Genomic DNA, 270,733 nt, shown 5'->3' on the forward strand with positions numbered 1-270,733 from the left:
TTAGTATAGGAGTTTCTCAGTTTTCCTTCCTCCCAACATACACTGTGCTTAGCTCACTACAGCAGATGACAGTGTAAAGCAGCTTTTATTTCCATGCCAAATTATACTTGGAACTTTTAGTTTGGGAGTTACTGAGGTAGAAAATGTTACTTAATTAATATAATCCATTCACATATTTTATTTCAGACCTATTTCACTTACTCTGAGCCTCCACTGCTTTAGGATGCACTTCTCATGTGTTTCTTGAAATAAAATAGCAATGCACAATCAAAATGTTAAGTGCAAAGGTGAATGGCAACTGCAAGTCACTGCATCATGTAAACAAACAGCATCACAATATAGCCTCCATAGAGAAAAGTATACACACACAAATATTGTACAAGTTACTGCACAGACCAACTGTGCTGCAGTTAATACTATAGCTATCTCTGTGTTAAAGGGCTTAGCCCATTTTTCAAAGAGTAAGTTGCTTCAACTTACCAACTATCACAGTGTAAGCATGCCCATGGGATTATGTACCGCATGCTCAAAATAATCAAGTACTCACACTGTCCCTAATTCTTTCCTAGTTATTCATAGGAACAGACTAGGCTGCTGCACAGTAGTACGAGAAGTGCTTCTTCCAAGTCATCCCTAGATTTCGTTGTTCTCTTGCAGCTCAAACTGGTACAAGTCAATGCTCCAGTCTCTGCATCCCTCCACTCCTCACCCCAAGAGCATTCTAGTAACCTGATACCTCAGTATCTGAGAAAATACAATTCTAAATTGCTTTGCAAATGAAACGGCATTAAAATCACTGGACTTCACCTACTGCTAGGCATCTTGTTATCAATACTTGATACTTGGCTGCAAAGTTTAAGTTACTTTGCTTAGTTCTTTTTCCTTTATCATCCTGAAGTGTAGCCTCATGTCTTACAGTCTTTCAAAGAGATGAACACATTTGACAGCCTGAAATTAGGTGATGGTGTTGATTATGTAAGGATGAAAACTAGAGTATTAAAAAGGGGCGGGTGGGGAAATGGAGAAAGATCAGAAGACTCCTTTCCCCCGAGCCCCATCCCTTCATTTGTTATCAGGATTTCTGTGAAAGATAAAAATAGAAGGGAAACTTCCTAGTTGCATAGTAGCAATTAGTTCTGCCAAGTTTTTCAAGGACAGGAAACTGAACAAAGAATTTTAACTAGGAGAAAACAGTTCTAGAACAGATTCAATTATAAAAGTCTGTATTTTGTTGTGCACAACATATAAACACAATCAAAAGCAGAAACTGTAAACCTTCATTCTTAATAGCATTCAGAAATACACTTAGAGATGCACAAGTGTTGATTCTGTCCAGGAGATAAGGAATTTAAGCATCTATTCTACAAACAACAGTAAGACAATCCAAGAAGCAGACTGTTGTTCTGGAACGTTAAGGCACCAACTCCCTCAAGGGTTCAGCTCTTGCTGCCTCAGAAAACAGTATTTACATTCAGCTAATACTCAAGCTTAGAGTCTCAGAAATTATTTCTGTGAGTTGTTCATTGCAATATTAAGATTCCATATACCAGTCATGGCATTCTCTTAGCCAATGCACTAATTTGTGGTTATTGCTCAGGGAAGCCAAGAAAATAGACTTGCAGTAGCAAGAGAGAAAAACATTTCAAGGTGTTTCAAGAAGCTAAAGAGCAGATCTGCATTGTTCTAGGCAGAATAAGGTAACTGCTTTAGTCTTCTGTTCCAGGAGACAATCACAATTAAATACATATGCTTTGCTTTCACAATCAGCAGCATTCTTTCAATTAACTTGAAGTTTGTAAGGAGGAAAAAATTGCATTCAAATCCCCTATGCTTTGCCATACAAGAGGTTTTTAGAAGTTTATTATGCAATGTTGTTACAAGTGCTTTTTGCTATCTGTGTTTTTAAGCATATAGCCTTCATTACTAATGAAGGTAGATAACCCATTTCTAAAATCTACTAGTTTTCCAAGAATTACTGGAAGACAGATAGAAGCCAGGAGGTGCTTCTAAAGTATCCAGTCCCCTAAAATTGACTTAATTTACCTTATTCACAATAGACAGTCTACCACTGGCCTATTTATTACATGCAGCAGTTCTATTCTTTGGTCAGGAATTTTTTTTTTTTAAATCTAATTCTCAAGTTGTCCTGGGATTAAGTTGAGAATATACTAGCTACACTGATTGTATTACTACTGAAAAGAAAACACAATAATGTTTAACATTTTTTCATCTGACATTTCAGCAAATTAGTCTCATCTCACTAGCTCCAGCATTTTCTGCTAATGGCTATAGGATACTTGTAGACTGTCCTTCTAAAAAAAAAAAAAATCCCATGTATGCTATTAGTTATTCTGCCAGTCAATTTGGTTTGGAGATTTTTTTTCCTCCATCCTCCATTCACTATTGCAGGTTTAACCAAAGTATCATTTTCGGTTTCAATACAGGCATAATACATAGCTAACTCCACCCATCAATATGGGTCACTTGTGATTTACTTGTCAAAAAAAAAATCAAGAAAGTCTTGGGAATAAATCTGGTTGTTTATAATGAAAAAATGTTTTCCTCTTCATAGGAAGAAAGCTTTATCTCACCCCACCTGGTCAGAGATTCCTCTATTCTGCAGAAGACTAAGAATATTTTAGTTGCAGGCAACTTTAATTTGGAATATTTCCAATTGCCAGTCCCAAATCTGCAATAATAAACCAGTCAGCAATCTATTTTGAACTAGTTTATTTAGAACTAGCACATAGTTCTTCCTGAAGGGGTAATGCTTCCTCCAGACTTGTGACAAGAAAAAAAAAAAATCACTTGTAATAAGCTTCCCCTCTTTCTGTTTTCGGTAGGTTTAAGAAGCTCCCCACAAAGTCACTGCTGAGAACAAAGTCTGCACCAGGTCTCAGTCACTGCAGTAGTACTATTTTAATATTGCACTGAAGAAAGGCATAAACTGAATTCCAGTAAAAACTAAGATAGAATCTGATATGGGATGTGAGAAAGCTGCATGCTTTTCTACTAGTTACATTGCATCACTCATTTAAAGATTAATATTTGGATGGGTGTAAAATTTTCCATTGAATAAATACTTCCTAGGGAGGTGATTTATTTTCTTCTACTCACATGTGCATGGTGTTTGGATCATTATACACACAACACAAATTACCAGAACAGTGCAGCATAATTTATCATGGCCTCTAAATCAATGTCACTTTAAAGTAAAGAAATGGAAACCTGTATATCCCTCCAGTTACCTTTACATTAAAGTTTGTGTTTAGAAAGTGTTTTAAAGCCCTCAACCCAAAAGTAGTAACTAGAAGGCTATAACAAATTTTGCAGTACACTAACTCAACCCCAAACCATTTGTATGTGGTTTGGAGAGTAAAACTATCGTTAGCCAGCTAGAGATACAAGTCAGACAATACTCACCAAATCCCTATTTTAGTGAAGACACTCAACTTATGAGGTATTTTAAACTGTGTAAAGTGCCCTCTCCAACTTTCAACAACTGAATTCAGGTTAACCTGCTTATTCTGCTTGAATAAGGAGCTATATTTTGGGGGCAGGAAAATAGACTGGGGAGGGGGAATAAAACAAGCATGAACATTCTCAAAGCCATGACACTTTTAGCCCTGAGCAATTTGAAGAAAGTGAAGGCAGATGAGGAGGAGGAAGTTATGCTGGCTGCTTTCTTGGAATCAAGGCCAAGTCTACATGAAGCAATAACAAAAAAAGAAAAAAGAGAAAGAAAGAATCCCTATAGAAAGGGTACTGCTTCATATTTCCCAGCCCCTCTTATTTCAGAATAGAAGTTTCACAGATCCATGAATATGGTGGTTTGCAGCTGGAGAGACAGTGTCACTGAACAATGACAGCAGGCTTCAATTGTCAATGAGTTTCTTGGCTCTGATGTTGGCTTGCTCAATGCGATCCTTGTTTGTATCTGCCTAAAAAAACACACACAAATTCACAGGTCATTGGCAGATTAGATGGCCCTTCCAGTTCCCAGCTGGGGGAGAGGCTGAGAATAGGCAAGAATCTACTATTAAAAAAATGAGGTATAATTTGTTAAACACTCTGGCAGCTGAGTGATCTAGCTAGCAGATCCTCTTCTAAGGAAAAGCCAGTACCATATGCCACTCACCAAGTCTATACATTTGCCAATTGTACAGGTTTTTTATAAATAGAAAGGACCAACTCTATTCTAAATTAAAGGTTAGTACTGCTCTATCATTTCTTTGTATGATACTATCCTTTGGAGAATTTTCCTTTCAACATCTTGATTCAGTTCCCACACTGTTCTCTAGATTTAAAAATATTCAGAGACCATATTTATACCCATACCCCAACCCCTTAATCACTAGACAAAATTGAGATGTTGAGATAAGTATGAGCAGCATCAACAGACTAGCCAATCTTGCTCTATACATTTGAAAACATTCCTTCTTGCTGCTAACCTTATTAGGTTTTTCAGTAACATCTTTAACTTCCCATTTTGTCTTCATTTCACAAGTTTACAGCAATAGGTGTCTACTGTTTTTTAATCTATAAAACACAGTTTAAAGCTTTTGCTTCCATTCTTGATCAGGATGTCTTTAAAAGAACTTGTATTCTTTTAAGACTATGGGGATTTTTAGAATAAGACTAACTTCCTCACAAGTTACCCACTGCAAGGAAAACCTCCAAGTCAGATTTGTATATGGTTATTCTGTTTCAGGAAGTTAACCCTTAAAGCATGAAAAAGTGGATGTTACTGGCTGGGCCTAACTACCTTCACATGCAGATGAGGGCAGATCATCTCCCTGTACACCTGCAAAACCCATCATTCCAATAACTCTCCAACCCTTAACACTAACCTGTTTCCCAGAAGGAGGGCCAAGAATTCCCTGTGGAATTGTGTCTTATTTTATGTTCAAGGATTAGAGAGACTTTAAACAAATTCCAGAAAAATCTTGCTATTGTTAAATAAAATTATTCCCCACTACACACAAGACTTTTTCCTAAAAGCAACAAGCCCCCAGTTTTACCTCTAGGAAGTGTTTGCCTCTGATCAAATCCAATGTAGTTGCTTTCAGAGTAAGTAATACTGTGTGCTGTATTTTGAGGACTTCTAACACTGAAGCATTTGAGTTTTCAGCTACATACCCAAACACCACCATCTGTTGCTCAAGTCACTGCAACCTAGAGGATGATGGCATGATCTTAATGCATACTTATTGCAAATACAGACAGATAGAACAGTAAGCTGTTCCTTATCACTTCTCAGCAACAACCTTTAAATTCAAGGCACCTTTGACCCTTACCTTTACATTTATCCGGTCTATTTGTTTATTCTGGGCATCAATCTCATTGCCCATATCCAAAGCCATATTTTTCAAATTCCCAAGAATGTTTCCTACTTGAGTAAGATTTTCATCCATTTCATCTTCTCTGGCATCATTTGTTATCCTATTCAAATATTGAAAAAATGTTTTCATAAATCAAGAATTTGCTTCTCCCTATCTTAAATTTACCCTAATAGAAATTTTCAGCACAAAGTTACTCAGCATGCATGGTATTCAAGCCAAGCTATTACCCCTCCCATGTAAAAACCTTGTATTTCAAGCAAGAAGCCCACCAAAACAAAGCTATCCATTATTACTGAAACAGCCTTAGAATTTAAAGTAACAGCTACTACAGAAAGCTTAAGACGTGAGTTTGTCTCAAGTATACTTCTATGACAGTAAAAGTATTAGGCTTTAATAGTCACCTATTACTGAGCACTAAGCTCTAGACCTCATATCCAGAAAGATACTAACTGAAAATACCACCGCTGCAAAAAAAGTGCAAATGAACTCTGCATTACTGAAAGTGTATATACATCTCTAATCTCTCTAAGGTGTAGTAGATCCTCAGAGACTCTCAGTATATTTTAAAAAGTTTACAGGTGAAATACATCTGGAAAAAAATCTGATGACCTGTAGCTTAGGATATCTGCATTTGTGAGTGAGAAAAATGAAGAAACAAACCGTGTAATATATCCGCCACTTGATCCTCCAGAAGTCTGAGGCTGTTGATGATTTACACTTCTTGGTTGCATGGATACCACATGATCTGCCGAGTTCTCCATGCCATCTCCCCAAGTTGATTTGTATGCCCTGCTAGACTCAAAGTTCTTCGCCCTATTCAATAAAAATTAACAGTCTGATGTGCTACATCTGAAAAATGGCTTCTTGACTGAAGTCCTGCATTAATCTAGGATCAGATTTTCAGAAACACTTCTTATGCCCTAAAGAGATAACAGATTTTGCATAGACAAAGCCCTGACTATATAATTAATAGTTTCTTGTATTAGGATAGTACAAATGTAACAGTTACTCTGGAGGTAGTTAGTTAATTTGATCTCAGTGTTAACACAAGCACAGGAATTTCCCTAAAGTAACATACTTCACAAGAAAAGAAGCTTATGATGGTATCAGAAGAGCTTACACTGTCATAAAATAAAGCTGCATTTACAACAGCAGCTAGTCTAGAGACAGGTTTAGATACTTCACAGGGAAGAAGAGCTGAAGAAGCTCCCCCAAATGAAAGTAGTTGCACTACACAAGATCATTAATCTAAAACTTTAGTGCTTTTGAGTTTCTTCCTCAGATTAAGTTTGATATTTTATCCATCATTTTCTATAGCCAAGTCTTGTTAGATGTACCAAGTGTGTGTGTGTGTATATATATAAAGTATCAAAATAAACCTGGGAAACATTTATGAAATAATAGCAAGCATATCTAAATACTTCTTTCACTCTGCTGTTCAACAGTACTAACTCCATTAGAGTGACAAGCCAACTGACCGTAACATTTTTACCACATCATTTCAGGTTTTGTCTCCTGAATTAACCTTAAGAATTACATACCTACAAAAGCATAAGAGGGAAGAATATACAAGCAGTTTCACATTTTAAAGTGTGAAATAAGCTGTATTGAAGAAATATTTCACTCTCCTTCCTCTGACACTTACATAATCCAAGTGGGAAACTACTAACTTTTCCTAGGATCTGACCTATGAAATATAATCTAGGTTGAATACATCCAAGGGAAGAAGAGCTGGTTCTCAATTCATAACTGAACTGCAGCAGGAGAGCTCTGTGTGCTTGGATGAGAAAAGCCACAGGTACCAGGGGTAACAGAGAGGAATTTGTTGAACAAAAGTGGCCTGAAAACTATTTTCACATCTAAAGTAGATAACTAGAAAGAGCAGTTGTTGCTCAAGCTAAGCACAGTGAAGAACAAAGCTTCTCAAAATCTGATTTTAGAGTTGTATTTCAAGTTACTGTACATTCACTTTTTTCCCCACATTTAGTTTCCCTAGGAGTCAGTAAGACTCAATTTGTACAATCCAGCAAACCAGCATGGGCTCAGGCAATTAGTCAAGATTCCCACAGCTAATATATTCTATAATAGCTGGCATTTTCTATTCACATCACTGTTACGACACATCACAGTCACAATGAGTCCTGCATGCAGACATCATGCACATGCAACATATACCCAACAGAAGCATCACCTTAGACAGCTGGTTACATGTACATGCTGCACTAATAGGACTGACCTTCTGCTAAAATCCGCTTTCACCAGTTAAGTGAATACAGCTTCTTATCTTAGTCTTCATTTTTAGAAAGCAAACAGCAGTGTTAGGAGAGAATGGAGAAGAAAGACAGTAAAGACCAGCAAACAGGCAAATTGCTGTTAGTACACAGGTATTAGAGTACTGCCTATGCCTTGTGTTTTTACAACAAGGTTTTCAAAAATAACCTCAATAAGCTGAGGGGGAAAAGGAGAAAGAACAATATTTAATTCATTGTAGGTTCCCATTTAAGCTTATGCCTTATGAAAAAATGAAAACCTTTGGAGATAGCCAGTTGGCAAATAATGAGACATTGACAAAACCTGTTGTACCAGATGAAGAAAATTTATATATGTAAATATATTCACTAATAGCTGCCTATAGCTATATTACACATGTAATACATATGTAAAAGAAATGTTCATAGCTTCTTTATTGCTCCTCTACTTCTCTAATAGACTTTTCTATATATCCCTGCCTGTTTTGGTACACAACTCGTTATGCCTTTTATTGCAATCAGTGCATTTGGGGTGCACCACAAGAGCTCACAAATTTGGAGTTTGCTCAGTGCCAATAAGCTGCTCAACTTCAGAGGAGTAAGATGGTCAACTAAACAAAACAAAGATTGAGTGTGTCAAAATGCTCAAAGTTCATCAGCTGCTAAAGCTAATATAAAACAGTGAGCACAGCTATCCAAAGCTCAACACAGAGCTATTTGTCATTTCGAGATATTAAAACTCTTAAGATTCAGTCTTAGAAGCCACATTCATATCTATCCTAAATGATCTCTCTAATATCATCCTATTAAATAAGCAGACTCAGATACCTCCAAGGTATTATTACTAAAATTTCAGATACCTCTCAGCTGATTCATGAGGGTTTTCTTTCCCCCCCTCAGGAGAAAGGGCAAAAGAAGGCTATTCACTTTAGTGGTTACACTCTTAAAATAACTTATTTCTCCTTTGCATAAAATGACTATGATCATATTTGATTCACACAAATCAACTTTAGACTTTGCTGCATAAACAGAAAGCTAGGAGCACCTTTTTTTAAAAAAACAGAATACTGATTTCTGATCATTGTTTAGGTTACAATGTTTAGAACTACAAATCAAGTACCACACAACAGGTATTAGTCTTAAATGGCTTGGATATGGTGACCACATTACTGATAAGATTAAGGTACTGTGAAGCAAGTCTACAAGAAAGTGCGGTCACTAACAAAACTAAAGCTTTAAGACCAGCACCTGTTCACCTACTCTTTCTCCCTAAAGCACAAACATTTTTTAATGCCTGAAGAACCCATATTGCTTTCCCTCTCCAAAATGGAAGTTTTCTTGCATGACATTGAATTATAACATTAAATAGAATAGCATTACCAACTTTTCAGTAAGTCAGCAGAGAAATACTTTTGGGAAGAGATGATTTTCAGAGTCACATCTCTAATAGCCATTTACATATGGCTGTCTGCAGTCCAATTCTGAGCATTGGTACCATTCTAACTACAAATATTAAGGAGATTAGGGTGCAGTCATGCAAGATATTATGCAGCAGCTATACTTACAGTGTAAGGGGCACAATACATAGATGCAAGTAAGCTTTAGCTACTCATGTATCATTTGGAAAAAGTGTACTTCTACAGGTACAACTGGCTTTGGAGAGATTCAGCTTTTTATTTAGTTCTTTTATTGTAGGCCACCTCCCAGTTGATTAGTTATTGGTAATATCCTAGAATTTTATGCTCAAGTATCAATTTAACCAACCTGTTACAAGGACAGACACAGAGGCCACAACACTTGTTGAGCTCTGTCAGTGTCTTCTCAGCTTCTCTCATGTCCTTGTTTATCCGCTCCATGCCTTCTTCTATGCGATTTAGCTGTTCTAGAGGAGAGACAAGCAACCTGAGTAAACACAGATGTTACTGGGGGGATAAGACACAGCACCCCTTTCAAACAGGGACTTAAAAGCTCCAGCTTCATCTTTATACTACAACTAATGCCTTTGTTCTTCTGCCTTATGGAATTTTTTGTAGAAAAAAGATTAAGTGGTTAAATTTTCTTTATCATATTAAAAATATCTTCCCTATCCTTAGGGCAGCACTTCTGCTGCTGCTTTTAGAATAAATACAGACAATTAAAGTTATGTTATCGTGCAAAGGAACAGCTTCCATAGCAGAGGTTGCATTCTGCTGTAACTAAGATAACTTTTCAGCAAATTTAAACCCTCTTATAAATACTACAAAAACACATGGGAATATCCAATTAGTGCATCCCATTTTTACATAAATAATGTGTCTTTAATAAATCTTTAGTTTCAACAACCACCCTTCAGTGATGACTCTTTTTCTTATAAAACTGATTTTAAATATTAGAGGGGGAGAGGGAAGGAAGAACTCACCTCCCTGTTCATCCAGCATGGTGATAGTCTTGATGCCTACATCCTGGGACTGTAGAAATAAATTTATTTGCAGATATAAAAAAAGTCTTCAATATAGCAGTGCAAAAGCAGGTCTCTACAGTAAATCTGATAAGCCAAACAATTTTGTAATAAAATACCGTGCTAGTAATAGCTTCTGTAGTAAGTATACACTAAGCTTCAAGTCAAATCTTGTGTTAGGCTAATAATGTAAAAAACGTTAGGGATAGTGTAGCTGCTAAAATTACTGCAACAAAATTTATTGTAATACTCAGAATGAACTCTGCCAAGGCTAAACTAAAAAAGTAAAACTTAACTCTCTCATTTGGAAAAGTGGCATTTAGTTCATTCTTTAACTCTATTCCCTTCAACTGGGATGACAAGGTCCTTGAAGTCAGTTTAAAAAAAGCAGGATAAAGCCTATGAACCCATTCTTGGGAACTTAGCAGAAGAGATCAGGAAGATTAGGCCATCACTAGTTTTAGAACCAGGCAAAATAAAATTGCAGTTGGGATTAAACTAAAGTATAGTTCTTTGCTGGCTCAGAGTCTTGAACCTGGCATGAAAGTTACACTCACATTTTACTGTAAGCTTGCAACACAGAACTTCCTAAGCTAGGAATTATTTTAGCTTAAGAATCACCAAAATGTGATACCATTAAAATAAGCTTGGCTCATTATATGTATCAAATGTTCCTAACATTCACGTTTGAGACACATTTATTAGGCTACACAAATTCAAATACCTCACTGGTAACAGTATCATCTTCAGTTCCACAAGAGTACGCTACAGTGTACAGTGAGTACAGGTTCTAAAGTGGTACTGACCTAATACTTTAAAGTCCCTATTTTTCAGATTAGTTTTTACTCTTCTTACACAAGGAACTGTCAAGTCTTTGGTGCTGAAAGCCATGGCATTAGCCTTGAAAAACATTAATACTTACTCTCTGGATTTCCATTTGACTATGGCATACTCAAGTACTAGCAAAACTGTCTTGCTGAATCAGTTAAGTTTTGTTACCTCGATTGCGGCTGGCTATCAGCCATCTTATTTTACTCCCTACCACCAGTGTACTCTATTTTTGGAAATTATAGTATCAGAAGTAAACTTCCAACTATTTTTACAATTCAGCATGCACATGTAACAATGTAGAAGAACAGATTCATAAGTCAGAATATACTTGAAATACAGATTTAATTTGTTTCAAGTCATGTACAAGGGAGTTCAGAGTTTCATCACCGAACTTTTAGATTTAAGTCATTCCAACTCTACTATTGATCTAAAGCAGCAGCTTCAAATAATGAAGCGTCTCCCTCAAAAAAAGCATCACTTTGGAAAAAGTTAAAAAGCACCAAAGGTCACTGTGTGATAGTCAATACAGAGTTAACATGCAGCTGCTTATACTTCAAGTGAATAAATCCCCAAAGAATTCAAAAGCTTTTCCTTACCTCAATGGCCAAGCCAAGAATCCTCCTTGTGCTTTCCAAGGACTAGGGAGAGAACAATTTAAAAATCAGTATCAGCAGCACATGTCAGCATTTCATAGTCTTCTTTATCAGTTCACTTCAGTGATGCAACTAGTACACAAAAGTTCATCAGCCTGCCAATATGTAATATGCAGCTATCTGACTGTCATAATGACAGTATACTAGAATTTTTTCCAGTAGCTAATAAACCCTTGTTTTTCAATAATTACTAATACTTTGCTTATTCCATGGGAAAGTCATTATAAGGAAAAAACATTCAAAGGCATGCAGTTAAATAAAAAAGATTTAGAAGCATCAGGTATCAACATGATTTAGAAGACCATAGGCACCCAGCGTGCATCATCTCGGTAATCACGACTGGGTGGTCAGCATTCAGAGTTAATCGGGGGCTTTAAAATTCAGAAACTAAAATTCATTCTCACTTTCAGGAATAGTCTTGGCTCCAGTATTTACCAGGTAAAGAGGAAGGTTTGGAACATTCAGATATGCTCTTGTGAATCATCATCCTAGACTGTCTTTATTATAAAATATATATTCTTGACAGATAATTACTCTGATCCCACATGGCTTCCTAAAATATTTACCTCATCAGTGACTTGGTTGGCCCTCAGCTGTATTTCTTCAGGTGATAGTTCAGCCATGATGAAGAACTATCACTTGTAAGTAATCAAAGTTAAAGAGAATCTTCACCCTGTAATTGAGATACCAGTTAATCCTCAGAATGATTTGAAGTGTTTACATTGTATAAGTCAAAACTGCCTTTTATCAAGTATTTTGAGCTGAAATTAGAAGACAGTTCAAAGAACAAAAGCATACACATATCACTATACATAGTACAATACTTGCTTAGGACTATAAGGTACTAAAAGAATTATTCAGCTGATATGACTGAGGTGCTAAGTGAAATGAAGGAACAGGCAGTATGAAAAACTGTCACCTTTCTAATGCCTTCCTAAACATTTCTGAAAATTTCTAGCTATTGTTCATTTCCTGATTTTTGCCTTAAACTGACAAATCTTAAAATAGAAAGCCTCTCTGTTTTGGAAAAATATTAGTCTACCCAGTAACTCAGCAAGAAATTTGTTTTTAAATGCATTTAAGCTACTAGCATAAGCTTTACATATTCTTCCCCTCCTCTTTGAGGAATTTTGACCAACACAGTCAAAAGAAAGGGAAACACACTCACAGATGAAGCACCACCTAAGATGATCCCATTGACACTCTTAGAAGTAACTGTTCTTATGGCTGGGTGGTGAATCCGTCAGATGCAAAAGCAGCTTAAAAAGTTACAGTTGGTATGTCTACAACCCCGGAAAGGTTTCTCAAATTCATCTCTCTCATGATAAAGATAAGGTCAAGACTATTTGTGAAGGAAGTCCCAACATACAATTTTTTAACTTTTGCTATAAGCAGGAGATATGCTGTGGCCTGAAGGGACAATAGGAAAAAGCAAGCCAGTCAGTAAGCGTACTCTTATCAGAACCATGTTTTCAGAACTAAGAATCTGTATTTTTGTTGGAGGAATGCCAATAAGCTGGCACTGAGAACTGGAAAACAAAATTAGAACTCCCACACTACATAAGAATTTCATGAGATAGCACATAAGCTGAGTAATAAAAGGATATTTTTTGAGTGTAATAAAAGGGTTTTTTTTGAGAAGTTATCCCATTAGCTTCAGATTATTAAATTATTAAACCTCTTTCACACCAGTAGCTTCCAATTACATTCAGATGATCAGCTGATATCTACTACAAATGCCCTGCTTCAATAACAAAACTGAGTTCCATTCCCCCCTCCAAAACCAATATTTTAGAAGACAGATAGCATTAGTAATTGCTCCTAGGTGAAGTACAAATCATTTATCCAGACATTAGCTAAGGAATTGATTCTGTTCACAGCACTTTGCAGGAAGTGTGTGTTTGAGCAGGAAATCAAGATACCTAATACCTTACAGCTTAAGTACTCCAGATTTTAGAATACTCCTGCAGCCTGGTCTTCAGCACTTAACATAGCTCTTCAGTCTAAGCCCACGTCTTTGGGACTTTTTTTCTAAGTAGCTGCCAACACAAATCAGTTTTTCCCATCATTAAAACACCACAGACATTCTCACATAAGGCCTTGAATAGCTCAGTTTGCATTAGTCCAGTCTGACCATTTATTCAATGGCTTATCTTCCCAATTCACATGCCTTCCTATCAAGAAGTTTAGAGAACATCAAGAGAACATCAAGATGATTCTTTGAGCAGAATGTTTCAAGTTAAATTTGCTTTTTCTTTTAATTTGGTTTTAATTTATTCAGAAGCAGGATGAAATTTCAATTTTATAGCAGCATTAAACAAATACGCTGTCTGGGTTGCTGTCATTGCTGCAGAAGTGGTGAAGAAGTGTTATTGTTGCAGAAGTGTAGAAGCCCTTCACTGCTTTTGGAGCCACACAGTAATGCACATGTTACCTCCTGTATAGGAAAAGGAATATCATATCTCCAACCCTGTCAATACAGCAGCTTCTTAAGAACCCCATTACTACTGCAGAACAGGCAAGAAATAGAACTGTATTCCCCAAGTGACCTGAAGTTTTCTTTTTCAGCAGCCCTGATGTCCTGCTTCCCTCCGCAGCTGTGGGTTCAGATTATCCAGCAGCTTACATGCCAGCATGTAACATACATTATCCCAAATTCGCTATGGGCTTGAGAATTAATATTAATATCCTATGCAAGAATGCCATGTTCAAATCTGATAGCAATTATTTTGATGAAGAGACTTGGCAACCCACAACTTAACAGCTACTTCATGTGCTATTCATTGTCAAACTATTCCTCCCCAATTTTGTCCTATTCACCTTAGCTCACTAAAGGAACTGGCAATTCATTATTTGACAAATAAGTTACTAAAACCAGAAAGTGTCAGAGGCTGCATTTGACACCAGACAATGGCTTGAAAACATCAGCGCTTGCTACCAAATCTACCGGCTTTAACAGCTGACAAGCAAGCTCTGCTTTCCCCTAGCATGTTCACAGCTTCCTAAGCAACTCTAGGCCTGCCAGACAGCAAGAGATTCTACGAAAACCTACAGCGTTCCTCCCACTTTCCCACTGAACACTTTCAAGAACAAATGCCACCAGTTTATAAATCAATCTAACACTGAAGAAACCCAGTTTCAAGCCACAAAGGAAAAAACTTTCTGCATAGCAGGCACTCATGATACAGAGCAAAACATTCTCAATCATATTGCTTCTAGGATTCCTCAAAGCAGAGGCACACATATGCTTCTGATGCTCACGTGTGGATGCTTGTAGCATTTTGCCTCTTGTAAGATGAAAACATCATAATCTAGAGTGACAGTTCATTGACTCACTTTACAATTGCTAGGTTAGCCAACTTGTGTTGAAGAAAGGTAAATAAAGCGCATCAGAACTCTCTTGCTAAGAAACATGTTTTGACAGTTTCTTATCATGGAGCAGAGTGAAGAGCTACTTGCCAGTCATTTCTGATGAGTTCTTGAGCTCTTATATCAATGAAAACAGGGATAGAACCTATGCTTTTCTGGAGTCTATAGCAAGCTTTGCCATGTACACTGTATCAGTCATCACCATTATAGTGATTTAAAATGAGAGAAAAGCATTTCCTTCTTAAGCCTATCTTAAGTAAGTATGCTTTTTAAATTGGTTTGATTAAAGTCTGTTTAATGCTGAATTTCTAAAAAAATAAGGCATTAAAGGACTCAAAAAGGCTGTAATTTTTTATTTCCCAATTTGTTTGTATGACTGAGCTGGCCAGCCATACTTTTGTAAACAAATACAGTACTCACACAGTAGTTCTGCAGGGAAAGTTAGTGTCTTGAACTGGAATAGAAAAACCTGTCTCTCAATACATTCTAATTAATTCAGCAGTTTGTAACACGTAAAAAGTGTGTAAGAAGAACTGGGAGGAAACTAAGTATTTCCAAAAAGGAGATGCATATTTGGTAGCCACATGTCTAAGTAGACTAGTCAGAACATAGCACGTGCCTTTATTGTAAGATATTCCCAAAGACGATATTAGAATACCTAAGAGGAGGCTTTTTGTGCTGAAAGAATAGGTCAGCTATTCCAACAGAACACAATATACTTACATAGAGAAAGAGTACTCATTCCCCAGTCTTTCTGCCTGGCTACCATTAAGCTCTCACTGAGGTCTCCAGCTCTTAATTTCCTGCTATATGACAAAATGCTTTTGTAACCAGGGCACTAAGATTCCTCAATAAAGGCAAAATACTCAGGAAGAAAGTAACTGATATTACTGAAGTGCCTCTCAGCAGATATTGTTATCAGTATATAAAATTTGCTAATTTAGGCATTGATTTTAATAACACCAATGCACATCTATTTTCTTTGCTTTCATTGCCCTACACCCTCATAAAAGTCTTAGCCACAAAGTAATCAAGGGAAAGAGAGACAGCCCACAAAGACACTTTCCTATTACAACATTCTGCTATTTTAGATTATTTTCCTCTCAAAACTACAGTGGTAAATTTTAAACATGAAACTAGGCTTGCTTCAAAGATCCAGATATCAATCTTCAGTTGTGCCTAAACAAATTAGAACTTCTTAGAAGTATGTAAAGTCAGATGAAAGTGTATTTACTCTTTGCTACCAGAATACAAGGACTAATGTTAAACACATTTCAGTGCGACTCCCCTCCACCTCTTGCATAAGAAAAACAATCATCTACAATGCAGAGCTAAGCGTGCTATGAAAATTACTTTTTCTTGCAGTAAAGCGTCTCATGATACTTTTCTACCAGGAAAGTTAGGGGAAGACAACATCACCAACCTAACTAACACTGCCCTATAAAAAGGGGGATTCATCTAGAAACAAGAAGCACAAGAAAATAAACATGAGGCCTGAAGGTCATAAGGATCTGCCTTATCTGTCGCATTTTATTTTGGAGATTGGAGGGGAAAAAGTTCTGAGAAAAATTCCAACTCTGACCATAAGCTTCAGAAAAGATGTTACCTTTTGACTTCTACATTTGTCTCAAATTATGCTAAGCCATTCCATATGCTTACAGCTCTAAAACATACCAAAATTAGGATGAAATTGTGGTCCAAGTCAAATGGAAATGGACTGGAGTTAAATTACTTCTATCCCTTGGGACAAGAGGAGCAATGAGATAAGGGAAAGAACTTCAGGTCTACACAAACTTTCTTCCTCTAACTACAATCTGCTTTGGAAACCGGACATCCTGAAGGGTCTGTCACAACACTTAATGATAAAACGTAATCATCACATTTGCAACAAGCTGGACTGTTTTGAATGTAAGCATTTTACAAGTGTTCACACCCTGAACACTTTTCTCCATCACTGATAACATAACTCATTTTGTTACTTAATTTTTCAGGACAGGCACCTAAATAGGAAAAAATATGACAAGCTTTTAGGTAGCCTGGTCTAAAACAGTATGCAGGTCTTCCTACAAACCTATAGGTTTGACTGGGGCTAGTAAGATACCACTTACTATGCATTCAATCATGACTCCAAAAACCCTAAAAAAGGCACTTGAATTCAGTCTCCTATATGAGGCCTAAGTTGAAGAAAACTGTGGAAAAGAAGTGGCAAAGGTGATTTTATTAAGTCATTTAAAACCTCAAATTAGGTATTCCCTGCAAGACTGAACAAAAAACATTAGAGAACACACAGTGAAACTTTGAATTAAGAATATTTTTTGAAAGTCAGACAGGCAATTTATTTAACTAAAACAAAATCCAAGTGTTTATATAAAATAAAATCTAGGTGTGATTATTCCATTCTTTCAAACTATCACTGTTACTGTCAAACTCAGCCTAGGTTTTCATAAAGGGGAAAAAAGGTTTGTCCATAACATGCTTGCAACTTGAAAGATACATATATATGCGCAATTTGAATTCCCTGCTTATAAGGACAGAAGTTACCCAAAATGCTATTTCTTCTGATCTATAATGAATTACTTGATAAAACTAGTTGTCAAGCAGAAAATCAGTTGCATGTATTTAATCAGCTCTGCCCCAACCCCAGCTACTGACTTGAGATCTACACCTGCATAACTACAGCTTTCATAAGGCTCTTAACATAAGAGCAAATTCGGTGTTAGCAATATCCACAACCACCTATTGCCTGCATGTATAAGGCTCCAAGTTTTATTATTTGCTTGTGATCAGAAAGCTAGACTTATTATGAGTTTAACCAACAGCAGTTCTTTGGTTGGGTATCCCTGATGGTTGGTACATTAAAGCTTTGAAATTAAGCATGTGAACTGACAAAGCCTCAAGATGAAAGAACTGTCCTACACCGCCAGTAACAATGTAGTCATCTTCGCTATCTGTTGTTCCAGAGCACGCACTTAATTTTACATGCAGTCTTTATCATCTCTGTCACTGCTCCAAGATAGTCTTCTGCACCACTAAGGGTTTTTCTCACCAGCATTTTCTTTTTCATTAAGAATTACATGTAAATTTGAAGTCAACTATTTACACCAACACTCAGTTTCCAACAGAAGCAAACCATAGGTATAAATATAGGCAAGTTTCCAAAGCCGTTACAATAGTGAAACTGCATATCCCTTTCAGGCTTTTTCATTCCAAATATTTTCTCAGACTTACAAAAAAGGCACTTCCAAGGTAAGGAAAGCTCTGGTAGGCAATTTACATACTGCTTAAATGTGCTTTTCTCCAGCACTAGCACAGAAGTAATTCCAAAATACTTATCAACTCTAGAGAAAAGAATGTTTACTTCCTTGCTTTAACATAGTCAACATCCATTCAGATTGTGCTGTCCAAAGCACTCAAAGCCCATAAGAATTTTCTCTTACATATCTTTGTGAATTTGAACCGACTGCTGGGTGCCAGAAGACCTAAAGTGTTTGTTCAACTGCAATTACACAGTCCACACCTGGAAAGGACATTAGGATACTACTGTAGGCAAACATCATTTTATATTGGCATTCAGGGTAGGAACATTTTTTTAAACATTGTTACACCTAGACATTTTGAAAGATCTCTAATTTTGAAAGGGAGCAAGAGCATCAAAAGTGACAAGTTTTCCTCAACTAGACAGGTCTCTGCACTAGACCAATATACCGTTCTGATCACTTGTAGTTTAACAAATTCAGCAAGACTTAAGTCTTGCATCTCTGGCTGACATGCAGCGGTTTTGTACCTCTGACAAACAGCCTTTCACAAATGTGTGAGACACCTGTCACATCTGCCAGATGTCACAAATTCCTTGTCAACTGGTGATGCTCCTTATTTGAACCTAAACAATCAGGATCTCAAAAATATTCCTTCATTCTCCCTCCTGCACTGATAGTCTGCAGCTAGAAATGCAAGCTGAAGCTCATCCTTTTTCATTTAAAGATATTTTACTAACATCAGCAACAAGCAATCTGTACCTTGGTGCCTATTCCATAAATGCATAATAAGCAAGAGGTTCCCAGTTTTCTTAGGAGCAGGAAGTAAAGCTAGAAGAGTACAGTGTAATACTTTTGGCAATGGAAGACAACAGCTGTGAGAGCCAAAAGTTGGGATTAGGTTATTTTTTTAACGTTGGAACTATAAGGTTTATTAAATTTGCCTTCTAGAATAATTTCTCTCTCAGAAAAGCTATTTCCAAGTTGTGAATGAAAACCAGTCAACTCCTACAAAGTGCTCTAGCAAGACTCAACACTTAAGTCTTCACATTGACTGGATTTTGAGGAGGAAAACAGTTTTTGGTAGTCAGGAACTAAACATGGCAGAGTTAGTCAGAAAACTTTTAGACATGCATGTCCAAATTATTCATTTTCAAAAAGTCATGATTATACAAAATCTAATCCTTTCTATTCACAGAAAACCATATTTGACTACCTCCTTGTTGCAGATGAATCAGAAAGTAATTCCTGTATTGTATACTTTTTTTTTTTAAAAAGTAATCCATTAGTAAATATACCAAAGTAGTATCCTTAAAAACCTATAATTGGTAGCTCACTAGATCTTTCCATTGATATTTATTACAAGTAGCAGGGAAGAAATATTAAATAATAGCTCCCAGCTGACATGACAAAAAATATGATTGAGAAATTTAGCCCATGCCTCCTTATGGGCAATCACATTATAAACAAAGATAGGAAATGCAGGAAGACACAATCCAGATGTCAGCAGCAGAATGAAAGCCAGGATATCATGACCTGTAATTTTAGCCATCAGTGAACTGGTACAGCCTCAGAAGATCATGGATGCTCTCTGATCCTTCACCTGTAAAGTGAGCTGTTGCCTTCCCCAAAAGGGTAGAAAATTAACAAAACCATTTGTAGAAAAGTTTGAAAATAAATTAAGAAAATTCTGTATGTTTCCATACAGATTAAAACTAGACAGTTTACCAAGTAGGTGACTTAGTATTTTTGTTGTTGCTGTTGTTGTTTTGTACTTTTGAATTGTTTGTATCATTGATGCAGGAGTTGCTTTTAAAAAAAAGCTTCCTTAATCAAACAGAAAATCCTACTTGTGTTCAGCAGCTGAAATTCAGCCCAACAAATACAGGCTGGTACAAGGTATCAGCACCAGACTGTACTCCTCCAGGCTATTATGTCTACAAGATAAATGAAAAAAGCATCTGTGACACTGAGGGAAGGGGCCAGAACCCAAGAACAAGACACCACTCTGCATACTTCCTGCTTTCTCTTATCAGCTTCCTGAACACATTGCACAGAGGAGAGAGCTGAAAGAACAGGCGCTAGTAACGCTACCTCCTCAACGCAATGTGTTCTCTTCTATACTAGTCCCAACAATCAATTTTTGTTGCTGGAAAAGCCTCGTGATACCTCCCCTGATTTAGTTATTAGCCAACACAAGTTAACAAGCTACCCTAGATCAAAACAGAGACAGCAACAGCTGCCATTTCTTCTGCCTAATGAAACAAAGTACAAAAAGCAATATAATAAGCTACATAAAAACAGTGCAGAACAGTGGTGCTAAAGGATACAGACCGATTACCAGACTGCCAGTAAGGAATTCATTGCTCAAATCAAAGAATCATGCAGTTGACATGTGGGGAGGCTTTTCCTTTGCCCCTAATTGCCTTCCTGTATAGCTGTTCTATCTGCAGCAAAGAATTTTTTTTTAAAAAAAAAGAAGGAGAAGTAAAGGAAAAGCCAGCTGCTAAGTTCTGAATTGTGAACATTTATTGCCATTTTTAAGAGATAGAAAAGTGTAAGATAAATAACTAGGGAAGCTGTAGAAAGAAATATAACTTCTAAAGTTTCTCCAACTCATTTGCCTAAGTTGAGGAATTGTGCACTCTGTTACAACATTGTGTTAAACAATAATCGGACTCTGCCCAAGACAAGCCTCCAAAAAAAAGAAGTGAAAAATAAAGCTGACTATTCTTTATCAGTTTCCTAGTAGTGTTAAGGGCTTCAAAATCTACAGGTAAAAGAAACAGAGAAAAACAGGTTACTTCTTGTTTGTACCTATCAGAATCGCATTTTACCAACCAGCGTCTAAAAGCAGAAAGCCACAGTAAGAGTTTAAAAACAACAATAACCGCAGGGACTTCTCTTGTAACATGCAAATACCTCAGCTTAGCCAAGCACAGAAGAAGCACCCGAGAGCCGCACAGCAGCCCCCCCTCACAGCGCCGGGCTCGGACCCCACGGGCGAGGCGGGGGCGCAGCAGGGGCTGAGAGCAGCCCAAGGCCCGGCGACACCCGGGGCCCTCCCGTCAGCCGCGGTCCATCACAGGTGCCCTTCCCGCCGCGGCCCCAGCGGGGCGGAGCCGTTAGCCGAGCGCTGGCCCGGCAGCCGGCGCCGAGCGGCACCCGCGGGGCCTACGCCGCCCTCCTCGGGGGGGGGGGGGGGGGGCCGCCCCACACGGGCGCTATGCGGCCAGCGGCGAGGCGGAAGGGGACCCGACCCGACCCGACCGCCGGCCTCCCACGGCCGCCCCGCCCAGGGCACGGAGTGGCGAGCCAGCAGGCTGAGGCTGCCGCCGCCACGCACCTTGCCGCTACCGCTGCCGCCGCCTCAAGCCCGGCCGCGCGCCCCTCGCCGCCGCTTTAACGGCCCAGGGCCCGCCCGGCCCCACTGCGGAATGCCCGCCCGCCCGCCCGTCACGGGCCCCGCCCCCCGGAAGGGGAAGCCGGCACCGCCTGGTTGACGCGGCACCGCGCGCCACACTCGACATGGCAGGAAAGAGGAGCCGCCCCCGCAGCCCGCCCGTAGCGGGACGGCCGCCACCGCTATCCGGGAGCACCCGACATGGCGTCTCGGGAGAGCTCCTGCGCATGCGCAATGGTGCCGCTGATCGGTGCCGCTGGTCAGTGCCGCTGTGTGGCAGCTGTGCGTGGCCGTTACTGTGTTCTTACGTCGTCAGGTTTCGCCAATTGTAGTTATGCTAAATCGTAGCTTAGTGTGTCAGTAGCCCCATTTACATCAGTGAGATTTTTCTGAGGATGAGGGACCCGTCATTCTGGGGAAGGACTTTAACATCTCTTGTGTGACTAGAGAGAAAGTTATGGCTTAGAATTAAGGGGCTTGTACTTTATAGTTGAATCAAGTTGTCTCTCTGCATATATTTTCCTCCTTAAGTATAAATTTTTCTCTACTAAGGCTGCCATTAAGATCATATCTGTGCTATAATATTGTTAACCCAGAACAACATCAGGAGTTTTCAACAGCATCAAGCCTCAAAGCAGGTTACTTAGCTCTTCTAAAGCTAATGAAGTGCCCTCTTTTGATGAAGCCTCTGTGATCTCAGAACTGGGCCTTGTCTTGCTTTCTCTCTCTTAGAGGGTGCAGATACCCCTTTGGCTTATGACTCTTGAAAGGTCCTACTGAATTAAGGTTTACTGCGTGTTACACAGCCCAGCCACAAGCGCAGGTACTTGTTCTTAAGCCTCTCCAACTGTTCCTGAAGCTGATTTGTCTGGCTAAGGTGTCCTGCACTGGTCCTAGTACAATTTCTGTAGCTTCTTGCTACTGATGTGTGTGTGATTTTCAGTAGCAGTCTTTCAGAGCAGTAGTATACTGCATTGAGCATTTTTATTGCACTATAGTGACTGATAATAAGGATTACAACCGCTATCGGTAACTGAGTGTCCCAAACTGATAAGTATGTATCGCTACTACTGTAGCGAAGTAAGTGCTTCCCGCAACACCCCCGCCCCAGAACTACGATTCCCAGCAGGCAGCGTGGCGGAGCAGGCGTACTTCCCGGCATGCAGCACGGCCGCCTCCCTGCCAGCGGATTGGCTGGGGCGCGGGGCTGCCCCGCCCCGCCGTGCGCCGCGGGTCGCTGCGGGGTCGGCGCGGCGCGGGCGCTGGCGCGGTGGGAGCGGCGGCCCCCGGGCAGCGGCGGCGGCGGGGCCTGCGGGGCGGCGGCCGGGTGATGGGTTGGCGGGCCGCTGCCCGGGCGAGGGCTGCGATGTGTGAGTAGGGGAGCGGGGCGCGGAGCGGCTAGGCCCCCTGGCGGCGGGGTCGCAGTGGGCCGGGCCTGGGCTTGCTGTGCGGCGCGGCGCGGCGCGGCCGTCGCGGGCTGCGGCGGGGCTCCCTGAGCTCTGCGGTCGGGTCTAGCGCCTGCTTTTTCAGAGCAGCTTCTCCGCTGCGGGCTCGTAGTTATCGGTGCCGTCTCTTCGCACCTGCCAGAAGAGGGTCTAAGGCTGAAACGCGGCTTTGGGTTCGGAGGTGCATAGTTACCTTCTGCACACTGTAAAGCTAAAAATCGTATCCTGGAGAAATCGCGTATGAATGTGGTGATAAATATGTCAGGTAGCCTGAAAAGACTGAGACTGTTTCTATGTGGTTCCTGATTTAAGTGTTCATAGGATAATGAAATATGAGCTATTTGGAAGTGTTTGTTATTGCAAGCAGAGTAGTTCAAACACAAGCTTAAATTATGGTAAGAACTGTTCAGGAGTGCTTATAAGTTTCAACTTGGAAAAAGTTTATGAATGTTGAGCAGAAGTGGCATTGATGCTTAAAGTTTATACGTCAGTTCTGAAATTGTCTTGTAAGGGCTCAGTTTGTTTCAAGTGGTTTACTTTTTGATAATATAGTTTCTTTTTATATTTTTCTATTTTTATTGCTAGTGGTGTGATAACTGTCTACTGCAAGTGAGCGATTTTCCTTTTCTCCTCCTCCTCCCACCCCCACTGAAGCGTAGCTTTCAAGAGGTTTGTAGAACAGATGAGTTCTGAGGAGTGACCAGGGAGAGAAGAGGATTGAGGTGCAATGGACTCTTGTTTTCAACATGAGTTCCTGGGGCTGCTTTTCCCAGACCTCCTCTGCTTCTGGTTTCTGTCCTTCCTTCATTCGCTACTTCTTTCAGTCAAACCTCAATTACTGTATTGAGGTAATTGATTGTTTTGATGAACTGATAGATCCTATCCTAAAAAATATTTAAACCTTCTAACAAATTCTTTAACAGTTTTCTGGAACTCTGCAATATCTCCATAGTTGTATTGCAGTATTTGGGCTGAATATTGCGGATTCTTAGGGTCAATGTAATATGACTTTGTAACTTCTCTACCTTAGAAAATATACTCTAATCCTGACCTGAAAGACACCATCTTTTCTATTAAAGGTAACTGCATTTTTTTAGTGCTTGCTTGACTTTGGCTTAACTGACAGTAAGAGTGAGAGGTAACTGCATTCACCACTTCACCACATATGTGGCAGTACTGACTGACCCTATGTAAAGTTTGTTAAATAGGTGCTGTATTCTAGTACTTTCAGAACAAATCACTGGTTTTAGCCAAACTATGTTAGCCTGTTACCTGTGTCACTGTCACCAAAATTAAGGTACCTTCTAGCCCATGTGTTCAGAGGGGTCATGTGTTTGAAGAGGTTGCAACAAAATGCATCTTACTATATGCAAAGTTCTGATATCCAGTGCAAAGAACAATAACAATCGCTATCATATAAATACATATTTAATTCCTGTATGAGGATGCTAGGATTAGTAGATAATGTCATTAAAACATCTAGGTAAAATTAAGGCATTTTTTCCATTGTACTTTCACTGTGTCTTGTAAAGGTGAAGTTCCTAAGACATTTGCAATCAAGTTTAAATTGATAAAATTCTTTTTAACATCTGGTAATTATCTTCTGTAAACTCTGCCACCAGATGGTGTCATAAGATTTGAGATATGACATGACTCAAGCTGGTTATAGGAAAAAGAAGAGGATATTATGCATTATAAATAACTTCTTTCTTTCATAAAAATTTTTTTCTTATTTCTTTTGTAAGTGATTTTTTTCCTCATCTAGTTCTCATAGACTATTTCTCATTTTGATCTCAAGTTGATGAAGTCCCTAATAATCAGCCCTGGGACCAAGTACCTGTATTACAGAGGCATATGCATTCAGACTGTATTCCTATTGCCTCGTTGTTAATGATTCCTCGCTCAATGTTTGGGATCCTTAACTTGGCTTTACTTGACACAAAAGCTCCATATACTTACAGGTAACCTGACTATCTTGATTTGAGAGCCTCAAATCACTCTTCAGTGGTTCTTAGTACTCTGTAGTGACTGCATAAATAGAGTAAGCCTAATGACTGACTAAATGCTCTCCTATGGACTCTCTAGTGACCATACAGGCCCTTCTTTGGGAGTCTGAATCATCTTGCTAAGGCCAGGTACCTACTTCCGTAGTATCATGATAGGCTGCGTCAAAACAGTAGGCTGTTTTAATTTGGCTTCTCAGTCCTTGTTCCTTAGCTTCCAATCTGTAGAAGAGACATACTATGCATAGCTGCAAAGGGTACTATGAGGATAAATGTACTAGGAATAAAAAAAAGATACAATCAAGTGTTGCAGAAAGAAGAGTAAAACTAAGTGACGGGTATTTCTATCATTCTTACGAGGGTCTGTTGGTCAAAGATCTCTTACAAAACAACACAAGATTCTCAAAAGAAGCTGACATGAATTCTGTTATAAATCACAGATGCATTTAAATGAAGTAGCTTATTTGTCCCAGTTTGTGGATCATTATGTTGATTCTTAATAAAACTTTGCCTCAATCCTTAATAGTTATGTTTGAGGCTCAAAAAAGTAATGATAGGGGGAGTACAAAGACAACTGTCCTCTCCAAAGGGTGGTGAGAGGAGTCTCAGCTGAATCACTGTGTCCCGTTTTGGGAATTCATTTAAGAGTGTTGTAGGCAACTTGGAAAGAGGAACAGGAATTTTGATAAGTTCAGAAAATATGATTTTTGAGAAGACATCTGAGGAAACTGAGTTTGCATAAGTCTGGGAAAAGTTATGAATATATGGGAAAACAAAAGCCATCGTAGGGTAATTTTTAGGTGCTTGTAAATCACAAAATACAGCAGTGATGCTGAACAACTTCCCATTCATATTTGGACAATTTACATCCCTGAATCTGAGTCTTTCAGTGTTTAAAAAGCTATTGAAAGTAGGATAGCCATAAGATATTCTTTGCTTTCATTATGGAAGAATATTTGACTTAATTTTACAGCAAGGAAAGCTTACATTGGGTGCTAGGAAAGTGCTTCTAAATCTAACAATAGCTGAGCTCTAAAAGAGGTTTTGTTAGGGACACTGGGCTGTCTTTCGTTGGACACATTTATAAACTGATTAGGTAGATGCCTGTCCGAGATGGTCTAAGCATACTTCATGCGGTCTTAGTATCAGAGTAGTCTACCCAGGTAATCTTTTGAGTCCTTTCTGGTCCTGTGTGTATTTGTAGTAAGATCTCCTTGGACAGGTTAATGGTTCAGAAAGCATTTTCATGAAATGTAAATTTATTTTAAATTGTGAGTGGCTCTAAGTGTTTTTTGTTGTTGTTTTCAACTATCTTACGGAGATTTGTAGCTCACTGCTTCTGTGTGAGTTGCTATACTGATTCTCATGGGTCATGCTTATTTGAACTTAACCATGTCTTCCCGCTAGTTGGAATAAGATGATAATGGGGTGAACATGTAGACTGACTTTCTGATGTTGCTTTGCTAGAACTGAGAACAAGAATCTACAGTACTGGAAAGAAAGAAGTTAGCATTGTGTATATACAGCGAACCTAAAAAGATACAGTTTGATTGTGACTTGAGGTGTATACACTCTTTTGGTTTACTTGCAGTTAGAGTAGACATTAATGAAAGCTCTGTGTTCATGCCAGGTGTTTCCATGTATATGCTTGTCTGTATAGGTGTTTCTCTACAGTCCCTTATGTCCTGTGTACCAACTCAGTGTATTGTAAAAAGCCAGCAGTATTCGTGGGATAACATAGAAATGGTTCCTGCTAGATGGCTTCTAGGCAATTTAGTGGAATGAACTTTTTTACTTTTAACAGGAACTTAAAGAACTTTGATCTCTGAAATAACTCTTCTCTCCTCCTTGGCTCAATGTCAAAATAGTTGGGGACTCAGCAGCCCTGTTACAACGTTTGCTATATAGTGGTGCTGTTTCATTGCGGTGGGGTCTAGAGCGTGCTTCATCTGCCAGCAGCAGCCCTCAGTCTGTTAGAAGGCCGAAATTAGCACTTGGAAAGTGGGAAGGAATTGAACCTGAAGTCTTGCATTTTGTGCAAGCATTCCAACTACTGGGCTGTGGTGTAGTTATCTCCTTTGCCATGTTCAAGAAAAGGTATGGTCACAACGTGGTTTGTGCAGTGCATGACTCCATTAATGTGTTAAGTCAGAGTAATGCTGCCAGTCATGACTTAACTATAGTAAGTCCTTTAGTTCCTGGCTCTTGACCAGGTTAGGTTGTGCAGGTCAGCATCTCAGTGGCAAGGTAAAGTGCCTCCCACACAAGCCCAGAAGTAATGTTAAGGCAATTGGCAAAAGCTGCAGTCTAGCAAGGTGATGCATAGTGAATTCAAGTGCCTCTGGGCAAAGAATCTGGGAGGAAAGGTAGTTTTTGAATGTTGGTGCCTCATTCCACATATATTCTGCTCAAGGTGATGAAATCGGAGTATGCATCTGTCTTTATTCTTATGATGAATTATATGTTTTTTTACAGCATTCACACGATTGTACTGGGCTTTGATGTTTGCAGCGGCATATAATATGTGGAAATGATTTTATACCCATATAATTTTTCCCTAAGAAGAAAATCTAGCTCTCTTACCAAGCTTTAATAAAACATTATTTGGTTAGACTCCTGGATTGCTTTGTAGCATTCCTTTGGTGCAACAGGAGGTCGTATAAAACTTTCAAAGGCCTATGTGGCGACCTCGAGATTTTCCCGTGAAAAGACCAGGCTTCTCAGCAGATAAGCAAAGTGACTTATGCTGATAATCAAACTAAATATGGGCTAGCTTAGCAATGACTGTTCAAGTGCTTTGCAGGGCCTAAATATGCTTTCATTTCTAATTCCTCAGAGCAAGATACTTCTCTTCAGGTTGAAGTGACCTTGTTTACACCCCATCCTCCCTTAAGCCAACTAAAGATTTCATGAATGCCCATTGCAGTGAATTGCTTCTTTCCTCTGTGCAGTCGTCTTTCCCATTTTTGTGGCAGCTGTATTACTCTTATTTGGGATGCAGCTTGACTGGAATATTTGTGCGATTGGTTGCTGCAGGGGAGGTGTCGCTAAGGCCAAAGGAACGACATTGCTGTGAGAGGCTGAGATGCTGTAGAGCATTCTGCCTCAGTGAGCATCTAGGCTCCCGTTTTGTCAAGTGTATGGTATCCACTACTATCCGTAGGGCCATGCAGCTTTTAGGCAGGCCTTTAGATGGGCCAGAACTGCTGATCTCTTTGAGGCCTTTGAGGATTTCCAGGCAGCTGGAATGCTGGGCTCTCCGCCCCACTCCGTCGCACTTGTGGCTTTATATAGTCAGTGTTCAGCCATTGATCTGTAGCAGATTTAGCCTTGACACGCATTTTTAATGTATGTTATCCGGTAAGGTTGAATAACTGCGGACAAATGAATGTTGTAGCAGGAAGTAGTCTAATGCCTTATTTTCTTTGTAGGCTATTTTTGTTTGTGGGAAGTGTTCTCCAAAATCTCTTTAACAGACTTGCTCTAATTAATTCAATCTGTATGGTGTTTCCAAGCCCTGAGCAGATGCAGGCTGTGGGCAAGTTACATTGACCTCACATATCTGTAGAATACATCGACTCCCTTTAAAAACTAACAAACAGATAAAAAAAAATCCCCTATAGATCAGTAACATTCTGTCAAGATAGAAAGTTGTCTTAACATCTCATTTATTTTGGAGGCTTTACATTTTGCTGTTGAAGTATGTATCCCTTCTACATGCTGGTTGTGTCTTTTTGGCAAAAACTTAGCTCTGCTTGCAGTTTGATTATGCCTATGTGTTTTTACCGGTTCCTGTACTTCCCTTAACATCCTTGCCACATAGCAAGTTGGTGGTTTCAAAAGCACAAACTGTTAAACCTGCCGAAAGCTTGAAGGCTGTTCGGTATTTAAAGTGTTGGATTATCTTTTTAAGAATTCAAATATGCCTGTATTTTTGCAGAGAAAACTCTTTTTCTGAAGTCTTAGTGAAAAAGTTTTATGGTTAAACTGACCAATGTCATTTTACCAATAGGGTGAATGCCTTAGCTGAGTAAATGGCTCAAAAGCTGTCTAGTTACTGTTGCATAGTCAATGAAGGAATATTTTGTATTTATAGTGCTAAGCATGAAGGGAAGTGATTTCACTCTGTGTAGACAGCAAGTCAAAAGATGAACTGGAAATAGAGCATGGGTCTGTCTTCTGCTGGTCCCTGTAGCATCTGCTAAATTTCTTTACATCTGAGTAGTTGTCTCTAAGGGCTTCTCTCTGTGGAGATGAGTTTCACTTTTCATAGTGACATCCAATAGCATTTGAATTCCATTAGTATTTTTAGTACTCTGTCATAAGTAATGCCCAGTTGATTGGGCAGTTAGCCTTAAACTTGTCCTGTAATAGCATATAGTTACTATATGTTTTAATTAGCCAAAACAGGTGTGATGTTAGCTCTACTTGAGAAAGCTCTTTAATGTTATGTGGTAACTGATGCCAGCGAGTCATCATACTTTACTGACTTGTTTGTCCTGATTTAAGTCCCACGTTGATGTTTCATCCTTGTGTAGGATGAATTCCGTAAATATTTGAGTAATTTTAAGCAAGATCCTGAACACATGCAGGGTATTAGTCTATCAATCTACAAAGGAGTGCTGGTGAAGAATGTCAGGGGAACAGAACACCTATTAATGCATAAGGAAGATATCTGAAATTGGTGCAAGGGTTACCACCCTTGCTTTTCAGGGGTAACTTCATGTTAATCGCATTAAAATAGCTTTCCTGTACTGACCAGGCACCCAAAACTTTGTCACTTGGATATAATCGTAAATAATTCTTTAATCAGCTGTAGCTGCACCCATGTGTAAGAAGTATGCCGATGAGGTGTTCCTGTTCTCAGATATCTGATAACTTACTGGAAAACTGTCTTTGAGGTTGAAACATCTTATTTTTTAATCTCTACTCATATTAGCCTAAACCTTCTTTAGCTGCTGTCTCAGCTTAAGTATGTTTAAAAACAAGTCATGCTCTTTATAGATGGTTTCAAACAGTTGCAAGATAGCTTGTTCTAAAACTCCCTATTTTTACATTCTGACCTTCCATGAAGGCAGGTGGTTTTGCGTACAGGTAACTGATATCATATGAGCTTATATACGTGCCCTATATGACCTAGGCTGGTGCAAAGTTCTGAATAATTCTGAATCTGAGGATTCTGAATAATCTTGTACCTTTGTTGGTGATGCCTTGTCAAGATAAATAGCTATTACTTATGCTTCAAGTACATCGGGTGCCCATGTGATAAAGTTAGGGAATGCATATTTAAACACTGTTTAAATCAAGTATTTCAGCGAGATCAAGAATGGCACCCAAGGAACACTGGTTAGGTGACATCAGGAGTCCTTTCTATGACTGAATCTCCTGTTGTGTTTTAAATGAATTTGTTTTGGTATGATGATGAGAATTTCTTTTTAGGGAGGAAACTGCTTTCTCTGTTATCTGAAGATTAAAGGGCTGTTACAACTCTCAGCTGCTTTCCATTTATGCTGAACTGATGTTGGTGTGTGTGTGTGTATATATATATATATATGTGTGTGTATATATATATATAAAAACTGTAAGTGGGCATGCAAATCTGGAGGAATGGAGTTACTTGTCAAAGAACCACACTTCTGAATTAGAGTATGTGTGGTTTTGCTAGCATTTTTCCTTTGTTTAGAGTTGGATAATGCCACTGAAGGTCAGAGCTGTTTTAGCTCTGTATAATCTGGATTTGGTGAAAATCCAGTTCCTGTTCAACTCTTTGCTCAAAACTTCTGTGCAGTACTAGATTCTGAGAGTTTAATGCTCCAGGTCTAGAAGCTTGATGGTAAATAATTAAAATTAACTTTACAGGGTAGACTGTGGAAATGACCTATTGAAGAAGGCTCTTAAAGGTTAAGTTTGATGATCTGAGGTAAGCTGGCTCGAAAGCTGATTGTTGTAAAACAGCAGAGCTTGGAAGGAACTGTCCTTCTGTGGGGAGATATAAAAAATGTCTGGCAGTAGTAAAAGATGCACATCTTTCTACTTCAGGGTGAGGAACTGTCTCTGCCAACTCGATCAAAATTGGCTATAATGCTTAATCATTCAGTGTTTTAGTGTCCCTTAAGAAAAGGGTAAAGATTTATTCTGTTAGTTATGTAGATACATCCTTCTTTGTATTATAGAATTAACTGTTATTTACCTCCCTAATAAATTTAATCATGCTCCTAAAGAGCTATACATTATGATAAAATACATACAATGTTTAATTTGACCTTGCTTTAATTTGCATGTATGCAATTCTTATGCAGTTCAGTGATTAAAATGTTTAATGTTACATTCTGACGCAAAATTCTGAATAATCTTGTACCTCTGAGGATGCTTTGTCAAAATGGATAGATTTTACTAATGATCAGGTACCCATGTGATAAAGTTAGAGAATGTGCATTAAAACACTGCCTAGATAAGTATTTTGATATGTGCATATATGCAGTTCTTATGTAGGTGAATGAGAAAATTACTGAATTCTAAATGATTTTAGGTTTAATTTTACAGAGAATAAATGAACTTGCAAACCTGGAATACTGTCATTCTTTGCTGTCATGAATAACCTTTGTTTTCTTTGGGCCTTAAAAATCTCTCTTCCTACCTGAGCTGCCCTGCGTACCAAAATAAAGATTGTAGCTTGTCCCACTTGACTTCCTCAATTCCTTCTCTTTCTGATCATCCTAGTTGAAAAGTTTTTTTGCTAATCTGGTTGAATTGCTGAGAACAGTAGGTACCTGCTTGTTTGTAGAATAAGCATCATGTCTTGGAAGACAAGGAAAAATATAAGAAAGGGAAACTTAATGTTTTATAGCTTTTTAGATGACTATTTAAAACTATGTTATCTTTTGAAGAATGTTGACCATGTGTAAGAGAGCTATGTATTCTCTTAAAGAAACTCAGCACAGGTGTATTCATGAATAGTAACTCTTATTTTTACTTTCCTTACCAAAGATGGAAAAATCCTGATCTTTTTTTAATTATTGTTATTTGCAGGTATGGGATAAGATCTTTCCAGAGTAATAAGCATGGTTCGAGAACGAAAATGCATATTGTGTCACATTGTGTACAGCTCAAAAAAGGTAAATAATTAATGCTTTACATCTTGCATCAGTAGATAATTATATATAAAATGTGTGAGAAATGCTTCCATTTAAAGAAAAAATGTGGAAAGTAGGAGGTTTTATTCCTGTACCAGTAATGTATTGGTCTAGATCTATTGCAAATCAAATAGTATATTTACATGTGCTTTAGAATACCTTCCTTGAAAGGGGCTGTGTAGTATCCTTGATTCTGAATATTGAAAATAGTGTGTGTGTGTGTGGGGGGGGGGGGGGTTTATATTGCTGTATAAAGATATTAAAGTGAAAAGCTGTAAATTATGCTATGTTGAAAATGCTGCATAATACACTCACTTCTTTTTCTTTTCAACATTTATCTGTTTCCATATGGAAGGAGAATGCAAAGTGATCCAGAGCAGCTTGTATTTTCATGAACATCTTGATTTTTATGTATATCTTCTGTTTGTTTATTGAATGTCATTCAAACCCTGCACTGAAACAGAGTGTTTTTTTTTCAAATGGAGTTTTTATGTATTGCTTAGTGACATGGCACATGGATATGTTGCAAGTGCCAATGTATTAATTCACATAACCCTTGAAGGTTGAAGGTGTTGCTTTCCCTTGCAGATGAAAATTCAAGGACTGGGGAGGATAGTGATTAATACCTGTTCTTTGAAGACTTCCAAATACTTTGGCTCAAGCAGGAAGAGAAAGTGAAATCTTCTGAACTGCTTTCTATCCCTGAATTATGAATAATCTTTCTCTTCCAGCAGCTCTTTCATTCACAATTAATTATACTGCCATTGTAGTTCATGGCTCAAAGTTGGTCTAAACAGCAAGCTGCCTTATTAGGTACATCTTAGTTTCCAAAATATATCCAGCAGAGTAAAATAGCATGTGATGATGAAATTACAGCTGTGTCATAATGTAAATTCAGAGACCGCTCACGTTGCACAGGAAAATGCAGTGTTATAAATACTGTGATGCTTGAGAGTGGTATCAGTCAGCTTTTTAACAAAAATTACAATTGACAATAATTTGTCAAAAAACAGAACAATGCACTTGCTGCATACACTTCTGTTTGTGTGTCTCCTGGGATTCTGCTTACTTTGTTTTGAATTCTAATGACTCCTCTGTGTCCTTTCCCAGGAAAGGCAGTATTATGTGACTTCTCGACAGTGTGACCACTTGTGCTTCCATGGTCAAAGAAACAGAAAAGACGACCGCTACAGCTCTACTGGAGCAGATTACACTTTCCTGCAGCGCAGGATAGTTCTCAACACTGAGCTTTTCAAATATGATACACCATTTTATTTTGTTATGACCAATTCTACTTTTTTTTCCCCTCTTGAAGGAGATGGAAGAACACAAGAGAAGCATGCTTCACCACAGAGAACTTGAAAACCTGAAGGGAAGGTATGAGAACAGTATTTCATCCTTCCTCTCTGTGCAGCTTTTATCACTCTTGTCACTCTCTGGGGGAACTCATGTCTTATTTCCCATAACAGCTGAATTCCACATAATTACTTTTATACTTCACACTTATTTGCATGACTTATGATAAAGCTGGCAATGACTGTGTTCTCTGAATGTGTAAGACTCAGGAGGCTTGCTAACTGAAACAAATGATGTGGGGAAAAATAGCTCTCTTGTATTTCTTAGGCTCTTGCAAGATGGTAGTAATACAGACAAAAAAGAATCATTTGGGTCTAGGCATTTTCATACTTAATTTTTTGGGAGCACAAGAATTCTGACTTTGGCATAATAACTGCGAACAGTGATAGAGTTTTTCCCTTTTAAAGTCCTTTTAAAAAGTTTTCAATGATGCAGAAACAATTGTTGATCTTTTAAAACCTCTATGAAAAGACTGACATCTTGGACATAAAGGCTGCATGTGTATTTGGGTGATGGCCTTGTCCTCTGCAACACTGGTACAATTGTTTGGTTAAGGGAGAGACCTAACCAAGATGCATGGTGGTTCCCTCCTGGTTTCCATGCCTTTATTTACATGCTTTGGAAACCAGAGGGAGGGAGTTAAGGGGTATTCAAATATCATCCTGATATATGGGGCCAGGGTATAACTGGAGTGCACTTAGAAGTCCTTTAATGTGTATGGCTTTTGAGGTAGCCAGGGAGATCAGACAGTCTGCACTCTTAGATATCTGATATAAAGATTATTTTTTAATCATCTTGCACCACAAAACTTTATTTGAAAACAGCAAATCTATTTTAGACACTTTTCAATGAAGTAAGAATTGATCTCCTTTAACTCCTAGAGGTATGGGAGAGGAAATTCATTCTGTCAGTTCATCTGTTTTGAATCCAGTGGAAAAAAATTATAGATTACTTTTGTTTTCAGGTTAATTGTTAGTTCATGTAGCTTTCATTGTTTTGTGCAAAATGAGAGCTGCTGGTATGGCTCTAGAGCCTATCCTAGAAAGGCAGAGTGAAACTAAGACACTGTGATGGACACTAATGCCATCATAGTTAAGCTGTGCCAGTATGAATTCTGGTGAAGCTCTTATCTAGTTTTGCAGCATTATAAAATAACACAATTTAAATTTATAAATTTATTTCTCTTAAGTAGCAGTTTACACGCAAAGCATACGTATAGCTGCAAAAAAAGTTTGTGCTTGGAGAATGAGATTGAACTACATGGATGCTACAGCTGAATACAGTTGCTCAAGCCATCTGTTTAGTATTTTATGCTCCTGTTGGGTGTAACTGCTAAGTATTGCTGTAGTTTGTCTAAATCAGCAAGCTGGTATGTTTCTAGGTTAAGTCTTTCAGAAAATGGATAGCTTATGAGTATGCCAGCCTATATCTGCAAACATTTCAAATTTTCTCATTAAAATAAAAAATAACACTTAGTGCAGCACAGTTATGGCATTGCAAGGCATCCCACTTGCAACCTGTGTTTTAGTCTGAAATGAGTTTTTGCTGTCTCTGATACACAAAGATCACAGCTGAGACTTGGGCTCTGCAGTGCCTAGTGCTATATAAATTTTATGCTATATAAGTAATGAAGATACTGTTTACCTTAAAGTGCACACCAACTGATAGTAATTCACCTCTGTTGCCCAATTTCTACTTCCATCCACTATTTGATTAATTTGTCCAAGGCTTCACAGCAGGTTAGTAAATTGGTGAAAGAACTTTTGTCTCCAGAATCTCTATTGATGAGTTTATTGCTAGGCAAAGGCTGTGACCCATCAAAATATTAAAAATATATTGAAAAGAAAATTAAATAATTTTTCCCTCCTGAAATTAGAATTATTATTACAGTAAGATTCAAAAAGTGTTGAAGTTGGCAGGTGTTTCATTTTCAGATAAAAATTGCTTCACAACAAAGCTGGAGTGCATGAGAAAATTATCATTTCTTTTCTCACTTCCCCTTTTCTTCTGCTGTTACCATCCCTTGCTCAGCCTTATGCTTCTTGTTTTTTCTGAATTCAGCTATTTATTAAAAATAAAAAGTTAGATCATCTTGCGTTCTCCTCTGACATGCCCCACATAATTGGGTCTTGGGAGTTAGGAAGATTCTGAAAATGTGCCTTGGGTCAAATGCATTGTACTGCACAAAATATCTCATCTGCTGCACTATTGAGAGTGAAAAGACATTTGTTCTATTACTGAACAGCTGGGAGGTGGTTGCTCAAAAACCAGAGTGTCATCAGCACTGGAAGTTTACTTACGGCTGCCGGTCAGCTAACTTGTAGAGCATTTCTATTCTGGACTTTCTTCTGACAGTGATTCTGAGACTAGGGTGGATACAGGGACTGAAAGTGGTGAAGATTACAGCTTAAAATTTCACATATTTTGGCATTTTATTTTTGTCTTTCTAAGTCAAGCTCTTCTAATTTATGACTTTCATCCAGGTAAAAGTAACTTTAAAAGTTATGTATTGTGTCCCTGGTGGCTTGCAGGTGGTCCGATACTTCTTGCTTTTTTGTTTCCTTGCAATTGAAACTAAATGAAATTAAAGTTTCATCAGTATTTCATATTCTGTTGTTATGGTAACTGTCTTTATTACTTCTTGCAAAATTCTTTGTACATGGAAGTTGTCTGTATTACTACCATCCTAGTTCTCAAAATGAAAATGAATAAAAGACTCTTCACTTCTTATCATGCAGTAACAGCCTTGCGGTCTTCCCCTGTCTCTCCTTTCTCTCATTTCAGTTTAGTAGACTTATTTTAGGAGTTTTGGAAAAAAAAAAAGAAAAGACATGCTCCAGGTGGAAAATGTGAAGCACAAGCAACAGCCTCATAAGTGTTGTTACACTATGTAACAGAGAATACCATTAAAGTGTATTATGCCAGCATTTTCCACCTGCAGATTTAACTTCCAGCCAGAAGTTGTTTTTCAGACTTCTTGCAGGGAAGAGGTGAAGGAGACATGCATATACTGGCTCATGCTTTTCTCCTTTTAAAGTTAATCTAGCAGTCTCAAGGGCTAGAAAAATTTTATTGAAACTTTTTAAGGCTGCTTTCCTACTCTTGAAATCTTATTCCATATGACATATGTCAGTTGGACAGTATGGCAATTAGATGTCAAGTATAAAGCTTTAGAGGGCCTGTTTTTGTTTGTTTGTTCTTAATTAAAACTGGAAATGAAATAATGCCCTTGTACAGAGGATGTTACCAAGTCTACAGTCTCAAGTACTGTACACATCCAGAAAAAAACGCTCTTGGATGTTTTCATATTAAGACTACTTTTGTCCTGTGCGTTTCAAACTGCGTTTGGCCTTCTTGAACAGACCAGATTGTGTGGTGTTTCAGAGGGGATGAAGCTCTGGCCTGTATGGTGAGGGAATGCACAGATGTGATGCATATGTGCTGTGGCAGGGTGCCCAATTCTGGCTGATACTTACAGAGTTGGGGAAAGGAAAGAGGTGGAGGAAATCAAAATTCCCTTAAGTGTAGTGATCCAAACTCCCAGCAAATTGATCTTTATAATTAAAGCAGTTGTTCCCATGACAAAACTGATGTTGTTTGTTCTTTAAGTTCTTGTAGTTTAACAGAAGGACAGAAAAATATAATCAGTCCTTTCCAGACCATTAAATGGTCCAAGAACCACAGCTTAAAAACTAATGACTCACAAGTTAGAACTGAGTAGAAACAAGTTCTTTGTCTTTAGGGCAGCTGTTAACTCACTGGCTTTGTCCAAAGTAACACCTTTGCATTTATTTAGTCTGTTTATAAACAAAGATGATGGACATTTTATGAAAGAATTGAGACATGGTTCTTATAAAGATTTGGGGGTTTCTCTAAAACATACTGGTACCACTGAAGTATGTTTCTAGTTGAACTGTCCTTAAGTCATAAGTGAAACATTATTTAAAAACACCTTTTTCAAGCAAGAAGCTAGCTTTTTATTTACAGTTTGCCTAGTGTGCTGACCTGAGTTAAAAATAAGACTTACTAGCAGTGTAGAACTGTGCCATTTATGAATGTGGAGAGGATTCTGTTCCTTCTGATGCATTAGTAAAATTTACTGAGTTGGTTATCTTTGAGTTAATGAGTTAGCCCAAAGTACAGTAGATAATATATGGGTTTCGAATATTTATTAGTGAGTGCAAAGTGTGCAAGATGAAAAAGAAAACCCTCTCCAGAAAACACAAACTAAATTTGCAAACTACTCGCTTGGCAGGTAAAATTTATGCAAGTATTTGATCTGGAATTAGTTAGGCTGCCACATGAAAAAAAAATTAAATGTAAAAAGCGTAGTATCTATGAATTGGCTTATTCAAAAGAAAACCCCATCTGGCTGTGCTTGAATGACATCATTAGTTAAATATTTGAACTATGTTAGTGTGAAAAACAGTGGTTTCTAGGAATATTAAAATTTTGTTTCTAGTAACTAGTTGCTGACTCTTCATTAAGCACTCCAGTAAGGATGCTGATTTGGTATCTTGAGTGAAGGTGCATCTTTGATTTTTTTTTTTCTCATTTTATCTTATAGCTTTTTTTGATGGGTATTCATGTTTGCTTTTTTCCTTTATGGATCCCCGTTTCTTGGCCCCAGTCTTGAGCTTTGTGTTGCTATTATAGCACTACTGTTATAACACTAGTTTTGTGTGTCTCATGGGGATATGCAGTGCTGCTTTTATGAATTAAATGGCAGAGCTGAAGAAAGCATTGTGGAGCCAGGCAATGAGTCCTAAGTTGGTCAATTTCTGACTTTTTTTTTAACTAGTTAACATACTTTCCTTATTTAGGTTTATTATTAACACATTTCCTTAACATTGGAGTATCTAAAGGATTTGTCAGGAGAACAAATGAGATATTTTTATAGGTGTTGTTTTTTTTTTTTAAAAAAAAAAAGGTAATAACTTTAGCCCAGTATTCACTGAAACATGAGTAAAACCATTTGTCTGTCACAGCTGTCAACTTCTTCCAGCTGAAATCATTTTTGTATTTTTTTAAGATAAGTCTTCTAAAGTAGAAAGCAGACCTCATGTGCATTTGAACCAAATAAAGTACAGTGAACTGAAGACACCCTCCCATCACTTGCTGTGCTGTGGAGTCTTTGAATTCCAGGCAGCAGTCTCAGCTGTCCCGGTTTAGGTTATGCTGTATCAGGACTGGCTGGATGCACGCACTGCCTCCTCCCCTTGCTAAATTTCACTGGGGCAAGGCTTGAGGCAATGATTAAATGTAGAAGCTGTCACCAGGCTCGCTCAGTGCAGCTGGCACCATGGATAGGCTTCAGAGCAGCTCCTGCTAGCTCTGTAAGCCTTCCACTCTGCCTCCTCGCTCGCTATGTTTCCTCTGAAAAGATTTTGAGTACAACAATTCAAGAAGAATTTCTCATCCCAGTTCCTACAGCTCTATTACCAAGTCTTTTACCTCTTGATTGTTGGAAAAAAATCTTTAAAAACTGATCATCAGAAATCTAGACCTTGAAAGAAAAAGCCACAAAATTGAAGTAACTTAAATATACTGAGCACAACTTAGGTGCCTTGTACATAAGCCATTGGCTAAGGAGACAGGCACCTTCAGAGGAAGCAAAGCAAGACCGGAGTTACCTGCCATGCCTGTTGGCAGAATTGACAGTCCACCCTCTGCCTCTTTCCCCAGGGACAGCAACCATGAGTGCCAGGTGTGCAGGGTGACACTGGTGGGCTTGTCAGCATATGCCAAGCACATCTCCAGCCAGCTGCACAAAGACAATGTTGATGCCCATGACAGAGAAGAGGAGGAGAAAGAAGAGGCAGAAGAAGAATACCTTGACAAAGAACTCATTCAACTAATCAAGCAAAGGAAGGAACGGAACCGGTGAGTTTTCCTTTCTCCCCTTAGATGTAGCATCATAGAATTGCTTTTAACACAGTTGCTGCTAAGGCCTCGGCGCTTTTGAAATGCAAACTGTGTGCGGTCAGAGTATTTATCATGAGAACAATCCAAGAGGTATGTGGAGGTTGTAATTTCAGCCTGTACATAGGATTCTGCTAAATGTCCTTGTTCTGTTGATCTACTATATGTAGGGAAGTGACGTCAACTATTTTCCTTTATAGATAAAAACAGGTACCTTGTGGTGTCACAGTCCCTAACATGGAATTGAGAGCCCTAATATTTTTATTTTCATATTTGATGCTGCTTTTAACTGGAGTGTCTAATAAACGTGACAGCAGTACTAGCATCAAGCGGAGTTTTTGCTGTATGAATCTAATTAGACACTATTGCAAAATACAGTTTATGTTATAAAGCTGTGATTTATGATCTTTAAAATGAATTGGATTGTTCTTTTAATGTCGCACTTAAATCCTACAATCAATTCTTGAATGAAATTTCTTACTTGTTTCTTATTGCTCGCCATTAGCTAATCGTAACTCTAGTGGCTATGAAATACAGTGCTGGAGAGAGTAACAAGTATGGCCTTTTATTTTGCCTGTGACACCACAAGGGTGCATTGTTAATGTAATGTTCATGGTTAATGTAACCAGGTTTATGGCACGGCAGTGGTATTAAATGGGTGGTTGATTTTTGATTTTGGCTCTTGCTTCCTGGAAATTCCAGTTAGTGTCTCAAAATGCACAAATTGCTTTTTGGTTTTGAAGCTATTCTGTCATATTAGGATGGCCCTGTAGTATACTGCATGGTAGTTTTATTGGTCAATGTAGGTAGTAACAGTGTCACTTTTATTGCTTCTGTTCAGTAAAGGTATAAATATTGGTATTCTGAGATAACTGAAATCTTATAAAATCTCTCTCTGTTGGATGCAGCTTTGGAAAGAAATAAGTTACTAATACAGCAAAATTGTTTCCATTAGATCATAATCTAGTTGAGTCGGCTCTTAGAACTAATGGTGTCACTTAGACACCATTCCTTTGATTTCTCTTCTCAGAGCTCACTTTATTCTATGCAATAGCCCGATAATAGGGTGATATCCGTCTCTCCTTAGGCAGTAATTATTTGCACATCTTTTAGCAAAACTGGAATGTGCTGAAAACTTGCAGTATGAAGGGTGAGGCAGTGTGAATTTTCAGTTTACCCTGAAGTCATTTGTTTTATGAGCGGAGTGGTGCAAAATTTTTCTGTCTTGCTCACCCAGGAACCTAGAGCAAATGTATTCCTGTAAGGTCAGAAAGAAGCAGTTCTGTAGTCGGTTTTTGAAAAACTTTTCATGAAAACTCCTCTTTTGGTAGAATATTTGATAGAATACTACTGACCCTGGGAATAGCTGTTGGCATTAAGGTAGCATTTATCTTTAAATGTACATGTGATAGATTTACCACGTGTTCATGACAGGCTGCCAAGCACAAGCGTTATCCAAAGGGCAATACATAGTGGTTCTGGGAGGCTCTTACAGACTAGTCATTGCATGCTGTGGACTGTTTGTGTCCGTTGGTTAAAACAAGACAAAATATTTTTGTATCTGGGGCACAACTTCTGTTGATGTTTTACATGTGTGTTTTAATTTGAGCTTTTTAAACGGAGACGTGATATCATTGTTTTCTCCAAAAGCTAGAATAACTGCTCTTTTCAGCCTAAATTTCCTTCTATTTTGTATCAATTCACCCTAGTAATGCTATCTACCACAAGCAGAACAGTCTTCAGAGAAAGTAATCTTGTCCGACTATTAATTTTTCTTCTATTTTGTAAGATCTGCTTAAATTACAAAAAGGCTGTACGACAGAAAAGTTTCTTTTTGTCTTGTCTTTTATTAGTCCAATAACTAGTAAATAGAAAGGAATATTTTTTTCTGACTTAAAACAGGAATATTTAAGAATTATTCTGTTGGACTGTCCTTGCACCAAATCAGCTGTCTTTGTAGGAGCAATTTTGGAATATCAGATTTAAGTAAAAGTACAATACTAGCCTTGAAAGTCAAACACTGCAGAAGCCTGATGAGTAGAACAGCTAAATAAGTTGCTTCCCTTTCTTTTCATATAAAACGTTTTCTTCTCAGTGCAGATAAAATGGATGGAGCTTGTGTGCTGTTGGATTTAAAGGGGAATAGAGTGAAAATTCAAGTTTCTCTAAATTGTTTTGTAGGCAAGCTGAACCATGCTGTGCAAACCAAGAATTAGAATGTGATGATAGGAGATCACAGAGGAGGCGAGAAGAAAGAGCTACTTACAAAGAAAGAGAAGCTTATGATCAGTCATCATGGCATCATCATAATCCATCACAGAGGGACTGGAAATGGGAAAAAGATGATTATATTAGTCCTAGACAAGGCAAATTTTCACACTCTCTGAGGAACCTTAATATAAACAGACATCCAGGTGGCCCAAGGGGACGCTCTGGATGGCACCAAAATGTTTCAGGAAACCCTTCAAATCGGCATAACTATGGGAATTCCGGAAATGTTTGGCATCCAAGTGGGCGAGGAGGAGGAACATCAAATTGGCATCATGGTGCCAGAGGGAGAAATCCTACCTGGCACTCAGAAGGAACAGGTAATTTTTCTAGCTGGAATTCTAAGAGTTATGGAGGAAACTGGAAATCTAGTCCTCATGGTGCAAATGGCTGGAATTTTGGAAGCTCAGGAGATGCATATTCATTAGACCCAATTAATTATAATAAGGAAAGGTATACATGGCAGTGGCAGGAGAAGGACACCATTGATATTGTACCATACAGAGATCGAAGTAATAGGCGTGAGTCACTTGATTTTACTAGTGATAAACTTCCTCCTGAGGGAGCACTGGATTTTGGTACTTCCAAGCAACCAGAAAACAAAACTTCAAGAACCAGTGGAAAAGGCGGCAGTCCTTCCAGAGATAAAATATATCGCTGGAGTCCCTACCCATCCCAGAAAGCTGCAGAGCAGCAGTCATGGTCTGAAGATAACGTTTCTAAAACTCCGGAGAAAACAGATTCTGTATTTATGCCTCTTACTGATTCATCAATGAAAGTAAAAACTTGTGAATCCAATGCAGGCCTCCCAAAACTTAAAAAATGGGAAGTACCTTCCCCCGCTAATGTAACCGCAGATTGCCTTGATTCTTGCAAGCTAATGACAGACTATTCTAGTGGTGAAAAGCCTGATAAAGATGATGGTGGAAGGAATAGGATACCATCGCTGAAATCCCCTCTCCTGAATATCACAGACATGAAGTTGTCTTCCCAAAAGCAGGACACAGAGAATCTCTTAAAAAATGTCAAGCTTCTGTTATCCTCAACTAGTGGTGAACAGCAGAATCATTTGAATGCACTGAACTTGGAAACAAAGAGTTTCCCCTCTTATGCGTCAAAGCTGCACAGCGCATGTGCAGATAACTTACAAGGCAGCAGAGATGTGCTTGGCAGCAGTGTTGGAGAAGCTGTTAATAACCTAAGCGAAACACAACAAAAAAATGAAGAACTTCAATCCAGCCACTCCTTGCAAAATCCTCATTTAGACTCTTGCAAGGATACAAGTGATCAGAATATGGAAGAAGCTGGGAAAGTCTCTCTGAAGAGCAAGTTCGGACTAGATTCATTAGAAGATGTGAGTGATGATGATCTAACCGGCAGTGAAAAATCTGAAGCAAGAGTTGAAAAGTTGAGTTCTTCTGTTAGTTCTTGTTTACCCTGTGATGTTCCAGAAAGTAAGCCTGCTAAATCGGAAAGGGAAGATGATGAAAAACCTGCTGTTTCAGCTATTGCTTCTGCTGACCAAAAAGATTCTGCATTTCAGATGGAATCCACAGCATCTCCATCAAGCAGTCAGGACAACTTGCATGTGGATTTGAAAACGGCGCAGGAAGGAGAAGGTGATGAAGAGCATGTGAAGTCACGTGATCACTTTGAAATGGAAGGTTTCGAAAATCCTTCGGATCATGAGCTGCAGAAGGGAGGAAGCCAATCATTAGGTCTCCTTCTTCCTGATTTAAGCAAACTTGGCCTCCCTGCCTCTCTGCAAAGAGACCTGACACGACATATTAGTCTGAAGAGCAAAGCTGGGACACATCTTCCAGAGCCCAATCTCAATAACGCACGGCGAATTCGCAATGTTAGTGGCCATCGGAGAAGTGAGATGGAGAAAGAGTCGGGGCTTAAACCCACCCTCAGGCAGATTCTTAGTGCTTCCCGGAGAAATGTAAACTGGGATCAAGTAATCCAGCAGGTAACCAAGAAGAAACAGGAACTTGGCAAAGGTTTACCAAGGTTGGTAGCTTTCAAGTCTAAATGCCCCTCTGGGGAGGGGGGGAGAGGGGGCTTGCCCCACACCTTAAACAAATTCCAGACTCCTACAGCTAAGACTTCAGAATGAGGTTTACTATACCACTGTCTTTTGCACATATAGATAATTTAAGTTTGTAAGATTTCTTGCTGCTGCGGACGTCTGTCCACAGGCAAGTAACTGTAGTCTGCTGCTGAAGAGATCACTTTGCTGTTGCTCAGGGAAGAAGCTAATTATTATCAGTTCATAATGATTGCTTAATATCTAAATATGGACACTAGCAACGTATTTGCATTTCACCTGCTAGCAAGTAGAAGAATGTAAAAAATGTAATGAAGATGTGAACAATGTTGCAATTGCTTATTCATGTATTCAAACTATAAGAAGCAGCTTGCATTGTTGTGAGTAGAATAAATGATTCTTCTTTATTTGTTAATCTGATTTAATCTGTTGACCAGTTTGTTTTTTGTGTTTAGAGGTAGCAATTATATTTCACATATTTGAAGCTTTCTTTAAACCTCATGTAGGGACTATTGTTTCAAGGCTCTTGCAAAGATTTCATCTTTGCTTATTGCAAACTCGATAGAGGTAATCCTGAAAATAATGCAGGTGTTGCTCCTGTTTGAAATTCCCCTTTAGAGCTAAGCTGTAGTAGCTCAGCAGCAAAGGTAGCCACTTGGAGATTTGTCTGTTGATGAACAAAACTTCTGGACACTATTCAAATTTTTAGAACCCCTATAGCTAATGAAAGTTTATTTCTGCCTTGGAAGTTGTAGTATCAGTTCTTAGCCACAAAACTTAATTTTGTGATATGCAGAAGATGTTCCATTCCCAGATCAGACAGAAAGCAGCAGAATACCAGTGTAATGAGTTGCTAAATCTCTTGATGCAGTAATGTGTATTTGAGTAGGTAGGAGAAAGCTTTTTTCTAGATTTATCTGACTTGTTACATGTGTATATATTTTTCTTTTTGTCTTGCTAAAGGTTTGGCATAGAAATGGTGCCTCTTGTTCAAAATGAGCAGGAGGGTTTGGAACTCAGTGAAGAGTCTGATCTGTCTACTCTAGAAGGATTCCAGTGGGAAGGGATTTCCTTAGCAGTGCCTGGGTCAGCCAGAAAACGTAGCTTTTCTGAAAGCAGTGTGATTGTGGACCGAAATCCTTCTGCTTACAGCTTCTTCAGTGACCAAGCCAAAACAAAAGAAAGTGAGCAAAGGCAAATAATTGCCACCAGCCACTCACATCACTTAACATCTGGATATGAAGCAAATGCTGACATTGAGGCTGACTTTAAACGTGAGACATCTTCTCTTCCTTTGTCACCATTTATGTCTGAAGGAACTGAGACTAGTGGAAGCAGACACAGCCTGCCAGCATCCTCTGAGGTCACAGGCCTCACAAAACAAGATCAGGAGAGCCGAGATAAGAGAACACCCCTTCTTGAAAAACAAAATGTACTGGAAATCTCAGGAGAAGAAAATACCCTGGCTTCAAGTGGTGCTTTGGTTCTTGCGGTATCTAATAACATAGATGCAGCTACAGACAGTAGCTGCACATCTGGTACTGAGCAGAATGACAGCCAAGGAATTGGAAAGAAACGAAGAGCGACAGGAGTAAGTGTGCAATTTTGTGCAGCCTTGGGATGCTAAAAAATAAAATGTTTCTTGTGTCAGTGGTCATTCAATTTTGTAATGATCTCTACAGGGAGGACTCTTTCAGTTTGATTATCTTGTACACTGACATCTACCCTCAAACTAATCGGCTTGTTTGACTTAATTTTGTTGAAGAGTCTTTTTCCTTCCATTTCTGCCTTTGTAGCACGGGGCTCCTGTTTAATCTTTGCTTTTTAATTAGAAACTGCAAATGCTCTGTAATTCTCATTAGGTGACTGACATACCATGCTGGTAAATGAGAACTATGAAAATACTTCTGTGGAAGTAATCAGTGTTATAGTGAGGATCCTGGTATTCCAAAGCTTAAATGAAAGCTAGGCTCTAGTGATTTTTTTTTCCTTAGGTATTCCTGGTTTTATGGTCAAGCATGGAAAGGCAACCCTTATTACAAAACAATATATTTAAAATAAGGTAGAAAAAGACTAAAGATTATAGCACTTTTGATCTGTAAGCCACAACTTTCTCCATCTGAATATGTTTCCCTGTCCTGTCTTGGACTTACCCAAAGGGGGGGGGAAATTGTGCCTCTGATCAAAATTAGCAAAATGATTTAGTTAAATCTAGAAAGGAATAATCTTAATCTCTCACTGATTTCATCCTGTAGAACAGCAACTAACAATTATGAAGCAGAAATTTTGAACCAAGAGTGCTTGAGTCTTGCATACCTGAGCATGTAGAAGGATGCCTGCTTATTTAATATTTTATCTTAGCTGAGATGAAAACACAGAACTCATTTTGTTGTCCCCCTTTATTAAGGGGAGAGGGAAGGACAAGGTATATGAGAATGTACAAAATGAATTATATATTCTTCTCTGTGGGTACAAGTAATGCTTCTTGAAAAGACAGTGGACGTTTTACCTCTCGATTTAGGCAAAATTGCTCTTGTAACTTTTGTTAATAAATGATTTTACTTGTAGGAGGGATCCTCTCCTGAAATCCCCAGTCTAGAAAGAAAGAATAAAAGAAGAAAAATTAAAGGTAAAAAAGGTGAGTAAATACCATGTACGGATATGCACGTGTGCACCTGGTATAGAAGTTATAAATACCTAGTAATTCTGACTTGGCTAGAATCGCATTTCCTTAATGTCACTTTGCTGTTTCTTGGCTCTTACTGGAGGTGATAGCATGGACCCCTTTCAGGTCTATACAGCCTGCAAGATTGGAGCCAGAGCATCCTGCTACACTGGGCTCCCTTCTCTTTCTACCCTTCTTTGGGAATCTTGATTTCCAGAGAACTCGTGGAATTCTGAAATGTGGAAGGACCCACTGGTAGCTCCCCATCTGAGGACTGTTTTGTTTTTACTGTTTTTCAGTGCAACATGCAGAGGAATGTGGTAGAGATTCCAGAAATCTTCCTGATTTGAACCATCACTTACCAGTCCTTTCATATTCCTTATTAATGCCTGTGGCTTACTCAAAGCTCTCTTATTTAGAGGCATTCAAGATGAGCCCCAGCTCATTAAAGTTATGCTTAGTGCCTTCCTATGCTGTTGTTATAACGCACTCTCCTCTGAAGAGTCCCATCTTAATCTGACAGAGGTTGCTGCTAGTAGAAGACTTTTTCTCCTTTCTGCCTGTCGTTTGTGATCCCAGTTACACAGATGTGACCTGTGCTTTTCCCCCATTCAGAAAAGAGCAGTTCGTTGCCTCTCCTGACAGAAAATCTGAAGGGAGAAGCACTCATCACTCTAATCTAATTTGGCCACGCAGCTTTGCCTTTCTGCTTCTGGATAGTCCTACCCAAAAACCTGTACAGGAGTCTCAGCATTTCTCAGTTTCTCAGCATTCTCTGTGTCTGACCTCTCCAGCAATACTTTTTGGAAAATGAATATGGAGTGTCTCATTCCTCCCTTTTAAGCAGAGAAAACTCTTATTCTGGGATTAAACAGGTCTTTCTCAAAGATGCTTAATGCTTCCACATTACCACAGATCAAAATTAATGATCTGTGTTTTGTTTAGGGCCCAGAAGGTCATTTTCAGATAGTTCATTTCCTTCTCCTGTAGGATGCTTGATCTAACTTACATGTTTCTACCTTCAGAGGTGGTAGTAGTTATGGAGCTATCATAATATGTGATGCATTTTAATGTATTGTCAAGTGCAGTTATCCTCTCTTTTTCAGAACGCTCGCAGGTAGACCAGTTGTTGGCTATCTCACTGAGGGAAGAAGAATTAAGCAAATCCCTGCACAGCGTGGACAGCAGTCTCTTGCAGGCTAGGGCTGCCCTACAGGCAGCATATGTTGAAGTTCAACGGTTCCTTGTATTAAAGCAACAGGTAACAGTGCACTTCTGAGATTGTCTGAGTTAGAAGTTAGCAGCATCAGAAATTGCCATAACTTGGACTGATTTAAACCACTACTGTGTTGCAGATCGCCATGGAAATGAGTACACTAAGAAGTCAGAGAATCCAGATCTTGCAGGGGCTACAAGGTATGAGATGCCATGCAACTACAGCAGGTGAATGCTGACTCATATTCTGTGAACTCAGTGTCTTAAAAATGCTTTTAACTTGAATTTACTCATTTAAAATGTGGAATAAAATTGCAGGCTTGCCATATTCGAGTCAGTCTTGTTCATGTGTGATCCAGCTTCCTTGATAGCGCTATCTGGTGGGTGTTTTTTGTTTATTTTGTTTTGGGTTTTTTGCAAATTTTTCTCTTCCTTGTCTGCCTGCACACTAAAAGTGAGTTCTTGGCACCACTAAATTTTACTGCAAAGTTTTGTAAAACAGGAGCATGTGTTTGTTTTGTTTTCCTCTCCTCTTTTGCCATTAGAAACGCTTGACCCTTCTGAACAGTTGGAGCAACTTCCCTGCAGTGTCTCAGCTGAAGGAAGAAATAGCAAATCTCAGATGGCAACTGACTTAATTCCTGCAGGCTCCTTCTTGCCCCTTTTGGACACTTTGTCTCCTTCTGTACCTCCGTTGGGAGCATCTGTCCATGTCAACTCGCCATCGTCATTCCAATCTTCTGCTAGCATCACACCCACCACTCCTCCTGACTCCTCCATACAAGTTAAACGAGAGCCTGTGTCTCCAAAAGTTTCAGAGGAAAATGTGAATTCTGTGCTCCAGACCTCTTACTGCCCTTCACAAGCAGAAATGGTGGAGCAGAAGGATGGTATGTTTCGTTTCTCTTTATTTTAAGAGAAGCTAGCTTTGGGGAAATGAGGAAAATAATTTTCCTGAAAGAATAATTTTCCTGTAAGTTAGGTCCTAAACCTGCAGTCTGTGGTGTAGGGGTGAACTCTCACTGACTTGCATACAACTTTGTTGACTGAGTAGTCTTGGAAATCGGGGCCTTCTTTATAACAAACCCAAATGGGCTTCACTTCACTTCTTTTTTTTTTTCTTTTCTTTTCTTTTTTTTAAACTTACTGAACACTTGTAAATCAAAGACATATTACGTAGCTAGAGGTTTTAAATTTTACTTTAAAAATGAAACAAACATGATTTTGCCTCTCAACCCCCCCTCCCCCCAAAATAACGTAGTTAACAAAAAAAGCTTTAGAAAGCCCTGTAATTTTTGTTTCCTGCTCTGTCTGACTATAGCTAGAATTGCTAACTCTTTATTTTAACATTCTATAAACCCCCCAAAACTCATGTACTGTAGTCCGTGGTCAAAGGCCTTTTCACTGAAACTGGCTACTGTGACTGAAGATAGAAACTCAAGATTAAAAGCTCAAATGCACTTTACTTTCTTACGAGCCTGTGAAGTCAAGAAAGATGACTCTAATGACAATTGTTAACTCTTTCACTTACCCTAAACCGTTACAGCTTACAAAACTTTATCCCAAATTATCTATGTCAGATCACTGTTAAGTATAGCCAATATGATATTTTTTTTCCTTTGGCCAGCGTCAAAAGCACTGTTGGAAAAAGCAATGCTGTTCTACTTTTATAAGCATTTTTTTTTCCTGAAGCATAAAATAAATGTTGGTCAACTGAAGCTTGGACTTATGTAAATACAAGAACTTGAATATTTTTCTTTTAATATCATTTTGCAGTTTGTTTCAGATGTAGAATTCTGGATAAATAGCGCTCTTTTTATAGGTTTTTTTGTAGCAATTGTTGCATTTCTTGTATTCTACCGTATTACATTAATGTAGTATTGTGAATTTTGTTTCATCTCTTTTTGGAGTATTGGATAGGTGCAATGAAGCTATAGGGGTATACAAGCAAGTATACTCAATGTAAAATATTTCAGTTTTCTTATTTGTTCACTTTAAGACTTAGCTTGAAAGAAGCTACTACCTTTCCTTCTCTATTCCACTTTTATTGGCATATGCCATTATGTTTTTTGGTTTTGCTTTTTTTTGTTTTGCTTTTTTTTAAAAAAACATCAATGGAGAGAGGACTCATTTTGCTTAAAAACTAATGTTACAGAGTTGGAAAATTCAAAATAAAGATTGAGTGCTCGCTAGCTGCAATGGCATGAAGTGTCTTGCTTGCAGAGTCTTCAGACCTAGCTATACTGACATCTCTGGCTAGCACAGCTGAAGCTGAACTTTGTTTTACTCGTAAAGATGAATCTTCAAGTCATACAATTTAGCTATATTTATTATGTAAACACAAATTACCAAAAGAATCTTCTTCTGATGTTTGCTTATCAAGTGATTTTGCTTGCAGTATTGATCAGCCTTTTTATGTGCTGCATTTAAAATGAGCATCTGCCATCAAATGAATTTGTTAATTTTGGGAAAACGAGCATTTGCCATCATACAAATTCTGTAATTTGGGGGAGAGGAATTCTCTTTGGGTGTAATCTGCCCACTTTCCAGAGACTTAGTATCTGCCCTGTCAGCTTGCCTAGGAAGCCAGCTCAGCCTTCACCTGAATGAGCTGGTTGCTTTTATTTCCCTAACTACCAGCAATCTTCTCCTACTGGGGGACTGAACGGTCCTGTTTGCTTGCAGGGGTAGACACTGGGGAGACTTCCCTCCTCCCCTCCCCCATCTCAGGGGAGATGAGGGGTAAGAGACGTTAGAGATGTATTCAGAGTCTAAGGGTTTGCATGCCTTCTTTCTACTGTAACTCAATGTGGTAACCGTTTAAACCTCATATGAATGTTCATTTTTTCTGTACACAGGGCTTTCTGACAGGTTGCAGCTATGCATGCCAGTTATATGGCTCGGGGGGAAAAAACAGCTTTCCATTGATTCAGTTTAAATATGATACACCCTATGCTTTCAGCAGATTCTAGTTCTGTCTTGGAACTTCCCATCTGAGGAAAGTGTAGGATATGTTTAGCACGTTTAAGCTATCTCTAGTTGAATGGGCCATTCTGAAGTATCAAATACGTACTGTGATGTTTTGAAGAGTCAAACAGCTTTGTCAGGGCATTGCTGTTGGTTTCATTTGCCTGTTTCTAAGAGACTGAAGCAGAGAAATGTTTTTCAAATACTGCTAGCTTGCCATTTGTGTTAAGGAATCCCACCTGATACATGCTATGACCTTGAAACATTCTGGTCCAGACTGCAGTTGCTGCAAGTGCAACTTCTTCTAGGGTATGGGAAACACAGCTGTGAGACACTGCCTGCACTCATAGCTTGTCTCAGTTGTGAGGTTGGATCCCTTTGTTCATATTGGCTTCAAATTAAGTTGCCACAGGCAGTATGTTCCCCCAGGCTCCTTAGTCCACCACAAGCAAACTATAAAGCTTGCTCTGATGGCTTAAGGTGCTACTACTCCCAAGGTAGGTACAGTGTCACAGCGTGGTCTGGAATGGGATTTGTGCACCTCATCTACCCTGAGTTCAGTTTGGGCAACTTGGTAGAAGTAGCTAATGTAGATGGGTTAAGCACAAGGTCTCCAAGTTATGTCACTGAGCAGCTGAGGCATACTGGGCATGCATTTGGTTCCTACCAGTCGTCTTCTGCAATGGTGACTTGGTAAGGGGGCACACAGCAAATGGTAGTAGCATCTTAAGCCAACAGTTTAGGATTTATCAGAGGTTTTCTGTTAGAGCTTTAAAAGCATATGGTCAGTCAGCAGCTTGAAGTATGTGCAACATTCTTTTGCTTCTGGGTACACAGAAACCTTTTTTTCCCTTGCTACTTTTTTTAAAAGCTGAATAGCTGACTGAAATAGCAGAAGATCTGTATGTGCATGTAAACATCCAACATATAGGAATACATCCTTTGCACCTGTATTTGAATATAAACAAAAAATTGCAAGGAAAGCAATTTTTGCGTAAATATTCATTGCTGTACAGATTGAATATAACAATACAATGAATATAACAGTATCTCTTTTCTTCAGAAGAGATCAGCCAGAAAACTTCAGTGTGTCCAGTTATCTCTGCAACCGTATCCCTGTCAGAGCTGACAGCTTGTTTCCAACACACTAATCAAGATGTTCAGAAGCCTGCTGCAGAGAGGAGAAAGGCTGGACTTTCTGAGAACTCTTCTCCTTCTCATTCCCCATCTGGTTTTAGCAAGAGAGAAGCAAATGAAACAGTGTCTGAAAGCTTTTTACCAGACCAGTGTAGCACTTCTCTTCCAAATCATTCAGTCCTTCTAGAAATGCCAATGGATAAAAATCCCAAGTTGACAGCAGACCTGTGTGAACAACAGACAGCAACCACTCTAATACCAACAGAAAAAGGGAACAGGAGGAGGAGAAAGTTAAGGAAGAAGAAAACTCTGAGGGCAGTCCATGTGCCAGAGAACAGTGATACAGAACAGGATGTAATTGACTCTAAGCCCATCAGGAAAGTCAAGAGTGGCAAGGTTCCTAAAGGAGAAAAGGTTACCACATCCACTCCTCCAAGACAGGAGGATGGAGGTACTATGCAGACAGCAAGAAACAAAGATGCAAATGACAGTGATACTTCTCTGGAACTAGTGGAAATTGCAACCCCTCAGTATGAGGTGGTTGACATTGGTTCATCTGGATCGGGAGATGAGAAACCAGACAGCCCATCCAAAAGGGATTCACGCAGCTCCGTTGACCAAGCAGTCCTAGAAGCATCTTGCTCTGGTTATGATGAAGTGAGCTCTACCAGTGAGATTGGCACAAATTATAGGGATGATGTGAAAAAAAGGTGAGGTTATGGTAGATTTTTCAAAAGCAAAAGCATTAAACAATATTTGTAAGATGCTTCCCCCTCCCATTCAGAAAGCTTTACAACATCTCTAGCCTGTTATTCCATTCAGGAATTTTAGCACTGAAATGGGGGGGAAGTGTCCTTCTACATGTTATAAATTGAATTTACTTTCAACTAACAAGCAAATGTGTATTGTTACCTACTAATTTCTATAATCATTAGAACAAGGCCCTTCTCTGTGAAAACTTCATTTTTGAGCTTATCTATCACAGACCATATTCTACTTAATGTAGAGTCTTGTATTCTGGAGTGTTACATCAGTACTTTACCTTTTATTTTTGTGTTACAGTGTGGCTGAGACACAGACTTCCATATCATCACTAAGAGGATCAAAGAACTCTTCAGGTATATTTCTTAAGCTTCTTTTTTTTCCCCTCCTTTTTTTTTCCCTCTGCTTCAACTGTGTATGGTATCTTGCAAGAATTTGAGTTAAGTTTAAATCAGGCTACTTCTAGAGGAAGGATTTTGTCCTGAAGATAAAAACCTGCACTAAAAATTGAAGTGGAAAGTCATAAATGCTCCTCACTTGTGTTACTCCTCTTTAGATGTTTTGTGCCTTGACTCCTCTGCGCCCCCCATCCCCTCTCCCCCACTTCCCAGACTCCTGTTAAGCTGTGGGATAAAACAACAAATAATACAATCCTTTTGCTATGTTAAAGATCTTTCTGGGCTTAATATTGTCCAAAGGTCTTCCCGGCATTTTATATCACCCTCTACCACTTAAAGCCTCCAGTCGAGAATTACTATGACATCCGATTTTAAAGATGCTGACCCAACATAATAGTTCTGCTGTTTGGTAATATAAAAAATAGTAGCATATTTGCATGGGTGTATTAACATAATCAAAATGCGTATGTCTCTCTATTCTACAGAAGTGTCTTCAGAGCCAGGTGAGGATGAAGAACCTACAGAGGGGAGCTTTGAAGGACATCTGGCTGCAGTGAATGCTATTCAGATTTTTGGGAATTTGTTATACACCTGCTCAGCAGACAAAACTGTTTGTGCCTACAATCTGGTTGTAAGTAAGGTTGAGGCAATGGTGTGATAGTAATTGCAGTTACAAGGCTGCAAATCCATGGCATGTGAGTGTTGTGGGTTTTTTTGTTTTGTTTTTGTTTTTTTAAAGCCTTACTATGTAGTTAAGGAAGTAGCTGCTTTTTCAGGGGCTTAAAGGTTTTATTATCTTATGTTTTCTTCAAATCTCTCTTTCCCCCTCCCCCCCACCCCTACCCTTCCCTGCTATGAGAGGGGTAAGAGGAGATAGCTGTGTGCATCCTGCTGTTTTGTTAGCTTTCCCACCTTACTCCATCAGGCACAGATCCTGAGATGCATTATGGAAAAATATATTAACAGACCCTGTGCCTTGCTTTTTAGAGCAGGAAGTGTGTAGCCATCTTTGAAGGACATACTTCAAAAGTGAACTGCCTCCTAGTCACTCAGACAAATGGGAAGAATGCAGCACTCTACACTGGCTCAAGTGACCACACTATCAATTGTTACAATATCAAGGTATTTGAGCTCTGACTAACATCTACTGCTTTTTTTATGCGAGTGTTTCAAGGGATAGCGTCCTGGGCAACATGCTTTAGGTGACCCTGCTTGAGTAGGGGCGTTGGACTAGCTGATCTCCAGAAGTCCCTTCCAACCCCAGCCATCCTGTGTGATTCTGTGTGTGGACTTTGCAAATATAAAATAAGCAAGCCTTTTAAGTCTTTTAAACCTTTGTGAACTGGATATGAGCCCCACTTCACACCTAGTGAGGCTGGAGCAGGAAAAACACCCAAACCAACCATAAAGTGATTTACTACCCTAATCTTTTGGCTAGTTAAAGTCACAGAGTTTTTGCCAGAGTGGCCTGAAAGGGGTTAGCTGAACGTTGGGAACTCTGAAGTGCTGGACAGTTGCCTGGCCATCAATATTGAAGTTGACTGACTGTATTTGTAGCTTTCTTCATTGGTTATGGAGGGCTCAGTTCTCTCTGTTGGTCAGCTGTTGAGAGGAGAACAGGTATCTAATGTTCTGAGGGCAGCTGAAATGGAGCAGACTGAGACTTTCTGAAGCTGGACTTTTTAAGGATAAATGGTAAGAAGGCTTGTCCAACATGCAGCTTGAATGTCTAGAAATATCTGCATTGGGGGGCAAATTATCAAAGGCTTTTGAGCCTTGCACTATTAAGCTAGTGATTCATGGTGCTTCCATATAGGGGATTTCAAAGGGATTCCTTGAACTCAAACAGTTAACAGCGTATTTTTCATATATGCAGTTTGTAATGTAAACTTGTATATACATTAGGGGTTGGTAGTAGAAGAAGGCTTTTCTGGTTGTAACTGGTTGCTGAAGTACTGACAGATATCAAAGATCAGGGTGAGCTGATTAAAACCAGGATCAAATTGCTGTGTGGCATTAGACCTTCTGAAGTGTTTTTCTCCAGCCCTGTGTTAGTTCCAGAAATGCAGCTTGTAGATGAAAATCATCATTCACTTCAGGGTCTTTTCACGAAATTGTTTTCAGTTAATGAAATGTTTTAAATATTTCTTTCTTCTGCCAGACCAAAGAGTGCATGGAACAGTTTAAATTGGAAGATCGAGTGCTCTGTTTACACAGTAGATGGCGGATCCTTTATGCAGGCCTTGCAAATGGCAGTGTGGTTACGTTCAGCATAAAGGTTAGTTGGTTCAAATATTGGCACCTAAAAGCTTGTTGCAGTGCTGTTTCTCTTCACTTTTTGCTTCTTTCTGTTCTTTCTCTTGAGTAGTAAGTATATTTGTAATTAAAGCATTTTGGCATAAGTACAAAGGTCACTTCTATGTCTTGATCTTGTCAGTACATGAAGCTGTTCTTCTCCGCTTCCATCCATTTGCCTTTCTCTCAACTGCTATGTTACTGTCATATTTCTCCTGGTGATTTTAAGTTTCTGCCTGGTCTACCAGTTGTGTGTCCTGAGAGGTTTACTAACAGGGATGACTGCTTGTGAATACTCTTTTTATGCCCATGAAAGCAGTGTGAAATGCTTTAATGCATTGCTGGTTTTGCCTGCTCTATTTGGGGTTATAGAAGAGGCTCATTCACACCGTTTTTTGACAAAGAGACTTAATCAGCAGTCTACATAATATTAAAAAGGAGGGAAAAAAGTGGTTATTTAAATAATTATTATGATTATTCTTCTGTGTATATCCTAGACTAATTTCTCAAATTATCCTTGACAGGAAAAGAAAGGCCACATCTTATCGTTCTATCAAGTTGTCTTGGCTTGAGCCATAGCATCCTAGTGAAAATCTTAAGTTATTTTCAAATAACCCTTATCTTAAATCTATGGTGGGGAAAATCTTTCTTACTCTAAAAGTATTTGCTTTTTAAGTATCGCGAAATATGCCAGCTGCGTTGACTTCTCTCAAGGAAGAGAGAATAGAAATGTATGTGTGTACCTGTATGTGTTTTTCTCCTTAATCACTGCAGAATTAGTGCTACTTCTTCTCCTTGCCCTAACTTGTAAGGAGGATTTAAAGGACCATTGTTAAATGTTTTTTTAAGACAGAAAATCCAAGCCCAAAATAAGGAATTATTTCCTTGATTTGGAAACTTAGCTGTTTAGAGGTTACTCTTACCCACTACTGAAATTGTGTGTTACTAAGCTAAGATCGTATGCTGTATCAAATGCACTTCAGATGCCATACCAAGTACAGCACAAAAAAGACTCAATTGTCTAGTCATGTTGTCAGTAACAGAATTTTAATTCTTAAATATCTTTCTTCCCTGCCTCCGATAGAACAACAAGCAAGTGGATACCTTTGAATGCCATGGCCCTAGAGCAGTGAGTTGTCTAGCCACAGCTCAGGAAGGAGCACGCAAGTTGTTGGTAGTGGGCTCCTATGACTGTACCATCAGCGTGCGAGATGCTCGGAACGGGCTGCTCCTCCGAACACTCGAAGGTCACAGCAAGACGATACTCTGCATGAAGGTAAGTGTCTTTGAAAATACATTTTCGACAAAGAATGGGGTGCTTCCTCCTGCCTTCTCCTTTTTCTTCTTCATCTAATATTCAGTAGATTGTAGTAGGGAATGGGTGGCTTCTCTGTTTTAAATTACAAAAACTGAATAATTTGATAGGAAAATTGTCTCTGTCTTGCTGCCATATCTGAGGTTCCCAGGAAAACCATTGCTGTTGCTGTATGTAGGAGGCATGTTTATTTCAGATTGCTAGAAGCTTCAGGGAGTCTTGGAAAATGAGTTTGCCAAAATAGGAGGCTGGAGGGAGAAGTTGGGGGAGAAAGGGAAGCTGGCTTTCACATGCCCTCAGTATACAAACCTCTGCAGAAATTGGAAAAATGTAGCTCTAGAAAGGTATTCTTCCTTTTTAGTAGAAAAATCAGTATTTTTCTAAATACAGTCTTTTATATAAATTATGATTATATATAATCATATATATTATGATATTTGTGGACTTCACTATGATTTCTGTGTTTGGCCAAACTGTCATAATGTGTAGTGTCTGGGTGCGTCCACAGGGCTGGTTGTGTTAACTGGATGTGTGATGTCTCTAAAGTGCTACGTTTCACTGCTATTCTACCTTTTTTATTTTTGTTGTTTCTGTCCGAATGTGTATGGAGATAGAATGATGTAACTTTAAATATAAATGTTTTGCATTTCTAGGAAATGCCCCATGGGCACTGTAAGCTATTGGAGGGACTTGCAGAGCAGGCTGTTTTCCATGTGCTGTTCCATGGCTAACTTAATCCTGAAGTGAAGACTTTTAGTGGATATCTGATTGTTTTTTCTCCTTTTCAGTTTCTGGCTTCTGAGATTGCAAGTTGGTATATGTGCTTGCCTGAGCAGTGCAGCTCTTGGCCCCTAGTCAGCTACTTAGTTGTCCCTGAGAACAGGCAGTGGGTGGGTTGGGTTGGGTTGGGTTGGCCTGGTTGGTGAGCTGCAAGTTAACAGCTTCTAATGTCAATTGTGAAGTGTCAAAAGCTGTCATTAGGGTAGCTTAATACATTTTCTAGCCTTTACGTAAGGAATTCAGTGGGGTTTTTTTGTTTTTTGTCTTTTTAATATTCTCAGTTAATTTTTAAGGCCCTCAGAGGAACTGCTACATTGCAACTTTGAACTGAACAGTGTCGGAATGCTTCGCTGCATCATTTTCTTATCTGTTATGGAAATTAACTTTTTTTTTTTTTTTTGGTAAGGTTGTGAATGATCTGGTATTCAGTGGCTCCAGTGATCAATCTGTCCATGCTCACAACATTCATGTAAGTCGTCTATAAAGTTGAAATGGCTTTTGCCATTAAGACAGTGAAATCCTGTGCTACAAAGTCAGTATTTCCAAAATTCTTTACTCACTGTTGGGCAGACTAGCCTCCAAAAAGGGCAGCAGTATAGTATGGCCCTTTTAATGTGTCTATGCGCTATAGCTAACTAAGGAGGGGCCCCGAGGGTAAAATACCTAGGGAAACATAACCATTAAACATACTGACTCTTGCAGTATATGTAACACCTTCTTATCTGGGGGTCTTGCTTTTGCCAGTTGCTTCAAAGGTGCTGAAAATCAGGAAAGGGTTCAGAGCAAGGCCATGAGAGTGATTTTTCTGACTAGGGGAATAGTTTCTTTATTACAGGAAAAACTGGAAGAACACAAACTGAGTGGTTTCAAACAAGCTGATTCTAAAATCATTTTAATACACATGAATGCTTTGTCTCCAGCTGGGCTTTCCCATCCTCTTTTAGCCCATCTTTCCTCTGTGCTAGCACAAGCATTCACATGCCTATGCAGTGAGTTAAATTAAGAAACTTACCACACTTAAAATTCAAATGACAAAAAAGTTGTATATTTCTCTGTATTAGGCTAATTTTTTCCTGATCCTGCTTCTTATGGCTGCATCAATAGTAGTTTTGGCACAGTAGTAGTGCAGGATGGGTGGGGACATGTAGCTAATGATGGAAAGAGAGGAAGTACTCTTTTCAACAGTGGCGTGCATTTCTTTTGGACTGAAACAGCTGTGTGTTTTAGCTTGAGCAAAGAAAAGGCCTGCTTTAGCAAAGAATTGTAACCTTAAAAGTACCTTAACAGGAAATGGAAGCCTAATAAAGAGTGTTTCTATTGTCTGAATACTAAGGGTTGAAACTAGCTATCCTATCTAGGTGAGACTAAAATTAAGTTTAAAGAAGGGGGGAGGAGGGGAAAAAAAACTATTTGCCTTTGCTTTGTCTTGGCGCAGACTGGAGAGCTGGTACGGATCTACAAAGGCCATAACCATGCAGTAACAGTTGTGAACATTCTGGGGAAGGTGATGGTGACCGCCTGCCTAGATAAATTTGTTCGTGTTTATGAACTACAGGTAAGAAAATAGAGGATTATTAATGAGATTTATCTAATATGTGTTAGTGTCATTAACGGTTCCAGAGTCAAATAGAAGTGCTTATTGGTCCCTGGCCCATTCCTCTCTTTCCTGTCACTCAGAACGTATGGTTGTCTTCATAACTAATAAACATGGATTTTAAAGAATATGACCTAAACATTTTGTAGAACCAGAGTCATCCAAGAACCAGGGTTATCCAAGGATGAGTGTGCAGAGAAGCAGAGATATGTCAGTTTTCTTTGCTTGAAACACTAAGTGTTTAGTTAGACAAAAAAAGGCTCATATGAGTAATGCAAGCAAAACAGTAAGCTTTCACGGTGTCTATGAAGTTTAGAATCCAGTGTGTGTGGGGGGGGTTGGATGCCAAATATTTAGGCAGCTGCTCTTAGAAGCATTGTGTCATTTGCACATCCATGAAAACATCTATAAAATATCATGCTATTAAACGTCTGTTTCTGTTTTTTTCAAGTCACATGACCGCTTGCAAGTCTATGGAGGCCACACAGACATGATCATGTGCATGACCATCCATAAGAGCATGGTAACTTCCTTCTTTTTGTTGGTCTCATATAGAAGGTTGTCTTGCGTACGCTTGTGGAAATTAGTTTTGTTGGTTTTCTTTTCAGATAATGAAATCAACCTGCTCTCCGACTTTGTTAAACAGAGGAACTTAGAAATGTCAGCCACAAATACAGTTTGCTATTATAGCTTTGTACTTATATAATACTATTGTTTGGGGAAAAACAGTTACCTTGTAACTTACTGTAATCTTGGAACTATAGTTCTCTTTACAGTGATGACTGCATTGAAGAGTCTAGAAATACTAAAATATTCCCCCTTTTCAAGTGTTTCAGTCCTGTTTAACTTTTACTAAAGCTAGTCACACAGATGCTAGAGAAAAACATCACTCACAGTCAAATGTCTGTTAACTTTGAAAGAAGCTAGGCAAAGGTATGCAGTTGATTCAGATGCACAGATTGCTTCATGCATCAGCAGCAAGGTAGGGTTCAGAAGCACTCCTGGATATTTACGTGCTTGAAATAGCCACTAAAAGCATTTACTGTTGCCCATATATACAGGAATATGTTCCCAAACTTTCTTTCAGATTGTAAAATAAGATTTACAGTTATTATGTATAATAAGAAAAGAATCAAGTCTAACAGAGCTGATCTACCACTAACTGGAATACATACAGTCTTCATTTCTCTTCTTCTGTGGGTGAGATGGCGAGCCTAAGTGCACTCAGGCTGAGCAGCTTAGTGAAGAATGAAACAATAATTTTCTGTGGTAAGCTAAATAGCAAGGTGTAGTCCTTCACCCAAAGGTTTTTATATCCTGGTAATGAATTTCCAAGGGACAAAAAGATGTGAAATAGATGACAAATAAGATCTTCAGCTTGCAGAGTTTTCTATATTATGTGAAGACTTCTTCCCCCTGCCCCTCACCTTAATGAATAATTTCTGTAGGATTATGAGCATCTAACATGTATTTTTTCCAAAGGACAATTTTGCATAGAGCATTCCCACCCACCCCCTCCCCCCAAAAAAAAGAAAAGTGGGGAGGGGGAAGCTTTTAGGATGTCATTTTGCCTGCCTTTTTGAGGTCTATTTCAACTTTGTTTCTGAAATCCTGGTGTTCTTCCTTCTCTTTCCTCCCCCATCCCTCTCTGCGTATACATTTAACTGGTAAAGTCCTGGAAACTTGACATTTACACCTAAGGGCTTTTTTGGGGGGTTGGGGTTGGGGGGGGTGGGATAACTGGTTTTTTGCTTCAGTGGACAATAACTTTATATTTTAAAGTTTTCTAAACTCTTACAAATGTGGCACTATCCATGATAGAAGTTATGAAAACATTTCCTAGTAGGTTTTTGTAAACCATGAATTTAAATCTTAAAAGAGTTAGCTTAGACTCACTTCTTCAATTTTGAAGCCTTGTGTGTTGTGTTGATGTTTTGTTGTTCACCTAACATAGCCTACCCTTAAGCCTTCTTCAAAATGCTACTGCATTTTTTTCCTGTTATTCTCAACTTCCTTTCTCATAAATTTTTCTTTTACAGATCTACACTGGATGCTATGATGGTAGTGTCAGAGCTGTGAGGCTTAATCTGATGCAGAATTATCGTTGCTGGGTAATGAGCAAAGTGTTTTTAGTCTTTCTTTGCTATAGTTCTTAGACTAATCTGCTGATGGTGGTCACAATTCAGAGTCTTAGATGGCTTAACTTTTATTATACGTCAGTAATCTTTTTTAAAAAACTGAAAATATGTGACTAGTTGCTTCTCTGAGTCTTTTAGTCTATGTATGTGCTTTGAGGCAGGTCAATAATAGCATCTTAAATTTGCATCTTAAATTTTTTTTCCCAAAAGTTTTAGATAGTGGCATATAACTCTTTAAAACCAAGAACTCCAGCTGAGTTGCACAGAAAAGCTGATATACTGTGCTAAAGAAGTTTGATTTAATTCCTAATTACTTCCTCTAAGGTAGGCTTTAATTCTGTAAAGGTTTAGTTCATCTCTTCCTCCTCCCATTTTTTTTCTGGTGGTCTAGGCTTGACTAGAGGCAGAAAAAAAATCTCTGTAAAGCTACAGTTAAAGTACTAGAGACCACTGAGAATGAAGACAGATTGAGAAGGTTGAAAACTATTGGAGGAATGTGTCTCTGAACAGTCTTGTTGGAATATTGTTGAGTTGTAAGAATAAAAGAAATTAGCTAAAATTCTTTCTCTCTGGCTTATGCTGACATGATTTTTCCACCAGTGGCATGGATGTTCACTGATCTTTGGAGTTGTGGACCATCTGAAACAACACTTATTAACTGACCACACCAATCCAAATTTTCAGACCCTAAAGTGTCGTTGGAAGAACTGTGATGCTTTCTTTACTTCCAGGAAAGGTTCCAAGCAGGTATGTGGTGGAAGTAATGTGCTTGTATTTGGTAGTATAACAGAAAGGTTAAAAACCCCAGGTATGAAGTATATAGTCATCACAATTGTGGGACTTGCTCTTATATCTCTTTAAGATGGTTAAATTCTTCTAGTCTTAGCAGGCTTAACTGAATGTAGTTATGATCAGGAAAGATTAGCAGAGGTTAACCTGTGATGAATGAAGAGCACAGCTAAGTGTGATAGCTTGAGATGCGGTCAGTTTGAAACAGTATGATCTTAAAATCTGATATGGAAATCATTAACATTTTGAAATGTTAAAGGAAGTTCTGGTAACTATAGTCTAGAGGCTTTCAAGTTTTTGTAGTAGTAGAATTTTATTTTTAAGATGGGCATGCATCAATCTGAAAATGTTTTTTTATATTCTTAATTTTCTGTTCACCACCACCCCCCCCATTTTTGTAGATGTTAGGTGCTGTTTGTTCTTCACATGGGGTTAGTTTTGCTTTTTTAAAAAAAAAAAGTATTGAATCTGTAAATTTCTGAGTAAATGTTAGCACAGATGAACAAAATGGAAGAGTTGAGAGGTGGAGGGAGGGTTTGTTGTCTATACACTGACCAGTAAAACTCACGTTACCCTTTGGCGGTATAAACTGCCTTCTTGTTGAATGCTGTTCAAGATACACAGTGGAAGGCAGTTGCTCTGAGAGCTGAAAAGCAGAAGTAGTCTTTAATTTCTTTCGAAGCACTGACTTCAGATATAATGTATTTATCTGATACACCCTTCTACTTAGAACGGGAGCTTTTTCTTATTTGCCTTGGATTATGTCGTATGTGAGATATTTTATATTATAGATATGATTTAATAGTTTGGCATGGGTTTTTAGAAGTGTTAAGCCAATAATTTCTTTTTTCCAGAATGCCATTGCATTGAGCTTTGTAGAATCCTTTGCAAACGTGTGGGGTTTTTTTTGTTTTGTTCTTAACTGACTACTCTTGTTCTTTTCTAGGATGCTGTAGGACACATTGAAAGACATGCTGAGGATGACAGCAGGATTGACTCATGAAGCTTTTCACCTCCCACATTGGGAAGTAATTTTATACATCAGAATTATTCCAAATAGCACCCATTTCTTACTCCAGTCTTTCCTCTTTTCTTTTCCAACTTGGAATGCAAAACAGGAGTGGGGCTGAAATGCCTTGCTACAGAGACTGCAGGTTGTATTGCGCTCTGTAGAAATAAGGCTAGTCTATTAAGACTGGGCCCAAATGGAAGAATCTTGCAAGTTTTTAATTCACTGACAGATAAGAATATCCCCCCTCTTGTCTGCCTTGTTTTTTTGAAGAAGCATATTCTGAGCGTCTTTTGGAAGTCCAGAGGGGTGCTGAGAAATTAGATTACAATAAGCGCTGGTGTTTGCAAACTCACCTTAAAATCTGTTAGGCGTCTGACTAAGACATGTCTGTTTTTATGTTGTATCCAGGTTTTTAGCCAATTTTAATAGAATTCTGCGAATAGAATATCACAAATTCTGACAAGTGTAACCTGAATATTCAGTGTATGTTTTGGTTTTCTTCATAAAAAGAAAAGGTATTTTATGGAGAACTGGAATAAATTAATTGTTTTTTTAATGTTAACTCTAATTTATGCCTATTTTTATTCCTTGTCTAAAAATTGCTATAACTGGCACAATATATACAGACTGCCCTCAACATTATACTTCCTAAGGTGTTTTTAGAGGAAAGCAGTCACTTCTTGAAGAGATGTGCCAGTAGAAGCAAACCAACCAGAACAGCGGCTACACTAACCCGCTTAGTGATCTTAGTCTCTTTAAATATAGGTGCTTTTGTACAAGAAAGGAGAGACTAGTATCAGCTCTTTTGTTTTACAGTTAAATACCAGCATAACCACTGCTATCTTGATACAACACGAGTTGGATTCCTGATTTTATTTGGTAGTTCATCTTGCCAAATTGTTTATCTTGTCAGTGAAATCTGGTATGGAATCTTAATGACTGACCTTGTAGTCCTGTGTCTTCATGGTATAGCAAACATAGAAATGCAACGGCATGAGGTGTCTAAGTGCATCCACTTTGGTATTTTGTTTCTCTTGTAATGAAGCAGGATTTTAGAGTCCAAAGTTCTCAAGCAGAAGCTGGGGTTACAAAATGTACATTATATGCATTTGTAGAAACAATTCTTTCCCATGTAATGTACCACAGAGAAGCTGCTGCAGAGGGGAAGACTCTTTATACTGCTCAGGGCTCCTCTGCAGTTGCCCCTTGGGGTGGCAAACTTAATCTAATTTTTCCATAAAGTACAGTGAAACATACTACTTCCATTTGAGGTGTTGTCTTAAATAACAGGATTAATTTAGCAAAGAGCCTTTTGTTCGCTTTTGCTTAACCTGCAGCTGAGGATAAAAAAGCAGAGGTTCTTTCAAACTGTATCCAGAACGTAAAGATAACCCAGCTTCCAAACTGAGCTGCTTATAAATTAGTCCAGTGCGTTTCAAACAAGTAGAAAGCACTCATTTCACTGGGTGTTGCTTTCACTACTAGTCTGAGGCTCAGACATGCCAACTTCAGACCAAATACATTTCATAGCCTTGTTCTTTGATCACAAAGAAGCCTTTTTAGGCCAAGAAAGTGACTGAGGGAAGCCCATGGGTGTTCTGCTCTGCCACTAACCAGGGGACTTCAGGGCCTCCTCTGAAGCACACTGTTTTTATACTGTCTCAGCTGAGGCGTCTTTCTCTGCAGTTACTTGACATTGATGGGTTTTTTTCTCAAGAGAGATGGGGATAAATTGGGAATGAGATACAGTAGCATCCTACTTCAAACACATAGGAATCCTCATGGTTCCAAAACTCCTGTGGGTTTTTTTGTTTTGTTTTGTGGGAGGTTTTTTTGTTAAACTGTTTGAGAGGAGGGGAAAGAAAAACAGTATGCGACTTGGACCTTGTCTGAGGGATTTTTAGTTTTATTTTTTGTGGGTTGTTTTGTTTTTGGGTTTTGTTTTGTTTTGCCATGGTCTGTGGATGAAGCAATTTAAGAGATGATCAGGGAGCTCTCTGAGCAGTGTAATTGTTTTCTGATGCAGGCTGTAAAGAGGGAGCATGTAAAGGTGTGGAATAAACAGTGTGAACTTTTCAAGCTGTCCTTTGTAGATGTGATTGAAGTGAAGGTGTGGAGCTGTGTAGTCTGAGGACAAGCATGTGGAGTGTTCCTATCATTCTGAAAGCTGGTGTGTGAGAGCAGATTTTGTTACTTTTTCCTTGCAGTTCTTCATTTTCTTTCAGCTGATGACTTTGTTTTCAGGAATGCCTGAAGATCCTTCTCATTAAGTGTTGCAGCAGATAAAGTTATTACACTTTATTTGCATTCCTGTTTGCTTATAAGGCTTATCTTTTCTCATTGGTATAAGCAGGCTTCCCTTTCTTGTAGTCCATTTCAAGGTATCCAAGATATTTCCTTATCTGTCCTTGAAAACAGTCCTCCCCCAAAGGCTGGACTTCTGAAATCCAGCTTTAGTAGTGATGTCTTTTGTTATTTGGTAGGTCCTATCAGATGCACCTTAAGAATCTTAAAACTAGTAAGAGGTGGGGAAATTGCAGAGCTGGATGAGTGTATATACAGTTTTGCTTTATAAATAAAAATTGCTTGGGGGCTCGGAGGAAAACACTGTGCTGCCTTGTTGTCCTGAGGATATCTTGAAAGGATTTGCTACAAAGCTGTCCTGAAGATGTGAAATTCCCCAGACTGCTTTGCAGTTCCTGTTTGTTCAACTGGAATTGCACGCAGCTTTCATTAATGGCCATTTGCTTCTTCTAGAGGCAATTGCAGACAGTAGCTGGTAAGCTAATGCCTTGGCTTGATAGCCATTAATCAGATATCCTCTTTAGTTTTGCCACTTAGTTAGGATTCTGGCTTCTGATATACCTCCAGTCAAAGAAAGAGTGGAATAACTTTGGGAATGGGGAATATTTCTAAACTTTAGAAAATAATATTTGCAGGAAAAGCAGTACTGCACATATGAAGCCTATGTTCAAGACTGTTTTTGGTTTTTATGCAAGTAAAATGTGGGTGGAAGAGTGACTAGAAGGGGGGTTTTGTGTTTAGCTGAGGTTTGGGGGATTTTCTATTACTCAAATGCTAAATAATGAGCTCTGGACTTAGTATATGGCTGACTAAACAGGGCAATCCTATTGGGGTGCAGGCCACTGTTTTCCTCCTAGCAGTACTGACATTGTGTTTAATTAAGCTGTGACCCTCCTTGGTGGCTATAAAGTACTCAGAGCTATTGTGCTTTGTTATGATATAAAGAATGGGCCATGAGTTACTCAAATTGGTTATGTCATTCTCTTCAAAAGTGTGAGAATTTGTTGTGCCATCTGTATACTAAATCCTACCCAAGCTCAAAAAGGAGGGCCCGAGTAGCATAAAATTATCACATAAACCTATTATGTGTCACAAAGCTTAACCTTCCCCACCACCAAATTTCCCCACATGTATTGAATCATAGGATAATGCAGACATTGGTCTAGATTTTTTGTTCTTTTTTTCTTCAAATCACAGTGAAAAATAACTGCTAACTGACAGTGCAATACTATATAGCCTAGTGCTGCTGCTTCAGATACGCACTAGTGACTTTTGGTCAGCAAGGGATATTAAAATATTTTGGTACAAAGGTGCCTGCCTGTTGTCTGTATGTGGGAAGGGGTGGGAGGGAAAGCTGTCAAATCTGTTGGTACAAAGGTGCATTAAATACCCCAGCTTCTGTTTGCCTCATGTAACTTCTGTGTGGACTGCAGATTATTTAAAGATGTTGTCAAAGCATGAGCTGACTACAAAATAGCAGGAGTCTGGTTGTGCAGTGTGTTCGAAGCAGTGCAGTTTTAAATGCACATTTTCAGACTGTACACTCTAATATTGCTGGATCAAGATAAACAATAACTGAAAACTCTAACTGGCAATAAATGGTAGGTTCCCAGGGATAAACACGTAGTTTTGAGAAAATATTGTTTCCTTTTTAATTAAAACACAGGTACAGATGAATCCCCAGTTTTCAGGATTTGTATGGTACTATTACTCACACAGTCTGTTGTCCAGAATTGCAGAATATGTAAGGAAGGATAAGGAAACAGTTTCAGCTATCGTTTGTAAAATATTTACTAGTGAAAGTAAAGAGCAAACTGCGTAGGTAATGTTTTGTTATATGTACCTGCCAGCTTCTCAGTTTCATTTTGCTGTAAGTGTTAAACAGTCTTTTTGAAGAATGAAAGTGGAATAAAACAACATGACTGAATATTTAATAATTTAAGCTGTGTAGCACGTGTGCACAGATTGACCATGTTTTCCTCTTTCATTTTGGTACAAAGCTGTGAGCATAATAACGAAACTTTACACAGTAAAAAAAGAGAAATAAAATAAAAATAAAATTCCTTATATGGTTTGTCAGCCTGATTCTTCTTTGTTTTGAATAGAATGATTCTTTAAAAGATTCTGTAGAACTTGACTTTGTTCTGGATTTTTTTTTTTTTTTGATTTTTAAGAAGGCTGGATAAAATCAGACAGGACAGCTTGAAGCTGTACGTTCCAGTGGCCTGGGGAAAATGCAAGTTGTCTACCCAGCTGTGCCTCCAGAGTGACACACCGACTGCCCTGCTTCAGGATGCTTTGCAAAGAGAAGCTCTCTAGAGCTTGCTCACCAGGAATTTAAGAGCCTGTTTTGAGAAGCCAATCAAAAATCCTGATTGTGATCTTTTGCCTGCTAGATTTTGTTTCTTTTCTGAGCACCCCAACAAAGACCATCTTAATGCCGTATTTTTTAATGTGGAAAACAATAGTTTAATGGAGATTACACAAGTCTGGAACCCAGGGCTCTTAGTATTCCAGTCATCTTGAAAGTTTAATTATGGTTAAAGCAAAAGTTGGATTTCAAGGAGAATAACTTTTCCTTAGAGCAGTCATAGGATTTTCTTACTCTTTAAGAATAGTAGCTTACAGTGCAAGACAACATGAAGAACTTTATAGCCAAAAGTTATTTTTTTTCTTAACAATCTGTCAGTTAAATGTGCTACTTAACAGAATAACTTTCAGTGGATGAGAGGATTCTTTTTTGCAATTGCACTTCACAATAGTGGATTGCTTTTTTTCTTTGTAGTGCTAGAGAACTAAGAGAAAGTTCATCCTTTGTTGTGGTTATTAAGCAGATGTTCTAATCTTAAAATTGCATGTTTAAGCCTTCATAAAATATGTTTAAATGAAAAAAATTGGAGCTTTTCATTTGACTCACTCCTTTTCAACAATGTTAAAATTGGTTCAGAAAATAGAATGCACTTTTTAAAGTACTGAATTTGGCAAAAACAGATTTTGTTTTGTGTACACATGCAAGTGGCAAGGGCTTTCCCCTCAATGAAAGGTGGTCCTGGCGAAGCTGATCTCTCTAAACCTTTTTCTTGCACTTTTTATTTTTCCTTCCATTTTTGTATTGATCAATGATTGACCAGTTCTGAAAGTCTGGCATCCTTAAAGCTGATGATAAGAGAACCTCTAAGCTCCAGTGCTTGCTTTTAATGCATTCAAAGAACTAACTTGAAAATATTTGAGATCTTAAGCTGATTTCATATTTGCTGTAGAACTTCTGAAGCTGCTATGTGCTCAAGAGAGTGGTGGGAGAAGGCTCACCATTTCATTCCCCTCTGCTCCTTCAAAAGAAAGCTAGACATGGACAAAGCCCAGTTAATGTATTTCCAGTGAAATAAAATTACTTGTACTTAATCATTCTAATAGTCTTCCCCAAATGGCCATGATATCATAAAGTATCTGTGATTTTCCTAATGGCTAGAGTGGAAGACACCTTTTACAGTAAGGAAATAACAGAATACTGTGAGGAAATAGTTTTATACCTCATCTTGATTGTGGCGTTAATCACTGTTGTGGTGGATAACCTATATCAAAAACCTGCTGCTTATTTGCTCTCTTTATCAGTCAGGTACTTTTTAAATTTATTGATCCATGAAAGTTTTGCTAAGGTGCAGTTAGTAATTTTTATCTTCTCTTGCAGTTTACATCAAATCTAGGGAGCCAATGTCATAAGGAAGATAATAATTAAACCAGATGGATAGATGCACCTTCTAGAAGATCCTCAGATCATTGCTGGGAATAGGCAGGAGGGGGAGGGGGTTATCAAAGAAAATTTAAGCCAGCCTGGACTTGTGCACAAACAGAACAGTCCCCAAAATTAACAACATAGAAATTGAGAGGACCATGCGGTAATAAGGGGTGATAATCGTACTTCCAAATGCTAGAAGTAGTGGATCTAATGTGACATACATTTCACTAAGCTACAAAAAAGCTGAGCTTTTAAATGATAACCAGTAGAAAGTAAAGGACTGTAGTTGGGGTATAGCTAAAACATATTTTGAAGTTAAAGGAGACTCCATCACCTGTTAATCATTCCATTCAGAATATTTCCAACAAAATAGGACTCTGGGGGAAAAAAAAGTGTATGTATATTTATATGCGTAAGAGGTATTTTATTTCTGGAATTGCAAATCAGTTTCTCTATTCTACAGAGAAAGCAGTTACAGTTAAAAAAGAAAAAAATCCAATATGTAATTGAGATAGTATTGAGATATTAGAAGTGTCTGGTTGCTCAGTTCTGACACTTGCTGGGGCACTAGACCAAGATTTAAAAATGCATCTGGATACCAGTTTCTTTTGCCTGACTTCCAAGTTTCTAGCGTAGCAGAAAATGAACCCTCATAGCCACATCTATAACAACATAAATGATTGGGATGCATAATATTAATGTAGATCTACCACAACTTCATGTGAAATGCTCAGTCGAAATTATGAAGAGGCTACAGTGATTGAACCAATATCAAGGCAAAGAGTAGATGACTGATTACAGGGTGGTACTAAACACTTTCACAGTTCAGATACAGTTCCAGCTTTGCCTTTGTACTGACTTTGGGGAAGATTTCTAGTTGCCAGCCTAAGCAGAATAATGGTGCATGCTCCATGACTACCATGCAGAAAAAGTTTAACTTAGTCATAAATAAGTTGTTGTTGCTCCAAGTAAAATGCCAGGGAGATGATACAAAAGTAGTTACAGAATACAAGCACTCGTCTCCCTGCGGGAGTGTGGTCGTCTGGCGCTCTGTGCTATTCATCTCGGCAAGCGAAGCCTGTACGCGAGGAAGTGTTCTTGTTGCCACTTGGGGATGAACGGAGCTAGTTGCATTCAGCAGGTATCTTGAGTGTGTTCTTAATGCTGCTGGCAGATGGCTCTGGTGTTACGCATACATCGTGAGCTGCAGCCACTAGAAGAAAAGTTAGAATTCAGGAGAATAGGAGTACAGAACAGAAGACTTGTTTTTATCGAGGCACAGGACCTAGTGCAGTATGGAGGTGGGGGCAAAGAAGGTGAGAGGACACAGGGCAGGCAATTGCTCAGTCTGTCCCTCTTTTTCATGATCTGGAGCCTGCTGCCTGTGTGGCACAGTAATGAGAGAGGAACAGCTTTAGCTCTACTAAATGCCCCTTGGTTCATTCCTCCACTGCTTCTTCAGGGCTATGCTCCACTTTCTTATTGTTCTTCCCACATGTGAATAGATGCAAATAATACAGCTCTTTGTTACACATCTATGGCCCTCCCTCCTCTGGTTTTCAAATTTGCTATGCTCCTGGACAGTGTGATTACTGCATTATTATCAGAATTGATTGCTTAATGGAATTACAATTGAAGCTGGTAAATGCTGTGGGAAGGGGAGGGAGAAAGCAAAGAAGTCATTGCCCAGCTGCTGGTCCTGCTCCTGCAGCAGCCGAACTTTGTGCAGTAGAGACAGGGATGTGGCAGCTGGCTTGCTGCTCCTCGGACCTGCCTGTGGATGTCTGAGGAAGTGGTGATCTTTGAAGCTTGAGCCCATCCCTAGGCACCTGGTAACTGCAGCCCCTCGTGCAAGGCTCTGTACAATGTGAATGTGTAAACGAGTGCTGGGAATGAATTTAAGGTTGTGCCACAGAATTATGCTACTGCGAGGCCTGCTTGGCTGCTCACCCATCACCCAGGTAGATTCTGATCCTCACCAAGTCCATTCCTCTTCCATAAATAAAGGAACAGATGATTAGAATGTGGTATCGATACGGGAGGATTATAACTACTTTGTGTCATGGTGATTTTTGACTTAAAGACCAGAGGGAGTTTTTGCCTCATTTTCTCACAAGATAAATCTGAAACAACACTTTAAAACTAACTCACATTACTACTTTTGTTGTATAGAGCTTGCTAGCATCTTTCAACATAGTAGTATTGAAAGACTTTAATTGCTGTAGCTGGCAGGCATTTTAGTGGTGGGGAATTTTGTCTAAGGCTTCTTGCTCAAATTCCTTTCTTTGCAAAAGGGGAGTGAAATTTTTCTATGTTCTCCCTAGGAGAAGACATGCTTTTAAATTTAAACTTTCTAAGTCTGCTGAATAAGATTAAAAAACAGTTAGGAACTAAATTGACCCTGGTTATCAGTTAACACATTTAAAATAAAGTATGTTTAATTAAATTGCCTCATAAAAAAAAGCTCTCAAAAATGTTTCTGAAACATGTTAAAGATGATATGAAAAGACAGTTGTCTGCCCTCCAGTTGTGTACTTACGCACCAACTGGAGTCTTGTACAACAGCTGTAGCTGGCAGAGCATGTATACATACATTTTCTATGTAAAATCAGTAGTAAAATTTTTAGCAGGTTTTGTGGACTCTTACCAACTGGATGACGATTTCAGACCAATTCTCATAGGCTTCCTCAAGAATATGTGCAATGAATAATAAGATCAAAACTCAATATTGTGACGGTGTGTTAGAAATACTGGAATAAGACTATTTACCTCCAAGACATTGAGTTTAATGATTCCATCTCCATCTTTATCAAAGGCCTGGAACGCTCCTAAAGCAATGAAAGAAAAATACATGGAATAGAGCAAATCACTGTGCTAGCAAGTAAAGATGATCCCATATAGCAAACCAAATTATGTTCCCAGAGTGCTTTGCAAACTTGTGCAGATACGTATTTACTTGGTTACCAAGTATTTCTGCTATGCTTTTCTTTAGCTAATATTAGAGAAATACAATGGCTTATTTTCTTTTGGGTTTGTATGGGATGGTTGTCGTATTTTAGAACCCCTGAGCACATATCTTAAATTATTAGAACTATATATAGACAGTAGTGCTTTAAAACAACTTTTTTTCAAGCACAATAACATATTTCTGAGAGGAGAAATGCAGTAGAAGTGGGATAGCCACTCACTGAACATAGCATCCAGTCGCACAAAGCAGCAGATGAAGCTGTTGAAGTCAATGTTCATGTTCTTGTCGGCGTAGCGCATTGTAATGATGTCGTAGAGCTGGTTGTTCAGGCGAAAGCCTGCAGAGGATGAGAAACGGGGCACAGCTGGACCACAGCTGCAGGGAAGCGCTTGTGCCACTAAATCCTAGAGAAAAGGTTTAGCCCGCCTCAAGCACTTCCCAGGCCCAGCCTAGGCTCAAGTGGGATGAAATACTACTACAGCCACAAAATGAAATGAAGCTAGAAGGAGCTTTCCTGTGTCAGGCTATTTTCTTAAAATAGAAAAAACATTTTGAAATTAATATTTTGGAATTCTGATAGCATATGAATTATCTCATACTGTAAATATGAAGAGGAATCTACAGCAAAGAGCTTAAAATTTAGGTTAGTCTGATAAGAGTGAAAAAACAAAAACTGGGACATGGAAACGTAGGACGAAGTTGCTATGCGCAGTTATGCAGTGGCTGAAAAATAGATAAGTGGGTAACTTCTTGGTTTGGTGTTATCAAACTACAGCACTGACTGATGTAATATGCCACCTAACTTCTTAAAGGAACTTTAATGATTTTGGCACCGTTGTTTGCTGGCTAAATGCAAGGTTATGTGTGGTCTCTAAGTTAAAATACTGAGACTGGATTTGGAACTTTTTATTGTAAAATGTGTTCAGGGCAGGAGGTATTTAAATAAATTATTTTACATTGACTTTCCTGGTGAGAATGAAAACCTGGAAAATACAAAATGACCCATGTTTCTCCTGTTGCAAGAGTCCAAATCCAGATTAATGAAGAACTGAGTTACTGACTTTTTGTAAAGTAAAATATAGCCATCTGTTTCTACTCCTTGATGAACTGTTACTGGTAACTGTTTGATGTACCAAGATACCAGTGAAGATCAAGGGACACTGAAATCATCACACATATAGTGAAACTTCTGATTTTCTGAATAAAGAAGTCATCTTGCTCTCTTAAAGAAACAGGAGGTGATACATTTGCTATGGGGAGCCTGCTGTCTACAGAAACAAGCTCACCAGTGTGTTTGAGAGAAGAAGCAAGACATGTTAACAATCTCTCTTGGCAAGATGAATTCCATTAATTGCAACTATTACAAAACCACTCTTTGTTGTTGCTGTGCAGGTAGAAGAGGAGACTGAGACCACAGTGGCTCAGTCTCCTCGCTGCCTGGGCAGCTACCAGCTACTGCATGGGGTGGATCTTCAACAAGAGGTGTGGATCTGCTCTGCAGCCAGAGCCAAAGGAGATGGTATAGCAACCTCTGCGTACAGTCTAGCCAAGTGCCAACTACCCCCATCTAGAGCAGTGCTGCTGGCAGACAGGATGCCCTCCCTCAGGCCAGTGCTCCTTGCGGACGCAGTCAGCATGTTGGGAATAGGGCTCTGCCCCATCACAGCTGCTACCTCGGGCCGTGGGGGTGGGTGCCGGGGGGGATGGATAACTTCCTACTGCTGTGTAAAACGTGGCACGTGAGAAGGGAGGTCACATCAGGTTTGTGAGAGCTTGAATGAAAGAACCTTACAATGGCAAAGCATTATTCGTTAAAAAGTGCAAAGAGTCAAAGAGATTATTTGGTCGGTAGGCATACAATACTTGTGCTCTGGATATTTGAAAACCTCTGCTGGAGGAAAAAAGTGATTTTGGAATTTCTCTAGGGTCTTTCAAAGGCTGCATGACATTCCTGTTTCTGCTCTGTAACACAGCAACTAAAATGAGGTTTCACCTCCATCTACTCTCTCCTGTTTCTTCAACTGTTAGGCACTGACTACTAGGGGAAGTACCTGCATCATTGACTGCGTTACGCATCTCATAGCTGTTAATCGTTCCAGAATGATCCGTGTCATAACGCTTGAAAATTTTCTGGAAAAACAAAAAAATAAATGCACAACAGAAATAAAAACTGGGATACATACCCTAGACTTTAGGCACTTGAAGGCTGTGTCATCTGCCTTATATTCCTACTGGGCAGCCTAGGTTGTTAGCACAGTCCCAAAGTATAATTATTTAATCCTATGCTGTGAAAGGCAAAGAACTCTTTCTCCTAAAGACCCTCCTTGTTTGACTTGAGTTTATGCTGTAAATCCTCTCTCTTGATTATCCTAATTAAGCTATTAATGGCCTGGATCTAGTTCCCATCACCATCTTCCTCAATCTCATGTGCATCCATTATGCTTTGACTGGTGGTGGAGGGGGGAATCCTTATGTTAGTGATTGGTGCTGGAGCTTCATAGATGTAGGTTATTTGCTTAGGCTGTGAGTAGGATGAGGAAAGTCATTAATTTTCTTTTTAAAGGCTTGTTTATAATTTTTTGAGCATTTCTTTTGTTGTAGTATTACAGGGCATGTAGTGAGGTTTGTATTTCCTATGCAAACTTTTTTACCATGGAAGTTTTGGAGAACACCACTATGAAAATTCAGCAATACCTGCCAGCTTTTAATCTTGTCCCAGAGATGTCGAAACTCATCAAAGTTTATCTTCCCTGAGCCGTCTGTCTGTGGTGCAAGCATTCAGGTAAAAAAAATATTTTAAAGTAAAGTTAGGAAGTCTACAGCCACTGGTGAGAAGGGATGACTGTGAAACCTAGTTCAAGATTTTTCTCAGCAGTAAGAGCTGGCTGAAGCATGCAGTAAAACACTTGTGAACAATCTTGTCAAATCTGAACTGTATTTTGTTACAGGAGTGTGAAGTACTACTTGCTTATGTGGAAGCAAACCTGTAGTAAAGAAAAGTAGCTATTGTAAAGTACATGTGAGCAGGATATTTCAGCGGGGTCATTTCAAATGCCTCCAAGTGTGAAGTTCTCTGCAAAGTTTTTAGATAGCTGAGCTTTGTCCTAGAATGAAGCTCCTTCTGATTTGTTTCAGATGAAACCAAAAGTAAGCAAAATGTTGTCTAAAACTATTTATGAAATGTATTTAGGCTCCAACCATTATGCTTTTAGGTTGTAGTTCCAATTTTGTTCTGATCATATTTGAATGTGCATATGTTCTCTCAGAATTATACATTATGTCAAATAGGAAAGCTGAGTGATGTTGTATTAGAGATAAGCCTGCGTGGCATCTTGTGGTGTGTTTTACTGCATTTGCTCTGAGACAATTTCTGTATGCTTTAGATGCTAACTATACAGTAGAATGTATAATACATTGTAAAGGTAAGAGAGAAGTACACAAAGTTTGTTGGCAAAAAAACTATATATATGTATATGTCAAAGAGGCTTAAAAAAAAAAAACTTCTTATGCTTTAGTATGTAAGCTAGCCAGTAACTGATAACTAAGGGAGGGTATCATACTGACATACTTATTCTGCAGTTCTCTGTTTTGGGATGTTTTCATTTGTCACCTATGCTAATGCTGAGATGACTGGAATTAAGATGCGCCAAACCTGGAATGCTTTGTGTTATCTGGCTACAGAATATGAAGTACTGTTTTTCTTCCCTGGCTTACTACCTTGCATTTGACATGGTTCAATAACAAGTGTGGGTAGGAGGAGGAGTGACATGGGGAATAATAAAGCTCAAGTGGCCTGGAGTGGTATCAAGCACTCTGCTTCCACTGGAAAAGGATACATCCATCAGAGCAATCATGCTGCGACAGGATTCCAGTTCAAATCCTTCTGTCTTTAGGTCCTTATCTGAAATAAATGATCACAGGTGAGAACAGATCGTGCAAGTCAGCAAGTGCCTCTTCCCCTTAGAGATGACTCTACTCAAAGTAGAACCAAATCTACTTCCTTCATCTTTCGAGAAATGAGTGAGAGAGAAATCCAGAAAGACTTTTAGTTATTGCTTGGGAATTGGAGATGAACTTTCTTGATGTGTTGTATACAATCTTAGTCTGCAAACTTCCTGAAAACTCTGCGTTAACTTCTAGGTAACTAAGTGAGCCCAGGCTGATGTTTGCTATACCCGGGGGGAAAAAGTCTGCCTCTCTATTACATTTTTAAGGGCATTTGCAGACTGCTAGAAATGCTATATTATCCTGCTTGGTGCTTTCAACAAGCTTTTGCTCATTTCTGCCTTATCAGCCTGTATCACTGTAGAGACTGTTATCACTTGTAGCGAGCATCTCCTCGAAAAATTCAGCCTGCTAAAGCCTCAGATGGGGATTGCATGGAAGTGTAACTAGGAAACTTGTGAACTTGAAGCCATAAGTACTTTAAGAGTGCAACTTGGGGGAGGGGGCGAATACTTCACGTCACAGATTTTTGTCCAGAGTTATTGAAAAACGTGCTGAAACTCACGTTTTTTTACAACATTATTGAGAACATTCCTGAGTTCTTCAGCATTGATCTCCATGTCCTGGTGAGAAATGCAGGGGGAATATCATTAGCTACAACATTCATTACTGAGCAAATTGTTTCATGGGTAGATATCCTAAGAGAAAGAGGTCTTTATCTGGTCACTTTTCAGCCTGGCACGTGCTTTAAACTAGTTCATATAAACATTGGCCCAAATCTTTCCCCAGACTGCAGCTACACCTTCAGCACAAAGTAGATCAAAAGTTACTGTATACCGTTTATGTGGTCATCGACATCGCTTAAAGGGTCCCGCTGCGTTGAGGTTAACCTGCTCTAGCTGATGTGTCACTGCATACATCTGTTACCTTGGGATCCACGGCCTCCCCTGGAGCTCAGGTTCTTGGCTTTCTTCAGAAAGCAAAGGTGAGGTAATAAGATGTGTTTTTTGGCCAGAAGAGATACTGTGCAGGAATATCTATTCCTCGCCTAGACTTGCATTGATTTTCAGTGCATGTCCTTCACTGCTGGAATGATGGAACAGGTAGAGACTAATTGCATGTGTACTAATATATTTTGCTTTCCGTCTTATCTAATGCTTTTTTTGTCCTACTCCCAGAATTAGTAAGAGGAAGATATGCAAACACTTGTGATTAAAAACCACCAGTGATGTTACTTGAAAAATTATTCAACAGACAATTCCTGCTCTCCACAAATTAGAGTTTTTGATTTCTTGGTGTTTCCTTACAGGTGGAATTGTCACCTTTGCTTTCTGAATGTTTATAGTGAGTTGAATTCTAGAACTGCAGTGACAAATTATTTAGCTATAGAGCCAGAGTATGAAGTGCTGGTTCCCCATACATCATTCTGCAGTTGTGCCCTGGGGATGCTTCTCTGCAGGAGTGAGAGAGCAGTTTGTTCTTTTTCCAGTCAGTCATCCTGCTGCCAAATTGACAACCAGATAACAAGGAAAGCCAGTTAAGCTTTCATTAGTCAATTAACCTGTCTTCAGGGAGCAAGATTAAAGTTGCCAAACCTATTTTATGTGGTTTATTAAACTGTAACTAGAACAACCACTAATTTCAAATCACTGTATAAGCCAAAATGCCAAATGTGAAAATCTCTGTATCCTATTACCAGCCTCTTGAGTTATGCTGTTCTTTGATCTGCTTCCATTTTTAACTTGCCTAATTAAGCATATACTGGAGAGAATTTTATTTTTAACTTGTTTATATGTTATGCAAAGTTGTTCAAGAAATTCTGTATAGCCTCATGTAGTCATGATAGGAAAAAGCCGAATTTAAATATGACCTCCTTGTACACAGGAATGACAGCATGACTGTTCTTTTTACTAAGTTACATGTGTGCCTGAGGACAGCTGTATACTTAATTGGATTTTGATTCGATTTGATTTGATTTTGCTTAGCTTGAGCTCTCAAAGGAAATTTGGTGAAGAACTTCAGTGTTTTGAGTCTGTGAAGCAGTAGATAGCTGTTGTGGCTAAACTGATTTGAAGGCACAGATAGGGATGGGCTGAGTACTCACGTCCCCTGCAATCTGTCGGAAAATATTCCTGAACTGTTTTTCCTCTTCACTCGCCTCTCGAGCTTTTCCTGAAGCACGCTGAAAAGCAAAGATATAACATTAGCCCAGTGGGAAAGAGAAAGGAGTTTGAGGGCCTGGATGGCTCAATCACCCTTGCTCCGAAACAACCTCCTAGCAAAACTGGAGCTCTTCAGAGCAACATGTCATCCTCCTGGTCCTTTCCCCTTTCTTCTTCTAGAAAATGGTTAAATGTATTTCTTGGTGAAACTGCTGAGTTTTTAACTTCATCCTATTGCTTGCATTTCTCTTGGAAGTAGCCTAAATGGTTACTTTCAGTTCAGGATGTTTATATTCTAATTTTGTGTTTCAAAGCATTATAAAGGACAAATTTGGAGGGGAAAAGAAAAGTCTGTTCCATAGCCCTGTAGGCTGTGAATTGACCAGAAGGACTCTGGGAGCTGAGAGTGCTCTCTAGTGTGGGAGGCCCCTTTCTTAAGACAAGTATCCCAGAAGACTGCTTCTCTTTCACCACTTCTCTCTTTACAGAACACATGCAAAGAGCAAGCCTGAACTCCAAGGCTGATACCTGAAGTATGCTGAAAAAGAAACATATTTTAAATGTTTTTTCCTGGTACTGTTCAATTACAGGAATTACATGCAACAAATGAAGGTGAATTTCTTGGCTTAATTCTTATTTTTGTTTGTCTAAACACAGTAAAAAGTTAAGGTGTAGTTCCCACTTCATTGCCTACAAGCTCTGGCAGTCATGCAGCAAAACAGCAACACTCCCTGTGAGCAGGGACACTATAAGCTGTGGCTCCAAATGGGCTTGGGTTCAGGATCTGGCTGTTGTACCTCAGGTGCCTCCTCTGCCTTCTGTGGACACAAAGTCTCAGTTCACTGTCCTGTTTTTTTCACTCCTCTCTGGGAGTGAAAGAAAAGCAGAGCGCAGGAGCTCCTGGGGTTACTCAGCCTTTTTCTGTCTGGCCAGCAGGACTGGTACAGGGCCACCTAATTTGTACTGGGGAGAGGCCGTGACCAGTGCCAGGAGCCTCTTGGAGCCTCTCCTGAATGATTTGCACCTGTGCCCCCTGTAAAGTAGGTGCTGCTTTGGGGGGCAGAGTTACAGTGGGTTGAACTTCGCTTCTAGGGGGAAGAGATTTCTCGCAGCCTGGATCCTTGTATAAATGGGAGCAACTTGGAGTTGTTTTCAAGCAGCTGCATCCTCCAGCACAGGCATTAAATAACTGAAGGGATAGTCTCTGGTCTCCAAAACTTGTTAGACCGCCTAAAACCCATGCAAATTATGTGAAGTATCTAAGGACACTTCTTTGCCCCATTGTGCTCTGCCCAGCCACTCCTTCACGCTAGCCAGGCCATGCTCTATTTTCTGCCTTGCCAGCTGCTGCAGAGACCTTTTTCTCATCTATGCTGTTTTTTTCACCATCTTTGCCTGAGTCTTCATCTGCTGTCAACTCCTTATTGCTGTTCGCTCTGTCAGAAACAAAGATGATAGGCTAGAAGAAGAAGGAAGAGAGCAAAAGAGAGAAAAGTGGAAATTACACAAGAAGCAGTGGGGAAAGTATCTGGGCCACCCATTCTGTGGTAAAGCGCATGCTGCAACAGCTCCCACCCCTGACAGGGCACCAAAAAAGCCACAGCTGGGAATGTAAAAAAGGAATCTCTGAAGTTACTGCTTTCTTCATGCTAAAAAGAAAGCTGCAAAACACCTTGCGCAATCTTTGGCATCTAGTTTTCATGTCCAGGAAGCAAGCGACAATTTAAACTTCACTTGTTTTTTTCTTTGGACAAAATCTTGCCCTTCTCCATGAAAGACAGTAGCACTTAAAGAAAAACAGAATCCAAACCCTACACAGAAAATGAGTTTATTGTATTTCTATAGGAACTTGTTAGCTGTGTGAAGCTTACGTTCTTTCTCTGTATTGATTCTTGAAGCATTCAGCTGTAGGGAGCCACATGCAATTGTTCTGTTTTAGTATATTCAAAGCAAGGAAAGATGCTACAAGATGTGAATATTTGCTCCTATAGTTTTAACTGGAATCAACCATGTCCTCAGATTAAAATGCCCAATTGTATTTTCTGGGTCCTTTTATGGGCTGATCTGCTTTATGATGTTTCATGGACAATTTGGGGTATATATGAAAGAGGAATCCAAAATGGAATCAGGCACGTTAACCTTCAGAATATTTCCCTTGTGGGCCTTTCTGCATCTTTCCCCCCAGCCACTAATTTTACTTGTAAGCTCAGTGTATGTTTTTTGGTTGCTGAATGGCTTGTATAAAGTGGAAAGGAGAACCCTTTTCTCCAAGTGAGAGGAGTACATGATGCTATAGCTATTTTAGTGTAGGAAGACAAAATCTTTGCTGCCTGCAAACAGCCTTTTATCCAGTGTCCTTCATTAACTAGATCAATTTCCAGATGCAGAGAAATCACTAATTACAAGAAAGAACTCAGCTCCTGCTGCATGCATTGCACATGCGCTTTTCCTTGCTGGCACTCTGCACATGCCCAAGTACCCACCTTGCCTTTTTTCTTCTTCTGTAGAAAAAGAGAGTTAAAAAAGTGTTTATAAACAGAGTTGTAGATTTTGCCCAGATCATACAGAGTGAGATAGTAAAGTGCTATTTTTTCCTCTTTCTTGCATTTGTTTTTCCTATTCATCTATATTCATACAGTTCTCAAATCTGAAAAATCTGAGGGGAAGATGCACCCATAAAGACACTTTATACTGAAGGATAGGAACAGCAGAACCATATCAAAGCAGTGGCCCGTTTTATTTGGACCTCTGTTCGCATGAATAAAATCTCTATTTAGCTTTGGCTCTATTACTCTTCTTTCTCCCAACCAGTTGGGGCCACAGAGGTTGAACTTCTGTTCCCATGAATCAGTGGTATTTGAGATGGCAATTAATTTTTTTTTTTTTGTTACTGTGGCAGCAAATGAAAGGGAAACACTTCGAGCAAGATTTAGTAATATTCTATTTTGTGCAAGAGCATTCTCTCTGTTTTTTTCAAGACTAATTCTATTGATATACTGATAATATATTCACAGATATGTTAAAAACTCAGGCCCAAAGAGTTACAGCTTGTCATGGATGCTAGTTTGAATCACATTATCATCTGGATCCCTTTCCAGAAAACATGTACTTTAAAATAAGATTTTTTTTTTATTAGATGAGATGCTAGTTTTACAAATAAAAAATCCTGAAGCACAGAGCTAGGCCTTCTCCAGAATATGAATACTCTTAATCGACAAAGGCAATAGAAATGCTTCTTTATACCAAGAGCAGGTTTCAAATCATACAAAAGATCTTGGTCTGTCCAGATCATAAAGTCGTGTGTATAAAGCCAAATGTTAGTAGAAGTGTTTTGATGAGAAAATATGGGAATTTTTGATAACGAAAGGGTCATGTGGCTACAGTGGTTTCCTGCTACAGATTCTGCTAGAGGTGACAGTCCTTCCCCTCTTTCCCACTATTCATGTGCAAAAGAGGCACTGGATAGTACTCACCGATGGACGCTGTGCTTCAATCATGTTTTCAACTTCCCTAGAAGATGGCAGAAAGTAAATAAATGAGGAAAGTGGCTGTTGACAATTTTTTTTGTTTGTTTCTGCAGACTGTTTGTAAGCAGCCACTTGAAGTTTCAAAATGGACAGTGGTTTGGGTTGGCTTTTAAGCATTACAGTTGCAAACCCTAGGCATAGCTCTTCCCTTTGAGCTGAGCATCCCAAGTATCACCTCCAAGAATGCTGCTGCCTGGGCTGTGTCCTCTCAGAGCCTTGCCACCACTGAACTTGGATAGCTGGGGGTAAGACGAAAGCTGTTTGACCCTAAACAATGTGAAACTGGCTGCCAATTTGCCAAGCTCTGGGAACCCATTAGAAGAGCAGGATATAAAAGGAATAACTACCTATTTGTGTGTTTCCTTCATGACTGAAGCCAGATCTGGTTCAATGATCTGGCTAGCAAAAGTTTCAGTTGGTGGCATATAGCAAGAAGCAACAAACTGTTTCATTTTCATCATAAAAACTGCAAAGGGTATGTTTACGAAGGATATCCTGCAACTGGTAAGCTTCTCCAAAGACAGTTCAAAACACACTCTTGTTAGGCTTTAAGGGAAGCTCAGGGAAATGAGTTTGTAGCTTCAGGTTTCTAAGGGGGTTAAGAAAACTATATGAGATACAAGAGCACTGTGTGGCAAACTTGGGACGTGACTATAACAAGCTAGTGAGCTCACCCCCTCCTTTTGGGCCAGATAAATGGATTTGGAACTTACTCAGAAAAACTTCTTTTCTCCGAGAAGACCCTCAGGATGAACTCTCCTTCCTGGTGAGGTTCATATGTTGATGGGATGACAACATACTCACTGGGTGGTAGCCGGAAGCGCTCAGATATTTCTCGCATGTTTATGTAGGTCTTACTTCTAGCTTTGGAGGCATTGTAGAGAAAAAAATCCTTTTGCAAGTGGTGCTTATTACCATGCATCTGCAGAACAAATGAGTCAAACAATCTGTCTTCAGCAAAACTTTACGCGTTCCCTAGGTGGTTACTCATGCAGGCAGCACAAAGTCATGGCAGAAAATACAAATGAAACAGCAGCTTAGCATGCAGGAAACTGACTGGGACAGCTGGCTGGGTACAGGAATGGAGTTTTTCCATATTTAAGTTGCTACTCGCTAGGTTCAGTTGGCTTCTGAGGGCTGCTCCATGGTCCACCTGGAGTGTGTTGGCAGGTTCACCCATGTTGTTGAGATGCCACAGCGCAGCGGCCAGGCAACAGTGAGACACAGTGGTCTTGGACCTCTCTGCAGAGTCCGCCTCTTCCCTGAGCCTTTTCCTTGGGAAGGAGTTGAGGTATGCTGGTGTGCTGTTATAGCCTCAACAATGTGTCTAGTAATGTGAGACTCTCACAGGCTGACTGTCTCTCATCAGCACTAAAATTATTATTATTATTTAAACCTATAACAACAAAACTTAAGTCATACCTGCTTCAAAGGCAGTTCTCTTCTGCTGTGTAGATGCTTTTATCTGACTTTAGTCACACACAGCTTAAAAAAAAAAAAGTTCAGCTGCTTTCTTTTGAGGGTGGTATGGCAAGGAATGATATATGCAAGCTCCTACATATAGCATGGAAAAGTGAAGGTGTTTTCTGTGGAAACTTGTCCTTGCCTGGAAAAAATGTGAACTGTGTATGAGCTTCAGATACATGATCATCAAATTCTGCCTTGGTTCAAATATGAAAATTGGGTCAGGGATTGTGGGTTACAAACACTTGCTAGTTGTTTTCTGCAGAAATAACCAGCTGTAAAACTGAGTAAAGACACCATTCAGGTTGTCCTCTTTACATTCTCCAGGTAGTATAGCTTTGATATGAGCTTGTTGCAAAACTTGTGGTGCCAACAATTCAGCTGCTGGCAGGCTCAGAAAAACATCATCTGTGTACTTTTAATATGCGCTTTTTTTGTGATCACAATGGCTGAAAATACTGTTGTTTTCCAGAGAATACAGTTACATAACAGACAATTCTGAAAACAGAGAGAAAAAATTCTATGGCTGCAGAAAGTATGGTCATTGATATTATTTGCAGGAGGAAACAGAATTGGTCTAGGATTCTTCTGTACTGAGTGTAACATCCAAGAGATAGCCGATATTGTGTGCTGCGGTCCAGGCTCACTGACTGAAAGCCATGCCCAGATTACATATAAAATAGAAGAACTGAGGAAAAGGTGCAGGTGAAAACAAGGTGTGAGTGAGAAGGAATTCCAGATAACTCACAAAATGTTACTACTAAACACTCAAAGCAGAAAGATTAACAACTTCATTTCTGTTGCATCCCTGAAAACAAACTTGACTGGATAGTTTCCAGCTGACTTACAGACAGGCACAACAGTAACACAATCTGAGTATACATCAAGATGTCAACTCTGCCTCCATTCTGCTCATACCTCTTTGGGCACCTTAGGGAGAAACAAAGAAAAGAAAGAGTCAGGGGTGCTAGGTGAGTCCACTTGTTTAGAAGATCACATAAAAGGCTGTTCACACACTTCTGGGGATGCAGCCAGTCATTAAAACACCCCCAGTTATATAAATACTCTAAGCAACTTCTCCCTTTCTTTCCAGATTTCTTGGGTTCTACATAGGATTCACTAAGATTAGAGCTAGATACATTTGTGCAAGGAATCAAGCAAACTGATTTCTTTGTGAAGTAAATAGGAGGGATAGGGGTTGCTCATTATACTTGAAAATTGTCTTGAATGTCCCCTCATCTGTTCAATAACAGATAACTGCTATCCAGTTTTATATGATTCTGCCAATGCAATGTTTAATTTCAGCAAGAATGAACAGGTGACTGAAGAATATATGGGACAGAATATGTTAACATCTGATATTAAGTGACTATAAAAGCCTACTGCTTCCAGATGGGGTGAATCCTGAGATTACTATGGGCTAAATGGTTAGTAAGTCTGGAATTTCTCTTCTTTCTTTCAGGTTTTCCCTTGAGTGCCTTGAAAAGCAAAAATTGCAATCATGTAGTCAGGCTGAATTGGTTCAGTCACTGGGAAAATGCGTACTGTTGGGATTTGTGACCACTGGACAGAGCACAGAGTCTGGGTAGTGCTAGTACCTCATAGATGGCAAAGCCAATAGTGTACAGGTTGGCTCCCAGCTTGCGTTCTTTCCTCCTGTTTTTCTGCATCAGTGCAACAAGGAAGCTGCAGACGACCTCCTCATCCTCAGGATCATCATCTTCCTCCAGGAGCCTCAAGCGATACTGGGGATTGGTCCAAAATGTATCTGTGAAATCCCCCAACAGCCCCAAAGCAAATGTGTAAAGCTTCAGGTTTCTAACAATACTCATTATCAAGCAAACCTTTAGTGTTCCCTACCTGTGGTTCTTGAGGGAAAGTTTAAATTGGGTTAATCTTGTTTTTATGTGTTCATGTTTTACATAGTTCTAACCTCTGATGCAAAAATCAGCTTCTGTGTTAGAAATTATACCATGTGATTCTCTTCTACCTCCTTTGCAAGGCATCTTTCTGGTTTAAATTGTTGTATATGTTTCTCTTATTAACAGCTCGGGTGTATATTTTCCTGTGCCTTCCCACTCCGGTCCCCGCAGCAAGGTTTCCCAGCCTTTTGGAAATAAGCTTTCTTATTTCTGTTGAAGAACTATGTATCCCCTCGTTGTCAAGCTGCTCATCTTAGAGCATATTTTGCTCTCCCTGTTTGCCTTCATTTAACCTGTTTAATTTTCCCTCTGTGAACGCCACATGGGGGAGTTTATTGATTTATGTCCCATATATTTCTGTAAAACTTTTCTTTAACAATGTAAAACTGAAGCCAGAGCTAATTTAGAAATCCTTTTGTGCCATGGTGACTCAGGAAATGCCTTAGCCAATACCGTAGTGCAGGCATCTCTACAGGGGAACAGCTGCAGCTATTTTGCTGTTTATGCATGACAAAACTGTGTAGCAAAGGAGGACTGAAAATGAAGAATTGGCATCTGACAAACTTCCAAAGGACCCAAAGCTGGCAGAAAATGGATTTCCCAAATGAAACCTAGATTACAGAGTGAAATTGATATCTTTTATCTTACTTGGGGGCCCTATGAAATATTTGAACAATGGTATATCTTTGTCAGGGCTGCCTTACGTTGCTCACCTGGGTAATTGCGGCAACCTCCAGCCGAGCAGCCTCTCACCCAGCGCCCTTCGTTGACTGACACAGTCCAGGTGTGGAGTTTATCAGCTTCCAGAGTATCAGGAGTGAGGTTACAGATCTCAAGTTTTGTGAAGTGTCTCATGAAATCTTCAAACGATATCCTAGAGGAATTGAGGGGAAACTGAATCCAAGTGGATTTAAATGGTGGGCAGTAGTCTGAAAGATACACTGCTCCTGGCTAGGAGTGAGTGGAGGAAAGTGGCCCATGTTACTGCCCCTATAAGGGCAAGTCTGCAATGCAAGCTCGATTATTTTTCTGTTGTGTTTTTTGGGCAATTAACATGTGTACAGCTCCAAACCAGGTGTGATGCTTGCTGCCTTTCTTCCTGTCAGTGACTGGAGGATGCTGGAGTGAGAGGCTGGTACTTGGGAAGGGGGATGGAGAGCATGCGGAAGTGTGGGATAATTAGAGGGACTGTGATGGTGGGACTCAATAACCCTGGTGGAAAACTGAGGGTACTGCAGAGTGGGTCTTGTTGGGAACGTGAAGGTGAACAGGGATTATAGCAACAGTGCTAACAGATTTAAGTGGTGCACTGTGATTCTTTCCAGCCACAGTTGCATAGCTCCTAGAGAAACACAAAGCTTTTGACAGATATTCTCACCAGAATTCCCCATCCTCCGCAATCTTGTGCTGCAAGCGGATTTTCTCTGCTTCATCAATGAAGTTCCACTCCTCTGATCTACCAAAAAAATAAACAAGTTACATTTTGAAATACATAGTTTCCATGAAAATTGTTATTCTTTACAGTAAGCATCGCAGTGTGGAAAGCCAACAGTCATCTTGCTACATCCAAAGGTTCTCTTTCTTTGAGAGCTCTGCAAATATTTGTTTCAGTGCTACCCTTTCCACGTGCCCAAAAGGAGAAGGGTTTCATCAGAATTGCCCTGTTCCTCCTTGCCTTCCCTTCAGACTTCCTCTAAGCAGCACTCAGAAGTCTGCTGAGTTGTTTGTTTTGTTTAGCTTGGAGAGGAAAGTGCTTACAGCCTCTCATTGCTGAAGTGAATAGCTACCAAAAGTCCTTTTGTTAAAACCAGATGAGAAGCTTCATTCAAACTCACCTGTGTGCTGACATCTCAATTCTTTCAGCTTTTCTGTAGCATAAAAGATTCTTCTGCTGTACCTCCTCTTGACAATTGACATTACAGAACTTGCTGGACAGTAAAATCTGACTGTGTCATTGGGCTGGGTTCTCTTGTTGTTTCCATTGATTAAATCCCCTCAACATCTTTTCTAGTTGGGGTTGTATTTTGTTTGGGTTTTTTTGGTTGTTTTGGTTTGGTTTTTTACAGCTTTGGCTAAACGCTCATTACATACCATCAACTCCAAAGTGTCAAAATGACAGGAAAAAACTATGCAAATACCTCTTTCTTAAATGTTAGGGTCCTGTACAATCTGTATAATGGGAAATAAAGCTGCAATTTTTTTTAATAGCGTCAGGCTCTTAGACATGCTTTTTACTTACTTGTCACTCCAAGGTCCATTCCATTCCACCTGTCCCCAGGGGTTCCTTAGCCTTACCAACCTTATTTTCTCTCCTTTAAATGTTGTCTAGTTGAAAAAGAAAGCAACAAAGAGCAACTAAATTATTTAATGCAAAGTAGGCTCAGAAGGAAACTTTGTCTGTCAAATTGCTGACAGCAATTCCCTGAGCAACTGTGCTTTCTGAAGCAGTCACCTAGCGTGACCCGCTTCACATGAGTCAGCGGAGTCTGTAAGAACAGGAGGTGGCCAGCTGTAGTCATGCTGGTTTTCTTAGCCAAGCAGATCGTGGTGGAACATCCATTTCAACACAGAGCTGAAACTTGGACAGCTTTGCTTTTCTACAGAACTTTCCCTTATTTAGGTATGAATTTTGTTTCTAAGCGCATCGTTTCTTCTTAATTTCCTCGTAGTTTGGCTGACATGTATGATGCTAGGCCAGTCTAAGCCACAGCTCCCAACACCCAGAGGAAAGGAATGGCACATACCTCTTCCACTGCTGTGACGGAATAGGCATGGCCTTTGACGAGCCCGCAAGCCATCCGGGTTTCATACTGCATTGGCATTATGGTCTGTTAGACACAGAATTAAAACCAGTTAGTGGCACTTGAGGCTCAGCCGGCTGCTCTAAGGCAGCTATCACCACCCAGGGCTTTTGCAGGCAGAAGACACTATTTGGATGACAGCATTTTTTGTCTTGTTCTTCTCTTCCCCTTTTGTCAAGGCAGCCAAGGTTAGTTCCTGCAGAATGAATGTTGCTGCTGTTTGCTGAACATGAATTATAACAGCAAAAAGTTGGTAAGATCAAGAGGAGAGGACATTTTCCTTTTGTGTGTTTTACTGCCTTTTCCACTGAGAACACACTAGTATGTAGCATACTTAATCAAAATAATTAAATCTTCTGTTAGTAGGAATGTTCAGTCCTTGCTGGGATAGTATGTTCTTGTGTGGCTCAATAACATTCTCTTGCATATTAACTGAAAACATTACAACTGATAACACCTAACAGGCTTCTTTCATCTTTATATACTGCTGTGATCTTATCATATCAGCATTAAAACACCCTATTTCAATATACTGTTCCTACTCATTTACACTTTTTAAATTCATTTCCTGTGGGGATGTACATTTTATTCCGTAACTTGCTATGATCCTTGTGATTGAATTTTTTACCAACTGATATTCAGGAAGGGCATAGCTTTCTTCTGCAGTGTGTTCCTTGGATATAAATACATTTGCTGTCTTGATAATGAACTGTATCTGATATATTTTTATTTACAAATCTGAGAATACTATTTATCTGGGAGATGAAGAATTGACAGCAAGATAGCTGTATACAGTCCACTAATGCATATAGGGGAATTGACTGAGGAAAGTGAGAAGGGAAAGCCCCATTTCACTAAGTGTCTGTTGATGACTTATGAAACTTCCCCTCCTCCATTATGTCACTGAGAAATGACTGCAAGGCCCTGCCAGTAACTCCTCCATCCATCTTTGACACAGCTGAGGGCATGAGAGAGGCAGGGCTAGAAAAGGAGCATTAGTAAGGTCACACAGCTATGTTCTCAACTTGCACAGTGAGGGATCACATCCAGATATTTGCTGGCTGTCAGGCTTTTTTTCCATTATTTCCCTTCTGCTCTTATTTCCTTTTTCTCGCTCCTGTTTCTATACCTTTTCTCCCTATAACCTCAGATCTGTTTTTTTCTTCATTTCTTCTCATGTTGTCACCTTCATTACTTATGAGAATCTCTTCCACTCTTTTCCATTTAAGAATATTAATTTCTGCTGCTGGTACCCTAGGCCACTTCTCTGAAGTGCTTCTGAAGTCTGCACTATCTGCTTCTTTTCCTCAAGAGTTGGGACTTTCTGGTGATGGCTCAGGACTGTAATAATAAATGGCAAAACAGGTACAACCAGAGCAGCAATGATAAAAATTCTATGAGTAGACAGTCACTGGGGAGGAAATTACCCCCAAAACATGGGTAACTTGGACAGTCGTGCTTGCAAAATGAGACAGTCATACTTTGCTTTCCCATTTTGGTCTTTTAGGAAAACTAAATATGGATGCCAAAAGAGGAAAAATAGCTACTTCTGCTGCAAATGCAGATGACTTTTTGTATAACCAAAAGTTTTAGATGATGTAATTTTTTTTTTTTTTTTTTTGTCTATACAGGGAGAGAAGTAATTTTCTGTCACTGAAAGGCAGGTCCCTAAATGGCACGGTATGACAACTGTCTGACAGTGAGAGGACAACATGTCTCTCTTCAGATTAGGAAATTTTCAAGTTTCCCAAAATGAGATTTTTTTCTTTAATTGTTCTAATATACCTTTCTTAATTTTTCTAGATACAAAGAAATTCCAGCATGCGGAAGTATGTTATCATACATGTAATTGTAGGCATATTTTCCCCTTTTCCTTGTTATGCAGTTTAAACAAAGAATTTACTAATCAATAATCTTAAAGGAGCTCTCTGCCTTTCTCTGTGCGCTCCTCCACTCTAAGTCCATCTGAAGACCAGACTCCCCTCCATTTGTGGGTAGAGCTCCACAGTACTCTAGATATCAAAATAAGTTCTCCATGAGCTCTTGTGAATGGAGTGAGGGCCATACAGAGCTGCTTCCCCTTGCTCACCTGGGGATCTTGTTCTCTTCTAATATTTTAATTTTCTCACTCATTCCATCCTTCCCCCAAAAAGGAATTGTTGAAAGCTACTTATCATTTCCTGTTCCTAAACACAATAAAAACATGCCACTTTGGCATAAGCTCTGGAAATTATAAGCCTGTGCCACAAGCCAACAGCCCTTTGCCTCAGTATTAATGAAGCCCTCTGGATAAGTGTACCAGTCACTGTGTTTGAAAGGACTGAAGTCCTTTAACACTTACATCCAATAGCAGCTAGAATAACAGATCTTTAGTGAGAGGATAACTCAGTGAAGTGAAATAAGGATTTAAAAACATAGGTGATGTGTGTCTCTAACTGCTCTGGCTAGAGATAAAAATGCTGTGAAGTCAACTGCTTCTTGAGATATACGAACCCAGGCTGGCCTTTCGTCCGTCCCCTGGTAGTCTATAGTGGATTGAGTCATCTGCGCGTTTTCTAGATTCTTCACCATTCGAGCAATCAATTCCCCAATGTCACTTCGAGGAGCTGATCCATAGGAAAAGCCTAAGTTATCCTGGTACAGAGAATGGGAGAAAAGTATAGTGTAGAAAGAGAAGGCAGGGAGAGAGAAGAGAAATAATACATGAAAGATTAGAGTGGTAAAAGATAGCCTAGATAATTTCTATTCTCCCTCCTTATGTGTTAGATGGTCCACATTTATCTACAGTGGTCAATAGCAATGGTTATTCTAGCACCTTTACTGCAACTTCATACTTCATAACAGGTGTTGAAACTAGCTTTATTACTTTCACTTTTGAATAAAGCATGGTAATTGGAGATATCCTAGGTCCATGAAAGTTAACCAAAGGGTTAACTTTCTAAGCATTTACATACTATTAGCATCTTTGACCTGAACATTTGTGTGCTAATAGAGTTGTAGCACCATGGTACTAACTTCATTTTTCTGGGCGAGGGCATTTAAAGGAGTGTGCTGGTTTTGCTGATCTTATACCTTCTTCCCACTTTCATGTTCAGCTTCTGCTAATTTCTCTTTTGGTACTTGCTGTTTGCTGATGGGGGACTTCCACTGAAGATTCCCCCCATCTCCTAGAAATGGACATTTGCTATGTGCACTAAACCAAATAGTTCCAAAAGATTACATATATTTAATTATCAATGGAGAGGTCCATCTCCTTTGCCAGTTAAGACTCATCTGCAGGATTCATGTAGACTCACATCAATGGAGCTGGCCATGAGGGATCCTCTGGCAATCGCATGTTTCATAATTTTATAGATATCTTTCGGGGCATCTCTTATCTCATAGAACTCTGTCACTCCTCCTGTGAAGTCCTCCATGGCCTCTGTGGTGTTGCCTCCTTTCAAAGCTTCATAGGACCCATGGAGTCTTGGAAAGAGAAAGGAAGACTAAAATTACCTTGTGTGTATGTATATACACAAGCACACATTTCTTTATATATAATAATGTTGTGTGTGTGCATACAACATGTGTATATACACACACAAATACATGCACACTGAAAAAATCTGTATGTTTGGTAACCCTAAAATTTAAAGGTTTAAAACATGCTGCCTGCACACATAAAAAAAAAAATATTGAGAATCAAATGTAGATCTCTGAATGAGTAGTAAATTAAACTAGAAAACATGCTTTACCCCATGCCCAATTCTAAGCTGCTAGAATCTATGAAAAAGGGTGCTTTTCTTAAGAGCCTCTTTCAGTGCACCTGTAAATCTGATACATAGTGTTTTGATCACCTCCCCAAATACAGCCTCAGCTGGGGGCAGTGTAGTGGGTTTTTTACTTTGCATAGGCCTTTTCCAGAAGAGCGCTCCAGAACTCGTTGCGCTGGGAGGACTTGGTGAAGACCAGCTGGTTGTTGTAGGTGGGCAGGCAGTCATCGATGACGACGTCCACCCAGCCTCCGTAGCGCCAGAACTGCGTGAAGGCAAACAGAAAAGCCTCCTGGTTCATTTGATGCAGGCAAGAGGGAGCCTGGTTTACAAGCCAGGCTGAGAGAGAGAGAGAAAAAAAATCCAGAAACCGTCTTAATCTATGGAAACTTTGAAACCCTGTTCTGGCCTCCCGAGGCCAGAGCTGAGCCCTTGCAGCCAGATTACGCTGGCAGAAGTTTCGGCTCCTTGCTCCGTGGGGCTTGGTCGTTTATGAGGTCTAACACCCAGCAAGGGCCAGGGCACAAATTTTAAGCAAGTTGCTTCTTCACAGATGTCTGGTCCCCTGAGGCAGCTACAGGTTGCCTTATCCTCCTTCCTGCCTCGTCTTTGTCTTGGGCCTTTCCAGCTCTTCCTCCAGCGCTAGGTTATTTTCAAAGCTGTAATAACAGATCCCCTGTCCCCTAGCAAACCTGCACGCTGCATGGGAGGGCCAGGGCGGGACGGGCGCCCGGATGCTGCTGCGCCAGCGGTCTTGCTCTGGCTCATGCTGCCGTTGGACGCGGAGCCCCTGCAGCCCGCTGGCCTTTCCTGTTGTCCGTGCAGCTGCCTGGTGCCCCGCTGACCGCAGGGGCGGGCTGGGGGGCCGGGCAGCCCTATGCCCGCTCTGTGCCGGGGGAGGCGCGGTGGCCTTGGCTCCTTGGGGCAGCGCTCGCTGCCCACCGGGGGCCCCTTGAGAGCGTCGTGGGAAACCGGCAGGCAGGCGATCCTTTCTGAATAACCAGTTCTCCAATAGCTGCTCTTTGACAGAGACCAGCTGCCTGCGGGGCTAAAAATAGGTGCTCTTGCTGGGTGCCAGCACGGGGCTGCGGGGAGGCAGCCCCGGGCACCTGCCGCTGCCCCTCGTGCCTGGGCCGCAGCAGCCTGCAGCGCCTCGCTGGTGGGCTCCTGCTCCTGCGGCTCCCCACTCAAGGGTCCCATGTGAGGGGATTCAAAGCTATTCCTCCTCCCTGCTGCTCCTAAAGCTTTCGAGGGTGGAGAAATCAAAGGGCACAGTGCGCCGGGGGCTCAGCTCTCTGCTGGGCAAATACAGTCACGTCGGCTTCCACGTAGATGGAGGGACTCACCTGGAAGTGAAAGATGCCAGCGTAGTTTTGTATAAAGGACTGGTCATGAGGTATGACTTTACAGAGGAGTTTTTTGTTCAGTGTCAAGCAAGCAATGGCCGCCAGGAACCAGCAGTCACCTGCAAACGAGCAAAAGAGGCAGGTGAAATGAAGGGATGGAGGGAAGATCTGAGATGCTGCCAAGTGACACTTTAATTTTCTGTAGAGTGTGCCCTGGCCTATCAGGAAAGGGCTGAACTGAACGTCTTTTGCATCACTTTAGCACATGTATAGCACTCTGTTTATTTGTGCTGTGGAAATGCTCATTGGCATCATTCATGGCTTGGTATGCACTTATTAAACAGGTGAGCCTTGCCCCAAAGGTTTGAGAAGTCTAAGTTGAAATAATTCATGTTGTCTTAGCTTGCTCAGAAAGCGCTGTATTAATTTATAAATTCACGGATTCTTAATCTGCTTCTGTTGTAAGCAGTGGGTTACCTGGTTGGCCTTCTTCAGTCTGTACTGGCTTTTGGGGTCTGTATCCTCATAGGAGAGCCTCTTGTCTGAGGCCAGAATGCTCCCTGTGTTCAGAGAGAGCCCGAGGTCTGGCAAGTGCTGCTAGCTGCGGTAAGATTTCCCTGCCCAATGTGAACTCCTCACTGACTTACCAAGTTAATTTTCCTTCCAAGCTTAGGACAAACAATCCAGCTGAGAGAGGACTCTCTCCAAGATAGACCTCTGTACAGCTGAGGCTCAGTCTTATATTTCGATTTTTTTACTCTCAAGATAACCCATTGTCCAAATCCTAATTCTGTGGGGCCTCTTTCTTCCTTCATTTTTTGATGTGTTTTCCTTTTTCTGAATCTGCGTCTGCTCCGTTCTACATGCTGTCCCTTTTAGCTCTCTTCAGTTTCTCCTTTAGACTCTTGCTTAAGTTTGCTGCCTCTGTGAGAGCTCTGGGAAAGCATAGCTCGGTTAAAGCCTCCTAGTGACTACTGTAAGAGAAGTTATGGGGTATGTTTGTCTAAACAGACTATCACTCGAATAACTGCTTCTCTTTATCTCTTATTCTCATCTTAACTCATTCAGTGCTTCCTCAAAGCCTGAGAGAAAGGCCACATCTTGCCAAATGATGCTTTATAACATACTCATGCTAGTAGTTCCTGAATTGGTAGATGTGTAGTGGTAATTGATGAGACAGAGGATTTCAAAAATCATCTTGGAAGCAAAAGCAAATTAAGTAAGGGCGAAGTTGATGATACAGATTTAAAAAAAAGTGTGGGTAGAAGTGAGAATTTCTTACCTAATTCTCCTTGGCAGATATCTGTTCTGTTGGCTCCACCAATAATAAATCGTGGATTCTCACAGATTTCCTGCAAAACATAAACAGATGAGCAGGAATGCATTATAATGCCTGTTTGCTACAGAAATAAAAGCTGTTTTAGGACAATGTTTTCCTATAGCATAATTTGTGGATAACAAAATCTCTTACAGTGTTTTCAGCTGCAGAATTTCAGTAAAGAAATGTTTTGAAACCTGGGTGATCTAGACATCAGGGAGAACATTCTCCACATCACTAGAAGGTCTAACAGCTAGCCCGGGGGCTGCTTCTGTATCAGCTGCGAGTATATGGTGCAAATACATCAAAATGAGGAGAAGAGGGTAAGGAGGCTTTTCCATATGAGGAAAAGTAAACATTGAAGGAGAGAGGAGAGTAGGGAACCATATTTAACTCTTTAAAAATGGGCTGAAGGTCCAATTTGTAACTGCTGATATGCAAAGGTATTAATAGGGCTGAAGAATGTATTTCATTACCCCAGTAATCTTTCTTGAAATCTGCCCAGCATCAGATGTTTGATTCTTGGGAATACTCAAATGTTGGTTAAGAGATTCTATTCTTTTTCTCTTTTTACAGCATTTAATTGCCAATGCTACATTCAAAAATGTAATACAGCTATATTCATCCATCTCTGAGGACAGAAAGCCCTTTTGCTCTGCAGTTAGGACAGTATATTAGGTTTGTTAGTATTTATGCTTATGCAGAATGGGCACAAGATGCTGCACAGGCATAAATAATTAAATGATTTCTGTGTATTAGGGTCAGATCCAGCTGAGCTGTAAAGGAAGGGAGGGGGTTGTGGAATGATGCACTGACTACCCTTAGGTTGTCTTACCTCTTTCTCAATAATCTGGGAGTGAAAGGGGGGTTAAATCACCTGCCCCTTGCACTATTGTTTGAAAAACAGCTTCTGTCCACATATGATAGTGCTTCAAGGAATTGCTGTAGGGAAGGAAGGACTATGCATGAACTATCAGTAAATGGAGGTGGGACTATGGCCGAGTTTATGCAGAACCTCTTCCAAATTAATTAGAACCATTTTTCTACCAAACGGGACAAAAAACTACAGGGTATATGAAAGCCAGGGGAAGTAGTAGGTGAAGCCTCTCCTACATCTCAGCATTGAGTTCCCTTAATGTATTGGGGGAGGAGAAGAAAAAACAACCACCTTCACCCATCCAAGCCTGGCAGAGGAAAAAAAGCCTCTGCTTTTTCCCTCATGGAAAAGGGCCAAGTGCTCAAACACTTGGTATGGGGAAAAAGGAAGGAACCTAACTTTTGGACCCATCTCTTGTGAAGGTAAGAAAAGAAAGTTATTGCAACCTGAGGACTGGTTTTCTGAGCAGCTGCAAATGCAGGGAAGAAGAAAAACTATAGCCCAAGAATCCAATTTTCTGGAGTGGGAAGGAGAAAGAACAAAGGATGATTACTTGAGAGAGCTGAATAATTGGCAGTATGAGCAGCTGACACTGCCTCTGCAGTCTAAAGCTTTTTTCCCATGTCATCAGGGTAGCCTTGGATTTTCCCAGACTCGTGTTTCAGGTCTAATTGTTTCACTTGGCTTGAGCCCACTTTTTGCTCCCTCACAGTGATCGACAGAGCATTTACTTTGATGTAACTATTAGTCATACAGCCAGAGAGAGACCCACTTCCGGCTCCCTGCAGCAGTATCTTATTCTGGTGGGACTGTCCTGTTATTTCAGGCCTTGGTCAGCTGTCGTGGGGTTCAGTTCTGTCAGGGCAGCTGTGTGAGATGCCTTCGTGCTTTTCTCCACCCACTTGCTCTGTTGAAAATACTCTTCCTGACATTCCTGTGGTGGGTGCCCTTTTGAAAACTAGCTGTGAGATAACATGTTTCTGGATTGTGTTTTCACCTCTAACAATACACTTTAGCTTGATCAATATGTGTCAACTTCTAACAATATGTTTTAGCTTGATCCTGCTCCTGTTGAAATAAAAAGCTCTCGAATTCAGCATGCTGTATTTTAGATGAAGGTAGTTAGATGTCTGAGTGCTTACAAATACTTAATGTCTGTTGATGGCTGTTCCCCAGTGCAATTTCATGCATCATCTATTCATTTGCTTTGGAGAATAGTTGGTAAAGGAACACAAAGGAGGAATTGTACAACTGTCGTATGGACTGATCTAGATACGACAGAAATGCTTTCCCTGCATTTCTTTAGGGTGGCTAGATGCAGATAGTACATGGTAGATATGCTTTTAATATTATATTAATCTTGTCATCTCCAGCTGTGCTAGTTCTGTTGAGAACCTCAGTACAGCCAAGGTTACAGCCAAAGGCTTCAAGGTCTTGTAAAGCTAATCAGAAGTACTCTGTCGGCAGAACAAGACAACCTGGTCTTTTAAGATGGAAAAGGCAGTTCTAACCTTCAGATCTTCTAGGCTGAGCAAGAGATTGTTCTCTGTCTCTCAGATCAAGTTATCACTGAGCATCCCAATAGGCTGCACTGTGTTGCAATGATTCATCTAGAAAGGGTGTCCTCTGAGCTGAGCGCCTCACACTGCCTTGGTACAGAGTTTCCATCCAAGGGGTTGATTCAGTTTAGATTAGAAAGTCATTACAAACAGAGGGAATGTTATAGCCACAGAGATACAGAATCCTAGGAAAAATTCATCAGTAGTGCATGTTGCTTTCTGTTGCAGCAAAAGGCATTCATTCCTTTAAAGACTGCTGTTAAAGATCTGGCATCGTAATTCTCTAAACTGATCCTATCAAGCAGAGGAAGTGTCTTCGTTGGCTTGCTTAAGAAAATCTATAGGCCTTCTCCCTTGGCCTCTCACTGTCTGTATCTTGTTTGCTATTAAAGGGCTCTGATAAGCACTGCGGACCTTCAAGGCAGAGCTCACAGTTGCCAGATACCAAGCTGGTTTTGAAGTTCAAGAATTGATTCCTCTCATCTGAAAGTTCTCCCTTCATGGCACTAAATGTTATCTTTGCTTTGTGATACTGCCTGAAGAGGTGCGTCCTTTGTGATAATTAAATTCAAAGTGTTTCGCATCTTCTGCCTGTGCAGCAGATGATCTGAGTGCTTCATTTTCATTCTAAGCAAAATCCACCAGGCTGCTAACTTGATTCTATCTGCATTCACTATGAAAATAAATTTCCTCCTGCTGATTTTCTTGGTTATGGAGAAGATCACCATAGGGAGGTCATTAAATCTGTGATTTCCTGACTGTGAGCAAGGAGAATGACAACGGAGCATTTAAAAGGATAGTGTCACAGCAGAGCCTTCCCATTAATCTCCTAATGTCATTACCTCCAAACTGCAGCAGGACCTCTTATCACTGTGTTACACTAAAATCCTTTTCTTGTATCTGAAAGTTAATGGGAAGCAAAGTTCCATAGTTTAAATAGGAGCTGTTAGTAATCTCATTTTTCAATAGGAAAATTGCAAATTCAATAAGAAAATTGCCTCCCTGTGGCCTAATTCAATGTACTGTAAAAAGACTGTTTCAAATCCTCTTGTCATCGCCACCAGGTGATAAACCATAATGTAAAAATTGGCAACCTTGTCACGTGAGGTATTACAATACCACTCCCTTAGCATCCGCCATTTGTTCTGAGCTGAAGGTGCTCTGTGCACCCCTGACCTGGTTGGCAGCAGTACAAGCTCTTTGGTGCTGACCATGCACGGTCACTTATATTGTTCCCTTAGTGCCTTCCTAATGCATGCTGACATATGGCATATCATGCAGTATATTATCTTGCCCCATGACACTTTGTATGCTCAGTTGTTGGGCACAAGGGATCCCAACTCACTGTGCGCTCTAGAAATCTCTTACAAACAAAGGAAGTGTTTTGGAAATCGTAAGATCTAAATGTGTCTGTGACAACCTGGCATGTTCTGTGACCACTGTGGCAAGCACTAGAATTTTGAATAAAGATGCTGAATATCTCTTCTCCATCCCTGCTTACTGAGGCAAGCAGATGTGGTCTAACAGACTGAAGTGAGGACAGGAGATCAGGAGTCTATAAGCTCTGAGTTTTTGCTCTGTAACTAGTTTGCTGTAAAATCTTAGTCACCTATTTATATGCATTGTGCTTCTTGCATATGAGGCATGCAAATACTCCAGAGTCTCATAAAGATTAACTAGCTAAGCTCAAAAAGAGCTCTGTGAAAACTGAACTGCATGGTGAATGGGCCTCTGTTTTAATGAACAAGGTAATTATGTGCTAAGTTCACACTGTGCAGTTACTTTCTTCACATATATTGGACTTTCCTTTCTCTTTTCTGAAGCCGTTTCCATGCACTTGGGACATTTCTGTTTTCTTTGGGTGTCGCCTGGACGTGCAGAGGGCACATTACCTGGCTGCAGGAGGCTGTTGGGAATTCCCTGGTAGGTGGGAACTCTCAGTAGCTGTCTCGTGCCTGGAGCCAGCACTGTTCTTGTGCTCCTGGTTCCACATGGTGCGGTGGGCTGGGCTGGGAGATGGAGTTGAACTCTGCTCCCGCAGGAAGCATAGGTGTGGGAGGCTGAGTCTGCTGGAAAGCTCAGCACAGTTTGTTGCTGAGCTGGGTGTAACCTGGTTTGGGAGAGATGGGGCCCTCTGAGCTTCTCGTCTTCCATGTGTTGGTGGAGGATTTAATATTATGCAGTAACTGAGAGGGATTTAATTTCTCTGCTACTTTGAGCAGAAACACTGAATGGATCCTGCAGTCTTTACTCAGGAAAACTTTCACAGATGTCACTTGGCTTTTGCCTGAATCAAATATTACAAGGTCTACTCCGTGCATGTGTGGCATAGCATGGCAGTCAGCTGGGTAGAATTACAGTCCTCTTTACCACCCCTGTGACAAGGTTTACAGCTGCCCCGCGTGGCAGGCTGTCCTGACGGTAATGCACAAGACCAGTCCTTGTGCCCTCGGCACAGACCAATCATTTTGGGAGGCGGTGGCGGAGGGTACCCCAACCTCAGGGTAGCAGTAATTCCAGAGTTAAGAGCCTGCAGGGTCAGACGCATGAGGGCAAGGAGTAACTTTGGGGCCGTGACACCAGACACCTGTCCTCATCTCAGTAAGGTATTTCACAGTGAGATCAGTGCTACAAGAGTGCTGAGGACAAGTCTGAGCCGCAGCTGAGCCGTTGCCCGTGTGTGTGGGGAGTGCCCGGGCTCCTCTGCAGCCTGGGCACAGGAGGGGGAGCTGCCCCCCGGCCCAGCTGGCCGGGTGGCTCAGAGCAGGGCAGTTTCGGTCTCAGCAGCCGATCCGCTCTGGGGCCTGGGTAAATCCCTGATGCAAATGCAGACTAACAGCCTTTTGATATGTTGGTACAGGATGCCGAAATCTACAGCTAGGAAGCACTATTCAGCACTACTCAGAACGTCACAGTTATCAGAGCTTGGTTATAGTGTTTGCAAAGGGCAGCAACATGCTGCTGTCAGATTAGCTGTGTGATTCCTCTGATAATACCTGGAACTTCTGGAAAAACTCTCATTCAACAGTCCCATGTGGACTCTTGTCATAACAAATAATGACCATTTAAGGCTAGCAGTAATCTTTCATATATTTTACATTCTCATACAATAACCTGATGTACAGAGGGGGGAAAAGCTGGGATACAAATTGGTAAAGTGACATGGCCCAGGTGACTCAGCAAGCCAGAGGCAGTCAGGAATAGATTGCATATTTCCTAGCTCTCCGTTTTAACCATGAGATGATTTTATGTCACATTCTGCATTTGTTTATTTACCGTTTCCAGGGCTGTGTGATATCCATGGTACACTGGAAATCAGGGAAAGAATCTAGCAATCAGTATTAGGTATTTTCTTAGGACTTCTGGATTATCCAGTATGTTGTTTTCTTTTACAATACATTCTCAAGTTCGGCTCAATTCAGATTTGACTTAACGAGTGGATTAAAGAAGTATCTTTGAGATAGAGACCCAGATGGCTAAACCTTCCCCAAAGCCATGGCTTGATCTATGTATGCCCATCTATATCAGACAAAGGGGAAGTTACATTGTGCCTTTTTGCCATTCCAGTGCTTTCTTGTACGCACACTTACTCACAGTCTGTTTGCCCCAGTGTGCTGGCATTCATCCACTACACTGCTATATCACTTTCCTCCCTGTAGAAATATGGGAAATCCCCTCCCTTTACAGATGACTGAATTGCTGGTCCATTTAACTCATTTCCGGGAGCTGATGCAGCCATGATGGTGCTGAAGGAGTGGGGCTGCACTTGGCCACGTGACAGAGCACGTACTCACAGGCACCCCTGAGGGGAGACTGCCTATGGGTGTTTTTACAGAGACCTGGGGCAATGGACGTACCAAATCAAAGTGGAAACACTTCTTTAAAGCCACTCCAAAACTAATTTTCCCTCTACATTTGATTCAATTCTTCTAGTTCTTTCAAAGATTAGTTCTTTCATTATCCTCCCTAACATAAAAATACAAACTCCATTACCTTAGTGAGAATTACTAACTATAGGAAGACGTACATCACTGCCTCCCTTATCTCACAGTGTTTAGATTAGACCCCTGCATCAGACATCACAAACTGGGACAACACACTTTCCTACTCTTTTGATTTGTCTCTTTGCTCTGTTAAGAGCTACACATTGCACATGTTGCTATTGCAACAGCAGCATATGGCCATCTTCTGGTTCTGCAACAGCTACCCACAAAAGTGACCGGTCTTTTGCTATTTACTTCTGCTGATGCGATTAGCTTTACCTAGCCTCACTAACCTCGTCACTGAAGCACAGATTTCACTGTCAGAGAAGTACCACAAATCTAGAAAAGGCAGCCAGCAATGTCAGAGAGAGGAAGCTCCTCAAAACCATGTCCTTGCTGCTGGACAGGGGATGGTGGGGGCCAAGGCATCGTCCTGGGATCTGCTGCACTGGAAGGGGGCAGCTGCCTGGCAGGAATGACAGCGAAAGAGAAGAACTCATCTTGCAGTAGGACTGAGAATCAATGGGGAACTGAAGAATGAGTCCTCCGCGTGTGAGAGGCTGAAGGTGGCAAAGAATAGGAAGGCTGGCTGGGGAAACGTCCACAAGATAGGAAAAAGGAAGGGGACTAATATACAGGCATTTATCTTCATAGTGGTTATAACCCCCATGTTTTTGGTGAGCTGGTAATAAGATAATCAACCTTTGAAAGTCAGCTGAGCAATGTTGGGAATGAACAACAACTGTATAAAAGCATGTTTCAGAGTGTAATCTGTTCTCTTATTTTCACACACTAGGAAAGCAGCAGAATACTAAGACAAGTGAAGAAGGTAGTGCCCGATAATATGTTGCAGCACAAGAACTTGTTTTCTTTGGCAGCTTCAGATGAGCAAATTCCAAACAAATCATGCAAGAAGCCAATTAAATTTCATTCTTTTTTTCCACATGCTTCATTTCATCTCTTTTTATCATATTTTAGTCATTATGCATTCCCTCTGACCATTCTTAGTTTAGCTAGTTATCTTCCAGGATAGTTCTTAAAGGAAATAATACACTTACAGCTTGGTTTCTTACCCCTCCCGCAAAACAAGCATGCGCAGGGTGATTACTTTGATTTACAGAAAGTAAAAGGCACTCAACAAACATGTTACTTACACGTGGTCTTTTCCACTCAAACTTGATGGGGATTTTCTGGCTATAGAAGAGGGAGGTCTCATTAGGTGGGAAATCAGGATCTTCATAGAGGATGTTTTTCTCCAGGCACTTCTTGTGAAGCTCTTCATAGCTCTTTTCCTTTACTCTGATAATGGGCTGGTTGCGACTGATTATGGCAGAATAAATCCCCCCTGTGCCCCCACCTGTACCTTCAGCTGTAGTGCTAATAGTAGCACTGGGAACTGACCCAGCAGCTGTCTGCTGAGCCACCACTGCATTTATGGCGGTTGGCATGGGAATCAAATTTAAAGCAAATGTTAAAAGAAAGCAAGATCTTGAAAACTGGAAGGAAATTTGAAAAAAAGAGGAAGTTGCTGTGTAAAAAGCGTTTCCTTTTTGTTGAAAGTCTCCTAATCAAATTTGCAAACAATAAAGTTCCATGTGATTGAGCAGTTTGTGCATCCTCTTGAACGGCAGTATTTTATCGTAAGTAATTGATTTTATTCCTTGCTGAGGAACAAGATAACCTGTTGGTTAACTCTTGTGCCCGAGTTGTTTCTACAGCATGTGCATATGCATATGCATGCCCTGTGCGTGTGTGTGTAAGCACCCAGAAAAGTTTTAACCCGGGAAGCCTAAAAATAACCACAGGCAGAGAGAGAGAGAACGAATGGGAGAGGGAGTGGTTAGTGAGATGGTGCAAGTCTGCTGCGCAGCTTGTGCCCAGGCCAGGCATGTTCTTGGGCTTTGTGGGAGCAGGCTGACTCCTGCTGCAAGCAGCTTGCCTTTCTCTCAAATGGAGAGAGCAGCAGAAATTGGGAGCTAAACTCCTGCTGGTGTGGGAACATACATAGTACTGCTAGCCAATAAACTAGTTCTGACGTTCCTTAAGGAACTGTTGAATTGTTTTTTTTCCATTTGTTACTGAAAAGCTATCATCTTTTTATACAGTCCTAGTGGTGAAAAGTATGGATAATTTTATTTGAAGCTACTGAGGTCAGTTCAATACATGGCAGTTGGGGTTTAACTCCTCCAAGTTACAGCAAGAGAGCAGCTTGCCAGGATTAAGATTCACCTGGTGATAGCTACTTCCCACACGAAAAGCACCTTTATATACAGGGGCCCAGTGTGGAAACTGTGCCATTCTGTGCGTTAGGATGTACTAGTCTAAGAGGAAATATATGACTCTCTGCACATTTATTTTCTCACAGTGGGTTAAGGGCAAAATTTCAGTCACCTGTGAAAGAAAAATCAAACTGCTCTTCTTTAAACACATGCTGCTCTTCTTTGTTACCCAGTTCTTTAAAGGGTGACATCATTGTATACGTTGCAAGAAAAGCCCTCTAACACCTTGATTTTCTTTGATTAGGAAGTCTTATATCATATGACAGCATCAGTGTTATTTTTGCCTAATGACACTAGTAGCTGGACTCTGGCTCATGCCATGCACACTGACCTTCTGCCCTAGTACTACAGTGTTTGCCAAAGCAATGATTTTTTGGTTGGTATTTGTTCCTCAGATACTTGCTTCATTTACTCATTTCAAATCAATGGTACAATGGACAACATCTATAGTTTATTAGACCCCTCAAACTCCATTAGGGCAACCTTTGAAGAAGCTAATACAGTTAACGAGTTCAATTAACCTCTGAGAATATTAATCCTCGTGTTTCTAACAGTGGCCTAAATCCTTTTCTTTTTTATTATGAATGTAAGCTTCTTGCACCAACAGGGCAATGAAAAAGGGCTGACTCATCTGTTCTTGGAAATAGGAAAGCAATTGCTTCAGGACATTGGAACTGATGACTTTGTCATTACATTTAGATATGAGGATTGTAGGTCTCATACCTGACATGACTTTGCAGCACAGATTGCCACACACACGTCACTCTTTCCAGGATATTTCAAGAGCAACATGCTTCTCACTTTTAACCTAACACTGCTCTTTATGGATGTGTGAGGATATTTTCTGGTTATATCTGTTCAAAAGCAACTTCTTCTTTTCCTATTTTTACTAGACAGGTGGTTTTGCTCTTGTAGGGCTTTTTGTGAGAAGCAGGGGTTGCTAGTAAAAAAATAAAATAAATGGTGTCCTGAAGAAATGCAATTTACTACAGAGATGAATGAATGGGCTGTCTACTACATACACCAAAAAGCCCTTTGTCCACTTGGAGTCGAGCCACCTTTTGTGATGGAGTTTCTTGCAAGTAAAGGTACCCAGTACTTGACCTTGTTCAGACAAACCAGAAGTGGGCTTCATGGATGATAATGTTTGTATTTAATTTTTATGAAGTTTGATCTCTGGTTGTTTTTACTAACTGAATTCAATTATACTTTGTGGCTTACAACCTGAGTGTAAATGTATTTCTTGATTTGTGGCATAAATATACAGAAAAGTATGAGAGTTGCTACAAATGCCAACGTAAATGTCATTTTTTTGAAACTTAATTCCTCAGGCCTAACGACTTAACTTCTAAGAACTGTTGAGCAACTAATTACTACTGAGATCTACAGAAGTTAGGCAATTCCTACCACTGAAAATTTGACCCATGAAAACTTACTATAGTGCAGATATCATCCTGAGGGTGACAGCATAAAAAGCAGTCATGCACTTCAATCAGATACATTTTAGAGAATACTACTTAGAAATTCTCTACAGTAAAAGGAAGGTTGAAAGGAATAAGGCATGTAACTCACTTCACTGTTACTTTATTCTGCTTACTTTCACATTTCAGAAATACCAGTTAAAATGTTTCATTAAAATGCTCCAGACAATAATTACAGGCTGTCAGAACCACCATTATGGTTAAATATAGGAAACAGTCATCAATTAAAGCTTAGAAGCCAATAGAAGAATAGGGTCTGACTCTCTTCTCACAGATGTAAAAGACCTGTTTGCTGCTATTCCACTTGCCTGCATTAAGAACAGCACTGTTTAGGCTGCCAGTCCCCAACTCCTACAGCAGAGGCTCACAGTGCCTGCTAGAGGGGTTGAAAAACAGCTCTGCAGACTAAAGAAGAATGAGCCTAGGGGTCTGGTGGGGAACAAGTTGCACTCAGTAGTCAAGAGCAGAGTAATCACAGTTTGCTCTTACACTTGATATTTGCAGAAATCTGCCCTGCGGAGGACAAACAGCAGCAGGTGGCAATGACTGACTGACTAAGCTCAGGGAGGGCTTAGTAAGAAGAGCAGGGCACATTGCACAAGTGGATGGTTATGTTCCCTTTAGTCGGCAAAAATGTTAACCATGCCTCTCTGCTCCTCAAGAGTCAATTTACTGATCTTTTTAGAACATATTTCCTTACCTTGCTGAAAAAAAAATAAATAAATTCTGTTCTTTTATATCCATAAAACCCAGCTGATGGTATGTTCAGGCTTGACTTAAAGCAGAATTGATTTTGAAATAAAATATTTGACAACTGTAGCAAATGGAAAGGCCAATCAACTTAAATTGTGGCATAACAGCAGCCTGTGAGGAGAGATGCATTGCCCGGAAAGGGTAGTGGGCATATGCAGGATGTAGGGGATGTAGGACTCTCAGGATGTGTCTCCTGGCTCTGAAAAGGGAAGGCAGTAGTGGAGCACTCCAGTTCTGTTTGCAGAGAAGGTGGGATTGTGAGGCAAGAGAGCATTAGGGTGAGTTGTAAGAGAATGGGGGAATATGCATGAAAGGGAAAGGCTAAATGCAGAATGAATTCTATTAAATTTAAGAATATTTTCTGCTATAAAGAAAATCTCAAGCACTTCAAGTTTCCTTTGCCCCAAAAAACTTTTCCATTGCCACCTACTAAACTCAAAGCTCAGCTAGATAATAAAACTGACCAAGAAATTGCTAAAATATATCTAAAAAAAGCTGGACATTAGTAGGAATTGAAAGATATGAGCAGAGCTGTCCAAGCAAAGTTGCTGTACCAGGTTGGTTGTAACCAACAACATTCACGCATCCAAACACACAGACAATTCCTTCCTAACAAAAGGCTTTTTTTTTTTTTAACAAAAAGTTGCACTGGCTGAGAGGGGAGCAATAATGTGCAAAGTATTTCCATAGAAGTCCTGCTGCTACCCTAAGCCAGTACTGCACTTCTGCAGACTTGTGCCTTCTTGAAAATCCAGTCTCAAATCCAGTTGTCAAAAAGACTTCTCCATTTCCACATTATATGCTTTCACTAGCACACAACTGCCTGGCACTGCCTATTCAAACCTTACTTTCAATTCAGCCTGAACTGTTAAGCTAGCCTGTTGTTTATTTTTCTGTACAAACTGCCTGATTTTGCACTGTTGTAAGGTTTGGAAAGGGGAAGTGCCTGTAATCACGCCGGGTGGCTCCTTCTGGGTTTGTTTTCATAAAGCAGCTTGCAAGCAGAACTCTGGCCATAACCTCCACATCTGACATAGCTATCAATGCTGTTTGTTAAACTGGCACAGAGCTGCTCTTCCCAAGTGCTCTAGTCTGTGAATGGTTGGATTTCCAGATACTTACAGTAAACCCCATGCCAACCAGCCACAACCTCACCCACTCATCAAGTCAGGATTTTCTGGCGCAAGTGAAGGCAGAATTTCACCTTAAGGTCTTACTGAAGCTAGCCTAGACCAGATGGTGATTACAATCCCATTGCTATTACTTTTGCCAACTACTGACTTGAGAAGAGCCACTCAAGTCTAATTTACTATTTAAAAAAAAAGACTGTAGGAAATGTTAGTTTGTAGGGAGGGAAATATGTTCTTCGATCTAACCGGATTCAAACAAGCATTTTAACACCTCCAAATCTGTTTCCTTTCAACCTCTCAGTGAGTTCTCCAAAGAAGCTGTTTCTCCTTTCACTTGATATGAATCTCCCAGTCGGCACCAACACTCAGGGCTAATTTTTCCAGCATCAACGCACATGTCTTCGTATCGTATGTGAAAACCACTTCTTCTTTCTCATCTGAACAGGACAAGAGAGTTTACCATATGTTTTAAGAAGAACCTCTCTGAAACACAGTTATGCACAACTCCCTCTTGTTAATTCAGACCGTCCATAGTACTAGTGGGAAAGACTGAGCAGAAATGAAACAGTAGTCAAATCTGCCCAGCATACACCTAAGAATGCAGCAGAATTGGAGACACTATTTCTTGTCTTCTAGCCTTTCAAACTACCTTGGGGAACATGAGCTTTGGTCACAAAACTATTCAAGGATTTTTCTGCAGAAGTTAACCCTTGTTTCAGTATAACTTATTCTCTGTCCAGGAGCAAGCAGAAATTCCATGTCCACATGATTCCCAAGGTGAAGGGATGTGCTCGAAAAGCAGCGAGAAGTGACAAGCCCTTTCTGCAGATGCCACTGCTTACCCCTATGGGATCCCTTGTAACTTCTAGAGATCCCCATACAGTCAGGATCTTCGGGCTCTATCGAATGAGCAAGAGAACAAAAGAGCGATTTTGTTTCTGTCTGCAGATTTGGACTAGGCAGATTTACAGATCTGACCTGTACTACAGACGGACCAAATGGTCTTTCATTTTAAATGCTATCTCTGGTCATATGCTTTGCAGGAGGAACTTAACTTAACTTGTTAATTCTGAAGCACCATTATAGATGTATCTATTACCTTATAAAACAAATGTTCTTCAGTTCTGCATGTAATACTAGTGCTGAGTAACTGCTAACTCTTTTCACTAAATTCTGCCTTTGATATCCAAAAAGTAGCAAAGATGACTGAACAAAGATGCTCCCCATGCTGTAACAGTTCCATTACAGAGCTGCCAGTCTGCAGCCTCTAATGAATGCCACCAGTACAAGAGTATTTCAAATAATTGCAGTGAAATGGAAGTTAGTTCATTACCCTTTAAACATGTTGTCACAGACATGGGTTGCAGTCCAAGTCCCAGAATTATCACCCGTTCAACTATGCATGTAGTGCGGTATTGTCCTTTTTCATCTCTGCAACTGAAAAAAGAAAATTATTTCACATACAGTAGTTCCTGTCTATAAGCAGAACTTCAGCATCATATAGAAAAACTGCTACTTCAGTCTCTCCCTGAAGGCTCCCAGTACTGTTTCTTTTCTCTATTTACCTTTCTCCTGAAACAGATATAATTTTCTCCCATTATCAGCTGATTTTTTTTGTATAGCAGACTTTACGAAATTAGAGGGGGGAAGAAAAGTTTTCCAAGGCATCTTGTGATAAAAAAATGTAGCTTTAACAACCAGAAAGGTTCTGGGGTTTTGCCAAATGGTAGTGTGAAAATCCCTTTCTGAACACAAATGTAAAGCTGTCTAATTTTAACATTTTTCAAGTGAGACCTTTCGGTTTGTATCACAATTATCATTCATTTTGAAACTAATTTAATTTCAAGTATTTATTTTTAATTAAAAAGCTCTAAAAAAAAGCTTAGATCCAAAATAAAAATGTTCATTTTGGAGAGAACAGAATGTTATATTTGACTCAAAAAGATAAACTGCAGATTTGCTAGTATTTAGAAATATCTTTCACCTCCCTCCTGAATTTTTTAAGTTTTTCATATTTTACAGTCTTGCCAGATAAAGGGATGTGAAGCATACTTTTAGCTACACTATCCAAACTAATCTACAGTTTTGCTCTGTGCTAAATTTTGTAGTTTGAGAACCAATTACTGAGTATTTTCGAAGCCTGAAAGAATAATGAAATACTTGTAAATTCATTACTTATGAACTGAACAGCCCCACAGGCAACAGACCTCACTAGTAAAACTGTAGTGGTGATATATTTGAAATCTCTTTCCTTACAAGTAGCAGGGTATTTTGGGCTTTTAGTTGTTTTGCTCAACCTTTGCAGGATGTCTCCTTGTGCTTCCTCTCACATATTTTAACATGATAAGATATATGATGCATTTGCTGATGATTTTCAGACTGTATGTAATGGTGTCTGTTTATGGTTCCTATAGCTTAGAAGATACAAACACTCTAGGTGTTGCCTATTTGCAAACCTCCCACTTTATCATCCTTTGTTTCTCCAATATATTTTATTCTTGCTGATGACTTTCTTTGTATTTATTTGAGTAGATCTGTAAATCTGAGTAGATCAAAACAATATTAGACAACTCCGCATTTCAAGTGTTGCTGTATCTAGACTTATGCAGAGCATCACTTCACCTATGCAGTTTTATGAGGGATTCTGCCTGCTCTGGGTCTTCACTAGCAATGGATGAGACTAATGCTTCTACATTTGTAAGGAGGTCTAATGAACTAGAAAAGGCATTTCCAATGGTAGTGTGTTGGGTGGCTTTTGGGTCTGCATTGGTTGCTGTTACCTGGAAGAGAGAACCTGCTTTTGGAAAGTGAATTTCCGGTGCAGGAACTGCTTCTCGTGGAGGTACTGGAATGAATGCCCATCATCTAGGTAGAGTTCACCTTTTGCATAGCCCTGTGAAACACACCAGATGGAGTCCAAATTAACAGGAGCTTCTAGTGTTGGACAATGAAACTGAAAATAGTAAGTCTCACTACATGTTAATGTTTTATAGTGAAGGTTTGTTTTCTTAGCAACTTGAATCTCTGGAAGGCTCAGGGAGTCCAGCTCTGAAAGCACTCTGGACACTTGGACATTCTGATTTTGTAAACTGATGTGTGTGCCAGGTGACACCTCTTTTGTTGGAAGGATAGTTGTGGGAAGTTCTCTTTCTGACTTGGAGAGGAAGTGTGTGGCCTACCTGTTCTCTGCTCCTTCCTCCAAGGGACTAGAGGGGAGCTGGGAAAGGTCAGAAAATGTTTTGCCTGTGCTACACTCAGTCTCACTCTGAAGGAATGGTGGGAGTATGGTGGGACACCAGGTAGAGGGAATGAAGAAGAGTCACAGGCCGTTCAAGCACAGATGCCACTGTGCTGATCGAACAGGCAGCAAGGACCTAAAAGGGATGGATGGGATAAAAGACAACATTGTAAAAGAAAGGTTGTCTCAGAGTACCTCTGCGTCCAGGGCCACACGGAGTTCGTAAGAAATATCTATCATCCATTCAGTGGATTTTCCAGCTCTGGTCTTCAGAGGTATCACAGTCCCCCCACGCTGGAACACAGGAATCTGCCAATAACAAAACCAGAGTAGAAAAGTTCATATAAGCTGATCATACAATTTTAACTTACTTGATAGGAAAACTACAGCTTTTTCTTATCAAATCTCAGAAATGAACTTTTACTGCGAGTATGTAAGGAAAACTATTCGGCTAACAATGGGAATAGTAGTTAACTTCCTGTATGTGTTCAAGCCAAAGCACCTCTCTTGGGTCGCCCTTACAATACCTCACTTCTCTGCTACCAGGACACATTAGTGTCCCGCTCTAACAACAAAGGAGAGAGGATTTTGGGAGGGTGGTTTCCTGAGGTACAACAGTTGTTATAATGTACATGCAGTGAGATCCTAGGTCCATCTGGCTAACTATCTTAAACGAGTGGGTCTGCCATAGCAAAGCCAACAATATCAGATGGCCCAGGGGAGCTTCTCAATTGCTAAGCACATTGAAAAACTTATTTTACTTCAAGCATTTTGATCAAATATTGCCACTGCAGACTGGTAGACTCCTAATGTGGAACCTTTTTGTGCTCAGTTAATACAAGATTGCTTATTACCCTTTTCTACAGAGTTGTTCTGAATGCATGCTGAAGTTTATCCACACAAAAAGCAGCGCAGATTATCTAGAATGTGATACATGCCCAAATTCACTCAGCTGCAATTACTTTATGCAGATATGTCTCTATAAGCATTTTTGAAAGATTTTGCACTGTATTTTGAAAAAAAGAAAAGAGAAAAAAAGAGAAGAGAAGAGAAGAGAAGAGAAGAGAAGAGAAGAGAAGAGAAGAGAAGAGAAGAGAAGAGAAGAGAAGAGAAGAGAAGAGAAGAGAAGAGAAGAGAAAACTACCTCATCCTAAATCTGCTGGGTAATTAGTGCAATTTAGTAGAAATATATACCCAGGCTTAGTGTGCCATAATTTCTGTGTCTAGACAGGCCCTAACAGGTCACTAAGAGGTAGGGCAGGATGTCACTGGAATTCATTTTTACCATAATTAACCCTTCTTCCAGCTGTCTGTGCTCTGCTCATAGCATCAGTTTTCAGTTTTAGAATGGTTTTGTCTGAAGTTAACACAGAGACTTTTCCTCTCTACAAAAGCTGTTTTATATTACTACAAGGAAACTGAAATGTCACTTTTCAGATTTTGAGTGCTTTACAAAAGAGCCTATTTTATTTTTTCAGCTCAATGAAAGTAGTGTTTTTAAAATAAAAGCATACGTTCTCCAGTGTAACTGGGATCTTCAGAGTGCCTGCAGCTTCCATTCGTTTAAATTTTCTGAAATCATACCAAATCTAGGAAAAAATGAAGAACAGAATGAGCTCAACACACCTATGGAATGATCTGTTCCCTCTGCAGGGGGGCAGTTACTCTTTCGCTCCATCTTGTACTCTCACTATTCCTACCAACTTATTTGAGGTGCAAGAAGTTGCATTTACTTTTTAAGTCCACAGACATTCTCGAGAGAAAGAATAAATTGTCATTCCTGAATCACAAAATTAGGCTGCTTTTTTCTACAGTTTGCATACATCTTGTATGTTTTAAAGCATCTGGAGGTGCCAAACAATGACATAGCAACAACAAGAAAATAATAACAAAAAAAAGAAAGGTAAGTTACAGAATAAGCTTATTGATACTGAAATGAAAACTAACAATTATGCTGCTAAAACAGGTCACAAAAAAGGCAACATCTGCAACTTCCACTGTACCACAGTCGTCACCAGATTTAGCTGCTTTAGGGGTGCCAGGCAGTGAATTTCTACAAAGATGGTGAAAAAACTACTTTTCTTAGCTTGTCTGGAGAACTTAGTCTCTTTCTCCGTTATATTGATAAAAGAACTGTTAAGTGTCCTCGGGTGCATTAGTAGAGTCACAAGGCTTTCACACTCCACTTTGCTGCTGTCTTTCATTTGTCTCTAGAGCTGAATCTCAAACTTTTCCTTAGGAAATATATTCCCAGATTCCTCCACCTCTCAGCTGCTGAAACAAAATGCTCTGTTTAGGAGTGGATCGCAGTGCCATCCTGTGGATGAAAACTTGACTTCAGAGAGAAACTGATCTCTACACATCAAAGTGTTTCCTACGTGCGCCCCACGCTACTGAGGCTTGTATTTCTTTGTTATAATTTCCCAGCTTCCCTCTGGTTTCCCTATGAACTTCCCTTCAAAGATTCCTTTTCCTCCATGTAAAAGAGAAGTTTAACCCTAAGAGAAATACATGAAAGAAAGGAATTGACAATTTAGTGTGGTGTTCTTTTGGCATTGCAAGAGAAGCAGTGAATCTTGAGGGGAGACTTAAAATTAGGGGAGACCTGAGATCTGTGCAGCAGCTCTTGGAAAAACAAGAAAGCAAGTCTTCCGTGAGCCAACTGTATGAGGTACCAAGATGGAAGAAGGGTCCAGAGCAGTGGACTACAATGGGCACAGGACAGCTATCACCACTGTATGACAGTGGCAGCACCACTTCTTAGCAGTCATGAGGTGGGGAGCTGGGGGACTGCAGTATAAAATATTTCTTTGGTTGAACAGCTGAGCAGCTTCTTACTCAACCTCACCTCCTCTGACCCAGGAAGCAGAACACTCACTGTCCTGGCCTCTCGCTCAGTGACCGGATGCACCAGCAAAGCATTTCCTGGAGAAAAACACACATGGCAATGAGTGACTGCTGTGGTCCTTAAGGCTGCATCTCAGCAGAGTTGGTAGCTGTGTGCTCTGATGTTCCCTGGGGTTATCAACCTCCCATAGCCTCTCTGGGGAGTTGCCTAGGCCATGCCATGTACTTATATTCACTTCCTGCTGGAAATGAAGACACATGTAAGGAGCTGATGGCTGCTTGCGTCTCTCTCCGTTTGGCATCAGGATGCAGCTTGAAGGCACTCCTGGGTCCCTCACAGTCTGAGAGATGAATTCCTGCTGTGCTCTTTGGTTGAACAAAACAGTGGAAGAAGGTACTGCCCTTGTCAAACAGATTCTGCTTAAGCATATTGCACTATTGGGGATAGTTACACTTTACTCCTAAAAATACATTAATGTATACAGACTGCATAGTACAATATTCACTTTGAGAAACTTCTCTCCTTCTTGCCCATCAGTGATGCAGGCTGAACTTCCATAGTCTTCTGATGTCTTGCTTCCCCCACTTGGGTTTACTACTCTCTCCTGATCACCTTGGTCAGACTTGTGCACGAAAAGTAAATGTTCCTTCATTTGAAAGTTCTAGACTGCACTCTTGAACCCATAGATAACAGGAAAAAAAAAGAAAAGAACTGTTCCCCCACCTTATTTCTTCCCTTGAAAGTTGAATGTGCATCATACAAACACACTCATCTCCTGAGCTTAATTTCTGAAAGCACTGACTTTAGCAGCCAGCCATATCAGAGTAAAAATCGATCAGCTTTGGATGGTAGTTGTTTCTGCCGTCATTTCTGAAGCAGACTGTAGTATTAGCTGCTACAGCGAATTTCCATCTTTCAGGTCAAAATAATGGCTGTGTTTTTGAAAACTGACTAGTGAGATTCACCTCAATTTTTGCATCTCAGATGACTCCAATTTTCAAAGCTGTGAATTCATCTGTGACAACCAGGTCTTTTAAAGAGGTCTCAAGTTCAGCATTCAGTAACAACATCACTTTTAAAAATCTTGGACAGAGTTTTTGTGTTTTCTTTTTGTCATGTGACACTTTAACCTCAAAAATGTTTAACTCAAATTCCAGACAATGAGAAATCACCTACTTACCCAGCATGTACTCATTTTCCACACCAAAAGTGTCTATTTTCCCTGGAAACTCTATCCAGAGAGGCCTGTGGAAAGCAAGATAGTGGAATTTAGTTAGTTTCTCCTCTCCCATCAAGCTGTTTAAGGCCTTTTCAGGCTCCATTTTCTCCCTGTCTAACAAGGCACAGCTACCAAGAGTTGACGACTAGGCAGGGTCCTTATCTGTGCCTTGAATGGCCTATGTTAAGTCACTGATGACAGGTCCTAATGCAATGTTGGTTAACACAATCCAATATACTTGTGGTTTGGCCTCCTGAAGTCCCACTTACTTTCCTCTTGCCTTCTTCCTTACAAACTTGCACTACATCTACCTTTCTTCTAGCAAAGGAGAGATGGATGACCCTTTCCATCACAGTCTATCAGCGGTGCTGCTTTGATCGGCTAGTCCCGGAGGGACAGTCCTTCCTGCTCTCAGCAGATCATTTCTGCTTTTACAGCAGCTGTCTCCTCTTGGTCATGGACTGAAAAACATGCACCAAAAGTTGAATTTTAGTCTTTCTCAAAAAAGGGTAGTGCAATAACCATCTGGTTACAGAACAGGCCTTGTATTTTTCAGTTTAACAGTTTACGACAATAATAGCTCATTCTAACAGAGATAGGGTCTGCAGCAATTTGCTGGGTTTTGTTACAAACAAAGCCTTGCCCACCTGCTCTCTCACAGGCATCCAGTTGTTTACTGCAGCTCTGCTATTAATTTGCTTGCTAATGAGGCACATTTTCCACTCTGTTTGTCTCAGTAAGTAAAATACCATGCTTTCTCTCTGTTGCAGAAAATTCAACATAATCTTGGCTTTATTTAACCTTGTGGGTCAATGTAGGCTTCATTTCCAGAAAGACAGAAGCCCACTCTGTGTGTCAGTGTATACATCAGGGGCATCTGCACCTATAAATGTGCAGACAGATACTCACACTATATCTGTAATGCAAATCATATTCACAATTCAGCCCACAAATTCTGCCTTCAGAAAGAGCTGGCTTATCTTGCTTAAAACTTGAGAGATGCATTGTGTATTTGCACAACAATGAGTAAAGATAAGTATGGTGCAAAAGGACAGGTCTAGGGCAACCTCAAAGACACAGCAATACCAGGGAGACTGGTGACATTCATCTTTTTCTGAAAGGACTGTTGCATTCAATTCCCCTGAGACACATTTTTAGAGGTTAGAAAGCAGCAGAAAGTTCATTTTCTAATTTTACTTCTGCTCTAGATTATTAGATTTTCTACTAAAGGAATAACAATATGAAATTCTGCAAAGACAAATCATCAAGCTAACAATATGAAATAAGCTTTTATAACAGTAACATTTCAGTAATAAATATTTGCACATGGGGCAAAAAATGACTTTTATGCTTTTAGGTCAGCAAGTTCAGAGTGTGTTAGCACTGTTGAAATGTGGGTCATAATATTGGATAAAATTCTTTATTATGAGGAGAAGTTTGGATTCTACTACTTTAAACACGTCTGAGATTGTATGTGTGCAATGTTTATTGAATCAGTGCATTCCAAACCGCATTTGAAAAAAGTATATGTAATTTTCCTGCAGGAATCCTACTGAGGATTGCAGAAAGCAAGAAAATAGAATTCAGTCATTTTTGTGTCTGTTTTTAAATATTTCAATAGTAATCATGAAAGTAACAGATAGTAATTTAACTTTCCTCCTCCAAATGACTTCCTGAAGATAATCACTAAACTTCCTGGCCAACCTCTTACCTCATAACCGGTTCAGCTGCTGTATGTGCCCGATAGAACAGTGTATATAAGTAGGGCAGGAGGATGTAGCGCTCACTAATGGCTTCCCTGATGATCCGGGTGTTCTTCTCTCCAAAGAGCCACGGTTCTCGCCTTTTACTCTCCATGTTAGAATGACCTCTGAAGAAAGGCTGGTAGGCTCCAGCCTGATACCAACGAACAAGTAATTCTGGTTCTGGATCTCCAATAAACCCTCCCACGTCAGCTAGATATTGTGCAGACAAAAAAGAATACACATTTTTGGAAATTACTTTGAAAAAAACATTAAGTTCCCCTTTAACAAACATTCCCAGCAAAAAATCCATGCAATTCATGGGGCACTTGTGGTCCTGCTGTTGGGCAGCTGTTTGTCCAAACAAGAGCAGAAAATTGGTTTAACAAGTTATCTTTTAATGAAATTGTCAGAGAGCTTTGGCAGGCTCAGACAGACCACTGTCACAGTGATACTATGGAACACCACCTGGGGATCCTGGCTTCAGGTGAGACACAAGCACTACAAAAGACTTAGCGGAGAAAGGAGCCAGGTTGTTGGCTTCTGAAACTAGACTAATCTGTGAAACTGTCTGGAAAGGCACTGGCGTGTCAGAGCTTTTCACCATCTGTGTTGAAGCCTACCTTGGGATACAAACTTGGTGGAACCGGTGGTCTATTCAGAGTGAGGAACTACAGATAAACACCTTACCTCCACAGAATGAAATCCCTGCTATGCTGATGGTGAGCAGCATCGGAATGGAGATTTTCAAGTATTCCCACTCTGCTGTGTTGTCTCCAGTCCACACTGCCCCTGGAAATACCCAGTTTTGGGATTACACAGTGAAGTTGTGTGTACAGGTCAGCTTATGTTTGCAGTTAAGGAAAAAGAGAAGAATGGTGGTGAACTACTGTTCATTTCAACTATTTTATTTCATGCAACGTGCTCCTGAAATATGCAGTAAAAGCTGGTGGTGATGTGTCACAGGGCACAGGTTGTTATTCTGCCTTTAACTTGTACACATTCTGCCAGTCTTTCCTGAGATTTTGAATGAGTTGCATGCTTATGAGCTAGCCATTTAAGTATCTGAAACATAGTTTCTGCCCTCGTACATATTTATGATATGCAGATTAATAAAACAAAACAGTAGAGAAGGCGTGCAGCTAGTTCTTGCTTACCATACTTCTGTGATCCAGCAAAGAAAGATCGTGTGAGGACAAATGGTCTCTCTTTTCCCAAAGAACGTTTGATGAGTCCATCTGCAGTTGCCATTTGCTGAAAATCACGATGATAAAAATCAGGGAGACAAACTCTCTAATTAGGTTATTTGCTGCACTTCCTTTTTAGCCCCTCCAAGGTAGGAAAATTAAGAAATCTGTATCCACAAATAATAGGTATTATTAAAGGAACACATTCTTACTAGGATAAGTTTGAACAAAATAAAATAAATTACTCATTACAGTTAATAAATTACGGTTAACAACATTACACTGTTACATCAGAGAAGCACAGAATGTTTTTGTGTTGTCTTCTGATCAGTCACAGAAAAGTTTATTTCAAATTGAGTACCAGCACAACAGACTTTCAATCCCTGATGGAGACTGTGCAATGTCTACTGCTGTGTAAACACAATCCTCACCACAATAGATACAACACATGAAGATAACTACTGGTTTGTGTCTCCAGACACTCTACCTGGTAGAATCCATATAGGTTGTGAACTTCCCGGTGCTCCCAGCTGCTGTAGTGCACAGCATCCTTCTGCATTGTTAGCTCTGCCCCTCTGAAGACTGAAGGCTCATTCATGTCATTCCACACAAAGAGGATATTAGTTGACCCCTATGACACAGGGTTGCAATCAGGACATAACAAACCCGCTTGCATGACATAGTGTGTTCATCTCTAGTGGGTGGCAAGCCAGCCTGGGCTATGAGTAGGAGCAGCAGCAGCCAAGCAGGACACGGTAATTACACTCCTGTGGCCCCTTGAAAGCTGCCAGTCATTCCTCCCATCTCTCTTGGTGGCCCTTCTGTCCAGAACGGCAGCCCACAAAATCATTTGATTTTTGCAATTCTAACAAAGCTCAGCAAAGCTGCCTGCTATTCCTACCTTCTGGTGAGTGTGAAAAGGCAGGGAAGATCAAAAGAGAAGTATTAAAAAGCCATGAGGAAAAATCAGAAAAGGCCAGAAGGGAAAAACTGGACAAGAAAAGCAGTGTGGGAAATGTCAGCTGATACACCAGGGGAGTGATTTTAACAACCTCTACTGCAAAGCAGGACTTCAATATGGGGAAGAAAATTGGAGATTTCTGGCAGTGTTCAGCCAGGCACTTTCAGGAGTGGGTGGGAATGCTGGAAAGAAGGTGAAGATGGAAGGAAGGTCAAGGTGAAGTGATCACGAGGACTGCAACGTTGCCTCCGACACCTCAGCGGATTCATTTCAGAGGTCACTGAGATGGAAACAGCTACGAAATCTCTCACATCCCTTGCTCCCACTTCACTCACTATGTACTGTCAAGGTAGTAAAAGCTGGAAATGGGGCAGCTGTGTTGGATGATGAGTTGCTAAAATGCCTGCGCTCTGCCCATTTTACTGCTATGACTAAGTGAACAGTTTCAGTGGTGGAGCATGGGTTAAAACTTTCTTAGTGTAGACAAGGCCACGGAGAAAATCCTTCTGTAGTACTTCAGCTTATCAAGATATTTTCTTCTACATTATGATAATACAACTACAACAGCCAGCAACTTGCTTAGCCAGTAGTTTATCTTCTCTCTTTCTCTCTTTTCCCCATTTTAACTTTCTGGGATGTTTAGATCAGAGCAAATAAATACAAACCTTGTATGTTTTGAAGGCAAACTGATCTGCATACCATTTTCGTACTTCAGGATTGGTGAAATCCAGGTAACAAGAAGAACCTGCACATTCAGGAGATCCTAATTATTTACCTGATTTTAAGAGTGTGCATTGTCTTCGCATCTAAATACAGTTGCCAAGAGATAGGATGCTTTCCACAATGGGCAGCAATGATGTGCCTACTATTGCTTCTGAGACAAAAGCTCAGGGACAAATTTTAAGCCAACATGGAACTCAGTATACCCCTCCCCATGCTCCACAGACCAACAAACGGACTCTGGAAGTCTGAAGCTCAGTGTAGTTTAAGGATGTTTGACAGAAATTTGAAGTATGCTCAGACGTGAACAGGAAGCCAAGGCGGAGCAGAATCCCTAGTATTCTGAGCTCAGACAGGAAAACGCCACTTGGAAGCTCAATAACTATGTCCTGAGCCCCACGAGAGATCTGCAGTTGTAGTTCCATGCTCGTACATATGCACATGCAGATTAAAATGGTAATATTTAAACACTGCCATACTACTAGAAGTTGTAGTACAGGGAGCAACCTCCTTTGTAAAGCACTTCGAGATCTCCTCGTGAAAAATAACATACAGGATCATTGTATTATCACTCAATCAAAGTCATGTATCATCAGTATCATGGTTCATTTAATTTCATCCAGCTTATACCAACTCTGTTCACTGCAACAGACTAGACTTGATTTTCGTTACCCAAGATGAGCTGGGGAGGACGTATGGCTGCTATACTCAACAAATCCAGCTTTTCTAGCTCTAGACACTGGGATTATCTGCAGAGCCAACGGACCTAGCAAAGTAAGTAGTACAGCTGAAACAATTAGAACAAAACAAATTAGAACAAAAAATTAGAACAAAAATAAACAACTTGAAATATAGAGACCGAAGGGCTCTTTACCTGGCCAACAGATGCCCTCAAAATCTTGCCCATTCCTGTCTTTCACAAAATATCCCTTGTCTTTGCCCTGTGAATACAGGGTGTATGTGGGATCAACCTTAATGTGTGGATCTACAATGACGACAAGCTGCCAGGATAAGAAAATGAAATGCATCATTAGCATCAACTGTACTGAGTACTCCAGTAAAAGTTCACATCTGATAAAAGGCAGATGAAGAGATCATTTCAGGTAAAGAAGCTCTGTCACTAATTTTAGAAAGCAGTTACCAGTGCTTGTGTATACTGTACTATACCTATGTAAAACAGCTGAATTTACAAGGACATGAATTCATGCTTAGCCCTCTAAAATTAGGGCAAGAAAACATTGCTTCAGAGGAAAGCACGTACCCCAACCCCCTAAAAACACTATTTAATTCACTGTTGTATTCTGTGAATGGGAAAATATACTTTTTTCTGACTTCTGTAATGATGTCCCTGCCTTAGACCATTTGCCTTAAGACTTTTAAATATATCTCAGTTTGTGTAACATACATCAGCAACAGTTTCTAAATAAAAATAATAATAATTAAAAAAATCCAAGTACTGTATTTTGCAGTGTTATCTTCTACTGCCGTTAACTGCTCTGCTGCAAGGCTGAAAAAGTACTGTAACTTCTACGAACAGATTACAAAATTTACATGCTATTTCAACAGTTCCCCTGGCTGTTGGCTTTTGGCCGAAACATTCAAGCACTCAGCAGTTCTACAACTTTTAGATTTTAAATGTGTACATTTTCATATCTCTGTAATTCCAGAGAAAAGGTTTTACGGTAAGAGAAAGGTGTATGGTAAGCAATCCTACCAACGTAAAGAACAAATTCCAATTAATATAAGCAGGAAAAAAAAAGTATTGTTAATAAATAGAGAAGCTGAAGCAAGGATAGCAATTATCAGTGTGGAGAGTTCACAATGTTAAGTAGAAAAATTTTCTCCTATCTACCAAGAACAGCATGGGGCTGCTTTTGTAAGATGGAACTTCACACATGTTAAGCCTAGCCTGATAGTCAGGGCATAGAACAAACTACAGAATACTATAATGACACTAGGAGCTGGATTAAATGAAATATCTTGCATACTGGAAGCATCACAGACTTCAGCACAATCTAATTTATCCTATTCTAGTTAAACTGTTTCCAATATTTGAACTACCTTGCTTAAAGCTAGACTGGGTATATTCACACTACGAAGAAATATTTTCTTCCTTCCTGCTATATTACTTACCTTGCGTTTTTTCTTCCTGAGAAGCTCCTGCATCCTTTTGGGGTTCTGGAACTTCTTCTTGTCCCAGGTAAAATACCTCTTCCCATCCGTGTGCTCAATGTCCAGCCATATCACGTCATAAGGAATGTCATGTTCATCAAAGCCAGTGTCTACTGCCTTGACATCTTGCTCATCCTCGTAATTCCAGCGGCACTGATGGTAGCCCAGAGAAAAAAGGGGAGGTAGCGCTTGAGTGCCTAGGAAGAATGTATGAATGAAGATAACACTGTTAAAGCCCTTCAGGATTTTATCCAGAGTCTCTAGAAAAGTTAACTGGAGAGCCATGATTAATATGTAACTGTCTGCAGCAGAGGAATGCTGGCCTAAGTTTGAGTCTAGAGCACATTTTTCACACCCAAGTGACTGAACCCTAGAAATAAGCTCATAACAAACATTACAATAGGGGCAACAGCCAAAGGCAGCAGAGAGGGCTGTAATGATAATGTAAGGGTGAAAAAGAACTTGCTGCTCCACAACACTGAAGAGTTATTCTAGTAACTATTGTAATTTTATTTTTTAAATTTCTCTAATGTAAAAATATTATGGGTGAGTTTAACTGTCATGAATGCAAACAACTAAATAGATCAAGCTCCGTAGAATGCAGTTCTTGTGACTGCTTGAACCTGAGCAGTGAATCAGGCACACAGGTGCCACAGTATAAGAACCATGGAGTTGCACTTGTCTACATTTTTAAAAATTAGAAAATACGTACATATGTGTATGCTAACAGGGGCGAGGAAGTTTTCCATAGTGTGCATTTCAGCTTGGCAAGATCCTTTCGTGATCTACTTACCTTCCCATTCCTGTTCAGCTGAACCACATCCTCTCCGTAACATGTATGCAGGAAATACAATCATTGCTAACGCACTAAAGAACTACCAGGGATATTTCTGAGTTTTTCATTCCCTTTAGGATATGAAGAATTTTGTTTTTATAAAATGTTACTCCTCTTGCCTCCATTTTTTTATCCTCTTTCCATGCCTCTTGCTTCTTTTCTTCTCCTGGCATATATTTCCATAGCACTGTTGTTCCCTTCTCTAACGGACGCACTGGACAGCTACCATGTCCTCCTCCTCCTTTCTCTACTCTACAGGACATATCACTACATGACTTCAATCTTTTCTAATCATGACAGCCTGTCTTGATCACGACCAGGAGCTCTAATCCCCAGTGTTTCCTCTATTCCTCTAACAGAGCAGTTTCAGAAAAACTACGCTGGCTTCTCAAATAAAGTTTGGCCAGCTGCAGATTCTGCAAAAACAAGGCTGAAAGCCTATCGTCATAGAGCACCAGCCTTTGCTCTGCAAACTGCAGTCCCAGAGCAACTGGCCTATCGCACACAATGGGCTAGGTAAACATTAAACCACTCTCTGATACAGCATGTTCCTCAGAGAATCTCCTCAGTGTATGTGCCGTACTCTCTCTTCAACTACATGAGCTAGTACCTGTCAGTTGTGCAAACTGCTTGAAGACATCAAAAGCGGTGGGTCCCATCAGCAGGAAAACATCAATGATCCCACTCTCTGACATCCAGCGCACATCAGTTCGAGGCAGTACCCTCTGCTTAGCAGTCTCTGCAGTGGATCTGGAGGGCACATGCTTTGAAGGGAACCAAATTAAAGCTGAATCTCTCCATCAAATGTTCGTTCAATGAAGATACAGAGCAAAGATGGACACTCAGAAAATTCTATCAGTAACACATATCATACTGAAAGTTTATTATATAACCTTCACAAATCCTTTGTCTTGCATAATGCATATAAAAATATAGATTTATAGTTAATAAGAAAAAATGGATAATGAGGAACATAGTAATTAAAATCTTTTCTGTAACCTGCTTAGAAACTATGCATTGTCTGCCTGAACTTTAAAATCATTCAGGAGTAATAAAGAAAACTAGTAATTTTAACCATATAATTGAGTATTGGAATAAAGCAGGATTTTTTTCACTATTTCATTTTTAGCAGAATTCATATATTTGCACTTCAGGTGGTGAGCTCATCTCCTGAATTCTTTCTATGTTTCTTGAAAGTCAATTGCATTCCACAGAAAAATGAGCCTGCTAAGGAGAAATGAGTGGCAATGACAAGAACTTAAAAATTCCAAAAAATTCCTCAACCGAAAAGGTAATCAAGATTTTTCTCAGCCTTTTTTTCTGCCTGCTGCATCCACTTGTGCAAACTTTTCTGCTCTAGCATTGCATATTTCCTCTCTGCCTTCCCTTGTACATCTGTTAAGATACAGAACCTATAACTTGCCATTTAAAAGAATCCATTTTGTTCTTTTCAGAGACTTAATAAAATAAATGCAGCAGTAATGAAGAAGAGATTGACAACTCTTTGCTAGGAGGAAAAAGATTTATCTCCAATGATGCTGTCATGCTCCTGCTGGCCCTGCCCTGGAGTGCTTTCTTTCACTATTAAATTCGGTGGTCCGTGGGCAACTCTCACCTCAGCTACTGCTTTTGTGCTAATATCCACCAGCGTTTCTGAAGAGTTCAGCCAGAAGATCCCAGAAGTTCTGTTAGGCTTGTGGGCTAAGAGAAAGGGCACTGAACCATAAATGCCTATTTTGTCATGTATCTTATGGCCAAAGATATCCAAATTATAAAGCCGGTAGGCATCACCATCACTAGAACAAACAAACAGACGTGTTATATGTAAGCATCCTGCACTAGGCCAATTTTAGCTTTAGTTCTGCTGAACTCAGTGAACATTCTGTACTGTGGTCTATTGTTTAGCATCCAGAGCTGAAATGGAGACAACCTAGATTATTGCTTCTTTGCTTTGGTCCTAGCTGACTGAATCAAATAATATTTTTGCTGCCAGTGAGAGTACTGCTCATTTGCTCTTGGCCCTAACTTACGAATCCTGAACTCTTCTATCCCCTTAAAATACATGAAGTCCTAATGGAGCTGCTCTTTAAAGTTTCAATAACATATCTTCTGTTTAAATGTAACTCCTTTTGCAATTCTGAAAAAAACATGGAAAATTGAGAGAGATCAGAAAGGACCATTCATGAAACTACAGAGTGGGAAGCTGATCAGTTCAGTCCACAGGGACAGGGGCTATGACTTAACATGCTACTATCTTTGAACTAAAATATACATTATATATGATATACATATCTCAAGCTGTTGTATTAAATCCTGAAGACAGTGTTATAGCTCTTTGCAAAAGAAATAATACCTTTATTAGCAGTCTGCCACCTCTTTACCTGGTGTTTTTGAGAAGGAGTGTTTCTGTATGTTGTGGTATTCCATAAACATGCTCAAATCCATGTAAAGAGAAGTCCGCACCTACAGAACTAGGGCCTATAGGAATAAAAAAAGACAAATTAAAAGACAAGAGCACAGAGTTCCATTCTCAGGCTTAGATGAAAGTAACAGTGCAGAACAACCTAACCGTAATGAAAAACAATAATAATTTTGAAAGTTTTAGTAAGTAGCTGTTTCACACTTTCAAGTTCACATTCATTATTACTTATGCATTAATTATATTACTTATATACTGTACTTCCTATCTGCTTAAGAAGGTAGAATGAATTAGTTTAATGGAAAAAACATGTAATAGTGGGTCATTTCCTTATTATGCAGTAAAACTGCTTAAAACTATCTCCTGTCTCTATCCCACTACCTATAAGCCAAGCTGTGCTGCACAGTAGTACAGCAGGATGGCTGTTAAGAGTCAGTTGCCTGTTTTCTAACACTCCTCTCTTCAGCCTCAGCCAGTGGAGCAGCATGCACAAGTGCCTCTGCCAGTGAAATAATCCTGTCACATTACTGAATCCAGAGCAACTTCTGGCAGGTGATCAGAGATCCTCTAGACTGACCAGCAGTGGCTTCTGGATCAGAAATTGACCAAACGGACTTTATTCCCCCAAAAGAGAGAAGGCAGTGAATCCATGATGTTGGCCTAGCCTATCAGACACAGCGTGAACAACAACAGTGACAGTTTCTTCCACCTGCATGTCTTGACTGCAAACTGAGGAAGCCCCCACCATCAAGAGGAAGCTCTCTCAGACTTTGCTGTGTCTACTGCAGCTGCCAGGCAGTGCGGGTTGCTATAAAAGGTTGTATGATAAAGGTAATAGATGGAGTTAACCAACTCAGTTCATGCAGAACACAACCAGACAGACAGCAGATGCTTCTGCTTTTGGTCTTTATTAATTTAAACCGTATTTGAGCTAGAAACCTACAGGTTTCTATACCACCCTTATCATTATTATTGCCACTCAAGCCTGCCCAGTATTTCCTTTTGTATTCCCCTACTTAAAAAAGCATTTCTCTGTAATAATTATTAATGCTTGGATATCATGATTTCTGATGTGTCATGAGAATAAGCTACAGGTGAAATCAACACTGTGCTGATATTAAAAAAAGAATGAGTTATATACCATTCAGCCACTCCAGACAGGGTTATGCTGTGTCAAGAACGGGACACGTTCCCCTCTGATGAAATGGGTCACATTTAATGCATTCCCTCCTGAACAGAAACCTAACAGATATTTCCAGTGCCTTCATCAAATTTGTTACCAATAAGTGATAACTGATAGGCAATTTAAAAGAAGGATAGAGAGAGGTATTGGTAAACATTAAGTAGCTAGACAGAAAGCAGGCAGAAATATGAATGAACATGGGTATACACAAAGCAGTAAAGCTGTTTTCAGAACAAGATTGAGACTTACCATGAGCTTTGATATCTAAAAATCTGCCAAATTTCTCTTGCCAGAGACCTAGATCCTCTTGTTTCTCCTACATAAACAAAAATGCATAAGCCTAGGAAATGCGACTGCTCAGGCCATATATTTCTAAGAAAAACATCTTTACCCACATGAGATTTATACATGATTAACTGATTATTTACCAAATATGACTAGTATATATGAATCCAAAATGCAATTTGGGTTCTGCTGCAGAAGTGTTACACTGAAGAACTGACATGCTAGTGGAGGACAAGTGCACTATGCTACAGCAGAAGACAGCAGAAAAGTAATAACCGATCTCCTGAACTCTTAACATACTTATGAAATTCAATGTGATTTATGAATGGAGATGTTGGAACCACACAGAAAAATCTATACAAAGAGAAACCAACTCCCTCCCCCCCAAACAGTAAGTCAGACAACAAATAAGCTCTGTAGACTCTCCAGAGTCCTGCTTGCATAACTGATACTTTCAGCCTCCCTCAAATTTTAAGCCTTGTGCCCTTAAATGCCAACTTTTTGCAGTGTCTTTCCTACTTTTCTAATTTTATACCAGAGTAAGTGGGCATGGACTGGCCAGCAGTGTGACTGCCCCAGAGCAAGCACACTCTGCAGCAGAACTCAGAGTTCAGATGCAAGTATGCTGCAGGCAGCATAGCTCCTGCCATTTATAACAGCACGGCAGAGTAACAGCCATCTGCTCAACGGCAGACTAAAATTACATCATGGGCACAATTCGGCCCACTGAGAAAAATGGTATGTGTCTTTATGCACTGCCAGGACCAGGTCTTTTTTCACAGAGAATCTTATAATAGTAGTAAGCACGGACATATGTGAAAACATATCTTTGGACTGGTTATAAAGCAGTTCTCTTTCTTTTCAAATCATCTTTGCAAGGAAAAGGGAATTTGAAAATGAGCAAGTATCACCATGAAGCTCTCTGTTATGCATCTACTCCAAATTAAAGAACAGAGATCAAGAACAAAAGAAAAAAGTCTAAATAAGAGCCAGATCTACCACCTGATGTTTTCTGCAGCCCCTGCAACACAAATAAACTTTAATTCAATTACAAATTTGGCAAAGTATCTCAGTCTGGAATACCAGGCCCTTTTTGAAAGTCACTGAAAAATGATTAGCCTAAGAAAAAGTTGCATCATCTATACAGGAACATACATACATGGAACATTCATACAGGAACACCTGATGTGGGACCCTCAACCACATTCATCTCTCCTGTGAAAGAGTAGCTAGAAAGCCCACAGCACACTGCAATAAGCTCCAATAGAAAAGAGAAAGATCATTTCATTTTGGGGTCATGATAAAGATGAAGTCATTGCTATCTGTTGCATTTTAGGTGTGGCTGGCCTTCAGTTTGGCTGTTTTTAAGAACACTACCAGAAGAAATCATGAACAGGTGATTCTAATGAATCAAATGTCTTTTCTATAAACTATTCATGCTAGAATTACAGAGTAAGCATAGGTTACCTTAGAGGAGTCACTTGCTGCCTCCTCCTTGTTTTCTGCTGTAGTTTTGCTAATGAAAACAAGTATATAGAAATAATTATTTTATTGACAATGTAAGGGAGGATTTCAAGTAGGAAATTCACAAAGCATTATGCATTGCCTTATATATTATATAGCAGTTTTGGTAATTGACTGTTTTGAAAACTAGTATCATAGTTAACAGCTCTAATTATCAAAACTTAATAGTCAAATTTTAATAGTCAATGTCTTTAAAGATTTTCATTCTATATTTGAGTTACATTGATTCCTTGGGCTTTCACATTTTTTTCTGTGTCAGCATTTAACCCACACAGAAGATCCTCACTTTTGTTCTGCTCCATAAACGGCACTCTGTTAATTAAAATTTTTGAAGTAATTTTCTCAAGGAGAAAGCTGCCTGCTATTTTCCTAGCTTTAATAAATGTCCTGCACTGTGGTTTCTCATCCTCTTAATCCCATACAGTGGGATTGGCCTGTAAATTGTTGCAACTATATGACACATTATAAAGGGAACAAAACTTCCCCAAGCATCAAATCTAGTCAAAAACGAAGAGACAAAACTGAGAACCTCATCATATTACCATCATTGACTCCCAAGAAAGACAATGGAACACGAACATTGTAGTGTCTTAAAGATTTGGCCCTTAAATGAGGTTAGCACGAGCACATGGCTGCTGTAAGGGGCTCAAACAGCCTGTAATTAATTGATATAGAATTTCTTCGTTAAAATTTCACTACTTAACTGGCATGAGGTAAAAGAGATGCCAGGTTTCAAGGTGTGAGGGCTTCCACCACAGAAATAGCAATTCCACAGAACTGCTTACCTGCAGCTACAGCACAACCAATACCTATAGTGGGATACAAAGATACTGTACCTAGCACTGGGAGGTGGTTTTAAGTGCTCAAAATATAACAACCCATTGGAATTCATGCTCAGAACAATCTCATTCTTGGACTGTAGCTCAATCTGGAAGGGGTCTGCTGTGACTTGAAGCTTGTACTCCTCATTAACACTCTTCAGCACCAAAATACCTGCCTCTTTATGGGATATAGAGAGTCTGCAAATGAAAAGCAATGACAGCTTTACATGAATCAGCAACACGGGAAATCTACTGCAGCTAAACATGAAGTTGAAACAAAATAAGGGCCGAGAATATCTGCATATATTACAAAAACTCAAGGCTCATGTTGAAGCAAAGACCCTCAAAATACGCGCTGTGTTCAGGCCCCATTGCACAATGCAATAGGTGGCTATAGGACTGCCTTAAACATTTTTCAAAGTTTGCATTCCTTTCACACTAATAGGTAATGCCTTAGAGAAAATGATGCATCATAACTGGTAGGCTATTTTTGACTAGGACAAATAGCCGCAAGTTTCTGATATACATGAATAAACTTTCTCCTTTGTATTTAACATGAATTTTTGAAAACAAATTATCCACATGCATTTTTATTTTTGCTCTCTGTAATTCTTGGTATTGCAGAGAGACAACTATTAAGTTCAGCACAAATGAGAGGGAAAGGAACACACCTTTGAAAATGAAGCTGTATAAGGTACCGATATGCTAAATCATCTCTCATCACTTACCTCTGGGTGGCAGGTTCCTTTATGAGAACATCAAGAACTTCGTACCTTGCTCTGAGAGGAGCTGCCTCATTAATTTTAAGCCTGAAAATATTGCCCTCTATTTCCCAAATTTCTACCTGCAGAAGAACCTGGAAGCAAACAGGTACACTGGCAATGATAAAAATACCAATTTACTTTCAACTCAAAGTCCTCAGACACTTATGGTCTGAAAACAAAAGCATGTCTGCTTTCTTATTTAATGCACGTTAGTATTGCAGAGTAATGATCATCATCCGTCTGAATTTACATCAGCTACCTCTACTTCTCTGCTTTGAAGAAGCAGCTCTTTAACTGGACTCTAACTTCAGGTCTCTCTTGTCTAGCATATTGCAGCTCTTCCCACAAGCAGCAAGGAAAACACTAATCTTGAAGCTTGAAGAATTTTACTACTACTGTGCTGTCAATATAAGAGCAGGTTACCACTGAGATGTGGGCTTTCTGTCAAAACATCAGTGCTCTGTCTTCACTAGTAATCACAGTGGAGCTTACACTGATGAACTGCATCAGAAAGACACCTGAAGAAAATGCTTAATAGTGCTCTACCCACCAAGATGTATAACTTGCTATTTTATAGTTCGGGGAATTGTGAAATCACTCTGTTCCAGCTCATAAAAAATGACCCTTTTTCTTCTGCTGGGGATCTCTATGCAAGAATTAAGATTTTTCCTGGTTTCTTCTTTCTTAATCTTTCTTCCTGTGAGACACAGAATTGGCTGAAGAATTTTGGCCTGGTATCTTTTCCCTTCACCTGGAAGCCAGTCAGTCCTGTTCTCTTCCAAGGGATAAAAGAACTGTGAGGCCAGACAGAGAGTAGGCAAGAGAGAAGAAATTTGAGTTCCAAATCCTGCTCCCTAGGAAATATTTTACACAATAGTGTCTTTAAATAAACCTCCAAACCGTCTAGTGAGCCATGGAGTCTTTAGTCTTTCACCTCTTTTCTGAGTACCTTAAAGCCTAAGCAAAAAATAGGCTGCTTTTTCTGTACTGATTGCAAGAAGATCAGGATCACCAAGAGAGACAGAAAATAAATTCATGCAGTCTCTCTCATGTGATGGTTAGAGCATAGAATGGGGGTGCTGTAGTTCCAAACTCCCATAATCTAAGACAGGTTTAGGTTGTCCATTCCCTGGGTGAATGTGCTAGCTGCTACACTGTTAGAGAAATGGAAGACACTCCTCTTCCTGGCTGTCTTCTTAACTGTGAATCTATTCATGGATGAGAAAGACTTCTTTCTGCCAAAAAGCTGCTTTTCAGCAAACACAGGAATATGAAAGGCATGGTTAGGAGGTGCTGAAAAGTAGTCGATCTTATTTCATTAAGCAAACAAAATTTATTATTTTGGAGTAGTGGAGAAAACTCTGAATTACAAACTTTTTTTTTTCAGAAAAAAAGAATTCTGTTCAGATTTTTCATAGAGCCATTAAAGACTTTTTAAAAAGTTTATTAAAATATCTGGTATCTTTGAATAGTCTCAAGTTGTCAGAAAAATACTGACCAGAAAGGATATCTTTATGCTGATACTTTGCATCATATCATAAATACCCACCACTGAAGGACCTCAAGTACTATCAGACCTGTTGATAATATTCATTGCTATTTCTGGAAACACTCTTATAATAGGTGAGACCTATCAAAACAGAGTGTTTATACTCTCTTATGAGGTGATAGGTATAAATACTTTCTTATGAAGGTGAGATCTCACCTTATTCTCCTCATGAATAATTTGGAATTTGACATTGTCATCACTTAATGTGACAGAATCCAACAATGCTCGATACGAGGATTTTCCAGGATGTAGAAGTTTCTGACGCCTGTCAAGACAAAAAAATATTTTTGATCTCCCTAACTGTTGTGGCTTAAATCACACATCAGGGCACAATATTAGATTAGAAATGTTTACTTAATAACGCTGCCTTGAATTTTTCCAAATACTAGTATTATCAGTGCTTCAAGAAAAGGGGAAAAAGAGGGCATATGGTTCTGAGCACACATACATACACGTATTTATGTATGAATGAGATGTAAAACAGAGGGTTTTAGCCACCCATCATCACCCTATGTGCTGTTTTTTTTTTTTTTAACAGTAACAGGTTTAATTCAAGTGATCAGCTAAATACTAAGTTGTCCAGTTACATTCTGCTTCTTCCCAGGACCCCAGAAATTTCAGCTGAACAAACCATTTTCACTTTTTTTCATACGCTGCTGCCTGGTTTGCAGCACCCTTGTGAACAGTTTCTACATTCTGTGGTGATGAAGCAATTTGTGCTTGTGTAATCTGTAACTGCCTGGATATGCACTCCAGTATATTCCTCTTCAAGAGATACTCTGGAGCCTACAGACCTAAAAAAGCGCTTTGCCTTGACACACCTAGTGCTTGGGCTGTCAAAACAAAAGCAGGAACTGAAAAAGGAGAATGGCCAAAGACTGGATGGGCTGCTACAAGTTTTGACTGCAGCTTTAAGCCCTGATGATGTTTTTAGGACAGAGTTCCTGAAATGAAGGCTTTCTCAACTGTTTGGAGCATGCTTCTTGCTGAGCCAGGGTTTTATGAATTGTTTGAACATGGCTACCTTAAAAGGAAGTTTCTTTACTGGTAAACTGGCTTTGTTTCTTTGAAAACATATATTGCACAAATGTGGGCAGTCAGATACAGTTTGGTTTTTTTTAACAGGATCTGATGCTTGCCAACACATGGAAAGCGCCTATTGAGAAATTAGATTTGATACGCTAAAATGACAATAGGCTGGAGATGGATGATATGAAAAGAGGAAGGGAGTCCTGCTACCATTGGCAAAATGGTATTCTGGGCTTTTGAATGTAATTTTCTGCAAAACAGAAGCAAATGCCTCAAAGTGTAACCTAGTATGTCAGTGGCTACTTGGTGTACCACCGGGCAACCGTTCCTTTTACCTGAGAAACACGGAAGACAATGGAGGATGGAAGGAAAAAAGCAGGGGGAGACGTATCTCAGTTAGAAATGGGATGAGAAAAGAGCATTTAGCTTAAGATTAACAGAGTAATGAGTTTAGGTTTGATACTGAATTCTGGACAAGATACTTGCTCAACTGTAGTGCAATCTTGTAAGCTATTGTCACAAAGCCTTTCAGATCAAATGGCAGAAATTTTGGAAGACTATTTCTCTTGAGAGTTCTATCATTTTAAATTCTGCATATTCAAAGTCAAGAAAATAAGCTCCTTTTTATCCTATCGAGAATTAAAATATTGCAGGGGCTTTGTCAGATGAAAGGACTGACAACTTTGGGAATTTTAAGAGAAGAGGTTTTGGATACAAGATTTCACCTTAGCTTTTCTGCTCTTTTAAAATACGCTGATTACTGCATGTTTAGAAGTATGTGGGATGCTCACTTTGAAAGGTGCATCCTGAAAGTAGCAGACTTGGTATGATTAAAATCAATGTGTATCAACTTCTGATAACTTTTAGTATGACTAGTTTTTTAAAAAAATCTACACTACAATCCTTCCCCTTACCTATAAAAAGCAATCTGGTTGCATTCCTTAAACTTGCTTTTGTCCACAGCCTCATCCTGGACACTAGAAAGAGCAGAGAATGAAAATGTTTTAGTGTGTTCAGCAAACGTCTGTTGAATGATGAGATGGCAGAAACCCTGTTCAAGAGTGGTGAGGATTAAGGACAGTACAAACAGCTCTCACATACAAAATGTTGGACTTTGAACTATTCTTGAATATATGAGTGATTATTACAGATTTAACTCAATAGTAAGCCACTTCCTTTTAAACTTTGAGAGTTTGAACAAACACCTGAATATGTGATGAGCAGCTGAATTTGAGTGCACCTGAATTTTTGGGGCCTTGCATTTTGACTCAACTTCTCTTTCTGGAGTCTTCCAGTTAAATATTCAGCTCCAGTAATATGAATGGAGAAATGGGCAAGGCTGGCAGAAAACAAGAAACTCTGCTTCCATCTCTTCTACCTGCAGCGGGACCAAGGAGGGAGGGAGGCTTCTGATGGCCTTACTGACCTTCTGATTGCTCTGTGTTAGCTCCAGGTTTAGCAGATCTCTAGATCTGTTAGAAAATGGTAAATTTTTGGCTTGCCTGAAAAAATGGACTGCCAGTAGCGTCTAACATCAAAACATTTCTCATAGCACATTGAGTTCAGACATGTGGAAGAGAATAAGGCTCTCAGATCTGCAGACAAAGAACTGTTACTTACAAAGTATTTAATAATTATATACAGGCAACAGATAAAAATGCAGACGGCAGTCAGGAAGACTCGATCACAACTACTTTGAACTAGCATTAATACACCTGCATTATTGTTGGAGAGCTGACAGCAACCCTAGATTTAGGCAATTTAGCTCTGCATATTATACACCATTTTGACTGAAGATACTCGTGTACCTTTTTTTTTGCATCAGGCCTCTGGAAATCTGTTGCCACATTTGACACCTCTCTGCATGGCGAGGTATACGTGAAGGGTTTGCCCTGGCAGGGAATGCTGTCTTTATTTTTAACTGTCTCTGTAAGAAGGCCAAGTTAAGTAACGAACCTTGCACTTAAAGCAGAAATTTTTAAGAGCTGGGACTGAGCTACTTCTCGGGAAGGTGGGAAATGCGTGTTCGCGTTCCTCACGGAAAGCTCTCCTTCCTACAGCACCTTTTCGCTGCTCCATCGCTCTTCTTCCGAGAGAGGCCCAAAGCCTTCCGAGAGCCACCGCCGCTCCTCACAGAAACCCGCTACAAAGCCCCTAGCGCGCGGGGCTGCGGCGGCCGGGCCTCACGGCACACGCCCGCTGCCCGGGGGCACCGAGGCCGCGCCGGGCTCCCTCCCCGCCCCCAGACCCGCCACCGCGCCGGAGGCGGGACGTCGGGCTGCGGTGCCGGCCGAGCGGCGGCGGTGCGGCAGCGGTGGGGGGGGACAAGCCCCGCTGCCCTGAGCCCCCGAGCCCGGCCCCGCTGCGGGCGACAACGGGCGGCGGAGCCGGCCCGGCGCAGCCCCCGCGGCCGCCATTTCCTCCGCGCGCTGCCGCGGCAGCAGCGGGCGCGGGGCGTTACCTGATCCCCTCCTGCGCGGCAGCCTCCATGGCGGGGCTCCGCCAGCGCGGGGGGAGGCGAGGCGGCAGGGCAGCGGGCGGCCCGCGCCACCCCTCGCGTAGCGGCTGCCCTTCACTCGCTGCCGAGGGCCGCCAGCCCGGGCGCTGCCGCTTTGTGGCGGCGGCGGCGAGGCCCGGCCGTGACGCTGCCCCAGGGGCGCGGGGCCGCCGCTCGCACCCGCCGGCGCCGCGCTGACAGCTGCTGCGGCCGCCGGTTCTCCCCGCCCGCGGGCCGCAGGCGCCTGGGGGGCGGCGACGGCGCAGCTCCGCGCGAGGCAGCGGCTCCGCCCCGCGCCGCCGCCGTTTGCTCACGACAGCCGCGTCCCCGCCGCGGGGAGCGGAAGGGGCGCGGCCAGCGCAGCGGCCTGCGTGCGGCGGGATGGCGGCGGCGCCGCGCTGCGGGGGGTGGCGGCGGCGGCCCGGGGCTGCCCTGCTGCTGCCGCTGGCGGTGCTGCTGCTGGCGGGCGCGGCAGGTGCCGGGCAGCTCTCCAAGTGGGAGCTCCCGGTGCCCCTGGTGAGTGCGGGGCGACGCCGGGTGGGGGGCTTCTCGCCTCGCCGCCGGGCCCGCTGGCTGCGGCGGGCGGAGGCTTCTCCCGGCCCCCGCGGGGGGAGCGGCCCGCGGCCTGTGCGGCCCTGCGCTGCGGCTGGGGCGCGCCCGGGTCGGGCCGGGGCGCGCCCGGGGTGGCGGCGCCCCCTCCTCTCGCGGCCGGGCCCTCCGCCGCCCGCAGCCCCCTTGGGGCGCCGCGGGGCGGGGAGGCGGCGGAGACCGGGCCCCCGGGCGCCTGGAGCGGGGGGTTTCGGCTGAGGGGAGCGCGGGCGTCTGGGAAGGCGAGGCGTTTTCCACCCCGTCGCTTGCACCGCGCCTGTTCGAAGTTGCGTGGTGAAAGGCCGGTTGTTTCATTAAACTTGTGTTTACTAAGCGGTGAGAGTTAGTAATGCACAGTTTTGGTGAGGCTTTCGAGCTTCGCAAGGAAAATTAAAGAGCTTTGATTAACGTTCCTGTTGATTTTAGGAACAAAAATCTTTTTTTGGGGGTGGCTAAAGTGTAAGCCTCCTTATAAGGAAGAAAATGTAAATCATTTTAATAAAGACACATGAAGTTGGTTCTGTTTTGCAGAACAAAACCCCCCAAGCCTTTCATGCTATCCTTAAAAGTATACTGAAGGGCTGGTGAAGCATGACTGGAAAATCCAGTAAGGCTGGCTCCTAGTTTGGCATTCACTTTCATTACTGTATTGACTTAAAATTCTGAGTGGAAAAAGATAATGTTTATTTAAGCTCGGTGACATTAAACTCGCTAATATCTTCTCTTTCTTTTGTCTGTGCAGGGGAAGAAGTTTTTTAACTTTGGAAAGATTCTCTTCAGCAACACCACCATTTTCTTAAGATGTGAGTGAGCACAAGGGATTAACCTGTTCTACTGTCTGTTTGACACAGCCCCTGCTTAATATTTGGGACTCAAAACACTGAAAAGTTTTTAATTGCGCTGGTTGTGGTGGCAGATAATCTCTTGGTACTAGATGTAGGCCGCTGGTCTGATATAGTTGGGTGTGTTAGCAGCCTTGAGGCCTCCCAGTTTAGGCTGCAGCAGGAGTGGGTGGTTCTGCTCTGGCTGTTTGTGGAAAGGGTGAGATGGGCAGTGGGAGCCCCACTTCATTTCAGATGGAATATACTTAAGTGTGAAATGTGCTGAGCCCCTAGTGAGGTGTCCTTGTTGTATTTCAGATATGTTAAATTGGTCTGGCTGGGAGGTTTGGGGCCTGTTGCGCTGTAGGGTGGCTGATGCCAGCGTGCAGGAGGCAGTGCTTTTGAGACCCTGTTCCTTTGTAGCTGGATACCTCCAGGAGTGGTAAGGGAATGTCATTGGATGCTACGATAGAGCCCTTCTGAGAGTTGAGTTCTCTCTTCCTGATCACAGTATGCGAGTGAGCTAAGGAGAAGATAAGTTGCTTGTTCTTCCTATTGCTCTTCTCTGATCTGGCCAGAGCTATGGATTATCTGGGTTAGCGCAATAAGCTGAATTTCTATAAAATAGCCTCTCATATGTAAATATGTGGATCTCATTGAGGTGGCAGTCTCATGTGGATGTAGGTGACTTGTGGATGTAAATGGATGATTTAAAGGCTGAAATCTTTCCCATGCACTTTGAGTGCTTTGAGGGACTGTTTGCACCAGAAACGTACCTGCTCTTCTTGGCATGGTGCCTCAAAGGGAGCTTGTTTAAGTGCCTCCATTAATGAATCTAAATATGGATCCATATGAATCTAAAATAGGAGGCTTATACTAAGGTAGTTATTAGTGAAGGCTCATCAGTTCTAGATTAGGGTTTTCCCATTTGTCCAGTGTAGCTCAAATGTTGAGTTTCACAGCTTGCAGCTAAACAGCTCTAAGTGTGCAGAACCAAAATGTAGAAATCTGATGCTTGGGGGTGGGGGGAGAAAAGGGGTTTTGAAAAGGGTATCTGGAACTTTCATTAGATTTTTTTTTTTTTTTTTGGTCTAAAGTTTAATAGAAATAATGAGCTTATACTAACATGACATCTAAGACTTGGAACCCCACTGTAACCTCTCTGGTAAGTCTGATTATCAGGTGTACAGGTGAAATAACCAAGAGAAGGAAGGAGTCAAGGCACAGAGGAAATAGGATTTGCTTACTGTAAGACAGGTTTGTGGCAGAACTGGCAGTAAGAATCAGGTCTCCTGGCTCCTGTTATAGGCTTCTTCAACTTCGCTGTGCTGTCAGCCTTTAAATAGGGATTAAGCTGTAAAATTCTGTAGTGAAGATGCTATTTTACATACCGGTTTGATTAAAAGATTTACGTGAGTTTAGATAATGAATCACTTGCAGACCTGGCAGCAAAGGCTAAGAATCTAACTTCAGTTTCTCAGCCTAGATGATACTTAACCTGTATCTGATATTGACTGCCTAAAAATTGGTGTGTAAAGCAAAGCTTCATCTTTATTGTCTTTCCTTCCTTCTTTGCTCTTGTCTACGTGGAAACTGATCTCTTCTGTTTGCTGTCTGTTGCTTCTTCCATCTGCTCTGTAGTGTTCGTGCAACAACCTGGTCTTTCTTGCCAAGCAAGATTTCTCCTGTGTTATTGGTGTTTTTGGTGAGGACCTGTATTTCCCGCTGCTCTTTTCTTGATTTTTATGGTGTATTCCATGTACTGGCATCTAGTGATTTCTTCTGCTTCTGACTGGGAAGGACTGCCGCTGATACTTATTATTGTCTGTAATGAATTCATTTTTATCTGCTACTTTTCTTCAGTGCTATTTTTGAAAGCATCTGGCTTCCTGTCTAGAATTGTGGTAGATATCCTGCTTTCATCTTTGTGTTGGTACAAAGACTGTATTTGAACTGAATGTTGCCGGTTTTGTTTGAAGGCTAATGAACTTTGATTTCCATGTTGCTGAAATCAGTAAATGCCATGAATGCCTCTTCACTCTTTTGTAGTACTTCTTTAAGATTTCTGTCAGCAGTTGTTTGCCTAGATTGATAGATTATCATAGTTTGTTTCGCCTTTTTATTGGTATTAATGCTGAACGTATAGTTTCAGTAATGTCTGTCTTGATGTTTCATATCTTTTGATCCCTGCTATTTTTCTTTGTAGCACTTTTTTGAGGTGTTCCTCATGTGACTAATGTTATCAGAAAAGCCTTTGTCTTGTAGGAATTTGCCATCTACCCACATCACTGTGTTGTTTGTGTTGCCTCTCCGTTTCTTTGTTTTTCCATCTGTCACATTTATGGCTTTGTAGAGAATGTATACCCTGTGTTCAGACTTACCAGGAGGAGTCATAGGGAAACTCTTATTTTTCAGTGACTGCATTTCATTTTTTTTTTTAAATCTTTGATATTAGGGGCCCAGTTGTTGAGTCCTCAGCTCTGCATATACTTGTTCTAACAGTCATGTGGCCTAAAGCAGGATTAGTCAGGTGAGACTCTGTGGCAGGGTCTTTTAACTAGTTACATATTTCTCTGCTATGGTCAATATGGAAATGTTCATTAGCAGAAATTCTGTAGGTATAATAAATCTGTGGGCTTCTAGTTTAACATGAATGTTCCCTGTGAAGGTATGGGACTTTTTGCTCAGAGAAATGAGTTGACAGCGCATTACTAGCAGCCAAAAACACAAACGTTTTTTGGCAAAACACAAACATTAATTTAAATGACTCTTCCAAAATTCTGAATAACCACTGCTCATTTTGTTTGCATGTGAAGTTTACCTTCTTAATATAAAATTCTCTTCATTGGGCTTTAGTTTCAGAATGATGCTTGAAACAAAAATCACATGATAAAAATCTTTACTGAGTAAGTTCTTATGCTTCATCTGCCATGTCTATTGTTCTTTAATAAATCAAAACTGAAAACTGTGTCTTACTGCTGTGTTAGGTAGGATTGTAATTTTGGCAGTGAGCTGACATATGGATAGCTTGTTTGTGGATGTTGACTTGCAAACTCTTCCCACTTATTATCTTGGTGATGATATTGGTATGCTTAAATATTGGTATATTTAAATTATCAGTATAAATTGCCATTAGCATTAACCTGTTCTTAACTTTATATGCTTGCTGTATGCTAGATGTATCTTAGAAAGGCAAATCCTTTATTATAGCTGTAATCACTGGGAGTCACTACTCTTGTCTTCTTTTTGGTATTTGCATTTGCTGGAATATTTCTGGATGTTATAAGAACAAAAAGTTCCCAAACGGTCTTCACTCTGTAATAGAATTGTGTAATGTTATGATGGCATTCTCTTTTCCATATACTACTACTTTTCACTTAACAGTAATGCATTATTTAAGGATAAAGGTTTTCTGTTGTTTTGCTTTCAATTTCTTATTTTAAATGGATTTTTTTTAATTACAGTAGTCAGAGAATGTAAAGAAAAGTGTGGTAGATAAAGGGTATCTTACATGTTCTTTCTTTCTAGTTGAAGGAGATGAGAAGGCTTGTGATCACTCCCAAAGTTACAATGTTACTTGGTACTTGAGATATTCTGATTGCTACAATGAAGTCTTCAACTTTGGGGTAAGAATTGTGTGGAGAAACACAAGTTATGATTTTTATGGTTAAGCAAATCTGGGGGTTGGGAGGTTGGAGATTTCTTATTTGCATCCCCATTGCTCTGTGAGCCTGAAAGAGACACTCTTCCATTGTAAGGTAAAAAGTTTCTGCATCAGCGGGATGTTAGGAATGGTGAGGAGCTTGTTGGAATTGCTGGCTTCTCTGGATTTTGGGTGAGGTTAAAGTGTTTCTCAGAATTTCTCTAAATCCAGAAGTTTAAATAATAAATACATCAACTCTAAACTGAAGTGTGTATCTGTTAGGTGAAAATACTGTTTACGGCAGAATACTTAGTCACAGCAAATAGAAAAATAAAATATTTTCCTGTTTTAATTTTGTTCTTTCTCCTATACATTGCGAGTACTAGTGATTTATACAAAATGTATAGTGTTTCTTTCAAATATGATAGGACACACAACTGATTTATAGTATTTGTAACACATTTTCCATATTTGCTTAAAATAGTTAACTATGACAGTTGTAACTACTAACGTAGCACAGTCTGAGATCTTTAATCTTTCAGGTAATGTAAATGTAGAATTTGTTCATGTAGACTTGAGCTTATGCTAGCTTTTGCACCTCCACTGTAGTAGTATTGAGATTTCATTTGAGTTAAGCGTTGATTCTTGCTCAAAGCCAAAGCCTACATGTAAATTACCTTTATTTTTTTCCTTTCTTGGAGCAAGGAAGAATAGTCTTGTGGGAGCTTGATGGCCTTTATCCTATCAAATTCTGTTCAAGGATGTATACAGAGAGAAATTATGCTCCTTTCTAGGACTTGCACCTGCCTGTTGAGATAAGCCATGCAATATATTGGTTGACAATCTAAATTCTATTCTGTTTCTGACAGGATGAACAGGCAGAGTATTATTTTGGGACTACGTCTGAGGAGCATCTGGGTTGGTCAGGATACTATGCCATGGCTTCTCTTTTTTTTCCAAACTGCTCTGAGCTCTTCAGGCCCCAGGTATGGGTAGAAACTTTATAGTTTGCTCTGTTCTCTCATATGATGTACAAGGAAGATGATAGTTCTTGTTATAGTTGTGTTACCATCACATCTAAGGATCACCAACCTACCATTATAGGCTGGGAGGTACTTTTTTTGTTTTCAAACTGCAACAGTGATTTTTTTAATTTTGGTTTATTTCTGACTTGCTACTCAAAACCTGGCCCATCTGAAAACTTGAAGTTCAGTGCTTTCTTTTGTTTGTGGTTTTGTGTTCTGCATTGTTATTTCATTTAATACTGTGAGTTGGCTTAGAGGCTACTGCTAGTTGAGTAGGTAGTGTGCATCTCTGGGAGTAGAGTGAAGCTCCCACTAAATTTCGGTTAATAAAGAACTGCTTTTTTTTGCCTAGATAATGTTCATCTGTATTAATGGAAGTGAAAGAATGATGAGAAATGAGTTACTTAAACACTGATAACATTGAAAAATGAAAAATATATAGACAGTGGAAAAAGGTGTTTGAAACAAACCAGATGGAAGGGGCAAGAAGAAAGACAGAACAACACAGAGAAATGTGTGCAGACAAGCTGTACACCAGTTGCATATCACCAGGGGAAGCTGCACTGTCATACTAATGACAAATATCAGTAAACTCACTGTCCTTGTTTAATGGTGTACCTATTTAAGAATTCAGGACAAATTACACAGCATTGCATCTGTATTCTATCATTCCCAGTTTAAACAAAGAGTTATGGATAGATAATACTTTGAATACTGGGAAATGTCTCATAACTATTGAATCTAGCATATTTATTAAGGAGAAAGGAATCCCTAAAAGTGACTTTAAAAGGGCTTTTAGTAGTCTGTTCATGTGCCTCTAATTCCTTTGACAGCTGAACATGGCTTGAAAGGTTTAAAAAATATGTATATGCTGCCTGCTTTTTATGTTTAGTTTTATCCAAAATGTTAGTTCTGCTTTTCCTTGGTTTTATAGAAAAGATCTCTGTCTCAGCTGTGTAACTCAGGCATCTTAACTGAACGTAAAAGTTGGTAAAGCTGGGATTTTTTAAATTCTTTAAGTGACTTTTCTTAAGATTCCTCTGGAAAGTCAACTGAAGTCTTAAGAAAAGAAATACCTAAGAGGAATATCTTTTGTTAAATTTTAACAGAAACTTCTTTTGGTTGTTCAGCTTTGTTTCTTTTGGTACAGTAGTTTCACTAGTTCAAGACCCCATACTTTGGGAGACTTGGCAAAACCTGAATCTCTAGTAGGCTCCCACTCTTCTAGGCACCTTTTTTTCACAGACTGAGGCAGAAGTCTCCAAATCCTGTTTCTGTCTTTGTAGATTTCATCTAGTAATGGAGGTATCCAACAGATTTGATATTTGGAAAAATAAATTAATTCCATTACTATAATGCCTGTGGGTCCGGTTCTAAAAGTAGAGACCTGTTGTCTGGAGGGAGTGGGGGGGACCCAACTTTAAAATGACAAAATATTAATCTAAAGAAGTATTCAGGACTCCTATGTATGGGGAATTGTTTGATTCAGAGAAATGAAAACTGCTGTTCAGAGAAGCAGTACTGCTGTTCGGTGTATCCTTCCTTATAATTGAATGTGCTGGAAGCTCTTCTGGTAGAGTAATGTCATGTTAATGTAAAGTGCTTATAACACTTCTTTATTTTTATTTTACAGGTTTTCTATAAAGAATTTGTTCATCCAGAGCCTCTCTCAGCTGAGAAACAAGAGGTGGTAACTTTTTTTCTGGCTAATGAGTGAGAGTAGGACTGGAAGAGACACTTTTGGCATATTGATTTATCTATTTTCTGCTTTTCTTTAAGGGCTTAAAAGATAAGAAGGAGAGTGGAGCAAATCACACGACGGTGGCAGATAAAACAGTATGTATACTGAATTTAAGAATGGCTTGGAATCCTACATTTTTTCTATATTTATGTTTCTTACTAAAGCAAATTGCTTCTAGTGTTCACAGGGATTGTGCAGTTTTGCATGTAGTTTTTTGAGACCTGTGGTGGTTTTAGTGTCAAACTAAGTAGTTGTGTGGAAAAACAGAAAACAGAGTCACAGTATTTGTACAGCTTCCTTCACATGAAATATAGATTTCATAGCATCCAAACTGATATACAAACTAAAATTTAAAAACAACCCCTTTAAAAAAAGTAATTTAGTTTATACAAAATATCTACCAATTTTAAGATAAAATAATCACTGATAATGATCCATTATCAGTTGTCATTAATATTCAGAGATTACATTTGGTTTCATTTTTATCTAATCAATCTTTTGAAATGCTGTACCTAACAAGTTGAATGATTATACTTAATTTTCAAATCTATTAGTATTTTTTACTAGGTATTATGTTCAAGCCTTAATCAGAAACAATTGTCAAAGTAACTTCAACTTGAATGTCTTGGCAGCCCACAAAGCAATTGTATTTAACTCCCTGTGTACCAACAAAGCCAGTTACTTTAAAGCTGAAAGTGAATAGCTACAGGTGCAATTGAGAAATAAGGAATTAATGCAGCAAAAGATGGAGATATTTTAAAAGCAAAATAGTGTATAAAAATCATTTTTCTTTAAGTTTAATATATTTCTTTAACTAAGCTTTTTAACTTCAGCAAATTGGAACATAAGCTCATTTCTGATGCTTAAGATTCTGTTGTCTGTAGATCTTTTAGTCAAGATAATTCTTAATAGAAAAGTGTGCTCTTAATTAAATTAAATTCTCTTGGAGAGGCAAGTATAAAAAGTTTTGTACTAATCCTACAGTGGTCATGTGAGTGGCCTGTGTGTAGATAGTTCTATTTTAACCCTTAACTCTTTGTAAATTGTTGCAGTTTCTGAGTTAGCTGGAACTTCTTAAATTGTGGAATCAGCAGCTTTGTTTACTGGTACTCAAATCTGATTTGTTTTAAGGTGCAAATATTTAATCTGGACAAGCTTCCTCTGTTGCTAATTTACTAGCAGAGTTTGAGTCTTATAGGTATGAGAGATGTTGCAGAGCCACAAGTAGGTTTCCACAGGAAATGACTGATACGGAAATTTTTACTTCTCAGACATCTTTGGCCTTGCATTATAAAATTCAACATTCACCAGGGAAGCCAAGGAGTTATATGTGGTTGTACTGTTGCCAACCATTTGCTTTCAAGAAGTATCTTTGTAAGCATCCTGATTTTCCTAGAGTGAGAACGAGGAGTAGGACACTGCTGAATTCTTTGTAGCTTTTGGAGTACCTTTATTAAATAACTCTTGCAATAGCCCAGTGTTAAATTTGTAAATAAGCCTTGATCACTTCTCAAGTCTTTGAGCATTCTTCCAGATTCAAATGTAAGCAAATCTCAGACTGCCTTTTTAAGTATTATGTCTAATAAGTGGATTTAAAATTTATATATCAGATTTTTGTTAACAAATTTTAGAGATTAACTTTGCTGTTAGGCAGAAGGCATCATCCATATCAGGAGAAGCTGCTTTTTCTTGTTTTTTTCGGCTATGTGCTATCTACATGTAGGCATTTTATTTTCAGGCAATGAATGCTGTTATTAAAACTTGGCGAGATGGGCCGTATATATTTATTGTGCAAATTGGAATTTCAGCTGTGAAAGACTCTACTAATAAAGTTAAAAGAATGGAGAAAACAGCACCTTCCTCTAATCTCAAAGAGAAGCTCTTTACAAGTAAGATAGCTGTTTATACAGTAAGCTAAAAATAGATATTGCACTTTTTGATGTATAGCAGCCTGACTGACTGTTCAAAGATACTTTTTAATATATACTGAATGGCCTGTTTTCATAAGACACCATCTTTTACATCATACAGTTGTAAATATTCCTTACTACAGCTCTTCTTACTGTACAAAAATAAGTAATTAAGTGTCTTGAAGATCCCATGGCTGTCAATTTGTCAGTTTTACGATGGACGTAAAGAAGAACCCCAAGCAGTTCAATTTTGAGGTTTAGTGTTGTATTTTAAGAACGTCCAAATCAATATGGTGAATTATATAAATAAGCTCAGTTCATGTAGAACGCTGAAAGATCAAGATTGTCACCTTGAAATTAAAATACAGTATACCTAACTACATTAATAACCTCTCCAAATTTTTGAGGTCTGAAAATTCCTGTAAAAAAAACAAAAAAAATTTAAGTGTGGTTTCCAACTTCCCTGTTACATATGAATCTACAGCACAAATTACTTTTGTTTTGAGTACTACATGAGCTACTTTGTAATGGACCACGTACTTTTAATTACATGCTTTTAGTTGAATGTGTTACGAGTCTGAACTTTCTCTTTGATTAAAACACAAGTTAGATTTAAAAGCTTACTCTATGTGAACACTTGAAATTTCTTTACCCTTGAGTAGAAATCAGTTAAGTACTTTATCCTGGCTTCCTGCTTTTGGTTCTTGATCAAATTGGTTATTGGATTGTCTTTTGACAGTGACGGTAGAACTGAAGGGACCGTATGAGTATCTCTCACTTGCAGACTATCCTCTGATGATTGTAAGTAAAACTGCTTTTCTATGACCTATAAAGTTGTGAGCTGATGTGAATCCCTGTTAAATATCCTCCTGGAATGCAGTAGGAAAAACAGAGCTGGTGGTTCAAAATAAGAAATTTAAGAGAGTTTTTTCATTTTGAATAGAAAATAAGGAAAACCAACATAAGCTTCAGGTGTCCACATGCCAGTAACACTCCCTTCCTCTTAATAGTATAACTTAATGCCTGTCAACTTGCAATGCCAAAAGCTATCAATGTCCTTAGCTCTAAATGGAGCAGCTTTACTAACCCACAGTTTTTCTCCTTAGGAAATTTGCTATTCTATGCTTTTGTTTACAGTTAACCTTTCATTTGTCATTGCTTTCTTTGTCCTTTTAGAGCTTCATCCTCTTCTCTCCACCAGCTGTCTTCTACTCCATGAGGTGGTCCTCAATATTGTCTGACACGGAAAGCATAATTGAACTACAAAGAGATAATCCCTTTTATTCAAAGAAACTGCTGACTCTGTTAGTTCCCTCTGTCTAGGAGGCTAAGAAAATAGATGAACTTAAACAGTAACACAGTATAGACAGACTGTAGCTGGGAATCGATAATAAGTAAGGTCTCTAGCCTGAGTGCTTTGGCAAGAGCGGCCTGTAACTAGTAAGAGGGAGGATAGCATTTCTGAAATACATGTTTTACTTCCTACAGAAGTAAAAAGCCTCCAGCAGCAATACTGACACCCAGTTCACTGAGAATATCCGAGTGTGACAGATCCAAAAAAGGTTTCTGTCTACATACTTCTGTTTGGAACATCTCAACAGAAACTGGCGTGTTTTACCATTTAAGCTGCACGGATCACTCAGAGATGAAGATCTGTAAGGATCAGTATGCTGTCCTCATAAGGTGTTTTAGTTTGTGAAAGTTTGAGGATCATAGAGCAAACTTCAGTAATTGGTTTAAAAAAACCCTACCTTCTGCAAGAGGAGACTGCTTGAGTGTTACTGTCCTATACTTTGGCCAAGAACTTCTTGCTACTCATTTGGTGTTTCCCTCTCTGCTTTTAATCCCTTTTCTTTCTCAATCACAATGCCCTTTTTAAAATTTGATATAAATACCTGCTGTGGTGTGCTGCTATGATTTAGAAACTTCAGCACTGTGTAACAGTCAAGCTTCTTGTTCAGTACAGGAGATATGTACATCTGAAAGTTCTTTTGAAGCAAGCCATGCTGGACTGAAAAAAATCACAAAATATTAATGTTCAAGTGAATTTCTAGGTTTCTTCTTCAATCCAGATTTTTGGCTGACCTAAAGTTTGGTTAAAAACAACTTTGCTGAAAGTTTTCCTGTGAGAGCAGTTACCAGATTCTTTGAACAGTACAATTACAACCATCAGTTCCTAATCTCTGTCCTGTGAGACGATGTAGAAAGATGACTTGTAAGTTTTTTTTTGCAGAGTACTGTAAATGTATGATGAAGTTAACAATAGAACAGTGTGTGAAAAGCGGCAGGGTTTCTGGCTACTTGATGTGCCCATACTCTTATCTGAGCTTTTGGAAGCTGGTAGCACTTATTTCTTCCCTCAGAAGAATCTGCTGTGAATAAATTGACAGGCTGCTCTTCAAAAGTGAAATTGCTCAGAAATTCAGTTTTTTGTTTTTTTTTTTTTTAATTCTTTCTGTTTGCAGTGAAAAATTAGTCATTGTAATGGAATCCAGAGAAGACAAATGAAGCAGTGCTTATTTCTCGTCATTTTTGTATGCAAAATTTCAAAAGCTGGTATGCTTAAGAAGAAAATATAGCTGTCTTACATCCACGGAATGGAAACAAGGAAATGATTTTTTGTGTTTAGGGGTCATATTTCTTGCTTTTCTTTGTGTAACAGTTCTTCATGGTGATGTGTATTGTGTACGTATTCTTTGGGGTTCTATGGCTTGCATGGTCAGCCTGTTACTGGCGGGATCTCCTGAGGATCCAGTTCTGGATTGGTGCTGTTATTTTCCTGGGGATGCTCGAGAAAGCTGTCTTCTATGCAGAGTTCCAGAATATCCGCTACACAGGAGAATCTGGTACGTAACAAGTGCAGCTTGCAGTTTCATTGATGGGGAAAAGCGGTAGTGGCTAACACATACCAAATTTGGGCGATAGATACATTTTAAGTATATGATTACTTGAGGATTGCTTCAGAACGGGGAACAAACATATTTTCTTTTTTTCATGTTTTAAATGCTTTTTATGATCTCTTGACAGTCTGCTTTTGTGATGTTTCCTTTCCTTTCCTTTACACAAAGGTGCAGTGCCTAAAGCTGAAGTGTAATGTTTTCTGACTCTAAGGGTAGTGTCTTATGCATATGGATATAGATCCATATATATATATATATATTCTTGAGTGTATTCACTGTAGTGCTGACTTAAGGTTTAAAATAGGATTTCCCAAGTGTAGCTTATAATTCATTTGTGGTAACTGGTATTAGCCTTGGAAAGGGACTTCGAAATTCCTTGCTGAACATAACAGTGTTGCAGATGATTTTTAGTATTCATTCTTTAGCCTGATAAGCCATCTTAAGTGACTCTCTCCAAATAAAATCTAGGGACCCAATAGTTTTGAGTCTTTTAGGATAGATGCATAAAAATGAAACTCTACAAGTAAAACTTCATTACCACTTTGTTAATTGGTCACAATCCCAGTACGGAAGTTACAAACTTTAACAGCCTACTTTCTGAAAATAATTTGTGTTTTATTAACTGCTGCAGGTAGTAGCAGTATGAGAGCAGAAACGATCATGTCTTTAATAACCTGGCTTCCTCTTATTTCCTTTTGGTAGTCCAAGGAGCATTGATACTGGCAGAACTCCTTTCGGCTGTGAAACGTTCCTTGGCTCGAACTCTGGTCATTATAGTCAGCCTAGGATATGGGATAGTCAAGTGAGTATTTACTTCCCTGATGATACAAATTTAGAATGCGGTTGTATTATTGTTGTATTAAAAGGCTTTTCATCGTTGACTTTTAATAACTTACTCACTTCCCTATACTTTGCTGCTTAAAAGGTAGGTGCTTAAGCTAAGTGCTGTAAAGATCTCGACTTCTTCACTAGTTAATAGCGAGACACACACACATCCATATGATGATTTGCCTTTTCACCGCTTCCCTGTGTCACTGTGGGGTAGGTGTCTGAATTGCTGTCGAGATAACTTTCTCCCCAGTGACTGGAGAGGGAGCCTAATATGCCTAACTTCCTGGCAAGGAAGAGCTTCTGAAAGTGGGAAAGTCGTGCATCTCTGAAAGCAGATCTGCTGCTAGCAGCAAGTTTCTATTCTGTTCAGAGAAGATCTACTTTTGAAGGCTTCTGCTGGGAAGATAGCTGCTCATCTGTCTGCCTCTAGCTGTTTTCAGTGATAAATTTACATGCTGTGGGGGAGTGGGTATGCTGGGGGAAGCGGGAAAGAAGAGGTGGGCTGGGACTTTCCTGAAACAATAATGAAAAACTGAACAGCTTAACTTGTGAACAGTCCTGTTTTTTATCTCTTCCTTAGCCATATTGCACTATAAGACAAAACCAACAATAAGCTTAGAGCACCATAATGAAACGATTTCCTTGATCTAGAAGTGGCTTGTCATGAGAACCTTTTACTTGCTTTTGCCTTATCGTAGATTCAGGTGGATATGATTTTCCTCTTCCACCCCCACGCACTTAATCTAAATTTCTCCTTGTTTTCCTACAGGCCTCGCCTTGGAGTTACTCTTCACAAAGTAGTTATGGCTGGAGCCCTTTATCTATTATTTTCTGGCATGGAAGGTGTTCTTAGAGTCACAGGGGTCAGTAATCGCATCTTGAGTTTTCCTGTATACCACAGATGCTACTGGCCTTATTTATTTATATATGCTTATGAAGAATCCCAGGGCTATGCTAAAAGAAGGGGACTGAGACAATGAAATGCTTAAACTCTGAGACCACAGATGTGGGTTGTGGACAAGTAATTTAAGTTCCATTTCTTCTCCATCAGGATATAATTCTGTGTGTTTTGAAGTAATTTTCATAGTTTTGAGATTAGTCTGATTTCAGACACCTTGTGTTCTGCCCAGATACCCATGTTTAATACTTCAGATTAGTTTGGGGTGTCTGTGTGTGGGGCAAGTCACAGGCACAAATGTACAGTTTGGGTCACCTGGCTACAAGTCTAAAAAATGCTTAAACTGCTTTTCGAGGCAGTACCTGGGGAAGTGCCTGTGAGTGCTGCTTGCTTCATTCTAGAAGAGGGACATCTCAGGGTGTAGATTTTGTTCTGTTTGATATCTTGAGACAAGATATTTAACATGTCATATATTTGGTACCTTTTCAGTTTTTCTATAACACTGTGGCTCTGATAGCAAACTTGGCCCTGTCCATGATTGATGCCTGTATCATTTTGTGGATATCCTTTTATAAACTGCAGAATGTGACAAGCTTATTTACATAACTATTTCTGTTGAGTGCTTAAAGGCAGTAAGCAGTGATTAGGGGCTAATTTGCATGTCAGTTGGGACTTTGATAGGTTTTGATGGACCACAAGGGTGACTTTTGCCATTTTGGTAATTCTTCATTGGAATATTCAATTCTTACATGCATAGTGTAAAAGCTTTAACTGCCACATCTCTAACAAGCTGATCACTAGTTTTCTGTAATGGAAGTGGTCAGAGCACATGATTGCAGCAATCACCTCAGTAGCGGTTTCTTTTGGTGGTGTTGGATTTAACATACTCAGGAAAACTACTTCTTGCCTTGCTGGTGGAAAATTGGGAACTGACAGTGTGGTATTGCCTGCTTTTGACCTTTTTAAACCACTCTGTGCCTTGGGCTGAACACTTGGTTTAAACCCTCTGCTTCTGTAGTAAAACTCAGAAGCATTGTGGTCAAGTACTTGTGTTTTCTCATAAAATAGCTTGACACTGCTCACTTGATTCTTCTGTACCTTGTTTCCATTTCAGCTTGTTCTCACTGGCTCTTTCTTTGTCTCCAGGCCCAGAATGATCTTGCCTCCTTGGCTTTTATTCCCCTGGCTTTCCTAGACACTGCCTTGTGCTGGTGGATATCCTTCACTATTTTACTTGGTGGGGTGTGTTTTCTTTCAAAAAAAACCAACTTTTTTTGGAAAGTCTTTTTGGCAGAATTTTTTTTTTAACCAGCTTCAAGGATGTGTTTTTTCTACTTATGGAAAGTTAGTCTAAACTCTGTAATTGAGTGTTCAGGTAAGCCTTTGCTACAACCAGTGCAAGGAAAACTAGATTACTGCTAGTTTATCTGTGTTTGAGCAGTTCCTGAACATAGACTGCTTAGTCTGTCTATCTCTGAAGTGTGATGTTTGTTCTAACGTGGCACTGTAGCTACTGTACCGTAGTACAACAGTAGTGACCTTTGGAGAACAGAGTTGGTTTACGTTGTTGGGGAAAAGTTTCTTGCCAACACCAAAGCTAAATTTTTTCTGTAAAACTTGGACTTATCTTGAAATAGTTAGGTGACAAAATGGGGCAGAGTTAACTTTTTGGTGTCCTGACATCCAGACAATCATAATCTACTGGACTTTAAGAACTGCCGTCAAACATGGAATTAAAGCACCATATAGCAACATTCAACATCCTCAATATAGAAGCAGTTTTAGCAAAAGTCAATCACAAAACACTACTTAAAAAGAGAATAATTTGCTGCCAGTCATGACTATGCGTTGTCTCTCCTACCTTGATGTCTCTCCTAAACACTTGTTTAGTCACTATGGAAATAAAATTGTAGGCAAAAGTTGAAAACACACATATGCACTGTCTAATTGGATTTTAACGTGCTTGTAGTTCAGTCTTGATCTTATGTTCACCTGAAGTACGCCTGACACTCTTCGGTAGGGGTGGACCCCAAACCAGAATAGATACTTGCATAGTGTTGGGATGTGATGATAGTTCTAGGTTTAGATGACTAAATGACATAAAAGGGATAGATTCTACTGTTGGAAAGTACCTTTTAGCACCACTGCCATCAGATGATCTTCTCTTCTACTGTGAGTCTGGCCTACCTTTTAGAGGGTTAATTGGGGAGAGAGGAAGTAACTGCTCATGAGATCTGTCTTCTCCTAAGTCTGTGACCAGCTTGTCCCTTCAGAGGCTTTCCTTGACTTCCTGTACATATTCATCAGCCTGACTCAAACAATGAAACTACTAAAACTTCGGAGGAATGTTGTGAAACTCTCTTTGTATCGGCACTTCACCAACACACTCATCTTGGCAGTAGCAGGTAAGCAGAAAATTACATTCATCAAATAAGAGCACTTCCCATTTTGATATATGGCTTGATTTGATTGCTAAAGCAGATCTCTTGAATTTTGTGGCATTTCTGTAAATGCAGTCAAAATACTTGGTATTTCTAACACTTGATTCCTTTCTAATAGTGGGTTTCCGACAAGGGTTATGTTGCTACTTCAGAGGCAGTGGATTGTTAGTCTTGATGTTAGTAAGATCGGTAGTTCTATACAATTCCTCTAACAGAGCACCTTCTTCCCTCCTAATGATTATTTTTTGCTTCCTGGCAGCTTTATGCTATGGTGTTAACTCAATTTTTTTTTGCCAAAATCACAGCCCTGAGTGCTGTGGGATTTTAAGATGTCTTCTGGCTCTGCATTATTGGCATGATCACGTTTAGTGTTTCTTCCTCCTCTGTTGAAGGCAAGAGCAACTCTTGGAAAAACAATGTTCTTAATACTGTAAAAGGGTGCCCTCTCTAGGAGAATAGAGATTCAACCTTTCTGTCAATTTGCAGTGGTAATAAACTAAACACAAAGGATAAATCTATTTAAATGTGTTAGTGCTGCAAGGTTATTAGCTTCTCCCCTCTATCTCAACATGCTAACCATACAGTGAGTAGAAAACTTCTAACCACTCTGTTCTTTATTTCAAAACAACAACAGCAGCATTCATTTAATAAACAATTCTGATTAAATTCCTTGCAGCACCTGATTCTTAATTGTAGAACTCATTAGTGGAGGGAAGTCTCATCCTTTAAAATCATGGTGAGAGCGTAGTTTGAGCATTGGAACTCTTTTGGGTCAGGATTTGAATGCTTAGGCATTCAGGCAGATCAGATGCTTCAGTTACTTAAAGGTAGGTTTGATTTGTCAACTGGTAAAGAAACTTTGGTTTGGATACTTGATGAAGGCATGTGGAGTTTGGCTAAATACTTTTTTACTTGATTTTTATGCCTTGGGTCTGTGACGAAGCAGTAGCAAGATATACTGGTCTGTGACTTGGGCTTGGAGTGCATAAACTTCTGTAGTAAGGTCAGCACGATAAGAACGTTTTGTTTTCCAGAACTAATGAATCAGATTCCAGTATTTAGGTCTTCACCCTTTTGGGGAAAGCTTTACAAACAAAATCTGGTTAGTACTATACAAATACTAGCATATTTAATAGTAATAAGTTTATTTGTTTTAATCTTGCAGCATCCATTGTATTTATCATCTGGACCACCATGAAGTTCAGGCTGGTGGATTGTCAGTCGGTGAGTTTGTATCTTGAATGCTTTCTGTGACTTGTGCCTCCTGATAAGTTTACATTTGTCAGTATAAGAGGTGAGATTGGGAATTCTGAAACATTTTTTTTGCTGTGGATCATGTCTAGAGTAGAATACCATACATGAAACTGTCTCACTGTTGTGGGAAGCTGGCCTCTTTGTTAGATGCCTGTATCTTACCCTAGGAGAGAACTGAGGAGGTAGACGCTCTTTCTCCTCAACTTGTTCTACTTGTGCTGCTGTTCTCCTTTACAGGACTGGCAGGAGCTGTGGGTGGATGATGCCATCTGGCGTTTGTTGTTCTCAATGATCCTTTTTGTCATCATGATTCTGTGGAGGCCATCTGCCAACAACCAAAGGTTCAGCTTTTCTTACTTGTTTCTAAAAATACTGTTTTGGGGAAAGCTTATCTATCCAAAGAACTCCTGGTGGGTAATTTCAGTTGCTGTATGCTGATCCATAGGGATACGAAGCAATTTATGTAGGAGCTTGAGGAAAAGTAAAAGTAGCTGTCTGTTTCTTTTCATCTCAATAAGCATAAGGAGCCATGAAGATAAATTCATCGCCAGGAAGAGATTCTATTTAAAAAGAAATGGCTCAAATTCTTGATTATGTAGTTGAGCATAGATCTGGCTTAAAAACAACGAACTGCATGGAACAGTCAAATGATACGAATGTCAGGGTAATAAATCTCCTACACAGCAAGAGATATTCCTCCAAGGTAGCTCTCATTCTTTCCCTCCTAAAGGTTTGCTTTCTCACCGCTGTCTGAAGAAGAGGATGATGATGAACAGAAGGAGCCAATGTTAAAGGAAAGCTTTGGTAAGGCCAAAATTATTTCCACCCCTGCTCTCCTCATTTCAGTGTTGAAGGGACACCTCTGGAGAGAGTGGTCTTCTGTTTTCTGACAAAAAGTTCATTACTGATGTAAAAGCAGAGTAAATGCTTCCCTATTGCCAGTTTTATGCAGCTGTAGAGGAACAGCACCATGAGGTTCAGTCTTTACATTCGGGTTTTTCAGATGATGCTGAACACACTGCTGTTGTGGCTGCTCTACCATGTTCACTAGACATTGTTTACATAAACAAAGTCATAGGTTTAGATCCAGTTATGATGACAAGAGCTTCTCAGACATTGTTGCCAGGCAGCAGATTAGTTTGCAATTCTTTTAAAATCTAGTTTAAAAGTTCTCATGTTTTATCAGTTCTCTGAACTCTGCGGTTTATTTTCCATATCCGAAGGGCCTAATACAGGTATGTTCAATGTAAACATATGTATTAGTCATGAAAGTCCAGCTTTATAACACCAAGTTACACCTTTTTCACCACTCCCTCCCTCCTACTGTAATAACCTTCCCTCCTTTCCCCTGCCTCCCATCTCCCTACCACATCTGTTGTCCTTGTAGCAATATTGTTTACAGTTGTATAAAGGATAGGATGACATTTCAGCTGCTGCTGATGGCCCCCAAATCAGTTCTGCTGGGATATGTCAGCACTTTTTGAGTTGTTTAAGCGCTGAAGAGGAGTGTGTTATCTCCTACGTGCATTTGCCAGTCAGCTATATCTGATTATCTGCCAGGCTGGGGGAGACATGCTGCCTGTCAGCTTAAAAGCCAGTCTGGTCTGACTGGTCAGCAGTCAGAAGGTAAAATAAATTTTGGCAGTTGCTATGTCCTTGAGCTGTATGCGGTGTATGCTTGGCTTAGAGAAAAGGAATAGAAACTGATTTTCCTAGGTGAAATTAAATACATATTTTTGCAAGATAAATTCAGGAAAATGAGTTTTGCCCTTTTTAAATGTAGCTACTCCACTGCCTTTGTCCGGAAAAACAGTGCAAGCCTTTTGAAAGGAAAGATTCCTTTTAAAGGATAGCTTGTTTTTCTTAATCACTCGATCTCTTTAGATTTGATGAAATATTCTGAATAAACACACTTTCACTTACAGTCCATGAACAATTATAGTTCAGTTATCCCAATCTTGTTTCCTCCTTTGTCTTTAGAGGGAATGAAAATGAGAAGTACGAAGCAAGAACCAAATGGGAATGTGAAAGCAAACAAAGTTGTGAGTATGTCCTCCCTTTCTAGAGGGAGATAGATCCCTCTGTTTTCATTGTCAGCCCCCCAGGAGTAACTTGCAGACATAGAAATTGTTCGGCCTTTATATGCAAGCTTCCTGGGTTGCTTCGGAGTGGAAGGGAGTGGGTCAAATTGTTGTATGTGTACAGTACTTATGATAAAATATAAATAGAGGTTTTGCATGTGACTTCCTGTAAACGCAATGAAGACTTTAGAATTCAGTCTGTTCTGTAGAAATGTTTGCACAATCCAGTATAGATAGAATTATTCTATATAATACTGTATTCTGAGAATGACTAACACACTCTTTTAACAAGTTTGTCAAGCTGAGAGGGAGGCTGAGCCATATTTTAAATAAATTAATTGCCTTCTAATTTTGAGTGATTCATTACTCAAATGGGGTGATGTGTATATTATTATGTAACTACCTAAAGAGTTTGGGTGGCACACTTTTAATATATCTGCATTTTTCACATGTGGCTCATAAGCAGAGGGCTTATTCTCTATGGATGAATTCACGTTCAGCTAGGAGGTAGAAAATACATTTGTATTCTATCACAATCTTTTCATGGATTTCAGGCATAAATTTAAGAGGAAAGAACCTATAGGAATTCCTGATAATAGAAACTTTTGTCATTAGCATTCCTTTTCTCAAAGGTTGATTGCAACCATATACTTATTATGAGGATAATGTGAAAATTTGTGTTTTCTACTGGGGGGGTGCAGAAGGAATCAATCTTCCACCTCAAACAGGCTTATTTGTATTGTGAATTAGAATGTTTTCATCAATTAGTGAGTAGTCCTAACAATGTAATGAAATTTACCTCTGCAGAATCTAGCTCATGCTATTTAATAATTTTTCATCTATAAAATCTTCTAAAGATAAAGCTTTCCTGTGGGAGACTAAACCACTAAGATTATAACTTATTCCAACTTTATAATAGTCTCTTTCTTGGAACATGTTTTCTGTAATTCAGAAATCTCATTTTGAGGGTTTATTTGAATTGGCATTATAATTATAGTGTGTTTCTCAAGGAGGCTGAGAGGGAAAAAAAAGGCTTGTGTGTATAACAGCATTTTGGGAAAAGTGACTTTTGTTCTCCACTTCATTTCTGTACTTGTAGCAGGAGGATGACCTGAAGTGGGTAGAAGAGAATGTCCCTTCTTCAGTAACTGATGTGTAAGTATTTTTGTAGTTACAATAAAAGCAGGTTCCTCAGACACAAGAATGCAACTATGCTAGAATGCCCAGTAACTTGCATGTTGCACCTATCTGAGCAGATAGATAGTTCACCCGAGAATTGGCCTTTGACTTCTTGGCAGTCTTCCACCTGGCTTTATGCAGTGTCTCTGACTTGCAGTCCGCGCCACTTGAAGGCATGCTGAATTAAGGAACAGTCTCCTGATTATGAAGCCATAGGCCGATTTGTTTGCACTTCAGTGAAGTTAAAACAAAGCAAGAACAAAACACAAAAAACCCAAAGAACAAGCCCCTCTTTCCCTCTGATTAGTGCTGTGAAAGTTCCTTTGAGTGTCTTGCCAGATATAAACCATTGAATAATTTCACTTAGTACTGTACATGATTTGGAATGTCTGAATCATTTTTATGATCCTGGCAAGATAGCCATATAGGCAGTCCATATCTATTTTGCTTTTAATACTAATTTTTACATGCTAAAAAGTCAGTGGCTATGTCTAAGTTTTTTGTAGTTAAAACAGAAGTCCACAGATTTGCTATATTCACAAATCTGAACAGTGAATTTTAGCAGAGACTCTAGAATTAAATAAAACAAAAACAAAACTCTGCTTATAGTCCTTTAAAGACAAGGTGAGAAGCGAGGCTTTAAGAGGCTGCCTTGAGAGAAAATGTATTTTCACAATAATATCTGTTTTTCCAGGTCCAGCATTTATTTTTGAAGAATGTGGTAGGATGCCTTAAGAGAAAACAAGAACTAGATGTTATAAGCTAGGAAAGGGCACTTTCCGGTAGTCTGCTGCAGAGCTTTCTGTTCTTTTAAGTATGTTGATCTGGTTTGTGAAGAGGTGAGATCCTAATAAACAGAAGGTCTCTCATAGCTTTCGGAAAGGCTACGCTACCAATGTAATTTGTTTTTTCATAGGGTATGTTTTTACAGTACAGGCCCATATTGTAAATGTCAGTGTTCATGCTTTGACAAAATGTTTCCTTTGTAGTTGTAGCCAAACTAGTAAGATGCTTGGAATGATGTAGGTTATTTCATGTCAACTTATAAGTTGTTTATTTGGCAATGAGGAGTTTAGGAAGTGAGAACAAAACAGTTTTAGAACTGTGAAGGTCCTTGAGGATACACCTTGGTCTCTTCTTCCTTTCACGCATCTTTCTCTAACTTGCATGTGTTTAATTGAAACATCTGTATGTCTTCATTACTGTTCTCCTTTGCCCTAAAAAAATAAAGGTGCAAAATAAGGCTGAAAACAGCTCTTGATATCTGCTCTCAGTAGGTGCTCTAGTTCACTTATATATATATATATATGTATATATATATAATTTTTTTTTCCACTTGCAGTGCTCTTCCAGCGCTCCTGGATTCAGATGAGGTCAGTAAACAGATCTTTGGTACAAATCTCCTTTGGCATGTCAGAAGACTGTTATGAGCCATCTGTTAAGGACTTGGCGTACTAGAACTAGGTTCTATGATCTTGCCAGTGCAGCAGGAAAATACTACAAGGGGGAGGGAGTGGCCACCACCAATGATGCAACTTGTTAGAATACAAATTAGTCTTAAAGGTTTGCTGTCTGCATAGCTCATCCTTTCAATGGTAGTTGTACATATACTGAAGAATACAATTTACCACAAGGCAACCAGTGGTTTTTATACTGCTTTACAAGCCCTTTCTGCTGGAGAGAGAGTGAGAGTGAATGTGTCTGTGTGCATGCATGCACCTGTGCATGTCCCTTTGCATACTCAGTTGTGTATTTCCCAGTCGGTTTCTCCTCTTCCCTTTGTACATGAATTCTTGGGGGAGGGATGTTATGCTGTGGAAAAGCAACTGAATTACGTAGTTTGGAGAAGATAGGCTTTTGATTAATATTGTGAGTAACATTGTTGGATCCTTTCATGGTAGGAGATACTCTTGGTATCATGATACTGTTAATTATTGTATCATTTGAAAAGCACTGTAATGCATTTAGAGGAAATGATAATAGCAAAGTATTTTTGAGTCATCTGGCATAACTTTCTTTGTGCTACTGTCAAAAAATGCATGTTGGAATTCAAAAGGCTTTTCTGGTAACTGTTTTTTTAAATGCTACACAATAATGATATAGTGTAGAGGACATTGTGATAGCACTGTGGTTTTAAACAACGGCTTTATCACAGGTTACTAGTATTATCATGCCCTCCGCTGTAGTTATCCACCACTGTTTCCCTTAAGGCTACCTCCAGATACTGTCACTGAACTTGCTAACAGATAATAAATCTATGCCGGAATTAAATTGTCAGGAAGATTTAATGAGAAAGAAGGTGAATATTACAGCACTGAAATAACTACTTGGACTCTTTTTATGTAGGTACTCCTTCATATTTTTGTAACTCACAGTAGAATCCTGTGCATAAGTGTTTAAAAGGGGAGTCCATGCTAAGCTGTTATCTGGAGCAGGAGGAAACAGTGCAACCCATCAGCTTGTGAGGGAGAGTTACTTTCACAACAGTGAAAATTATGATGTATGCATATGAATAATATGTGTGTGAATGACATGACGTCTTCCCTGTACTCCTGTGAATTAGTAATTTGTGAATGGAAGGTTATAACTTTCCACTCTGAAAGAAAGGGCATACCTGCTGTGTAAGTTGGACTCCTGGCTTAAAATGCAAATGACAAAACTATGTGGCTTTTTTTTGTCTTGCAGGAAAGAATGATTACACACTTTGAAAGGTCCAAAATGGAGTGAAGGAGCAGCAAATGGAGTTTTTGCTATTAGACTTGGAGAAACTCTCTTAAAGTTGCTTGATGGATCAAGTGCATCCTGCTGATTTGTTTCTTCATCTCAGCCTTGAGAGTTTGATGCTTTATTGGCATGAGGGCATCTTGCTGTGGAAGAAGTTCACAAAGACATTGAAATACCTTTTGGAAATTTTGAATTTTCAAAGTTGCTGCAAGTTTGGATTTTTAAGCAATTTAAATGTATACTATTCCGGCACCTTCTGTAACTTTTCAAATATTTAATCTGTGAAACTAAAATTCCTAATGTCTGCTTGAAGAGTTTCTATTTCAATGTTACAATTCACTTTTACAGGTCAGCTGCCTGTATCATTCTGGGGGGAGGGTGGGAACAGATAGAGATAAGCACTGGAAAAACAACGTACCCGTTTTCTGGCAGATACTGGCTTACTGGTGTGGTATGTCATGTGTCCAACACGAGTGGGAGGTTTTTAGAGAGCAGTTCTTATTACTGAAGGAAATCAGGATGCCAGAAAGGAAATATTTGGAAAAGTTACAGTGATTTGATGGGTTTTTAACAAAATCAAGTGCAATTTTATTCATAACACTGTGTAAGAAAGATTTTTCTATTTTAAATGTCATTGACTTTTAGGTAACAGTTGCATAAAGCTTACATTTGTTGTTGTGGCACATCTCATTGCCGGCAATGTGGTGGACGCCTGGAAAAATGATTTGCCCCTACCTTCCAAGTGTTGCATGAGCTAATTAAAAAAAAAAAAATCCCAACCCCAAACCCACTCCTGCAGCGCTCTGCAAGTGTTTGACTACTCATGCTAAGCAGCTATTAACTAGATATTTTGGCATAACTCTCCTCTCTGCACGTGTAACATCTCCCAGCAAAAAAAAAAAAAATCAATACTCTTATCTGAGGTGATGATGTTGCTTTCTAGAGGGTGCAAGCACTGCTTACCTTATCTGACAGTAGCTTTGATGGGAGTACATAGTGCTGGGATGTTTCTGTTCCCAGTGTCACAATGTGTGGCCATCCCCTTTAGGCCACTTTAGTCTTGCTTCTAAATTAAATGATTTGGTGATGGACTTTCCTGTCCCCTGTTAGTCCCTATGGCCAAGAGGTACTCTGTTCATTTGATCACTGTGTTTCAGTCAGAGTTGCAGATTTCTATTCTGTACTTTTTTTCCCTCCTTTTTAAAGGGGAAAGAACTTTCAAGTGTCTTCAGTGGTTTTCTGGTTTTGTTTTGTGTTTGGCTGTGGAGGTTTCATGTGCAGTAACTTACACAGGGAAATCCATTGATAAATAATCTTTACAACCAATAATTAGCAGGCAATAGTAGCACAGCTTGACTTCTAGGGAGCTGCCAGACAAGCTAGTTGTGGGTCTTGCTGGAGTGGCTTAGGGAGTCAGCTTTTCTGGTTCTTCACTGATAGCTGTGTCAGCAGAAGTGACTGTGTGCCTGTACTTCATTCATTCCACTATAAAGTCTGATAGCTTAGCTCTAATTCATCTTCATCAACAATTTATGCTGGAGCACTGCACTTTACAGTAGAGTAGTTGAGGCACAAGTGCACATGCCTTCTGTCAACTGTGCTCTGAGGAGCCGCAACCTCATAGCAGAAAGGCAGAGAAAAAGCTGAAGCTTTAACACCTTAATCTGCCTCTGCAAGATTTGCTGGAGCTCTTCTGCCATCCCCTTTAGGCCACAGGTAGATACTGTAGAATCTTAGGAATTAGGAAACACTTTGACTTTTCATTTAGTATATTTAATTGATATAGATGAAACAAACACACGCCCTCCATGCCCTTTTGGGGCAAGGAAATTTTGTGAAATAAAGCTACAGTGAACTGATTACTTTAAAAAAAAAAAATAGCATTAAGTCCTGGGGTTTTTTTTTCTGAGACAGAGAAAAAATGGTCTCTACTGGAAGCACAAAAAAGACGTTTGTATGTACTTTTTAATAAAAGCTAGGCAAAGAGTAGAAAGACTTACTTGGTTTCTTTCCATTTCCTTACTGCTTGTTCCCTTACATGAGAAATTAACTGCTTCACAAAGCTCCCTCACTTTTCTTTAACCCTTTTTTGTATGATATTTATAATGCTGTTATTCCTAATAGTTACTTCCCCCCCCCCCCCCCCCATTAAATGTGGCAATAGAGTGGATGTCTGTGTCAGCTGAAAAGCTAATACAGACTGGGCAAATCATAAATTTCTGAACAAAAGTGAAAAATCTAAAGTTTCCCTAATTGCAGTCCTAGTTGGACTAATAATTTAAAGACCAAAATAAATACAGTAGAGGTGGGATGCTTTCAGTCTACAGCTGTGGTAGGTTTGAGCTGTCTTCTGATTTCTTTCCTTACCACAGGGGTGGTAACTTCCATCAATATTAGAGTTGTCCTGAATTCTCTGATGGCTTGCTCCGTTATGCATTCTGGTTATAGCTGTTCTTATTTTCCCACTTGCTTGGCAGTTTCCGTATCCTTGAAAAGGAGCATCTGCTTCTTAGCATGCAGCAGTAGGCCTGTGTTGCAACTGCCTTGTTTGCACTCCTATGGAGAACTTACATCAGGGACCCAGGACCCGTTTCCACTGTATGAAGCAGGCTATGGCATGTGCACATCTGTGGCCACAGTTAAGACTGCCAAAGAGGTGGCTAAAAGCAGGAAATGAGCAGCTGAGATGTGGATGGTGAGCAAAGGGTATGTGTGCATAGGGGTTGCAGTAACACAGCCTCCCCTCTGACAGCATGCTGGGTCAGGTGTGCTGGTTCTGCTAAGGCAGTCTCTACCTCTCCCCTGACTCTTGGTTTTGCTCTGAAATCCAGTAGGTGTATGGGCTCCTTGATTTAGTAGGAAAGCTCAGCCATGAGGGAGCTGTAAGTACATACGGCCAGCCTGCTAGCTCGGGTATCCATGCTGAGCTGAATGCATGAAAGTCCTGCGGGTTTATTTACCTCTGTACAACAGGTATGACTTAAAAAGTCGCATTTATACCCATTCTTTTGAAGCAGGTGGTGTAATTTAAAATAAAAGATACTGACTATTCTGAAGACCTAAAGAAGAGCAGTGAGGAAGATGGAGAAAACACGTAACTAGTCTTCAGTCAGATCCGCAGAATTTTTTAGTGATCAGAACAACATGTAGAAACAATTTTCTTTAAGAAATTTGGCTGCTGACTTCAGATGCTAGCTTTAACAAGCTGTCTGGGCTCTAAAGGTCTTTTAGCTGTTCTCAGTTGAGATAGTGCTCTACTCACAGAAAAATGTCAGCAACTCAAATGTAGAGGGACTTTTCTGGAGTTCTATTGGCCTGATTGGTTTTGTGTGTGGATTTTTTGTTTGTGAAAAGTGCAATACTACTGATGCAGATGTAGCATATGCATGCTATACAGAAAGCTGTGAGAACAAAGCAGTAGTGCAGAAGATGATGTTGACCTGCTTTTCATTAGGGTGGTAGATGCCTTTGCTAGAAACTCTGGGGGAGAGACTGAGTAGTGCAATATGGGGTCACATGATGCAGTAAAGAAATGCAACAGGCCTGATAGGCACAGAGTGAGTCAAGATCATAAGACCCGGGTAGGAAAGGGTATTTTTGTCTTATCACAGATGTAGGGGAGGGCGAGTTTGTGGGCTTTTTGGTATTCTGTTCAACTAATATGGCATTTTACGTTTTATGTTAATGGAGAGGCATGCTACTTCTACTCTTTAAAACCAGAAGAGGTCAATGCCTGGCACATGTAATTTGCAGCCTGGTAAAAACTGATTGCACCTATTTGCATGTAATTACCTGGTGTAACTGAAACTTAGTTTTCCTCCCACTAATCCTGGTGCTATGCTTCTCTTCCTTTTGTAGGAGGTGCAGGGTGAGGAGACGGGTTACGCGCCTGAGTCGCAGCCTGTAGCTCTGTTATCTGGGAAGGGGATGTGACCTGGCATTTTAGCCTTAGGGAAGGTGGGGGGGGGGTTCAGCCGCGAGCAGGGAAGAAGTTGGCTACATAGGTGCTCAGCTCGGAGCATTTTCAGTCCCCATTCTCCCATGCAGTAGCTGCTGCTGGTGGCAATGCTCCATGAGCTTGCGCAGCGCTCTGCTTTAGTTTCTCGTCCTAGGTCAGCACTGGCAGATGCAGCGCCTTTCACCGCCGCAGTGATTGCGATGGGGGCTTCTTCTGGAAGGGGCAGCGTCACCAATACAGGTTTCCTCATGAACACTGAAGTTCGCTGGCCAAGGGCAACATGATGGATGTTATCTGGAAGGAAGATTCTGTCTTTTGAAAGGAATAAAAATCATTTTGTGAATGTAATCATATTAAAGAGAAAAGGAATATGCAGTCATACAGAGACAGGAACTTCAAAAATAGGCATTTATTTGCTTGCAAGAGGTATGTTGATATTCTTGCCCAATTTTCTTAGGTTATGCAGGTCAACTTAGGTCTTTGTATATAGGCAGTGATTTTCCTGTGCGCTCCGGTCTTGCGTTAGCAAGCGGTCAGCTGTTAGCAGCTGGCTCTGATACCAGTGTTACTGCGAAAGACGGAATTACTGCCTTAAAGTCTGACCCCTTTTCCGGCCCTACGAAGAGGTGCAATTCTTACGTCGGGGTGAGGTTTGGGCCCTAGCGCTGGGGAGGGCAGGAGCTGCGCTTGGGGGGGGGGGGGGGGGCACGGGCTGCTCGCTTCTCCCTTCGCGGCGCCGCGCGCAGCTCCCCCCGCCGCTTCCTACGCCGAGCTCAGCCCTTCCGGCCTGTGTCCTGCCCGCGCGCGGCGGTTCCGGGTTGTCTGGTTCCGGGCCGCACCTTGCCCGCGCGCGGCGGTTCCGGGTTGTCTGGTTCCGGGCCGCACCTTGCCCGCGCGCGGCGGTTCCGGGTTGTCTGGTTCCGGGCCGCACCTTGCCCGCGCGCGGCGGTTCCGGGTTGTCTGGTTCCGGGCCGCACCTTGCCCGCGCGCGGCGGTTCCGGGTTGTCTGGTTCCGGGCCGCACCTTGCCCGCGCGCGGCGGTTCCGGGTTGCCTCGTTCCGGGCCGCAACCTGCCCGCGCGCAGAGGTTCTAGGTTATCTCATTCCGGGCCGCACCCTGCCTGCGCGCGGCGGTTCCGGGCCGTCGGCCTCCACTGTTCCTGCCCGTGTGGGAGGGGCGGCGGGGGCGGGGCCGGGGCCGACAGAAGCCCCACCCACCCACTCCGCGCAGGGGGCGGGGCCTGCCCCCGGGAGGGCTTGGGGGGCGGCGCGGGGCGGCGCGGGGGCTGCCGGGAAAGGGTGGGCGCAGCGGGCCGGGCGGCGACGCTTCCCTTGGGGCCGCCCGCCGCGCCCCCCCACCCCGCGCCGCTGGCTGCCTCCTCCCGGTCGGCGGGCGCGGTGCCGCCACGGGCCCCGAGACACCGCCGCCATCATGCACGACGCTTTCGAGCACGTGCCGATCCTGGAGAAGCTGCCGCTGCAGATCGACTGCCTGGCGGCCTGGGGTGAGCGTCGCGGCCGGGCCGGGCCGGGCCGCGCCTCCGGGGCCCTTGCGCGGGCTGCGCGGGCGGGCGAGGGAGCCCCCGGGCCGCCTGCCCGCGGCTGCCGGGGCGAGCGGACAGAAACGCGCCCGGCTTTTGCCCGGCCTTGCGCCGGGGAGCCTGCGGAGTGCTGAGGCTGCGCTTCTGGAGGCCTCGCGTTAAACTCTTTCCCCGGTGTTAGCGCCGTGCAGGAGCGTCGGTTGCGTTTTTGGGCGTCCGCGCCTGCCGGGTTTTGGTCTCGGATCAGCCCTACTCGCTGTTCGCGGCGGTACGGCTTTTCAGGCTGTCTGAGCAGCGTCCAGCAGATGCGGTGTTGTGGGAGAAGATGAGTAATTAAAAAAAATCCCAGACTCTCTGGATCGATGATCCGTTTAATCTGTTTTAAGGGCAAAATTATAGCTTGAGTGGTACTGCCACATTTAAACGTGGGTCGTTTATGCTAGAGTTGTGTAGTAGAGAAGATGTGAACATTGTTTATTTCTGTGGTGAGGCCTTTATCCTCGTCTCTTTGAAAGCACTTCTTTTGCTGCAGTACAAAAAAGCCAAAACAGCCCATGAAGCATATTTGCTTTTAAAGAGTTGTAATTCTGGTCCTACAGCTTTTCTACCAAATACTGGGAGAAAGGTCTTCCAGGAAACAAGACTTTATTAACATACAAGTAGTTCAGTAATGAGAAAGTACTGGTTCTAGAAAGAAATGTTCTTTTGTGCTTGTTTCTTATATGATCTTCCTCAGGGAGGAAGAACCTCAGGCAAGTTTAATGACCAAATAAAGGTTCTATGACTTTTGTATGCTATAAATTGAGCATATCTGAAACCCTCTACCACAGGGTTTATATATATATACACCTATATATGTACACATATAAAAATTTTTTTGTAAATCCTAAGTGATTCTTTGGTCTCCAAGCAGTTCAAATGCAATTTAAGATAACCTGCCAGAGTTTCTTTCAGGCATAGTGGACTCCTTCATGAAGTTTTTATAAGAATTGACTATTAAAAAACCTCTTAATACTCCTAATGTAATTTCTGTGCTTACTTTTCTTTTTTTTCTTTGCTTGATGTTTTTTTCCCATTAAATAGCATTATTCTTCTCTGGGAGATAGTCAGTGTCTGAAAAATAGTTTATTGCCTTTTTTACTTGTATGAAAGATGCAATTGCTTCTTCCTCTCCCTTCTTATGAACAAGTAGGAAGTAATGTCTAAGCTGTAGTCTCATTTTTACTGCTTGATTCCTGGAGATCATCACCCAAGAATGAAAGCTACTATTTAGCACTTCTACCAGAGAGATGTTGGTGAAACATGCATGTGCTGCAGCATAAACCCCTGTTAGGAATTTGAAGGAAGCTTCCTGGTGTTCTGATAAATGTAACTGAGATGGGAAGAGTAGTCTTCGTTGATACCGATTAGACTCTTTTCTCCCTACTCTTTGTAGAGGAATGGCTCCTTGTCGGTACCAAACAAGGGCATCTTCTTCTTTACAGGATCAAGAAAGACATAGGTAAGTTGATTTTAAGAATAGCATAAAAACTTGGTGGTATTTTTATTTCATGCGCTTTAGAGGTTGTAGTGACATTAACACAAATATATTTAATTACTGATTTTTCCTGCCTAGAGTTTAATGAATATTATATGAGATCTTTAGTGGAAGTGTACATAGCATTTATCAGATATATAAGAAAGATGGCAAGTAATATCAGCCCATTTTCTGTTTTTAAATGTTGTATGTTACATCTTCATACAATAAATTAGTGTACTTTTTGTGACTGCAATACTCGTAGATAAACTTAGACAAAAGCAGTGCATTGTGCTAGTTGTCAGAGGTCTGATAGTTGTCATCTGTTAATGAAAGACTGGATTAGTAGATCGGTTAAAAAAAAGAAAGCTTTATTCATTGGCATCACAGGATGGGAGAGGGGGAACCCTCCTAACTAGTTCTCTGATATATGTACTCTTCTCCTTGCCTCTTGGACAGTCAGTCATAAGTGTTCTTAGTCTATTTTGGAGATTCCACGAAGACTGCTATTATACTTGTAGATTTAGTTACAACTAGCTTTCACTAAACGGATCTCTACTTCGTATTATCTGCTGTTACGTAGAAGAAACCCATGTTATTAAACATAATAATGTAGTATTATGTGGGATAGCACAGGGAAAAAAAATCTGTTGTAGTATTATGTGGGATAGCACAGGGAAAAAAAATCTGTTGCCAAGTGTATCAGCTTTTGGAAGGATGTTTATTTGTAGCTACTTGAGTTTTTGAGGCTGAATTCAGTTTGCTTCTTTCTGAAACTTGTAGGCTATCTATTCCAATCAGAACATGCTAGACCTGAGTTATTAGTGTTTTATCTCACATGGTAAATTTCTCCCCCTTTTTTGCATCAGTGCCAGGAGAGGTTATGTCATCAGAAAGTGTCTGTAAGTCTTTATCCCTAAAACTCCTTTTAAACCCTTGTGGTGCAGTGTTTATTCCTTGTTTACTTTGCAGTGATGTGTTCCCTAGCAATTTAAGTTGCTGACATTTGATTGGGATAGATAAAATCTTTGGGTACCTTTGTATCTCTGAGTTTCAAAATATTTAAATAATAGATGTTGTAATCTAAAATCCCAGCAAGGCAAAAATTTTAACTGTTGATGAGGTCCTCAGAAGAGTACAAGAAGTGTAATGTAAATCTTTGCCTGGCTGTGTAGAAGACCACCTGATGCTTTTAGCTATTAAGAGATGGCACAGAGATATTAGAGTCATTCTTCTGGTGTTAATTGACTGATTTTGATTTCGTAATTCTCTGTGTTCTATTTAGTTTAAGATGTATTCAGTTATAAATTTAAGGATAACTAACTTCAGTTTACATATTCTCTCAAATCTCTTTGGTAGGTTGCAATAGGTTTGAAGTGACACTGGAGAAATCCAACAAGAACTTCTCAAAAAAGATTCAACAGGTAGGAAATAACAGCTTCTTGACATGGGGGAAGTTTTATTGTGTTTTCAGCTAAAACATCTTGAAATGTCAAATGTGCTTCTGGAATCTGTGCTAGGTTTAACCCAAGTCTCCAAAGCTATAGATTCTTCTGGGGGTAGCACAGCCTGATGGTTGAGTCCACTCCCTCTTCCTGTAATAGGAAGAAGCTTGGTTTGGTTGCTAAAGCAGACTGCTAAGAATTGGGACTTTATTGGTTGATTTCTGGATTTTATGGAAGTACTTCAGTTTGCAGTAAGCCTCTAGCTGCTCTGAGAATATTTGTGAAAATGATGGTAGTACCCACACCCACAGACTGTGATGCATTGTTTGACTCTTGGTTATACAATATGAATGTAATTCCTGTTGGTTGAAATTTAGAACTAAAGTAACTGTTGCAATTTTCAGGCAGTCTTGTTAGTGTTTCATTTTTTTGGGAACTTTAACTCATTTATTATATTCATACTCAGGAAAGCACTCAAAAAAGATTATGTAGCCTCTTTCAGCAACACCCTGCACATCCTTTAGATGTACATTTGTACTAGTACATATCCTTTATTCCAAGCTTTCTTACAAACTTAGGCTGCAAACTCTGTGTGCTAGCTTGCAAAACTTAGGTATTTGTGAACGAGGTTACGATACCTGGAGGGGAGGCAGTGTATGGATTGCTGCCTTGCTGTTTTCATTATTTGAAAAGTATGTAAGGGTGTGTGGTTTTTTTTTTTGTTTTGTTTTGTTTTTTTTAATTATCTGTAATCAAGCCTCGGTAAGAGGTTTGGCTTGTGAATGTAGTCTGATAGAACTCTCTCTTTCAGATTCATGTTGTTTCCCAATTTAAAATTCTGGTCAGTCTGTTAGGTAAGTGAAAAAATGTTTTAATATTTAGTGAACTCTTCTCAGTACAGTTACTTGGCTGAATGTGACACCCCTTCCACACGCCTGCATAGTGGTCTTGTTGAAAAGTCATTGTCTAGGATTTAGGCTTTTTGACTTTGCAGAGGAAGCATTATGCAGCATAGACTGAGAAGCAACTTGATTGTCATAAAGCAGCTTGGAGAACAAAGTATTAACACTAACTATTGTGATTAAAAATTCACGTATAGTTTATACGTGTGTGTGTTTGTGTGGGTGTGCACTGTATGATAGAGGATAAAACTTCTATCGTCCAAACTTGTTTGATGGGTGAAACTTGCCGTTGATGCATTACGCCAATGTTGGCCTATATGTGCACGGCAATCTTTTACTATCTTGTGGAAGATCTAAATTTGCTTGACTCTGACTATATTTATTTAACCTTATGATCTTCCTATGTCTTTTTTTGCTTATGTTGCTACTCCCCTCTTTATGATCTCCAAGTCCCAGCTCTTCAGACTCCAGCATGTGTAGATTGCTTCTGCCTGCATCCTCGTGCGTACAAAAACTTGACCACAGCACCGTTCGCTTGCAGCTATTCACTTCCCACTAATTTCAGGAGCCAGTTCAAAATGGTCTTTGTTCAAACAATCTTCCATTGTGAACTTGCCCTGCTGTGGTTTGCCTGCTCTCCCTTTCATTCCTACTTCCCCTGCTTAGTTAGCACCTGTTCTCAGTTTCTTCATGTAATTTTGCCAAAGCTGGCGGTAGTTTTCTCTTCGGCATTTATCATCATGTATTCCTGTGCATCAACACTCATTTTTCAGTTGTTGGAAAAACATTCATTTTCCTTTCTTGCAAGTCTTAATTTCTTTCACAAGTTCTTCTTCTGTAAGCATAAACTGTGATAATTTGTTTGAATTAACGATGAGCTCTACATGTGTTAAATACTGAACAATAATTGGAATTTTGTTTAAAACAGAGAATAACATTTATGTGCATGACCTGTTGACATTTCAACAAATCACTACAGTTTCCAAGGCAAAAGGTGCATCTCTCTTCACTTGTGATCTTCAGGTAAGAGGAAGAACACAATGGCACAGATACCCTTACTGCTTTGTAATAAGGATACATTTTTTATGTTGCTGGGAAAAGTTGGTTTGTTAATTTAGTGTTATGTGCAAGCTACTTGGGCATTAGTACCTAATTATGGATGTAGGAGCTTCAGTTAAGGTAATGAACTTTAATGTAGGCATTTTAATTTCCTTCTTGTCCTCTGTAAGATGCCTGTTAAGACTGTAGCCTTTCACTTTCTGATACAAAACTCTAAGGCATTTTTATCCTGTGTTCTTTGTGAACGTTTATCGTGTGAACTTTGAAGGTCTCTTTTTGAAGTGTTCTCTTCAATATAAAAGCCATTCCCTTCCCTTACATTGCTAATGTGCTACTTCAGTGGTTCTCTTCTCCAAGCATCTCCATCACTGTTTTTGTTACATCTTCATTTCTGTTAAACTGTATTGGCCCGGGCAATCTCTGGGCAACTACGGCTGATTCAGGCCGTAGTTCCATAGGGTATAGCAATCCTTTTCTAATGTGCTGTTGTTTATAAAGTGACTCATTTCTATCCAAGTGAGTTTCTCAGCCTACCTATGTTATTCAGAAACCTTATTCATAACCAGAAGAGGTAGTTTAGTATCCTTCCTCAATACTTTAATATCTTCACCTCATGGGAGCTAAGTATTAAATCTCTTTTAATAATTACCTAGGCTTTCTAAGTTTTAAGACTAGTTATGTCTTTTAAAGCACATTTAAGTTCTGTCATTCCAAAATGTCTTATCGTTTTATATGGGCACTTGGATTTGCTGGTATTTCTAGTCAGGAAACTTTCCCAACAGGCTAGAATCTAAAACATAGCTATTAATGTTTTCATCCATCAGTATAACACGTTCTTTGTGGTGTTCCGTTTCCTCCCCTCTCCTATATTGCAAAGAGTTCGAGCTGTTTATCCTAGTCTTATGTGGAAAGCTATACGCCCAGCCCTGATCTTCTATTTGGTGTGTGTATATCTGTAGTGCTTTATAATTTTGTTTTTATTTCCGTGGTGTCACAGTCCCTGTCATCTAACCACATTTGATTTTGAAGTACCCCATCTCCCTTCTCTCTATGCTACCTTGTTTAGGAAAACCCCTTCTGGCATGGATGAATAAGGCTGCTCTTCAGTTGACAGCTTTGCTTCAGTTTGAGGATTCTTTTGGCCTAGTATCATCTTCCCAGCCTTCTAGTATTAATGTGTTTATGCCTGTGTCTTTTCACAGCACTCAGGTACAGGGGAAGACGTGCTGAGAATGTGTGTGGCAGTACGGAAGAAGCTACAGCTTTATTTTTGGAAGGACAGAGAATTTCATGAACTACAGGTGAGTTGGACTGTTTCTATGGTCTAGTATACTTCACTCTGGACTACACTTGCTCTTTATTCCTTGCTGTGGATTCCCCATTACTCACTCAGTGGCATTGCTAGCCTTTAGAGTACTGAGTCCTGTTGGTTCTGCAGTGATTTAACAAAGCAACAGCAAATTAAGGTGAAAATGGATGATTGAAATGGCAAATAATGGCATAATACAGTTTCATAAATCAAACTAAAGACTATTTTGTATTCTTGTAACATTCCACTTGCAGTATGCTTGTACGTCAGTGAAATGTGTTAACACAAACAGCCTCTATAAACATACACTTAATGGTAATGCTATGGGAGTGGGTCCCCTTCTACCCAAAGGCTTCCAAGCATATCAGGATGTCAGAAGGTAGGTACTGACAACAAGCACAGAGAACTGCACTTCTGAATATCAGAATAATGATTTAAAAAAAAAAAGAATAATTTTCTGCATATTTCTACTGGTTCAGCTAAGCTGGTCTTTTAGGAAGTTATGCAGTTGATTCAAAGCACACCTTTCTCTTGTGCATGAGTCTAGCCTTTAGTTTAATACTGCCATTCATTGACCAGGAGAAGTTGGGTGGATATGCCAGGAAACATGGTGTCAGCACAGTGCTGCCTGTTACACTCTGTGATGCCAGATTAGACTTCTTTCTGCTGCTTCTTGTAACAGCCATTTTTACTTGTTTTTCCGTTGTATTTTCAGGGGGACTTCAGTGTACCTGATGTACCCAAGTCTATGGCATGGTGTGAAAACTCCATCTGTGTTGGTTTCAAGAGGGACTATTATCTGATACGGGTAAGACTGCGCTTTGGAACAGGATGTGTAAGGACACTTGAATCACAATAGACGCTACGTAGGCTGCTCTTATGCTTAAGGATTTAGTTGTGAAACACGAAAAATATCTTGTACTTGTATCTTGTACTCCTGCTGCATGTGGTTTTGAAAAGGACAACTTTGAGTGGTTTTTTTTTTTTTTAAACTGATTTTTTTGTCAGGAAGTGATTTTTTTTCTCCTTATCACTGTTGAAACTGGTGTTTGAACCTATTATAGAAAAAAGACATTGGAAAAGATATGTTTTGGTTGAGAAGCAGTCTGTAAGCTCAGTTTGCTTGTTATTTAATGTATTAAGAAAGGAGACATCTTTAAAAAGAAAGAAGACAAAGATGATCTTATTATTTGACAGACAGTGCAACTTAACCATTTTTTTTTCTTTTTTGGTCCCTTCACCGAATTGTGCTTTTAGTTAGAATTGCTTCATTTGGCAGCTATGTTTGATAATTTTTTCTGCCTTTATAGTTGGCTTTTGCCCTTATTGTAAAATCCTGAGGTTACACAAAGAGATGTTTGGACACTTTCGTTGGTGGTGTTACTGTGCTATGCATTTTAAATGCTTATATGCACTATGTGCTCAGCTACTGTCACAGTAAGAGGTATACACTACCTCAGGCAAAGTAGATAATATTAATGCTTTATATCTGAATGATGTACGAGCAAGAGAAATGTTGGTATCCAGAAACTTTCTTCTTGTTAATCTTTAAAATTGCACTTGTCCTTTTAATGATTAGCCTGAGTTGTAAATCCCTCTGCCATGCAGTTAGTTTTTTGGCTTTCAGACATTTGGTCTTCTGCAGTTCTGAAATATGCATTATATTGAACAATGGGTTTTTTTCTTTTATTGTTGTCCTAGGTGGATGGCAAAGGATCCATCAAAGAACTATTTCCTACAGGCAAGCAGCTAGAACCGTTGGTAGCCCCTGTAGCAGATGGAAAAGTTGCAGTTGGCCAAGATGATCTAACTGTAGTGCTAAATGAAGAAGGGATCTGTACCCAGAAATGTGCCTTGAACTGGACAGATATTCCTATAGCCATGGGTGAGAACGAGCACTAGTTTTTTCTTCAGTCTGTCATATGATGATCACAATTGTGTGTTACATTCCTAGTATTTAGAAACTAGCTGGGTTCTGAGTGTGACAATTCTTGAGTATTCCAGGTTTTACTTTCCAAGTGCGAATAGTTGCATTCGTTTATTTCTGTTTCTGTCACTCCTTTACTCCTGGTTTGCATGCCTCTCTCCTTTTCAGAAAATAGGCATATTGTCTACCTTTATAAAGTGATAAGGTTTGAAATATAAGGCAGGGTGACAGAGCACCAGCTTTTCTGAGCAGTCAAATGCCAGAAAAATTTCTTGTCTTGAAAGAGGAACAAAAAGCTTTGCAGTATTCTATTAGCACATTGCTGTCATTCTCAGGCATTGAGTTCCTTGATTAATAAGCAAAAAAAGGACACATTTCAAGGAAAAAAATTTTGAAGGATAACCCTTGCTTTGAGTTATGGCTCATTTCAAGGTATACTTGAGAAAGATTAACTTAAATTTTTGACCTGTTTCACAAACAGAACACCAGCCTCCCTACATTATTGCTGTTCTGCCAAGGTATGTGGAGATCCGCACTTTTGAACCTCGGTTGCTGGTACAGAGTATTGAGCTGCAGAGACCACGCTTCATCACCTCTGGCGGGTATTATGTAAAACTGATTATTACTTCTGTTAAGATGTCTGGGTGTGGTAGCACTTTGAAAAACTGTCTGAGAACGGAACAGCTTTTCTGACTCTCCTGGCTTAAGAAGTAGCATTGAAGAAGTCCTTTGTCTTTTATGAGCAGAAGGATAGAGGCCGCACCCTGAGAAGTAAATGATAGAGCTAAGGGTCTTTGGACATTTCCAATCACTGGAGATGTTTTTTTCTCCTTCCTTCTCTGCGGTATTGTTCAAGCTCCCCTTGCAGCTGGTTGATCAATATGTGTATTAACCAGCATTGTTTGTTTCAGATGGAGTATTGCTTCTTTCTCAGTGCTGGAACTTGGTAGCTGACCCTTTGTCTTCTTTCCAGCACAAATATTATATATGTGGCAAGTAATCACTTTGTTTGGCGGCTCATTCCAGTCTCCATAGCAACTCAGATCCAACAACTTCTACAAGACAAGCAGTTTGAGTTGGCTTTGCAGTTGGCAGTAAGTATTTATCTCTTTGATTCAAGGTGGAAAGCACTTTTGCAGCAGTACAGAAGCATGTAAAAGGATGTTTGCCTACTGCTTGACTGTAGCTAGTCCAAAGAGTTTAACCTCCGTACTTGTCAGCTTTGCACGAACTGACAAACTCTTAAGTGGGTTTTGACTCTTAAGTTTTTGTTTTTTTGTTGCCAGTTTTCCATATTGATCTATTGTGGTTTTAGGTTTTGGGATGTCCTCTCTTGTGCAAAGTGTTACCCCTCCCAGATGTTTAGTCAGTTGCCTTCTTGCAGACTTGTAAGCCAGCTGGACTTCCAAGTCTTCAGACTGCTTGTAAATGGTTTTGCTTGGGAGTTGTGTGGTTTTTTTGTTTTGTCAGATGACGAGGAGTGTTTGTAGTAGTCCTCCATGTTATTCTTGAAACATAATCTTTTCTTAGAGGTGCTGAATTGGTATGTTTAATCGTGTTGCTTGTACTGTTTTAGGATTTTATGTTTCAGGATTTTTTTCCCCCCTAAATTTCGCTGGGATTTCACTAATATGAATTCATTTCATTTTGCATTGCTAATGTGAAAATACCTTAAAAGGCAAATCAGTAAAGATGTGCTATTGCGTAGTGAATATATGGATAATGGGAGGTAGCTGTTCAAACCTTTTGGATTATGTCAGTAGTACAATGAACATAATATTTGAGAATTGACTTCTGATATGCTTGTTCTTGGCAGGTTATGTTTTTTTGGAATATGACAAGCTTCTGGATTTCTTAGTCTCCTCAAAAGACAATACTCCTGTTATTTCTCTACAGTGTTTCATTCTCACTTATGAGGCCCAAGAGTTTTTCATATTCATCAATTTGTGTTTGTGTAGGAAATGAAAGATGATTCAGACAGTGAGAAGCGACAACAAATTCATCACATTAAGAACCTCTTTGCCTTCAACCTCTTCTGCCAGAAGCGTTTTGATGAATCCATGCAAGTTTTTGCCAAGCTTGGTACAGGTAAATGCTTGGGCTGGCCTTGAGATACCTGGGTTAGGAGAGATGAAATGAAGTTCACAGACCGTTTCTCTTTTTTTAGTTTTAAAAAACTGTTGCCTTTGGCAGACTGGCTCCCTGTGAATGAGAAATAGCCTAGGTGGCTGTTTATTCTTTCTTCGTGAACCTGTTCATGGTACTTCACTTGAACTAACTGAAGTTAATTAGGCTAAATCATACATTTTCTCTTTGTGCAGAAGAATGCATTTCTGTTGTAGCCTATTTTGCAGTGTGCATACCGTGTACACAAACCCTTGAAGTTTGAGGGTTTCAGCAGGGAACAAAAGCCTACGGGCATCTTGGAATAAGAAGTAAGGAACGTCTGAGGTACCTAAATCCTTGGACTCTGAGCAAAGCAAACTAAGGACCGTCAACCTGGTTTCCTGTTTGATGGACCAGGCTGCTGAAGCTAGGAAACTTACGTGGTTGTGGAAATCAAAATAGACTCTGATGCTATTCATCTGGTTCATAGCAGCAATAGTGGAAGACCACCAGAAGACTGGACTGTACCATAGAATAGTGCTTAATATTGACATGCTTTTATTGGTGACAATGAGTTGTTTTTGCATTTGAACCTAGAACTATTAGTAATCTAAAATATGCAACCTACTTTTCTTGATGACACTTAGCATCATATTTACTTTCAAAAATTATGATGAAAGGACTGAGAGCTCAAAATACTTTGAATTTAAACTTGAGGACAGTAATTCTGAATTTGCTTAAACTCCATGAAAATGGATGCTCATTAGTTACGGGTGGCTGTCCTTGTCTTCTGTTTGGAAGCTCAGTAAATCTTCTCTTAAAACATTGCCTGTTCCTAGAAATCCTGTCCTACTATCAGAGTTGATAATGTTGTGACTCTGCAAAAAGAACAATAAAAGGATTATAATAATGGCTTGTCCTGCAAGTGTGACAGATGCACAGTTTGGAACTTGTTCTGCTTGGACTTTGAAATGGTCTTTTTCTTGCTCTTCTGGCTTGTTTTTATCACCTTTTCCTTATCTGGAACCTCATGGACATACAAATTGACTACAAACAGCTGTGTTGGAAAGCTAACCTTGCTCAAAGGCTATGTACGTTTAAGAGTTTGTAAAAGCAATGTGTCATGCACAGTTACTAATACTGGTTGTTTTTTTGCTTAGATCCCACTCATGTGATGGGTCTGTACCCTGACCTCCTGCCTACAGATTACAGAAAACAGCTACAGTACCCCAACCCCCTGCCAGGGCTCTCTGGGGCAGAGCTGGAGAAGGCACATTTAGCTCTCATAGACTACCTAACTCAAGTGAGTGCTTCTACGTCTGTTTTTAGAGCAGTGTTATTCAGTTTTAACATACTGTGTTGGTTAATTGCAGTGATGTGCAGGAAGCAGTACACTTACTTCATCTCTGTCAGGCTGTCCTTAATAGGTTGTCTTCACAGTTGGAAACTCTATGGCAGCAGCTCCTGCAGGAGAACTAAAAGATGCAAGATGTGTCACAGATATGGGGAGGACATCCCATGTGACAGTGAGGACTGGACAAAACTTGCTTCTGGACAAATCTGAATCTGAGTGCACTGTTTTATTTTTAGTAGCCCTATGAAGAGGACTTGGGCTCTTGATTGTTTGTTATTTTTGGTGACTATTGTGGAGGGCACTCTATCCAAGAGATGGTCCAAAAGCATGCATTAGAGAAAGTGGCACAGGATGTGGTGGGTCCCATAACTTCTTGTCTTTTTCTTCTGTTACGACTGGCTTCTGAACTGTTTTGATGTCCTTTTGACTTGACTAAAAGGAAGCTTGTGTCTGAAGTAGGGTTTTTTTTTGCGTGCACAGTAATTCAAAACTTAAATTATGTTTCAAATGTTTTGAATGTTCAGATTTCTTTAAAATATCTCTGTTCAGGTTAACCGAATTTCTTGTTACCTGTTTTTTCAAGACTCTGGAAATCTTACAAAACTTATAAATTTGCAAAATAAATATGTATGCCTTCATGTGGTTGGGAAGGTGATGTGTTCAATGTATAGAAACAAACAAAAATCTCGAGGAGTAAATTGGTAAAATAAGTTATTAAATTATTTTAACTTAGTCTTTTTTTTTTTTCTTGGTGAATTCCATTTTCTGGGAATGGGATGGAGAAATCTGTGGACCTTTCCTGTTAAAATTTCATTTGATGTCCTGCAGAAAAGAAGTCAGCTGGTAAAGAAGCTAAATGATTCTGACCATCAGTCCAGTACCTCACCCCTCATGGAAGGAACACCCACGATCAAATCCAAAAAGAAGCTGCTACAAATCATTGATACCACCCTGTTAAAGTGTTACCTCCATGTGAGTTTCTGCATGTCCTAGAAGCCTTTGCTTTATAATATAAACTTTGTCAGGAGTTCAGTCTGAAAAACTTGAGCAGGATAAGAAGCTACTTTAGAAGTTCTCATGAAACTGTCTCACTCTGGTCTAAAAATGATCTGTGAAACTGTGGTCTTAGCTAGTTTCCTCATTGGTTAGGAAGCCGTTTCATGGAACAAAGCAGGCATGTCCATTTTGGGTGGCTGCCTCTTGTTAAACCTTGCTGCCAAGGTTGTTTTCAAAGGTGGCCCCTATTCTGGAAGGGAATAGCTCTAATATATTGTTTTCTTCTGTCTCATGAAATGATGGAAGTGTACAGGACTTGCTACCAGGTGTTAAATTGTCACTTCTTGTGCTATAAGACGTATACTTTTCTCTGGGTTCCAGTGAGAAGGGGGAGGGTCCCATGAGCTTAGGTGCACATTAGACAAATGTTTGAATGCTTTCATTTTTGCTCGCAGACAAATGTAGCGCTGGTGGCACCATTGTTACGTCTGGAGAACAATCACTGCCATATTGAAGAGAGTGAGCATGTACTAAAGAAGGCACACAAATATAGTGAGCTGATAATATTGTATGAGAAGAAGGGCCTGCATGAGAAAGGTAGGTATGAGGTTGGAGTGGGGAGAAGAGAGGGAATAGGCACATGCAGTCCTAGTCTGAATTTTAACTTGTCTTGACTGAGCAGGCAGGATTCAGAAGGTACTTTGTTTCTGGATCTTGTGGTTAAATCTGTCTTTGTTCCTGTTATGTGTTTGGCTGTGTGTTTAAAACAAAACTTTCTTTTGTTCTCTGCTGGTAGTGAGACAGTAAAAAATGTGCTTTTTTGTGGTTCAAGTGGGAATGATACTCATCTGGTTATAGCAGAATTAACCTTTTTGTTTTTCTGAAAGCATTACAGGTATTGGTGGATCAGTCGAAGAAAGCCAACTCACCTTTGAAGGGTCATGAGAGGACAGTGCAATATCTGCAGCATTTGGGTAGGTGTGGAGTAGAGGCTGGTTAAAACATTGTTCCTTTTCAAGATGTCTTTATTCTTCTTGGGCTTAGCAGTATTGGCTTTTTTTTTCTTTTGTTCAGTAATTGTCTGTAGACTATCGGGCTAAAAGATAACCCTTGTCGTCTAGTATGGTTTCCTGCATAATGCAAGCGTTAACGTATTAGTTCAGGAGAGTCTTGTTCAAACTTGAGTATCTCTCCTTGGAGAATACCCCCTATTTCTGATTTAAAAAAAAAAAAAAATTCCGTTGGTAGAGAATATGCTATAACATTTTGTGTTCTGTTCCAGTGATGATTTTTCGAGTTAGACTTTCCAGATGAAATTTTAACTTCCAGTTGTTGGGCCTGGTGACTTAGCTGAAATGAAGAATGTTATATAAAATTGTTTTCTACGTATAGCTAAATCTAGATTATGACCTAACAGATTTAGTTGCTGGTTGCAGAATCACATCAGGAAGTTGCTTGTCCGACTATTCATTGTGAACTGCCATGTTCTTTTTTTGGGAGTTTGCTATTTTTTAGAATAGTTCTCTCCATTCAATAAAATATTTATTTCTAAATGCACAGTGCAATCACACTGCTAGTTTGATAAACCATACACAGTGGTTTGTGTGTGGGGGAGTATCTTGGTTCTTCTCTTAGTCTTACACTGTTGGCAAAGTGTGATTTTTTTTCTTTTTATTATTTTATTTATTTTTTTTACTGCTCTGCTAAATTCCTTCTGGCTTCTGTTATCAGCATGTTTCTTCAATAATAATTCATTCCTTACAGTGGCATTGAGACCTTCTCTGTTTGTGCCATGTGCATCTCTTATACTTCTTATTCATTGTTGTCACTTGGTTATGCTCTTTGTGTCTTAGAGAAATCTAGACACAGTACTGCCTTAGAAAACAAACTTAATTTTACTTTAAAAAAAAAAAAAAGTCATCTTTATACTTTAAATTCATCTTGACTGATCTATGTCAGCTATTCATTTGTCTTACCTGAGACTGGTGACACTTAAGACCTATAATTATCCAAGTTGTCTGTAATGCTCTTCTGAAATCTTGGTATGTCGTTAGATTTCTTCAAATCTTCTGGAGTTTCTTGGTTATTCCAGGGCTTTCTGAAAAAACAGCTTTCCCATGTGTTTCTTGTGCAACTTTTTCAAAACAAATAAAGATTATTTGGGTTTGTTGACTTAAGGGTAATGAAATCTAGTTGACACAGCCCAACAACTTAATGTTTAAATGGAATGTTTTACAGTGTCATTCACAGCTTGTTTTTCCCCGAAAATAAATAGCAGAGGTGTGACACATCCTTTTTTCTTGTGTTGCCCATTCTGCCATGATTAGACCCTTAATTAAGGTGATAAAAGCTTTTAATACTACTAGGTTTTAACAAATTTTTACCTGTGCTCTCCCTTTGATGAGTCTTCAGTAGTTCTCGATTTCTAATCTAAATCACTTTTTTTTTTATTACACAGGATGTATTTTTAGTTGTTTTTACTTCTGTTCTAAGTGAAGTAATTCTTCTTTAGTCATCTCTTGTCTGTAGGTTTTTGAGTGTGTAGTGAAATGTTCTGAGTAGTTCTCTGGTAATTAAATAAAGAGAATTTTCTCCAGACTTGTAACTGTGGTCTCTTAAATCATCAAATATGCGTTACTGCTTTGAATTTGACCCTTGCTGTGCATTGACAAAGCAAACACTTCCTGTTTATTGCACCTAAGCAATTCCTAATTGTTAATTGCGTGGCTGGCCATGCCTGTCAAAAACTCAGTCCGTGTTCTTGTCTGTGCTGAACTTGCCACAGGGAGAATGGTGTATTTGACTGGGCAGTAGATAGTTTTCTGTATTACACAATTCCTTATCTGTTTCAAATAGTCTTATGTAGAACCTCTTCCTATTACATCTCCCATTTGAACTAGGGGTTTGTTGCTGAGAATGTTTAAAAGTTCAGTGTGTGCTTTAATTCTAGCCGCACAAAACACCCTTGCCTGTCACCTTCAGTGGAAATCCCCATGCAGCTGAATGTCATCTGCCGAGGGAGCCTGTTGATTTGTTATGTGGTGTGATTTGATGTTGACCTTCTAGTATGCTGATCTATAAACTTTCAGATAGTTACTTGGTGAGTTCCTTCTTTTCCTCTGCTATCTTGAGGGTTTGAGTAGGTTATAGCTTTATGATTTGGTGATTCAGTCATGATTTCAGCAAAGGCACCTAGATTTGATCAGTGCTTTAGAAAGGATCTATTTGATCTCTCATTTAGAAGCGGTTAGACTTTTCTTTGTCTCTTGTTCTAAAGCAGAACTTAACTCCCATAAGTTGTACTCTCCTTTATTTAATATTCTCAGTGAGTCTGGTACAATCTAGTATAGTAGAAGATTTGTTCCCCTGAGGTGGAAGCTGTTCATACCATACAAGACAATTAATCTTAAGACAATTGAGCTTGCTATAGTTATCAACTATCTAAATTCTGTGGTGCTTGATTTTTGACTGAGTTAATGCTCTTTCCTGTTGGGAATTGTTTGCGAAGTAATGAAACTGGGGCTTTAGCCTGGAATGCATGATTTTTCATCAGAAATGATTCTTCCTGTAAGTGGAGCTTTGTTGGTTCTGAAAGCATCTGCTTGTGCTGTGAGTAGGTAAATCTTTATGAATTTAACATTAACTGCTGCTTTTTGTTCCAGGCACAGAGAACTTACACTTGGTATTCTCCTACTCTGTCTGGGTGCTAAGAGATTTTCCAGAAGATGGGCTGAAGGTAAGTGTGGCTGAAACAGGTGCCTTGCTGTTTAGACTCTTAATGCAGTGTATGTAATGGGGACAACTAGATAATAACCTGTAATGTTCTTTGATCTGTAATATTAAAAAAAAATCTGAGAGAGTCCAGGTATCATTATTAAATCCAATGAAAGGTATAATTTGTATTGTCTGTATTCAGTACTGTGATATGCTTAGTGGTACTTGGAGGAAGAGAGCCTTTCAATTTTTCTTCTGGTTTTCTGTTCGTGGGATACTTTAACTACTGTTTCTAATGTTAAGACATACGAGGATTGCTAGCTATCTACTGCAACATGATGTTGGTGTTGCACTTTTTGTGCAAGAGCCTGATTGTATATTTAAATGACAATTGAAAATTTGCCTTTCTTATTTTCCATTTCTTCTTTGTTTATAAAACTGACTACCTGTATTTGGGAGGAGATGGATATTGTAGAAGAAAAGGATAAGTGTGTTGCCTAGGGCAACAGTGGACTTGTTTGTTACTCCTTTGAGATGTGACATAGCTTCTAGATGCCTAACTAAGCTGTTTGGATTTTTCATACTTCATGCACTTATTTCTTGGACTCATATGATGGTATGCTGAGTTTCTGTGCCTCATAGAAAATATGCTACATTGCTTAGATTTAAAAATAATTGTTCTGTGAATAAAATTGTGTTTGGCAGATATTTACAGAAGACCTCCCTGAAGTGGAAGCTTTGCCACGAGACAAAGTGCTTGGTTTCTTGATAGAAAATTTTAAGAGCTTGGCTATTCCTTATCTGGTAAGAACTCAATCTGTAATAGTGCGTTACATTCAGTACAGTGTGGTACATGTACGACTTTGATTCTCCTGGCTTTGGAGCCCGATGCTGTCAAATAAATAATTAAGAGGAAGCAGAGTGGGACTCAAAAATATGAAATCCTGAAGTCAAGCTTGGTAAAAGGAAGCATGAAACTGTTGCTTGCTTATAACATATCACATTCCAGAGGAAGTATCTGTAATTGAACCTAAACATGTATTTATAGGAACACATCATCCATGTCTGGGAAGAAACTGGTGCAGATTTTCACAACTGTCTCATCCAGCTGTACTGTGAGAAAGTGCAGGGCTTAATGAAAGAATATCTCAGTTCTTTCCCTACAGGTATGCTCAGCCTTTTCTGGTGGGAGGACTAGGGGAATAGAACAACACAGGGTAGGCTTCATAGCATAGTGCTGTAAGCCTTCACTGTTCATATCCAGATGATATCTTAAGCAATGAAGGAATTGGGACTACAAAAGTTACAGGTTTATAGGGAAGTCTAGTTTCTTGTCTTTGTAGAAATCTTGGAGGATCAAATGACACTTTCTTCATGATGGAATGGCAGCTACTGCTACCTGAATTCTGGGTATTACGGGTAGGGAAGGGTCTTGAATAACTGTATCTATTCTCTAGCCAGGCACTTAATGTGTTCTGGGGAGCTGAGATAATTTAGCCAGGTGCATCTGATTCTCAGCCCATACAAGAGCTTTTGGTTCCTCCTCATAACAATCTATTTTTGTTACCTTCATCTGTGTAATACCTCAACTTAAGTTCCTTTTTCTTCCATATAGATAAAATGCCAGTGCCTGCTGGGGAGGAAGGAGGAGACTTGGGAGAGTACCGGAAAAAGCTGCTGCTTTTTCTTGAGAAGTCTAGCTGCTATGAACCTGGTCGACTAATTAGTGACTTCCCCTTTGATGGTGAGTTCGGTTTCCATGGGCTAGCTGAAGCCTAACTGTTGCATTGTACAGCAAAAATTTCTAATTTGTTACAGAATCGTGCTAACAAAAGACAGAGAAGATGGATAGATTTGAATTATATGCCACTGGTGTGCATGCTAACTCTGTTTTGACTGGCACAACTGGGTCTTTCCCAGTCTCCGCAGGATTCTTGTAACTGCTGGCCTAAGACCGTATGATGTCTCCCATCACTCTTAAATGTTTGTCGTAACTTTCAGATGAACCTGAATTGCTCAACAGATTTGAAGTTTGTACTGTGACTACTGTCAAACAGGCATCTAGTCAGAACGTAACTTTCATTTATGCTCATACTGTAATTTATAGTTCCTTCTGTTAGTCTGGAGCTTATTTGTTTCTTTGTGTAGCTGTTGACTAATCCTTCATGCTGTCCCTAGGTCTCCTAGAAGAACGTGCTCTGCTCTTGGGCCATATGGGAAAGCATGAGCAAGCTCTCTTTATTTATGTTCATATTTTGAAGGACACGAAAATGGCTGAAAAGTAAGGGTCTCTGTTTTTCACAAGGCTTAGTTTGCTAACTGCCCTGTGGATAGGATGTGTAGTGAAATTTTGCTGTGTTTAGAGCAAGAGCACTGTAAGCTTTTGCGATCCTCTGGGTTTCCACATTTCTTGATTTGGGCTCTTCCAGGTATATGTATTACAGATAATGATACAATCCCCTTGAGGTTGACCTTTCCATCATCTTCTGTCATTGTGCTTTAGTCTAGAGCAATCTGGTTGTCACTGATGTTCTTCATTTCCACCTTGTCAGATAGGACTTTCCACCAGTCCTTAGCTTGAGAACTTGCGCATGTTGTTTTGGTTCCCTTCTCTGTGAGAGGCACTCTCTGGACCAAATATAAAGTTAAGCTCTTCCAGTTAGCATGATCCTCTTTAGTAAAGATATGGCTCTTTGCCAGAAGTATTGTGTCAGTGAACCTTCTGGGTGAATCTGAAAGTACTTGGGTGAGAATATAATTAACCAATGCTGACAGGCGTATCTGAACAATGTATCTGAACACTGTTCAACCGAGCTATTTTTGCGGATAGTTTCAGGAAATGCCTATTAGAAAACACTTAACCCTGGTACACTAGTGAACACCTTTTTCTTGTGATTCGGACTTAATTATGTATACAGTAATTATGTATATCTACATATATACTTCTGTGCTACGTTATGTTGATTGGAGACCGACTCTTTTTCCCTGCAACTGAATTAAATTCAGTTTCTGTTCGAACATTTTGTAAGTTGATTGGGAGTGGGAGACTTGCACAAAACTTCCCTTTTCTCGAGAACATTGTGATGCAGAATGAACAGCTTCATTTTGTTATGTAATCTTGTCTAACTGATCAGAATTGGATGTAAGGTCACCTAACTTGGTTTGCCTCAGCAATCTAAGCATTAACATGTTAATTTCTCGTGACTGATTCTCTGGGTTCCAAAACTTTCCCTGCAATTCACTTGATTCTTCTCTGTTCTAGCTACTGCCATAAACATTATGACAGAAACAAAGATGGCAACAAAGATGTAAGTAGCTTTATCTTTGCAGTCCTCCTGATTTATGAGGTTGTATTAGTTGGACTGTTTATGCCATGCTAGGGAGTTTAAAGTTTATGCTTTGTATAGATTTCTCAGATTAGTGTAGGTGGACAGGAACCTATGTATAAGCACTTGGAATGTTCAAGAAAAGCTAAAATACTCTGGTGTTCTTATTCCAGTTACATCCATAGAAAAACTAACGGTAAAAAACAGTGATGTATTGGTTTCTAAAGATGGTAAATAAGTTCAAATATGCATAGGAGGCGTGATTAAAAGGTAACTGCTTTTATGGAAAAACTTTAGTGTAGAATGCAAGTCTTAAAAGGCCTTGAACAGCTTTGGTATTTTTCTTTTTTTGTTGTTTTAAGGTAAAAGCTGTTTAATTGAACAATTTAGAATTCTGAATGACAACGTGCTAGTACCATCATCATTTTCTACCAATACCATCAATTGTGGATGAATGTGATGGTTTCAGAGTCTTTCCTTTATGTGAAATAGGTCTATCTGTCTCTGCTCCGGATGTATCTCTCCCCACCTAGTGTTCATTGCCTGGGGCCAATCAAGATGGAAGTGTTGGAGCCTCAAGCCAATCTGCAGGCTGCTTTACAGGTTTTGGAGCTACATCACAGCAAACTGGACACCACCAAGGTAAGGAACACTTGTAAGTACTCGGTTTGTACTGTTTGTAGATACAAAGGGCACCGGCGTAGGCACGTGAACAGATTGTAACAGCATCAAGCTAAATGTGAAAATCTGTTCTCTTTTGTTCTGTTTGTTTTTTTGTTTGTTTGTTTTTTTTTTTAATTTTTCCTGACCAAGTATATTTTGCTCTAGGCAATAAACCTACTTCCAGCAAACACACAAATTAGCGAGATTCGAATCTTCCTAGAGAAGGTCCTTGAAGAAAATGCCCAGAAGAAAAGATTTAATCAAGTGCTCAAGAATCTTCTCCATGCTGAGTTTCTGAGGGTAAGTACCCATCCCCTGTCACTTATTGAAATGGAGTTTTAAAACTGATGGTCAACAGTTATATAACCTGTATCCTTTTTACAGGATGTACATCCTCTAAATGGTGCTGTAGTGCACCTGAAATTAGTATATGTGCACTAAGTAGACTGAAAATCCACTTTTCAGGAGATGGCAAGTGCATTTTAGTTTGGATAAGGCATGTGCTTTTGCAGTGAATCTCTGGACTTGCTGTGCTCCAGTGTGCATTGCAGCATAATATCAGAGAACATGGACTGTATTTATTTAAAATAACCTACACCAGACAATTCTCTTCCATAGTTCTGTAGAACACCCCTTAACGGTTGAAGTGCCGTAGTCTGTGGACCAGACTAGTCTAAAGTAAAACCCTGGAATACATGAATACATGACCCTGGATACATGAAGTGTGGATATAGGGTCTTCAGTACCACCTGGTCTGCTGTGCAGATCTGCTTCTGTTGTGCTGTGCAACTTGCTAATGTAGAGGTAGCCAGTGAAAATTAAATGTTGATACAGGCTTCAGTTTTACCAGACTAGAAAGGTAGCTGTGGTGTGGCATTGCTTTTTGAGCAATTTTTTTTTTAATTCTCTTATAGGTCCAGGAGGAGCGGATCTTGCATCAGCAAGTGAAGTGCATTATTACAGAGGAGAAGGTGTGCACTGTATGTAAAAAGAAGATCGGTAACAGGTGAGAGCATATGCCTTAAAGTCTGGGAAACACTCAAATATGAATCTGGTAACTTATGCAAATTAAGTGTTGCACAAATCAGGATGTATGTACTGACAGAACAGCGCTATGAAGGAGGCGTCTGAGGAGTGTTTGAATTAGAAGTTATATCACTCAACTGGGTGGTTGGGAAAACATCAAAGCTTCAGTCACTGAAGTTTATTGCAAGAGTTTCATCCTGCTTTCAACATAACAAAATAAAACCCCTTGAGAAACTGTTAAGACTACTTGCTTCAAAGCTCTAGAAGGCAGAAAGTGACTTCTCATCTTGTATTTGGAAAATTTTGTAAAAACACTGCCTAGTGGTCCTGCTTCTTTATATCATCCTTCTTAATTCTAGTTAAGAATCTCAACTTCAGATGCATGTGTGTGAGGGTTTTGTATATCTGATAGCTTTGTGGTTCTTTAGGTGATTTGCATTTTGTAGTCTAATAATCTTAGGACATCTAAAAGTAGAACTGATTCACTTGATGTCTGGAGGCCTATAATTTTTTTTCTTCTACCATCCCTAGTAAGAAACTACAGACTTGAAGAGTATGCAAATCTTTTATTTGTATTTTTTTCTAATTACTGAACTCCAATGAAATGTCACATAATTACTTTATCTATTTTTTTTCTTGTTGATATGAGCCTTTCCGAGATATCAGTAGCTTTCACAATGATAGGGAATAGTTCTTTTTTTCAAGCTGTTTTAATGAACACAGGCTTAAATTACTGCTGTGCATATTCAAGTTTTTGTTGTTAGTGTGTAGCATCAGAATTTGAATTTGTTTTTGATTGTCTAGGATTTCTCTAATACTGTGAATTTCAGTAAGGCTTCGAAGGGGAGCCATGTCAGCATGTCACAGTGTCTTTGAAGGTTATTAATAGCAACTTCCAAATAAAACGTGCCCGTAGAAATGAAAATGCTCACACTCACAAAAAGTGAATTATTTTGTCTGTTCTTTCAATAAACTGTTCAGGCTGAAATTTAAACAGGAAGATGTTGCTTTTATTTAGGCTTTTCTTTTTGGATTCTAACACTACTCAGATACTGTTGTTTGAAGAGGGTGAGCTGTTTATTTGCATTGAAAGTTGATTTTGTGTTCTGTTCTCTTTATAGTGCATTTGCCCGATACCCTAATGCAATAGTTGTGCATTATTTCTGCTCCAAAGAAGTCAACACAGTGGACACCTGACCTTGTTGCCAAGGTCAATAATTACAACATTCACATGAAATTCAGAAGTGGAGACTTAAGAAGCTGATGCCTCTGAGATTTTGAGGCTTGTTGCTAGGTTGTCCTACATTGGATAGAAGTCATTTGTATCTGTGGACTGACTATGCTTACTGGCTGGCAATACTGACTTAGGAGAAAATGACTTTTTTAAACCATGTCATTATAGTGCTGGCAACTACATCGAACCTCTCAATACGCAGATGCAGAAGAATGGAAACTGACCAGCAGTGAGCTTTTATTGCACTCCAACCTTGCAAATGAGTTGTCAGACAACTCTAAGGTGTTCACCAGAAGTCAAGTTTTACTGTAAGCCTTTCCTTTTAAGGTAAAAAAATTTGTGATTTGGCATTGTGTGTAAATAGTTCTAGCGTTCTTCAAAAAGAAAAGTCCTCTAAAGTCTTTGCAGCTATATTGGCATTAAATGGAGATCAGCAGGTGTTAGAGATGGAGAAGGCTGCTGTGCCTATCTCTGGAGTTAATAAATTTAATTTTACCTTCATCCCAGTAAGAGTATCTAGATGCTGGCCAAGGGAACACTTTTATTGATGTTCAGTGTGTTATCACCTGACCTTCTGATAAGCAGAAGTTCCACAGGAGGTAGCCAGGCAAACAGTAGGTACCACTGGTCAGCATTAATTTTTTTCTTCTTTACTTTAGTTTGACAGCTGTAAATAAAATTAACTTGTGTGCTGTTTGCACTGAATATGGTCACTCTTAGTACGAGTGGAAGCTCAGAGACTATTCTAAGAAGCAGCTTACATGTGCACTCATACCAAAAAGCAAAGAACCTGTAAGCAGCTTCTAAAGGGACTGAAATAGCTATTGCTTGAGCTTCTAGACTATATTTGAGATGTATGTGTATATAAAGTTCTTCGGTCTCTGGTTCACTTTCCAGCATTGAAGTAAAATCCAGACTATTTCAATGTCTCTATTTTAAATGCTTTAGAAAAAGCCTGTTCTGCTCAGGCTGGTACTGTTCTTAAATTACACTTGGGCCAGAAGTCTTTAACTACAAAAACTGGATTGTAGCATACTCCTTATAGGCTGTAATATTTTTGTCTAATTTATTTTTCCACAAACTTTAATCTATAGCAAATTGGTATTAGGGATATTAAAATGTTTAGCTGGTGCAGAAAGAATCTAATCAGCAGTAATGAAAGACAGCAGTAGCAAATAGCCCAATAAACTGGATCTTGGACACCCAACATCCTAGCCTAGCAATACTTACTAATAAATATGTATGTATTAAGTAGTATGGAACACATGGCATGTAGCTACCAGATACCACTTCTTAGTTATCAAGTAAAGGAATAAAGCCTGTCTGCCTAAGATGCAATGGGATCTTACTAACTTCACAGGTTTACTTAAGCCTTTGTTACATAGCACTTCTTAAGGAACAGATCTGCTGTAGGCTGACAAGGATCCTCATTCACCTTTGTTACTAGTGGCAGATTCTGCAAACCTCAGATGTACAGTATGTTAGCTTTACCCCTTCTGTTAATACCTGCCCTGGATACTTCTGTGTGTTTTCCCTTTCCACATGTGTTCATATACGTTGTTACATGCCATGCATTCTTATAGATTCCTTGGTCTAGTGTTTTGCTACTTCTGTGCTTGGATGTCTTGGGCAGTACTGCTACTGATGTCTTTCTGCAGAGGCTGGATAGAGGGAATCTACGGTGTTAATGTTTTTAATCTTGTATTTCTTCTATTTGAAGAAGAGAGCCTAAAAACACTTGTATTCAATTTGCACATTCTGTATAGATCTTTATATACTAGTTTAGGTACAGAGGGAAGATGATTTGGGAGAGTTGTGTTTACAGATCATTGAGAATGAAAGAAGGGTATTTATCAAGGCCCTGTATTCTTTATATACAGATGTAACAGTATTGCTCTGATTTTTACCTATCTTATGTTTAGTATTGTTAGTTGGATTTTTTTTTACCGTCATTATCTGCTACCAGAAAAACTGTAGTCACATATGAGGATCTTCACTGTACTGTTCTTTTACAGTTAAGGTTGTGCCTCTGTTCACCTTCATTGCATACCTTTTGCAGAGATGTGGTTTATGCTGTAACTTTTCTGTTTCTTACAATGTAGTTTGGATTTACTAACAATACGGCAGGTCTAAAGCAATATATTGTAATAAATATTGTGAACCAGTGTGTGTTTCAATGATTGTCCAGTTAAGTTTCTCTGAGGTACAGTAGATTTTTTTTTCTTTCTTTTTTTTTCTTTTTTTTTTTTTAATATATTAATCCTCACATTCTCCTGGAAGTCAGAGACTCCATGCAGGGGTTTCCATTATCCCCCTTGCTTTAATATATTTAATTCCAATGAGGCCATGTCTTATGACAGCTGTTGTCACTTCTGAACTTTGCTTTTTAGAGCTACAAGTTTATAGTATGCTTGTGAATGCTCCCAAAATCCTATGAACATTTTTGTACTGTTTCTTCGAATAATGCTTTTGAAAGTCTTGCACCATTAAATATGTATTTGCTAGAGAACATTAAAATTACTGATCTTCTTTTTTTCTGTTTTTTTTTTTTAATTTTTGAGTGATGGCATAGTATTTCTGGAGTTGGGTTTTTGTTCTGTTTTTGGTTGGAGGTTTTTTGAGCTCTGTATGATCAAATCAGGAAATGTTTAGGTTCACAGGGCTTACAACTGGGTGACTTGCAGTTCAGAGAAGACTACACTGGGGTTGGAAATACAGATCTTCACTTTTCCCATTCCATAGAAATGGGAAGTAAAATCTGCCTGGAAGCAGAGGATTTTTTTGTCTCCATGTCAAACGATTGACTATACTGATACTTCTGGAGAAAACCAACCAACCAAAACTCCCCAAGCCCTGAGAGTATCCTTTGGAATCTTAATCTCTTCTAATTATACAGATGCAAGTCAGTGTGCCTCAGCTCTCTTTTCAGTGCTACTAGTAGGAGCAAAACAGGTCCCTTGCAATATCTATGCACATTGTTTGTTAAGTACTATATAATATAGTTAGTGAGGTAGTGTTTGTTCATGCTTGTTAACAAAAATAATTAGATGAAAATTAGATACACATTTGTCTTGACCTCTGTGGGGATATCAATCCAGGCAGAAATGAAGATACAAGATGTGAGGCCTCCTTCCTTACCTCATGTTTTGATGCCATTTTGTTTGCTTGTTTTCTTAGTCTGGTAGGAAATGAGGAAATGAGGGATGGATCTTACTGATTCTAATGCTAAATTGCTTATGATAGTAATTCATATGAGGTGGATAACGAAATAGGATATTTTTATCTGAAAACTGAATTTTTGATTTCTTTGCTATCCTCTGCTTCCAACAGAAGAGCCACTTAGAAGTAATGTACAATCGTTTTACTCAGTTAGAAACTTGTTACTGATAGTCCTTTGTCATTTCCCCAAAACATAGGGATCCCATCTCTGGTAGCTGAATTGTGTGTCATTCCTCCACTTCGAAGCTGCAAGAATTTGTTTGTAAATTGCTAATTAGCTTTAATATGGGTTCCATTCTGAAAGTGGCTCAACTTTAGGGGAAGCATCCAATGGCGGGAGTTTTCTCTGAACACTTTCTGTCAATGTTGATGTTGATTCAACTCCTACTATTTTTGCTACTGCTGAGAGCTTGTTTAGGTGAGCTGCTAGATGCGTGCTGTTTGACAGTATCAGCTGGACTGGTTTGAGTAGAACTGTCAGTGATAGACTGTTGTTACTCCTAACCTGTTCCCAAAGGACTCCTAATGTTGCAAAGTACTGTCAAACTGCACACTAACACTGTTTACTTAATATGTGATCTGCTGACTACGAAACGATTTTTAACTATATGTTTTAAAGAACTTTCAGTTTTCTTGAGAAAAGAAATATTGTTAACGTCTACTGAGATTCATTGGAAGAGGGCAGAGAACTTCAGGAGGAGGCAGGTGAGCCTGATTTAAACACGCTTGGGCACTCAAAAGCTAAAATACAGATTTTAAGTACTACTTGTAATAATCTGTTTAGAGTGAGTGTAATGTTAGTGTGAGCTAGCATCATCAATGAGGATGATGTTAGCTCAGCGTGTGAGGTTGCCTTAAGTTTCCTCTAAGTTATAATGGTGATCTACGTTAGTTTAAATACAAAATAAACCATATCAGTATAAATAAATCACACTTATGATTCTATGAATTTGCTAATATAAATAAAACCTAATATGACTGTGTTCCACTTTCTGTGTAGTGGTATGTAGAAATGCAGAGGAGTTGCTTTCTCAACTCTGTTTCCATCTTTACCTTACCATTTTAACAGAGAATGAGCTTTATGTCAATTGCTGGCTGTTTTTAAAATGGCATTATATTTGCTTTTCCCCTGTGCATTGACTGTATGAAAATCCAATAACTATTACTGACCTTTTTGTGTTTTCCTAAATGTCAGTTCCTGCATTTTTATTATTAATTTCTTGAATTCTAATCTAGTGACTGACAATAATGACAAGAAATGATTAATGAATGGGACCATGTTGAGAATGTGTCACATTCTTATGTCTGTCTGTGTTGGTGACATGCTATTGGACAGCTCTCATACATTCTTTATCATTTCCTAGTTGTTTCAACACTTAAGGGTTTTTTTGGTCCGCTTGTTTAGTTTGTTCTTCAAAAAAAGCCCCAGACAGCCCAGCTGTCAGCAGCTGTTAACTAATCACTTCCAGCAAACAATTTTCTTCTTAACTGTTTCTTCTAAAGCACAATAGACCCATAAAAATCTGCCCTATCCACTGTACAATTTTTCAAGAACATCTGGTGGAAAAATCAAGACTGCTACACAGAAATGAGAATAAAGAGGCATTTGGGCAGACTGCTCTAGTAGTGAGAGGTTAAAAGTGGTGCTGGGTCATTATTCCCTGATGCATCTTAATGCAGACTGGATCTGGTCTCTGTATTCAGGGCTCTCTGAAACTTACCTGAACAGCTACTGTCAATGACATTCAGCTTTGCCTCAGGCCTGTTAGATAGGAATTTCTATTTAGAAGTGTTCTTCTGTGGTATGCTGAAGCTCAGAAAGGGTGTGATATGGTCAAAGTCCTAAATCAGGTTGCTGGAGTCCTGGCAGAAAATCTGAACTTGGAGGGTTTTGAGGTTGTGGTTTAATCAGAGCAGCGCTTTCTCCTACCCAGGGCGTCCTTGCTCAGTGCTGCTTTGCTGTCCTTACCTTTCACCAGTATTTACAAACTCCACCAGTGAGGCTGTTTGGCAAGTGCAGGCCACACCTCTGCTTCTTGCAGCTCAAGGCAGCCTGGCCCTGCGCAAAGCTCCAGCCGCAGCCTGTAATGAGCAGCCTGTAGCAGCTGCCTGACCGGGGACTCTGTCTGTCTTCTGTATTCCTCTGGCTGGTCTGCTGGCTGTTTTTCCCCATGTTGCATGAGTTGCTGCGGGGCCCAGTGCCACCCAGAGTGCTGCCTTTTCTCGCCGCTGTGCTTTTCCAGAGGAAGGAGAGGAAGGAGAGGAAAGAGACAGGCTTTTATCACTGGCGGGTAAGGTGAATTGTAGCGCTTGCTTTGGGGGACAGCATTGCTTAGCCGCTCTCTGTGGCAGCGACTTCCTGTTACTGCACGTGTGTAAAACCAGTCCTGTACCTTTGCGATAATTTATCAAAATGTTTCTCATGGGAGAAAAATTTTAGATAATAAAAATGCTAATGTAGGTTCCAGGTTTTTATTTGAGTTAGAGCCAGTGTGTGTGAGAGTGCAGAGGAGGTCTGTTTCCTTAGGTTTTGGGGAACAGAATTAAACTAATAAGCGAGTACTTCCTTGGAAGACACCACCATAATGGCTTTCTTCTCAGTGGAGACAAAATGGTGCTCATGTGTTTTCTTTCAGAATATCCTTGATTACCATTCCTTTCCTTTTTGCTGTCTACCTTATCCCACAAGACTTTAAAGTATGGCAGAGATTAACTATGATTTAAGCCCCTGTTTGTAATGCAGTACAGCCACAGTTAAAGGGTGTTTGTCCTGTAACTGGTGGTATAAGATGGTCTGGCCAGTAACCTCCTTTCTGGATTGCGCTGAAGCGTTTGTGGAGGAGCCTTCACCTAGGAGATCTGATCTCGCACACCTCTGCCTGCCTGCCTCCCCTGCCCTACATCTAGAACTGGAAGTTGAGGTGATCATTGAATGTCGCAAGGTGGCTCGCTGTTTGTATGCCACCGTGCCTTCCTGTTTGCTGGGATATCTTGTTGACTTTAGTTTATTTTTTATCTTTTATTTGAGAAGTCACGGCAGAAGAGAATATTGTTAGCCCACTAGTTTTCATTTCATGGAATGTGATGCTTTCCCCTTGGGTGCTCACTCAAAAAAACCAAAACAAAACAAAAAACCCCACTTTATTTAGAAAGCAAAGTGATGCTGGCTTTTAGAAAGAAATTTTGTATTGACTAATTAATATCAGTAGAGCAAGGAGTGTAAGGAAGCAGATGATCCTTTGCTAGTGAATTCAGTGCAATTGAATTTTCCAAAGTTTAGCCTTTGTTTCACATGTGTAAAGGCAACAAACTGAGAGCCAAGCAGTTGTCGCTGCTGTTGTGACCCTGAGCTGTTCACGGTACTTACGTATCACCTGAGTGGTTGCAAGATTGGCCTGCAGACCACCAGGGTGCTGGGTGGGTTTGAAGTCTTTTCCTGGCTGCGGGCACGCACTTCTGGGGGAGGTGCCCAGGACAGGCAGGAATTGGCTTTTTGGGTGTAAAAAACAGCTATCATGGCACTGTGGCTGAAATAGGGAGGAAGGGAATCATGGGCAGTATAGTTCATTTAGGAGCAAGGTGGGGGGGAAATAAAGCTCTCTTCAACTTGACATTTCTTTGACTGAGCTAGCCACTTTGCCTTGTGTCTTCCACCCCCCTCCCGTCGAGAACCTTTCTGTAATGAAATTGGTGCATTTATGATGAGTCCTCTGCATTCATTGAGTGATGAGAGTGGATCCCAACACTGACATCTCACTGTTTAAAGACAGGTATTCTGGGTTATATTAGAGAAAAGACTACTGGATCCTGTAACCTGCTATACAGTCCCTTGCTACTGAATCAACCCCTTCAGCTTAGAGGCAAGGTGCAGACAGCTGTTAGCTGGGCTGAGTGTGTGAGAACTTAGTTTCGTACACTCATTTAAGGATTTTAAGGCTTTTTTTGCTTCAGATACACTCTCCTGAGCTCTGGAGAAAGGGCATAAGAATCAGTAAACTGCGAAGTAGAAATTGGTTGCTTGCATCTGTCATGTGTGTGCACCACAGACCAGCAGTATATAGACAGAGCTGCTATCCTACTAGGAATTTCCCATATGCATTTCTTACCTACCCTTCCCTTGGGATCAGGTAGAACATATCTGATATTCTCATGCTTCATTACTTTGCAAGTTCACTTTGTCATGTGTTATGACATTGCTATGCCTCAGCTAAAATATAACTAGAAAAGGTGGCAGGAGAAAGGTTCTGGCATAATTGATAGCACAGGCTTGGGAGCAAAGTAAAATGTCTGTTGCATTATATGGCTCTTACATTCACCACACCCAGATCATAATTTATACTCGGCTGTATAATGATTGGCTACAGATCACCTTTCATTGGGGACCATTGGAAAGGATTGTCTCCCTCCTGCCAGCATGTGACTCCATGCTGAGGCATGGTGTGCAGCAAGGGGGATGTGCTGCCTGCAGGGCAGAGCCTTCGGGTCCTGTGCTTCCTCTGCTGACGGTGCCTGAATTTGAGGTGATCAGTCAGGGAAGGTTGACTTCATTAGCAAAGGTTGCTTAGGCAGTGGTGGGGGGTGTGATCATATAGCTTCACTTGTCAACAGCCTGGAGGGTTGCAGCACCCTTAGGCCATTGGTGCAAATAATCTTTGGAACTTTGAATTTCCTTCTGTAGCCCATTTCAGGACTTGGGGAGGTAAAGGGGGTGAGGGCAAGCTTTGCCTGAGCAACTAGTCTCAGTGATTGAAGAAAATAAAGGTGATTAGGAAAGGTTTAGAAAGGAAGAAAAATTAGAATCTGAGGAGCAGAGCTCAGGGTGAAATTAGGTGCAAAAGAATGTTTTGTTCCCAGAAACAAATGGGGGAAGGGCCATCTTCAACACCGTAATAGTGTAACTTCAGTTTGTCTGCACAGACTTAATGTGGCACCTGAGTGTGAGATCTCTTAATTAGCCTACGCATGTAATTTTCACCCAAAGGGATTCTTAACTTCATTCAGTGCTCAGGGTGGATGGCACTCACTTAGTTTGAAAATGTGCAGTATAATGTGTATGTCTGGGTTTTACTGTGCTGTTCAAACTTTGTTTTGCAAATGCTAGTGAATATCTTAAAGCATTAAGAAATTAAGAGAACTCCGCAAGTATGTGACAGCTTTATCAACGTTGTGTCTGTCTTTATAATCCTGAAAATACAGTTCCATTTATCAGGTAGGAAACTGAGCAAAGTTCACGTTGTTGTTGTTGTTGTTGTTTTGTTTTTAAATCCTATTTACTGGTATGTAGAGCCTGCTTTTTCATATAACATTTGGCACTATGCAGCATTCTGCATAAGTACAGATCCTATTGACTTCAGTTCTCAATGAATACTAGCATATCTGAAAATTAAACTCTAGTCTCAAGTCTACCTTGCAGAACATGAGAAAGATACAGTTAGCGACCGCTTATGAAAAGCATTTTTGAAATGTGTTTTAAGAATCTAACAGGTTTTTAGTTGGCCAGGACTGTGCCATAACTGATGGGGCAGAGGCAGGATCCCATTCGGTTCTAGTCTTACACAATACTCAGTCTCCAGTCTCTGCACTAAATACTTTCTTCAAGCCGGTTTCTCCTGTGTCTTCCCCTGCCCTTCCCTTGCTGTCATGATCTTCTGTGATTCAGTCAGGTTTTTTTTTTTCCTTTGCATCAGGGCATTTAGATATTAATATTACCTTCCAAAAATACCATTCCAGAAGCTTTCAAGAACGAGGATTACGTTTTGACCTATGCTGGTAAAACGGCACGCGCAGTTACAGTACTAAGAGCAGTAGCAGTGCAGAAGGGATATGAATTTGAGGATAAAATCTTTTCTTGCTCAAACAGCCATGAAGTATGTATTCTTATGAGAGAGTGGGCCTTTGATTTTTCTTCCCCTCCCCCCAGCTTTTAAACTGTGTGTGCTCTCTACTTCTTCAGATCATGCTACTAAGCTTTTTGGCATGTCTGCTGTTGCGCCAATATGTATGTGTCCTTGGCAGGCGCTCTTAAACTGACCAAGTCACACTGAAAATTATTTGGAATGGCTTCAGTCTCTGTTTATCCTTCAGCAGCAGTGAGTTAATGAAGCAATTGAAAATTGATCTGTAATTAGATGAAACCCTAAATAATGGACTTTTTTTTCCTAAAGTGTGTGAAGAGTTAGCCTAAGACATCACTCATTGCTGTGCTGAAAGGGAATTAAGTTTCATTCTAGCTCCTGTTGTCTTCCTCCAGGACATTGAAACTACTGCTTTTATTCCAAGACTGGGAGTTATTTATAGGTTATTTTGGGCTGGCTGGTCTGGTTCATTTCTCTGGGCTGACAGCAGTGTTTTAGAAGAGGTATTGCAACTGAGCTTGTTCCTGTCTTTTCAGTGGGAGAAGCATCCTTACTACAACCTAACAGTAAAAGTTCTCCGAGCCAGAAACATCAGGGGTACAGATCTGTGTAAGTATTTAATCAAGGTGTTATGAAAACTGATATTTTGTTCAGTGAACACCTGCAACACAAGTAGTATTTTTACAGGAACTTCATAATCCTACACACAATATATTGCCTTTATTTATATCTACACAAAGATTTCTCTTGTAAAGCATCTTATCTATTTTAAAGACTTGACACAAGGCCAAGCCACAGGTTAACTCTGCTACCTTTCAGAACAAGATCAGGTAAGTCCTGGAAACCTTTCACTTCCCTGCTTCTTTGCACATCCTAATGTAGACCCCTCTGTATTCCTTTGCCTGGATTCAGCTCTCTGGCCATGGAAACTTTCACCCTTACTGCTGCTGAAACAGCCTTTCTCCAACTGGACATAGCAACCTTCATTTCAATTCTAGCTTCCAAATGTTTATTTTCTCAGTTATAGTCCTTCTTTCTTTTCTTTGTCTGCTATTTTGTTTACATCCTTGAAGTTTTTTAAAGAGGTAAGGTGGTTGACTGATTCCAAGAATAAAACTGTTCTTTATTCTTCATCTGTTTCTGATAGCATGGTATATATTCCCTTCCTCTTGACGCATCCATGATGAAAAAGCTCTATGGGACATTTGGATTATTAAAACTTATTTGAGATTTAAATTCTCCAGATTGAATACCATAAGGTAGTCTGCCTGCCTTAAATTTGTCTGTGGCATTCAAACTATTTAAATGCCTGATGAAATACTGAGAGCTAGGATCAAACTATAAAGAGAAGTCCTTTTTATGACTTATCTGTTCAGCTAGAATGGAGAATGGCTCCCATACTTGCATCGTTAAAGGGGTCCTAACTGGACATTTCTGGACAGAGGAAGGAATCTCTTAGAATTAATTGTTTGTGGGGGATGGCAACAGAGAAGACCCATCTCCCAGCCAAAGTAGGTGAGAGTATGCAGTTATGTGAAAGAGGCTGGACTGCAGAATGTGGTCAGGTAGCAGTTGTGGAGAGATCAAGAAATGGAATAGTGGTAAAGACGTTTAAGTTGTCTTCCTTTCTGTTAAAGCTACGTTGTTCCTTGATCTAATACTTTATTAGATTCTTGGCACTAGAAGCAAAACTTCACAAATGAAAGAGTTCAGGTAAAAGCTGTGTTTCATGGGGTAAGTTCATGGCAAATTAACAGCAGGAAGTTCATAAGGGACCCTGTCAAATGGACTGAATTGTGTGATGGTGAAGGAAGGATTTTGCTTTGGGCCTGATACAACCAGTAGGCTTTTCTGGAAAGAGTAGTGCTCCCTTTATTTTTTACGCTATTCCCTTTTATGAAGGGCTTTATGCTTTGGATGAAACGGAGAAAAGAAATATCAATATATAATAGTCAGTTTGCTGTTGTTCAAAAATACATTTGCTTCATTATTCTCCAAGCTTTTGTTCTCTAAGTTCAGCTTTAATTTTGCATGTTTCTATGATGCAACAAGATCCAGAAAGTAAGGAGCTGATGAGAAAGAGCCCATTTGATTAGAGTAGTTTTGAGATCTATTTCTGCACTCTTTGCTGCAGTGTCCAAGGCAGACTGCTATGTGGAACTGAAACTGCCCACTGCGTCTCCAGTGGTATCACGAACTCAGGTTGTCGACAATTCGGATAACCCAGAATGGAATGAAACCTTCCAGTATCGAATTCATAGTGCTGTCAAGGTGAGGAGTCAATTTTGTGGAGCTGGATGGGCTACGTGTGCTTGTGTGTTGCTCTTGATATTTCATTCAAAACCAAAGGATCTTTATTACCCTCAAAAACATGTTTTTTGTATCTAAGATGACTCACACAAGGCAGTGCCAGCAGTACTAAAAGCTCTACCATGCTTGTCCAGTGATAACCACAACAGTTTGTAACTACATGCTCTTTTGCAAATCGCAGCTAGAATAATTTTCCATGAATGTCCTTGTGATGCACCTTGGAAAAGAGAAGAAATTTTGATGTTACTTGATAAAATTTAAGGAATTTGCTTGACAATGGAAGCTACCATTTCAGGACTGCTTTTGCTTCCACTTTGTAGTTGTCGTCGTCTTGTAGCTGTACTTGCCCTGAGGTCCCACGGAGTAGGTAGCATGAGCAGCTTAGTGAGAAAAGTAGGAACTAAGCAAATTCACATCACTGTGCCACTTAGCAAGACTTGACTGAATGAACCATCACTTCCAATGATGGAGGAGCAAAGCAAAATTCAAACTCCTAGGTTGACAGTGCATCTGTCTGATGCTGTCTCAGTAGGATCTTATGAAGAAATGAAAAAAAGTTTTCAGATTGTCAGCATTTTTTCTCAGAGTGGACATTAGTGGCAGAGGTGAGGAAACTATGATTTAAAAGATTATTTTTAGCTTGGCACCATTGTTTTAAATAATGATCTTTGCTTTGAAAGGGATGTTTATTAACAAGAAATTATTTCCCCCCACTGGAGTACCTTTCCATAATGAATTGGTGACAAAGGCAAAGTGTTAACTGACTTGTTTGCAATTTTCTTACAATTTGACCAAAGTTTCAGAGCATGTGAATTTTTTTTCCCCCTGCAGGCTCATGAGGCCTCAGTTTGGCTCCAGCTGGGAGGCTGTGACAGCACATGTCTGAGTTCAGTCTTGTCCCCTTGCAAGCTGGTTGCTGCAGGGCCGTCGGGTGCGCCGGGTAGCTTCTGTCTAGTTCCATTAGTTTCCGCTGGGCTTACCTGTGTGCCGAGGTGGCGCTGAGCAGGAAGCGAGACGTCCTGTCACATCCCACCCTGACTCATGCCGCTTGAGCGGAAATTGCTATTCCTTCCTCAGGCGAGTCTGTGCGTGGGTGAGCTGGTGGAGGGTGTCCCACGCACGTCAGCTGGGCCAGCACTCTTGTTGGGGAGCTCAGAAAATTTTTTAGCTAAATGTTGTTGCTTAGAGGCTTTGTGCTTAATTATACTGTAAGTCCTGCTGGAAGTAGTAAACCCTCTTCAGAAACAGGAAAGAGGAGAGATAATTAATGTATAAGACTCCTGTTGCTTACAACTATCAAGATTCTCTTTCATCGCTCTCTTACGTGATGCTGTTTGTTTTCTGTTTGGTTTTAGAACATTCTGGAATTGACTCTTTACGACAAGGACGTCCTAGTTAGCGATGAGCTCACTTCTGTGGTCTTGGATGTAGGGGGTATGAAGCCAGGTCAGCCTCTGCTGCGCACCTTCAGGTTGAACCCTGAGGTTAGTCCAAGGCTCTTTCCCAAGTCAGCTCTGAAGAGCTGTAGCTCATCAGTATAGAAATTGGGCAGCGCTTATACTGAATCACAATTGCAGAGGTTTGGTGTCTCTTTGCAGCCACTTTGAAAATTAGCATTATATGAGGGAGCTATTATTAGATGTTCTTTAGTCCATTTGCTTGGGTCTCATACAACTAATGTTGAATGGTATTCAGGTTCATATAGGCTGCCACTTCTGCAGGGGCAATATAGAGTGCCTGAATGGCACTTGCATTTGATGCTCTGTGGAGGATCCCAGATCATTAGGAATTCAGACTTCTTGTCTGCCTGGACTTCAGTGTAAACAGGAAACTGGAAAACCCTGATCTGGAATCATAAATTCTTTCTAATTAGGATAGGAGACTCTCACTTGGATGTAGTACTTATGTCCTTTAAGGCAAGGGCATAAGTATGTGTTGACTGTCCTGACTAGGCTGTAGGGGAAGGGGAAAATGTTGCAAGAGATGATGACAGCATATATGTGCTTACTGTTATCTGAGATTTTTCTAAAATCCCTAGGGATTTTGTGTTTCACAGTTTTTTGGATGCCCATCTAAAAGAAACTTGGGATGACTAGTCTCTTTCAGAAAATGCTGAAACACCTTTAGAGGGGATTGTTTTTTTTGGCAGGCAAGAAGGGTGTAAACAAAGCTACAAATGAAGGTGTTTGCAGTTAGCAGTCACTCTGAAGATTGTTGTTTTGCTTATTTATTTGATCATACTAGATTGCAACAAAGTCGTCTGTTGCTGCAAAGGTTACCTCTGTGTTTAAGTCAAAAGCCAAAGAGTAGCTTAGCTTCTCTGAGCTGCTATGTTCAGTCACATTTAAACTCTGATTTGTGTGGGTGACGCTGGCACATATCAGCTACTCTTAGTCCCTATGCACCTGCTCATGGCCTTGCAGCAAGACAGCATGTTTTACATAGCTAAAGCCGTATCATGAGTCTGATAATCTGAGCCTGCCTCAGACACCCTACTCCTGTATTAAAGGTGAGCCAATGATGTGCTTTCTTGAGAAAGCTGTGCTGTTGGTGGGGTCAGAAGCAGACTAACTGGTATGCGGTTAGAAGGGAGGTGTCAGTCACACAGTGCTACAGGCAGTTTAAAGGGTTAGTGAACATGGGAAGAGGCTTAGTGATTTCTTCTTTCCCACTAACTCTGTCCCATTTTCAGAATGCTAAATGTGGCCCTTGATCAGTTACTGTGGAAATGGAAACTGCAACTTCAGTAAGGAGAATTGCCCAAGTTAGCCTCTACTCAGTTATTTTAAAAGCTGTGTTATGTCTGGTATCAAGCATTTACTGTGAGGTATGGCTGGGGGAGAAAGATGGATTAAAGTCTATATATGACAGAATAAAGGCTGCAATGAGCTAAGAGTGTAATCTGCTGAAATAATAAATGTGAGGAAGCATATAGCCTGCTGTAGAAGCTGCTCTCAGATGGCACTGCAGTATTGCTAGAGCCAAGAGAGTCATCCCCCTGTTAGGGTAGTAATGGATCTGAGAGCCAACTCTTGCTTGTGTGTGCTTGTCGCCTTTAACGCAGGTGTGTCTGGTCAGATAAGAGATGACTGAGACAATGGGAATGTTTAAGGAACAAAAAACCATGGCATAAATTTCAAACCTCAAATTTAACTGGAGTTTTTGTAAAAACAACAAAAATCTTTATGATAGGTTTTTAATTGGAAGAAAGCTTAATCTGTTGGAAGAACTTGTCATAGTCATATTCAAGGTCAAAGATTACATGTCTCCAACTTCTATTTTTAAAGGCTAATGAAGAGCTGGATGTAGAGTTTTACTTGGAAAAATGGTGAGTCGTAATGAAGAGTTTGATGAACTTGAGCTCTGTGGATATGTTGTCTTAGCTATGTTTTCTTTGCAGTCTTGGCCATAAAAAAAGGTTAATGCCTTATGTTTTTCTGTGCTTTTTCTGAGTTGATTTGCCAAAGGCTGATTGCAAATGTCCTTAAAGCTACGATCAACAAAGTTCAGGAGTTCCTGAAGAAATAGAATTTTGCTGGTCTTTATGGGAATGGCAGCACTGCAAAGGAGTGACTTTGACATTTTGGGATGAGCTAATTAGCAAAGGAAAACTTCCATAGTTAACTTTGCAGTGCGGCCACCTGAATATATATATGATAGTCTGTCTAATCTCAGCTTTCCTCTAGAATATCAAAGTAACTGAGATGGAGAGAGCTTATAGCACGTGCTTATACTTGCAGAGGAATTTTTCCTTCGGTAGTGAATTTTTCCCATTTTCCTGTGAAAGGATTAGTGTCAAAGTCTAGTTTGCATAGGTTTGCTCTCACGCTAAGGACCTTCCTCTCCCACTTGTTATTCAGGCAGTTAGTTTGTAAAGTAGGATAAGGCAAGTTAAAACCAAAACTGATTTATATTAAATCTCTTCCTTTAACAGCTCAGATGCCCCTACTGAGGTACTGACCAACGGAGTCCTTGTGGTGAGTGCATGGGAATCAGTTAGATAGTATATTGGAATTTACTCCTCAAGGTGGGTTTTTTAGTAATGAGGGGACAGCAATCATTTAGAATTAATATCCTAAATCCAGACATCTCGTTTCCTCTCCAACATCTAACTATTCCTGTATTTGATGGTTTAAAAGTTTCCTCAGTCTATGCAATTTGATGCTGATTCATAGGAAAGATCACTTTTTTTTTTTTTTTTTTTAGTGGAGCACAAAGTGACTGTTTAAAAGGATGCAGAAATTGTCTTTAGAAGGCTACTGAGTCCTGTGGACTAGCCTGAGTCACCTAGATGCTGGTTAGGTATTATCTACCACCTTATCTTAAAATCTATTGTCTCCAGGCTTTTCTGAGTGACGTTAGTAATGAGATTCAGTGGGCTTGGGAGTAGGTGATAACACTTGAGTCCTTAAAGCAAAGACGCTTCATCTTGAAGTGATTCATCTATTCTTTTGGGGGAATATCAGGCTTAAAAATTTGTGCGGTATATGTTAAAAATACAGGTGCTGTTACCTGTTTTCCTTTCCAAAGGAGAGGGAGTGCATTATTTCAGAGCGCTGTTTGTTTTGTTTTGTTTTTCTTTTGGTTTTGTGAATGAAGGTTTTTTTGGATTGATATTTTCTAATAAGGAAAAAGAGAAGGTGGGAAAAATTCCATCATTGTTGAAATACAGAGTTTAAACATTTTTCTGGAAAAGTTGGTATTTTCATTTCAGTTAAATGTTTGCTATCCTAAAAATGTCAACATCTAAATATCAAAGCTTCATTTGTAACCTTTTGGAGAATTTGAAAATACTCAGATTTAAAATGAAACCACATCTTGAAAACTAACTTCTTCAAAACTGCACTTCTGCCTTCCATATTGTTCTTATATGGAACAACTGTTTACGGTTTTGCTAGCTCAGCTTCAAATCAAAGGGTTTGTGACAAGAATTAGTAACTGTTGGAGACCTGATAAGTGGAAATAAATCTGTGGTGATGTTCCAAATTTAAGTGCTGTGGCTTGCAATAGCACAACTCTGCAGACTTTCACAGGAGACAGCCTCTTGTGGTCATATTTCCCTCAGCAAATCAGTCTTATATTCAAGCAGTGGAGGAGTTTCATATCTTTGAGAGCAATTATGGCTAATTAAATCTCTCATCTCCTGCCCCAGAAGGCAGCTGATGACTGAATGGTGTGAGAGAGAACTGCATGAGGACATGGACAACTCAGGACAGGAAGTCATGGCAGAATTTATGAAGTGCTAGCTTGGATCTGAACAGGTTGTGAATAGGTGCTCATGCAGCCATTAAAACGAAAACCTTGGCAGAAAAAACCCAAGTGCTGAGACCTGTGAAGAACAGGTTGCAAAAAAATTAGTGTCTGGAATAGGAGGGTGCTTTTGAGTGTGAAGCAAGAACAAATAATCTTTTCTTACTGAAACAGAACTTGCTCTTTATTTGAAAGAACACATTTGTCAGTGAGTGAGGTTTTTTGGTTTTTTTTTCTGGCAGATTGCATTAGTAAACCTGATCCTCCTATAGTAGGTGGATTAAGCTTCAACAAAGAAGTGAACTCAAACCTCATAACCAGAGCTGGTTTCTTCTTTTCATAGGTTCATCCTTGCTTGTCTCTGCAGGGCACTGTCAACAGAGAGGAAAAATCAAAAGAGAAACAGCAAGGTAGGGCTGCCTGCAGGATTTAAGGCAGGTCTGTTTTTCAGCATGTCTGTCCCTTGGGAGAGAGGGGAGACTCAATGCTCTGGTTATACAGTGCATTTTTATTTACTAGCTACAAAGCTGACTCTTTAATACAGTATTAAAAATTAAAGCCAAATAATTTTGGGTCACTTCTACTGGATGCCGCATGAGAGAGACTTCATAGAATCCCATGGTAGTTGGGGTTGGAAGGCACCTCTGGGAAGTCATCTGATCCAGCCCCTGGCTCGAGCAGGGTCAGCTAGAGCACTTGCTCAGAGCTGTCAGGTTTTGAATATCTGCAATGATGGAGTCTTCACAACCTCTCTGGGCAACTTGTTCCAGTGTTCAACCACCCTCACAGTGAAGTGTTTTCTTACATTCAAGTGGAATTTCCTGTGTTTCAATTTGTGCCCATTGCCTATCATCCTGTCACTGGGCACCACCAAGAAGAGTGTGGCCTTGTCCTCTTTAACAGCCTCCATCATATACTTATAAACATGCGAGCTTGGGAGTCTTTGCTTGTGTCCCCTTAGTCTCTGCTATATTTCTAATGATAGTATCTGATTTTTAACATTTATTTAAATATTTCCTGTGTTTTAAACTTCTTAGTCTAATGTCCACATTGTCACACAGGGAACTGTGAGGTCAAGCTGTCTGTTCCAGGGGCATATGAGAAACAGTTGTGTATTCCTTGGAGACCTGACAGTGAGCAGGATTATGGAAACTCATTTGTCTTTCATGCGGACAAAGAAATGCATCCAGAACTTCAAGTGGAGCTGGAGCAAACCATATTTGTCCTACAGGTAAGCAGCTATACCGGCAGCTACAGTTTACAGTTCACTTCTGAATAAATCCATCCTGAAGGCAGTGCCTTTGGTCCATAAAAATGTCCTTAAACATAAATTGAACAGACTTAAGTTCATCATAAGAGCTCCAAGCCTGTTTCAAGCTGGTTTATTTTTTGGTTATGCATTAGGAATTTTCATGCAAAGAGTGAAGTTTTTCTTTGTCGTTGCTTTAAAATTTTTTTTCTTGTTTTAAAAATTGAATAAAAACATGGCAGACTTTTCTTTGCCTCTTTTACACAGGGTAAGGAGGTGAACTTGTGTTAGGATTGTTCCTTCCCCAACCCTTTAAAATCTGTTCAAACTTAGGGATAAAAAAAAAAATCTGAATTTGCTGACTGCATGGCGACATCTTCACTTTTAGCTGTTGGAATAGTCTGTAACAAATCTTTTGTATTAGACACTTGTAGAACACATACCATTACTACAGGTTTATTTACTGTTGTCCATCACCTCACAGTTTCTGTTGGTACCTGTGCTGTGTGGGTATCCCCTAAGAATGACTGAATATTTGCTGTGATGGCTTCTCCCAGTATGGCCAAACACCAAAAAGGAGAACAAGGAAACTATTCTGTGCTGTCATTCATCCTCACAGGCAGTCAGGCAGCATGAAGGAAGATGCTGGTCTTGACTACAGTGGAGGTGACTATTGGTAAGAGGGCACAAAAGGAATATGGAGCAGTAGCTTTGGAGAGGGATTGATTGGGCAGAGAGCATGAACTGAAGAGCAGAAAACTGGACTTAAGTAAGCAAAAATTCAGAGATGGCTAAGTGAAAACAGGGCAGAAGTCAACTACAGAGACAGACCCAGGTGGCAAACCACAGCCGAATAGAGGCTTGGTAACAAGTAAAGCAAATTGCTTTAAGAGCTGGTATAGAGCCCAAGGGTCTTCAGTCTGACCTCTCCTCTCTCCTCTGAGGAGGGGATAGAGACAGTGAAGTAGTAATGTTCCTTCCCCTGTACCTAAATGTTTGTTGTTGGCCTGTCAGGGAGAGCATAATGGGCTTAGAGGAGTATTTGGTCTGATCCTGCTGTTTTTGCCAGTTCCTGGTGAGTAGTTCCTGGTTCTTATCCCTCTTTAGTGCATGCTCTGAGAAAGGTGACAAGCTGTTTGTTTAAGGTGCTGCCTCCTCCCAAGGGGTGAGGTCTATAGTGGGTGTAAAGGCTAAGCTGTGTAGGTTTGAGTGTTTCCCTCTGATGAGAGATTTTTTTAATATGCCTTTTTAACCTAGAAATCTGCATGCAGCTCTATTTTAAGGGAATTACTAGCCCAGTGTGGGAGAAAACACTACAAGATTTCCTGACATTAAACTTGCATTTGCTCTGTTTGTAAATATGGTGAGGGTTTTTTTATTTATTTTCATGCTCACATTTGTCCATAGGGCTGTTATCTCATTTCTTATTTTGTGAATGTTTAGCACTGTGCCTTACTGGTATCTTTTCCAAATCCTGCTCTGAAGACAGAATACTAGTTTCCTTGTGGGCTCTTGGGCACACATCACTAGAGCTATTTTGAGAGGAACAGTTCATACTGAGAGACAAAAATTTTTGTATGTGGCGTGCGCGCGCGCGCGCGCACACACACACACACACACACACACACACACACACACACACACACACACAAATATGTAAATATAAATATATACATCCACGTGTTTTATATATATAATATATATTAAAACATTAACAAAAAATATATATTAAAAAACCCCCAGCTGTTTAAGCCCTGATTAAAGTGGTGGAAATAACCACAGCAAAGATCTGGCAAGCAGAGAGCAGGAAAGGGGTCAAAAATCTCTGAAAGTCTTAGACTGTTTTTGGAAAAGGCTTAGTTATAATGGTCTTCATGATGTGACTTTTTTAATCATATGATGGAAAACTTGGATGACATTTTATATTTTAATTAGGATGGTGTGAACCCTGATATTGAAAAACATACTACAGTTCTGGGATTGGGGACTGTACCAGTTAATTCTCTTCCTATTGGACAAGAAGTTGACAGAATTGTTCCTCTGGGAGAGGTAATGTCAACATTCTGCATGTGTTTAACATGCTTGGGATAATTATCTTCCCTCCACTGCCTGTAGGCATTTGAAAAGTTAAGCTGTATATCATTTTTAGGAGTGTTGTTGTCTTGGAGATCTAGAATGAAACACTGAAATTACTCAGTGCAGTTCTTTAAAAATGCTATTTTAATGGTTGGGTCTTGAAAAATAAGTATAACGTTTACCACTTTCCAAAGCATATGGTCAGGATGTGAAAGAAAAATATTAAAGAAGGGGGAGAAGCAAGAAACTTGCAGAAATAAATGTTTTCTCCCTGCTTTTTGGGTGCGTATTTATTCACTGTTGTGGCTCTTGGAAATATGTCTGAAATGGAAGGGAAAGGTGTTCCACAGAGGTAGTTTTGTGGGTGAGAGTGCTAATTGTTTAGTTTGTGGTGACAATGTTGATATTGTAGCTTCTGATTAGTAGTTTCACCTGTGAAGTTACTGTTGCTTACAAGATTTATTTTTTCTTTTTCTAGGGACAAAGTTTGGATATGAGTTTGAAAGCTGAAGAGACGTGAGTGAGAAGCTTTAAGACCTCTAAAAATGAGGAAAGATCTTTACTCTCATAGTGAAGGAGCTGCATGACTATCCTCAATGTTCTAGGGAGCTCCATTATCTCAATCCCTGTCTTCTGGGATTGATCTAAAAAAAATCTCCTTGGATATTTTTCTTGTGATTTTTACTTTGAAGATAACATTTATTGGATTCGTGCCAGTCCTACTGGAATCTGAACAAATTTTCTGTGTGTTCCTAATACTTAAACCTAAGAAATGGGTGGTTGCTGCTGATGATATTAAGTAGCTTTATAGATGCACATAGTTCCCAGAATATGCATAGTGCTGTGCTGACAAGTAAGAAAGGGCAGCTCAGAGCATGAAGAGCTTGAATTATGAAATGGAGAAGGGTGAAAGAAGGGAATGCAAAGAACAGAATAGCACATAGAAGCAAGCAGTTGGCTAATGAGCTGATAGGGTCACTGTAAATATAGTGATTAACTGAAGATCCTGCTCCACTTCTACAAATCCATAGCAAGTTCATTGTTTTTCCTGCTGCCCCCTTGCCCTTTAAATATGGAACCTCTTCTTTTAAAATTACTCCCTCCTCACTTTTTCCCACTTCTCCCATCCTGTTTAATACAGTGATCTCAATTGCTCCTCATACAATCCTCTTTCCTCACTTACTGATAATCTTTTTCTCCTTTCTGTGAAATTCCTGAAGCTTGTCTTGAATGGCTGTTTGACACAAACTTTGCATTTAGATATTAAAGAAGATACAATAGGGAGGTGTTTCACTTTTTAATTCCAAATGCGGTTGTTACTCATTGCTAGGGTAGGTCTAAGTATTTTGAATGAGAGTCATTTTTGATCCAGTGATTAAATTCAGTGCTTAAAATGTGTATTCACAGCAACTGCTTTTCCCTGGAAGTTACATATCCTTCAGAAATTTGTAATTTTTTTCCCCTTTTAATTTCTATTTCAGTACTTGGGATCTTGATATACGCCTGGGTTTTGATCTCTGTAAACAGGAGAGAGAATTTTTAGACAGAAGGAAGAAGATAGTTTCTGAGGCACTGAAGAAGGCACTTAACTTAAGAGAATCCCCTGGGAAAGATGAGGTATTGAGCACATTTCTTTAGAGAAACTTGAAAAATCCTTTGGTTGATAATTAGTTAAACATTTTAGAATTCTTTGCATGTAACCAATAGAACTTTCCTTAGGTGTGAAACATTCAGCATGGCCTGAGGGAGAAGCCTGCAGCATATCAGTTCAGGAGTGTCAAGTCTTATTATATTTCTTAAATTTTGAGCATCTTGGATTTTTTGGAACAAAAAAATTGAAATTTCAGGATGTATGTTTGTACTTTCCTTAGCTGAGCTCCGGTATCTGGGGCTTTGAACTCTGAATCATGAAGGTGAAGTTGCTTTCAAAATGATTAAATTGAAGCTCATTCCACAGGAACAGCATCGTAATTGCTTATTTGAGGACATTGCACTGTACTTAGGTAGCCTGATACCTTGCCCTGTGATCTTTAGGTGCTGGTTTTTTGAGAATGATTATTTTCTTTTTTGGTTCAAATCAGTGCACTGCGTGGTGCACAATTAAATGTGCAAAATAACATAAGTAACAATTTCAGTAAGGACCTTTCCTATGATGCTGCTGCTGTATTATAATAAGCAATGTATTTCAATAAAAATATAATGAAATGAGTGCTGACTGGAATCAATCCTGAGATTATGTTGAATGTGAATAGAAATAGATATTTTAGCTCTTTTTTATATAAGAATGAGTCTTAAAGAGGATTAGCTCTGTAATTTCTTGGCAAATTAGAAGTCTTTGTGATTCCCGTGTTTACTGCCTGCAGGTTCCAGTCATAGCAGTACTGGGGTCTGGAGGTGGGATGAGAGCACTGACATCATTCTACGGCAGTCTAGCGGGGCTTCAACAGCTGGGCCTTTTGGATGCTGCAATGTATCTGTGTGGCATTTCTGGCTCTACTTGGTAAGTTGCATGCCATGTTGGTTCCAGAAACTTATAGGTGAATATGCTGGTGTTTATACAAAAATATGGCCAAAACTGCATTTGTGCCATCTATAGACAGACAAAGTTAAGTGTTTTACCAGCTCTCACCTGAGAGTTCTGAGGATCCTAAAGTGTCTAAAAGACATTCATTACCAGTTCTTACTCATACAGCTCTTGGCTAAGTTTATGGATCTGCTGCTTTTGCAAGCCTAACAACTGAATTCCTGGAACTTATTACATGAATAAAGCTGCTGTGTGCTCCCTCAGAACTGACTTCAAACACATTCCCCATTTCCTTGCTGTTTCTGGGAAGATAACCAAGGTGATGCAAGTTACTGGAACAACATTGGAAACAAGTCTGTGCAGACACTGCCTTCCAAAATGTTGCATGCAGCTGAATGGAGAAATAGCACCAGCTTGACCCCTTGGTAGGCTGGAGTATGTGTCGCAATGTCAGACATGGCCAGAACATTTCAGCAGCCCAGTTCTCAGAGTGTGTGGTTGAAATCATCCTTCATACAGGAATACATTGTTTTTGTGAAGTGATGCCACTGAGGAGCTGTGCAACCTGACTGTAATCCTCACTTCCAGAGCTTTGTGTCTTAATCTAACTCCTGTGTATATAGCATTCTTCTGCTAACCTTATGATCTGGCCTTCCCTTTTGGTTCAAAGCCACACTTTCAAATTTAGTCAGCTGTTCATGAGGACAGCAAGCTTCCAAACTAGAGTTTCTTGTTTAAGTAGACCTTTGTTCTGGAGGCTACAACCTCCATCACTATATGCAGTAGCATCCTTATTGTCTGCTGGCCTTTCAGGGTTATTGTGACCTAGAGTTAACTAATATTTATGAACCAGCTCATATGAGGAGGTATATGGTGTTTGGAGCATCCTTGAAAGGTAGGCTTGCAATCAGGGTGAGGCTGTCATATAGGTCTCAGGCTTTCCCCTGTGTTTTAGAATTCAGAGATCCGTTGTTATAGTCTGTTTTCTCTGCAGCATTTTGTCTTGGAGCCAGACTTCTCAAGGTTTTAGTTCAGTGCTGCAGAAGTTAATAGTATCTAGCTAAATTCAGTGCTTATGCAGATGTTATTACTAATGATCTTAATGTAATATTTTCAGGTGTTTATCTACATTGTATCAAGACCCTAATTGGTCACAGAAGGATCTTCAAGATGCAATCAGCAGAGCTCAAGATACTGTGTCCAGCAGCAAAGGAGGGGCATTTTCCCCTGAACGACTGAAATACTATTTCCAGGAGCTGAATGCAATGGAGAGTAGTGGACGGAAAGTTTCCTTCACGGATTTGTGGGGCCTTCTTGTGGAGTATTTCCTACAACAGAAGGTAAAGGAGTTCACATTTGGATGAGTGCTGCTGTTTGTCTTCCAGGTGGGAACTCTGCATACCCACATGTTGTGTGTCAAGAAATTAATAAATCTCTGTCTTTGTCAACTGTTCTAGAATAGGAGGTGTTACTGAATATATAATAAGTTCCCACTCTTTTGGCCCCAGGTTTCCCAACATGCTTTTTTAGGAAAGCATTTTGAAGTCTTCTAGGAAAGTGCTATATATGTGTGTGTGTGTGTGTATATGTGTGTGTGTGTGTATATGTGTGTGTGTGTGTATATGTGTGTGTGTGTGTATATGTGTGTGTGTGTGTATATATATAAAAAAAACCAATTAAGTGTTTATTTTGAATGACTGTTAAAAATGAATCGTTTTTGTGTTGGGTGGGTTAAGCCTGAGAAAATGAAGATGTTGGTTTTGTAAAACTGTATTGCTGTTAGGCTAGTTGAAATTGGTAATTACAGTGAGGGGGGTAACTAGCTAGTTAATAACATCTGACATTCTAAATATACAACTGCAGAAATACTCCGGCAGAATCCAACCATCTGCCTGGACAGAGGGAGGAAAGGGGACTTTGAATTATCAGCATTGTTAGAGTCAGAGATGCTAAGAATTGCTTCAGAATATCGGAGTACAGGGACAGCATTTGTCTGACTTAGTGTGCTTTTCCTTCCTCACTGTCACCAGGAAGACCCATCAAAGCTGTCTGATCAGCAAGAAGCAGTGAAATGGGCCCAGAACCCCTATCCCATCTATGCAGCTGTCAATGTGAGACCCAATATTAGTAGTGGTGATTTTGCAGGTATGAACATGGCAAGCTTATTTTTGTTTGTTTAAAATATATAAATTCCTTTCACCTATGCAGTTCCAGTCCCCTTTTGTTGAAACACACTACTCAATTAACAAGTAGCTGACAATAGGAAAGTTGCCTCAAGCAGCAGTTGGTTAGCACAAAAGCAGTCAGATATAGATTGGTGGTGTGTTAGTATCTTGATCTGCAAATACTTTCATCATGGCTATAAGACTGAGGCATGAGTTTTAACTCAGCCACTCCACATGCTTTGCTTGAAAGCATCTGAAACTTTCAGGTGCTGAGAAGGAAGATCCCTATAATAAATCTTTGTGTGAGTCAGAGGATTAAAGTGGTTGGTCATTAGTTGACCTGCTTCAAACAGTTAGGATCTTACTTTTGTAGTCTCAGATATTTGATTTGTGTAGAACTCAGGTAAAACGATGCATTGGTAACCTTGCAGCAAGCGTCATCGAAATTGTGCTTTGTGACAGTCTGAGTTCTTGCTGGTTGTACAACTGCAATATGAAATTAAGGCCTCTATTCCAGGACACTTGAAATCTTAAGTATGAGGCAACAAGTGATGATAGATATAGTGAGATGTGAACACAAACTCTTGTGTCGATCTATGTACAACTGTCGGTCTTTTTTCCTTCTTTAGTTTTGGAGGGTGTGCGTGTATGTGCAAGGAATAAGAATTTTAAGGCAGAACTTGGAATACAATGAATTTGATTAGTAAATGTTTGTGGAAAGCTTTCAAGCATGAGGGGACATTTCAGTAAGCAAATAATGAAGCCTGACACAATGGGTTAAGTGAAATGTAAAGTCACTACTGTAATAGTTGTTGAGAGGTAAGTAGTGTGATGAAAGGCTGTGAGAAGTGAAGTAGCTCTTGTTTGATGTGGTGGAAAAGGGAGTCATCAGAATGGTTTAAAGTGGAGGTGAAATAAGCAGACTTCCGAAGAGTCGAAAAAAGGTTGTATCGAATCAATGAAAGCCTGGACAAAAGTTTTTATTAAAGATGAATAAGATAGGGGCTCTCTGAGAAGAGTGGCAGGAAAATGCATAATGATGATGAAAAGTGGAGACTCTCCTTTTTGTCAGCCTTGTGTGAAGAGAAATCACATGAATATTCTCACCTACATGTACTCTGAGATAAAGCTGCACTGATCTGTTGGCTCATTCTTAGAATGGTGTGAGTTTACTCCCTATGAAGTTGGGTTTCGCAAATACGGAGCCTTTATCCGAACAGAAGACTTTGACAGTGAGTTCTTCATGGGACGACTCATCCAAAAACGTCCAGAGCCCAGGATTTGTTTTCTACAAGGTATGATCTTACAGTGGAGAAAAAGAGGGGGAAATGGAAAGGGTTACACTGCTTTTGGGATTCATCAACTTAAACCCCTGCATTTTTGTCCCTTCCTAAAGAGTTTGAAGGGGAGAAATGCCAAACCTTTTTCTAAACCTGTTTAGGTGCAGTTTTGTAGTATTATAGACTGTTCTCAAGTCTGCTTGCTAGCCCTTATTGGTGTACAAAAGCCCAATGACTGTGACTAGATTAATTCCAAAAGCTAGCGCCTATGTTTTTATTATGTTTGCCAGAGATTTAACAGAGTCAGCCCAACTTCTGCATCATCCCATTCCATTTAGATATAGTGGTGCTCACAGGGCTTAGGCTATCCACTGTAGTATGCTCCTTCATTGTGTTAAGATGTTTACTCTCTGCTGTCTGAAGTTTTTTCAACGGTGATTTCTGCTTGACAGAAAATGACTTACCTTTTGTTAGCTTTATCCTTGTGTGTTGATAAAAAGGCTGCTTAAGATTCCTGGGGAAAAATACTTTATAGGACCTGAACAGAAAAGCCTTAAAAGTGTCAGTTTAATGTCAGTGTTGAGCTGAGACCAGTCAGATGTTGCTGAACAGGGCATATGTGTCAATTTGAGATTCTTCCCCTCAATTAAAATGAAATTTTTACAGTGATAAATTACAGTACATCAAAAATCAAGAGGAAAAAACAGGTCAGGGAAGACTATTGCTTTCTTCAGAGTCCAACAAATCATCCTGTGCTTCAGAATCTCTCTGCTTGAGGTAGTGTTGTTTTTAGCCAAGGCTGATCTCAGAATGGTGCTTATGGTCTTTTGGTACTTGCCTAAATATTTGTCTATAAGTGTGCTACAGCTGCCATGTTAGGCATTAGACTCTGGCAGCCTGAAACTAGTGCCTTGGTATGCCTGAGTAACAAACCAATTCAAACATGATATGCCCTTTATCATGTTAGTGCGACAAGTAAAGCACAGTCTGGTCTGATGCTAGAGATGCTGCTGTTAGTGAGAGTGGTTCTCTAGGTCTCAGTATTAAGCTGGTCTTTCCAACTTGCCTTAGTTGCTTGTATGCAGGAAAACTATGGAGAGTCCTTATTTGAAGCGTCTTCCTTGCATGTGTCTGCAGGCAGTGATGATCTACATACAAAGATGCTATTTTATTAGGATCAGTCAGGCATATGAAGACCATAAATTGTTTTTTGTTTTTTTTTTCTTATTAGATGATATAAACAAATACTGGTGTACTGAAAGAATTTTCTCTCTGTGACTTTAGGGCATGATAGCAGTTTGCTCAATGCTGGAGTTTTTCAGCCTTCTGCTTGCGGGTTCAGAAGCCCTTTGGGCCCTGCAACGGCTCCTAAAACTTTCTGCTGCTTCAGTCAGGCATTTCCATGTGGCTGAAATACAGAACCTTTCCTATTTTGGTCTTGCTTGGAGTCCCCAAGCTGATCACTTATCTCATAATATTTGCATAGGATACTGAGCACTAAATCTCCTCTTCTAGCTCCCTACGTCTCTCTGCCTAACAAACTCCTGATGATACTTGTCATAAAAACTTCTGTTTTAGGTCTTCCATTCCCTTGCTCTCTTTCTCTTGCTGATAGAAGAACTTATCCTTGGTAGGTATTCATGCATTAGGTTTTTGCATCAGAATGTGTCATATGACCCACTCAATGTATAAACTCAAACATAACTTGGTAGAATAGCAATGGTCAAGTGGCAGCCCTCTCCTGTGACCAATGGCAGCTCAGTTATAGGGCTTTGGCTACACTGATTGTGAACAGCCTTTTGAGAATTAAATTCTTCTATATTTCTCCTGCAGGAATGTGGGGCAGTGCCTTTGCTGCAAGCTTGGATGATATCTTCCTGAAAGTGGTTGGTATAGGACTAGGCTTTCTAGATTCTTTCAAAGATGTCATCAAAGTTGTAGGTAAGAACCTCCTTTAAATAGCTGGATTTTCTAAAACTTTCTCTTTTTGGAATGATCATGTAAGTAATATGGCATCAAAATGTGCTTTGTAGTTTTCAAGACTAGCATAAAGAATCATTTTGGACAGATCACTCTTGTGCCATATATCCTTCTTTTCCAGCACACGTGTAGTGAGGAGAGTAATTATCATTGTTCAGTACATTTCCTCTTTTTTTTAATTTTGCTTCTGATCTTGATGGCTATAAACTTAGGCTAGTTCTGGGAGTTGTGTTTTGAGCACATAAACTGCAGTTCTGGGGTCTTCCTCATGACAAAAGGAAGAAGAGAAGCTGGGCTGCTAATCAGCGCAAAATAGTGTTTCAGTTCCCTTGTTTGGCTGAATTTTGTAATCTTGGATGTCAGGTTTTGTTCTCCATTTGTGTGGTCCCTCACTAGTAGTGAAAGGGAAATGTATGAAAAGCTGCGAGTTGCTCAGATGCAGGGTTCTCACCTCATAGCAAGTAGTGGGGGGAGATATATTTTTTTCCTCTCTCCTTTCGCAGCCTTCCTTTTTTTTTTTTTTTTTTCCCCACACTTCTGATGTTGTAACTTTAAATGCTGCTGTAAGGAGTGTTGATGACTGCTGTCTTTTTATGAAACAGAAGTGACGCCGTCATGTGGTTACAGGAGTTTCATTGTGTGGGTTTGGAATTAATATGGACAATGATTTATGAGTAATGCTATTTATTTTAAATAGGGCACATAAATTATCCAACTATAGAGTGTGCAACTGCTTTAAATTTCATTATAATACCTTTTTATAATGTCCAAATTATTAGAGGAAAAATTCAGCCATAGGTCAACTGATTGAACTTGGGGATGGGGAGGAATCTGTTTAAAATGCTGGAGTTGGATAACCATTTGCAATGTATTTTGCCTCCTTCCTTGGCTTCTATAGATGATTGCCGAAGATTCCATTTTCGAGATCCAACACGGCTGAGAACTCGCCTGGTTACACCTGGGGGCCCCTTGTTGCAACTGTTCCAGGATTTCTTCACATCCCGAGTCACATGTGGAGAAACCTTCAACTTCATGCAGGGATTGTATCTTCATAAAGATTATGTCAATGTCAAGAAGTTTGTAGCTTGGAGAGGTAAATGAGTCTGTATCTGGAATATGTAATAATGTTAATATTCCATAACAGGCAGCGTTGCAGGACATGTATAAGCTTGTCTTTGTTCTACTGAAGTCAGTAAATTTACCCCTTTTTACACCATAGCACAGAATTTGATCCACTACATATCTTCTGTCATGTGAGGCAATCTCGTCAGATTTTATAGGCCTGTTTTCCACTTTGCTTTCTGAATAGCCAAAGATCAATGTATATGTTGGCGTATTCTTTTTCTTATAGCCCCAGCACAGGGTTCATTTGCTCCTTATAAGCAGAAGTACATAATGAAGCACTGTAATTACTTGTGTTACTTGGAGTGTCTTCCAGGCACTCATCTGGATGCGTTTCCCAACCAGCTGACCCCCATGGAAGAGAGCTTGTATTTGGTGGATGGTGGTTTTTCTATCAACTCTCCATTTCCTTTGGTTCTTCAGCCAGAAAGGGATGTGGATGTCATCTTGTCATTCAACTTTTCCTGGGAAGCTCCGTTTGAGGTGAGACACATAGCTGGGGATTATTACACAAGGGTAAAGGCACAGAATCATTCTCATAATGGCAGCAGATCAGTTGTGATGCTGAGTACACAAATACTCTTACATCTTTAAAATATTTGTTGTACTATGCTTTCTACTGTGAATGTCATGTGAGGAGATTGAAAGTGAGAACTGTAATAAAATTCAAAACTTTTACTTCAGAGGCCTAACTAGATCATGTTACCTAAAATAATAATCTTTGTTTAGCTCATTATGTCCTTGTAACATAACTGTATGCTTCTAATCTAAAAGTGGCTTTTGATAATTTTCTTTATACAAGCAAGTTATTTCTTGTAAATACAAGTGTTTATTTTTAAGTGCACATAAGTCAAGCTCAATGTATTTAGAGAAGCAAAACATAAAAAGTTTCAGCTGCAAACTGCTGATATTTGGTAACAGCATTTAGCTGCAAACTGTTGATATTTGGTAACAGTGTTCCTCAGTTTTACTCTTGATTATTCTCCTGTGTCACTAACCCGAGAAGTTGAGTTTTTTTGTCTAGAAGTTAGATTTATATTATTGTTTAGTGTGAAAGAATTTCTTTCCCTTTGAGAATTGTAGTTAGGCAAGCTTAGAGGTGTTGCTGATAGTCTGTTAAAAAGATTTTCGTTTAACAACAGGTTTTAGAGCTGACTCAGAAATACTGCAAGGAGCGGGAAATTCCTTTTCCAAAAATCAAGTTGAGTGATGAAGATGAAAAGAAGCCAAAAGAGTGTTACATGTTTGTGGATGATAAGAATCCAAAGGCTCCCATCGTGCTTCATTTCCCATTGGTGAATGACACCTTCCAGAAGTACAAAGCTCCAGGTAATGGAACTGTTTTCTAAAAGTGCAATTGTTAAAATCTTCTGGGCATGTTGACTGGCAAAATTTTGAATAGGCTCAGTGTTTCTCATGTCCTCCTCCTTAGCATTCCCCTATAAATATTAAATCGCTACTTTCATTTAAGGCAGATTAGCCTCCACCATTTTTTAGGAAGAAGGAGTGGGAGAACAGGTGGGAAATTTAATTTTTTTTTTTTTTTTTTTTAAGAGCTGGAGGGATCAAAATAGGCAATATTTTGCTTCCTTCTGAACCTGTTTCTGTCCTGAGAGTTGGTTTTGTTACTTCTAATTGTTCTAAGTATAGGAGAGCACTATAAATCAGAGATTAATTCATAAGGTGATCTGTTTACTGGATATGAATAAGCCAACAAGCAGCAAAGCCTTGGAGGACCTATATGTATGCCAGATCACATAACTCAATGCTAAGGGGCCTGTGCCCTTGTAGTGTAAGGTCAAGTGATAAAGAAAACAATCCTTGCTTCAGTTAACATGACTAATATAGGGTGTAAGGCCCACTTCTATCTGTCAGACAAGAATACTGGATTGGTGCATAGAGTCATACCTATCATACTTGAAGGCAGAATCCAATGTCCCGTTAGTCCCATGCTAGGAGAAAAGAGCATCCTGAAGGAAACCTTTGAAACACGTGGACAAGCACATGTAGGTGAGGTGTAAGGTACGCTGTTAATGGTAACTGCGTTAATATGACAGTGACTGCCAGGTTCTGACTCCCTTTTCTCATTGATGATGAGAAAACTGGTGGGTCTAATATGGCTCAAGATGGTGAGTTCTATAACAGCAACAAGCAAAAGTGTTTATAGCAAATGACTTTAATAGTGAGCTTTCAACAGTGGTAGTTACAATGAAGTGGCAGGGTGCTAAACGCATGAGTTAGCATATTTTAAAGAGTATACACTAACCTCTTCAAGTCAGCTGAACTCAGGGTGTCAAAGTATCTTTTATTTTAGTGTAGGACAGCACTTCTAGGAAGAATTCAGCTTTGTATTTCCTATTTTGAGCATGGTTATCGTGGGTGCTCTGAATGATTTATCACACTGGAAACGTTCTTTAAGCTTCAACACACAGGACTAGTGGAAGAAGAAAGGGTAATAACACTTTAGCTTCAGTTTGCAAGCACTTTGGAACCTGAAGGAGCTGAAATCTCTGAAGAGGAGCTGCAGGGAAGCAGTTGGGGTTCAAGAGTTAGCTGTGATATCCTCCTTGCAGAATCCAGCTTCAATGGCAGTCTGTCAGAGTTGTGCTGTTTTTTTTGTTTTTTGTTTTTTTTTTTCTAATTGCTACAGGAGTTGAACGTGAGTCAGAAGATGAGAAATCCTTTGGTGACTTTGTCATTGAGGCAAAGGATTCTCCTTACCGTACGCTAAATTTCACCTTTGAGCCGTATGATTTCAGCAGGTTGGTGGAAGTGAATCGCTACAATGTACTGAACAGCAAGGACATTCTCTTCAAAACCCTAAATCTGGCTCTGCAAAGGAGAAAGCTGAAGAAAGTCTTCAATACATGAGTGGCTTCCTAGCTGAGGATCCAGACAGGCAGCAGTGTACCAAAGCTGCGTGATTCAAGCAAGAATGCTGAAAACTGTCTTCTGGGAAGTTGTATGCATGTGACATGGAAAATTCACTCCAGATAAGAGATGCTCTTGCAAAAACCTAAGGGATAACAGTGCAGCACTGATATTATTATGTTTAAAAAAATGGGGGAGAGGGGGGAATGATCTAGCCCAGTATCTCATCTTACAGTGGCTGATACCAGGCAGACTAAGCAGGTGTCTAGAGGTAGTCTTCCAAACTCCAGTGATCAGTGGATGAAGGACCTCTTTTGTCAAAAATGGTGCTGGTGTTTGAGAAACACTGATTTCTTCCATAGTTTTGTCTGTCTTGCTTTTTGAACCTCCATGACCATTTACATTATTTGGCAAGGAATTCTGCAGCCTGTAACTATGCACTGAGAGTGTAAATGTCTCCTTTTACTTTCAGCTTCCTACTTGCTGATGTCCATGTGCTTACAAAACTGAATGATCATTACTTGTTTGCTGTTTTTTAAATTCATAGTTTCAAAGACCTCTGCAATATCTCTTCCCACCCTCCCCAAGGATTATAATGGCTTTTAGTCTCCAAAAGTTCAATACAGAGTAACTTGCTTTGGTAACCATTTGTTTTTGGGTAAATGGTAGTTCCCTTTTTTTTCATATGTAGCAACTAAAGGCATGTCAAGGGATAACTGCTTCTTCCTACAACTTGGTCATCACAAGCTCATGAAACTTAAAAAAATGCTACAAGTCTCATGCTTTTTTTGTTTTCTCTGTAAGAGGAAGGGAGAGTCGTTGGATGAGTCTGAATTAGATATTCTTTTCCTTGCATTTAGGCTTGCAATTCAGCCAGATCCTTGTTTAAGGAATTATTTTCTCTCTTTGTGTCCATATGTTTTAGAAACACCTATGTTCAAGATAGGCACATCTTATAAATGTGAATGAATAAAATGTCAGATGCTGCTATGTTGTGGGATGGAATTTACCTCACTTTGCAGAAAGCTTGGAGAAAAGGACTGTGTTCTACTTTTGGAAAATACGTAATAGGTATAAGGGTTTTTTATTTTTTTTTTAAGGTGGTGAACAGGTACTGTTTACACATGTAACTTCAACATAGAGCTGAATGTACTTATTTTGTATTTGAAAATCTGAGAGAAAGTTTGTCCCTTTTCAAAATGATGTAAAGGCTTATCAACAGCTACAGTTCCTGAATGAAAACTTACTGTATTTCTCTTCTAATAAAAAATAATTTTGATAATGTGCTTTTTACAATTTTTCTCACACTTGTCTTGATATTTTTTCCCTATTTTAATCAAAGGTAAGCAAAAAAAAAAATTCATTGTAATACTATAGTGCATGGTTTATTTTATTAGAACTCAGAAGTCAGTGTAAGTGATACGTGGGAAAGTGACTTACTAAGTTCATCTCAGACTGGTGGAGTACAGCAGTAAAACAGTCATTTCCTCAAAACAGGGCAGTTTCACAATGAAGAAGTGTGGCTCAAATATATTTGTTTAAAAGAAAAAATCTGAATTTTTAGATGTATTCCAAACAGTGACTTCTGGGTGGGTAAATTCCTAGATGTCTGTTTGTGTCCTTAGCGTTCCTTTCCTTCAGCTGAAATAGGAGAAACAGCAACTTAATATCATTTTTCTTTATATTCGGTGCTGGATACCTATTTTCTTTGTTGGATTTGGACATGTTTCATACTTGCTTTTAGCAATATTTTAAAGCATGAAAAGATTCGATGTGTTGGAGTATGTTTTTCCATGTAGGTTTTTCAAGTATTCTTGCTTCAGCCTTCTTTCAGCCTGCAGTCATGCCGGGCCTTTGAACGTGTGTAGTGTGATGGGAAGTTTGCTTTGTTCCTCTTGAATTGTTGCTTTTTCTTCCAAAGTGGATCTGAATTGAACTGCATGGTTTGATTACTTGCAGATTCTTGCTTAAGTTTCTTTCCTGATAGGAAATGCTTGGATACTGTGGAGATACAGGTATTTAGATACCACCAAAGAACTGGTAAGATAGAATGTGATTTTCCCCAAACTGGGCCTATTCAAATTTGCCAGACACACACAATGGAGTCTTTTAAGGGTCAGCTTCCCTGTAAGTTCTTCTACAGTAGCAGTGCTTCTCTGCTGGACCAGAATAAGGGGCCTTGATCATTTTGCTCTGCTAAACTGGTGTGTAAGTAGCCACTACAGTAAGAATTGACTCTAATGCCATAGTCCTCGTGTTTCATACCCTTTTGTAATCCAAACTAGCCATGTAGTGTTTTTTACCTAGTATCAAACATTTGCTTATTTGTGTGTTTTTTTTTAAAAAAAAAAACACCTTGGGAGACTATCCCAGTGTCACTGGCAATATCTTCCAAAACTGTAATTTATTGTTTGAGAGATCTATAGAAAGAAGGGATTTATTATGTGTTGAGTGACACATGAAATGTACTTAATGCTGATGCATCTCTATTCTATATGTGGTAGGTCTTGTGTTCACAAGTCCAGGTGTTAAAGATTACCCTTGGGTAGCTGGAAGATTATCTCATGTAATTTTTAAGTTATGTGGAAGTACAGAGACTGTGACTGAAGGCTCCTGTGAGAGGTTCTTCACAAGGTTGTGTCTGTGTAGGAGGAGTCCATAAAGGGCAAATGCGTCTGCCTGGCACTTTCTGTTCAGTTACTTATGGCCAAACAACTCATCTTATGATTCAAGAGGGAGTTTCTCAGCAGGTCAAGCTTTTTTTGGTCACCCTCCTATGAGGACAGGACATAAAACTCCATGACACTCCTAAGAAATGATTCATTTACCAAATTTTCTACTCTTGCCAGGATATAGAACATGTCCTTGGTCTAGTCTCTGGTATGTTGCAATTTGGGCTCTTGATCTTTATTACAGGCTAAATTTATCATGGGGCTCTGGGAAATGTTTGTGGCCCTGGTTTGTGGTGTCATTGAGGAATGGAAGTTCTTGTAGCCTTTTTGGATAATTCTATTGCCTGCAGCTGGTGGATTTGATAAGCCATGCATCCCTTTCAGTCTTTTTTTTTTCTTTTTGGTGTAATGCTGGGTCAATTGAATTTTTTTTTTTTAATGAATTTAGTCTTTCCTGAAAAGCTTATTATGGACAAATTATTGTACAATATTTTTATATATATGCAGATATATATGTATAAAAATGTATGTTGTGTGTGTATGTACATGCATACTATAAGACTGCTGGGCAATGGAGGAAAAAGCCTCAAGTATCTTATCTGATTCAGCAGCCTTAAGGAAAGGAACTTGGAGCATTTGAACAGCCTTATCTTCAGGCTAACCCTGTGAAATAATTCATGTTTTCTCGTTCTACTTTAGGGAGAAAGTATGCAGAGGCTGGAATTGCTGTTGCCACCTGCTATCCCGAAAGTGTTACCTGGACACTCTTCAGTTTCTCTTATCCCTCCTCTTTTCTGTCTCTTGGACTGTCTCAAATTTCATGAGTTCTTTTGGACAAAACCTATATTTTGTGTGTAGTACCTAGTAGGGTCATGCATGGCCTATGTTGGTGTAACTGCAGTGCTAATATTGAATATAGCTAATAATTCAATAACTGATTTACTTTAATTCATGTGATTAGACTGTGGTAGAGCTGGGTACGGGATCCTGATCCTGGCAGCTCCATCTTTTTCTCTACGAACAGCCATTTACATTAACGTTCAGCCTTTCGCTTTCCTCTTCAAACCTCTATATCTAAACCACGCTGGAAGAAAAACCCAGGCACCCGGCAGCTGCGTGAGGAGCCCGGGCCCCTGGCAGGCGCTGGGCCGGGGCGGCACCGCGCTCTGGCTGCCGCACTGGCTCCAACGGATGCCTGTGGCCGTTGGCCTGGGGCTCCCGCTGCCTTCCCTCTGCTGCCGGGAAACCGCCAAATCCAGCGCTTCGCTCCAAAGCCTGTCTGGCTGCCTAGAGCTGCTGCTGTTCGGGCTGCGGGCTCGCGCTCGCGGGTCGAGGTCTGGCTGGGTAAGGCTCCCGTGCGGGGTGGGATGGGGTCGGCCGTGGGGGCAGCACCTAGGGATGGGAAAGACTTGCGTCATCGTGCGGTGGCCGAGGGGCTACCAGCTGCGTTGTGGGAATCAACCGAAGACACTAAAGGAAGCTGAGAAGTTGAAAGGTCCTAAATAAGAGAGGTGTTTTTATTATTACTATTTTTTATTTGTCTTGTGGTAGATCACTGGGGTAATTCCAATTCTTCATGAAAATTCAGAGTGAACTTGTCTTTACAATCTGCGTAAACGCTAAGCCTTTAAATGAGCTTAGATTTACAGACCAAAGTAGCTTAATTTATGTGCAAGACTGGTAATGGCTCTTCAGAACTGCTTTTTCCTCTGTTTAGGTACAATGCGTTTTTGTAACTTTCCATAAAATAATTCATTTCTAAAGTATGGAGAATGATCAAGGGAATAAAGTAATAGCATGATATATATTGCCGTGATAATCCAAGCAAAGCATGGCAGGAAGTTAGTACTTAAGGGTGGAGCCCTAAACTATTGCTTATTCTGTAGGAAACCACAAGTGATGATTTGCAAAAAAGCAGGACTTGGCACCCGTTCCTAGAGTAGTGAGTTTCTAAAGGGTGAGGGAGGAATGAAGCAGTGAACCAACCTGAAAGGTCTGATGATGAGTTAGTGCATATGGCTCATTTAATTTCTCCTCGCATTCCTTAAATGTTCTGATAAGCTTTTATCGATACATTCTTTATGGGCTTTCCTTTGTTTCCCCCTCAGGACTAGAAGGTGGCTGGATCTGGTCCTGTATGTTCAGTGCTGTGCTGCTTAGCCGGGGGTCAGCCCGGATGCTCTCCGTTCTGGCTGCTGCCCTGTTTAAGGGGAAGAAGTCTCCGGTCTATGATGAGCGGGTAAAACAACCACAGCAATTGCTGGCTGGGCAACTTCATGCACCACCCAAAACTGCATAGTACTACAGAACTGAGCTTGCAAATGGTACATTAAGTACAGATTTTAAAAAGTCTGCTGACCTCAGTAAGAGACGTTCCAGTGGCAAGTCCTGCATTTGCAGCGTTGGGTCTGAAGTCTGACTTTTCAGTATCGAAATACTATTCATAAGAAATGACAAGCAAAAAAGATAGTTCTTCTTGTTTTAATGGTAGTATAATAAAAGTTCAGTTCATTGTTATTTGCCAAAGCTATCAGGATTTCCTACCTTTTTTTATTTCTCAACATTCTTGTTTTAAGAGGAAATTTTGAGAGGAACAGGAACAGTTAACTTGTCTGGAGAAAATGCGTGGTCTTTCTTTTATAGCATTTTATAGTTTTGCTCTTCAGGAAAAGGTTTAAATGACTGTTGAAAGTCATGTAATGTGTAGCTCTTCTGCAGAAAACTCTGGGCTCCTGAGATGAGCGAGTGTTTTGGGGCTGGATGCGTTTGAAAATTCACGCATTCCACATGTAATCTCGCAAGTGATACTAAATTATCAAAATATTTGAGCTGTCAAAATAGTTTTCCACATATATTAATAATATACATGCTGGGGATCACGCACACATCAGTTAACAATTTTGTGCATAATCTGAGCTAAATCCATACATTAGTGTATCACAATGTATCCACACGTTTTAACACAGTCAAACAAAGGCAACAGACATTTATGAAGAAAGAAGTAAGCTTTCCTTAGGCTTAGGTAGACAAAAAGTTAGTAAGAGAAAGGTCAGTTCTTCTGAGACAAGGCTGAGGATGTTCACTTTGTTCACAGTACTCATGCTAGGAATCTCAAATCATCATTTTTCTGAACTGTTGTCTGAGATTTATAGCTCTGTGTAAAAGGCAGATTGGTACTGAATTTCCCTCTTGGACTATTTGTTGTTTCAGAAGGAAACGCATCCTTATTACAGTCTCTCAGTGAAGATTCTCAGAGCGAGGAACATCCACGGCCTGGATCTTCGTAAGTCTTTGATCCACGCTTTGCTTGTCTGTGTTCTTGTTCTGCAGACAGCCGATCTCAGCTTCTGTGGCACATGTCTAGACTCTGACTAAAGCAATTGTACAAAAATTTTGGTTTTAAGCCTTTTGAGATTCATGAGCGGAAAAGAGTCAGTGTTAATTTTAAAGCTTTTCAGGAAATGTGGAAAACTCATTTCCACTGAGAAATTAAAAGTTATGAAATTGGCAAGGTGAGAACTGTGACTTTGTTCTGTTAGTAATTAAATTAAAGTTAATTCACTTGTGCCAGTGAATTAAATTGACTCACACCGGGATCACAGTCCCCTCACTTTGCTGCCCCTATAGCAGAATCACTTTTAGAAAAGCTTTAGAAACTGTTTTGATCTGAATTAAGTGAATTAACTTGGTACTTTAGGCTTTAACAACCCTGTCTTTCAGCTACGATTGCCCTTAAAACAAACACACACAAAACTACAAGCATACTGACTGCACCTTCAAGACCCTCTATTCACATAAGCAGGTGTTACAGATAAGATAGCCACCCTAATGTGGGGTTGCTGGATTGCCTGTGTAAAGGATCTGTTTGCATTTACAAAAATATGTTTTTTTTTTTTCCCCATGGATGACTTTTTTTAAAGTAGCTAAGATAGGGGAAACCATAGCTTATCTATCAGTTTCTCTATCTGAAGCCTCTTTTCAGACATTGTGCCTAGCTGCTAAGGTTTTGTAATTAATAATAATTGGTGTTGGTACTACTGTATAAGTAAAAATATGAATTTTTATGCTTTTTAGATAAAATGCATTTTAGAAGACTTTTATGTTCAAAGCCTGAAATACTGAGGAGGTGATATAATCTGGCTAATGGGATATATGATAAGCTATGAAGAAAGCAGTGACCTAATATGAAAACAACTGCTTGTTGTTTGTCTTCCCTTCCAGTGTCCAAGGCAAACTGCTACGTGGCAGTGGATCTTCCAACCGCATCTCCGGTCACTTCTCGAACGCAGGTTGTTTATAACTGCAGTGATCCGGAATGGAATGAAACTTTCAAGTATAAGATCCACAGTGCTGTGAAGGTAAAACCTGTGTTTTTTTGTAAACTGGCCTGATGCTACGTGTAATACCTGTCTGACCTCTGTGCTGAGTCAAAGCTGAGAGAACATTGATTTCTTGGAGGAGGGTGCGGCTAGCTTTCTGCTGGTTTAGCAGGCTGAGCTGGCTCAGTGCAGCACAGGATAAGCAGCAGAGCCAGCGTCAGGGAGGGAGCAGAGCCCTGTGGCAGGGGGTAGCAGAGGGGGCAGACCCTTGGTGGCCTGCTGTTATACTGTGTTAAGCCAGCTCTGTGGAGCTCAAGTGTTGGTAAAGGGCTCTATGTCCTAGGGAAAGCATCACCTGGGTAAATGCTGGTGCAGAGAAGGGAAGGTCTTGTTCTTTTAAGGGCACTGTACTTTGGAGCAGGGCAGGCAGATAAATTTTTGCATTTTTCTCAGAGGAATTTATTTACAAGTGAAACAATCTTATTTATGCAGAACTTTACCTCTTTACAGTGCTGCGTAAAATCATCTTCACAGTATCATTAGCTCTAGTAAGTGAAAGATGTGTCTGGAACTGCACCTAAAAATCTTAAACTAAGGCAGTTCTCCATCCATCATTCAAGTTATTGGGTATCTCCAGTGCTTTCACAAAGAATAACTAAGTATTTGCCAATCTGGGGCATGTGTGGGGTTGTCTTGTTGCTGTTTAACAAGGACCTAATAAAACATAATTTTAGTATGGCAAATGATACTTGAAAATAAAAGAACAAAGACCAATGAATTAGGAAGAATGCTCTCATTCAGTATGTGGCTATGTTATGTTAGACTTTCTTTTAGACCTATTTTGATATAAACTCTCAAGTTTTCTCCCATTACAGAAAATTGTGGAGTTCACATTCTATGACGCAAACGTTGTGCTGAGAAGTTATGCTGCCTCCATTGCTTTTGATGTGGCAAATATTACACCAGGCCAGACTTTTAATCACACATTTGTGCTCAGTCACCAGGTAAGACACTTTACCCGGTTTCTCAACAGGGAACAAGACAAATATAGGAAGCAATGTATAATCAGAATGTGATATTGATATGACACAGCTATGAAAGAGGCAAATGGGATTCAGAGGTGTATGGGGTTGAGATATATTTCCAGCAGAAGAAGGGAAATATTAATGCCATTGAATAAAGCTCTGGCATGATCTTATGTGTGATAGTGTTTGTGACTGGTCACCAGTGTTTGAGGAAGATGAACTTGTAACAAATGCATGGATGAGGAAGTAGAGGAAAGGAAAACCTGACGTTTGAGAGGACACCAGATGACTGTAATTTAATTTGCCTGTCACAGCAACAATTGAGAGTGGACCTGCCTCTTTATGAAAACGATTTGGATAAGAGATAGATAAAGCTAAAAGGCCAACACAGGCATGAAAACAAATAGGTGTTAACTAACTTGGAATAAACTTAGGCTGAAATGAAAATTTTATTGAGCTATGTTCCATTGGCTATGGAGTCTCATCCTTTCTGCTGGAGTGAAACTTAGACAAATATATTCATCTCTTTAGAGAAATTGTGAAAAAACTTTGGATAACACATGAAAATATGAAGAGGAGAAAAAACCTGTGAAAAATAGTTTTGCTCAGACAGTTTCACAAACCCAGTATATCTTCTGAATTTGTGGTCAGAGCTCAACTGGTTGGAAGAGTAGTGCTAGACTATAAGCAAAGGCACCCTGTACTGGTTTCTTTACTTGAAAAGTAGGATCTACTGGAAAAGCTAAAACAAAATATAGTTGTCCAACATGACTTTTCAGTACTAAGAAAAGTACGTTGCCTGCTGTAAAAACTTAATGCCATGCTCAATGACTACAGGTGTTCAGAAACCTGAAGGACAAGATTTTGCTCAGATCAGTCTGAACCCCTCCAGTACAATATTGCACTTAGGAGCTGCTGAACCACACCACCATATCACTTTAGCAGTCTTCCCTCTCAGCACTGTATGCATTGGGTTTTTAGCCTCTACTGGGAGTGGTGGGCACTGGGCTATAAAATGAAGTCAGTGAAAGCCTGAATATTGGCCCAGGCATCCGCAGCTGGAATGGCTGTTAGGCATAAATCCATCATGCTGGTGGAAATAAAGATGTTTCACCTTTGGGCAAGTCTCTTCTTGCTGCAAGATTTGTTCAGGAATTTAAATAAATGTTTGCTTTGCTTCAGTCATGCTGTAACACAAGTTCAGTCACAGACTTTTCCTGCCAGTTCTGTTGCTCCTGCTTCATTTGGCTGCATGCCGATATGGCAAATAGGACACTACAGGCTTTCTGGCAACCTAAGGAAATGCTTGCTGTCCTTCCGGTCTTCTCTACCTTAATCCTACTTAAGAATTGTAGCCTTGAGATTTTGGTGTATATGCTGCTCCTGCAGCACAGTGAGCCATGAGGAAATCCATACTGCAGGTGAAACATTAAACAAGGGTAACCTCAGGAGTATTATCTTTTCAGATCAGCTGGGAGTAGCTTTTTGGTGAAAGTGTCATATTTAGAGATAGGTAAGAAAACAGGCTACCACCTTTTCACTTGTTAATTCTCTAGAAAATTTTCATTTTCCTCCACACACTCTTTCTTGGAGGCAAGATACTCTGCTGGCAACAGGTTGAATCATGGTGGGAACAAAGACATGCATGCAAATCAAATATGACATATCTGTCAGAACTGCGTCTAGCCAGCTGTTGCTGAAGACCCAGTGTAAAGGCAACTTTGAGAATTTACAACTTTGAGAAGTTACTATCTGGAAACCCAACTCCTGATGATGTCTCAAGTTATGAAACGTGTCTTCCAGTATTCAGATGACCCATGTATTTATCTGTTTCCAGGGAAAGGAGAAGAATGAAGAGTTGGATGTGGAATTTTTCTTGGGAGAAAGGTGAGAAGCCTACAAAATGCTGTTGAATATAAATGTATTTATGACCTAATCTTTTGCAATTCATGGTGGTACTACTCAGTTTACTTGCTACACCAAGGAATGTGATCATGCTTATGCCCATTCTGCTCCCTCCCTTGCCTGAAGGTATAATTAAAGCACTGTTGGGAAAGTGTGGTCCTTGCTGTCTAAGGAGCAGATTAATATTCTCAAAAATGTCTCTTACCCATTCCATTTACATAATTCTATTAGAATATGCCTAAAAAATTCTCTCTTTTTGCTTCTGACCCTCCTGGTTAAACAGTAAAAGAGCTCAGTAAGTTGCACAAAAGCAAGAGGCTACTTCTCTAAGTCATGAAAAAATTCTTTATTGCACAAAGGAATAATGATCTCCCTCTCCCTCACCCTGGTGTGAGACTATAGCTTCTGGCTGTGCTTCCCAAATACAGCAAATCGGGAGGAAGAGGTAATCATAGCAATGAAACTGAACCTTACTTCTATTTACGCTTCATTTTCACAGCACAGATCCCCCCACTGAGGTCATCACCAATGGTGTTTTGGTGGTAAGGGATTGTTTATTGTGTCCTGAAAGTGAACGTCTATTGTGTTCTGAAAGCAATACAGATACCTGCATCTTCTTTCATACCCATAACATCTTTCAAATGCGTGAAAAGTTAGAGACAGTGCCTTCTTGCATGACATTGTAATGATTCTCTACCTGTTCTCCAACAGGATGTCACCTGCTTTATTCTTAATAAAATGACATAGATGAGACCTTGAACTGCAGGTGTAGTTACTTTATTAGCCTGTTGCAAGAATAGGCTGCTATATTTAATGGGCATGCCTTTAAATGACATTTACTATTAGGCTATTTCCTGCAAATGTCTGAGCAAGTATCTCTAGATTGAGCTGCACCTCACAGAAGTGAAAATTTCCAGTGCAGTTCCTGCAGTAGGACATCTGGGGTCTCTCTTAAAGGCACTTTGAAAAACTGCAAGTGTTTGAGATGAAGAATTTTTCTGGATTTCTCTCAAAGAAAGTGGCATTGGTTAAAATCAGAAGCAAAACCTGGAAATAAGAGCTTGCGAAAAGAGATTTCAGGGGTAGCTGGGAGCACAGTAGAGGAGAGTGTTACACAGTAGACATATTTTGCAGGACCAAGGGACAAATTGATTGCAAACTATTTTTTCTCTCCTTGGGTATGTCACTTGATAACTTCTAGTCATAGAAAATAGTCTGTGTGCAGTGAGGAAACAGGCATAGCCCTGTAATTAAGAGTTAAGGTCTTACAGCTCTCAATTTAACATAGGCTCACCCTTGTCTGCGTGTCCAAGGCACTGTGGATAAAAGTGAGAAAAGCCGGTGGTTAACACAGGGTAAGTCTACCTGTGCCCTATCGTGCCCCACTCTCTTGAGGGTCTGCATGTGGAGTGATAGGGAGGAGTCTACCTCCCTGGTTAGCGAGTTGTGTAAAAACGGGGCCCACGCCAGCCCTTCTGCAGCTCTGTCCTATATGGCTCTAGGAATAATTTTATTCAACTGGCTGGTTGAATACCCACATGGGGCTCAGTTTGGATGTGTGGGGATGACAGCAGGGGGAAGTGGGGCTAGTTGGGGATTCTTCACTTTCAATATAGTGTACCCCAGACGGCCAGATCTGCCCTCCGTGGGCTTCCTCCGGAGCCAGCTATAGCGCTGGGGGGCCCTGAGCACACCTGCTCTCCCAGGCTGGAGACTAGAAAACACATGCTTTTTGTGTGGGTGTAGTGTGGGTGTAAGGGGATGGGGGTGGGTGTAAGGGGGTGGGGGTGTCTAGGGGGTCTGTGTGTGTGGCTAGTGTGGGCTGAGGTATAGGTGTGTGGGTGTGGTGTGGGTAGTGTGGGGGTGTGGTGGGGGCTGTGTGGGGTGAGTGTAGTGAGTGTGGTGTGGGTAGTGTCTGTAGTGTGGTGGGTGGGGGTGAGTGTGTGTAGTGTGTGATGCGGGTGTGTGGGGTGTAGGTATACTGTGAGTAGTATGGGTGGGGTAGTGTGGGCAGGGTGTGTGTGTGTGGGGGGGAGTCTGGTGGTGGTGGGGCGTGGGGGTAGGGGGTGGGGAATGGCTGTGGTGTGGGGTGTGTGTGGGTGTGTGTAAAGTGTGAGTAAATTGTGTGTAGTTTGTGTAAATGTGAGTGTGAGGTGTGTGGCTGTATGTGTAAAGTGTGCATAGAGTGCGTGTAAAGTGCATAGTGTGCATGTGTAACGTGGGGTGTGTGAAGTCTGTGTAAAGCATGTGTGTAGATGTACACATCCGTATACTCTGTATGTATGTGTATATATATACACACATGCATGTATGTATGCCCTCACCTATGTATAGCTGGTAGTTGGGGCTGACCCAGAAAGCTTGCCCTTGGGAAAGAGTTGGGTGCAGCAGCGATGGGTATTTGTTTCCCAGACTGCTCTGGGAGTCCCAGTGTGTTTTGCCAGCTGGGCCTGGGGTTCAGTCTGTGGGACGTCTTGTGCCTAAGGAGCGATGGCTACCACCCGAAAAAGTACGTTACAGCTTTTCCTGTCTGGTTTTGTGCCCTTCGCTGTGCCTGAACCTCCCAGAGAATTGTCAGGTCCACCTCTCCTTGCCTGGGTCCTTTGAGCGCTGGTCGTCCACCTCCTGCAGTGCTGAGTCGGAGCAGAAAAGGAAGATCCCTTTTGTTTTCCACGTGGACCAAGAAATCCACCCAAAGCTGCTCTTGGATCTGCTGCAAACTACGCCTGTTAGAGAGGTGAGAAAGTGCCTCCGTGTTTCAAGCTTCCATCAAAGCCAGGTTCCCGGCTCCTGAGAGCGATCCTGTGCCTTAGCAGAGCGACTCCGTTGGAGACTGCAGGTAGACAAATAGCGTTAGAAACATAAATGACCCAGGGTCGGTGCAGCTCTATTGCGTCTCAAAAATATGTTGTTAAATTGGAACTATTTATATCAACTCCTGCACAGTCTTGCATGCTCCTAGTTAATGGTAGCTTTCTATTGGTGAATGATGTTAAGTTTGTTTATAACCTTGCTGAAATGTCAAGCTTGGGCTGTGGTATGTGCATCCATTGCAGGTTGAGATTGTTTTTTCAGTTGCAGGTCAAACAGTTCAGAGATTTTTCTGGACAAATTTATGGGAAGAAAAGGATTGTTTTGCTTGAAATATGGTAATGGATGATGTCAGAGGTTGCATGCTCTTACGAGAGACTTGCTGGAAGCTGACTCCCAGCCTTGGGGAGCATTCATACCACTAACACTGAGCAGGACTTCCCTGCGATTGCAGCTCTTGGCTGCTGTGGCCTAGGCTTGAGCATTATAGCTCAGGTCTAGTGATGGCCCCACTTTGATGGCTCAGCAATGTGTGAGCTACCTCACATGAATGTGGATGAGTAAGGGTATCAGGCTTGGAAGCTGGCCGGTAAGGGAATGGAACAAATCCTTTCTTCCCTCTGTCACAGTTGCAGATGGCTGTGAGGGAGAGGATTGTCTATAGACACCCTGCCTTTCTTACAGCAGAAAGAGGTGAATTTAGAATGGATGAAGCAGCAGATGTCAAGAGAAAAAGATGGCTAAGGCGTACTGTTTTGGCTAATTAAAGTTGTCTTTTCTTATGCTATGCACTTCCTGTATAAGATTAGTGAAATCTTTAAATCCAGCATTGCATGGGTGATTATTAATTGTGTCTCATCTTGTGTGTGCCTGACTTGTAACTTCTGTGTCTGAGCCCACTGAATCAGACAGTGTGCAAAAGAGATGATGATAACGTAGTAGAACTATCAAAATGCATACAGGTGAGATATTCAGATTATACATATACTACCACAAATGCAGGTTTGGAGTCGAAGCTTGTTTGTGAGAGGAAGTTTGAGTGCTTCTATAAAGTGGTCTTTTGGTCTGAGCCAGTTAGGTCAGAGAAGCTGAAGTTTATGTAGCCATAGCTTGCCTTATTTTTTGGGGTATACTTTCTATGTTAAAGGAAGTTTTGTCCTTGAACTTCATGTGGCAACATGAAAGTGTTTCTGATTTAACAATGGAAAAAACAGCTATGTTTGCTTGTTTTAACACTGAATGTAGAATTTTGACTGCCACAAGTTCATTGTTGACAAATATATTTGGTGATGATTGTATTCTGTTTGTAATAACAGGAAGATGCGTCTGTAAGCGTTGACCAAAAAGTCTGTGTCTAAATTCAGTATTTTGCCTTGAAGGAAGGATGGAGTGAAGACCTGAAAATGCACACTGAGCATTTAGGAATGGCATCCATACCTGTTTCGACACTTCCTCGTGGGCAGGAACTAGAGTTTAGTGTTCTGGTAGGAAAGGTAACATTTCTTCTCTTTCTACGTGTGGGGGTTTTGGCAGTAGAAAATGGCTATAGCTAATATTTTGTTTTCAAGTTCACTATTGTTCTTATTATTGTCTTGTGAATTGAGGCTAGCAAACTGGCAATACAGGGGTTGAATCCCAGACTCATTTCCCCTCCTGCCACCTTATTCTTTTCTCCTTTTCCCCTGAGATGCTTTGGCAAAATACAACTGACAGCTCAGTTCCCAACACACTCAGAAACATGGCTCAGCCACACAAGGGGAAAAGGCCTGACTCCTTCCCTGCTTCCTAGCCCGCTACCACTGTGATGAGGCAGGAGTTTGGCTCCAGGCTTTTTAGTACAGAATGTGATTTTAAGTTTCCTGGTCTCCTTCAGGGAAAAGATAGTGCAGGGCAGAAGCACCTTGCAGGAAGCAGCTGCTGTTTAAACCTTCTATCATGTTGGCTCATCTATGTAGAAAGGCTATATAGATTAATGAATCTAGCTTTTTTCTTTTTATCAAAAATGTTACAGAAATCAAACTTTTTTGGTTGACGGTATCTTACTAAAAGAGTAAAATGTCTGCTACGCAGGCTGCTGAACTCCTTAAGAATTAGTTATTCACAAATCAGTTTAAAAAAAGCATCACTTCCTGAACATCTGGAAAAAAAAAGAAAAAGTAAAGAAAAAGTAAGTTTTCCACATATAGCTTCACCAAGCTTTCCACATATAGCATTTAGTTGGTGTAGCTTCACCAACTTTTCAGACACTAACTTAAATTTTAATTTTTAATTTTACTGATTTTTTTTTTGTAGAGAATAAGAGCCCTTGATAGTTGAATCACTAGGAAAAATCTTGTACCATAGGGCTTCTAGAACAGTGTCCTTAACATCCTCATCTTTTGTTCTTGAGGCATGTCCTCATATCACCTGACTTCATATCCTCAATTCTTGAAGTACAAACATTGAGCTCAACATTATCCAATTTTTGTGCAAAAATTCTACTACTTATGGAGGTAAAGCCCAGAAGCCTCACCTGCTTTTCATTGTATGCATTATTTAATTATTTAATTAAATATATTTTACCAGATGGAAAGAAAATCTCTCCCTTAATCAACCTTTAGTGTGCTGGACAGATGTTATTTTGTTTGTGCATATCAGAGTTATGCAGCATGCATAGGTTGAAGACTTCCTTAAACAAGTGGCAAACATTTGGATAGCTTCTGTTATGTTATATCAATTTAAAATTGCTTCATTTCTTTAGTAGTTAAGATTGGTGTCAAAAAATAGAGATGTCATTACATCAGTATCCTGAGTCTGTTCCACGGGGTGCTGGAGTGCTTAGTTCTGTATGAACTTGCAGTAGAGGTATATGCCTTAAATTGCTGTTTTTCTTTTCTTTTTCATTCAAAAATAATGGCCATTTGATTGTATTTCTCTGAATCTGTGAAACAGTGAAATGGCTCACTCAGAGTTGTTTATTCATATCAATAAGATATTTTGTTACAAGAAGCTATTAGGAACTTCTGTGAAACTATTTTGGTGGCAAGCTATTTCTCTTTTTCTAGGGACAAAGTGTGGATATGACTTTGAAGGTTGAAGAATGGTGAGTCAGTTATTCAGAATTTCCTGAAAAAGCATATGGAAAATAAATTCAGTTCTCACAATAAATTTTGTAAATTTGACAATCACTTCATTTCAGTTCATAGTTGGGCAAAAAGTGTTTTAACATAGTGTTTTTTTTCTCTTGTGTACTACTTTAACATTACTATTTGAATGAGAGCTTAGTTGAGTTGTCATGTTTCTTCTCATTGCAAAGCAAAGTGAAGTGATCTGACACTTTGGGACTGAGCTAAGGAATTTCTCCTAAAAGCAGCCATTAACAGTAAACTGCCCCCCACTCCCCAACCCCCTGAGGAGCACGAGAAGCTTTTCTAAACAGTCCCACTTCATTTCATTATATAATAAACTCCTTTCAAAGGAGTTAGTTCTTGAGTTATTGGGCTTTTTTTCCCTATTTTTTTAAAGACTGTGCTATATTAATAGTATCAACTCCATCATGCACTTAATAGGGTTGGGTTTTTTTTTTCAGGTTTCTGGAAGCTTACTCTGTTTTCTTATATGGTTTTCAGGGAAAGTTTTAAAATCCTCTTGGAGATAGCTGATTACATTTACAAAGCTTCATGAACTTTACTGTGATAAAAACCAGGTCCCTGCTTTGATGAATTCATTACCTATACAGGCAAAATCAAGGCCGAGAATATGAGGAGGGAAGAAGGTCACATCCTGATAATGAAGTGATTGTTTGCATTTCTAATTAGAAGGTTCCAATTACTTTATTAAATTGTAGTTACTAGAGTACTTGAGCATTTTTCCAGTGTTTTGCTTGCAACTGCGCTTTTGTAGCATGTTTGTATAAAATATTTTTTTTGTTTTTTGGACTTGGTATGTATTTTTCTCCCCCTATGTTGAGAAATTCTATAAAGAAGTGGTTAAATAGAGCACATGTCATAAAAAATGTTCAATTATATGATGAGAAAAAAAACTACTTAAAATGCATTTTTTATTAAGCATGTCAACAGAAATGCCTTCAAAAAGAATTTGAAGTCTGAGGTTGGAAGACTGAAATAATAAATCAGGAGAACTTATTTTCATGGTTCATCTTGCTCTGACAGCATGATTTTTTAAAAAAATGTACTGTAATCAAAGCATAAAAGGGAATATAAAGTGTATGGGAACATAATATGGTTGAGACCTAAAACTTACCAAAGTAAGTGCAACTCCTTCCCTACAGTTTTATTTTACGCAGCTTGTGATATGCTATTGAAACTGTAAGTGAAATAAAAAGTATGGTCCCTTTTTTCCCACTTGTGCTTTTTTTTCCTTGAGCGTAGTTCTGAGGATCTTGATGTACGCCTTGGTTTTAACCTCTCCAGAGGAGAACAACAATTTTTGCTCAGAAGGAAAGAAAAATCTTCTAAAGCACTAAAGAAGGTACTGAAGTTGTCAAAAGCACCTTTGAAAAATGAGGTATGAATCTTCTTTTCCAAAGATATCAGAAAACATGTCTTTGTGATTAGCCTGTAATAGGGGTCAAGGGCTATAGCAGAAAAGTATTATGGTATTGGCAAATTTCAGTTCAATGCGAATGGACTAATAGAAGCCCATTGTAGGAATGTTTCCCTTTCTTGCATTTCTACTTGTATTTTTATTGTTGTGTCTCATAAGAGAAACTAAAAATGAACCACAAGCCACAATGACCACAGGTACATATAGATCATCATTATATACACTACATTATTCATATGTCATGCTTTTCACTATTTTTCATTGCTCTCATCCTGTAGGTCCCTACAGTGGCGGTTGTGAGTTCAGGAGGTGGGGTGAGAGCCATGACTGCTTTCTATGGCAACCTGTTAGGACTCCAACAGCTTTTTCTGTTAGATACCTTGACATATTTGTGTGGCATTTCAGGATCTACTTGGTACGTACAATAGAATTTAATTTGTGGTAACTGTGATTTGATGACCCCTGTAAGTACAGCCTTGGGAGTTAATGTTTTCTGATGTATTTGCTCTTATCAATGAGTGTGATTCAGTGGTAAGCCTTTAAACAGCTATCATCACTGTGTTCAGTGGCTGCTTTTTTGTTTATGAATTTCTTCATATTTCTCAAATATGGCTACAAATTTCTATCTGATCCTGTGCACACCTCTCAGATATATGAAAACTTCCAGCATAAATATTACTAGCTGGCCTGTCCGTAAATGCATCTTCTGTAGTACTTGCACTTCTCAGCAGTCTTAAAGAAAGATAAAATTGATGACTAAGAATAATAATATATGTGAGGTAATGTGTAGATGTGAATTGAATCTAAAATCAGTATCCCCAGAGATCCCAGCTTGGCACCTCCCTTATCTCGTTCTGAGGGAGCTGCAAGGTGAGCCCTTCTGCTGGTCCCCATCATGGGGAGGAAGACATTGAAGTTAAGGATTCCCTTTTGAATCAGGAAAAAAATGAGAGAGACAGACACAAATACAGGTCGTTATCTAGAGAAGGCACAAATGGAAGCACTGGCAAACTTAATGGTCATGGGTATTTTACAAATGTTTCTGCATACTAAGATGTATTTAGTGAGCTACTGAAAACCTGTGTTCTTTAAGAGAACATCACAAGAAAGTCAGTGTTAACTTTGAAGCCAGATAAGTGATTTACAGTAAAACTGATTATGACAGCAAATTCCTTTCAAACTTTGTTTACTGCTTTCATTACAAGTTAATGATGGCAGTAAAAAAAACAAACAGCCCCTCAAACAAAAAACTCTCTACACTATTTTGTTCCAATCACAGTGTAGGGAGGTTATCAATTACTTAGAAGATTATTATCTTGTATGCAAGTTTATTGAAAAATCTGGTGACTGTTGTGCTAGGTGCTTGTGTGGACTCTACGAAGATTCTCACTGGTCCCACAAAGATCTGCAGGAGGCAATTAGCAGCGCTCGGCAATTTGTGACCAGCAGCAAAGCGAAAGCATTTTCTGCAGAACAACTGGTGTATTATTTCCAGCAGTTATGGTTGTTAGAGAAGGAAGGATGGAATGTCACCCTGACAGATTTGTGGGGTCTCATAATAGAATATTTTTTACATCAAAAGGTAATGAGTATCTGTTTGAATTCCTAGGCAACTGTCTCTTAAGTCTTGCAGAAAAGCTGGCTGAAACTTTTTCAGAGATGCAACATTTGCTTTGCAAAAGAAATAAAAGCCTGAAATATAAGCCAAAATCATAGGAGAATCATAAAATGCTCAGTGTTTTATATGTTTAAAGCTCACATAAAGGCAGCAAATCTTCATGATGTTTTTGAGATGGAGAAGTATTGTCCCATTTTGCTGATGGGAGAGCTAGGACACAGAGATTGTTACTTGTCTGAGATCATATGCTGCTCTTCATAAATTTGTCTGTCTTAATACCTAGAGGGACCCTTTTAGGAGACAGTGATACTTTGTTTTCTTTAGTTATCTTAGTCATAGTGATGCCTGTGTCATATGGAATCTAACTATTAGCTCTGCTGATAGCCCAAAACTGTGTCAGATATTTTTAAAAAAAGCTGTGGAAAAGTCAGATTGAGATGCTTCACTCTTTGTGATACCATTTAATTCAATTGCACAGCTGTTGCTTTCTGTGCTCTAGTGCACAAGCTGCCTTCTGAGGAAAATTCATTCAATTATGCATCATGAATAATACTTTGAAAAAATTGTAACCTATAGTTTAAGAAGTTAGTTGTGAAATGCAATTTAACTTTTTGTAATTTTTATCAGTTAAGTATTCATCATTTCCTTTGGCCAGTTCCTTGAAAGCTTTTCTCTTTTATGATATGGCCAGGAAATTAAGTTATTGGGAAGTAAGCTAAAATAACATTTCAGAATGCATTGGCTGTTTTGCAGTGTCAGTTCATGTGGATATTTTTGTCATGGTAAATGGAACCACCCCATGAAAGAGGGATAAGTTTCTTAATCTATTCCAGGTCAAGTCACATAGATGGCACGCTTTAGTTCTCACAAAAGATTGCCTTATGATAGTATGTTTAAGTATACTCTGAGCTGTGAACTTTAGGTAATAAATGATTAGCCACCTCAGTCCTGTGATATTTTAAGGACAAGAGGGAACACCAATTTAAAATGATATAGTACATCAAAATGATCGTTTTTCTCGCTGTGACCAGGAGAACCCACGGAGGCTGTCTGACCAGCAGGCAGCTATGAGGTGGGGACAGAACCCCTACCCCATCTACGCGGCTATCAACGTGAGGCCCAAGGCTGATAGCAGCGTGTTTGCAGGTATTTACTTAAAATTTGTAGATAACATTTTCTACCTCACTTTTAAATGTTTGTTGTTGTCCATAGACTAAACTTGCGGTACTGCAATAATTCAGTGTGTTCCTTTGTCAACCTATAGGGTTGATGAGCAACAGTAATTACAAATTCTTGTTCATTTCTGAACGTCATAAAATCAGGTCCCACTAAAATCAGAGTGGGAGATGTATTTGCATTTAATATTTGTCAGTTTTTTGGCCCCCCAAACCAATTTAAATCAAGCAAATTGGCATTCAAAATAAAGTGGTGGCCTGAAACTGTCATCTACTAAATTATGCTGTTCATCTGTACCAAATAATTCAGTACTTGCTCTTCACCATGTTCTAACCTCCCTAGTAATATCAAAATGCAGGGCTAGTGAGAAAGTCTTGTGTCTAATTACAGCGCAACTCTGATAAAATAAATCTCTTTTCAAGAAGTAGAATCCATTGCCATAAAAGGTACAGGCCAGGAAATCTTATCTTGTGTTTTAATTAAGGGATTTAACCCTCACACCGATGTTACCTTTGTCATCAGAGGTTATGAGTAGTTTGTCCTCACTAAATGATTTCCATTGTAATAGGGAAAGAATTTAAATCTGAGATAATGATCTTGATTAACTCTTTCCCAGAATGGTGTGAGTTCATACCCTATGAGTTTGGTATTCACAAATATGGAGCTTTTATCCGCACAGAAGACTTTGGCAGTAAATTCTTTATGGGGCTGCTACGTGAGAGGCATCCAGAACCCAGGGTTTCCTTTTTGCAAGGTAAGGTCTGGATCATGTGAAATGCAACTACTTGATTTGGTAGGGGTTAAAATATATCTTTAAAAATTCAATATATAATTATTCTTAACAGCTTTATGCATTGTTGCCACTACAAGCAATATATATGAAAACTATTTCCAGCTCACTTAATTGAGTAAGGCTTCTCTTTGAATTAGGGTATTAGGTCATCTCCAGATTTGTATCCAGTACACAATAATTCTGATGAAAGGAAGATGAGTTTGTTTCATAAGCAAAAGAGAGTTAGTACTTGGAATGTCCTTACTGTCATGAATTTCCTTATTTTTCTTTTTTTCAGGAGTATGGTCAAGTGCATTTGCTACAAACCTAGAGGAAATTTGGAAAGAGGTGGTTTCATCAAAAGTGGGCTTTCTGGAATCTCTGAAAGCTGCCATAAAAAGCTCACGTAAAGATTCTTAAAATCTTATGAAAAAGCCATGAACTGTTCTCTTTATTCCAGCAAGTAGTCTGTTGTCATAGCACAACAGTATGCACCAAAGAAGATATAGGAGGGATTTAAAAGAACTGCCCACTCGATAGCTAGTTTAGTTTTATTTATAGGAGGTAATAGTATAAGCTAACACTGATGAGAAGTATAGAGCAATACAACTCATACTCCAAGGATATATTGCTCATGTACAAATGAAAACTAAAAGTGGCCAATGCTATCGCTATAAATGCTTAAAAAGGCTGTATTTACTGAACTATAATGGAGTCAGGATTGTGTAGCAATCCATGTTTTTAACATTTTAAGCTTGGATAATATCTATCCACAGTCCCACCAGGCTCAAATCCTGCAGTGTCCATGGTAGAAATATTCTTAGTTTAAATCCATACCACAAACTATGCTGTAACCAAATTTTAAGCAACTGGTTCTGGATTAGACTTCCACAGGCAAATGATATGTGGAGACTGAATACCCCTCTCTTTGAAAGCATTACCCAATATTACTGTCATAAAGGCTGTCCCCATTGCGTCTATAATCCCAGGTGTTGTGGGGGGAGAGCAAAATGATCAGTGGATTGTGAATTTGTCTTGAACCTTGTGTGTCGTTTTTGCAGGTGAGACTTGGGGACATCAATATCCAGATACTTCCAACTTTGAGACTCGGATGGTTATGCCAGAAGGAGCTATTTCAAGTTTATTTCAAGATTTCTCTAAGTATCGCTTTTTCTCTGGACAAAATGTGAACTATATGCGTGGACTATACCTTCATAAGGACTACTTGAAAGCCAAGGAGTTTGTGGCTTGGAAGGGTATGTAACACAGTATGAGCAGAAAACAAGGGATTCAGGACAGTAAGGAAGAGAAGGTTAGCAGCTGGTAATAGTACATGTATGCATCATCCAAGAGTGTTCATGTGAAATCCTGATAAAATGGAACAGAGTGGCCATAAAGGAAACTCTTCCAACTGTAACTATCATCTTAAACATGTTTTTAAAAAATTAGTCTTTTATCACTAGTGTTGTGGAAGCACTATATCTATGAATAAAGTAAGTGAAAGCACGAAGAAAAAACACACAGTTCAAATTCTGGCTTTATTTACATCTATGAAACCATCTTCATAGTGTTGTCTTATTGCAAGTGAAAACAGAATTTGAGCATATTTCGAGTGAAAGCACCCTCATCCTATTCATTATTGGAAATCATATGTGAAGGTTATCTGCTTTCATTAAAAGTTGGCTTTTTGTTCCTGGCGCGTAAATTGATGCTTAAGAGAGCCTGACTTCCTCTGCGGAGAAGTCACTTGATATTTCCCCTTTAGTTTTCCAGAATGATGTGAGGATGTAATAAATGAGCTACTCAAATACTACGCTATAAATTCCATAAAAATCCTGTAAGGAAACAAGCATTATACTGCTTTTTCTTCCTTGTTTATTGAACGTCTGCACTGGAGTTGTCTTAATTCAGTTTTGTGGTGCGAATATAGGAATGTCATAGTTTTTAACATTTGTCATGAACATATTGCATTGTTTCACTTTTGTTCTAACTGCAGGGAAAGTATTTTGCGTTCTTTCAGGTACTCAACTGGATGCACTCCCCAACCATTTAACACCTATGGAGGATAACCTGTATCTGATAGATGGGAGTTTTTCTATCAATTCTCCTTTTCCTTTGGTGCTTCATCAAGAAAGAGATGTAGATGTTATCCTGTCTTTCAACTACTCTTGGGAAGCCCCATTTGAGGTGAGAAACAACTGAGCAGTTGCACAAAGATGTGTGCTCTATCTGGGGGACACAATGTGAGGAGGAGAGATATTTGTTTTCCTCTGGCTGTTTGGTGATTTTTGGCAGTTTCAGCTCATTTCTCCATATACACAATTAATTAATAGTCTTCATATGAAACTGCTGTGTCATTTCTTCAAAATGTCCCCTGAGGGAACATTAAATCAATGTTCTGTATACTAAGTACTCCAGATGCTGTTAGCAGTTTAAAAATACATGAAGGGACCATTTCTAAGCAGACTTTTTGTGTCAGTGCTATCACTGCACTCTAATGTGTACAAAGTTGCATATTATACCAATGGCATAAAAATAACATTGTAAAATAACACATATCATAACAAATGTTTTTTCATTGCATTACCTATGTAAACAGTTGAATCCCTTTCTATCTTAAATTTAGTTTAGGATAAAACTGTAAACATGCAGATTATTGGCACAATTAGGCGAAGATCTAGTATTATAGCACAAAGATCTCTCTCTCTTGAGCTAAACAAAAGATTTCTGAAGGCAGTGGCCAGTAGTGTGTCAGTGTTAGTAAACTTAGTAAAATGGCTATCAGACCTGGGGTAATGGTCGCTTTGGCACAGCGAAGGAAAATGAGTTTGTATGTATTGACACTTGTTGCAGTAGTACCTAAAGCATCAGGCTAAGGCTCAACTGTCCTGTGAAGATAACCTCTTCTCAGCTGTCTTCTAAATCTGGTTGTAGCAATTGCAAGACTTTAGGGTTTCTGGCACCGAGCACTTTCAGAGACCTGGGCTTTATTCGGCTCTCTAGAGAACAGAAATTACTAAAAATCTTTATTATCTTATTGTAGTCTCATTCAATGCAGAAAAGGACTTTTCTTCCCTCTGAGTTCAGGTGCTCCATAAAACTGAGAAATACTGTGAAGAACGGGAAATCCCCTTTCCCACATATTGTCGTCAGTGAAAAGGATAAGCAGAATCCCAAAGAGTGCTATATGTTTATAGATGCTGAGAATCCAAAGGCTCCCATAGTACTTCATTTCCCACTAGTGAATGACACCTTCCAGAAATGCAAGGCGCCAGGTAAAGGAGCATGTCAGAGACCGTGTGATGCTGCATCTGCTGCATAGTTACCGCCCACACAACCACCAATCCACTACAGGGATTGGCCCTTCGGGGGCTACAAAAAAAAGGGGGATTCATAAGAAAGACTGGATCTAGAGTGCCAGAATATCTGTAATTAGTGGCTTAAGAAAATTTCCTGTGCTGCTTAAAGCTATTATGTACATTACGAAAGGCGCAGTTGTTAAGACTTGGGTTTTAAACACAATTAAACAGTCAGAGTAGACTGAGTCTCTTATGTGATGGCAAGAGTTAAGATATTTAACAAATCATTAAGATGTATAACAAATGAACAAAAACAGAGCATCTGTGGTTTTGTGGGATGCATCATATATGACTGCAATTTTTTAAGATGGACAGTCTGTTTTCTTTGGTTGTTTCATAGGTTTCACAATAAATCTGTTAAGAAAAGTAAAGCTAGACAGTTAATGGGACATACGATGTCACATACTGATAGTGCGCCCTCAAATTGAGGAGGAGTGTATTAAGTATGATTCCCAATACTAGTCAGTATCTTAATGATTTAATAAAGAATATATTTTATGGGTGACACGAAACTGGGAGGAGTTGTGAGCAGCTTGAAGAGCAGGGCAGCTAATCAAAATGATTATATTAAGCTGAAGAGACAATCTGAAATCAACAAGATGACATTCAATAGAGGCAAGTGCAAAATACCACATCCAGGAAGGAGAAAATAAATGCACAGAGAGAAAATGTGATAAAACAGAAGAATAACCTGTGAATTACAGTAGGTCAAAACTGAATGTAGTTCAATGTGATGCTATTGCAAAATGGCAAGCCTCATATTTGAAGGTGTATACCGGGAAAATCATATTTCAAATAAAAAGGAAATTATTTTTATTTACTTGTCACTGCTGACCTCTGAGCTTGAGCTTTCTTTTTTTCTGTTCTTTAGAAAAGATGCAAACAGGAGATGAAGAATAGGAATAAAAAGAGGATTAGAATACCTGTAAGGAAAGATTGAAGGAATTGGGTTTATCTGGGCTAAAAATAAATGTGGTACCATTTTAAACAAAGGTGTTTGTATTGGCTGTAGAAATAGGGACCATTTTTTAAGGCTTATTTATCCCCCATGACTGGAGTGTATGAGAAAAATGTATCCATTTAATCTCATTAAAAACTTATCTGCCCATGCTAACAAATCAAAAAAGCCAAATTTTTAGACCTGTTTGGTGCCAATTAATGTCTTCAGTAGCTGTACGTATTTACCAGTAGCACATACAGACTTATGATAAAGTAGAGATATGCAGAGGAGAGAATATCTGCATTTTCTTATGCATATGTTGCAACAAGGAATATTGTCATCTGTCTTTTCTCTTTGCAGGGGTAGTACGTAAGACAGAAGAAGAGAAATCATCTGGAAAATTTGCTGTTGATGGGAAAACATCTCCTTATTATACTATGAATTTCACTTATCAACCTGCTGAATTTGATCAGCTGCTGGAGCTGTGTCGCTACAACATTGTGAACAATAAGGATGCAATTTTTAAAGCTCTTGCTTTGGGAATGAAAAGAAGAGCACAAAAGAGCAAAGGGGAATAAGGGTCTTTTGATTGTACTGTGAATGGTTGTAGGGTGTTGAGTGAATGGCATCAGGCAGGAATATTTGATGCTAAAAGGATCTGAAAGTAGCTGGCAGTTTTGCTCTGTAGTTTCTCAAATGCAGGATCTGTTAGTAGATTACAGGAACTAGGTGGTTCTTGATGAAGTGTATGAACTAAACTTAAATAATGACATGAAAATGTCTGTGTGGATGTCCGATTTACTAAACTTTTGTGCAATATATGAACAAATGAGATTAAAGCAGTGATGGTTTTTAGTCATTCAGCTGCACATAGATATAAACAAATCTCTAGTGTTCCAGTTGCATGAAGCAGTTAGTTTTTCTCTCTATGAAATAGTGTTAAGGTGGCATCAAGATGTGCTAGGATAGGTGATAAAGGGGTATATATACTCGGACAAGACAGGTTTGTGTTTTCTTTAGGGCTCTGTGTAGTTTAATTTTGGAGGCTTTTTTTTGTTAAATATCTAATAGGATATTAGTTGGAAAAAAAAGTTTTTTTTGGTGGGATCCTCATTGCTTTTATTATACCCACTCACTAGGTAAATAGGTGAAGTTAATACAAGTCTGTTAACATGTGCTGAAACTATGCACCATTTTGCCATGCTACTTTGCCATGCCACATCTTAAAAAATTGTATGGTAGCTGAAGACCTTGTATTCACCACCCTGAAAAGTGGCTCTCTCTGTGATTTTGAAAAAGACCAAAACCACCTCATTTCGATTGGAGTGCTTTTTAGTACATTTTTCTTTTATAAAAATAAAATAGATTATGAAGAGGAATACAAGGATTTTTTCTGGTTCTTTGATGCTTTAAGACGTTTTTTTGAGGAAGAGTGTACATAGCAGAAATGGTGAAAACTGGGCAGAAAGTGCTGTCAGAAACACTGCATAAGCAAACTGAAAAATGTTTTGTTGTTAGTTTTGTTCTAGCTTAGTGGTTCTTGGCGTTATTTGTAACTAAAGCAGGTGCGGTTTTTTTTGGGTCAACCCTCCACATGAGAAACAGCAAAAGATCTGTCTTTACTTCAGGGCCAGAGAGAGGTTAGGAAATAGAATAAGAGGAAGTCTGTGCTGTGAAGAGCAAGTGATGGCTTGAAATAGGAAGAAGAAAAGCAGATGGACGCAAATCTGCCACTTGTGCTCTGGCAGTAGTGCCTAGACTTGCTAACATGCAAAACTGAGGCCTGATGTTTCCATCTGCATATGACCTTCAAAGGCTGGTCAGAGCTGTCTGAATGATGAGCCCTATGTGTATGAGCCTGTCAGTGCTAGAACAGCACTTTTTAATCTTCCATTCGGTTATCAAAAAACGTAAGATTAACTAAATCTCTGCTACTGAAGACCTGAGCAAGTGTTAGGCAATCAAGGGCTTCAGTTCATTAATGAGATCTCTGCAAATGGCAGTGCTGCCTGGCTTTATTATGTTTCATCAGTGCTTAGGTTCCTGTAAAGCTCATTCTGGTTAAAACTTCACTCCATGGAGGACAATTCTTACATTTTTAAAAAAGTGAATAAGAAAGTGAATAAAAATGATACACGCGATTATATTACACTCAGCTACTTGTGAAAATCATTTTTTTTTTTTTCTTTCTGCAGTTTGGATCATCCTCAAACTCTCATCACAAATGGTGTGCTTGTGGTAAAGGTAGCCTTATGGATTGATATCTTCCCTATTTCCTCTTTCTTGAAAGATGCAGAAGAAGGTGAATCTAGAGGAGATGACTCTGAAGAAGCGATTTCTGTGTGAAATGACAGACTTCAGTCGTTCAGGTGTCAGGATCTAGTCTTGTTCTTAGGGAAGACATTTCCACTGGTACTAATACTGAACGGCTTACTCCATCCAGTTTATTACTTATGTTTTTTCAAAATGTGCAGCATTTTGATTTTGTAGTTTATCTTCTCAGTGATACAACTTTAATGAGCCCATGGAGTAGCATATGGTCCCAACAGCTACCAGAGTGAAACTTAGAATGAAAGAGACTAGGGAGTAAAATGAGATACATGGTGGCTCAAGTATGTTAGAAATATGTTAGAAATAGTCCTAAGTTTTAAGGAATGCAGTAGGCTCATCATTCAAATTCCTCAAGCCCAAAGGTTTTCCCCAAGCTGTTCTATCCAAATGAATAACACTATCTCCTTAGCTTTCAGTCTGTTTGTTTTTTTAACTGTTTTTGACAATCCCATCAGTTTTCCTGTTTAGAAGTCTGTGCAACCAAGGGGGGGAAGAGTGTGAATTGTTTAAAAGGTGAATGTATCTGTAGATTGATGTCATTGCAAAATCACATTCTGTTAGGAAAGAAAGGGATTTTTTTTTCCCTCCCAACTATGTAGAGGACAATTTCCAAATAGCACTTAGGGTGATAATAAAATGTGTATATAAACTCCTTTCTTTGCTATTTTACTATGTTAATGACTAATGTTACTCCCTTTGGGGAAATCGTAGGAAATACATAGGTGATGAAGAAATTATGTAAATCTCTTCCCCTCCCTCTCTTCTGACAAATTCCAGGAGTGATACCTTGAATTTCTGGTTGCTGATTTCAACACTGTTTTACAAGTACTGCAGTTATTCTGAAATACCACTTTTTTTTTCAATATTTATGGAGGAAAGCTAGACTTCTTTTTTTTTAATTCAGAGAAGACTGCAGGAGGGTACTTTGTTTCTATTCACAAGCAATTCTTATGTCGTGGTTCTTAATGCTTTATGAGAGTGTCATATTTTAGCCCTGCTAGACTATGTGCCAGGGAAGAGCTGCAATGTGTGTAGATCTATCAGTTACAGGTTGGTGGTGCTGTTTCTCTTCTTTTTTGGTTTTGGCCCACGTTCTCTTCTGGCTTGTATCTCCAGAGGAAGTTGACTTGCAGCTTAGTGTGCAAGGATCTTGTGAAGAGGCGGAGGAAGCTGCACTGGACTCTGGCTCAATGGGATCCTTTCTGTGCGATCCAGCACAAGGCAAATTGGAATTTTGCAGATGATGTTTCTTGGCATTCAGAAATCTCTCTTGATTTTACAGTCGGTCTGTGACTTACTCAGAACTGTGTTGTAAATGTTCTGCTATCAGATAAATGTGAGGAAACTTTAAAACTTTGCAAATTGCTAAAGTATTAATTTTCAGAAATTTTTCTGAGTTTTGAAAAATGGAGCTATTGCTGTGCGCAGACACACTTACCTGTTTATACTGCAGATTTAGCTGTGGTATGAAATCACTGGTTGAGTCAAACAGCTGAAGTGATCTCCACCAGAGTTGACTATGTCTTGGGGAGGGCAGGAGAAACAAATTTTCTATTTCTTTTTGTTTATTATTTCTGCAGAAGTTGTACCTATAAAACAATTATAAAGCTGCCTGGAACTCATTAGTGGATGGATGCTATATGTGAAACTGTAGGATGATCAGTTCAGCTTATATTTTGAGGTGTTCTTTGCTTGCAGCTGTAATGTTTAGCTTTCTTTTTCAGCATCAGTCAGTGAGGAGGATGTTAGAAACAGTTCCACTGCATCCTTCATGATGCCCCTGAAATTGTTTCACAGGAGACAGAGAGTAAAAGTAACCCTGTAGCCGATGGAAGTGCTTTATTTTTTTAACTGGTTATGGGGTTGCTGCCTACCACAGTTTTGTTAAGTCAGCTCAGGTCTGCTAAGAGCTATATAATGTCCTACAGACAAGAAGTTGTGGTGAGAATTCCACCGTGACTGATTCATGCCATGTGGTTGCATCAGAGAGTTTCATCCATGGGTGTCAATGTAAATATCATCCTGAGTTTACCCTAAAGGGCACGCACGTAGAGCTGCAAAGCTTGACTGACTAGGTGTGATAACTCGGAGGAGAATGAAAGTTGCTCAGAAAATTATGGATGAGAATTCAAATCCTTTTCTCTCTCTCTCTCTTTTTTTTTTTTTTTTTTAAAAAAAAGTTCTGCAGTATCTTTGAGTAAGTAATTAAATTCAACATCCAACTTTCAGCTTTAAAACAAAAACATTGTTACACAGCCCCACTGGAAAAAAATCTGTATAAGAAGCTCATCATGGTTACTAACCCTGCCAAACCTGATCACCACAAACTTTTCATTCTGCTTGATGACAAGTGAAATTAAAGTAGGCTTCTTTAAAATTATTGTGAGGTTAACAAGTCTCACTGACATATTGTGCACCTTCGTGATACCTTCTTTTCTATTGCCAGTGTCAAAAAAGTCCACACTGCAAGGGGAGGAACCTAACCTCTAATGCAACAGTTGTACTAGCAAAGCATTGCTATGTCACTGTCAGGGTTAATATATTCACTGCAGGCACATATTCATGTTTTGCATGTCCAGTGGGGATGTTATTCCTTCTGTGTTCCACCATGCGGCAGCCAGCAGCAGCGCCTGTCCCCTGCTGTTACGATGCTTTCCCGGCTCTCCAGAGAACTTGGTTGCTAGTAAATCTGGGAAGCTGAACAGCAGAGTTGTGAATGGGAAGCTGGGCAGGGGAGCAGCTTCACAGCGGATGGAGACTGTGTTTTACAAGTGCTTCGTGAATGCATTATCTGCAGAAGTTCTCCTGTGTTCTGTGATGAGGCGTTCTAGAAAACGATGCCTGGACGTCTGTGATTTGAGACCCGCTCTGTAGCTGGGGCTGCACTCCTTGCTCTCAAATCTCTCTCTCCTGAGCTCTACGCCTGTGCGCACTGAAAGAAATTTTTAAAACTGGCCTGCTCCAGGTTGTCGGCATGACTGTCCTGTCTGCATTAGGCACTATTTTACTGTGCTGTGTTGTGTGAGTTTTTTATTCATGGTGGACACTGTATTTACCTCCAGACCACCGATGAAGTATGTACGTTTCCAAATGCGCACGGTGTGAGCTCATGCATCTCCCTTTGAGTGATAGCATTCACCTTAGTATGGTGTAGGATTGGTTTCAGTGGAGCTCTGACAAAGACACTGGGTTTGTTCATGGAATAGGCAGTGCAGAATGAAATGAGACTTTTTGGGAACTTTTTGCAATACTGCTAATGCATTGTTGCCCATTGCTCTTCTCTGGTTTGTAACTGGATCCTCTTTCTTCGGTAGCTTCCTCCAAGGTCATTTAGCCTTTTTTAGATGGTTAATCTGGTCTCGTCAAGAGACTGACATGTCAAAAGGGAGAGGTACACAAGAAGTTCCCAAGGAAACAACTTCTCAGAAATCATGATACTTTCAAGATTTAATTGCCCTTTTTAATTTAATTAATGGAGCTACTGGTTTCATATGCAGGATTTTACTTCTGGTGTTCTTCAAAATTGTCTTGTTTTTCCTGTGACCAAGTATAGGGTTGTGTGTAGTTGTGATGGGGAGTGGGAGGGAGGGGAGGAAAGAAAAAAAACAAAAAAAAAAAGTGTTGTGCAGTCTTCAAGCCATTCCTTTGTAGTGCCTGACCATGTGGGTTGTCAGTATGTTGCTATACCTCAGTGCTTCTCCTTGGCAAATCAGTAAGATTGTGTGTTTTTTCTACTTGACCATAAATCTAGAATAATTTATAGAAGTCCTGGATAAACCAGGGATAAGCCAGGGCATTTTAATTCACCTGTTTGTGCTTCTGAACTTCTTCTGTATGTTCACAGGTAATTGCAATTTTTATTCTTGCCTCTTTGTCTTTAGTTGCATAATGCATCTTTAATTGCATAATCTGGCACCTACGTGATTTTATAGTACTCTCTCTGCTCTTGTCATATCAACTTTACAATCCAGTTTGTATTTGCAACCTGCCCTTTTCTTGAATTGTTTAGAGTTATTGTGACTTATGCCTTCTGCAGTTCTTGCTGGTCTTCCTGCAACACTTAGTTTATGTATCAGTTTTGAATTTTCTGGTAATCTGGTTGCATTCTGATTAACATGGACGTTATCTATGCACGATAGGCTCGTCTTTACCTAAAATGTTGCGCAGAACTGAAGAAGTACAGCCTCTTTTTCATTACATCATCTCAAATTTGAACTGAAACACTAGAGCTGCCTTATAGCTAGATGGGCCATATATGTAAAATGGACGAATGGCTTCCCGCAGGCCTCAGATTTCAGCCTTCCTCCTGGTGGTGTAATTGTAGCGCTCTGGGCTGTATCGGAAGAGCTCCCGAGTCCCACATTGGGCAGTTCACCCTTAGACCTTCCCCCCTCCCCCCCTTTTTTTAAGGGTCTTGTATTTTGGTACTGTGAATGGTGCTATGAATGACGTCATGTAGCTGGATTAGCCAGCAGCAGTGATAATATCCTGGCTGGGGCATTACGGAAAGGAGGATGTCTGTCCTGCTCTGCGGTGATGTGCTGTAGCAGGTGTGGGCAGCAGCCGTCACTGCTTGAGGAAGGAGGACATCTCATGGTCCCCAGAGCAGCACGGTGGAAAGCCATAGCCCATGATTACTTTTTAAAAAAATATTTCTCTTCCTCTTTCCTATGCTATAGGGTAGATTGTTTTAGATATATCCTAGTCCTTTGTTAACAGTTAAGCTTTTTTTCCTCATTGTTCTGCAGACAGAAGTGCCTCACTTATGCTGTCTCACTGTAAAAGTTATAAGGATGAGAAATGTCTATAAAGCAGACCTGTGTAAGTATCCCTGGTATTCTCGGCACAATTCATTCCCTTCTCACTCCAAAACGGCTGGCATGTTCATTGGTTATTAAAAAGACCACTGTCATCTGAACCCAGTGCTGTTATGTAACTGCTGCTTGGTTTACAGTAGTGTCTCAGGTTTTTAGGCTGCAGAAGTTGCATGTTTTTTATCATTTAGGCTCAATTATTCTGTTTTAGAAAACAATTTAAAATAGAAATTGCCAAATTCTATATTGGGAAATAAGTCATGCTTCCCTTCACTGGCTGTTTCATATTTCCCATTCCCTAATTCTTCAATGCTTTTTTATCCAGAGCCTGTGCATTTTCCTTCTGAAAACAGCATATTTGTGAAAGATATTAGGAAAAAATCACTAGTGGTGTTTGATACTGCTATGTTTGTCTCTGCTGCTATTTGGCTGTGGATGACTGGTCCATTACAATTACAGTCAGGCCCAAAAATCTCCCAAAACTAAATATTTCATTTTTTTGAAAAGTGACGTTTCAGAGAGTGAAATCATATATGAATTTTATTGGAATTTAGCAAATAGTTAAAAATAGAGGTAAAAGATCAGAATAGTCACAATGGTTCAATTCAACACTGTTGAAACTGACTATTTTGACTTTTGTTAAAAATTAGTATTTTGGGGTTAAAATTAACTTTTGTTTGAAATTGACTTAAATTTAAGAAGAAAAGTTAAATAGCTCTAAATCCAGAATGTTCTCCTTTGGATCTAATGAAATATTTAGTAAAACTTGGAGATTCTTTTTTTCACCAGTTGGGTAAAATAAATAATAAAAAACTGTTGCTGTGATAGTTACACATCTTTTTGTTAATACAATGAGTCAAACTAATTGCTATGTCTTCCAGCAAGTATTGGACTTGGGGCATTTCTCTGCACTCCAAAGGCTGCTTGTAGTGATTGTGAATAAGCTGTCATCTTTCAGGAGGATCTGTAAGAAATGCTCACCATTTTTTGCAAACCACAAGCGTACGAAACTTTTTCACTGACTTTTTTCAAGATGAAAACTCTTCCTTTCCCCCATTGGCCCTGTCCCCTAAACAAGGTATCCCATGGTAATGTAGGGCATACAGTTCCCACTGGAGAAGAAACTTCAGTGCAGGCCAGTAAATGAGCCTCAAAGCTCAGCTCTGAAGTTTGAGGTCAACAGGGATCTGGTCAAAAGAAGGACAGATAGAGCTGGCCAACAGCTGTTGCAGCAGAGGGTTACAAACCTCCTGTCATCTGCCACGTTATCTCTTGAGAGTGGGGTTAAAAGATAAAAGATGTTTTCACCTCTATCAGGCTGATCTGATTAAAGTTAAAAAGGCAGGTTTGAGTTCATTAGCAGTCCGGAGTGGGTAAGTCAAATGCTCCTGAGTTTGACCTGCTCCACCCTCCTTGGGCTCAGCTAACCTCCGTGAAGTACGGACCAGTCTTCAGAAGCAGGTACCTGTGATTTTCTTTTTTGTGTATGCTGAGAGAGGTAAGAAGAAATGAGAAGACTTTCCACAGCAGACACTTTACGTGAGCGTAAGGCTTGATGAGGAATAGGATGGTTAAGGGAAGATACGGGTGATATCAAAGAGGGCATGAGAGAATTGCAACCTCCTGGTACAAGTATGATTGGCTGGAACAGGGGGTGACTTCTGTGCCTTAGAAGGTCTCTGGCTGACGGTGATGTTGTTACGACTGTGTATAGCGACTGGCTGGTTTTCTTTCAAAACAGTAGGTGAAATCCTGACCCCACTAATGTTGTTTGACAATTGATGTCAAAGGGGCCAGAATTTTGCCAGTAGCTTAAATCTGAGAGTTTCCTTGGCTATCTGAAAGTCTGTAAAGGAGGCAAGCGCGGTTTCCTACCAACAGAAGGTTGTTTCCTTTCTCAGACTGGTGCTCCTGTGTGTGTAATCGCTATTAGTCCATGAGCTGTTAGAAGATGATATTCTCCAGAAGTTGAACAAATGCCTCCAAAACACGTGCTATCTTACATACAAGCAAGCAAATCTATAAAATAAGGGTAAACAAAAGGAATAAATGCACATTAAAATTTGCCTTAACATTTCTTTAGTGTTTGGTGGCAAACGACAACAACTGTGACAATGTTGCATAAGACGGTCTATGGATTTTTTCAAAAAAGTGCAGGTTATCCTTTGATTATAAAAATCAGTCATCTTTTAATTATAAAAAGCTGAGTAAATGCTTTAGACAAAACGAATGATGTGAAGAAACTCAACAGCACAACTCTTTCCTACCAGTAAGTGAACCTGTGAGCCTCGCTAAGGATTCTCTGTTGCCCTGTCACCTTCTAAGCAAGATGAATTGCATCAGAGCCCTTACAAATTATTTAAAGGATTAGTAATATCATCTTATATGCAAACTTGAAGGTGTTATTGCTGTTTATTGCCATGCTTTACTTGCTTTATAGATGAACAGTTGAAGCCATTTGTGAATTGTAAACGCAAACACAACTTCATGTTGATAAAAACTTTTTTAATACCAACCATTCTATCAGTAAAAGGACATATTTTCAAAAACCCAACAGGCTATAAGAAATCAAACCTTACATCTGCTACTGACTTCTAGCTGAATAATAGTCATCCCATGCGTTGAATGAGTATGAGTTTAGAAGGAGTATGGCTCATTTGGAGGAGAGCAGAGTGCTTTTTTCCTGCACCAGAGCAGTGGTAAGAAACTTTTAAAATCTCTGTAATGTTAGCAGAAATAGGTTAGAGGTAGAGCACGAATGATACAAGATCTGGGCACAATAGTTGGCTTCCTACAGCTTAACAGTACTGTGTGTTCGTGCCGTACTGTGGGTAATCTCAGCCCAGAGCAAATGCAAGAGAAATCATGGTAATTTAAACTTTGGTAAAAGAGGCCTAAGTTGCTGTGTTTTACCTTCCCTTCATCTAAGAGTTTGACCTCTACTGTTACTTTCTGCTAATATGCTGAAATTTTTCAAGGTAGCAGTTTTGGTGAACAGAATGTGTAATCTCCACTTTATCAGGTGCATATTACCATCATGCCTGTTACTCATGCATAGATGGCTGCCCCCCCCCCCCCTTTTTTTAAGCTCTTACTCACCAACAAATCTTCTGATGATTTACTCTTCTAGATCAGTACCTGGCTTTGTAGTCTGAACCACAGGTGGGTACTTAACCTGAACTAAGGCCTGCTGAAGTCATCTGGCAGACTGTTGGCTGCCTGCATTGAATGACATGTGGGCTGCACATGAACTAATTCATAGCCCCTTCCTTTGGGCTCCCTAATGCCATATGATGCCATTTACATCCTTTTCTGCCTCTCTTCTCAGAATATCCTGGAACTGACAGTCTGTGATGAAGATACTTTCACACCAAATGACCAGCTTTTGATTGTTTGCTTTGATGTAGCTAAAATCCAGCCTGGAGAAAAAGTTCACCTGAATTTTGCATTGAATCCAGAGGTAAGAAATTAAAAGACAAGCAAAATTAGGTAATATGTAAAATAATACTACTGGTCAGAATTTTTTCCAAAGGTATTACCTATATTAAACATTAGTTTCTCGTACAGTACTCGTACACTAAGACTATATTAGAATAACCTTATTTAAGCTACAAAGTGAAATGGTCAGGGCTTAGGAGAGGCCAGAAATAGTCACCTATCTGTTGTGATTAGAGCTAGGTGCAAAATGGATTTCATGTTCTGTTTTTTATGAAATTACAAAAATGTTTCTGTTCCACATGAGAAAAACAAAATAACCATTATGGAATTTCTTTTTTTTTTGGGGGGGGGGGAGAAAGAGTGAGGAAAAAATAAGGAAGTTGATAGTTAGGGCTCTCATCTCTGTAGTTAGGAGAATGATAGAACAGGGACGGGAACAAACTTTGAGCCATTTCCAGGCACTGCCCTACCCATTAGCTAGTAGCTACTTAGGGGTGCCATCTCTCAGCTTCACCACATATTCTGTCCTGTGCTTTGAGGTAACTTGTGTAGTAAACATTTATATTTTCTCATGAAAATCCATTTTTTTTTCCTTCTGGTAAAAGACAGTATTTTATTAAAAAAAAAAAAAAAAAACTCAGCAAGTCGGTTTACGATCTTTTATTATGTGATTACATACTGCTTATTCAGAGGAGCTGAGCCTCACTCATTGCACAGAATGGATAGTGCTTGGTGAATGAGAATCTACTCGGTATTTTATTCTTTTCTTGTAGGTCAGTGTGTGACCTGGGAGTTTTATTTGCTGCACATGATTCAAAGAATATTGTGTGTTTGGTTATATTAAAGGGGATAAAGAGCTTTCTATGAAATGTTTTGGAGGGGGGTAAGTTGTTTAAAGGACAGGTAGTGAAATCACAGAGGAGGTTTGTCTTTTAAAAAAGCAAAATATATGCTCAGATTACTTTCTTCAAAATATAACACCTTCTCTGCTTAAAGGCTGCATACAGTACTGTGACTGCAGAGCTTTTTCGTAATTCTGCTAGGGGCTTGAATTTACGGTTCTTAGGAACTGCGTATGTTCAGTTTCTTTCTAAACCACTGTGTCAGATAGGCTGTCTGGAAAATGCTCTTGCCTGTTCTTTATTTCCATTGCTTTGGAAAGAGAGCGTCTGCTAATTACTCTCCTAGAAAGCTAATCACTTCCTTTACTAAGGTTTTCAGTATTCCTGCTCCAGCTGACTATGACCTTCCAGAGATGGGCATCATGTGACCGAGCGTGTTTGAAGTATGAATCAAGCCATGAGTTTGCTCTGAGCTAGGTGTGTGTAAAAGTGATTTAAGCTATGTTGGACAACCTTAATAATAGACAGTGTTACCACCTCTTCCCATAATGATTTGTCTCATCTGCTAAGGTATCTCAAAAAGAGGGGTGTGGAGGGGGAATGGGTAATGTCAGGTTGCTTCCTATTGTGCCTGTTGTTCACTGTGTGGTCTAACAAGTCTTTCTATTGCTTTGCTCCAGGTCTTTTGCCCACAAAAATTTGAATGGAACTTTTTAGAAAAATAATTTGTGTGTGTGTGTATACACCAGGGTAAGAATGTGGGAACATAAGATAGCCACCATGTGGCAAATGTTATAAGCCAGGGTCTTCTAAACATTTTCTGCTGGTATTTTGATAAAGGTGGAACAGATCAATGAGCCTGGATAGTACAGATTTGTCAGGATCTGATACTAGATGAAATCTGCCTTGCATCTGTGCAAGGCAACTGCTTCTAAAATCCATCCTCCAGTTCTGTGCAAAGGAGGCACAAACAGTGGCCACTGCTCTCTTTCTCATAAAATAGAAGCTTTGGCAAAAACAAACAGGCAGAACAACCAGCTGCTCATTTATATGCCACAGGTCCAGTTCTCAAAGAAGTCACCTAAGATTTCGTACTTATTAAAATGAGCTAATAAATGCAAAAATACTCACTTTCAGCTTTAGTATAGTGATGGCTTTTCTTTAGCAGCTACACTGTCAGATTTGGCCTGGTTTTCAGTCTCTTCACAAAGTTAAAATATGCTGTACAGCCAGACTGAAAAGATGTTTGGCTGTAAAGGTTAGTTTCTTCTGGATATGAATGAAAAAGTTTTCCACATGGAGCTTGTCAGAAAAAGATTTATATCTTCCACTAAATACTGTTTTCCTCCCTGTGGGAGATATCCATGATACGTGATTTTGTGTGTGGTACTTCTTGAACTGGCTGCGTTCCAGACAGGAACCCAGGACCCAGGAAATGTCTGCAGTAAAGAATTCTGAGAGTTTTTCATTGCCTCTCATGTGTTATTGATGTGTTACTCCTTTCTTCTCCTCCTGTTCTGTGTTCTTACTCTTTCTCCTTGTTTCATCCTGATTTGGCCTTCCTACACTCTTTCCCTCACCCCCTCTTTGCAATTTTAGTCTTCCCATCCTCTCTTCTTCCCTTCTCCCTGGCAATTTTCCTTTCTCAGCTCAATCTCTTCTCCCACCCCTTGTTTCATGTTTAGTCCCCATACTCTACGAGTTCTTCTGCTTTAACCCAAATATACTTACCACCTGGTTCCCGTTTTTCTCAAGCATGTTCCTCTGTCCACCTGTTTATCCCTCCCTTCCTCTGCATTTACTGACTCCTCAGGGTGACAGCTGACTGTAAATGACAGAGCAATGGACAGGCATTACATGAAAGAGTGGCTAAAAAGGCTGTGTTCATTTTAGATTATGTCATGAAGGAAGTGGGAATAGCAAAATCACAGTTCCATCAAAGGCAAAAAGCTTATCTATTCATTTTCCTTTAAAAAAAAAAATCTAATTTTCAGAATCAGGAAGAGCTGGAAGTGGAATTTCTACTGGAAAACATGTGAGTAAAGCCTAAATGTTCCAGAATTTGTCATCAGAAAAGTTGCCATTTTAGAGAATGATAATACAGCATTAGGGAAGCAGCTCCATATACCACAGTAGTGCTTCCAGCTTTATGGAAGCTGAGAATCAGCCTCTGATTTACCTCATGTTCACAGGACATCATGGCCAAGCCTGGTGCATCCACAGGACCTCTAGATCCTCCGTGAGGATCCTGAACTTCCCTGGGAGCCGTGATCAGTGATTTTGTTGCTTCTGTCTTCCAGTCTCGAAGTTTCCCATTTGGAAGTACAGTTGGATGCAATAAAAACAGAGCCTTTTCACAAGTGAGGTTATTGATTTAAATGGTTTGTCACTATTTTTTATGCTATGGAAGATACAGTTGAATCTAGAACATACCTGTTCCATTTTATTTTCTTCATATGTGTATCAGTGCTGCTTGGGATTTGAGGGATTTCCTGAATTACCTACTTGCTGCTAGTGAAAATCTTCTGTAGGCAGCCTGGTTACGTGGCTTAAAGGAAACTATGCAGATACACTGAGGAAAACTCTGAAATTTGACTGCACTGTGACAGAGCGTAAATACCTACATTGAGAACAGAGAGTAAAAGAACAGACGTAACTATCAGGATTGAAAGACTACAGTGGGAACTCAAAGGCTATAAAAGTTTCCAGTGGCATCCACTGGTCTGGCACATGCTCTCTGTCTTGGTCTTTATTCAGACTGCATCTGTGTTTACACCAGGAAGCAGAAGTCCTGGTCCAATTTTGTGTTGACTGCATTAAGGCTGAAACTTTGCTCAGGGTGTTTTCCATTGTTATTTTTCAGTGTGAGATGCAGTTAAGATTTTTCTGTGCTTTGCTTCTTGTTTTTAGGGAGAGATTTCACTTTCACAGTGAAAGGATCCTATGAAGGAAGACAAGACGTTTCCTTAGTCCTGGCTCCAGCTGGAGAAGCAGTGATACAGCCCTGTTCCACTACGTCAAGCACAGTCAACCCAGCCTGGAGATGACGCTGCCAAGAGAGAGCTTTTTCTGTGACGTATGTCTTTGCTTGTGGACAATGATAACAGCTAAAGTAACTTGTGGGAAGCATCATGAATTGGCCTTTGCCTGGTAGATTTGTACCTATGGGCTGTAAACTATTTTCTTTTTCTAACAATCTTTTTTTCACTTTAATTCAGCATAGCTCGGATGAAAGGTAAAGGGGTGTAAGTAGTCCCCTGGCTGTGCCTCTGAATTCTCTGGACTTGTGAGAGAAAGTACAAATAGCCAAAGTGAGTAACCTTTGACAGCCTTTGGAATTATTTAAATGTATCTGTATCTATGTGATACCTGGTTTCTCACTAAAAAAGGTACTAGCTGAGTATGCTTAGTTCTGCTGACATTTGAAAATAGAACCAGTATTCAAGGAAAGAGTAGTACATTCAGAATTGCTAATTTCTTTGAGATATATTTTAAAAGCAAATGTAGTGATTATTGTGTGCAGAAGGCCTGAGAATAGACCAAAGACAGATCACTAGATTATAGATCTGAGTAACTGCTCAGTAAATACAGTAAAAACTGACCTTTACAAACTTTCAACTCCATTTAAAATTTATAGTGTTTTCACTCTTGATTTTCAGGGTGAATCTTATGATGTATGTGTGAGGGAAGAAAATGGGTAAATCTGTAATTTTTTTGAATGATTACTTAGGCCAGCTCCTATCTTTTCTTAGTATGCTCTGTAGATGAAGGGAAACTACAGCTTAAACTAGTTCATTATTTCAAGATGATGGAGTAAAGATTATAACTGATTTAACAAGATCAAAATATGGGGAAGGGTTAATAGATTGATACGTTTCTGAATTGGTTGTTAGTTCAGCATAGGATAGGTGGCATGCAATCATGGGATATAACCAGTCACAATACTTCCCAATGTTGATGCCTAAGAATTGCTATGGTAAGTAACCTTTGTCTATAATACATACAGATTTGTGTGTGATGCATTTGTAACACGTTTTTAACATCATTATTCATTTATCAGTCCTCTGCAGGTCATTTTCAATGAAACAGTTGGACAGTGAGTAATTCACTGGTGGGCTAACAAGCAGTGATTTTTCTGAAGGGCAACATTACTGCCTACTGATTAGTTAGCTACATTGCAAGCAGCAGTTACAAGTGGAGGTGGTAAATCAGAGTTTTAACTGACTATTTACTGAGGATTACGGAACAGATGAAGAAACCTCTTGGCTAAACACCTCCCCCCCCCGCCCCAGAACAGTAGCCCTGGGAAATAAAGGTTTTGAAATTATGATGCACAATAAGTTTGTAATCATGTACAGATATGAAGGCAAACATTTAAGAGACATTTTCTGACTCAAGTATTTGCAATGCAAGTTACCAGCAGAGAACTGGCTTGTACTGGCGTCTCAGTAATTGCTTAGGCCCACTTTGCTGTTCAGGAAACACTTGCATAGGAAGATACTGTTAAGAAGTGCCCAGATTTGAGGGCTCAGTATGTTGCAGTTTGAATTTAATTAACATCTCTTGTTTTTCACCAGCTGAGACTTTGATTCACTGCATTTCCTAATGACTGCATGAAATAGTTCAGGGCACCTTTCTGATATCTCAGCAGGAAGGTAGAAATACAGGATCTGTGACAGGCACACACAAGTTCTCATTTGCACAGTGAGGTCTTTGCATATATGGAAGCAGCCTTTTTGGAAACTGGTTTATTGTTGCTGCTGAGTTTGCCTGCTGTCTCAAGCAATAGGTCTAGACATGGCTTACAGATAACATTTATCTTGGGTTCTGGCCCTATGCTCTAGATGTAAGAACTGAGATTTGCGCTTGGTGTTTGATCTATGCGCAGAGGAGAAGGATTTCATCTGTAAAAGGAAGAAAGTGGTTGCTGCTGCTCTGAAAGTTCTTCAGCTAGATGGAGACCTGTGGGAGGGTGAGGTGTGTGGGACAGCCTTTGGCACTTGAAATGTTCTGTCCTGCTTTGCATGAAGTGAGTGTGATGTACTTGCATGTCTGCCCATATATCTCTTCTACATCTTTTCGACTGAAGCATACAGACCAGATTCTCACTTGTCCCCAGACTATATCCAAGAATTTCTGGCACAGAGGGTGGAAGAGGAGCTCTCACAAGGTCTGTTACAGCTCTCTAATTCTCTGCCAACCTCCGCCCTCACTTTGGTGTGGGTTAAAGCAGCCTGCCTGCAGGACATGAGCATAGTGCGAGCTTGGTATCCATAGGGGCTGCTGCAGTGCGAAGGAGGTGAAGCACCACTGACTCGCTGTGGCGAAGCGCCCACAGGGTGCCCTTAACGGAAGGGCTGGTCTTGGGGCTTTCTTGGGTGCTCTCATCACAGGAAGGCTCATGGCAAGGAATCGTTAATGCTCAGAAACCTAGGCAGTTAAGTCAGCTAAGTCGAGTGCTCATGGACTTAAATACTGAGTAGGATAGGACTTAATTTTTTCATCTCTGACTAAATGAAAAGATCTAAAACTTGTACTGGAATAGAGGAACAGACTCCAAAGTTAGCTGGAAAAGTGTACTTAGGAGTAAGGGGAGGAATAAAAAAGACTGACAGTGTGAAGGTCAGAAAGCACAGGCATAAACTGGGAATTGCTACAAGTGAACCTGAGGAACCTCAGAATAAGATAAAAGGGTTAGAGTCACATGAATAATACCTCCCCCCTACCCCCCAAATCAACAACAAACCCAAAAGCAAGGAGAGATGGTGAAATGCAGTGAAGCGGAGATTAAAGGTAATAGTGTGATATATCCCTAACATTGAAGAAATATGTTGTGTTGGTTTTTAAGGACTATGCTAACTATGGGGCAAAGAGAGGATGGCTAACAGAATTGCCACGTATGTGAGGAAAGTTAAGACTAAATCATATAAAGCAAAAATGTCAGGGAGAGGACAGGCACCCCACCTGCATGTGAAAAGTCAGGACATTAATGAAACTGATTTTTCCATCTTCAATTTCAGATCAAACAACCATCCTAGCAACATACAGATTACCATTTAAAGGTAATGATTTTTATGTGCATTTTTATACATCTAAGAAGTTTCTCTTTAGGGCTGGGTGAATGCCAAAAACTTCTTTTAAGTATCTAACTTCTTAAATATCATAAGCTTCTTTAAAAGCTTTCTTTTAAATAATTTCTTTTTTTCTTTATCTGACTGGAGGAAAAATGAGTGCTCAAATATTATGAGAGACATTCCTGTGCAAACACGCTGCCCTGCGAGGGGTAGAGAGACCTGCTGCTTGCAGCCTGGAGACCAGCTGCTGCTGCTCGTTCTTCCTCCTCTCCACCTGCTCTTCGCGGCCTCTTTCAGCTGCTTGGGTTGTTGCCAAGACAGTGGTAGTCCAAGAAAGCCATGAAGAGCGGGATGAAGGTGGGGGGGCCAAGGGGCAGGGAGAAAAGGAAGGGGTGGGGTGTGGCAATAGGCAGCAGCTCCAAGCATCAGCAGTGTTACGTGTCCTGAGCAACAGCACCAGCCATTGACCATTTCTATGGTGTTACCTGGCCAAAATGGAAGTGAATCTGGTCATCCGCGTCCAGACAAAACTTGCAGTCCAGTGTGTTCAGCCAAGATTTGGGAAGGTGTTGCTCAGTACATCTGAGTCTTCTGAGATTCACAAGGCAATGATTATCACAATCTGAGCCTGAACAGTAGCTGGTGTCGCTGCCGACTGGGGAATTAACAATACCACAGCTTGAGTAGGGCCTTAACCAGCAGTGGATTTTCAGCCTCAGTTTTTCCTTCTCGCTGCCGAACTGGACCTGAGCCCAGAGCTGAATGGATTTTCTCAGTGCTAGTACAGGAGGTGTATTTAGCTTTTTGACACGCAATACAGTGAAGGGCACTTACTCTTTTCAAAATGTGATGGTCTGTCACCAGCATGTTGAAGCTGCAATTCTTATTCTTCTAGCTTTTGATTTTCTGATAACCTGGTTCTTTTACTTGTGTTCAGGTAGCTGCAATAAGTCCTTCTTCTTGATGCCTTATTTGCAGATTAGGTGGAGTTTGCACCATATGAGGTGGGAGGTGGGTTTCCTGAAATACAAAGCCTCTGTTCGTTCAGAGGATTTTGGTAGTTCTTCATGGGTTGCCTGATGGAGAATATTCCAGCATCTCGGATCTGCTTCTTGGAAGGTGATTATTATCCCCCCAAAATGTCAACTTTATAAACACGTAGTTGGCTACACAGAGTCATCTTTTAATAACAACTTGTCTGCAAGTAGAAACACTAGTACCAGATAACATATCTGATACAATTTAAATCTCAAATGAAATGTCTTAAAGTGGAAAAATGAATTGCAGAGGAAGCAAATATCTAGGGCAGATGCAATTAACTTGCTGGACTTCTTAAATTAGACTAAAACAGAACACACTTGTTAAAACTACCTTTTGAAGTAATTAAAATCAGCAGCTGACTTGTATCATCACCCCTGTTTTTTTAAAATGGCCTAATCATAATCCAGACATTAGGTGGAATGGCATAGCATTTGGTATTCATATTCCAATTTATAAAATATCATAATTGGCAAGTTAGGATAAAATTGGATGAGTATGAAGTCATGTGTAAAAAACCAGTGCTCATTTAAACAACTGCAGAAGCTGAGTAAGGCTGACCAAGTATGCTCCAGAGCTGTGCTCTAAAAATGCAGAGTAGTATTAAGTAGAGTGGTGGTGGTGGTGGTTTTTCAACTTTCCAGGCACATGGAGTAATATATTTTTCCCAGAGTGTTATGGATGCTGTCTACCTCTCACGTCATTCAGAGGACTTCTAGCACAGATGGACTTGGGGCACTGAGCGTGACATTGGTTAGTTATTTGGATTACTTTTTGCTTGTGTCTGCATTACCGTCACACCTCTCTGAAATGTGAAGACTGATGTTTTGGAGGCATTTGGTTTTGTGCCTGATTCTGGGTTAGGGGATGCTAAGCCTTTGGGAGTGATGGAAAAGCAGGAAAAGAACAGTTGCGCTGGAAAGCAGGAAAAAAAAGTTGCGCTGCTTACCATAAAAAATCCCTGGGGAGTTTTGTCTGTGGCAAGAGGGTGACCAAGAGCCCTATAGGGAAGGAGGCCAGGTGGGGAGCGACAGGATGCTGCTGTGAGACCAAGCCCCCCAACTGCTGCCAAGCACAGTCTGCGCAATGGCGCGAGCACCCGCTTGCAGGTAGGGCAGGGTGGTTCGGCTGCCCAGCCTCCGCTCCTCCTGCTTGTGGGTGCTGTCTCCAGAGCAGACAGGGGCTTCCTGGGCACCACAGATGCTGACGATGTTTTGAAGTAGTGATTGTTTATCTCTATGACTCCAGCAGCTGACTTCTTACATTTCACTTTTTCAGAAAATGGTCTATTTTCTTTTCTTATTCTTTTTTTTTAATTGATTACATTAGTGATGCTATGCAACATTATAAGCAAAATCTTGTTTTCATTGTCAGGGCTATTTTCTATAGCTTTCTTGGACACACTCAGGGCCACACATGAACAAACACACACACATGCACACACATTTACCTATTCTGCATATCTGTGGAGCTTTGTCACTGCAGTATCCAAGTTCCTTAATATTTCATTGAATAAGTTTTAAGAATATAATTACCTAGTACGTAATCTTGCTGTTTTTTGAATGAAAATTGGAGTTGCCTTTCTTTTACATTTCACTCGTTTGCTGCAGGGTATCCAGATGTTGATTTCTAGATGCACTGAATAAAAACACTCAAGAACCTGTGGTCTGTGAGAAGTTACATTTAACCAAAATTTCATGATCCAAATCTTCTGCTGTGCCCACTAATCTAAAAAAAGTCTTGAATTTTGTATAGATTTTAGAATACAGGAATCTTGACTTAAAAAATAAGCAGTGTTAGAAAATAAACCATCAGACCTGCACCCAGGAAGTTTTAAAATCAAGGGGGGCAGGCTTGTTCCAGGGGATAGTTACCCATATTTGCAAAACACGTAAAACAATCACAGTTTGCCTAATGCAACAAAATACCAGTAATAGGCTTTGGTAGCTTTTTTTCAACCTCTTTGTGTTGCAGCTCTGTTCTTTGATGACCCAGCTGCTGGACCTATTCTCAGAGTACTGCTGAGAGCAAGGAATCCTGTTGCCCTGGACAGAGCTGAGCGAGGGTGGCTGAGAGCACCTGAAGGAGTGCTGCCTGTTTGAGGACAACTCAGAGGCAGCTATCTTGATCTATTTCCCACTGGTGTGTGACACCTTCCAAAAATACAAGGCACCTAGTAAGTTAAGAGCCTTAATCATTTTTTGAGATTGTCCCATCTAGTTTATCCACTAAATACATCTCTCTTCTAAAATGAGAGACCGGCAAGCTTCTCAGTTGGCTAAGTTTCCATATTCATAGTCCTGCTGTGTTGGATGTCATTTTGGCTAACTAATCAGGTATTGAACTGAGGAATTTCAAAATGAAAAGCATGAATAGCTATAGCTAGAGATAAAACTCTCTGGAGTCTGGACCATTTCCTTTCCTTTGATAATGAAGGATAGGAGGCAGCTGATAAGTTGCATTCACTGGTAGCTTATACTAGCACTCAACAGTCTTTTTAAATGAGATATTGCATTTACATTGTTAACAAAGCTAGTATTTTCTTGTTTCTTTGTTTAAATGAAATTGAAAAATCTTAAAATAGAAAGTGCAGACAACATATAAGAAAATTAAGGATTTGTGCAGGCCAGAAGCTGCTTTGTTTTCTATGATTTTTTTTCAAAAGTTGCCAGGTTATTTTTTCAGTTCAGCAATAGAATAAATTGTGACTGTTTTTTCCTCCAGGAAAAATTACTTGGTAAATTCATTTTGAATTTACAGATACTTTTTTATGACTACATTCCTATTTTCTTGTTCTCAGTTTAGTATGAACCAGGAAAACTTACTCAAACTGAACAAAACCCCATGTACTGGCTTATTGGCAAGACCTCATGTAGTTCCATCATCCTTTTCTTTTGCCTTGTGGCATCTATATAGAGTCCTGGAAATCTCAGCCACCTGAGAGGGAAACTTCCCCTTCCAGGAGCTTTCTGATGTCATTCTTCACCAGCTGGTAGATAGGAGCCATCATCTCAGTTTACCCAATGGAAAAGTTAAAAATCCTGAATCTGAAGAAGTGGAATATTCTCATGGAAAACTTTATTTTTGAGAGGAAAGCATTTTCCATGACAAAATTGTTCTGCCGGTCAATTCTGTATCAGTTGCAATTGTGATAAATTACTGAATTTTAGTAGTGTGGCAAGTTTAATGTCTATATCATAACTAAATCTGCAGCCATCTTCCTGAGAGAATTAAGCTTCTTGGGGCTGCTACTGTTATTCTGCGTTGACTGGTAGGAATCTCGCCCCTCAGTAATGTTGTTATGATGAATTTCGCTATGTTTTTACTTCAGATGTGTAGTGCAGTCCCACAGAAATGGAACAGGGGGGAATAGATGTATGCTGCTCCCTATGGCACTGGTCTACTTACATATACTGAAGAAAATTTCAACAAGCTGCTGAATTTGTGCAACTGTAACATCCTGAATAACAAACATTTAATTCTTCAGGCTTTGTGAACTGCGGTGGAATGAAAGAAACGTTTTAAAAGCTGTTCGTCACCTCAACCATATCAACTCTGTTAAAGTATGTTTTGACCAATGCCATCAGAAGCAGATGTACAGAGGTTTTGGTAACTGACTAACAGAAAACACGAATCCACACAAAATGAACATCCATGTCAGCTTGTTAAACAGAGAAAATCATATCTTTTATTAAGTACTGTGTGTTGTGATAAACACGGTTCTGGCAATGAAGTCATTAACAAATTGTAATTATTTTTTTAAAATTCACTCCACTGGTACAGTGAGTTGGAAGGCAATTTTGATGTTATAGGGTCCAGTCTGATATATAGAAATATAGTGATGAGGTTTCAACCTCAGAAAAGTCCATGCCATATTTGGATGCAACTCTTAGTGGTATGTGGTCTTTGTTCTAGAGACCAAAGCAAAGATCAAGCAAAGTCTTATGTCTTTGCTTTTGACAGTAGCAGCTGCCAAAAGATGCTTGTACTTGGAAAAAGAGGACTGATAATCAAAGAATGGTACTGTAAATAATACCCTTGGTTTTGTCAGCCTTCTTTTAGGCAGAAGTCTCATTTTCATTGAATTTACCTGATTGACTGCTATTGAATTGAGTCTAAATTTTTGATGAACTATTCCAGGGTGATCAGTATCTAATAAGTAGCTTGATTTTCTACCAACTGTTTAATAAAAATCATCTGGCTTCATCCACTTCTGCTGAACTTCTCTCTGGGCTATTGCCTACTGAATGGATTTTAAAACCAAGGAAACAGCTAAGATTTTGAATCCTATACTTCCTGGTTTTAGAGAAACTATAACAGCCTAGGCTTTGGCCATAGCCTTGTCTTCATTTATTAATCTGCTGTTAGCTCTCAGATGGTCATGGTAACGAAGCTTGTTACATCAACTCTATTCACTTCTGCGACAGCAGAATGGTCATCGTGTAGCTGCTGCTACAGCTTTATTCCATTGCCATCCAAACCACAGGCATTGTTTCATATCTGTTAGAGATAAATGTCTGTTTAAGAAGATGTGTTCAAATGGTTATTATAAGAACTTATTGTGTATAAATTGATACATGTACTGTGTAATAGCTACTGTTCAAATACTAATAAACCATGCAAAATCTTATTAAAGAGAGCAGTATCATAGATGCAATCATTGCAATGTGTTATTTTTATCAAGTTCCACACAGTTTGTGTACTGAGTTTATCTGGGAAGAGATGTTTCTTGCTTCAGATGCCAAAGAATGAGATATTGAGGGGACAAAGGCAACCATGAGCTTTGCTCATGACCTTTGCGAAAGGATGAAAGAAAGGCTGCCACTTAAAGAGACCAGTTGAAGATGAAGGGCGGAAAAAAATGTTCTGTTTTTAAAACCAGAGTGCAGATGACGGGGATAATAATGAGCCATTTATGAGTCTAAATGCCACTCTTCCAAATGCTGTGGTATTTATCCAGTAATACAGACTGCAACCATTTGAAATTGTTTTGCTAGTGTGACTAGAATTCACTGTATGCTTTATCTGTATTTTTATTAGTCCTTTCTGCTCCCCTTTGCTGCCATCTCATTCATTACACCGATATGTGCATTAAAAAAAAATGTATACATCTGTTTGGCAGTCTGCCATCCTTGCGCTGGGAAAGCGAAATCTTGTCTCTGCTCCCCTCACGTGCCATTGTCAGAAGGTAAATGGTCTCTGTCATCTAGGCTTGGAGACTCCTGTGTATTTAGCATGATTTGTCACTTCTATGGCAGTTCTTTTTCTATGCATCTGTTCAAAATAACATATCCAAACTGAAGTGCTGAGATAATCCTAGCAGATAGCTCCTGTCAAGCTTTGCTGCAGTATGAATCAAACAAAAGAAAATCTCTCTTCGTAAAAGGAAATTATTGCTGTCAGTAACCTTTTCCACTCTTCACAGCATCAGGATGGTCCCGTCCCACAACTCTCTTCTTTTTTTCACTTACTGATGAACATCTGTCTTTTTCAACTCTGCCCTCTTAACGCGAAGGCCAGTTTATTTCAGCTCCTTTTCTTGATCTTGGCTAGGATGATTTGATGTTCTGTCTCACCAGTAAAATGCCGTAGTCTTCTGTGAGCAGAGTAGAAAAGGAAGATGTTACTTTAGCAGTTCAGTTGTGTTCATTATTGTTTAAAAAAATTAGCTCATGAAATGGCTTTTTTAACGTGTTTGTTTTAAATTCTTTTAAGTATCTTTTAGGTATTTTAATGTTTTTCAATTTTTTTTAACAGTTCCAGGAAGATATAGCAGAGGCAGTGCTGTTTGTGCCTGGTTTATTCCACCAACTGGTTGCTGGTGGTTGCAATGCTTGGCACTGGGCCTTGTGCTTTACTCACGCAAGGTGTGGCGATGTAAGTATTTGGCAGTAGATTCAGAAAACTAGGATGGCTCCCAACGTGCTACGGAAAGGAGGGAGTCCATTTAAAAGAACGTGGGCCTGTTAAGCTAGCAACTGAAAATCTTCTTTGCCCAAATTGTCTAGGTTAGCAACTTGATATTTTGACTTGAAGGAAAGTCAGACAAATACTAGTGTTTGAGTAGGGACCTGGCTCCAAAGAGCCAATGTCGCACACAAGGCTAATGCTTTCCTGGGCATGCTAACTTCAGCCTTCTTGCTGGCTACGAGTGGCTATCATTCTCCACAGTGGACTCTCATTTGATTTCTTGTCTGGGGAAGAAAAGGCCACTTTTCCTGTCCTATTAAAGGCGACATAAAAGTACAGGTGAAGAGATAGTTGTTCAAATGGCTTACCATCTGCTAAGCAAAAAATAACTATGGAGGAAAGAAGTTCAGTATTCGTGATGCTATTTTATATGGGAAGAGTTGCAGCCTGGTGAGCTATGGGCTGGATTTTCAAAATCAGTTAGCAGTGGCACAACTGCTATTAAAGATCAAGGTAGGTCAGCAACAATTTCTTTTTTGACAACACTGGTTTGTGACCTGTCACACAAGCTCTGCCAAATGTGAGGGTGCTGCCCTGGAAGCAATTAGGTGTGAATATAGTCTCTGGGACTCTCTGAAGTGTCTCAGGCTGGCTGTGAATGAGGTTTTACCCCCTTAATCACCTGGTGATGTAAGATGACCTCCTTGTATTCTGAAAACTGATTCAATTCAAATTGCTATTAAGGCTGTGGATTTCTCTATAGAGGTCCTAGGCTGTGCTTTGTGCCACAGTTATGCTAAAGGAACTACTGCAAAGACTCTCCTGACTAGTTATCTGGCACAGAAAGGTGCTGGCATTCCTCACCTCTATGGGCTGACCAGGTTAGGGAAGAGAGAAGGTTACTTGAACGGTTTCTGAACTCTTGAATGAAGCTGGAAAGGTCAGAGGGCCTCATGCCTTTGGTGCAGGGAGGAACAGAGATTCGGTCAGATGTTCTCATCTCCAGAGCACAGGGCGAGTTGGAAATAATGGTCGTGAGCATCTGCTTTTTGAGAGAAGGGTTGGATTTGAAATTCTTCTTGCAAAAAACTGAAGCCAGGATTGCATATATTGAGAGATGTTGGGCCAGTACTTCACTGATGACTTTTGGATGGGAAAAAACCACCTACTTCTTTCTGTGCCTGAGGAGGAGTGAGATCTTTATCTCTTTATCTCTTTATCTCTTTATCTCTTCAAAACATTCTAGGGCATGTGAAATCATTTTTAATCAAGTTTCTCAATAGACCTTTGAAGAAAAAAGCCATCCTTCATACACGTCATAATCAGGATAGTGCCTTAGTAAAAAATATAACACCCTGCCCCCAATCCTGCCTCTATCCATACCTGTAACCTACCTTTTCAGTGACTATGCAATCTTGTACCTTTCACTCTTCAGAATTTAGATTCAGATTCAAACTGAAGGTCTCTCCCACTTAGAAATGGATGATAAAAACTTTCAGATGTTTTTTCTCCAACCTGTGCCCCTCATCCACTTAAGATCATTTGGAACATTTTGTGAATTTGTTTATTTCAAGATCTTGTTTTGGTTAAACAAGAAAGAAAATGCCACACAGTACTAAAAAAAAATCTAAATATTTTGACTTAAAAAAATTTTTTAATGCAAAATGCTTTGTTGAAAGTGACTTCAATTAAAGTTATACATTAAAAAAAATCTGAACTAGTTTCAGCTGAACAAAACATTTTTTATCTGAAAATATTTTTTGTATTTTTTTGCTGCTTTTTAATTGATTTGTTTTTCTCAAAGATAATAGCCTTTGCAAAGATATCTGTTCAGCCAGCATCTCCCCCAGATCATGTTTTTGCATATTTAGTGCAGCTCTCCTCTCAATTCCACTCAGATACGCCTGTGATTGTACGCCTTTTCCACTCACTCTTTAGCCCAGGACGCTGAAAATCCTAGTGATCTTGACAGCTGATTTCTTTTGGCCGAAAGGAAGTCTCCATATCTCTCCTTAAGGCTGGACATCTCCATGAAATTATGTGCAACTTACAGTACAGACTTTATGCTTCCTGCCTGACAGAACAAGAATTAGTGAGTGAATGGAATGGTTTCTCTGGAGTCTTGATGCACATTTCTCCAAGAATGGTTTCTTGTGAAGTCCTTCTTTGCATTGTATTTGATTAGCAATACCAAACTTCAAGGATGTTGTAGAATATTGAAGAACAGGTATATTGAAGGTATTGTGCATATCAACACAGATATTGTATATATCAATGTGAAATTAAAATGCCAGACAAGCTGATATGAAAGTTAGCTTTTTAACTGGGGTGTTGTCTGAAATTAGTGGCAGGCTAAAGAATCACTAGTCAAAGGTGAATCTTTCAGAGACTGAAGTGTGTTGTAATGGGGAAGAAGGTGGTACTTTTCAGCCGTGATAAACATTATTTTGTGCAGAGTTTATCAAGCTTGGTTCCACTGCGTAACTGGAATTTGACTACTTGCTGTCTTGTTTCATTGGCTGAATGAGGTCCATGTAGTTTTTGTAGCCTGAAGAATTGTTTTTAAAAAAAAACAAAACAAAACTGAAAGAGACCTCAGGAGATAGTCTGACTATTCTTCTATTTCCATGACTAAAGTTGTGAATAAAGGCAGATCCGTAAATGTAGATCTGACGCCATCTTTGTTAATTTGCTTTATGTGTTAATTCTGAGTATTTTCTCCTGTGAAACCTGTCTATTGTTTTGTAACACCTCTAGCATGTTTTTGGATAGTTAACTACCTTTCTGTTTATGTTCAAGTTGTTTTAATAATGACCGACTCCTGTTGTCATCACAAAGGCAGTACAAGTGTGCTTTTCTCTTGCAAGAATATGAAATCCCTCATTAGTCATATATTGATGAAATCCTGGATTATCGGAAGGTGACAAAATATTTAAGTGGTATATGGGGTAATTGTAGGATGCTGGATGCACATGTCACTGCTACCTGCAGCCGATTGTGCTTAGATATATGATTGTCTCAGTATCACATTGGGGAGCTAGCACTTGCAATAGGGTAGTTTAGATGAATTTTGGCTGCCCCAGATCAGCAAGATATTTACATTTGTTCCACTTTGCTTTAATTAAGACAGATACAAAATTATGTTCATGTAGATGTGCACTATAAAGTAGGTGGAGAGCAGAGGAAAATTATATTTTCCTTTTACTGTCCTTATCACTCATGCTTTTAGAGACTGTTGGGTGTTCCCTCATCAGTGTAAATTCTTTCTTGTCTTCAAAGAGAAAAATAAGATTGTAAGTAGCATGTATGTGTGGAATGCTACTGGTTTTAAATTATCTACTTTGGAAATGTGATTATTAAACAAATTGAATAGTCTCAACATATGACTCATTAGACATTGGTAACTTCACCCATGAATTTACTTACTACATGTTTGACAGATGTCTTTGAAAACCTTGTTGAGTTGTGGAAGTTCTTTTCAAGAAAAATGCGGAAAAAGCGGCATGACGCTTAACGTCTGAAGCAGTAATCTTGTTGAAATATAATCCTAAGGATTATATTTCTAGCTCTGCCATGCCAGTGGGACAAACTATGAAATCACAATTTATTTGGAGGCAGATTCTTTGCAGACACCAATGATTACCTTTTCCCAGGAGTAAGTGATCAGTTAGTTTTCTCAGCGATGGCAAGGACTTACTATTATGGCTGTTACCAGTATACAGCGCTTAGATCTATCATTAATTTAGTTCATGGATGAAATACTGTTGAGGTCATAATTCTAGATTTTCACAAATCTTTTAAGACAATATCTTCTAAAGTCTTCTTGTGTGGCTTGGATAAGCAGTGGGTAAGGGAAGATGACATCAGCTACAAACACATGGTGGTTGTGAGCAGGAGAAGAGTTACTATTTAGGGACATGCTTTGGTACGGAAATAATGAGATTGCCTTTAGAAAAGGAAAATGTAAGCTGAACATTAGGAAAATCTCCTGCAAGCAGGGTGCACTGATGCTGAAAAAAATGCTCCAAATGGTGAAGTGGTATCCCATTT

The 270,733-nt window shown here is 39.8% G+C and overlaps 9 protein-coding genes across 23 annotated transcripts; 6 read left to right on the forward strand and 3 right to left on the reverse strand.

The window, feature by feature from the left end:
• Positions 1–1,206: 1,206 nt before the first annotated feature.
• SNAP23 (synaptosome associated protein 23) lies at positions 1,207–21,637 on the reverse strand. 2 transcript variants are annotated; one of them, XM_064512584.1, is made up of 8 exons: positions 21,482–21,637; positions 12,079–12,185; positions 11,456–11,497; positions 9,990–10,038; positions 9,356–9,473; positions 6,003–6,155; positions 5,298–5,442; positions 1,207–3,941 (listed from the first exon to the last, which is right to left on the reverse strand). In XM_064512584.1, the coding sequence occupies exons 2-8, from the start codon at positions 12,133–12,135 to the stop codon at positions 3,876–3,878; spliced, it is 630 nt and encodes a 209-aa protein (XP_064368654.1). In that variant the 5' UTR covers positions 12,136–12,185; positions 21,482–21,637; the 3' UTR covers positions 1,207–3,875. The 2 variants fall into 2 exon arrangements, with proteins under 2 accessions (XP_064368654.1, XP_025951538.1); XM_026095753.2 differs by lacking the exon at positions 21,482–21,637 and adding an exon at positions 21,058–21,330.
• A 1,093-nt stretch (positions 21,638–22,730) lies between these two features.
• ZNF106 (zinc finger protein 106) lies at positions 22,731–67,153 on the forward strand. Of its 9 annotated transcripts, none has more exons than XM_064512585.1 (23): positions 22,732–22,908; positions 24,014–24,062; positions 32,016–32,101; positions 33,435–33,496; positions 39,161–39,358; positions 41,579–43,678; positions 44,679–45,306; positions 46,284–46,353; positions 47,487–47,641; positions 47,736–47,823; positions 48,141–48,485; positions 51,626–52,409; positions 52,762–52,817; positions 53,345–53,490; positions 53,847–53,981; positions 55,021–55,137; positions 56,239–56,430; positions 57,656–57,718; positions 58,685–58,804; positions 59,295–59,366; positions 60,883–60,954; positions 61,582–61,728; positions 62,717–67,153. In XM_064512585.1, exons 3-23 carry the CDS (start codon positions 32,048–32,050, stop codon positions 62,771–62,773), a joined length of 5,661 nt encoding a protein of 1,886 aa, XP_064368655.1. In that variant the 5' UTR covers positions 22,732–22,908; positions 24,014–24,062; positions 32,016–32,047; the 3' UTR covers positions 62,774–67,153. The 9 variants fall into 9 exon arrangements, 8 of the variants coding, with proteins under 8 accessions (XP_025951395.2, XP_064368655.1, XP_025951393.2 ...); XM_026095608.2 differs by lacking the exon at positions 24,014–24,062 and adding an exon at positions 30,846–30,906; XM_026095613.2 differs by lacking the exon at positions 24,014–24,062 and having other exon boundaries at positions 56,239–56,324; positions 56,358–56,430.
• Positions 67,154–69,217: 2,064 nt separating this feature from the next.
• CAPN3 (calpain 3) lies at positions 69,218–104,157 on the reverse strand. Its single transcript, XM_064512591.1, has 24 exons — positions 101,601–104,157; positions 93,992–94,061; positions 92,710–92,828; positions 91,495–91,628; positions 90,908–91,076; positions 90,105–90,245; positions 87,555–87,638; positions 87,050–87,135; positions 86,189–86,266; positions 85,524–85,684; positions 84,487–84,656; positions 83,807–83,818; positions 82,138–82,346; positions 81,371–81,407; positions 80,381–80,398; positions 79,255–79,356; positions 77,840–77,917; positions 76,301–76,358; positions 75,627–75,691; positions 74,485–74,553; positions 73,842–73,920; positions 72,011–72,127; positions 71,592–71,650; positions 69,218–70,035 (listed from the first exon to the last, which is right to left on the reverse strand). Exons 1-24 carry the CDS (start codon positions 101,892–101,894, stop codon positions 70,009–70,011), a joined length of 2,436 nt encoding a protein of 811 aa, XP_064368661.1. The 5' UTR covers positions 101,895–104,157; the 3' UTR covers positions 69,218–70,008.
• Positions 104,158–104,293: 136 nt separating this feature from the next.
• On the reverse strand, positions 104,294–133,352 carry GANC (glucosidase alpha, neutral C). Of its 5 annotated transcripts, XM_026095616.2 has the most exons (24): positions 133,047–133,352; positions 131,500–131,562; positions 129,713–129,821; positions 127,972–128,099; positions 127,259–127,441; positions 126,366–126,414; positions 124,863–124,929; positions 123,393–123,489; positions 122,627–122,807; positions 121,622–121,775; positions 120,138–120,373; positions 118,879–119,005; positions 117,950–118,029; positions 116,811–116,954; positions 116,294–116,390; positions 115,827–115,928; positions 115,106–115,349; positions 113,356–113,420; positions 112,176–112,252; positions 110,842–110,916; positions 109,523–109,636; positions 108,870–108,982; positions 107,423–107,526; positions 104,294–106,526 (listed from the first exon to the last, which is right to left on the reverse strand). In XM_026095616.2, exons 1-24 carry the CDS (start codon positions 133,073–133,075, stop codon positions 106,420–106,422), a joined length of 2,745 nt encoding a protein of 914 aa, XP_025951401.1. In that variant the 5' UTR covers positions 133,076–133,352; the 3' UTR covers positions 104,294–106,419. The 5 variants fall into 5 exon arrangements, 4 of the variants coding, with proteins under 4 accessions (XP_025951401.1, XP_025951402.1, XP_025951403.1 ...); XM_026095617.2 differs by lacking the exon at positions 131,500–131,562; XR_010389408.1 differs by lacking the exon at positions 108,870–108,982 and having other exon boundaries at positions 106,480–106,526.
• A 37-nt stretch (positions 133,353–133,389) lies between these two features.
• On the forward strand, positions 133,390–157,430 carry TMEM87A (transmembrane protein 87A). Of its 2 annotated transcripts, none has more exons than XM_064512587.1 (20): positions 133,390–133,598; positions 134,413–134,473; positions 138,020–138,117; positions 139,004–139,120; positions 140,793–140,846; positions 140,939–140,995; positions 142,639–142,789; positions 143,550–143,611; positions 145,473–145,656; positions 146,413–146,512; positions 147,311–147,404; positions 147,929–148,000; positions 149,736–149,844; positions 151,046–151,104; positions 151,372–151,475; positions 151,865–151,938; positions 153,115–153,176; positions 154,315–154,370; positions 155,737–155,767; positions 157,080–157,430. In XM_064512587.1, exons 1-20 carry the CDS (start codon positions 133,464–133,466, stop codon positions 157,119–157,121), a joined length of 1,722 nt encoding a protein of 573 aa, XP_064368657.1. In that variant the 5' UTR covers positions 133,390–133,463; the 3' UTR covers positions 157,122–157,430. The 2 variants fall into 2 exon arrangements, with proteins under 2 accessions (XP_064368657.1, XP_064368658.1); XM_064512588.1 differs by lacking the exon at positions 147,929–148,000 and adding an exon at positions 148,586–148,654.
• A 4,900-nt stretch (positions 157,431–162,330) lies between these two features.
• Positions 162,331–187,726, forward strand: VPS39 (VPS39 subunit of HOPS complex). The gene is made up of 25 exons (XM_026095712.2): positions 162,331–162,580; positions 164,052–164,117; positions 165,492–165,556; positions 166,389–166,431; positions 167,408–167,502; positions 168,741–168,839; positions 169,563–169,655; positions 170,549–170,732; positions 171,256–171,376; positions 171,748–171,868; positions 172,733–172,862; positions 174,041–174,183; positions 175,063–175,206; positions 175,686–175,827; positions 176,118–176,204; positions 178,893–178,966; positions 179,650–179,748; positions 179,993–180,110; positions 180,560–180,688; positions 181,123–181,225; positions 182,207–182,252; positions 182,763–182,912; positions 183,099–183,233; positions 183,848–183,939; positions 185,081–187,726. The coding sequence occupies exons 1-25, from the start codon at positions 162,508–162,510 to the stop codon at positions 185,154–185,156; spliced, it is 2,628 nt and encodes an 875-aa protein (XP_025951497.1). The 5' UTR covers positions 162,331–162,507; the 3' UTR covers positions 185,157–187,726.
• Positions 187,727–190,462: 2,736 nt separating this feature from the next.
• Positions 190,463–218,390, forward strand: PLA2G4F (phospholipase A2 group IVF). Its single transcript, XM_026095592.2, has 20 exons — positions 190,463–190,703; positions 194,804–194,876; positions 196,402–196,538; positions 197,933–198,061; positions 199,865–199,905; positions 200,512–200,554; positions 202,171–202,237; positions 202,889–203,058; positions 205,012–205,125; positions 205,631–205,668; positions 206,634–206,769; positions 207,516–207,652; positions 208,794–209,016; positions 209,707–209,821; positions 210,999–211,136; positions 212,955–213,062; positions 214,000–214,194; positions 214,540–214,706; positions 215,366–215,552; positions 216,874–218,390. Exons 1-20 carry the CDS (start codon positions 190,584–190,586, stop codon positions 217,092–217,094), a joined length of 2,559 nt encoding a protein of 852 aa, XP_025951377.1. The 5' UTR covers positions 190,463–190,583; the 3' UTR covers positions 217,095–218,390.
• Positions 218,391–221,164: 2,774 nt separating this feature from the next.
• On the forward strand, positions 221,165–245,220 carry LOC112980621 (cytosolic phospholipase A2 zeta-like). Its single transcript, XM_064512438.1, has 20 exons — positions 221,165–221,261; positions 221,875–222,005; positions 222,953–223,049; positions 223,988–224,124; positions 224,961–225,089; positions 226,948–226,997; positions 227,515–227,557; positions 228,304–228,370; positions 229,583–229,752; positions 231,206–231,319; positions 232,871–232,908; positions 234,197–234,332; positions 234,650–234,786; positions 235,731–235,953; positions 237,021–237,135; positions 237,782–237,919; positions 238,236–238,343; positions 238,999–239,193; positions 239,958–240,124; positions 242,597–245,220. The coding sequence occupies exons 1-20, from the start codon at positions 221,165–221,167 to the stop codon at positions 242,600–242,602; spliced, it is 2,298 nt and encodes a 765-aa protein (XP_064368508.1). The 3' UTR covers positions 242,603–245,220.
• Positions 245,221–245,330: 110 nt separating this feature from the next.
• On the forward strand, positions 245,331–265,418 carry LOC112980623 (cytosolic phospholipase A2 epsilon-like). The gene is made up of 8 exons (XM_064512589.1): positions 245,331–252,080; positions 252,710–252,841; positions 255,962–256,021; positions 256,572–256,737; positions 256,880–259,723; positions 260,714–261,526; positions 262,748–262,949; positions 264,261–265,418. Exons 1-4 carry the CDS (start codon positions 252,030–252,032, stop codon positions 256,593–256,595), a joined length of 267 nt encoding a protein of 88 aa, XP_064368659.1. The 5' UTR covers positions 245,331–252,029; the 3' UTR covers positions 256,596–256,737; positions 256,880–259,723; positions 260,714–261,526; positions 262,748–262,949; positions 264,261–265,418.
• Positions 265,419–270,733: the final 5,315 nt, after the last annotated feature.

This window comes from Dromaius novaehollandiae, chromosome 5, assembly GCF_036370855.1.
Source record: "Dromaius novaehollandiae isolate bDroNov1 chromosome 5, bDroNov1.hap1, whole genome shotgun sequence".
Classification (NCBI taxonomy): Eukaryota; Metazoa; Chordata; class Aves; order Casuariiformes; family Dromaiidae; genus Dromaius; species Dromaius novaehollandiae.

Bases quoted from the DNA above. Each gene is read 5' to 3' on its own strand.
- TMEM87A (XM_064512587.1), top strand. From the start codon at position 133,464: ATGGCGGCGGCGCCGCGCTGCGGGGGGTGGCGGCGGCGGCCCGGGGCT. The intron at 139,121-140,792 runs GTATGGGTAGAA...TTTATTTTACAG, and splicing joins CTGAGCTCTTCAGGCCCCAG to GTTTTCTATAAAGAATTTGT. The intron at 149,845-151,045 runs GTAAGCAGAAAA...TTAATCTTGCAG, and splicing joins ACTCATCTTGGCAGTAGCAG to CATCCATTGTATTTATCATC.
- GANC (XM_026095616.2), bottom strand. From the start codon at position 133,075: ATGGAGGCTGCCGCGCAGGAGGGGATCAG. The intron at 127,442-127,971 runs GTAAGTGATGAG...TTTCATTTGCAG, and splicing joins AAGGAACCTGCCACCCAGAG to ACTCTCTATATCCCATAAAG. The intron at 120,374-121,621 runs GTACTAGCTCAT...CATTCTTCCTAG, and splicing joins GCAGTTTGCACAACTGACAG to GCACTCAAGCGCTACCTCCC.
- SNAP23 (XM_064512584.1), bottom strand. From the start codon at position 12,135: ATGGCTGAACTATCACCTGAAGAAATACAGCTGAGGGCCAACCAAGTC. The intron at 10,039-11,455 runs GTAAGGAAAAGC...TTATTTCTACAG, and splicing joins TTCTTGGCTTGGCCATTGAG to TCCCAGGATGTAGGCATCAA. The intron at 6,156-9,355 runs GTTGGTTAAATT...TTTATTGAATAG, and splicing joins TGTGTCTGTCCTTGTAACAG to GGCGAAGAACTTTGAGTCTA.
- PLA2G4F (XM_026095592.2), top strand. From the start codon at position 190,584: ATGTTGCATGAGTTGCTGCGGGGCCCAGTGCCACCCAGAGTGCTGCCT. The intron at 205,669-206,633 runs GTGAGTGAGAAG...TTTCTATTTCAG, and splicing joins AGTTTGAAAGCTGAAGAGAC to TACTTGGGATCTTGATATAC. The intron at 211,137-212,954 runs GTATGATCTTAC...TTTCTCCTGCAG, and splicing joins CAGGATTTGTTTTCTACAAG to GAATGTGGGGCAGTGCCTTT.
- ZNF106 (XM_064512585.1), top strand. From the start codon at position 32,048: ATGGTTCGAGAACGAAAATGCATATTGTGTCACATTGTGTACAGCTCA. The intron at 45,307-46,283 runs GTAAGTGTGCAA...TTTTACTTGTAG, and splicing joins AGAAACGAAGAGCGACAGGA to GAGGGATCCTCTCCTGAAAT. The intron at 57,719-58,684 runs GTAAGTCGTCTA...GTCTTGGCGCAG, and splicing joins TCCATGCTCACAACATTCAT to ACTGGAGAGCTGGTACGGAT.
- LOC112980623 (XM_064512589.1), top strand. From the start codon at position 252,030: ATGGCTCATTTGGAGGAGAGCAGAGTGCTTTTTTCCTGCACCAGAGCA. The intron at 252,081-252,709 runs GTAAGAAACTTT...CTCTCTTCTCAG, and splicing joins TTTCCTGCACCAGAGCAGTG to AATATCCTGGAACTGACAGT. The intron at 256,022-256,571 runs GTGAGGTTATTG...TCTTGTTTTTAG, and splicing joins AAAACAGAGCCTTTTCACAA to GGAGAGATTTCACTTTCACA.
- LOC112980621 (XM_064512438.1), top strand. From the start codon at position 221,165: ATGGGAAAGACTTGCGTCATCGTGCGGTGGCCGAGGGGCTACCAGCTG. The intron at 221,262-221,874 runs GTCCTAAATAAG...TTTCCCCCTCAG, and splicing joins GGAAGCTGAGAAGTTGAAAG to GACTAGAAGGTGGCTGGATC. The intron at 231,320-232,870 runs GTAACATTTCTT...CTCTTTTTCTAG, and splicing joins TTAGTGTTCTGGTAGGAAAG to GGACAAAGTGTGGATATGAC.
- VPS39 (XM_026095712.2), top strand. From the start codon at position 162,508: ATGCACGACGCTTTCGAGCACGTGCCGATCCTGGAGAAGCTGCCGCTG. The intron at 180,111-180,559 runs GTATGCTCAGCC...TCTTCCATATAG, and splicing joins TCTCAGTTCTTTCCCTACAG to ATAAAATGCCAGTGCCTGCT. The intron at 181,226-182,206 runs GTAAGGGTCTCT...TCTCTGTTCTAG, and splicing joins GACACGAAAATGGCTGAAAA to CTACTGCCATAAACATTATG.
- CAPN3 (XM_064512591.1), bottom strand. From the start codon at position 101,894: ATGCCAACCGCCATAAATGCAGTGGTGGCTCAGCAGACAGCTGCTGGG. The intron at 81,408-82,137 runs GTAAGTTCCAAA...GCCATCTTCTAG, and splicing joins GAGAAAAGAAGTTTTTCTGA to GGAAGTTGAAAACATGATTG. The intron at 71,651-72,010 runs GTGAGTGGCTAT...TCATTGCTTTAG, and splicing joins GCGACTGGATGCTATGTTCA to GAGCGTTCCAGGCCTTTGAT.